The 214436-nt window shown below is 52.3% G+C and overlaps 8 protein-coding genes across 16 annotated transcripts; 4 read left to right on the forward strand and 4 right to left on the reverse strand.

Moving 5' to 3' along the window:
• The first annotated feature begins 2310 nt into the window (after positions 1–2310).
• LOXL2 (lysyl oxidase like 2) lies at positions 2311–52406 on the forward strand. Of its 2 annotated transcripts, XM_088180135.1 has the most exons (14): positions 2311–2456; positions 8687–9076; positions 11204–11379; positions 27211–27422; positions 32762–32981; positions 35974–36157; positions 39081–39232; positions 40610–40777; positions 43150–43315; positions 44204–44447; positions 46643–46758; positions 47743–47879; positions 49100–49211; positions 51853–52406. In XM_088180135.1, the coding sequence occupies exons 2-14, from the start codon at positions 8722–8724 to the stop codon at positions 51930–51932; spliced, it is 2322 nt and encodes a 773-aa protein (XP_088036261.1). In that variant the 5' UTR covers positions 2311–2456; positions 8687–8721; the 3' UTR covers positions 51933–52406. The 2 variants fall into 2 exon arrangements, with proteins under 2 accessions (XP_088036261.1, XP_088036260.1); XM_088180134.1 differs by lacking the exons at positions 2311–2456; positions 8687–9076 and adding an exon at positions 9440–9545.
• Positions 52407–52634: 228 nt separating this feature from the next.
• On the reverse strand, positions 52635–65888 carry R3HCC1 (R3H domain and coiled-coil containing 1). 3 transcript variants are annotated; one of them, XM_088180136.1, is made up of 8 exons: positions 65390–65888; positions 64594–64721; positions 63541–63678; positions 61890–62877; positions 61158–61330; positions 58984–59054; positions 57236–57331; positions 52635–54112 (listed from the first exon to the last, which is right to left on the reverse strand). In XM_088180136.1, the coding sequence occupies exons 1-8, from the start codon at positions 65738–65740 to the stop codon at positions 53964–53966; spliced, it is 2094 nt and encodes a 697-aa protein (XP_088036262.1). In that variant the 5' UTR covers positions 65741–65888; the 3' UTR covers positions 52635–53963. The 3 variants fall into 3 exon arrangements, with proteins under 3 accessions (XP_088036262.1, XP_088036263.1, XP_088036264.1); XM_088180137.1 differs by having other exon boundaries at positions 53921–55184; XM_088180138.1 differs by lacking the exons at positions 52635–54112; positions 57236–57331 and adding an exon at positions 57719–57860.
• Positions 65889–67623: 1735 nt separating this feature from the next.
• On the reverse strand, positions 67624–71573 carry LOC106863429 (D(1) dopamine receptor-like). The gene is made up of 2 exons (XM_014892887.2): positions 70736–71573; positions 67624–70419 (listed from the first exon to the last, which is right to left on the reverse strand). The coding sequence occupies exon 2, from the start codon at positions 70396–70398 to the stop codon at positions 69151–69153; it is 1248 nt and encodes a 415-aa protein (XP_014748373.2). The 5' UTR covers positions 70399–70419; positions 70736–71573; the 3' UTR covers positions 67624–69150.
• A 3069-nt stretch (positions 71574–74642) lies between these two features.
• CHMP7 (charged multivesicular body protein 7) lies at positions 74643–87441 on the reverse strand. 2 transcript variants are annotated; one of them, XM_014892893.2, is made up of 10 exons: positions 87090–87432; positions 85988–86162; positions 83735–83920; positions 82943–83076; positions 82510–82558; positions 80569–80688; positions 79566–79664; positions 78339–78399; positions 77389–77550; positions 74643–76344 (listed from the first exon to the last, which is right to left on the reverse strand). In XM_014892893.2, exons 1-10 carry the CDS (start codon positions 87377–87379, stop codon positions 76280–76282), a joined length of 1341 nt encoding a protein of 446 aa, XP_014748379.1. In that variant the 5' UTR covers positions 87380–87432; the 3' UTR covers positions 74643–76279. The 2 variants fall into 2 exon arrangements, with proteins under 2 accessions (XP_014748379.1, XP_088036265.1); XM_088180139.1 differs by lacking the exons at positions 74643–76344; positions 77389–77550 and adding an exon at positions 77593–77834 and having other exon boundaries at positions 87090–87441.
• Positions 87442–93406: 5965 nt separating this feature from the next.
• Positions 93407–101032, forward strand: LOC106863437 (tumor necrosis factor receptor superfamily member 10B). Of its 2 annotated transcripts, none has more exons than XM_088179840.1 (10): positions 93407–93596; positions 96907–97039; positions 97582–97710; positions 98044–98158; positions 98242–98327; positions 98419–98508; positions 98671–98708; positions 99372–99470; positions 100012–100111; positions 100192–101032. In XM_088179840.1, exons 1-10 carry the CDS (start codon positions 93543–93545, stop codon positions 100512–100514), a joined length of 1167 nt encoding a protein of 388 aa, XP_088035966.1. In that variant the 5' UTR covers positions 93407–93542; the 3' UTR covers positions 100515–101032. The 2 variants fall into 2 exon arrangements, with proteins under 2 accessions (XP_088035966.1, XP_088035967.1); XM_088179841.1 differs by having other exon boundaries at positions 96910–97039.
• Positions 101033–103858: 2826 nt separating this feature from the next.
• On the reverse strand, positions 103859–113159 carry RHOBTB2 (Rho related BTB domain containing 2). 2 transcript variants are annotated; one of them, XM_014892899.2, is made up of 10 exons: positions 112991–113159; positions 107900–108101; positions 107616–107719; positions 107345–107530; positions 106239–107263; positions 105071–105189; positions 104845–104995; positions 104671–104759; positions 104325–104430; positions 103859–104245 (listed from the first exon to the last, which is right to left on the reverse strand). In XM_014892899.2, exons 1-10 carry the CDS (start codon positions 113020–113022, stop codon positions 104007–104009), a joined length of 2253 nt encoding a protein of 750 aa, XP_014748385.2. In that variant the 5' UTR covers positions 113023–113159; the 3' UTR covers positions 103859–104006. The 2 variants fall into 2 exon arrangements, with proteins under 2 accessions (XP_014748385.2, XP_088035965.1); XM_088179839.1 differs by lacking the exon at positions 112991–113159 and adding an exon at positions 111421–111676.
• A 7082-nt stretch (positions 113160–120241) lies between these two features.
• Positions 120242–195287, forward strand: PEBP4 (phosphatidylethanolamine binding protein 4). 2 transcript variants are annotated; one of them, XM_088179843.1, is made up of 8 exons: positions 120242–120422; positions 125709–125780; positions 126360–126487; positions 127469–127601; positions 158237–158335; positions 187898–187943; positions 188914–189030; positions 194874–195287. In XM_088179843.1, exons 3-8 carry the CDS (start codon positions 126366–126368, stop codon positions 194963–194965), a joined length of 609 nt encoding a protein of 202 aa, XP_088035969.1. In that variant the 5' UTR covers positions 120242–120422; positions 125709–125780; positions 126360–126365; the 3' UTR covers positions 194966–195287. The 2 variants fall into 2 exon arrangements, with proteins under 2 accessions (XP_088035969.1, XP_088035968.1); XM_088179842.1 differs by lacking the exon at positions 120242–120422 and adding an exon at positions 124865–125524.
• Positions 195288–207345: 12058 nt separating this feature from the next.
• Positions 207346–211956, forward strand: EGR3 (early growth response 3). Of its 2 annotated transcripts, none has more exons than XM_014892892.2 (2): positions 207346–207638; positions 208716–211956. In XM_014892892.2, the coding sequence occupies exons 1-2, from the start codon at positions 207485–207487 to the stop codon at positions 209753–209755; spliced, it is 1194 nt and encodes a 397-aa protein (XP_014748378.1). In that variant the 5' UTR covers positions 207346–207484; the 3' UTR covers positions 209756–211956. The 2 variants fall into 2 exon arrangements, with proteins under 2 accessions (XP_014748378.1, XP_088036022.1); XM_088179896.1 differs by lacking the exon at positions 207346–207638 and adding an exon at positions 207805–207884.
• Positions 211957–214436: the final 2480 nt, after the last annotated feature.

Genomic DNA, 214436 nt, shown 5'->3' on the forward strand with positions numbered 1-214436 from the left:
CTCTGGGAATGCCTGGAGCCATCCCAAGCCCCTGTGCCTGCAGGGAAATGCTCCTGCTGGGAAGATTTCTCTGGAATTTGGGTTTTTCCCACCTTGGCTGTGAAACTTTCCAGAGGTTTGGTTCATTGGGGGCTGCCCCATCCCTGGGTGAGTCCCAGGCTGGAATAACCTGGGATAGTGGAAGGTTCTCACTTCCTGGGAAGTTGGAATAACCTGGGATAGTGGCAGGGGTGGGATGAGATGTTTTCCTGTCCCTTCACACCTAAACCATTCCATGATTCTAAACTGGAGAAATTCCCAGAGGATTAAACACAAAAATAGCTTTTTTTGGGGGGGAAATACTGATTAATTTCTCCCGAATTTTGGGATTTCTCATCCATTGGGATCCGGCTCTTCACTCACCCATTGCAGGAACTTCCCACTGGAATCCCTTGGGTGTGAAAACCACCACGTGGCCCTAAAATTCCTGCAGGATTTTGGCTATCTCCGGGATCATCTCTGCAGGGAAAAAAGCTTTTTAGGGAGCTGCTCCGGGAATTTGGCGAGGTCGAGCCGCCCCACGGAGCCTGCGGGGTGCAAACACCAGGATGGGGAGGCAATGAGCCTTTCCCAAAGAACTGCAAATGACGGGAATTACAGCACCCAGCGGCCCGTGCCTCATTTTTGGGAGCAGGGAGCATGACTGGGACTCGTCGGTCAAAGCCCTTAGGGCAGGAAAAACCCCGGAGGAAGGGATGGGACCGGGAATGGGGGCTGGGAGTGAGGCCAGGCCATGGATTCAGCTGGAATTGGGATTTTTATGGGATTTGGGGTGGGAAAATCCACGTGCTGAGAGTCACTGGGTGCCGAAAATCGGGATCCGCTTTTACACATCAAGCTCAGGGACTGGGAAATGCCTTCCCCGTTTCCCAGATTTCGGGCAGCGTTTATTCCCTGTGTGATTCCCAGCTTTTCCAAATCCCTTTTCCCCCCTGGATGTTTTTCCTTGGTTTTACCCAGCTGCAGGATGAAGGGGGCAGCAAATTCCCTGAATCCAGCGCGGACTCAGGAGCTTCGCTGGATTCCTGCTGGATGTTTCATCCCCAGCTCTTCCTTCCATCAGCTGGAATTTTTCATGGATGCGCTGCCGTGTCCTCGCCCGACCCGCGCTGGGCTGGGCAGACTCTGACACGTTCCTTCCTCCCTCATTCCAGCCTGGAATTGCTCCTGGAGCTCCTCCTGGGACACCTCTTCCCCCTGGAGCTGTGGTGGGGGAGAGGCTCTGCTGAGGGTCGGGATCCAATTCCCAGGGTTTGTTCTCTTCCCTGAGAATTCCTGGTGCGAGGAAAGGGCCTGAGAGCTCATCCCATCGCACCCCCTTCCCCTAGTCCAGGTTGCTCCAAATCCCAGAGATCCCAAATCCCACAGATCCTAAGTCCCAGAGATTCCAAATCCCAGAGATCCTAGAGATCCCACCTCCCACAGATCCCAAATCCCACAGATTCCCTATCCCAGAGATCCTTTACCTCACAGAACCCACATTCCAGAGATTCCACATCTCACAGATCCCCTATCCCAAAAATTCCACATCCCACAGATCCCAACTCGCACAGATCCCTTATCCCAGAGATCCCAAATCCCAGGGATCCTCTATCCCAGAGATCCCACATCCAAGAGATCCCAAATCCCAGAAATCCTTTATCTCTGGAAGTGACTGCGACTGTAGGAGTTGAAGGAATATCAAGCAGCTGGAAAAGCAGGATGGTGAAAGGTTAAAAGTGGGGGAATCCAGGGAATCGAAGCACTGGGAATTCCAGGGAATGTGGAGCAGCTGGAAAAGCTGCAGGGTTAAAGGTTAAAGGTGGGGGAATCCAGGGCTGAGAATTCCAGGGGATTTGAAGCAGCTGGAAAAGCTGCAGGGTTAAGGGTGGGTGAATCCCTGGAGGTGCCAGCGCTGAGAATTCCAGGGGATTTGGAGCAGCTGGAAAAGCAGGATGGTGAAGGTTGAAGGTGGGGGAATCTCTGGAAGTGCCATGGCCGGGAATTCCCAGGATGCTGCTCCAGAAACCCCTGGAATCGCAGAGATTTCATCACCTCGGAGCCCTCAAACACGAACATTCCCCCCGGGGGGCCGGGATAACTCCGGGCATTGACTCTCTGCGAGCACCCCGAATACAAATCCATGCTTCTGACCCTTTTTAAATTTTTTTTAATTAATTTTTTTTTTTTTTTTTTTTTTTTTTTGGGACGGCGGGCGCTCCCCCCGCTCTGCCCGCTGCCGGGAGGAGCGCTGCTCCTCGGGGCGGCTCCAGGGAGGGGTTTGCGGAGCGAAATCCACTCAAATTTGGCAGGAAGCTGCAGCTCCTCGCCGCACATTTCCCCTGCCTTGCAGGAGGATTTTTCCAGCCCGGGAGGAAGAATTGGATGAAGCGGGACGGGGTTGAGCTCCCCTCCCTGCACAGCCACCGATAATTGAGGTAAATTTGGGGCTGCGAGCCGGATTTGGGGCTTGGTGGCGACAAAAAGCGCGGCTGGTTCATTAATTTCAGCATTTCCAAACCTCTCTTTCTTCGCGGCTGAAACTTTCATTTCTCTCCTCCTCGCCGAATGTGTTTTTCTCCCTCTCCCATCCAGGGGAAAAATAAATTTATATTTCTCCTCATTCTTCTCTTCCCCCGAGCTGGATTTGGCCGCGCTGCTATGCTGAAGATTTTCGGTGTCACTTTTTAAAGAACTCCTGGTGCTTTTAGAGCTGCAGATTTGATCCTTTTTTTTTGTTTTTTTGTTTTTTTTTTTTTTTTCTTTGCTCCCAGCCATTCCCGGCTGGAATAAAGGACGAATTCCAAGCTCGGGCAGTGCCTGAGCTGGGATATTGGTAAAAAAATCCCGAATTTCCAGCAGAAAACCGCGGCTTGTGCCATCAGCCTTGGGTCAATGTCACCCGCAGTTCTCCTCGCTGGATAATTCCCGTTTTGGTTTTTTTTTTCAGAGGGAAAACTCCGGGGCAGATGTTTGGCAGAAAAGTGCAAAATATGTCCTTAATTAAGGATTGTTTTCTGCTGTCGCTGCTGGGGGTTCTCTGAGCCTACCAGCAGCTCCTTAAAAACTGTTTTATCCTGGTAATTTTCAGGATTTCTTGGGGATATCCACCTGGAAAGCTGCCCCGGAGAAACGTGGGATGTTCAACCCGAGGCCGGGCTGAACTCACAAATATAATTGTGATTAATATTTCCTTCCCGATGAGTTTTTATTGTTAATTAAACAGCTGTGCAGATAAAAGACCCAAACCCAGATAATTTAGAATATTAGAGGGGAAGATCCAAGTTTGGATATCTGGGAGTGCAGCAGGAAAATAATTGATCATCTCCACCAGCAGCTCATAGAGGTGACAGCGCAGTGCTTCCAATTTTTCCTGGATACAGCCTGAAAATCTTGGATTTAGGGCTCCTCCTTCCCGGTTTTCTTCTGCACTGAGCCACCCAAGGTGGTGGAATTTCCTCGGCTGGGGAGTAGGGAGCAGTTAAAATAAAATTAAATTGAATAAAAGCGTGAATTGCTGGAATATCCGAGTGCTCAGGGAGGAACCACAGCTTGGAGCGAGTGCTGGGGGATCCAGGAGGGAATTTGGATAATAAGGGCAGGAGGATGTTGGGGAAACATTCCCAAAAAAATTCAGTTGTTAAGGGAAATTTAACCCTTAAATCAGGCGGTGCTGAGGCTCAGATTTCCTCTCCAGTCAAAGCCAGCAGGAGCTTGGTGGGTGCAGAAATGAGAATTTTAGGGGAAAAACCTTCAGGAAGTTTCAGCTGTTTGGAAAAGCCCTCAGGATTTTGCTCAGGACAATGTTCCTGCCTTCAGAGGGTGATGGAATGGAAAATTCACATTTTCTGCTGCAAGTTCACTCCTTTTACAGGCTGAGACCCCAAAATGCTTTCCCAGTAACGAGCTCTGGGATTCTAATCCAAAATTTTTCTCCCAAATTCATTCTCTTTACTGTCCCTGTGCTCCATTGTGCTTTCCTTTCTGCTCTGTAACTTTTATTCTTTTTTTTTTTTTTTTCCCCTTTTATTCCTTCTCCTCCTGAGCTCTTCCTGGCGTGGTTTCAAACCAGAGCTCCCAGTTTGGGCACTGGGATGATCCCCAGGTGATTTTCAGGGCCCTTTTTTGGCCACTTTCTGTCCCCCATTTCCTGTGCCCGTCTGTGAAAAGAGGAGGAAAAGTTGCACAGCAAATCCACTGCGAGTTTGTTATTCCAAGGGGGATTTCCCAGGAATAACAAGAGGCTGTTCTGGAGCCTGGCTGTCCCACTGGGGGATTTGGGAGCTTTAATTAAGACAGCATCACCCAGGGGCTGAGGAATGATCCCCCACTCCTTGGAGGATCTCAGATCCTCCTGGAAATCCTCCCCGTGGAAATTTGGGATGTTCAGCCCCGAGCCAGGCTGAGCTCTGCTCCTTCAGCACTCACAGGATTCTTCTCTGGGGTTGATTTTTCCCCTTCAGGTGATTTTTGGGTGTTTAATTTAAGCAGATGTTGTTGCTGTGTGGAGATTAAAAAAAATAAAGATCTAAGGGCCAGGAGAGCTTGGAAGAGAACAGAAATCCTGGTTTAGAAATCTGGGAATGAAGCAGGAAAATTTTCCTCATCCCTATCAGGAGAAATTTATCACTATCAGGAGAAATTTATCTCTATCAGGAGATATTTATCACTCTAAAGAGAGATTTATCTCCACAAAGATAAATTAATGAGGATATATTTATAAGGACATCTTGATGTTTATAAGGATAAATGCCCTAAAATTTCCAAGGACCTGGAATTTTTCCAGGGAACAGCGCCTGGATCCACAGCCAGCACCTTCCCTGAAGGGCTCAGCTCCCGAATCCCACAGCAGCTCTCCCACATCTCCTCCAGTTCCCGTCTGCTCCCAGATTTTTGCCCCTCAGTGCATCCCAGGAACTCTCCTGGGACGAGAGGGACACGTGGAGCATCTCCTGTGCTTGGCACAGCTGGAATGGCACAGCTGGAATGGCACAGCTGGAATGGCACAGCTCTGTTCCACCTGCACGTTCCTCATTTCCTGCTCTTTTTCCCTGTGTGGGAGAAGGAGCAGGGGTGGAATTGTGGATTCTGCCACTGCCAGGATCCGTCCTGGCTGCTCCCAGGGCCTGGAAAGAGGAACCAGAAATTCCCAATTCACCACAAAACTGGGAAAAGGAGGGGTGGACTCGGACTGAAAGGGGGGAAATTCGGGAAGGAATTCCTGCCTGTGAGGATGAGGAGGGGCTGGGATGGAATTCCCAGAGGAGCTGTGGCTGCCCCTGGATCCCTGGAAGTGTCCCAGGCCAGGTTGGGATAATCTGGGACAGTGGGAGGGGTCCCTGCCATGGCAGGGGTGGCTCTGGGTGGGATTAAATCCCTTCCAACCCATCCCATGATTCCAGAACAATTCCACGTTTTTCCCTTGCCACCCCGTGCCTCTGTTCCCTTCAGGAGAGCAGCCCTGGAAAGGGCTGAGTCAGCAGGGACCAGGATCATGCCTGAAATCCTTAAATTACACATTTACTGTGGGGATGGAGCTCAGCTTCCAGCCTGGAGCGTTTCCTGCCCTCTGCTCGATGCCTTTTTAATGTCCTGTCTTGGATTCCTCTGAATGGAGAGACCAAAATATTGTCCTGACGTCAGGAATAAATCTGGACGTTGTTAGAAGCTGTGAGGGGAGAAATGAGCCCGGAAAAAAAAAAAAAAAAAGGGAAAATCCAGCCCAAAATCCAGCCCAAACCAAACCTCCTGCAGACTTAAGCCTGGATTTATTCTCAGGGAGTTTCAGCACGTGCAGCTCCCTCAGCCTGGAGGCAGAAATGTGTCCAAGTGTTGCTCCCAGCGGCGGGGCCGTGGTTTTGCTGGAATATTTTCCATGTTAAGTTGTGTTATTGTGGTTTTCTGGTGCCCCCATAATGTGTGGGTGCAGTTGGCTCTGCCTGCTGCTGCCCGTGCCCTTTACATTTTTTATTTTTTTTTTTTTTATTTTTTGAAGCTGTGGCTGAGCTATTCCTGCTGCAGCTGAATGAGGGCGAGTTTTTCCTGGATATCAGAGCCCTAAAATGTCTTGGAATGTCTCATTCAGGGAAGAATAAATCCAGGATTTCTGCTCTGCTGTGAAGGAGCTGCTGGGCAATTTTTGGTTCTCAATCCTCTAAACCAGTCCTGGCTCGAATCCCAGTGAAAAAGGACCTGGATGCTGTGGATCAGAGCCATGGAATGGTTTGGGACCTCAAATCCCATCTCCTCCCAGCCCTTCCACCACCCCAGGGTGCTCCAAGCCCTGTCCAGCCTGGCCTTGGGCTCTTCCAGTGATGGTGCAGCCACATCCTGAGCTCTCCCACGCCAGAATTCCCTGATTTCCCACTCTCCACTCGGGGACAGAAAGCTGAGAGCCCAAATAAAGGAAATCCAAAGGTCTGGGGAAGGTTTTTTCCCTCTGAGCTCTGGCTTTGCTTCCCTCAGAAATTCCGGGATCCTCATCCCCACGTGTCCCACTTGCCCACTGCACGGGAGTGGGGAGCAGGAAAAGAAGAGGATTTCACAGGATTCAATTCCTGCATGAAATTCCCTTTCAGTGCTGGAGCCTTGGGAGCTTTCCCTGGATTCTGCTGAGTTCCTGAAGTTTCCCCGTTGCACCTGGGCTGTTGCTTTTTTGTGGGAATCCCAAATCGTGGCTGCAGACAAATCCCTTGGGATTCTGCTTTTCCTGACTTAATCTGAGGAAATTTCCTTGAGCCCCTCAGCGAGCAGGGGCTGTGGGAGTGGGAGGGTTAATTTTGGGGGATGCAGCCCCTGTGGAAGATTTGTCTCCTGGTGTTTGGGATTGGAGGGAGCACGGGGTGCTGCTGCTGCTGTCCCGGTCTTGTGCAGAATTCCCCCAGGATTTTTGCAGGTGGGATGGGATTTCAGAGTGGTTTTTCCCCTCGAGGAGCCCCTCCTGATCCCACGGAAAAGCCAGGACACGGTGCTGCTCCACCCGGGGGCCCTGAGCCGTTTTTCCTTGGGATAAATTGGGAATGTGTTCCTACAATCCTGTTAGAGCTCCTTTTCCCCAGCCAGAATTCCCTCTGTGCTGCTTTATCCTCTCCCACCAGGATTTCTCCAGCCCTCTGAGTTTTCTCCTTTCCCTGGGCTTGGACTCGGATGATCCTCGAGGGGCTCAGGACACTCGGTGATTCCCAAATCCCAAAAATTCCCGGGGAACAAAATCCAAACCCACTCTGTGCTCCGGGCAGCCCGGCTCAGCGAGGCTTTGCCAAAAGTTCAAATTCCACCTCCTGGATCTGCTCTAATCCCAATTAGCGTTTCCCAGGCTAATCTTGGTTTTAATTAAAGCAACCTGGAGCTCTGCCGTGACCTCTCCCTCTCTCCCAGCTGCTCCCGAGGTCTCCCAGGGTCGGGATTTTTGGAAAGGCTTTGGCATCTGGCAGCTCCAGGGTCATTAACACCTCCGGGAGCCGTCCCAGCCCCTCCTCCGGATGGTTTCCCCAAATTGTTGTGTTTTTTGGCTCCAGTCCCTCTGGAAAGGCTGCAGAGGTTGGATTTGAGCAGGAAAGGGGAGTTCACAGCTTGGAGCTGTTCCTTGATCCCCCGGGGATCCCCAAAGCTGGGCTGACACCTTTTCCTTTCCTTAGGGAAACAATTTTCATTCCCAGCTCAAATCTCCTGAGCCCCGTCCCTGTTTGACCCACGGGGAAACTGAGGCACAGCCCTGGAAATGCCCTGGAATTGCCCTGGAATTCTGATCCGTGTCCTGCTCAAGCAGCTTTAAAGCTGCTCAGGGATTTTGTGTCCCTATGTGAGGACGTGATTTTTCTGGGAGTTTTCTTTTAGGGATAGACCAGATTTAGCCGAAATTCCTGAGAATTTTAGTTCCTAGACATCTTCTTTGGAGCCAAATCTTCCTCCTTTTTCCCTCCCCTCCTGTGGCTGCGTGGAAATAACAGAGCTCTGAAGGTCTGGGGAGGATTTTCCTCCCAGGATTTCACAGGATTCAATTCCTGGATGAAATTCCTCTCGTGGGTCAGGAGGAGTTGCCTGTTCCCACCTTAAACTGTGCTTGTGGAACACTTGGATGCCAACAAATCCCAATTTATTAATATGCTGATAAACGGGATGCCAATAAATCCCCATCCAGACTTACAGCCAAAACCTGGAGACATTTCCCACTATTCCAGGGTTATCCAAGGTGATGTTTTGAGTTTCTGCAGATGGAAGCAGACGTGCAGGAGCAGAAATGAATCTTTTATCCCATTGGGAACCCGGATTTTGGGATAAATCCCTCACTGCTGGCCATGAGAGTTCCTCACCCTCCTGGTTTTTCCACTGTTCGTGATGGGTTGGGATTCTTGATGGGGAGAAAAAAAATGGTTCGGTTCTGATTTGGATGAAGTTTTTTTTTTGTGGAGAAACAGGACAATCATTTCCTACAACTCCCAACCCAGAGAACTGCCTGGGGGAAAATGTGTTTTTGGGGTGAAATCATGTGGCAAACTGACCTAAACTTATCAACAGGGGACGTTTCACTTTGTTTGTCCACGCCACAAGAAATTATTGACCCCACTTTGGTTTTTTTTGTTTTTTTTTACAGACGCTGTTGGGTGTAATCTCAATTTCTCGATTTTATATCATTACTAACATTTATTAAAACCTGTTTTTCCTCCAGGACAGATCGAGCTCTGAGGACTGCAAACACTGAAAATGGGAAGATCCCAAATTTTCCCTTCCAACCACTGCCTGCTGCTGCTGCTGCTGCTGGCCGAGCTGAGCTGTGCCCAGTACGAGCCCTGGCCGTACCTGCCTGGCTACCCCGAGCCACCCCCGCAGGTGTTCCAGCCCCCCCAGAGAGACCCCAACGTCCCCAAAATCCAGCTGAGGCTGGCAGGGCAGAAGAGGAAGCACAACGAGGGCAGGGTGGAGGTGTTCTACGGCGGGGAGTGGGGCACGGTGTGCGACGACGACTTCTCCATCCACGCTGCCCACGTGGCCTGCAGGGAGCTGGGATATGTGGAGGCTGTGTCCTGGCTGCCCGGCTCCAAGTATGGAAAAGGAGAAGGTGAGGAATCTTTTCAGTTCCCAGTTATCCCAAATTTTGGGTTAATTGGTGGTGTTGGGGTGTTTGCTGCTCTGCCAGGAGCTGGGATATGTGGAGGCTGTGTCCTGGCTGCCCGGCTCCAAGTATGGAAAAGGAGAAGGTGAGGAATCCTTCCAGCTCACAATTATCCCTAATTCCAGTTTAATTTGTGGTTTTGAGTGTTCCTTTCTCGTGCTGTGCTCGGTGAGGTGATAAAGCTGTGAAATTATTGGAAAACATCAATAGGATGAACACAAGGATGGGGAAATGTCTGGAGCAGCTGCGGGATCTTGGTTTGGGATCTCAGGAATCTGGGAGAGTCATTCCAGCTCCCAGGAATCCCAAATTTCAGTTTTATTGATGGTGTTGGGGTGTTTGCTGCTCTGCCAGGAGCTGGGATATGTGGAGGCTGTGTCCTGGCTGCCCGGCTCCAAGTATGGAAAAGGAGAAGGTGAGGAATCTTTTCAGCTCCAAATTATCCCAAATTCTGGTTTTATTCATGGTGTTGGGGTGTTCCTTTCTCGTGCTGTGCTCTGTGAGGTGATAAAGGTGTGAAATTATTGGAAAACATCAATAGGATGAACACAGGGATGGGGAAAAGTCTGGAGCAGCTGAGGGATCTTGGTTTGGGATCTCAGGAATCTGGGAGAGTCATTCCAGCTCCCAATAATCCAAATTTTGGTTTTGTTGGAATGTTTCCTGCTCTGTCAGGAGCTGGGATATGTGGAGTGTCCTGGGATTTTTTTGGGATTTGGGATTGGATTTCTCCTGCCCTCCCTGGAGCCTGGTGGATCCCACAGGGATAAAATTCCACCCAGGAGGGCTGAACGTGCTGCTCTGGGTGGATTTTAGCAATTTCTGAGTGCTCACACCTATAAATGTCCCATAAAAGAGCGAGCAGGGCCCGAGGGAAATCAAAAACCTGGAATGGGCTCCCAAATTTGTGGATTTTGGCTCCGGAGGCAGAGCAGGAGATTTCCAAGTGAGGAAGAGCTGTGACACCAGAAAATAAACCAGGCTGGCCACGGGGTTTAACAGGAGGGAGAATTCCCAGGGAAATCCTCAGGCCAAAAAATAAAAAAATAAAAATAATAAAAAAAACCCCTATATATTACGTGTATAAAAAATTATATAATATTAATCTATATTAATATATCAAAATATCACATATATTAAAATATCACATATATAGTAAAATGTTAAAATATTAAATGAATATATTTATATTATATATATTATATATAATTATTGATTTATATCATGATATAATAATATAGTCATGAAATATTAAACTGCTTTATTTAAAATATTAAATAATTTATTTCCTTACATAATAATTTTATTGATCATTATAGACATATTCATTCAATATCACAGAAATAGATTTCTTTCAAATATTAAATGAATATATGAAGAACCAAAGCAGGAAGAGCTTCCCAAAAACTGTGGGCCAGAGCTTTTCCCAATCCATCAATCCTTGAGGTGCTCCTTTATTCACCTCGATTTTCACACTGAGAGCGAGACCCAGCACTTCCCTGCAATCCTGATTTTAGGGAATCCCAGACTCCTCTTTTGGGAATCCCAGCTGTGTTTTATTCTTGGGATCCCAGTTGTGTTTTCCTCTTTTTTCCAAGGAAAATTTGGCTGGACCACGTGCACTGCCTTATTCACCTTGATTTTCACCTTGAGAGCGAGACCCAACCACTTCCCTGGAATCCTGATTTTAGGGGATCCAGCCCAGGCTCCTCTTTTGGCATTCCCAGCTGTGTTTTCCTCCTTTTCCAAGGAAACTCTGGCTGAACCATGTACACTGCTTTATTCACCTCGATTTTCACACCCAGAGTGAGACCCAGCAATTCCCTGCAATCCTGATTTTAGGGAATCCCAGACTCCTCTTTTGGGAATCCCAGCTGTGTTTTCCTCTTGGGATCCCAGTTGTGTTTTCCTCCTTTTCCAAGGAAAATTTGGCCAAACCACGTGCACTGCTTTATTCACCTCAATTTTCACACTGAGAGCGAGACCCAGCACTTCCCTACAATCCTGATTTTAGGGGATCCAGCCCAAACTCCTCTTTTGGCATTCCCAGCTGTGTTTTCCTCCTTTTTCCAGGGAAGATCTGGCTGGACAACGTGCACTGCACGGGCAGGGAGAGCAGCCTGGCCGCCTGCAGCTCCAATGGCTGGGGCGTCAGCGACTGCAAGCACAGCGAGGACGTGGGCGTGGTGTGCAGCGAGAAGAGGATCCCCGGCTTCAAGTTTGACAACTCCCTCGTTAATCAGATCGAGGTAATTGGGGTGGAAAGGATCCTCCTGCGCTGGGATGGCTGGGAGGTGTTGGTTTGTCTCGTGTTTGTCCTGCGTGTTTATTCACGTTATGGGTTTATCCCGTGTTTATTCACATTATCAATTTATCCCGTGTTTATTCACATTATTAATTTATCCCGTGTTTATTCACATTATCGGTTTATCCCGTGTTTATTCCCGTTACCGATTTATCCCGTGTTTATTCCCATGATCGATTTATTCCGTGTTTATTCACATTATCAATCTATCCCGTGTTAATTCCCGTTATCGATTTATCCCGTGTTTATTCCCATTATCAATTTATCCCGTGTTTATTCCCATTATCAATTTATCCCGTGTTTATTCCCATGATCGATTTATCCCGTGTTTATTCCCATGATCGATTTATCCCGTGTTTATTCCCATTATCAATTTATCCCGTGTTTATTCCCATTATCGGTTTATCCCGTGTTTATTCCCATGATCGATTTATCCCGTGTCTGTTCACATTATCGGTTTATCCCGTGTCTATTCCTATGATAATTTATTCCCATGATCAATTTATCTCGTGTCCATCCCGTATTTATTCACGTTATCAATTTATCCCGTGTTTATTCCCATTATCATTTTATTTCGTGTTTATTCCCATGTTGATTTTATCCCATATTTATTCCCATGATCAATTTATTCCATGCCATGATCAATTTATTTATCCCATGTTTATTCCCATGATCAATTTATTTATCCCATGTTTATTCCCATGATCAATTTATTTATCCCATGTTTGTTCTCATGATCAATCAATTTATCCCATGTTTATTCCCATGAGCAATTTATCCCATATTTATCCCACGTATTTTTTCACATTATCAGATAAATAATAAGAATTTGAAACAATCAGAGACTTATTTTAATGGGAGGCCGAGGTCATAAAAACCCTTTAAACTCATTTTACATTTTGGGGTCTTACCCAGTAAAACTGGCTCAGCAATTCTTTTATTTTCTGTCAAAACTTGCTTTCCTTTCTGTTCCTTCTTCACCTTCCACATTCAGCGATTTTTCTGTTACACATTCACATTTGTGAGACTTTTCCTGTTCAATTCTTGTCCTTCCCAACGTTTGGGGAAAGGACAGAAGCCAAGGGCTTGGAGCACATCCCGGTGGGATTTCTGCAGGATGCAGAAATGTGGGAATGCTGGGCTGGAAGGGATGAGCTCCTCAGAGAGGGAAAAAATGGATTTTATTTTTTTTTTTTTTTCTTTCATCTCCTCATTTTGGGCACCTCAGACACCTCCCTGTTCTTGGATTTATCTCTGTCTCAATTCCCTGCTGGAAGGGAGCTGGGATGAACTCCTCAGAATGGAAAAAAGGGATTTTTTTTTTTCTTTCACCTCCTCATTTTTGGGGACTTTTGAGTGGTTCAGGCATCTTCCTTTTTCTTAAATTTATCTCTGTCTCAATTCCCTGCTAGGATGAGCTTTTCAGAAGGGAAAAAAGAAATTTTTTTCCTTCATCTCCTCAATTTGAGGAGTTTGTGGCACCTCAGACACTTCCCTGTTCTTGGATTTATCTCTGTCTCAATTCCCTGCTGGAAGGGAGCTGGGATGAGCTTTTTAGAAGGGAAAAAAAGAAAATTTTTTTCCTTCATCTCCTGAGCTTGAGGAGTTTGTGGCACCTCAGGCACCTCCCTTTTATGAATTTATCTGTCTCAATTCTCTGGCTGCCCTTGGCCAAAATTTATGGAAAAGACCCCCCCGTAAACATTTTCCTTTTGATCATCCAAGCCAAACCCCGGCTGTGCTGCTCATCCCAGGGGATGAATCCTGGAATTTGGGATCCTTGGGATGAGCAGTCATCATTCCAGGGGAGAGCTGCAGCTCCAGGATCAGGGGTTTAATTCCTTTAAAATCAGGAATTCCATTCCTTTCCTCGCCTCCCCTGGCTCCGCAGGGATCATCCCGAGCTGCTCCATCAATGGCTCCGTTGTGTCCCGGGCAATGAAGCACCAGGGGTGGCTTTGGCTCCTCCAAAGCCACGGAGAGTCCTCAAAACACCTGGAAGAAAATCTGGTCCAGTCTAGACAGAGGTCACCTCACCCCGAGCTGCTCCGGGAATTCAGCAGGGAAGTTTTTGGGAGGAGTTTTTGGTTTTTTTCCGTGAGCTCAGCAGCGGGGCTGGGTGAGCAGAGAGCTGGGAATGAGCTCGGCTGCTGCTCTGGGAGTGCTGAAATTCCCGGTGGATCAAGAGACTGAGGAGATTCCTGCATCCAGCAGCAGGAAAAGGGGATGGAGAAGGGAGAAGTGGATTTATTTTTAAGGAGCTGCACGGAGCGGGATGGGAGTTTGGTTTTAGCCCCTGCTCATCCCTGCCTCAAACTGACAGAGAGAGCCGCTGAAAATCAGGGAAAAATCCTTCCCTGGGAGGCTGGAGAGGGGCTGGAATGGAATTCCAGAATTCTGTGGCTGCCCCATCCCTGGAAGTGTCCAAAACCAGATTGGATCAACCTGGGAATTGTCCCTGCCCATGGCAGGGGTGGCACTGGAGGATTTTGATCTCCTTTCCCACCCAAACCATTCCAGGATTTTTTTATCTCCCTGAATGATTTTAACCTCCTTTCCCATCCAGACCATTCCAGGATTTTTTTATCTCCCTGAATGATTTTAACCTCCTTTCCCATCCAGACCATTCCAGGATTTTTTTATCTCCCTGAATGATTTTGCTCTCCTTTCCCATCCAAACCATTCCAGGATTCTTTTATCTCCCTGAATGATTTTAAATTCTTTTCCCACCCAAACCATTCCCGGATTTTTTATCACCCTAAATGATTTTAAATTATTTTCCCACCCAAACCATTCCCGGTTTTTTAATCCCCCTGAATGATTTTGATCTCCTTTCCCACCCAAACCATTCCAGGATTCTCTTTCTCCCTGAATTTCCTGAGCCTTCCCAGCACACCGCTGCTTCCATTCTGCAAACCCAGCCGATTTTTCCTCTCTCCCACTAAAATTCCTCCCCTGGAGCTTTCCTTGCAGCAGGGTTGAGGCTGGGATTTTTGGGATGCAGCTCCTTGCAGTCACGGCTGGCTGTCAAATGTCCCAGCTCCTTCCCCCTCCCAGTTTTCCTTCTCTTCTCCTGCTTTGTCTCCTGGGCTGGAGCCAAAATCAAGGAGCAGGGTGACCAAACCTGAACCAGGGGGATCCAAAACCTCCTGTGAAGGCGACTTTGGAAATCTTTGCCCCTTTCCAGCAATTCCTGGGAATTCTGCACGTCATTCCTCTCATTCATCAGGGAAACATGAATTTCCGTTGAATCTTCATTTGAAATTCACTTGAAACATCAATCTTCATTTGAATCTTGCCTGTGAGCTGCTCCTGGAGCCCGGAGCTTGTCCCAGTGATGTTTTCTCTTTGGAATGAGGGGTGAGGGGGCTGGAATTTCCTCTCAGCCCCGCTGTGGTCAGGACTCCCTGTCAGCTTTTGCACGGACAAAGCAGAACCAGCACAATCCCACCGGGATTCCCAGAGGGAAGAGATGTCTCACTTTGTCCTCCAGCTGCTCTTCAAGCCAGGCTTTACTAAACCAGGCCTGGCTGGAGGTGCTAAACCCAGCTTGGGTGTTGGGTTCTGCATTGCCAGCCTGGCTGTGATTCCCACATGGATCATGGATTTTGGGGTGCCTGTGATCCAAGGGAGCAGCTGGAGCTGGGCCAGGAGGGGTTTGGTTGGATATTTTGAAAAATGTTCTTCACCTTCAGGGTGTCCTTGGACACTTCCAGGGATGCAGGGGCAGCCACAGCTCCTCTGGGAATTCCATCCCAGCCAGGAATTCCTTCCCAATATCCCACCCCAATCTCCCCTTTCCCAGTTTGAAGCCATTCCCTGTGTCCTGTCCCCCCATCCCTTGTCCCAAATCCCTCTCTGTGTTCCTGCAGCTCCTTCAGGCTCTGGAAGGCCACAATGATTTTTACCCCAAAACTTCAGAACAACCCAAATTTCCCCAGAATTTCCTCATCATTTAGGAAGTCCTAAAACCCCTTTGGTGCAAATTCCCTGGGGCTGGCTGGGAAGGGCTGGGAACAGGAAAATCAGGGAGTGGAGATGCCCTGGTGACCCCAGGGTGACGATTTTCCCAAATCTGGCCTGGCTGGCTCAGCTCTGCCCCACAGGGAGCCCCCACTCCCTCCCCAGGAACTCGATAACCCCTGAGCTGAGTTTGTTTTCATTGGACACTGGCTCAGCTCCTCTTCCCAGTTTGGAAAAGCTGCGGATCAGTGGGGTAGGATGAAATTTTCCATTCCATAAATCACTCGGCCATTCCACATGGATGTGCTCAGGCTGAGCCTTCCCATCCCAGCTCGTGTTCTGAGGGTTGTGTCACACTTCTTCCCATCCCTGAGCTCTTCCATCCCTTTTCCTGCTGGGAAGGGGCAGGATCAGGCACTGACCTCTGGGTCAGGCACTGAAAGCTGGGAAAATTCACTGCCAAGACACAACAAAGTCACAGAAACACCGAATTAATTGAATTAATTTAATTAAAACTCTGCAGAAGACCTCCAGGCTCATTAAGCCAAATCAGCACCTTCTCACCCAGAGCATCCCACTCTGTCCTTAGGGATAAGTTCAATATTTAAACAAAAAAAATCGTCTTTAAAGGCATTTCCAACCCAAACCCTGAAGTGTTTTAGGGGGAGGGTTTGGGTGAGTGGTGGGAGAGTCATGGTAAGGAAGAGTGAGACAGGCAGGAAGGGGTTAATCCTTCTGGCAACACCAGAATTCCATCCCTCCCTTGTTAAAATTCCATATTTTTGTGCTGTTTTCCACTCCCACTGCAGATTTTAGAGGATTTCTTGGAGGGTGATGGAGCTGCTGAGCCTTTGCTGGGTGTCAGGAGCCCTGAAATCCAAATTCCCTTTGTGTTCCCCAGGCTGGGAATGGCATCCCTGCTTTTCCAGCAGCCACTCTGTGTTATCCCAGCTCATTCCAGACCCACCTGCAGCTCCTTTCCTTTCCTTTCCTTTCCTTTCCTTTCCTTTCCTTTCCTTTCCTTTCCTTTCCTTTCCTTTCCTTTCCTTTCCTTTCCTTTCCTTTCCTTTCCTTTCCTTTCCTTTCCTTTCCTTTCCTTTCCTTTCCTTTCCTTTCCTTTCCTTTCCTTTCCTTTCCTTTTCCCCCTTTTTCCTTTTCCCCCTTTTTCCTTTTCCCCCTTTTTCCTTTTCCCCCTTTTTCCTTTTCCCCCTTTTTCCTTTTCCCCCTTTTTCCTTTTCCCCCTTTTTCCTTTTCCCCCTTTTTCCTTTTCCCCCTTTTTCCTTTTCCCCCTTTTTCCTTTTCCCCCTTTTTCCTTTTCCCCCTTTTTCCTTTTCCCCCTTTTTCCTTTTCCCCCTTTTTCCTTTTCCCCCTTTTTCCTTTTCCCCCTTTTTCCTTTTCCCCCTTTTTCCTTTTCCCCCTTTTTCCTTTTCCCCCTTTTTCCTTTTCTTTCCCCCTTTTTTCCAGCCATTTCAGGACCACACTCTCTGATTCCTACCTTAATACATTCCTTGAACCAACTCACCAGAGAGATTTGATTTCATGCACGCCCCAAAACATCCTGAACAAAATATTTGCTGTCCACCTCCTTCCTCTGCGAGCGCCCACACAGCCTTCAAATAGGCCAGGCTCTAAATAAATCGAATTTCTGCAGCTTTTAGAGGCTCACAAATAGCTCTGGTACCTGGGGCCAGCCCAGGGCTTTGGCCAGACGGTGGCCAGACAGGTCTGGCTTAGCAAGCCAGGTCCTGCTGCTATTTCTGGACTTCATTTCCCCTCTGGGTACTTGAGAGGCAGAAAAATCTCACTTCAAAGCCCAGTGAGTCAAAGGCTTCGGTTGTGCTGGGTTTAAATTGGGGTGAGGCATCCCTGGAAGTGTCCAAGGCTGGGCTGGAATGGTGGGAGGTGTCCCAAGGGTGGGATAGGATGGGGTTTAAGGTCCCTTTCCAGCACGAGCTGTTCTGTGATATTCTGCTTAATTCCAGATTTTTTATCGAGTGGGAAAAGGCTCTGGCAGGCTCTGCTCAGGAGCCTGCAGTCAAATCAGGCTCTGTGGGAGATTTATCACGTCCATCTCCCTCTTTTCCAGCTTTTTCCATGGAAATCTCTGTCCCCACTGTGGGGTTTTTGTCACACGGGTCGCCCCCACCCCATCTCCGTGTCCTGCAGCCGTCAGGGTTTCATTAGGAAAGTTTCACTTGCCCGTTTAATTACTAAAGCTTTATTTTTCCTGTTTGTTGTGACAACAGGGCTGGAGTTTCCCTCTGCTGTAAATGTTTACTCCTGCAAGCCCAAGAGCAGCCAAATTCTGCTGCTTTGTGAGGCTGGGAGGCTCGGCAGCATCTCCTCACCTCAGGAAAATGTTCATGAAGCTGATTTTGGGGTTGCCCAGCGAGTTCCAGAGCTGTAAATTCAAAGTGAATGCGATCGTTTGCCTCAGTGGCTCCTTTGTGGCAGGTCTGGAATCAGGGAATCGTGGAAGGTTTTGGTTTAAAGATCATTTTTCTCTTCAAATATTGAACTTTTCCTGAGGACACAGTGGGGTGGTCTGGGTGAGAAGGTGCTCATTGGTCAGAGGTTGGGCTTAATGAGCTTGGAAGAGTTTTGCACAGATTTAATTTCATTAATTCTGTGTTCCTGACCTTGCTGTGTCTTGGCAATAAATTTTCCCAGCTTTCAGTGCCTGATCCAGACACTTGGAGGCAGCTGAGCAGGAAGGACACAGGGAATGACAAAATCTTTGAACCCCCCTAAGCCCAGCCTGCCCTAAGCCCAGCCTGCCCTAAGCCCAGCCTGCCCTCAGCTCAGCCTGCCCTCAGCTCAGCCTCTCCTGCTCTGCTCTGTCCCCTCCTGGTGTCCCCAACCTTTCCCATTGCTCTCCCAAATTGTGAAAAGTAAAATCACAAAAAGTTGTTTTTTTTTTTTCCCCTCCTTGTAAAAAAGTCCCTATAGCCTGAGAAAAGAAAACTTCTCTAGCTAAACTAAACTAAAAAAACCCCAATTTAAGTTAAAAAGTGACTGAGGTAGTTTTTTTTTTGTTTTGTTGTTATAAAAGAATAGAAAAAAGGAAAAGGGAGTAGTCTGAAAATCTTATTCTAAATTTCTTTCTTTGTGTAGTTAAGAAATTTCTTTTTTATACCCTTTTAAGTTTTAAACCTGCCTCGCTCTCCTGCTCCTGGTTCTGTCTCACAACAGAAAAAACTAAAATTAGGAAATCAAAACTATAACATTATACACATATAGCATAATGTATATGCTATATAGAACATATATTATATATATAACATGTAGTATAATGTATATAGTATATATAACATATAATATAATGTATCTACTATACATTGAATACATTAATATTTAATATATTAAGAATTAATATTAATAATTTAATACATGAGCCAAAAAATTGGAATTAAACCAAGACCCCCAACCTTTCCCCTCGCTCTGCCCCAGTTCCATGGAGCCTTTCCCAGCTCAGCTTTTCTCAGCCCAGGTCTGCTCCTGGCCCCTAAGCCTGGCTCAAACTCTGCTCCCTCACCCTTTTTTGTGCAGCTCCTGTCCCCAGGCTTTGTCCCATCCCCTCGTGTTTATGGAGCAGCCAGGACCTTGGGGTGACTCAGAGGCTCAGCTCCAGATGTTTAAACCCAAACAGATGCCATGGATGGGAAGAATGAAAGGGGTTGTTTTCCTCTGGTGGCCGAGGTTTTAGTGGAAATTAATTTTTTTATGATGGACAAAGCCCCTCTGGAAAGGTTTTGGTGTTGTGTTGTGGATTGGAGGGGGAAAAAAATCAATTTTTTGTTCAAGTTTTGGCCTTAATTCCTGATGTTTGGGAGCTGAGAAACCGCGGAGCTCTGTTGGGAGTGAAAAAGGAGATGAACAGGTTTTATTTAAGGGGCAGTGGGATAAGTCAGGCTTAGGGAAGGAAAGAGGAGTTTGAGTGGATCATGGAGCTCTTCAAGCAGGAGAGGAATGGAAATAGAAATGGAAAAATCCAAGGAGAGAGCAGAGAGAATTCCAAACTCCAGGGAGATTCAGCACCAGGGCAGCGACTGGGATTTCTAGGAATAGAAATTTCAGGAATCAATTTCCCTGGATTGGGAGATTGGAAAGAGGAAAATCTGAGTTTGGGCAGGGAGAAAACCCAAACAACCTGTGGTTACTGTGCTAAAAACAGAGAGAAAGGGCAGCAACACCCAAAAAAAGCCAATTTATTGTACAGCCAGCCCGGATTTAAAGTGTGTCAGTGCAGCCAGGACAGGACAGGAGCTCATGGGACAATTGGGAAAAACATCCTTGGGACAGCACCTCAGGATGTGTCCCACGGGAAAGACACCAGGGGTTAATGTTGGTGATGAATTCCACTCTGTTTGTCACCGTGTTGTCACCCTGGGAGACTCCTCCCTAACTGAAGCTGCAGTCAGCTTGTCAGCCTGGGAATGGAGCTGAGAGTCAGGAGAAATCCAGAATTCCCAAGCTGGAATTCCCCAGCTCTATAAATGTGTGTTATAAATGAGAGACAAAACTCTCGATATTCAGCAGAATTTAGGTTGTTTTATTTGATATAGAAAGAGCAAACAGAGCTGGGGAATGTGAGGGGTCACTGCCCACTCCACCCAACCTCGGTTTGCAGCCTCTTCTCAGACTGGGGGTTCTGCTGTAATCAATAATTTTGGTTTTTGGTTTTTTTTGTTGTTGTCATAAGCAGTGGTGTTTGAATAAACACCCTCACACAAATTGACAAAGCCTTTGGGTGATGATCAGTCACAGCCAGCTGGGCCTTGGAGAGAACCACCAGAGAAATTCTGGAGTCTGGTTTTTGGGATTGGCAGCATTGATCAGACAAAGGCAGGAAGGGCTATTGGAAAATCATTGATCAGTATTGATCAGACAAAGGCAGGAAGGGCTATTGGAAAATCATTGATCAGTATTGATCAGACAAAGGCAGGAAGGGCTATTGGGAAATCATTGATCAGTATTGATCAGACAAAGGCAGGAAGGGCTATTGGGAAATCATTGATCAGTATTGATCAAAGGCAGGAAGGGCTATTGGAAAATCATTGATCAGCATTGATCAAAGGCAGGAAGGGCTATTGGGAAATCATTGATCAGACAAAGGCAGGAAGGGCTATTGGAAAATCATTGATCAGCATTGATCAGACAAAGGCAGGAAGGGATTTTTGGGAAGTCTGATTTTGCTGTAGCTGATACAACTTATTTGGAAAACAGAACATAATATAATGTAACATAATACAATATAATATAACAAGGTGATTTTAAACAGAATTATTTTATCATATAATTTCCTTTATCACGTGTCCATGCTTCAGTTCAGAGCTTACTGTTCTGGTTTATACAAACCCCAATGCTTTTGTGATTAACACCAATCTTTTATCAATTCTCACAACTGTGTGTCCACACCTGCCCATCCTGGCCATGGCTGCAGCACAAAGGACGAGGCAGAAGGAGCAGGGCAACATTCCCAAAGCTGGCTGGGATCCTCTGTTGGGAAGCTTCGCTTCACAGGGTGGAAACAAAAGCGGCCGAGGCTCATGTGAAAACTTTTCCAAGCCAGGAATCCTTTTGTGAGGGCTCCAAACCAGCGCTTTTCCCTGGGCTGGCCCCGGTTTTGAGCCCTGGTTTTGTAACGGAGCTCGGAGCCTCTGCCAGGGCTTTCGTGTCCCCGTGGACAGGAGCAGCTCTGGGGCCCTGGATGTGGCTCCCGGCAAGGAAAGGATTGGGATGGAGGGAAAAACGGCCCAGCCTGGAAGAGTTTAAGGTGTTTTTCCCTCGTTTTTTGGCTGATTTGTGTTGTAGGATGCTGGAAGCCCCAGCTGAGATCGTGGAATCCTGGAATGGTTTGGGTGGGAAGGGAAAATTTCAATCCCACCCCCAGGGAGCTCCAACCTCTCCTTGGACACTCCCAGGGATCCAGGAGCAGCCACAGCTCCTCTGGGAATTCCATCCCATCCCTCTCCTCACCCTCCCAGGGAAGGATTTCTTCCCAGTATCCCGTCTAACCCTGCCCCCATTTATTCCAAACCATTCCCCCCATCCTGTCCCTCCTTTATCCCAAATCTCCATCACAGCTTTTCCTCCCTAGAGCCACTCGTGGTTTAGGGTTCAGCTTCCTGTGGATCCCGGAGTTTTCCTTGTTGTGGGATTGCTCTCCACGTGTCCCTGGAGCACGAGAGAGGGGGGATTTTAGGATCCTGCTTTATCCATCAGGTGTTGTTTGCTCCCAGTTTTTCTCTGGAATCTGTTTTCCCCATCAGCCCAGGAGGAAACATTTCTGCCTGCATTTGCATTATTGAGCAGTTCAACACAACCTCAGCAGCCAAAGGAAACCATTCAAATCCCAAAGAATTATTGGGAAAAAAAAAACAACTCCTGGCATCCCTTTCTCCTGGAGAACCCTCAGTGCTTATTCTGATCCTTTGTTCTTGAATTTTCCAATACAAAGCTGAGCTCTGCAGTGCCTTCAATTCCTCTCTGAGGTTTTTTTCTCTTTGTTCAGAGAGGAGCAAACCCTTGAGTTGCTCCATCAAAAATTCCTGCTCTAAACCAGCTCTGGGAAGAAATAGGGGATGGGATTGGGGTTGGTTTTGCTCCCAGACAAAATTCCAAAATTCCAAAATTCCTGCACTAAACCAGCTCTGGGAGGGAAAAGGGGATGGGATTGGGATTGGTTTTTCTCCCAGACAAAATTCCAAAATTCCCTGCTGTAAATCAGCCCTGGGAGGGAAAAGGGGACGGGATTGGGGTTGGTTTTGCTCCCAGGCAGATCCTGAAAATGTAAAATGTCACTGTGGTCTGTTGAAGCTATCAGGAGATTAATTCCCTCCAGGAATGAAATGTTGCCTCATTTTTTGCTGCTTTTCTCATTTTTTTTTTTATCCTCCTTGGCAAACATAGGCCAGGGAAAAAAAAAAAAAAGCAAAGCAATGACAAAAGAGTTGGATGCACAAAACAGAATCCCAGGTTGGAGCAGGATTTCTTTTTGTGTCTGAGTCAGCATCTCTGGGGCACAGGGAGGGGATGGGAGAGTTTTGTCCAGAGCCTGAGGTGGCACATTGGCCCTGGGAATGTTTTCCCAGATTCCAAGAGCAAGAAATTCCATTTACACCTTCTTTTTTCACTGCTCTAAAAAAAAAAAAAACAACAAAAAAACCAAACAAGGACCCAGCTCAGTCATTCAGGGGGGAAGAAATGTCCAAAAGCCCAGCTTGGAAGTGGGAAATGCAGGAATTTTGAGTGCTGGAGTGGGAAATAATGGGATTTTGAGTCCTGGACTGGGAAAAACAGGAAATTCGAGTCCTGGAGTGGGAAATACAGGAATTTTGAGTGCTGGAGTGGGAAATGCAGGAATTTGGAATCCTGGAGTTGGAAATTTTGGGCTCCCGAGTTCTGGAGTCATGGATATCCCACTCCTGCTGTGCTCAGAGCTCTTCTGGAAACAGCTGGAACAACTCCTTTTGATTTGTTAAGCTGCAGAAATAATTGCAAAAATAACAGGCAAATCCCAAAGTACCTCCCAGCATTCCCAAGCTTCCCATTTTTCGAGAGCCTTTTATTTTATTTTATTTTATTTTTTTTTTTTTTTCTTTTTTTTTTTTTTTTCTTTTTGCACCATTGTGATTTTTCTCCTTCTCATCCTCAGCGAGTTCTTCCCTTCCTCTGCCTGATGCTCTGGTTACCATCAATCCCAGCTGGGCATTCCCAGAATCCATGCAGGGCTCTGGAAAATGAAAATCCTCCCTGTGGCTTGGAAGATCCATGAGCTGGAAGGTGCAGGAATGCAGCAGGGGAGGATTCCCAGTGCTCTCCCGGGCTGGGTGTGCTGGGATTTGGGGAGCAGAGCTCCTGCCTGCCTGGAGGAGTGGGAAGAAAAGGAAAACTCCCAAATCTGTTGGATCAGGAGAGGAAAATCCAAATATTCTCGATGAGACCTAGGTTGTTTTTTTTTTTTTTTTTTTTGTGCTCCCTGCTGCAGGAGGGATCCTCAGGAGGAGGCTGGGGTTGAATCCTCAGGATCCTGGAGAGGATTCCCTGATTTTTATTTTTTTTTTTTTTTTTTGGAAAAGCAGTTTGTTCTCTCTCACCCCAATTCCTGCACAGAAAGAGTTTGGGAATTGCTGCTCCCTCCCGGGAATCCTAAAGGCTGGGAAAGACCAAACCCAAGCGAGTCCTTCCCCTCGTCCTGTGCTCGCCTTGGGGCTTTTCCAGGTTTTCCAAAGGGGTGACTTTGCCTGGGCTGAGCCCGGCAGGGGGACAGGGCTGGGCGGTGACCGGGAAAAGGTGGGAATGCTGATCCCGGGGAGCACCAGGCAGATGTTGCACATCTGGAAGGGAGCTCAGGCAGCTGTGAGCCCTCCCCAGGAGCAGCTCAGGCTCCTGCTGCCCTAAATCCAGGGAAAAGGGTCGGGGCTGCCCAGTGAGATCCAGGCTGGGCTGCAGCAAATCGCTGAAGGGGCTGCAAGGAAAATTTTCCCATTTCTGTGACTTCAATGTGCAGCAGGGCTGAGCCTCACCTAACTGTGGCTCTCAGGGCTTCCTTTCATTATTATTTCTTATTATTATTTATTATTATTTTTTTAAATTTTTTAATTATTATTTTTATTATTTTCATTATTTTTATTATTATTTTATTATTTTCATTATTTTTATTATTTTTATTATTATAAATTAATATTTATATTATTTATTATTAAGTATTTTAATTGTTATTATTTTAATTATTTTCATAATTTTTATTATTTTTATTATTTTCATTTTTATTATTATTACTTATTTTTATTTTTATTGTTTATTATTATTTATTATGACTTATTTTTCTTTTATATTATTTTTATTTTCATTATTATTTTTATTAATTTTTATTATTTATATTATTTATTATTATTATTTATCACAGGGTGGATAAATCCCCCACTCACACATGGAAAACTCCCTCTCCCACTTTCCCAGCAGCCAGGACAGATTTCCTCCCAGATTTCCTCCCAGATTTCCTCCTTTTCCCCATCCTTTCCCAGGTGCTTTTCCAGCACAGTTTGAAGTTTTGGCTCTCTGGCTTTTGGGTTAATCCCTTTAAAAAACTTTTATTAAAAACACTTGGGAGATCTTCAGCACCCAGAGCTGTTTCCAGGTGGATTTCAGGCTTTGATTTTTTTTTTTTTTTTTTTTTTTTTTTTTTTTTTTTTTTTAATTTTTTTTTCCTGGTGAAGAAAACGAGGCAGGGTTTGGAAAGCAGGAGAACAAAGTTCCCTCTGACAGCTCTGGGTAAACACAATTTCTCCATCGAGGCAAAAGCTGGAAACATTTCCTAAACTGCACCAGGGAAAAGCGAATTGCAGGGTTTGGAAAGGAGCCTGGAATGCCCTGAGGCTCTGATACCTTCCTGACAGCACGTAGGCAAAACAAAAAAAAAAAAAACCAAAAAAACCAAAAAACCAAAAAAAACCCCAAAAACAAAACAAAACAAAACAAAAAAAAAAAAAAAAAAAAAAAAAAAAAAAAGGTTTTAAGACAAACTTGGTGCTGTAAATGGATTTTTCAGGTTTGAAATCCCCTCTTACATCAGACCCTTGGAACACCTGAAATTGCCTCAGATGTAACAAATCCGGGTAGCACTGGGGTTATTTTTCGTTCTGCAGGGCTTTCAAAACCGGAGCCCTGCCCGTGGACCCGGTGTGAGTAACTCTGCCCGATAAATCTTATTTCCCTGGGGCTGAGGGATGCTCCAGCCGGGATTTTTGGAGAATTGAATTCCCTCAGCTGAGGGGGAATTACAAAACCCGGGCTCTAAATGCAGACAAATAAAAGGTGGAGAGGGACAAAAAGGAGAGGAGAAGCTTTAAGTTGATTATCCGGGGTGGTGTGGGCAGAGCTGAGGATGAGGAGGAGATGCCGACCCCTCTCCCTGCCCCATCCCCCGCCTTTCCTTGCCCTTCCCTGGCCTCTCTTGGCCGCGTTGACAGCTCTGAAATTCCAGCTGGAATTGGCAGGACTGGGCAGAGCCCCGTGGTCCTTTAAAGCTGCGGGCAGATTTTTTTTTTTTTTTCTTTTCCGAGTGGCTGGATGTGAGGATTCCTCAGCTCTGATGTCACCCCCGAGCAGCACCACGGTGAGCTTGCACATATTTGACAAGGAAAAGGCTCCTGGAAAGGAATTCACCCATTTTTCAGAAGCTCTTTTGTAATCACTGGCCACAGAGGAACTTTTCAAGCCAGGATTTGTCCCTGGAGCTCTGCAGGGTTGGTTTGTGCCTTCATGGATTTTTTTTTCCAGCCAGGATTTGCCCCTTTCCAGCAGGGTTGGTTTGTGCCCTCGTGGATATTTTTTTTTTCCAGCCAGGATTTGTTCCCTCCAGCCAGGATTTACCCCTGGGGTTCTGCAAGGCTGGTTTGTGTCCTCAGGGATTTTTTCTTTTTCCAGACAGGATTTGCCCCTTCCAGCAGGGTTGGTTTGTACCTGCATGGATTTTTTTTTTTTTCCAGCCAGGATTTGCCCTTGGGGCTCTGTAGGGCTGATTTGTGCTCTCAAGGATTTTTTTTTCCAAGCAAGATTTGCCCCTTCCAGCCAGGATTTCTCCCTGGGACCCTGCAGGGCTGATTTGTGCCCTCAGGGATATTTTTTTTCAGCCAGGATTTGCCCCCTCCAGCAGGGTTGGTTTGTACCTGCATGGATTTATTTTTTTTTTCCAGGCAGGATTTGCCCTCTCCAGCCAGAATTTGCCCCTGGGACCCTGCAGGGTTCATTTGTGCCCTCGTGGATTTATTTTTTATTTGCCCCCAGCTCTCCCAGGCCGGCTCTGTGCCCCCCGTGGGTCCCAGATGTGAAATCCATTCTGCTCCATGACTCAGTGCTGTGGAGGAGGAGCTGGAGGAACGCTGCTCTCAGCACGTTGGAATCCCAGATTCCACATGAAATCATGGCTTTGGGCTGAAATCCCAAATTCCTTCCCTGCCAGGGCTCCCTGCACCCGGAACAATCCCGGGATTTAGGCTGGCCCTAAATCTGAGCTGAGCTTGGTTGATTTCCACAGGAACGAGGACTAAATTAAAGTGAAAACAGCGCCTGAAATTGATGTGATAAAGCAGATTTGTTATGGGGCTACTTAGAAAATAAATTAGAGTTTGTTTTTTTAATGAAAGAAAAAAGTCCTCTTCCAGAGGATGGATTTACACGAGGTGGAAAGGTTTGTTTCATAAAATAATTTTCTTAAAAATCATCTCATTCCACCCCCTGCCATGGCAGGGGCACCTCCCATGATCCCAGGTTGATCCAAGCTGGCCTTGGGCACTTCCAGGGATGGGGCAGCCACAGCTCCTCTGGGAATTCCATCCCTCACAGGGAAGAACTTTTCCCGATTTTCCATCTAACCCTGCCCTCTGGAAGTTTGAATCCCTCGTGTCCTGTCACTCCTCTGCCTCCCTGCCCCGTCCCTTCCTTTTCCTGAGCACAGCTGGGCTGTGCTCCCACCTGGAATTCCCAAATCCCGTTTCCCTGCAACCCAGCATCACTCCCATTTATTTTCTGCTCACAGGACTTGACCAGAATTGGGCTGTGATCCCATCTGGAATTCCCAAAACCCATTTCCCTCCAACCCAGCATCATTCCCATTTATTTCCCACCCCCAGAACTTGACCTGAATTGTGCTGTGATCCCACCTGGAATTCCCAAAACCCATTTCCCTGCAATCCAGCACCGTTCCCGTTTATTTTCTTGACCACATCTGGGCTGTGCTCCCCCCTGGCATTCCCCAGCCCCGTTTCCCATCACCCCAGCGCCGTTCCCGTTTATTTCCCACCCCCAGAACCTGCACATCCAGGTGGAGGACATCCGCATCCGCGCCATCCTGGCCACCTACCGCAAGCGCGTGCCGGTCACCGAGGGCTACGTGGAGGTGAAGGACGAGGGCAGCTGGAAGCAGATCTGTGACAAGCACTGGACCATGAAGAATTCGCGGGTGGTGTGCGGGATGTTCGGCTTCCCCAGCGAGAGGAAATACAACACCAACGTCTACAAGTAAGGGCGGGGCTCGGTGGGTGGCAAAACACGAGCGTGTCACTCTTTCCACCTTGGTAACAAATTTTTTTTTTTTTTTTTTTTTTTTTTTGGGAGAACATCGCGTTTTCCAGAGCTGCAGGTGGAAGGGTTTAGTCTGGGTTTCCCGTTCCTCGGGAGCCGGGAGCTCTGAACTTTTTTTTGTTGTCGCTTCTTCCGTTTTGCTTTTTGTCACCAGCCCTCGTCCCAGCCGTCTTCCCACACTTTTCCCTAGGAAAAAAAAAAAACCACCCTGGAGCAGATGTGGAAGAGTTTAAATGAAATTCTGCCTCATTCTGTGAGCTGGGGGGTGGGAAAGCAGTGGCTGAGTGCTCCAGGCAGGAGCTGTGGTTTTCCTGCCTGCTCCTTCTGGAGTGTGGAATTGTTATTCCTGAACATTCCCCCCGGATCAGCCTGGCCACGTTTCGTTCCTTTCATTAGCAATTAATCTGCTGGAGAGATCCTTGGCTGGGAATAGCCCAAAGCCACACAGCTTTGGAAAATTGGGAATAAAGGACCCACTGGAATTCTGTCTGCAGGATTCCCAGGGAGATGAGCAGGGAATTCTTTGCCCTGGACTCCAGTTGGAGGAGGGTTTGTTTCCACCAGTGCAGCACATTTCCCTCAAAGCCATCCCCGAGATTCCCACCCCCTGCAGGAGCAGGGAATAAATCACCTCCAGACAGACAAAGTGGATTTTTCCTGCTTCCAGTAGTGGCCTTTCCAAGAAAAGCATTACCAGGAGCATCTGGAACCATCTGCCTTAAATAAAAACTGCTCAGGAGTTATCCTGTCTCTGGGACACATGGAAATGGAAAAACTGACAGAAGGTTGTTCAGCAGCAGCTCAGCACTGCTGAAAATCCCATTGAATTCAGCTGGAATTAGGAAGTGCTCCCAAATCCCAGCCTAGGAAATCTCTGCTGCTCAAGAACCTCAGTGCCCCAAGACCTCCCTCCCTTCCTTTTTTTACCCCAAGACCTCCCTCCCTTCCTTTTTTTACCCCAAGACCTCCCTCCTTTTCCTTTTTTACCCCAAGACCTCCCTCCTTTTCCTTGTTTTCAGCCTTGCTGGGCTCCAACACCCACAAATATTTTGGAGAACACGCTGAACATTATCCCAGGTTGGGAAAAAAACAAAAATGGAGGACATGGCATTTTATTGGTTGGGAGAGGCTTGTAAAGCCTTGGCAGCTGCAGAGTTTTGTTTGTCAGCAGAGTTTAAAAGCTGAATTCCTCCTTGGGCTGCTTCCCTGTGTGTTGTGGGTGGGTGCATCGTGTTCAGCTGGGAAAGCTCCCAGTTCTGAGCTGGGAATGACCTGGGATTTGTGGTCGAGGCACTGGGATGGGGACCAGTGGCACCTTCTCACCTGGGCCGGGGGATGCTTGCTTTGTTTTGGAGAGGGAAAAGCTCATCCTGGAGCTAAACCCCCCCCCCCCTCTCCTTTCTGTGAAGCCACAGAAAAATCCTCCCTCGCTTTAATTTGAGAATCCCCTTCTCCCTGGAGCAGATCCTGCCCTGCTCCTGCTCTGCAGGAAAAGCTGGGATCAGGTTTCTGCTGGCCAAGGCTTCCCAGTGCCCCCAGCTCTGCCCCTGCACAACGCTGGGAGGTGAAATGATTTGCAGATGGATCTCGCTCAAAAGAAAACAACTGAGTTCATCGTTGTCCCCCTGCCAGGGGTTTATTCCTGACTGGAACTCGGCCTCTGGAGCTGACAGCACGATTTATGTTCGGAAATGAAACAAAGCTCCAGTCGAGTCCCCGCTCTTGTTCTTTCCTCTCGGTGGGTTTTGTGTAGGGATTGCTGTGACTCCTTCCCTCAGTTCCTGCTCTGGCTGGGAAAGCAGAATTTAATGCATTTTGCTGATGGAGAGAGGAGAAATTTGGGAGCAGAGGGATGGACCTGATGCCTTTGTGAAGTCTTTGTGACTTGACACAGAAACAGCTCCCAGTTTAACCAGTCTGCTCACCCCGTTACAAACCCAGTCAGAGTTTACAGCAGGGCACCTCATCACTTCAATATTTGTTGTAGGAATCTCTTGGTTTGTTTTTCCCTGGAAAATCTGGGATCTGAAGGGTTTTGGTGGGCCTGGCTTCCCTCCCTCCTCCCCGAGGCTGAAGGCAGCACCTTGATAATTTCAGGAATTTCCCAAGGGTCAAAACCTCTGCTCACATCCCCGAGCAGGAGCTCCCCAACCTCTGCTCAGTGGGATCTGGGTGAATTTTCCTGGAGTTTGGGTGCAAGGATTTGTTCTCTGCTCCCCAAGTCATGGAATTACAGAATATCCTGAGTGCTCCTTAACCAACCCCTCAGCCCTTCCCACAGCCCTCGGGCTTTTGTTTAAAACTTCTCTGGGATGAAAATCCCTCTCTCCTCACCACTAGAAATGGTTTGAATTCCAGCTTGACCTGGAGTTGGCTGAATTCTCCCAGCAGGAATGTTCATTCCCACCTCTGACCCGAGCACCACCACCCTGGGCTCCCACTGATCCCTTTTTGTGTTAAAAACCGAACATCAGCAAAGCCCTGAGATTCTGGCTCTAAGGATCAGCTGAATTTCGCTTTTTTTTTTTTTTTTTTTTTTTTTTTCAGACAGATTCAGTCTGGGGACACGAGGTGGGGTTTTATTTCTCCCCAGCCTCCTCAGGGCTGTTAATACCATCCAGATGTTGATGCCTCATGAAATTTCCAGGATGAGGTCATTGTTTGCTATTCTGAGGCATCCCCATCCCTGCTTCCCTAAGCCAGGCTGGTTCTTGTCTGCTCTGGAGCTCATGGAGCTCTCTGGACCTCTCTGAAGGATGAAAATGCTCCTTCAGGTCCTCCCTTCTGTCCTGAGCACAGCTGGGAAGTTTCTGCTTTGTATTTCATCCTCCCCGGATTTATTTTTAAACATTTTACCTCTGTTGCTATTTTTCCATCCTTTTTTCCTCTATTCAGGGAGTCTCTGACAGCTCTGCTGTGCCAGAGGTGGGTTCTGACAGCCCAGGGCAGGCAGGGTCCTGCTGCTGCTCCCTGGGATGGATCTCAGCCCTGCCTCCTCCTTTTCCAGCATCGTGGGATGCAGTCACAGCTCCCTCTCCAGCCTCAGCCCCGGCAGATCGAGTTCCAGGAAGGATTTAGTGAGAGGCTGGGAGCCAGCAGGGCCTGGAGAAATGCTGAGCTGGGCAGCAGGGGAGGAAAGAGTCCCCTGCAAAATCTGAATCCTAAAGGGAAAACCTGGACCTTCCCAAAACTGCCCTCAGCCAGTGTCAGGAAAATGAATCCACAAACTCCAGAGTGTCCAAAAGGGAGCCAGAGGAGCCCTGGAGCTTTATTGGGATAAAGGCAGAGGCCATGGGACATTCCCCTGGGCTCTCTCACATTTTTGGAGGACTCCCCTCCCTTTTTATCCCAATTTCCCTCTCTCTTTCCCCATGGGCTGAGATCATTGAGAGGCCCAGACTTCCCAAACCCCTGATCCCTGAGATTCCCCTCTAATGTACAACCCTCCCTTGGCATTTTTAATTCTTACACAATTCATGGTTTTCCCCCCGTTGCTTCTTCCACCTTTCAATATCCAATTTCATTGATCAGCAAACCTACAATTTGTTTGTAGAGGCAAATATCTTTTTTTTTTTTCCATTCCTCAATCAGTGGAATCCATCCCATTGTTTCTTTTACGTCTCAGTGCTGGTTTTATCAGACCCACAGCTCATTTGTAAAGACAAATTCACCATTTCTCTCAGCCAGGCTCTTTGCCCCTCTCCAGCTGCTCCCGGGGCTCTCTGTGCCACAGCAAACCACAACTGCTGCTTTTGCTCCCCAAATTCCACCCACATCTCTGTGCCATTTATCCCAGTTTATCCCAGTTTATCCCAGTTTATCCCAGCTAATCCCAGCATCCCAGCCCTGCGTGGCAGAGATCCCTGGAATGAGGAGCAGCACCGGGATCACACAGAGCCACGTGGAGATGCCGGCAGGGCAGGGGCTCCCCCTGAGCCTTCGCTGCGCTTTTCGTTCCATTTCGAGGCTGAGCCGACCCGAATTTCCACATTCCTCTCCTCTCCAGCAGCCTCCCAGTTCGGATGGAGCTGGATTCCTTCCCTTCCCAGTTTATCACACGTGCCCCTTTCCTCCTCAGGAGTGCCTGGAGCAGCTCCAGGAGGTTTGGGAGTGAGGAGCAGGAGCTGCTGCCAAGCTGCTCTGCTGTGAACAAGTCAGCGGGGGAATCGCTCCCGCTCTCGGAAATTGCTCTCAGGTTGTGAACACAGACTCCAAGAGGGTTTGGATTTTTCCCAATCCCGGCCGATAGCTGCTGGGCAGTGAAAGGGGAAGTTTTTTTTTTTTTTCCGCAGTTTCCTCTTTGTTTGGAATTATCCCTGTCCCTGCCTGGGGTGGGATCTGAGCTGCTGGGAATGTGGCGTTTGCTGGAGCTGCACCTTTGATTCCTGCTCGGATTTATTTTTTTTTTTTTTTAGTTCTTGCAGGGATTTATTTCCTTTAAGTGGTTGGACTGAATGTTCTTGGAAGTCTTTTCCAACCATTCCATGTTTTTTAAGGGACACCTCAACAGAGTCATGGTGTGGATGAACGGATCAGCCTCCAAATAATCCTGTGCAATCCTCACTTCATCCCGGGGCGAATTTCCCCCACCCCCAAAATTTCCCCCCTCCGAAATTTTCTCCCCCCAAAATTTTTCCACCCAGAATTTTTCTCCCCCAAATTTTTCTCCCCAGAATTTCCCCCCCTAGAATTTCCCCTCCCAAAATTTCCCCCCCCAAAATTTTCCCTCCACAAAGTTTTCTCCCCCAAAATTTTCCCTCCCAAAATTTCCCCTCCTAAAATTTCCCCCCCAAAACTTTTCCCCCCCAAATTTTCCCCCCCAAAATTTTTCCCCCAAAAAATTTTTCCCCCCAAAATTTTTCCCCCCAAATTTTCCCCCTCAAAACTTTCCCCCCAAAAATTTTTCCCCAAAAAAACTTTTCCCCCAAAACTTTTCCCTCCAAAACTTTTCCCCCCAAAACCTTCCCCCCAAAACTTCCCCCCAAAACTTCCCCCCAAATTTTCCCCCAACATTTTTCCCCCAAAACTTTTCCCCCCAAAACTTTTCCCCAAATTTTTCCCCCCAAAATTTATCAAAACCCATTTATTGATTGATTGATTGATTGATTTTTAATTGATTTATTGATTTATTTCTTGATTGATTGATTGATGTATTGATTGATTGATTGATGTATTGATTTATTGATTTTTAATTGATTTCTTGATTGATTGACTGATTGATTGATTGATTGATTATCCGAACCCCTGAGTCCCCCCTGTCCCGTGTCCCCGGGCAGGATGTTTGCCAGCAGGAGGAAGCAGCACTACTGGCCGTACTCCATGGACTGCAGCGGCAGCGAGGCTCACATTTCCAGCTGCCGCCTGGGCTCTCACTCGGGGGGCTCGGGCCACAACAGCAGCTGTGACAGTGGCATGCCAGCCGTGGTCAGCTGCGTGCCCGGCAGAGCCTTCGCCCCCAGTAGCCACAGCGGCTTCCGAAAAGCCTTCAGGCAGGAGGTGAGCGGGGACTCGAAATGGGTGGGGAAAAATATCGGGAATTGTTCGGTTCCACGCAGCCCGCGCCAGCTGCGAGCAGGGGGCTGTGAACTGGGATTGCTCCCGGTTGGTATTTCCGGGGATGCAGGGGAAGCTGCTCTGGGAATTCCGTCCCAGCACTGTCCCAGGGATGATTTTATTCCCAATATCCCGTCTGTGCCTCCCCTCTGGCAGTGGGGAGCCGTTCCCTGTGTCCTGTCCCTCCAGCAGATTCCCAGAGTTCAGGGCTGTTCCTGAACAGATGCAAAAACAGAATTCTGGAATGGTTTGGGTTGGAAAGGACCTCAAAATCCACCCAGAGCCACCCCTGGATGGGCAGGGACACCTCCCACTGTCCCAGGGTGCTCCAACCTGGCCTGGGACACTTCCAGGGATCCAGGGGCAGCCACAGCAAATCTGGGAATTCCATCCCAGCCAGGAATTCCTTCCCAATATCCCACCCATCCCTGCCCTTTGTCAGTTTGAAGCCGTTCCCTGTGTCCAGTCCTTCCTGCCCAGTAGATTCCCAGTATCCAGGGCTGTTCCTGAAGCACCCACAGAGAGATGGGAAAACAGAATCCTGGAATGGTTTGGGTTGGAAAGGACCTCAAAATCTCATCCAGAGCCACCCCTGCCATGGCAGGGACACCTCCCACTGTCCCAGGGAGCTCCAACCTGGCCTGGGACACTTCCAGGGATCCAGGAGCAGCCACAGCTCCTCTGGGAATTCCATCCCAGCCAGGAATTCCTTCCCAAAATCCCACCCAGCCGCCGATTAGAGCAGGAAACCCCTGGGTGTGCAACCCTTCACCACCAACTCCCACAAGATCCCCTCTGCAATTCCCCTCTCCCTGCACGCCCAGCTCAGCTCCCACCCTCCCAAATTCCCGTTTTTGTTTTTGTTTTTGTTTTTTTTTTCCTCCAAAAGGTGGGAGAGCAGCTCCCAGGGCAGCTGGCAAAGCTGGGAGTGAGGAGTGAGGGAATCCCAGGGTCACGTTCCTGCTGGAGCTGCTCGGAGCCAGCTGAACTCGTGCCCGGCTGCTGCTCCACAGGCTCTGGAATTCCGCTGGAATTCATTTCCCTGTGGAAATCAGCTGGCATTTCCTCTACCTCCATGTCCTCAGTGAGGAAATGCCCTGGAGGGAGGCTGGGAAAACACGGGGAGCTTGTAAAGCTGGGCTTGTTTAGTCTAGAGAGGAGAGCGCTGAGCAGGGCAGAAAAATCCCAGCATATTCCGAAATATTTGCAAAAAATATTGGAAAGCAAGGCTGGGATTGGTCGTTCCCAGTGTCAGGGTCTGGGAGGGGACAGCTCAAGCAGCAAACACGAGCTTGGTGGGTGCCAAGGGAAATTTTCCAGCTGCAGCCTTTGGGATAGGGGAGGAACCTTGGAGCTTTCTCATCGGAGAATTTTGTGCATTTGTGAAATCGTGAAAAATTTGCATTTTCTGGCTGCTCCTGGGTGGATTTAATGGGGGTCTCTGTGCTTTTCCCAGGTGCCAATAATGGGAATAATTATTGGTGGGAATAATGCAATCCCTGCCTCCATCCCAGGCTCTTCCCTGCAGCAGAATTTGCAGGATTTAGGCCCGGGAGGTGAAAGGTTTTGTAAATCATTGTTAATCTCCAGAGCTGCACGCGCTGCCAAGTAATTCCTTAAGCCTTTGTTTAGGCTGAGCTTGTCCTTGGTGTGACCCCAGCCTGGAGAAAAAGCTCCAGGAGTGATCCCAGTCGGAAAAGTGAAGGATTTTTGGTGTTCCCAAACCTAAAGCTTTGCTCTCACCACCTCCCCCCAGCTCCCAGGTGCAGCAGGAGTTGGCAGCTCCCTGCTCGGCACTGGGGAGAGGAACGGGTGATTAACAGGTGATAATTAAATATCATAAACCCAGAAATGAGTGGGACTGGAGCTGCCACCCAGCTGGGTATTTCTGACTGCAAATGCCAGGTTTTTTCATTCGTTATTTGTTATTTCATTATTATTTAGGATACATGGAGAAGGCTTGGAAATGTGAATAATGAGTTAGAAATCCCCAATGTGCAGTGGGTCAGGTGTGTGTGTTTGCACTGGGGGATGGGGTTTAAATTTGAGGTTTTTACAGTACAGGGGTGGATGTGGGACAGGATGGAGAATTTGGGGTGGTGTCTTTTTCTTTGTTCATCTTCTTCTCTTCCTTCTTCTTCACAGAACTCAGGCAGTGACCTTTGGTTGGTCAAATGTCACTCTAAGGGTGCTGGGAATCCATGATTGGGTCAAAAGGATCAATAATGGAGGTGTTAAACTTTTATTGGTTTGTTTGGCTTTAAAAGGCCTTGGAGCAGCCTCAGCTGGAGCCTTTTCCCCACTTCCAGCAAGGAGCTGGAGGTGCTGTCACACTTTGTGTAATTTCTGATCAGATCCAATAAACATCCAAGCCCAGCACGAGAATCCTGTCCCAAGGAAAGGATCCAAGATTTGGGATTGGGGTGGATTTCCATCCAATCTTTGGGATTGGGGTGGATTTCCATCCAATCTTTGGGGTATTGGGGTGGATTTCCATCCAAGATGTGGGGCTGGGGTGGATTTCCATCCAATCTTCGGGGTTGGGGTGGATTTCCATCCAATCCTTGAGGTGCTTTGAGGAGCTGGAGGTGCTGTCACACTTTCTGTAATTTCTGATAAGATCTAATAAACATCCAACCCAAACACAAGAATCACCTCCATGGTGTTTCCATGAATCCTGGCTCTGAGTGAAAACAAACAAAACTAATGACAAACCACTAATTAGTGCTGCAAAGCCCAGCTTTACCCTCCCACACTAATTCTCTTCTCTCCTCTCCTCCTCTTGGAGACAACCTTGATCCGAGAAAACTTCTGGAAACAAATCTCCCCCTCCATTAACCCTCTGCAACCCGTGGGGCAGCACTGGGTGCTGCTGTGCCACCTGTGCCACCTGTGCCACCTGTGCCACCTGTGCCTTGTGTCTGTGTGTTTGCAGCAGCCCCTGGTGAGGCTGAAAGGAGGAGCCAACACGGGCGAGGGCCGGGTGGAGGTGCTCAGGAACGGCGAGTGGGGCACGGTGTGCGACGACAGCTGGAACCTGGTGTCTGCCAGCGTGGTGTGCCGAGAGCTGGGCTTTGGCAGCGCCAAGGAGGCCATCACGGGGGCCAGGCTGGGCCAAGGTGAGAGCCAGGGGGGCCAGGGGGGGCCTGGGGGCCGGGAAATGGGTCCACAAATACCGGGGGGTTGAGTGCGAAACGGAGACGGAGGAGCGGCGTTAATTTATCGGAGGACAGGGAGACCCCGTGGGGTTTCTGTCCCGGTTTTTGGAGGGTTCAGCCTCTTTTTATCCCAATTTCCCTCTCTTTCCCCATGGGCTGAGGTACCTGACAGGTCCCGAATCACCTGAGACCCCTTTCCAATATATAACCCCCCCCCCTCTTTGTTTTTCCCTATGGAATTCATGGTTCCTCCCATTGTTCCTTTTATCTCTCAATATCCCATTTTATTGATTAGCAGACCCACAGCATCCACAGACACCAGAGGTTTGTGTCCAAAAAGGAGTCCCAGAACTTTATTTTAATAAAGAGAGAGGCCATGGGGCGTTTCCAGTTTTTAGAGGACACAGCCTCCTTTTTATCCCAATTTCCCTCTCTCTTTCCCCATTACCTGAGAGGTCCCAAATCACCTGAGACCCCTTTCTATTGTACAACCCACCCCCTGTTTTCTTTCCCTATGGAATTCATGGTTCCTCCCATTGTTCCTTTCATCTCTCAATATCCAATTTTATTGATTAGCAGACCCACAGCATTTTTGTAAAGACTGTCAGGAAAATGAATCCACAGACACCAGAGGTTTGTGTCCAAAAAGGAGACAGAAGAGTCCCAGAACTTTATTTTAATAAAGGAACAGGCCATGGGACATTTCCAATTTTTAGAGGACACAGCCTCCTTTTTATCCCAATTTCCCTCTCTCTTTCCCCATTACCTGAGAGGTCCCAAATCACCTGAGACCCCTTTCTAATGTATTCTCCCCACCTTTTTCTTTTCCTTGTGTCAATCAGTGGAATTCCTATGGAATTTATGGTTCCTCCCATTGTTTTTTTCATCTCTGGGTTTGCAGTTTTATTTATCTATCAGCTTTGTAAAGACAGATCTCTCTCATTCCATTTATCCATCAGTGGAATCCTTCCCATTGTTTTTTATCTCTCACTGCCTGTTTTTATGGACCAGCAGACCCCGAGTTTGTTTGTAAAGACAAATCCCTCATTCCTTTCACTGGTGCCCTGAATTAAGGAATGTTCCACCCCCAGGAACATCCCATAATTCAAGGCACAGCGGATTTTTGGTTGAGATGCTCAATTTGAAGACCAGGAATTTCTTCCTTAACCTTAATAATTCTCTTGAGGCCAGACTGGAATTCTGTCACTTAAAAAGATTCCCTGGAAAAAAAAAAAACAAAAAAACCTGGGGATGATGAGTTTGACCTTTTGCTCAGGCAGCTGTTCCAGCAATTAATTCTTAATTATCTCATCTGCTGCTCTGAAATTCCCTTTGAGTTCTTCAGAACCACACCATGGTGTAATGCATTACTAGAAGGTTCCTGGCAAAAAATAAATCCTAGACTCAGACTTCAAATGCTCTAATTTAAGAGCAGGACAGTAATTTAGCTCATTATAAATAGAAGGGCATTTGAACAGCTCAGAGCCAGGTTTGGGTTTGGATTTCCTGTCTCTGGGAGTTGGTTTCAATCCCAAAATGTGGTCAAAGGCGAACTGAAACCACCTGGTGATTCCCACATCTCATTCCCGGGGTGAAGATCCAAAAAAAAAAAAAAATCAAAAAACATGGACACCATACCCTAAGGGAGAATAACTTAAAACATTGACACCAAACTCTTGTTGTGAGAATAACAACAAAAAAAAAATTGATACCAAGGCCTTGTTGTGAGAATAGCCACAAAAAAAAAAAAAAAAAACAAAAAAAGACACCAAATCCTTGGGAGAATAAAGGAATGGAAAAAATTTCGAGAATAAAGGAATGGGGAAAATTCCTTCAGCTTGGAGAAGGGAAGAGAAGGAAACAACACGTGGGTGTCCCGAGTCTGGGAAACCTTAAAACATGACCAAATCCTCTGGATTTGCCAAAAAACCTCTTTGTGGTGGGCTGGAATGTGCTGATGTGTTTAGTGGGATGTAGAAACAGCTCCATCATCCTGAGGGCTGCCACGTGAGGCAGGAGAACGTGGAACGAGATGTTCCTGCAGATCCCACAGCCTGGAATCTCCCTGTGCATTCCCACACGCTGCCCTTCACATTTATTTTTCCCCTTTTCCTTCTCATCCATCAGTGCTCGGTGTCAGGAGCTTCCCTTCCCTTGGTTTCCCTTCTCAAAACTTCCCAAAACTTCAGAAAACTTCACAAAACTTCCCTTCCCTTGGTTTCCCTTGGTTTCCCTTGGTTTCCCTTGGTTTCCCTTGGTTTCCTTTCCCAAAACTTCCCAAAACTTCCCAAAACTTCCCAAAACTTCCCAAAACTTCACAGAACTTCCCTTGGTTTCCCTTGGTTTCCCTTGGTTTCCCTTGGTTTCCTTTCCCAAAACTTCCCAAAACTTCCCAAAACTTCCCAAAACTTCCCAAAACTTCCCAAAACTTCCCAAAACTTCACAGAACTTCCCTTGGTTTCCCTTCCCAAAACTTCAGAAAACTTCACAAAAGTTCCCTTCCCAAAACTTCCCTTCCCTTCATCCCTCTGGCAGCCAGAGTCACATTTTGGTTGGAAAAGGAGATTTTTTAAATTTTTTTTTTTTAGCCCTGGATGGGCCCAGCCAAGAGGTCACAATTTGTGAATCCCTACAGCTGAATTTTGTAAATTATGGAACAGTGGAAACTTGGCTTTTCCTGGGATTTTTGCACGCTCGAGTCGCAGAGAAAAATTTAACAGTGAAATCATTAACAATAATCTCACAGACCTTTTATTTTTAGAAAAAAAATCCGATTTTTTTTCCAGTTTTTGAATGCTGGAGGTCACTGTGGCCTTCACAACCTGCTGGGGTTGGACACAGAGGAATTTTTTTTTCCTTTTTTTCCCCCTTGCTTTTCCCCAAGGAATGGGTCCCATCCACCTGAACGAGATCGACTGCACGGGCTTTGAGAAGTCGGTCACGGACTGCAAGTTCAACACCGAGTCCCAGGGCTGCAACCACGAGGAAGATGCTGCTGTGAGGTGCAACGTGCCAGCCATGGGCTTCCAGAACCAGGTGTGCAGCTGAGGGATCCAGGTGTGAGGGGATTTCGGACAGGAATTTTGGGCAGGGATCATTTCCAACCAAGCCGTGAGCGTTTAATTCAGGTTGTACCTAAAATAAAAGGAGGGGAAGTGAGGGTGAGTGTCCCTGTTTTGAGCTCCTCTGGGCATGGCAGAGTCCCTCAAATGAGGTTGGACAGGGCTTGGGGCAGCCTGGGATGGTGGAAGGTCCCTGCCTGTGGTGGGGGGTGGCACTGGATGATTTTTAACCCGATTTTCAACCTTTTCCAACCCAGCCATTCCGTGGTTCTGTGCTAACTGCATGAAGCAGGCACAGATTGCTCTGAGTGCTCCTTCCCAAGGTCTGGAGGAGCAGGGAAGGGGAAGCTTTCCCAGGGAATATTTTTGAGTTAATGCCAATGTGTCTCACCCGTTTTGCTGCTGGGATTGGCTGCACCATGCCCTGCCCAGCTGGGAGAAGAACTGAACTCGAGCCTCCAGGAAATTCCAAATGCTGCCCCATTCCAGGATGATTTTCCAGTGCCTTCCCCTCCTGATCCCAAGTCCTGCCCCATTCCAAGATGATTTTCCAGTGCTTTCCCCTGCTGATCCCAAGTCCTGCCCCATTCCAGGATGATTTTCCAGTGCTTTCCCCTGCTGACCCCAAGTCCTGCCCCATTCCAGGATGATTTTCCAGTGCTTTCCCCTGCTGATCCCAAGTCCTGCCCCATTCCAGGATGATTTTCCAGTGCTTTCCCCTGCTGATCCCAAGTCCTGCCCCATTCCAGGATGATTTTCCAGTGCTTTCCCCTGCTGACCCCAAATGCTGCCCCATTCCAGGATGGTTTTCCTGATCCCACACAAAGATGGTTTTCAAGATCCCACACCCCCAGTGCCCTGAGTCGTTTTCCCTAAGCAAAGGTTGGGAATGTGTTCAGCCAGCCTTGTTAGAATTCCTGTCTGCCAGTCTGTGAGGGATTTCTCCATCTCTGTGCTAAAAGGGGGAGTTTTCTCCTGTGCTTGTTTCAGTGTTATTAAAGCAAAATATATTCATTTGTTTAGAACACATTTTGTGAGAATGTCAAGAAAAATTTAAAATTTTATCCCAAAAACACTGGGGAAAAAAATATATTAATTTGTTCAGAACACATTTTGTAAGAATGCCAAGAAAATTTAAAAATCTCATTCCAAAACCACCAGAAACATTCTTGCCCACATATCGAAAGCCGACTAGTAAGTTTTCAATCTGGGCCACTTCCATCTGGGAATCTCCAACGATCCCCAAATTTTTTTTGGGGGGGGGGTGGGGAGCAAAACCTTCTTCTTCCCCACCTGTTGTGCTTTTCCTTGGAATTTTTTTCCGTGGATTTACGGGGTCTGTGTCCTGCAGCTTCGCCTGAGCGGGGGCCGCAACCCCTACGAGGGTCGTGTGGAGGTGCTGGCCGAGCACAACGGGACCCTGAGGTGGGGCACGGTCTGCAGCCACAACTGGGGCACCGTGGAGGCCATGGTGGTGTGCAGGCAACTGGGGCTGGGCTTTGCCAGCCACGCCTTCCAGGTGAGCCCCTGGGCCAGCCCTACCTGGGCGTCACGTCGGGTGGGTGGGTTTTTGGGGTTGGGGTGTGTTTTGGGCTTGGGTGGGTTTGGGGTTGGGGATTTGGATGGGCTTGAGGTGGGTTTGGGATTTGAGTGGGTTTGGGCAGGTTTGGAATTGGAGTGAGTTTGGGATTTGGGTGGATTTGAGTGGATTTGGGCAGGTTTGTAATTGGCGTGAGTTTGGGGTTTGGGTGAGTTTGGGGTTGGAGTGGGTTTGGGCAGGTTTGGAATTGGGGTCTGTTTGGGGTTTGGGTGGATTTGGGGTTTGGGTGTGTTTGGGGTTTGAGTGGGTTTGGAATTGGGGTGGGTTTGGGGTTTGGATGGGTTTGGTATGGATTTGAGGTTGAGATGGGTTTGGAATTGGGGTCTGTTTGGGGTTTGGGTGGATTTGGGGTTTGGGTCTGTTTGGGGCTTGGGTGGGTTTGGAATTGGGGTCTGTTTGGGGTTTTGGGTGGGTTTGGGGTGGAGGAAGGGTTATTCCAAAAGGAGCTTCAAGGGTTGAGCTGGAATGACCTTGAGGGTGAAATCACAGCAGGGCTGGATGTGGGGATTTGGAGCAGGAGCAGATGGGGATGATGAGAAGTGAGGGAACTTCAGCAGGAACTGGAATGGTGGCACACAGGGAATGGCTTCCCACTGCCAGAGGGCAGGGTCAGATGGAATATTTGGAATGAATTCTCCCCTGGGATGGAATTCCCAGAGGAGCTGTGGCTGCCCCTGGATCCCTGGAAGTGTCCAAGGCCAGCTTGGAGCAGCCTGGGATGGTGGAAGGTGTCCCTGCCCATGGCTGGGGGTGGGACTGGATGAGCTTTAAGGTTTTTAAGGATTTGGTGACAAAACTTTTGCCTCCATGAGTTCTCTGTTGTTTCCTCACAGCTCAGGTTTCCCAACATTCCCCAATCCCTGCTTGGGCTGGGGGCTGCCTGCAGGTTCTTGTCCCTCCCTGAAATGCAGAGCTCAGGTTCAAACTGGTGTCAGGTCACCCCAAAAATTGGGATTTTGCTCCTGCAGCTGCTCCAGTGCAGCCCTGAGCAGCGGGGCTGGATCCAGCTCCATCGATTGTTTCTTTCCCTGCCCCTCTCCTGCCCCAAAACCTTCTGGCTCCTGCAGGGCCAGGAATGACCCCTCAGTTCTGCCCCACCCCTGGGAGTGTCCCAGGACTGGTTGGCGGGACTTGGATCAACCTGGCAGGGTGGAAAGTGTCCCTGCCCACGGGATGACCTTTAAGGTCCTTTCCAACCCAAACCATTCCATCATCTCTGCCACCCTGCACAGATCCAAACCATTCTGCAGGTCCTCAGGGGACACTCTGGGCTTGGACACCCAGCAGGGAGGAGGCTGGAGCTGCCCACCTGCTGCTGGAGCCATTCCCTGCTCCCACAACTGCTTCCTCCAGCTGATTTCCCCCCATCAAATCCGGTGATTTGAGCATCTCCACATCCCTGAGCCCTTTCCTGGCTCTGTTGACACAGCCCCGAGAGTCCAGCGAGGAAAAGACATTTTTTTCCCCTGAGCTGAGGCTGCTGGAATTTGGAACAGAAAAGGCCCTTGTGCTGCCCCAGCTCGGGGAGGATAAAGCCCCAGTGTGCAGAACAGGGCAGCCCTGTGTGCTCCCAGCCTTCCCAAACTGCCGAGGCCAAAGGGAGCCGTGGGACACCGGGCCTTGCTTTTCCTGGAAACTGCTCCCAGCTTGGGCATGGACAGAAATAATCGGATTTTTTTTAGGTTCTTTCTCGTCTTCTCCCAGGTTTTGGGGTTTGGGAGTTGATGTTGTGTCATTCCCATGGGGGATGATGAGAGGAAAGGGAATTTCATCCTGAACTGGAATGATGGGACACAGGGAATGGCTTCCCACTGCCAGAGGGCAGGGTTAGATGGAATATTTGGAATAAATTCTTCCCTGGGACAGTGGTGAGGTCCCAGTGTCAGGTTGGGATATTGGGAATAAACTCATCCCTGGACAGTGGTGAGGTCCTGGGATGGAATTCCCAGAGGAGCTGTGGCTGCCTCTGGATCCTTGGAAGTGTCCAAGGCCAGCTTGGAGCACCCCGGGGTGGTGAGAGGTGTCCCTGCCCAGGGCAGTGGAGGGACTGGATGGGATTCAAAGTTTTTAAGGATTTGGTGACAAAACTTCTGCTTCCCTGAGTTCCCTGCTCCAGCACCCTTTGGCAAGATCCTCCGGGATAATGTGAGATCTTACCCTGATCTTCCCTGGAGGGACAATCCACATTTTAGGCCAGTAAATACTCCCCCAGGAGCTATTTCACACCTGAGGAACGTGTGAAATTCCTTTTCATGCCTTTTTTTTTTTTTTTTTTTTTTTTTCTTGCCCAGGAAACCTGGTACTGGCACGGGGACGTGAGCGCCGACGACGTGGTGATGAGCGGGGTGAAGTGCTCGGGGACAGAGATGTCCCTGTCCCACTGCCGGCACGACGGGGCCCGCGTGTCCTGCCCCAGGGGAGGGGGGCGCTTCGGGGCCGGCGTGTCCTGCTCGGAGAGTGAGTGACCAAGCCGGGACTGAGCCCACCTGCAGGAACGGGGTGACCTGGGAACCTCCAGAGAGGGCAAATCCTTCCTCCCAGAGCGTCCAGGGCCAGCTTGGAGCGAGCTGGGATTGTGGGAGGTGTCCCTGCCCGATGGGATAATGGGATAATGGGATGGGATTTAAGGTCAGCTATTCCCATATGATGAATGGTTCGCTCCCCTAGGCTTTTCCTACTCAAACTCAGAGCAGAATTAAATGGGATATTCAGCAGAAATTGTTCTCTTTGAGAGTGGGGAGGGGCTGGGATGGAATTCCCAGAGGAGCTGTGGCTGCCCAATTCCCTGGAAGTGTCCAAGGCCAGCTTGGAGCAAGCTGGGATTGTGGAAGGTGTCCTTGCCCTTGGACAGGATGGGATTTAAGGTCGATATTCCTGTATGGTGAACTGTTCTCTGCCAGGTTTTATCCCTCAAATCAGAGTAGGATTACACTGCTTATTCAGGAGAAACCCTTCCCTGGGAGGGGCTGGAATGGATTTTCTATAGAAGCTGTGGCTGCCCCATCCCTAGAAATGTCCAAGGCCAGGTTGGACAGGGCTTGGAGCAACCCTGGGATAGTGGGAGGTGTTGGGGCTGGAAGGGGCTGATCCTTAGAACCCCTTCCCATTCCCTGATTCACACTGAGCTGGAGGAGCTCAGCGACAAACCCACCCTCCACCTTGGGGTGATGGTCACACCTTCGGGGTGATGGTCACACCTTTGGGGTGATGGTCACACCTTCGGGGGTGATGGTCACACCTTTGGGGTGATGGTCACACCTTCGGGGTGATGGTCACACCTTTGGGGTGATGGTCACACCTTTGGGGTGACTTTATCTCATCCCAACCCCGCATCCCCCACCGCAGCCGCCCCTGACCTGGTGCTGAACGCGGAGCTGGTGGAGCAGACGGCGTACCTGGAGGACAGGCCCATGTTCCTGCTGCAGTGTGCCCTGGAGGAGAACTGCCTGGCCAGCTCAGCCCACAACACCTCGCTGGCCTCGGGCTACCGGCGCCTGCTGCGCTTCTCCTCCCAGATCCACAACAACGGCCAGTCCGACTTCAGACCCAAGAACGGGCGGCACGCCTGGGTGTGGCACGACTGTCACCGGTGGGTGACACACGGGGGGATTGGTGACACACGGGGATTGGTGACACACGGGGGATTGGTGACACACACGGGATTGGTGGCACACACGGGATTGGTGGCACACACGGGATTGGTGGCACACACGGGGGATTGGTGGCACACACGGGATTGGTGACACACGGGGGATTGGTGACACACACGGGATTGGTGACACACACGGGGATTGGTGGCACACACGGGGATTGGTGGCACACACGGGGATTGGTGACACACACGGGATTGGTGACACACACGGGGATTGGTGGCACACACGGGGATTGGTGGCACACACGGGATTGGTGACACACACGGGATTGGTGGCACACACGGGGGATTGGTGTCACACACGGGGGATTGGTGACACACACGGGGGATTGGTGACACACACGGGGATTGGTGGCACACACGGGATTGGTGACACACGGGATTGGTGACACACAGAGGGCTCGGTGTCACACACAGCTCGGTGTCACACACAGTTTGGTGTCACACACACAGCTCAGTGTCACACACACACAGCTCGGTGTCACACACAGCTCGGTGTCACACACACACAGCTCAGTGTCACACACACAGCTCGGTGTCACACACAGTTTGGTGTCACACACAGCTCGGTGTCACACACAGCTCAGTGTCACACACAGCTCGGTGTCACACAGGGCTCGGTGTCACACACAGCTCGGTGTCACACACGGGGCTCAGTGTCACACACAGCTCGGTGTCACACATTGGACTCAGCTGAGAGATTTTTTTGTGCTTTTTTACAACAAAGTTCATCCCCTAAACGCATCATTTTTCAAGGAATTAAGACAGTTTTGAGTAAATTGGGGAGGAAAGGGAGCTGGAGGCCATCCAGGTGCTGTGCTCTGAAATGAGGGCTGCTACAAGGTGGATTTTTCCCTAATTTGAGGGAAAAGGCAGTGAAATAACGCCGTGCACACCTCCTGTCCTGTTTAAAAAACTGGGGAAACAGCAGAGTGGTAAACTTTAAATCTAAGAATTCTTGATAATCTTCCCAAAGAGCTGACATGTGCAGGTAGCACTGAGAAAGGGCGAACTCAGAGCAATTTTGGGCACGGTGGGAGGGAGGTGGGATGGGAAAGGGTGAGGAAAAGGCCAGGAGCCCTCTGTGCTCCAAACTGGATCCTGTTCAGACGGACAGGGATGAACTCAATCCCTCTTCAGTCTTTCCAGTCTGTGAGCAGCAGAGTGTAAACAGCCCAGGGAGTGACTCAGGCATAGCTCAGAAACTGAGTCAGGCTCCAGGAGCTCAAACTCGCCTCAGATTCCTTGATTGGAGCCAAATCTGCCTCGAATCCACAGCCTTGGGCCTCTGCTTTGCCTCCTGCCCTGGGAGCTCCTGTTTGGATGTGAAAGTGGAATAAAAATGGGGAAGACCCCAAGCAGGGAGTGAAAAATGATTTCGTTTTGGCAGATGGAAATTTGTGGATTTTTTTGGTTTTGTTTGGTTTTTTGGTTTGGTTTTTTTGTGTGTGTGTGTGGGGGGGAAAGCAGGAAAAATTCCTCCCCTTCCTTCTTTGCTCCTCCCCCATCTGTAAATCCATGAGCAGTGGTGGTGATTGGAAGTGTTTAAGCCTTGATTATTTTTACAGCTGGAAAGGAGTGGATTTATGCCCTTTTTCCTTCTTTTTTTTTCTTTTTTTTTTTTTTTTTTTAATTCTTGAGCAACTGATTCTCAATTAGGCCCTGTCTGGGCCTTACTCTGAGCTGAGCTTTACAGATGGGCCCTGCTGGGTCTCAGTGCAGGGTTCCAGGGCTGGGATAGGCATTCCCAAAACTGGGATAGACATTTCCAAAACTGGGATAGGCATTCCCAAAGATGGGGTGACACATAGTGGTTTCAGGAAAAAAAAAAGGATCCCTAAATCCCTGCTCACCATCATGGATGTTCCATCCCAGCCATGGACAGGGATGGAAAAAAATGATCCTTAAATCCCTGCTCACCCAGCCAGCCTGGGGTTCCAGTAAATAAACCCCAGGAGGCAGCAGGATGGGTGATGGAACCACACGGGATCATTCCCAGGGAATATTTCCTGGCTGGAATTCTCCCACTCCTGCAGCTGCACTCGGCCCTTCAGCCCTAGTAATTAAATGAAAAATAATTATAAGGGTAAATTAATGATCCCTTAGGATATTTGTCCTGTCTGTCCACACAGGCACTACCACAGCATGGAGGTGTTCACCCACTACGACCTCCTGAACCTCAATGGCACCAAGGTGGCCGAGGGCCACAAGGCCAGCTTCTGCCTGGAGGACACGGAGTGTGAAGCAGGTCTGGGCCACAGGAATTGCATCCTCTTCCTCAGCTCCCAGAGGATGAAGGCGGCCTGGATGGAGCCAGGAAATGGTCATGGATGGTGGATGGATGATGGATGGATGATGGATGGATGGATGATGGATGATGGATGGATGGATGGATGATGGATGATGGATGATGGATGAATGATGGATGGGTGATGGATGATGGATGGATGATGGATGATGGATGGATGATGGATGGATGATGGATGAATGATGGATGGGTGATGGATGATGGATGGATGATGGATGATGGATGATGGATGATGGATGAATGATGGATGGGTGATGGATGATGGATGGATGATGGATGATGGATGGATGATGGATGATGGATGGATCCATGGATGGTGGATCCATGGATGATGGATGGATCCATGGATGATGGATGGATGAGGGATGATGGATGATGGATGGATGAGGGATGATGGATGATGGATCCATGGATGATGGATGGATGATGGATGATGGATGGATGAGGGATGATGGATGATGGATGGATGAGGGATGATGGATGATGGATCCATGGATGATGGATGATGGATGGATGATGGATGATGGATGGGTGATGGATGGATGGATCCATGGATGATGGATGGATGATGGATGGATGATGGATGGATGGATCCATGGATGATGGATGGATCCATGGATGATGGATGATGGATGATGGATCCATGGATGATGGAACCCCCCAGATGCCCCAATCTCTTCCACCCTCAGCTCCCTCCATCCCAACTCTGCTCCCAAACCCCAAATTGTTCATTTTCTGCTCCCTGCCACGTGCAGAATTCCAAAACAAGCCTCCAGCTGCTGGGCTTGGAAGGTGACACCTCCTTAAACCTCCCCCAAAACACCACCCCTGGAGCTCACCACCGCCCATGGGGAGCAGCCAGGAATTTTCTGGGAATTCTGCTGCGGATTTAACCCTTTTTTCCCCCGAATCCTCCATGTTTAGATGTGCAGAAGCAGTACGAGTGTGCCAATTTTGGGGAGCAGGGGATCACGGTTGGCTGCTGGGACGTTTATCGGCACGACATCGACTGCCAGTGGATCGACATCACCGACGTCCCCCCCGGGGATTACCTCTTCCAGGTGGGAGAAACAGCTCTCGGGACACTCCTCCTGCTTTTGTCTTACCAGTCACATCCAGAATTTACCAAATTTCTTCATTTGGCACCTCCAGCTTCTGTTTATGAAGGGATTCTATTCCCAGAGGCCTCAAAGATAAAGGATTATCCACCAGGATGATTAATACACGCTCCCAAGGGGAAAAAAATCAGGGCCCAAAACCACAGTTTGGAGATTAAAGTCTTTAAAAAAATCCATGTCCAGCTAATCCTGGAGAGGCCCAGCCCAGCTGATGCTGTTGACAGTGCTGTCACATTCCCAAAGCACAGCATTCCTCTTTGGAGCTGGCTGGAAGCAACATTCCCTGAATTTTGGGGTTGAACTGTGCTGGCTGTGGGGTTTTTGCAGGAATTTGGGCTGGGCCTCCAGTTCATGCCCATGGGGGGGGAATTTTCTGGGTCCAAAAACAGCCACTGGCACTGGGGAGGAGGGAGAGGAGAGGAGAGGAATGATTCCTGTCTGAGCTGTGTGAAATGGAAAATGGGGCTTTGGAGGGAGATTTTTTGGGGTGTGTCTGTGGTGAACTGGAGATGGAGCAGCTGCTGGGAGGAAAGGCTGAGGGAATTGGTCATGGGAATATCAAACCAAACCAATTTAAATTTGGCTTCATCCATTGTCAAAGCCATTTGAAGTTGAAATAACTTGGGGGCTTTTTAGGACAGAAAATTCACCTGGAGAAGGGAAAGCTCCAGGGAGAGCTCAGAGCCCCTGCCAGGACCTGAAGGGGCTCCAGGAGAGCTGGAGAGGGACTGGGGACAAGGGATGGAGGGACAGGACACAGGGAATGGCTCCCACTGGAAAAGGGGAGATTTGGGTGGGATATTGGGAAGGAATGAGGGTGAGGAGGGGCTGGGATGGAAATCCCAGAGGAGCTGTGGCTGCCCCTAGATCCCTGGAAATGTCCCAGGCCAGGTTGGGATAATCTGGGACAGTGGGAGGTGTCCCTGCCATGGCAGGGGTGGCACTGATGGGATTTAAATCCCAACCCAAACCATTCCAGGATTCCCTGAGCGAGGCTTTATTCCCTGCTCTTTATCCGAGACATTTCTCTTTACAAAAAAAAAAAAAAAAAAAAAAAAAAAAAAAATTTCACTTTCTGCTGGGAAAAAAACCCAAAAAAACCCAACTGATCCTGCACCCTGCCAAGTCACCAACCCCAACCCCTGTCCCTCCACCCCTCCCAGGTCGTGATCAACCCCAACTACGAGGTGGCAGAGTCGGATTATTCCAACAACGTCATGAAATGCCGGAGCCGCTACGACGGGCAGCGCATCTGGATGTACAACTGCCACATAGGTGGGCTCTGCTCCTGATGATTTATTTCCCTTTTTTCTCTTCACTCAGGGTCGGGATTGAAGCACGAGAGATGGATTTTTGTGTTGGGGCTCAGTTGTTTGTTAATTTTTATCTAGAGTACAGTGAGTGCTACAGCAGTTCCAGGCTTTAGCAGGCTTTAAAAATGACAAAATGGAGCTGGGTCTTGCTTGTCACGAGGTCTTTTAAGGTTTAACTGTCCAATTAAAAACTGATATTTATATTATTTCTACTTTTGAAAACCAATAACCAAACACCTGTGACCTGCAGTGCAGGATTTTCCATCCAACCAAAAACTTAAAACCAAAAAGAAGAAGGAACAAGAAGGAGGAAAAAGACAAAACCTCCATCTTGTCCCATACCTTGGGGTTTAGTCTAAAATTTGGGGTTTACTGTATTCTAAAACCCCCAAATTCCAAACCTTTCACCATGTGATATCACACATTTTCTGTTCCAACTCCACACCAGGGATTTGAACTCACATCACTCAAATTTTGGAAGCTTTTCCCAAGGCCTCCAGTCCCAGGCTGTGCTCTTCTGGGGGTCAGTACCTGACAATACAGAAAATTCAGAACTCCCAAAATTCAGGGTTCCAACAGAGCAGGGCCAGGGATGCTCCAAGGATTCTTCTCAGAAAAGGAATTTTATGTTTTCCCCTCAGGAAAAGCTCTGGTGCAATCCCAGCAGGGGCACAAGCAGCTTGGGAAATTCCTTCTTCACAAAAATCAAATTATTTTGCCAAGCTGGGATGTCTTGGGGTCACGAAGGTTCTCTTGGAAAGCAAACAAAGCAGTGGAAAAGAGTGGAAAAAAAACCAAAATTCTGCTGTGCCAGGCAGGAATTAAAATGTCCCTGGATTTTCAGGGAAATCTCAGTTTTCTTGGAAAAATGTAAAATATTATCATTTGGTATTTTATTTTTTGGTCATGGAAATATCAAAGCCAAACTGATTTAAATTTGGCTTAGTCCATTGTCAAAGCCATTTGAAAATGGAATTAACTTGGGGGCTTTTTAGGACAGAAAATGAATTAAAACAACTCCCTGCCCAGCTCCAAATAAAACCAGCTCTGAAAATTCCCTTCTTCAAGGAATGTTTTTCCTGGAGAAAAAAAAAAAAAATAATAAATCCACGTAACCACTGATTTTTCTCATTATTTTGTTGGGATTTTAGCAGAAAATTCTCATCTTGAGTGTCACATTTCAGCCTGTGACCCAGTTGAAACCCATTCCAGCTGGTGCATGGGCTCTGCAGCTGAGCTGGGAGATATTTCCAGTTAAAAATAAAAGTTTTTAACTTTCAATTTGTCCTAATTAAGAGAAAAATTAAGGTTTGGTTCTGGATCAGAGCAAACAGGCCTGGCTAAGCCTCACTTTATTTTTTTTAAGCACCAAAATGATGAAATTTGGGTAATTCAGATTTGCAAATCCACGAAAATTCCAATCCAGCCTTCCTGGGGACTCCTGGCTGTGCCACTTCGGGCAAGATTTAATTAAAACTTCATTTAATTAACTCCAAACCTTTAAGCCCTTCGTTTCCAGGGCTCTGGATCCACCCAATCCCGATATTCCCAAGAGTTTTTCCCCCGTGCTCTTTTGATGTTCCCAAGGGATTTTCCCTCTCCCAATGTTCCCAGGTGTTTTTCCCTGTTCACCCTGTGCTCTCCCAATGTTCCTGAGCGTTTTTCCTGTGCTCTCCCGATATTCCCAAGAGTTTTTCCCGTGCTCTCCTGATGTTCCCAAGGGATTTTCTCATTCCCAAGAGCTTTTCCCTGCTCCTGTGCTTTCCTGCTAATCTCAAGAGTTTTTCCCATGCTCTCCTGGTGTTCCCATGGGATTTTTTCCTCTCCCAATAGTTTTTCCCTGCTCACCCTGTGCTCTCCCGATATTCCCAAGCATTTTTCCCGTGCTTTCCTGGTGTTCCTCTGGAATTTTCTCTCTCGGTGTTCCCAAGAGTTTTTCCCTGCTCCTGTGCTTTCCTGGTATTCCCAAATGTTTTTCCCTGCTCACCCTGTGCTCTCCCGATATTCCCAAGTATTTTACCCGTGCTTTCCTGGTGTTCCCAAGAGATTTTCCCTTGCTCTCCCGTTATTCCCGGCTGGATTTCCCTATCCCGATATTCCCGATTGTTTTTCCCATTCCCAGTATTCCTGAGTGTTTTTCCCAATGCTCTCCCATTATTCCCGGCAGTTTTTCCCCGCTATTCCCGGCTGGATTTCCCTCTCCCGATATTCCCGATTGTTTTTCGCATTCCCAGTATTCCTGAGTGTTTTTCCCAATGCTCTCTCGCTATTCCCGGTGTTTCTCCCGCTATTCCCGGCATTTTTTCCCCGCTATTCCCGGCAGTCTTTCCCCGTTATTCCCGGCTGTTTTCCCCGCTATTCCCGGCAGTTTTTCCCCGTTATTCCCGGCATTTTTTCCCCGCTATTCCCGGTTTTTTTTCCCCATTATTCCCGGCAGTCTTTCCCCGTTATTCCCGGCTGTTTTCCCCGCTATTCCCGGCAGTCTTTCCCCGTTAGTCCCGGCAGTTTTTCCCCACTATTCCCGGCATTTTTTCCCCGCTATTCCCGTTTTTTTTTCCCCTCTCCCTCTCACCATTTCCTCTCTTTCCCCGCGGCCTCTCCAGGCGGTTCCTTCAGCGACGAGACGGAGCAGAAGTTCGATCACTTCAGGGGACTCACAAATAACAACGTGTCTGCCCGGTAAAATTCCCACTAATTTAAGGAAGGGCAGGATTCCCGCTCCGGCCCTTCCCGAACCACTGCACCCCCAGGACATGGAGCCTCAAGAGAACTGGGAATTTCCAGGTGGATTATTCCCGAAAAGAAGCCTCTTCCCTTTCCCGGTTTTAGGTGCTCGGGCCACCCCTCGGTGCCTCCTGCAATTCCAGCTCTCCTCGGCATTCCAAAAGATTTCTTCCCCTCGCTCAGGTTGGGTGCCAGACACCCCCCCCAAAAAAAAAGTGCCTTTATCCTTCATTTTCGAGGCATTATTTGGGAATTTTCTGGCTTTTTTTTTTTCTTTTTTTTCTTTTTTTTTAAATTTTTTCTCCCGTTCTCGACGCCTCTTTTTGTGCTGCTGCTTTTCCCGCACTCGGCTCCTCCTCAGCAGCAAGGAAAAAGGAAAAAGAAGGAAAAAAAAAGGATAAAAAAGGAAAAGAAAAAAAAAAAAGAAAAGAAAGGAAAAGAAGGAGCAGCTTTTTGCGAGCAGAACGGCGTAAAGCTGAATTTAATACTGCAGTGAAACGCTCGGATCCAACAACCAACCACGCTCCGGAGGGGAGCAGAACGCAGAACATGGAATTTCACAGGGAATTTCACAGGGAATTTCACAGGGAATTTCATTTCACGTAGAATTTCATACGGAATTTCACAGGGAATTTCATTTCACGTAGAATTTCATACGGAATTTCGCAGGGAATTTCATTTCACGTGGAATTAATTTCGCAGGGAATTTCATTTCACACGGAATCAAAGCTCCCTGAAGCGCCCCAGAGCTCATCAGATCCCCCAGGGATAAATTCCAGGCTGGGAATTCCCATCCCGCAGGGATCACCCACCCGACAAATGCAAGAATCTCCTCCTGACTGGATTTTCCATTTTTTTTTTTTTAATTATTATTATTTTTTCCCCCAAGGATGAATGATGCTCCATCCCTTTGGGAATTCCTGCCTCTCATCCCCAGGGATTTGTTCCTGTGGGAATTCCCAGTGCTCCTCTGTTTTTTTGAGGACACATTTTTGATCCAGAGCTCCAATAAAAAAAACCAAACTTTTCCCTGGGGGAAAAAAAAAAAAAATCACTTCAAAAGCGCCCTTGGTGTATTTCTCCTCACAATTCATGGAATTTTGTTGGTTTTTTTCCCCCCCCTTTCTTCTACAACCTGAAATTCCAGCTGATTCCAACAGGGAATTCCAACTGGCTGCAAACTTCCCCAAAAGCTTAAAAAACGCAGAAATATTCTGAGTATTTCTCATTTCTCTCCAATGGTCCAGAGGGCAAAGGGTTTTAATTTTAACCTCCTTGGAAAATTCCATTTTTTTTTTTTTTTTCCCCTCGGAATTCCAGACTGGAGCACGAGCAGAGCCCAGGGGTGGAATTTCTCATTTTAAACCCAGCATAGGAAAAATTCTGGATTTATTTTAATCCCTAACGAGCAGATCCCAACTTTCCTCACCAACAGGGAAATTCAGGCTCTTGGAACTCTGGAAATAAGGGAAAAATTCCCTAAAATCTGGATTCAGTGCCTGTCAGTTCTCTGGGATATCTGAACAGCAACTTTACAACAAACCTGGAACAGATTTTTGAACTCCTGCCCTTGCTTAGAGTTGAATTTTGGCCAAAATTTTCTAATTTTCTTACTCTTAATGCCTTTTTTTTGTTTGTTTGGTTTTTTTTTTTCTTTGGTTTTTTGGGTTTTTTTTTTTTTGGAAAACAGAGCAGGAATAAAGAAACCACCTTATCCCTGCGGGTGCTTTGAAAAAAAAAAAAAAAAAAAAAAAAAAATTCCAGCACTTCCCAGGGCTCCAGAAAAAAAAAAAAATTAAAAAAAAGAGAAACTTTTCCCATTCCCAACTTTCCCCCAAGCTGATCCTTAAAGGAACAATCCCTTGGCACTGCCTGCTCTGCATGCATTTAATAGCACAGCCACGCTCATTTTACAGCTTTTTTTTTTGCTTTTTTTGGGATTATTCCTCCTGTTTGTTTTTTTTTTTTTTTTTTGAGGTGGGGGGGGAAATTATTCCTCCTGCTCCAAGGATTCTGGCTGGAAATCTTCATTCCCTGGGGTCTCCTGCTGCCTGTGCCTCCAGCCCAGGGCGTGGGACACGAGTCTCCTGGCCACTGCTGTGTCCGTCTGCGGCCTCTCTTTTCCCAGCTGCAGGAATTCTAGGGGGGAAAAAGGGGAAAAATTTATCCAGCAGGGAGAAATTCCTGCTTCAATCCCCCAAAAATCAGATTTTTTTTTTTTTTCTTCCCCCGTTTTTTTATTCGTTTATCGACATCGAAGCCGCCTTTCTCTGTGAATAAATTGGTTTTTTTTAATTATTTTTCAGGAGTGGAATTCCGGGTTTTTCCATTTTATTTTTTTTTTCATTTTCAGCCAGTGGAATTCCACGTTTTTCCAGTGGAATTGTTTGGTCACCATTTGAAAGCTTCAGGTTTCTTTCTCCTGCTGTGTGGAAAATTGTTTCCCCATCATCCTTTTCCAGGAATTATTCCTGGCAAAATTCCCAAATTGCCATCCCTGTGAGAAAACAATTTCTCCAAAAATCTTGATCCCAATTGGAACTCCTCAAAACCAAAATCCTTGGAAAACAGCAAGGAAAAATAAAAATCTGCATTTTTAAAAATTATTTTAAATTATATCCAAATATTTCAGATCATTTGGGAAGCCCCTTGGTCAGTGCCCTCCTTTTTTAATTTTTTTTTTGGATTGCTGCAATTCCAGCTGCAAGGAATAAATCCAGCAAAATGTCACCAAGTCCACAATAATTTGGATATTAATTAATTAATTCATCTTTTATCAATTTGCAGTTATCTACACAGCAAGGGGGGGGGGCTTTGCTTGTTTTTCCAGAAGTTTAATTCATTAAAAAAAAATTAAAAAAATTTTAAGAGAGACACTGTCAGCTAATTAAAATCCCAATTTGTATTTGGAAAACAATCAATTGAAACTGAGAATTTAATTATTCTGTTTAATCATTACTTTTAATTTAACCTGATTGAGGAGAGTGAATAAATGAAAAAAAAAAAAAAAACAAAACAGATGAAGGGGAGATGCAAATAAACCCCAAATTTTGGATGTTTCCTTGAAATCCACTCAGGAATTTGTCACATTTTTAAAGCATTAAAATTGGAATTTATTGTGACTGCAGTGAGCTGGAAAATCCCAGGAATTGTTGGTTCAGTCTCTGCTGCTGCTGAGGTTCGTGGCTTTGCTTTCCTGTGGCAACTGGACCTGATCAATCGGATTGAAAGGCAACGAAATCAATCAATCAATCAATCAATCAATCAATCAATCATCAATCAATCAATCATCAATCAATCAACTGATGTTCATGGCTCAGCTTCACCATTTCTCCTTCCTGAATAAAATTCTGCCAACCACGAGATTGGGTTTGTCTCCTTTGGATCGTGCAAGGGGAGAGGGAGGAGGAAATTCCTGGGAAATTTGGTTTCTTAAAAAAAAAAAAAAAAAAAAAAAAAAAAAATCTCGATTCTGAAAAAAATCCCAATTTTAAAAAATCCCGATTCAAAAAATCCCAATTCTAAAAAAATCCCAATTCTAAAAAATTCCAGTTCCAAAAAATCCCAATTCAAAGATTCCCCATTCTAAAAAATCCCAATTCTAAAAAATCCCAGTTCTAAAAAATCCCAATTCTAAAAATCCCAGTTCTAAAAAATCCCAGTTCCAAAAAATCCCAATTCTAAAAAATTCCAGTTCCAAAAAATCCCAATTCTAAAAAATCCCAATTCTAAAAAAATCCCAATTCTAAAAATATCCCAATTCTAAAAATCCCAGTTCTAAAAAATCCCAAGTCCAAAAAAACCTCAATTCCACAAAATTCCAATTCTAAAAAATCCCAAGTCCAAAAAAACCTCAATTCCACAAAATTCCAATTCTAAAAAATCCCAAGTCCAAAAAATCCCAAGTCCAAAAAATTCTCAATTCCACAAAATTCCAATTCTAAAAAATCCCAATTCCATTAAATACTCCAATACTGAAAAAAAATCCCAATTCCAAAAGAAATCCCAATTCCAAAGAAACCCAAATTCCAGCACAGCCCTTTCCTTTCCATCTCCCCAAAAGAGCAGCAAATTAAAAAACCAAAAAACCAAATTAAATCAAAATTCCAGGCTCCACCCCCCCCACAATTCAGCGCCAAAAAAATCCATAAAAAAAAATCCTGAATTTGAATTTTCTCCTTAATTCGTGGAGCAGGCAGGGCTGGGAAATCCAAGGAATTTCGGGCTGGATTTGGGGGAATTTTGGGGGAATTTCGGGCTGGAATTGGGGGAATTTGGGGGAATTTTGGCCTGGATTTGGGGGAATTTTGGGTTGGATTTTGGGGGAATTTCAGGCCGGATTTTGGGGAATTTCAGGCTGGATTTGGGGGAGTTTTGGCCTGGATTTTGGAAGAATTTTGGGGGAATTTTGTGCTGAATTTTGGGGGCATTTTGGAGGAATTTTGGGGGAATTTTGGGGGAATTTCAGGCTGGATTTGGGGGAATTTTGGGCTGAATTTTGTGGGAATTTTGGACTGAATTTTAGAGGAATTTTGGGGAATTTCGGTCTGGATTTGGAGGAATATTGGGCTGGATTTTGGTGGAATTTTGGAGGAAATTTGGGGGAATTTTGGGCCGGATTTTGGTGGAATTTTGGAGGAATTTTGGGCTGGATTTGGGGAAATTTCAGGCTGGATTTTGGGGGAATTTCGGGCTGGATTCGGGGTAATTTTGGGGGAAATTTTGGAAGAATTTTGGGGAAATTTCAGGCTGGATTTGTGGGAATTTTGGGCTGAATTTTGGGGGAATTTCAGGGGAATTTCGGGCTGGATTTGGGGAATTTTGTGGGAATTTCAGGCTGAATTTTAGAGGAATTTTGTGGGAATTTTGGGCTGAATTTTGGGGGAGTTTTGTGGGAATTTCGGGCTGGATTTGGGGAATTTTGTGGCAATTTCAGGCTGAATTTTAGAGGAATTTTGTGGGAATTTTGGGCTGAATTTTGGGGGAGTTTTGTGGGAATTTCGGGCTGGATTTGGGGAATTTTGTGGCAATTTCAGGCTGAATTTTAGAGGAATTTTGTGGGAATTTTGGGCAGAATTTTGTGGGAGTTTCGGGGGAATTTCGGGCTGGATTTGGGGAATTTTGTAGGAATTTTGTGGGAATTTTGGGCTGAATTTTGTAGGAATTTTGTGGCAATTTTGGGCTGAATTTTGTGGCAATTTTGGGCTGAATTCTGTCGGAATTGTAAGGAATTGTAAGGAATTTTAAGGAATTTTGCCTTACTGTGCCTGTGCAGAGCCTTGAGCTTGGCCTGTGGGGTGGCGTGGAGCAGGGGCCGGATCCGGAGACACGGATAGCGACGGGCCAGGGCCTGGGAGGCTGCAACAAAAAACCCCAAAAATTCAAATTATGGGCCAAGAACCCACAGGGACCCCAGCATGGGGGGAACATCAAAAAAATTACAAAAAAATAAGGAAAAAAATGTGATTTTTATAGAATTTTGGGGTTTTTTTTAAAGAATTTTGAGGGTTTTTAAAAGAATTTTAGGGTTTTTTCTTAAAGAATTTTAGGGGTTTTTTTTAAAGAATTTTGAGAGGTTTTTTTACAGATTTTTGGGGTTTTTTTTAAAGAATTTTGAGGGTTTTTTTTAAAGAATTTTGGGGTTTTTTCTTAAAGAGTTTGAGGGGTTTTTTTACAGAATTTTGGGGTTTTTTTTAAAGAATTTTGAGGTTTTTTTTTACAGAATTTTGGCGTTTTTTTTGAAGAATTTTGGGGGTTTTTTTACAGAATTTTGGGGGGTTATTTTAAGAATTTTGTGGGGTTTTCTTGTAAAGAATCTTTGGGGTTTGAGAGGAAATCCCAAAGAAAAGAGCAGAACCTGGATAGCGACGGGCCAGGGCCTGGGAGGCTGCAACAAAAAACCCCAAAAATTCAAATTATGGGCCAAGAAACCACAGGGACCCCAGCATGGGCTCAGAGTTAAAGATGCATGGGGGGCACATCAAAAAAATTACAAAAAAATAAGGGAAAAAATGTGATTTTTATAGAATTTTGGGGGTTTTTTTAAAGAATTTTGTGGGGTTTTTTAAAGAATTTTGGGGGTTTTTTTTAAAGAATTTTGAGGGGTTTTTTTTACAGAATTTTGGGGTTTTTTTTAAAGAATTTTGGGGGGTTTTTTTACAGAATTTTGTTTTTTGTTTTTTTTTTTAACATAATTTTGGGGTTTTATTAAATAATCTTTGGGATTTGAGGGGAAATCCCAAAGAAAAGAGCAGAAGCTGTTGGGATACAGGAGGATGGAAATTCCTCCAGGGTTGAATTGGGGTTTTTGTCCACATCCAAAAAAAAAAAAAAGAATTTGCCCAAAGTTTTGGTCCCTGAGAGGTGACTGGATGTTTGTAGGAATTTTGGAAATTTTTTTCCAGGTAAAAACACCCAAAAAAAGAGGGGGAGGAAAAATGTGAAAAAACTTATTATTATTATTATTTTTATTTTTATTTTTATTTATTTATTATTATTTAGTAGGATTTTTTTCCTAGTTAAAAACACCAAAAAAGGGGGAGGGAAGTGAAGAATATTATCATTTATTATCATTTATTATTATTATTATTATTATTATTATTATTATTATTAATAATAATAATAATAATAATAATAATTTATTATTTGTTATTATTTTGTAGGAATTTTTTCCACTTTAAAAAAACAAAAAAAAGGGGGAAAAAGTGAAAAACCATATTATTTATTATTATTATTTTTATTATTATTATTATCATTATTTGCAATTTCAAAGATTACACCCAGAGCAATTAAAAACCAATTTCCACATCCCATCCCAGAAATTCCAGCTTCCCAAAACCCTTCCAAGGATGGAAAAGAATAGGAAAAAAAAAATTAAAAATTAAAAAAAATAAAAAATGGGATGAGCCCAACAAAATCCCACTGGTGGGCTGGGGAGCTCTGGGATGTCTCAAATCATCAAAATAAATTAAATAAAAATAAAATCAAATGAAATCAAGTTTAATAAATACCTGTGGAGAGGCTGGAGAAGATTCCCAGGGCGTGGGTCTCATCCACCCACTGGATTTTGAAGCCACTCTCACTGCAAGAAAAGAGAATAATTTGAATTTCATTATTAAAAATTATTTCATTATTAAAGCCCAAATAAAACCCCAGGAGGGGTTTTCAGTGGTTTATGGTTTTTCCTGTTTTTAATGGGGGAAAAGGGCAGGAAAAGAAGGAAAAAAAAAAGGACATTAAATGTGTTTTTTCCTATGTGGAATTATCCCAAAATTCTCCTTTTTCCCCCCAAACCCAAGCTCAGTTTCAGGGATTGGCTTCCAGCACCAAAATATTTTGATTTTTGAAGTTCTTCCCAGGCACAACAATAAAAACCAAGGGGTTTTCTGAAGTTTTGGTTTTGGGGTGAAAAAAATCTCATGAAAAGTCAGTGGGAAATGGGAATTTGGGAGCAGGAATTCCAATCCATTGGATCCATCCTTTGCCAGCTCTGCTTCACCCCCAGGGAGTGGGAAACAGAAATGGGAGGAGTGCAGGAATTCTTTAAAATACAGTTCTAAAGAATCATTTAAATGTATTTTTGAAATGGGATTTATTTGGTTTAATTTAGGGATTTGTAAAGGGAATTTTCAAATCTAACCCAGGAATTATCCCAAGAAATGAGAAGGAAAATGGGAGAGGAGCTCAGAGCTGGAGCCAGCTCTGCACTCACTGAAAAATTGTTTAAAATATGATTTTTAATAATAATTTAAATATGTTTTTAAAATATAATTTATTTGGATTAATTTAAGGGATTTGTAAAGGGAATTTTCAGATCTAACCCAAGAATTATCCCAAGAAAAGAAAACAGGGAAAAGTGCCTTTACAGGAGTGAGAGGAACTGAGCTGGAGCCAGCTCTGCACTCACTGAAAAATTGTTTAAAATAGGATTTTTAATAATAATTTAAATGTAATTTTAAAATGTAATTTATTGGGTTTAATTTAAGGGATTTGTAGAGGGAATTTTCAAATCTAACCCAGGAATTATCCCAAGAAATGAGGAGGAAAATGGGAGAGGAGCTCAGAGCTGGAGCCAGCTCTGCATTCACTGAAAAATTGCTTAAAATAGGACTTTAAATAATATTTTAAATGTAACTTAAAATGTAATTGATTGGGTTTAATTGAAGGGATTTGTAAAGGGAATTTTCAAAACTAATGCAGGAATTATCCCAGAAAAGAAAACAGGGAAAAGTGCCTTTACAGGAGTGAGAGGAACTGAGCTGGAGCCAGCTCTGCACTCACTGAAAAATCGTTTAAAATAGGGTTTTAAAGAATAATTTAAATGTAATTTTAAAATGTGATTTATTTGGTTTAATTTAGGGGATTTGTAGAGGGAATTTTCAAATCTAACCCAGGAATTATCCCAAGAAATGAAGAGGAAAATGGGAGAGGAGCTCAGAGCTGGAGCCAGCTCTGCATTCACTGAAAAATTGCTTAAAATATGACTTTAAATAATATTTTAAATGTAACTTAAAATGTAATTGATTGGGTTTAATTTAAGGGAATTGTAAAGGGAATTTTCAAATCTAACCCAGGAATTATCCCAAGAAAAGAAAACAGGGAAAAGTGCCTTTACAGGAGTGAGAGGAACTGAGCTGGAGCCAGCTCTGCACTCACTGAAAAATCGTTTAAAATAGGATTTTTAATAATAATTTAAATGTAATTTTAAAATGTAATTTATTTGGTTTAATTTAGGGGATTTGTAGAGGGAATTTTCAAATCTAACCCAGGAATTATCCCAAGAAATGAGGAGGAAAATGGGAGAGGAGCTCAGAGCTGGAGCCAGTTCTACCTTCACTGAAGAATTGTTTAGAATGATTTAAAATGTAATTTTAAAATATAATTTATTTGGATTAATTGAAGGGATTTGTAAAGGGAATTTTCAAATCTAATGCAGGAATTACTGCTGGGCTTTAAACCAGGCCTAAACTGCAGCAAAAGCCCCTTTGAGACAGAAACAGAGAGAAAAGTGAAAAATTAAATTCAGGATTTTTTTTGCCAGTGCCAGGAGTAAAGCCAGGCTTTAAACCAGACCTAAACTGCGGGAAAAGCCACTTTGAGACACAAACAGAGAGAAAAGTGAAAAATTAAATTGAGGATTTTTCTGCCCGTGCCAGGCTGCTGCTGCTGCTGAGGAATTACTCACTGGAAATCCGAGAACATTTCCATCAGGTCCTCGGTTTTCAGGGACGAGGGGAAGTCGTAGATCTCAGTGATGTGACCCAAGTCCCCCTCACTGAGCTGGGCCTCCCCATAGCTGGAATAATCCACACTGATCCTCTCGATGCTGATGTCCTTCACTGTCAAATTCCCAACGATCTGGGACGATCCAAACCGAGAATTAAAAAAAAAAAATAAATTTAAAAGGTATTAAATAAGTGATATAATATCAAGTATCAAATAAGTGATATAATATTGATATAAATATATATAATATATAATATACATAATATAATTATATATGCGATCTATAATATAATCATATATATAATTATAGAAATTATATATAATTATATGTATTATATAATTATACATCATATATAATTATATATTATATATCATATATAATTATATATATTATATAGTTATATATCATATATATAATTATATATGTAATATATATGCAATAAATATGTGTATAATTAAGAAATTAAATAAATATAAATATACAGGTAAAAATAGCAAAGGAGATAAATACAATATTTACGAATATTCATCTTTAACGTTAATAAATAAAATATTTTTAAAAATTTTTAAAAAAATAAAATAAAACGAGCCAGGGTTGATCCCAATCCTCACCTCGGCCACTCCAACCCCTCCTGCACCACCCAGGCCATGGAATTTCCTCCCGGGGCCCCGATTTTTCCCCCCCAGTCACCTCTGCCAGCAGCTCTGCCGTGCCCTCCTCCCGGAGGCCGCTCTGCCCCGTCCCCTCCGTGTCCCCTGCAGCCAAATCCAGGCTCCTGCCCAGAGCCTCGGCCACATCCCAGCGCTCCTTGTCCTCCTCTTCCTCCTGGGGCTCCTCCCTGTGCTGGATCTTCTCGGGAGCGCCGGGATCACCCCCGGGAGCAGCCAGAGCCTCCCCTGGCCCTTCCAGAACATTCCCAAGGGTTTTTTGCTCCCCCTGCTCTTGTTTTTCCAGCTTGGGAAAGCTCTGGGCAGCGCCGCTGGGATCGTGCAGTGCAGGTGAGGATTTGTTCCCGTCGCTCTCCAGGCTTTGGTTTTCCAGCTGTGGGGACTCTGCCGCAGCCAGCTGTGGCCAGCTGTGCTTCTCCAAAGGGGAGGAGCTTTCCCCACGCTCCGAGCCTCTGGAATTGTGGCCGGGTTGGTTTTCCCGGCGCTGGAATTGCGCGGTGACGGTGCCGGCACCTCCTGGTGCCTCGGCCGGGAGTTGCTCGTGGGGATGGGAAAAGTCTCTGTCCCGGTTTTCCTGCTCGCTATTCCCGACGGGAGGCACCTTCTCACCACGCACAGGATGCTCAGCGCTGCCTTTTCCTGCATCCTCCTCCTCTTCCTCAGCCTCCTGCCGCCTCCCTCCAGGCTCGCCCTGGCCGTGCCCCGCGGGATTTTTGGGGCAGTTCTCACCTCGCGGAGCCGCATCCCCCTCCCCGGGGCTCTCCCTCTCCCTCCAATTCGCTTTTTTCCGGATCCCTTTGGACACGAACAGGGCTTTGTCCGGCCTCTTCCTGGGCGGCCTGACGATCCTGCCCGAGCCCACGGAGCTGCGGGAATTGTCGCCGTGGATGTCCCCAGGGTGGCGCAGCCGGGGACCCCCCCGGCCCCCCCGGCCCCACGGCTGCGCCGGGCGCTGGGAACGGGCGGGGTTGGCCCCGGGCTTTTGGTCACTCGAGGTCTCCTTGGGAAGCCTGGGAAGGAAGGGATGGTGGGAGGTGAGGGAAGGGCACCCCAGGGATGTGGGGTTTGCCAGAGGAAAAGGAGGAGAAGCATCGAATTCCCAAAGGGGAAAGGAGGAGAAGCATCGAATTCCCAAAGGGGAAAGGAGGAGAAGCATCGAATTCCCAAAGGGGAAAGGAGGAGAGGCATCGAATTCCCAAAGGGGAAATCCCGCTGTTCTTTAGGGTCTGGGAGGTGCCACTGGTAATGGAGACCTTAAATGGGACACGGGGAATTGGTGCTCGATCCCAGGGCTGGAGCTTTTCTGGAGCCAGGCTGGGAATTCTCCAGAACCTCTTCCAGGGCCTGAAGGGGCTTCAAGAGAGTTGGGAAGGGATTTGGACAAGGGATGGAGGGACAGGACACAGGGAATGGCTCCCACTGCCAGGGAACAGGGATGGGTGGGATATTGGGAAGGAATTCCTGGCTGGGGGGCTGGGATGGAATTCCCAGAGGAGCTGTGGCTGCCCCTGGATCCCTGTGAGTGTCCAAAGCCAGGTTGGAGCCCCCTGGGACAGTGGGAGGTGTCCCCAGAAGGTGACAAAGGGCGGCTGGGATGAGTTCTGGGTCCCTCCCAAGGCATTCCAGGATTCCATGATGGTTGCCAGCCCCAAGCCAAGGGAGCCCCAGCTCACCTGACAGCCGAGTGACAAATGACTGTCCTCCTCCTCCAGCCCTCTCCCACCGAGAAGCTGCTCAACAATTCCATGTTTTCCACGGTGCGATGGATCAGGTACCTGAGGCGGCTGGACAGGGGTGGGAAGAGCAGCACTCTGCAAGGAGAGAGGGCTCAGGGCATCACAAACGTGCAGGAGGGGACGGGAACGGTGGAAAAATTTAACAAACCTCGTCCCCAAGTCACTCCCAGCATGGGGTTTAAATCAGAAAAAAGCCGAGTAGGATTTAATGATATTAAAGAGCCCAAATCCCTTCCCAGAGCTGCAGCCAGACACATTTCACACATCAAATGGAGCGTGGGGAGGCTGGGAATGCCTGAGCCCAAGGCCTGGACTCTCATTCCTGCTGTATCCATATGGGAAAGGCTGGGAAGCACCAGCAGAGAGCAGCTCCTGACCCCCTTCCTGCCAGCCTGGCACACTCCAGAAACCAGGAATAAACCAGGAATGGATAAATAAACCCCTGCTCCTGATCCCCTTCCTGCCAGCCTGGCACACTCCACAAACCAGGAATAAACCAGGAATGGATAAATAAACCCCATGTTCAATGTCACTGCTGTCACACACGCTTTGTCCCTGAGCGTTTGAGAACTGCATGGCGAATTTCTTTGCCAAATATTTTAAAAAACAAAAAAAACCAACCAAACAAAAACAAACAAACAAACAAAAAAAAACAAAAAAAACCCAAAAACAAAAAACCAAAGGCACTGAAACAAATATTTAAGGTGACGACAAGCTGAGCCCAGCATTGTCCAACACCTGGGATTGGCCACCTCAAGGGCTCCAAAGGTCACTGGCTTGGGAATAGATCCAGGTGAGCCCAGGGCCTGTAAAAGCCACCAATGGCCACAAAACTCTGCTTGAAGGAGGGGATCCCACACCAGTGCGAGCACAGCCAGACCCCAAACGCTGCTGCTTTCAGCCCCAAAAAAAAACCCTGCAAACCACCAGGCAAAAGTCCCACGGTGTCCCCGGCGCTGCCACTGCCCCCAGCCCGGGCCGGGCACTCACCGCTGGTGCTGCCCCTGCTCCATGAAATGCTGCAGCTCCTCCGAGATCCTGCCCACGAACTCATCCTCGCTGGGCGACAGGAAAACGCCATCCATGGAGCGCAGCGCCAGGGTGGCCACAGGGGGAGCCTGCCGGGGGACAGGGACACACGTGGAGGGACAGCGGGACACGTGGAGGGACAGGACAGCCGCAAACCCCCGCCCATGGGTGCCCAGCATCCCCGTGCAAATTTCATCCACCCCCTGTGCTGGCTCCGGCTGCACCCCGTTATCCCCCATGCCCAAATCTCCAAATCCCCCATTCCCGGCCATCCCAAAATCCCCCTGCCCAGAGTATCCCAATAGCTATCCCCCTGCCCTGGCCATCCCAAAATCTCCAATTCCCGGCCATCCCCAAATCCCCCATCCCTGGCCATCCCAAAATCTCCAATTCCCGGCCATCCCCAAATCCCCCATCCCTGGCCATCCCAAAATCCCCAATTCCCGGCCATCCCAAAATCCCCCTGCCCTGGCCATCCCAAATCCCCCATCCCCGGCCATCCCCAGCATCTCCGCACCCCGTTATCCCCATCCCTGGACACCCCCAGCCCCCATCCCTCTCTCTCTGCCCCCCCTTCTCCTAGCGCACCCCCAGCGCCACGTGCTGCCTCCTGTCCCCATCACCACCATCATCACCATCATCACCCCCCGTTATCCCCCATCGCCCCCATCCCCGGACCCACCGCGCCCCCGCTCCCGCACCCCGGGGTCCCCCCCAGGCTCCGCCTGCCCCGTCCGGGGTCCCCCCGCGTCCTCACCGCCAGGCCCGGCCGAGAAGCGGATGCCGGTGCAGCGCCTGCGCCCGGTGCCGGCTCCTCCCGCTCGATCCCGGCTCCTCCTGCCTGGTCCTGGCTCCTCCCGCTCTGTTCCGGCTCCTCCTGCTCGATCCCGGCTCCTCCTGCCTGGTCCCGGCTCCTCCCAACTTTTCCCGACCGGTCCCGGCTCGTCTCGCTCGGTTTGGGCTCCTCTCGCCCTGTCCTGGCTCCTCTCCTCCATCCCGGTTCTGTCCCTCTCAATCCCGGTTTTGTCCCTCTCGTTCCCGGTTCTTCCCAGCCGTCCCGGCTCCATCCCGGCTCTGCTGTCCCCCAATCCCGCTGCTCAGGGTTCATCCCCCGCTGTCGCGTTCAGCTCCGGAATCGCCGCTGGGGTTGAGGCAGCCGGGGCTGATTCCGGAGCTGCTTTCCTGGGAAACCATCCCGGCCTTTCCCCGAGGAGAGGAGCAGCGTTCCCGTCTGGAGCCAAAGTCAGACATCAACCCCCAGCAGCCACATCCCGTTACCCTCCCCTGCCCTCACTTCCCCCTTTCTCCGTTAAATCCATTCTTCCTAAAATTCCTGATTTTTTCCTTGCTGAAAAATCACTTTATGGACAGCAGTCATTCCCTAGCCCAGCCTGCAATTCCAGCTGGGAAAGCAGCACAATTCCACATCGTCTGCCCAAATCCATCCTGTGAACAATTCCATAAATCCATCCTGTGAACAATTCCATAAATCCATCCTGTGAACAATCCCACATCATCTGCACAAATCACCTGCACAGGGTTTTCATTCCCACTCTCTCCCTGCCTGCCCCAGCCTAACACATTAAAATCATGGAATGGTTTGGATTAGGAGGAACCTCAATTTTTCCCTCTCTACCTGCTGACTCCCACGTGGATTTCCCGCTTTTCCTCCTCTCCCTCTTTGGCAAACATCGCCTTACTCAGGTCCCTCTGCTCCTCACCCAAAAAAAACAAAACCTGTCCCCAGGTCACCCACGGCACATCCAGAGCTCCAGGAAGGGACCTGGGGTTTTTTTTTTTGGGATTACAGAGCAGGGTCAGGCACAAATCCTGCCTCAATCCCTGCTCTGGGATCAGCCCCAGGCTGGAATAATTTCCAGGTGCGTGGAATTTTGGATGGCAGAAGGAAAAAGAGGAGGAGGAAAAGGAGGAAGATGCTTCCTGCTGGAATTACAGAGGAAGGCTGTGCGGGAAAAAAGGGAAAAAAGGGAAAAAAAGGGGAAAAAAGGGAAAAAAGGAGTCAGGTGAACAAGCGGTGTCCGTGCCAAAGGCAGCCCCAGTGACACCAGTTTGGAGCTGTTTCCTTTCCCAGTCTGCCCACAGCAATTCCTGTAACACACCGGGATTTCTTCCAGAGCTCTGCCGCCACCTCGTCCCTTCTGCTGCCGGGTCAGGGCTGCAGCTGGAGGGAGCTGCTGCGGGAAACGGCAGCAATAATTAAATACGTTCATTAAATTCGGTAATTAAATAGTTCAAAACAGGACAAAAGAGAGGCTTGTCCTCATCCTCATCATCCTCATCATTCCCAGCTCCTCAAAGAACGGGCATTGGCAGGAATGTCCCAGTTATTAAAAAAAAAAATAATTAAACTCAGACACACTCGGCCACTCGGCACACCCAGATATCACATCTCTCATATAATAAGTTATTAAAAAAAAATTTAAAAAGAAAATAAAACAAAAAAATAAACTCATACAGTCAGACACACTCAGGCACAACCAGATATCACAGGTCCCTCACATAAAAAGATATTTTTAAAAATTTAAAAAATGAAATAAAAAAGTTTTAAAAACCAAAAAATTATTCAAAAATTAAATAAAATTTAAAAAAATATAAACGCAAGCACACGCAGGCACAGCCAGATATCACATGTGCCTCATATAATAAGTTATTTTAAAAAATTCTTTTTAAATTAAAATTTAAAAAAACCCTTAAATTTAAAAAAATTTTAGACAAATTAAAAAATTAAACAATGTTTTAAAATTAAAAATAAAAAAATAGAAGTTCGAGTACTCGTGCCTGCCGATCAATGAGCAATCGATCGGCAGGCATTAGCAATCGATCTCCGATCCAATCGATCGGCAGGCATGAGCAATCGATCGCCGAGCCGATCGATCGGCAGGCATTAGCAATCGATCGCCGAGTTAATCGATCGGCAGGCATTAGCAATCGATCGCCGAGCTGATCGATCGGCAGGCATTAGCAATCGATCGCCGAGCTGATCGATCGGCAGGCATTAGCAATCGATCGCCGAATTAATCGATCGGCAGGCATTAGCAATCGATCTCCGAGCTGATCGATCGGCAGGCATTAGCAATCGATCTCCGAGTTAATCGATCGGCAGGCATGAGCAATCGATCGCCGAGCTGATCGATCGGCAGGCATTAGCAATCGATCTCTGAGCTGATCGACCGGCAGGCATTAGCAATCGATCTCCGAGTTAATCGATCGGCAGGCATGAGCAATCGATCGCCGAGTTAATCGATCGGCAGGCATGAGCAATCGATCTCCGAGCTGATCGATCGGCAGGCATTAGCAATCGATCGCCGATCCAATCGATCGGCAGGCATGAGCAATCGATCGCCGAGCTGATCGATCGACAGCCATTAGCAATCGATCGCCGAGCTGATCGATCGACAGCCATTAGCAATCGATCGCCGAGTTAATCGATCGGCAGGCATTAGCAATCGATCTCCGAGCTGATCGATCGGCAGGCATTAGCAATCGATCGCCGAGTTAATCGATCGGGAGGCATTAGCAGCCGATCGCCGATCGATCGATGGGCAGGCAGTGGCAGTCGAGTGCCGCAGGACCGTCCCCGCAGTGGTGAAATGCACACGGGCAGGGGGCGCAGCTCTTTTGTGTCGCCTGTATTGACACACCCGCTCCGGGGGGGGGTCCCCACGGGTCACGGGCAGCCCCGACGGGCGATCCCGGGCAGCAGGAACTCAGCTCTGCTGGGCACCACAGCTGCGCCCTCCGTCCTCACACGAGTCCCAATAGAAACCAGGGTCTCCTCCTAGTCCAGGGGTGCCATATCGATCGGTGATCTTAGGTCATGGCGACAAGGCAGGAGAGCCCTGCTTGGGGATTTCATCTTCTCCGCTCTTTTCCCTACCTGCAGGACCATTTTCAGTTTTCGGTGTTATACTCGCTCGTTGTTTTTAGCGTTTTTTTAATTACTGAGTTGTGTCCCATGAGCACTCGCGGTTTTCTCATTTGCCAGGCACCATTTTGGGAGCAGCGAAGGCGTCACCGACGGGAAGGAAAGGGCAGAGGGGCAGGGCAATTCCAGGGAGTGGAACCAGAACAGAACAACAACAATTAACATAAAACCAGGCTGCTTTCCACAGTTAACAGAACATTTACAGAACAAACTTAGGAAATTGTTCCTAACAGTGGCAGGAATGTCCCGGCAGTGGCAGGAATGTCCCAGCAGTGGTGGAAATGTCCCAGCAGTGACAGAAATGTCCCAGCAGTGGTGGAAATATCCCGGCAGTGACAGGAATGTCCCAGCAGTGGTGGAAATGTCCCAGCAGTGACAGAAATGTCCCAGCAGTGGTGGAAATGTCCCGGCAGTGACAGGAATGTCCCGGCAGTGACAGAAATGCCCCAGCACTGGCAGGAATGTCCCGGCAGTGGCAGGAATGTCCCGGCAGTGACAGGAATGTCCCGGCAGTGACAGGAATGTCCCAGCACTGCTGGACACCTTCCCACCACTCTTTTCCCATCCCAAGCTCAAGGGAAGGGAATCCTCCCCAGCCCGAGTGGAGTTGCACACTCAGGAAGGGAATTCTGCGGGGGAGAGGAGCCCGGAGAAATCCTCCCCAAGGCCACCTCGTGGTTTTCCACCTGCAGGGGGTGGCCGGGGCTGTGCCCAGCCCCGGGCTCGGTGCTGTCGCGGTGGAAGGACACCAGCTCGTTGCTGAATGTCACCGTCTCCACCGCACTGCCGGGGCAGCCCCAGCCCAGCAGGGAGGCGAAAGCCCGGCGGAATTCCGCGTTGAAGGCGTAGATGATGGGGTTGAGGGCGGAATTGGCCCAGCCCAGCCAGGTGAAGGTGCTGAGCACGGCCCCGCTGACACAGGGGACGCGGAGCTCGTTGTCGCAGAAGGGCAGCAGGCAGTTGAGCACGAAGAAGGGCAGCCAGCAGCACACGAAGACGCCCATGATGATGGAGAGGGTCTGCAGCACCTTGGTCTCCTTCTGGAGGGAGTTTTTCAGGGAGGTTTCCCCAGGGCAGCTCCGGGCGGGTCCGGGTCTCTCCAGGGAGGAGATGGCGCGGAGCTGGCGCCGGGCCGTGCGGAAGAGGCGGCCGTAGGTGGCCAGCATGATGGCAACGGGGATGTAGAAGCTGATGAGGGACGAGGAGATGGCGAAGGTCCCGCCGAGGCTGAAATCACAGCTCTCCTCCTCCAGCGAGCCATTAAATCCCAGCTGCTCTCGGCCGGGCAGCTCCCGGTCCTTGTGCCACTGCAGCTGCACGGGGATGAAGGAGATGAGGAGGGACAGCAGCCAAGCCACGCCGATGGTGACAAAGGCCACGCGATGTGTCACCCTCCTCTGGTAGCCAAAGGGGTTGGCGATGGCCCAGTAACGCTCGACGCTGATGAGGCAGAGGTGCAGGATGGAGGCCGTGCAGCACATGATGTCAAAAGCCACCCACAGGTCACAGAAAGCCCCGAAGGGCCAGGAGCCCAGCACGTCGGTGGCCGCTCGCCAGGGCATCACCAGCACGGCCACCAGCAGGTCGGACACGGCCAGGGACAGCACGAAGAGATTGGTGACCCTGGAGCGCAGGTGGGGGAAGCGGAGCACGGCCGCGCACACCAGGGCGTTCCCCAGCAGCGTGCCGAGGATGAGGAGGGACAGGCAGGCGGCTGCCACCACCCGCAGCCACAGCGGGGAGCGGCTTTGTCCTGCCCAGATGGTGGCATTGAGCACCAAGAGCCCAGCTCCTCCTGCCCGGGGGTAAAACCCGGCCATGGCTTCCCCGGGTATCCGGTCCTGTGGGGTGGACAGGGATGGACACGGGGATGGACACGGGGATGGACAGGGATGGACACGGGGATGGACACAGGGAGGGACAGGGATGGACACAGGGATGGACGATGAACATTGGAGGTTTCTCAGCTCAAGTCTCCCTCAGCATCCAGAGCCCGTTTTCCCCATTTCCCTGCTCCCACAGCCCCAGCTGCAATCCAGTCCCGCTGCCAGCACAGAAATGCTCGAAGCTCTCAATCCTCTCCAGGTCTCTGCTGGCGGCGTTTGGGTTTTCCCTCCCAATTCCCTTCCTCTGCTGCTCCCAGGAGCCAGCACTCACCTCCAGGGCTGGGGAGCCTTTGCTGCAAATCTTCCTCCCTCTGCTCTCTCCTCTTCACCTGCTGGTGATCCTGTGCCCGCTGCAGAATTCCCAGATCCCTTCCTTGGCTTGGGACTCGCTGCTGGGAGCAAGAGGGGTCTGAGCTCCCTCCCTGCTCCCAGACCCGGCTGCTCTTCCCTCTGAGACAAATCCCTCTGGATTTCACTCGGGTGGGATCTGGCTCTGCCTCCCGGAGCTGGGAGAATTTGTGGATCCACAGGGTGAGTCACTGGGAATTCGGTGAGAGGGTTGAAGGGGAAAAATAATCATTCCAGTCTGATTTGAGGGTCCTCAATGCAAATGAGCACAGAAATTGACTGGGATTTCTGCATAAAAGATACCTGATTTCACTGCCCAGGCACTGAGTCACAGCTCAGAGATGACCCCAAACCAATCACACCTCCCTGCCCTGAGCTGCTGCAAACCTGGCATTTACTGTCACTGCAAAATTTCTTCTCCAGGAAAATAAAAATAGGAAAAAATCCACATCTAAAGATCCTGTACAGACCTGGAAGTTTTTTTCTCTCTGAAAGTCTCACACAAAGCAGCCTCAGACCTTTTTTTCAGCAGAACCAGTGAGGATGTTGAACATCACCTGGATAAGTTTTTAAATCCTTAATAAATGGATTTTACTTTCAGTAAAGTGGTGTAAATTCGCTTCTCTTTCAAGCTCATCACTAATTCCCAGCTTGTTCCACATCAGCTTTCACTCAGGGATAACTGAAAACATCAACCTGAAAGTCAAGATGCTTTTCCAGTCAGGTGTGGATGTGGCACTTGGGGACACGGTTTGGGGGTGGCTTTGTGGCAGTGCTGAGGCCACACTTAGACTTGATGCTCTTGGAGGTCTTTGCCAACCTTAACAACTCTAAAATTTTCTATTTTGGAGCTCCCGTGGAGGAGGAGCTGATTTGTATCTCCAAGGAGGAATTCCTGGGAGCCTCCTGGCTTGGGATGTGCCACCATGAGCTGCCACTGCCACCCTGTGCTGTGATTTCCTGAGGGGACAGATCAGTGTCACCCTGCCCTGTGTGACACATCACAGATCAGTGCCACCCTGCCCTGTGTGACACATCAGTGCCACTCCTACCCTGTCACAGGTCAGTGCCACCCCTGCTGTGTGTGACACATCAGTGTCACCTGCTCTCTCTTGAGGAGAGCCCTCGTACAAAAGTGAGGTGGGGAAAAGCAGGACAGGCTTTGCAAATCCTGGGCACAACTCGAGCTGGTTCAGCTCGAATTAATTCCCTCTGTGCCCAGAGCATCCCTGACCCTGCATTTCCCGGTCACCTCGGGGGAAAAGAGCCACCAGAGCACCGTGAGCAGGCTCTGCTGAGCCCGGATCCATCACCCCGGGATTGCTAAACCCGAATCCATCACCCCGGGATTGCCGAGCCCGGATCCATCACCCCGGGATTGTTAAACCCGGATCCATCACCCCGGCATCGCTAAACCCAAATCCATCACCCCGCAATTGCTAAACCCGGATCCATCATCTCGGGTTTGCTAAACCCGGATCCATCACCCTGAGCCGGCTCTGCTGAGCCCGGGGAGAGCACGACCTGTCCCGAGCCATTCCCAACACGGAGCCGATATTCCCTGGAGGACACAGCCCGGGCTCGCTCCCGGGTGTCGGGGCGCTCGCTGTCCCCGTGTCACGGGGTTTAATTAACCCTCATTAGCGGCGCCGCCCGGGGCTGTTCCAGGGAGCGAGGGTAGATGGCACCAGCGGCGGCGCACGGAGCAGCGATTCCTGCCCTCGGGAATTCGGGATTGCAGCGCAGGAAAAGCGCCGAGCTGGGTCAGGGCAGGGCAAGGCTCTTCCCCAGAGAGGGCGGAATAAAAGCGGGACAGCTCGCAGGGAATGGGCACGGCCCGAGGCTGCCGGAGCTCCAGGGATGTTTGGATGCTCCCAGGGATGCACGGGGTGGGATTTTTGGGATGTCCGGGTCCTTTCCCGCTCTCACTCCCAGGGATGCTCGGCCCTCTGCGCCCCACGGGGCATTTTCCTCCCAATCCCTGCTCTGGGCACAAAAATTTTCAGGATCTCAGGGGGCAGAAACGAACCCCGGGATGCTGTCACTGCTGTCCCGGTGAGCAGCGATGGCAGCGACCTGTGACAGGGCAGGGTGGCACTGATCTGTGATGTGTCACACACAGCAGGGGTGGCACTGATGTGTCACACAGGGCAGGGTGACACTGATCTGTCCCCTCAGGAAATCACAGCACAGGGTGGCAGTGGCAGCTCATGGTGGCACATCCCAAGCCAGGAGGTTCCCAGGAATTCCTCCTTGGAGATACAAATCAGCTCCTCCTCTACAGGAGCTCCAAAATAGAAAATTTTAGAGTTGTTAAGGCTGGCAAAGACCTTCAAGAGCATCAAGTCCAAGTGTGGCCTCAGCCCCCAAACCGTGTCCCCAAGTGCCACATCCACACATTTTGAACCCCTCCAGGGACGGTGATTCCACCCTTCCAGTGCCTCACATTTTCCATGAAGGATTTCATCCCAATTTCCAACCTAAACCTCCCCTGGCACAACGTGAGGCTGTAGGAAAGGATCTGGTGTGGGATCCCATTTATCAAATTTCTGAGCATTTTGGACCACACCTGGTGCAGAAATTCGGGTTCTGCTGTCACAGGCAAACCAAACCCAGCAGCTCCTCCTGGGAGAGATCAAATCTCCTCCCCTGAGGAACCTGCATTATTTTATAATCAACAGTTCCTTTTAATCCAGGCTCAAGTTAAGCACTATTTTAAACATCTCTCCAGCATGAAAAGATTCCCGTTTGGTGGCAATTCAGCTCGAAGGTTTTTATATTTAATTTCCTCACCCAGCAAGAGGCTGCCCTTGATTTCTTTTCCCTGCTGTCTCACCAAAATATCCTGAAAATTCTCCATTTCAGGCACCCTGATTACATCCCCCACTCTGCATCAAAGGCAGAAAATTACCAGCCACTCCAAATAAAGCAGCAGCTGCTCGGGTTTAACTCCTAAATGTCATTTCCAGCACAGCTGATGAATCCCAGGATTACAGGGGAGAGTTCATTCCTGCAGGAATCCCTTTGGATTTCCAGGGAAGGGACAATTCTGAGAGCAGGGGAGAAAGGAGGGAGAGTCAGACCTGAAAAACAAAAATCCAGGTGGTAGGTGAGAGCTGAGCCCTGTAAAAAATCCATGGGAGCATTCCAGGGATCAGATCAAACCTCAGAGGAAACAGCATCAATAGTCTGGGAATTCCAGGTTTAGGCATTGTGGTTTTAGAGGGAAATTTGTTTTTTTATACACCAGGCCACTCAATTTACATCGATTTTCTTCAGGCAGAGAGAAAACCAGTACCAGGCTCCAAATCTGGGCTGCTTAACTACAATGAGAACAAGAAGCTGGGTGGAAAACTGTCCCAAAATCAGCTTTAGGAATTGTCTGCTACAAAACCAAGGGGTTCATTAGAACTGATTTCCTTTTCTCCATGGGCAAAGGGCTGTGACTGTGAGCCTTGAAAGTGCAGGTTTGAGATGCAGAGTGATAAAAAAGAAGGGGGAAGATAAGGAAAAGCAGGAATTGTGTCCAAAATGACACCAGGAACGAAGGTGGTGCCACCCAAAAAGCAGCAGAGGCTGCTCAGGAAAAAAGAGACAAATTATTAAATTATTAAATGTGGTAATTTTAATAACGGGCTTTTTAAAGCCAGGTTAGATAAAGTCTGGTGGAGCAGTTGCTCGGTTTGGGCTTGGATAAAGCAGCCCAGGACTATCCCTGGATTCCAGCACAGCTGGAACAACAGCTGGAACAGGGAAAAAGCACAGGAGAACCCAGAGCCCCTCGGGTCCCTCCCCTCCCCTGTTGTCACACACAGGCAGAAAACACCGAGGGTTTTTCTCCCGTTTACTTCCAGAGGAAAGGAACACAGAGCTTCATTGTACATCATTCCATGGGGAACTGGGAGCTGCAGCCTCCCCCTGCCCCTGGCAGGAACCTGCACTGCTGAGTGGGGACAGAGGGGACACAGCCCCTGGGGACACCCCCAGGACACGGGGACACCCCCAGGGACATCCCCTGGCCCTGGGCTGGGGCTGAGTGGGCAAGAAATGATCACCAGGAGGGGAAACTCCAGCCCTCAATTCCCATTATCCCAAAGTGCCACTGAGGAATGGAGCTTGGAGAGGCAGCGTGGAAGTGCAGGAATACATTCCCAGTGTGCAGGAATACATCCCAATGGTGCAGGAATACATTCCCAGTGTGCAGGAATACATTCCCAGTGCTGGAATACACCAATTGGTGCTAGAATACATTCCCAGTGGTGTGGGATACATTCCCAGTGGTGTGGGATACATTCCCAGTGGTGCAGGAATACATCCCAATGGTGCTGGAATACTTTCCCAGTCAGGGATTTGGGCACAGGGCTGGTGATCATCCACAGGCAGCCAGGCACTCCCCTGCCACGCTCAGGAATCCCAGGGAAGGGCACATTCCCCTCCTGGAAGCTCCATTTTTCAGGGATTTGGGTTTCCCACACTTCCATGTGCACACGAGGGGTAAAAAGTGACCTGCAAAAGATGAGGGGAGAGGCAGCCCTGGTGTGGTGCTCGGGGTTTTGTGCATCAAAAACATCCACAGGGGCTGGGTTTGGGGTTTTGTGGGAACACACAATCCTGTGGGACTGCAGTGCCAGGGCTGAAGGCAAAGCCAAGGCTGTTCCCTGGAGCTGTGCTCTCCCAAGGGATCCTTTCTCTTCCCAGCCCAAATCCCTCCGTGGCAGCTCAGAGCCCTCACCCTGCAGATCCCAACAAGTTTGGCTTAGAGGGAGGATATAAAAACAGCCACCAGCTCCAATTTCAAGAGCCAGCAGAAGAGGCAGCACCCAGCCCTGGCCACAACAGCCTGAAACTCCTCTGGGGGAATCTTTTGCAGGTCTCCCTTTTAAGGCCTTAGTGTCATTACAGAGAGAGGGATTCTTTTGTCTTGTGCTTGCCATTGCTGCCCCAAAATCTCCTCAAACTGAGCAGTTCCAGTGCCTGGCTGTCAGTGCAGGATCCAGAGGGAGGGACACAACAACCACCAGGTGCTGAAGCTTGCTTAACTGATGTGCCAAAGTGTTCAAAACAACCACACAAACAGCCAAATGTTGAGCCACTGCAACGCTGCTGCTACTCAGATTCTCAACACCAGCCACAGCAAAGGAAGAGAAATCAAAATCAAACCCAAAACCGAGCACTGATATGGACACAGAAGAGTTTTATCTTCGCTGGAGTTGTGTTCCCAGGATGTGGCAGTGACTTGGGGTCACACGAGGCAGATCGAGACCAGTGCAGATGTTGGCACAGAGATGACAAACACCAGCTGGGGCCAGGTCCAGAGTGGATTGTCATGGCAGGAGCTCCTGCTGCTGAGCAAAGACAGATCCAGAAGGACAGGGGGGTGTCCCCCTCTCCTTGGAAGTTCTGGTCATGAGTTAAGGAACATTGAGACAACTTCCCAAACTGCAGCAACAGGAATTCTGTTGGCTCTTCAGAGATTCAGTCCCAGAGCTGTTTTGGGTTCAGAAGAAGCAGAGGGAGTCTTTTGTGCCAGATCTGAGAAGAGAATTGCAACAGAGATCAGAACTCATCAAAAACATTCACAACCATCCAACAAAATTCCAGAGTGCCTCAACACATCCACAACCATCCAACAAAATTCCACAGTGCCTCCAGACATCCACAACTACCCAAAAAAATTCCAGAGTGCCTCAACACATCCACAACCACCCAACAAAATTCCACAGTGCCTCCACACATCCACAACCACCCAACAAAATTCCACAGTGCCTCCACACATCCACAACCACCCAACAAAATTCCACAGTGCCTCCACACATCCACAACCATCCAACAAAATTCCACAGTGCCTCCACACATCCACAGCCATCCAGTAAAATTCCAGAGTGCCTCGGTGCTTCCCTGCTCAGCTCCATCCCCTGGAAGCACATGCTCCATGTTTGATAGGGAATTCTCTGGAAATTGAGGTTATGTCCTGCCCAAACAAAAGGAAAACTACACAGCCAATCCTGTGGGACTGCTCATGAACAGAATCCCAAAAGGAAAACTGAAACTGTCCAAGACAGGTGTAGGGAAAGCTCAGTTCAAGCCCATAAACTCTGGTCATTCATTGTTACTAAATCACAGGATATCCTGAGTTGGAAGGGACCCAAAAAGGCCATTAAAAAATAATAAAGTATTATTTACCGTTCTTATTTTTTATTTATTTATCAGTAAATAAAGCCCAGTTTAAGCACATAAAGAGCACTCCAGGGAAGATGCTGAGGGCTGGATAAATCCTGCCTGTTTTATCCCTTCCAACACTGCCTGGCTTTGTAAAACTTTGTTCAATTTAAAAAGCAATCAGTCCAAGCAGCAGCTCCCTCACAGAGCCTTCAGCTCTCCCTGCACCCTTGGCAAAGCATCCAGGCAGAATTCCCAGCTCTCCCAGGATTTGGTTTAGCTGTGCTGAACCAGGATGATCCAGGCAGAATTCCCAGCTCTCCCAGGCCTGGTTTAAGCCCTGCTGACCCCTGAGCTGCTCAGGGCTGTCTCAGTCCCCCAGAGCAGCTCCCTCCCAGGCCCTGCTGCCATTCCCACCTCCAGCAGACACAGAGAGCTGCTCCAGCTCAGCTTCCAGCTCAGCATCCGACATGGGGGCACTCAGCACCTTCTGGGGAACGGGAGGCAGATCCAGGGAATCCTTGCTGGAGTCCTGCAGGAGACTGTCCAGCTCCTTCTCCAGCTCCTCAGAGTCCATCTCTGCAGATTAAAGAAAACATTTCAGCTCCAAGGAGAATTGAGTGGCATCCTCACAGCACAGAGATCAAAGCAGAGCCGTTATTCCTCCTCATTGTTACTCACAAGGAATTTCCTGTACTTCTTTAAAAGGACTGAAAATTCGGTCCTGATCTCAGGGAGAATTTTTTTTCTTGGCACTGAGGCCAAGAAGCTCTGGCACCTTTCAGCAGAGGCAAACAAGCTGCAGCAACAGCCAGGCCAGAGGAAAACGCTCATCACTTCAAAAAAACAAAGCAGCAGCCACCCTAAAAATAGATTTCAATCAACATTACACAGCTTTGAACTGAAATCCAGCCCCAAATGGGGACCGTGAGGATTTGGAGATGAATAAACTGTGAGAGGGGAGAACTCCCTGCTCCCCATTCCAGCCAAGGAATGGAATTTTGGGAAGAGTTTACTCCCCCCAGGAATCTGCTGAATGTGGGGAGGGAACAGGGAAAGGGATGGAGCAGGGAAAGGAGGGAGCAGGGAAAAGGGGGAGCAGGGAAAAGGGGGAGCAGGGAAAGGAAAGAGAAGAAGAGGAGGGAGCAGGGAAAGGGGGAGGAGGGAAAGGGATGGAGCAGGGAAAGGAACAAGAAGGAAAAGAGGGAGCAGGGAAAGGAGGAAGCAGGGAAAAGGGATGGACCAGGGAAAAGGGATGGACCAGGGAAAAGAAAGAGAAGGAAAAGAGGGAACAGGGAAAAGGGAGGGAGCAGGGAAGGGATGGAACAGGGAAAGGAAAAGCAAAGGATAAAAAGCCCAGGACATACCCAGACCATTGATCCCCACTCCAGCCAGAGTCTGGGCCACTTCATCTTGAGTGTCACAAAGCTGAGGTAAAACAAATAAAGATTAGAAATTAATTTCGTGCCCTGTTGTAGCTGCTTTATCAAAAGCAGAAACAACAACAACAAAAAAAATCAGAAGTTGACCTAAAGGCAGCAGGAATTAGTGGAGAAGACATTTCCACCTTGGTTTTCACCAGGAACATGAAGATGAAATATTATTATTTCATCTTAACAAATAACAGGACCAAGCGTGGCACATTTGAGGATCAAACCCAAACCAGAATTTCACAGTGGGAGTAAAAAAAATCTCTCTCTGATTTGAGCTTTTTCACAGAAATAAAGAGTTGGAATTGCACATTCAGGAAGCTGGAGACCAAAACATCTCAGCCACTCCATTTTGCAGCCCCTCAGCTCAAGTCTCACTTTGAGCTGATGGTGCTAAAAAATTAATCCTTGGCTTTTTTCACAGCAGCTCAGGCAGCTCTGCTCACTTCAATTCCTGCAGAATTAACTCCTCTCCCTCACTGAAATGCAGATTACAAAATTACAGAATTAACTAGGTGGGAAAAGACCTTTGAGATCAAGTTCAAACTATGGGGAAAAAAAAGCAAACAATAAAATAAAATGAAATAAAATAGATTAAAAGAAAATTTTAAAATAAAAATATAAAAAAAATAAAATAAAAATAAAATAGAATTAAAATAAAATAGAACAAAATAGAATAGAATAAAATAGAATAAAATAAAAATGAAAATAAAATGGAATAAAATAAAATAAAATATGTAGAATAAAAAAATAAAACAAAAACAGAATAAAAGCAGAACACAACCAAACAAAAATAAAACAAAATAACAAAATGAAATAAAATGAAATGTCAGGCTGTTTCATGCACACAGTTGCATTCCAGCTTCCAAAGGTCTGATTTGCATTTTTAATAAACCTAAAGACTTTCTAGGAAAGCTGGGTGCTCCCCCAATACTCCTGATCCAAAAACCCCTCAAAAAGCACAAATTTAAAATAAATTAAAATACAGAACAGCAAAACATGAAGACACAGAAATCTCCTTCTTGCTGATGTTTTAGCAGAAAATTAAGTCAGTTTGCTTTGGTGCCATAAAGGGAAAAAAAACATAAATAATTAAAAGCAACCAAAGGATTATTAATTAATGAATATCTGGGAATATCCACACTCCCCTGGCTGCTCCAGTACCTCTTGGATCTGATCCACCAGGTTCTCTGCCCTCTCCACTGTCACATCCTTCATGGAAAGCTTCAGAGCTCCCACTCCAGCCTGGTAGGCATTAAACACCTGGAAATTCAAAATAAAAGAGATCAAGATCTGCCCAAGAACTCCAGCCTGGAAGGCATTAAATGACTGGAAATTAAAACTAAAAGAGATGAAGAGGCACAATGCTGATGGACATCAGGCTGGTAGGCATTAAATAACTTGAAATTAAAAATTAAAGACAAAGATGCACAAAGCTGATGAGGTCCAGCCTGAAATACTTTGAAATTAAAAATAAAGACAAAGATGCACAATGCTGATGAAAACAGGGGCAGCTCCTCTCCAGAGCTGCTTCCCAAGCAGGACCCTGAGAGACACGAGAGGAAATGGAGGAAATTCCCAGGGTAAATCCCAGCCCTGAGGTGAAGGATGAGAGAAAGAGAGGGGCAGGAGGAGCTCGGGGCAGGGAGGGAAAAAGAGGGAAAAAGGGGGGAAAAGGGAGAGGGAAAAAGAGAGAGGGAAACAAGGGAACAGGGGAACAGGGAAACTGGGAGGGAGGCAGGGAGGAGCTCAGGGCAGGGAGGCAGGGAGGAGGGGAATAAGGGAGGGAAGGAGGCAGGCAGGGAAGGAGGGAGGGAGGGAGGGAGGGAGGGAGGGAGGGAGGGGGAGAAGGGAGGAAAGGAGGCAGGCAGGCAGGGAAGGAGGGAGGGAGGGAGGGAGGGAGGCAGGCAGGGAGGCAGGCAGGGAAGGAGGCAGGGAAGGAGGCAGGGAGGCAGTGAAGGAGGAAGAGAAAGAGGCAGGGCAGGCAGGGAGGGAGGCAGGGAAGGAGGGAGGGAGGGAAGGAGGGGAAGAAGGGAGGGAGGGAAGGAGACAGGGCAGGCAGGCAGGGAGGCAGAGAAGGAGGGAAGGAGGCAGTGAAGAAGGGAGAGAAGGAGGCAGGGAAGGAGGGAAGGAGGGAAGGAGGGAGGGAGGGAGGAGCCCACGGTACCATCTGGTCGGTCTGGGAGGCGTAGATCCGATCCAGGATTCCCTGCACCGCGTCCAGCTTGGAGTGCAGCTCCTCGATTCGCCGCTCCGTCCTCCGCTTCGACTTGAGGCACCTCAGGGCCTGGCCGGGGACACAGACACACACAGCTCACGGCACAAGGAGATCGGTGCACGTGTTAAATATAAATTGTATTCTTGGCTTCTTGCAAATGTTCAAATGAATGCCGTGTGGGGAAGGATAAGGAGTGGACGGGAAGGTCTCACAGATGTGTGTGTGGAACAGAAAGATCTCTGAATGTAGAAGCAGAAGAAGGAATAGAAATGAAAGCAAGTTTTGATACAGAAGAATTGCTGAGCCAGTCTGACTGGGTAACTAAAGATAAAATGACTTAGAAGGGGTTTTTATGGCTCAAAGCAAAAGATAAATCCACCTCAAACAAAAGATGTTTTTACCAAGCAAAAAGATTTTCACAGGCAGACAATAATGCCAATGTTGCAAGTAGAAAGAAAAGATCTCAAGATTTTCCACTGTGATAAAACTGAAAAAGAACTTCTAACTTAAACTGTTAACACTGTGACTTTTTGTGATTGTAAAACAGTGACATGGATCTGGTAATGTTGGTATTTATGATAGGCTACAGGTAACAGCAAAGGTATTGATTGTTTCAGCTCTTGCAGTGCTCTATGTACAATGCTGGAAAACTCTGCTGTATGAATTTAGTTCCTTTTAGTTCTGCTAATGAACAAAACTTAGAAATAGTAGGGTGATAAATATATTTTTTCTTGGATTATAACATGGTGATGTAAAAAGCTCTTGTTCATGTAATTAACTCAGAGAATGGTAAAAAGATAATAAAAAATTTCTTTTCACATTCTTGGATGAAGACAGGGGTGATGAACACCAGAACTCCAGGGAAGGAATTTACTGATCTCCATTATCAAGAAGGAGCCACAAGGAGAAAAAAAAAATTATTTACAGGTTGGGGGTGGTTGATTTTGAATAATGCATGAAGATCTATGGATATGGAACAGGTTGATGCATTTAAAGAAGTGTTTTCTGAGTTAGGCTAAAGCACCCAGCTGTTGTCACCTTTTGCTTTGTCTCTTATTGTCTTTTACTAAACCTTTTAAAACTTACCTAGGAAATTGAAAGGAAGGAAAAAACCTAGGAAATTTTACCTAGGAAAAACTGAAAGTGAACATCGTTTTTCACAGCTCAGCTCTACACACAAATCTGAGAAGTCTCCCCCTCCCCTGGGTTTATTCCTGCTTCAAAATTCCTGTTGGCACCACGGGAAAATTGGGATGAAGCTCAGAAAATGGCCAAGTGTCCTCCATGCTGAACTCCTGGGTTCATCCTGGATCACTTGGGTGGTATCCAGCAAAAAAATTCCTGGAGGCCTGCTTTGGAAAGGTCAGGTCATCTGAAATTTTCCAGTTGGCATCTGCAGCTATTCACATTCCCACCTTTTTTACTTCAAAATGCAATCCTTGGGGAATTTCACCCTGATTAAAAGCATGTATTTGTAAACATAAAGGAAGGAGGGAAAAGCAGAGAAAGGTTGTGAAATATGTGTTTGTGTAAAACTTGCTCAGAAATTACCATCTCAAGGACAAAATAAAAAAAAAAAAAAAGCCAGGAGTTGGATTTTGATGATTCTGAGTGGGTCCCTTCCAACTTGGGATATTCTGAGATTGGGAGTGTCATTAAAAAAAGCCCAAAACAACCAGGAATCCCTGAGGCACACACAGAACAAGTGGGTTTAAGAGTTTATTTCCCTTCCTCATCTCACTCTGGAAAAATAAATCCTTCACCTTAAGGAGTTTTGGCTTCAGAGCCACCATTCCAACACCCCTGGGATGAAGCCCCCCAAATTTAACCCTGGGCATGATCTGCAGTTCTGCAGCAGCTCCAGGACATTTCCCTGCCAGTTCCACTCACCAGCTGCTTCTTCCCAGCTCTGCAAGCACTCCTGGCATCCTCTTTACATCTGGAAGATTGGAAAAAGGAAAATTCTTCCTTATTTTACAAAAGGAAACTTCTTCCTTATTTTACAAAGCACAACCACCCTCTCCCTCTCTCTGAAGGGACCACATTTTGGACACAACCACCCTCGAACCAGTGTTGATTCCCACAAGTCCTTGAATGAATTCCAAATCCTTGCAAAACGTTGCTCACAGCCATTCCCTGCACCTTGTTTTCCTAGGGAGCAGGGAACAAAGGCTGGGAAAGCTGTGAGTGGGCTGTGAGTATTTTGTTTAAGAACAGGAAAGAACACCACGACAAAGCAGTTTCTAATTGTGTTCCAAACTTCTACATCCCAAAGTTCTGAACCCCACAGATGTTTTTTTCCCACCACCCTTCCCCAAATTACTTCTCTGCTTCCTGGGAAAGGGACTCCACCTTCTGTGACAGCAGCTGCTCACTCTGCATCAGCTGATAAACTCCAATGTCCACGTCATTCATTGGGGACACCTTGGCGTGGAGGCCTCGGGCAAACTTCACAATCTGAAATCACAGCAGCACAGCCTGGAGTCACTTCCCAAAAAATCCCAGCTAGGAATACTTTCACTTGGAAGGAAGGAAAAGAGGTTTTTGCACTGCCAGTTGGAGTCATGAGGATGTCCCAGTCACCACTAGGCAGGATCAGGATCAGCAGTGTGGAAACAAAAAGCCTTAATGGAAGATTTAAAGATTTAAACCTGGAAGATTTATAGCTGTCCCTGGATTCTGGAAGTGGATGGGAATGTCAGACTCCCAAGGACTTCAGAACATTACAGGGAAAGTGGAACCTCAGAGCTGAGTGCCTGCACATCTGCAGGAAGTGACAAACAGGAAAAGCTTTCCAAAAAAATGTGGAATTCCATGCTGATTCCAGAGCTGTGGAGTTTGTGCAGTTGGGAATAGTCAACCTGCAGGGTCTGCCATGTTTTTAACTCCTGAATTAAATGGGAATTATTATAAATAATTTCAAGAACCTGCCATGCCAGAACGAGGATTTCTCATCACCTACAACCAGGTAACAACATTGCAGCAGGTGGAATTTACCTTTGCAAGCAGAGAACACCCACTTTAACCAAAACGGCTCAAAATCCACTTCTCTGCAGGCAGGTGGAACTCAAGACAGGGATGATACCACCCAAAAGCAGTCACCTGGACCCTGTACCTTCTCTCCATTCTGCTCCAGGATGGTGACCCTCTTCTCCTTCTGCAGTTGCAGCAGTAACAGGTAGAAGGTTCTTTCATCAGGGCAGAGCCCGGCACAGAGGGAACGGAGCTCGGACAGGGCGACCACGGGGTGGGAGGAGAGGGCAGAGCTCTGGTACAGGCGATAAACTTCCTCTGCTTTCTCCTGCAACAAATCCAGGGGGTGCTTTAGCATTTCATCTTTTGTGTTTTATCAAATTCTGGACTGCGTTAGTGCAAAATTCTGAACTGCATATGGAGTGGTGGTTACCGGCTCACGTAAAACAATCGCTCTTAAAACAGAAAAAAAACAGTTCCTCTAAAAAAAAACCACAAAAAATAATCCCTCTATAAAACCCACAAGAAATAACCCATCTAGGAAAACACAAAAAAACAGTCCCTCTAAAAAAACACTGAAAACCAATCCCTCTAAAAAAAACTCACACAAAGAAAATCCCCCTAAAAAACACCAAAAACCGATCCCTCTAAAAAACCACAAAAAATAATCCCTCTAGAAAAACACAAAAAAACCAGTCCTTCTAAAAATCCACACAAAACAATCCCTCTAAAAAACACCAAAAACAATCCCTCTTAAAAAACACAAAAACCAGTCCCTCTAAAACCACACCAAAAACAATCCCTGTAAAAAAAACACCAAAAATAATCCCTCTAGAAAAACACACAAAGAAAATCCCTCTAAAAAACACCAAAAAACCAATCCTTCTAAAAAACCACCAAAAACAATCCCTCAAGGACACCCTACAGCCTCAGGCCACAAAAAGCATAAACAAAAGTGAGTTCTGGGGAAGCAGACTGAAGGTAAATTACTTCATTATCTGAATTAATAATTGGACAATTAACCCCTGATATGTAAATGGACCAAACTTGTAATTATCTAAAAAACTCATGACCATCTCAGGTGGAGCCCCTCTCAGAGGATTTGACTGCCCAAGGTGTATCTGTTAAAAGTCTTTAATAAATCCCCACTTTATTCTCTTTATTTTGTCTGGTCTCTGTTCTAGGAGCCACTCCATGGCATCACATGGATGCTGTCAGCCCTCACAGCATTCCTGCTCTTCCCAAATCCTCCCCACACCTCCTTCCTCACAACTTGGACACTTCCTCTTTTATTCCAGAGTGACTTTCAGAATGAACCATAGGAAACTCTCAAAATAGTCACCCACAAAAACCAAAACTCTGCCACTGGCACTGCCTGAAATGCTGTGGACCAGCACAGGAACCATAGATGCAATCGATTGGCTTCCCCTGCACTTCCTGGAATTCTCTCCCCAGGTCTGAACCAAATAAAAATTAAAGATTTCCTGCATTTCTGCTGGATACAGTAACCCAGATAACCACGGCAAGATTTGGGGCTCATTCTGCAGACTCAGAGAGAAAAGGGGTTGGGACAGGACCCAAGGGCAGCCCCAATCCCATGGGAAAGCAGTTTGAATAATGCCCACGGAGGTTGGGCAGTGGATTTCCAGGCTGTGACTGTTCCATCCCTGGAGATAGAACTCGAGCTGAAAGTTCCTCTTGTCCTACACAGGAATGAGCTCCAGATGGGATTCACAGCTGGATCCCAGCACAGTTCTTGCCTTCCTGGACAAGCAAGGAATTTGTCCCTCTCTTTTCCTGGTGTCAGTGAAAAGTCATTGTCAGAACCATGGAATGGTTTGGGAAGGGAGGACCTGAAATCCCATCCAGAGCCACCCCTGCCATGGCAGGGACACCTCCCACTGTCCCAGGGGGCTCCAACCTGGCCTTGGACACTCCCAGGGATCCAGGGGCAGCCACAGCTCCTCTGGGAATTCCATCCTATCCCCCCAGTCAGGAATTCCTTCCCAATATCCCATCCATCCCTGTTCCCTGGCAGTGGGAGCCATTCCCTGTGTCCTGTCCTTCCATCCCTTGTCCAAATCCCTTCCCAACTCTCTTGAAGCCCCTTTAGGCCCTGGAAGGGGCTCTGAGTTTTCCCTGGAGCTTCTCCTCTCCAGGTGAACATTCCCAGCTTGGCTCCAGCCCTTGGAACAGCTCCATTATTTTTATATCAGTAGATCAAAATCCCTTCCCATCCCCAAGTCACTCCATCCATCTCTCTCCAGGCTTTGGAACACCTCAGGAGCACCAAGGAAGATCTGCTCAGCCCTGACCCTTCCTTCCCAGCACACGGAATCACTCCTGGCTCTCCTGGAGATGCACAACCTCAGGAAAGCTCTCAACAAACACTCACCTGAAGCAGCTCCACGTAAATCAGAACCTCCTCTTCCTCGGGAATTTTGCTGTCCCCCAGCACGCTGGAGAGGGTCCACTTGAGGGGCTTCAGGATGAAAACTCCCACACCCCACGAGATCCAGCTGCTGTCTACACTGGCCATGAAGTCTGACTCCCTCTGGAGCTTCCCACGCCTAGGAAAAGATAATTCATGTGGAACTGAACATAGCCAGTCTAAACCTTGGATATATCCTTCACATCCTCCACTCCAGTGGCGTTCTCCATCACCTGATCCAGCTCAAGTTTGAGATCTTATTGCTGTTTCTTTTTTTTTGTTTTTTGGGGTTTTTTTTTCTACACAGAGGTTTCTATTCCTCCCCTGCTTCCTCTGGATCCCAAGTGCCTTTTGTTCACTCTTTTTCCCGTTTTGCAAGTTTCTCCCAGTTTTCTGACTCGAAACTGATGAGGCATCAAACTTGGAAATGAACAAGGAGGGGCAGTTTTAAGGGTAATCAGCCATTTCATGATAGCTCCGTTTCAATATTAAGTTGTAGCTTCTCAGATCTACTGGTTTTAATTTTCAGGTCACCAACAGAGCTCCTGATGTTCTGAGTCTCTTCCAGGCACCAGTCCCGTGTTCCAATTTCACAGCACAAAACCTCGGGTTGCAAACACATCCCCGGTGCCCTCGGCAGCTGCAACACCACAACATTCCAGGGAAAATCCCCCCATTTAACACCAATATTCCTGTGGGATCCCCTGTCCTCCCACACCTCCTGCGAGCCCCTGGGTGAGCTCTGATTCCTCCCAAATTCCACACACACACACCCCATAAACCGCAATTCACAGAATCCCACACTGGTTTGGGTTAGAAGGACTTTAAATCCCAACCAGTGCCACCCCCGCCATGCCCAGGGAAACCTTCCACCGTCTCAGGTTGCTACAAGCCGCGTCCTTGGACACTTCCAGGTATCCAAGGGCAGCCACGGCTTCTCTGGGCACGCCGTGCCAGGGCTCACAGCGCACAATTCACCCTCCAGGCCGGCACAGCACGGATCCACCGCCAGCCGCATCCCTGACACCCCCACACCCTCCCCGAGGCCGTCCCCGACCTCCTTTACCTGAGCAGCTCCCTGAGGACGGTGCCCAGCCCCAAGGGGACGCTGCCCCGCCGCTCGAAGCCGTTCTGTAGCTCCCTCAGGCACGTCCTCACCGCGCCCCTCCGCCGGCCGCGGGCCAGCACCAGCCCGACCCAGAAGGCCATCTTGCTGTCCCACTCGGTGCTGTTCACCTCGCGGCTCTGCTTGAAGGCCGAGAACAGGAAGGCCATGCGCTCGTCATCCGTCTCCCACTCCGGGGGCAGGTCCCCGGCCGGGGCCGGCCCAGGGGAGGCCTCCCCCGGGCTGCACATCTACGCGAGCCCCCGGCTCGGCCGCGGCCTCCGCCCGGCCCGGCCGCCCGCCCGCCTCAGGGGAGACGCGCACGGCGCATGCGCGGTGCCACCCCCGCGCGCCCCCGTCCCCCCCCCCCGCGTCACTTGGGGTGGGCTGAGCCTTCCCCCCCCCCCCCGCAGCCCCCGCCGTGGTACGGCCCGGAGGGGCTCAATAGCCCCGCCCACAATCGCGCCCGGGACGCAGCGTGGTGACGTCATTGGGATGGCATTGTGACGTCATGTATGATGTCATTGGTGAGGTCAGGGTGGCTGGTGAGAGGGCGAGTTTTGGGGCTATTTGGGACTATATATAATATTTTATATATAATACAAGTATATACATAAAATATACATTTATATTTTAAGATATAAAATATATTCATAATATATTTTAAGTATTTATATTTATAAATATATTTATAAATATGTGTATGAATATATATTTATATTTATATGTGTGTGTATATATATATATATATCCTATATGTATTATATAGGAAATGTGTTGTATATTATGAATTTTCATCATATAACATGCAACAGGTAACATATAACTAATAGTAATAACAATAATAATAATCTATTATAGTGGATAACATAATGTGCATTTAACATTAATTATAGAATAATAAAATTTTGTTCATTAATGTATAACATCATAACTAAATATTAATTAGTATATAATAATATAGATATAAGTATACTATATAATAATAGATTATAGATATAGTATACTTATATAATGCAATACTATATTATATGTGATATGATATCATTATATCATTTTATGAAATAATATTATAATACTATATTATAATGAATTAATATATAATGGATCTTATTCAATACGTTATTATCTAATGTATATTAATGGCTTATTGTATATACTATATAATATCGTACTATATATTATATATTTTTGTATAATGTACAATTCATACAGAATTTGATGCAACATTATCTATTTTATAATACTGTAATCCATATTAAAGAGAGGGAGCTTTTCTATATCTCTGTATATGTAAATATCTATACATACATAGTCCCTATAGATATATATTTTTTAAAGTCTTATTTATATATTAAATTAACATTAAAATTAAAATCAAAAATGTACACAGGACACTTTTAAAATATATACTTTTGTAGTGATTATATATTTTATTTCTATAAATATTTGGGACCCTTTTGGCTGGGATCAGACCCCTCTGTGGGTCTGGGGCTTCTCATCCTTGTCCCCGTGTCATGGAATCTTGAAATCCCAGATTTGGGTTGGGAAAGACCTTAAATCCCATCCTTAAATCCCATTTCAAATCCCATTTTACCGTCCCAAGATGCTCCAATCCCATCCAACCCGGCCTTGGACAATTTCAGGGCTCTGCGAGCACCCCAAGCTTCCCTTCCCTGTCCCTGCGTCCCCCAAATCTGGGATTTTTCCACAGCGTTTTTGCGATGCTGCTCCTGCAAAAAGGGGAGCAACCCCCCCCCGTTTGCTTCTTCTGAAAATTTGGCAAAAGCCACCCAGCCCCGAGGCAGCCAAGAGACAGAGCAGTGCCATGGGGAAGGGATTTTCCAGCCATGGGTGGAGCTGCTCTCATTTCATCCCTGATTTATAATTTTTTTTTTTCACATTTAGAGCCTGATTCAGGATATTGAAATCGGAATTAAATGGCATTGGTCCGAATTCCCTGGAATAGAATTACTCCACCTTGGCTCTGCTCCCCCAGTGCTGCAGGGAAGGCAAAGAAGCTCCCGGAGCTGCCTGTAAAAAACAATCCATGGAAATCAGGGAATGACTCAGCACACGCAGGGTTTTAATTTTAGCTCCTTCCAAACCGAAATTTCTCATTAATCCCTCCAGTTCTAGTCCCAAAAGAACAATATTTTGTGCTTGGAAAAGCGTTCCCACCTGAGGAGCTGGGATTGCTCCTGCCAAAATCCAGCCTGGGTTTGAGGAGGGCACGTTTTGGGAGACATCAGGAAAAACAAAACAAAACAAACAAAAGCTGATCCAGGAAGGGAACGGCAGCGTGGGATCACGAGGCTTTGCTCAGAAGAGGCTCCTGGGGCTGTGTTTGTAAACCTGAGCGATTTGGCCTTGGTCTGGAGCAGGGATCACATGCTGGGCGATGGAAGGAGCCAAAGATGATCTGATCCCATCCTGCCCGGGGGGAGAAAGTGCCCGGAGCTGATGGAGCCGAGGTGGGAGCTCAGCCCAGCACTCACAGGGATGGGGACAGGGGAGGACACCCAGACAGGTGAGGACACCCAGACAGGTGAGCAAGGCAGAGCCAGGGGTTCCTTCCCTGCTTTCCATCCTTCAGCCCTTCCTGGCCATGAAGGCAACCAGCACAAACAGAGTTGGGAAGATAAATCCCATCCTTCCCAAAAAAATCCCTCTGCCCATCCTGGGAAAGAAGGGATCCAGCACACAGAGTTGGGAAGATTAATCCATAATTTCTGATAAATCCCTCTGCCCCTCGCAGGGAAGTAGGAATCCAGCACACGAGTTTGGGAAGATAAATCCCATCATTTCCAATAAATCCCTCTGCCCTTCATGGGGAAGTAGGGAACCAGCACACAGAGTTGGGAAGATAAATCCCATCATTCCAAACAAATCCCTCTGCCCTTCCCAGGGAAGCAAGGATCCAGTACAGGCAGATGAGAAGATAAATCCCATAATTCCAAATGTTCTGCTTCCCCTCTGCCCCTCCCAGGAAATCAGGGATCCAGCACATATAATTGGGAAGATAAATCCATAATTCCAGATGTTCTGCTTCCTCTCTGCCCTTCCTGGGAAAGAAGGGATCCAGCACTCAAATTTAGGAAGATAAAGGGTTGGGGTTGCTCAGCCTGGAGAAGATTTGGGGTGGCCTCATTGTGTGAAACTGCTTCAGGAAAGGGAAAGGGAGAAAGGATGAAAAATCCACCTGCTTGCCCTGAGCACACCACAAACCCCAAAAACAAAGCAGGGAAAGAGAGTGAGGACAGAAATCTGAGCACCTCTCACCACAGAGGGGAAACTGAGGCTCGGAGGGCCAGGGTGGTTTGCCCAGGCTTGCCCAAAGAAGGTGCAGTGGGGAATTGAGCACTGCTCTCGTGAAGTTCACAGCTTGCCAGAGAGCTTTTTTTTTTTTTTTTTGTCTTTAAAGAGGAACTTGGAATTTATGAGACAACTAATTCATTTATCAAGAGGAAAGGGGAGAAGGTCAAAATTATCGCTCTGCCTCAGAACCCTCCCAGGCACCAAAACAAGTGGGAGGCAGCACAGAACTGAAGGTAAAACTGCACGGGGATGTTCAAAAATAAAACAGGAATGGTCACGTACCCCAGCAGCTCCCTGGGGTGTTTTGGGGGTCACAGGCTCGAAGGAGACGCTCAGGGAAGGGAGATTAGAGCCTCCCACAGCCCCAATCTCGGGCAGAGCTGGATGTTGAACAAACAGACACTGAGTCAGACTGGACAGGAGTGTTCTGAGGATCTGAGTGTCAGCGTGTGTCCTGTGAGGTTACCCATTAACTGCAGCTGATAAGGCTCAACTTTTCCACTCATCCCTTTATTGCTCTGCTCCCTGTGGGAATTGAAGATTTTTTTTTCTCGGCCAGAGAGCAGAGGTTGAGCCAAGCTCCTGCTCCATCCCTCACGCTCGTTTTATTCTCCACTTGCAGCAGGACTGAACAAGCCAGGGGAGGATTTAAGACCCCAAAACCAGAGGGATTTTTCTTCTCAACGTGCCCAATTTCCCCCCAGTGTCGTGCTGGGGTGCAGCCTCCCAACTCCAGGGGGCTCCTGGTGCAGAGGGAGCTGTGGGATAGCCAGGGGGTGATAAGGGCGAGAGGCCTGGCCCTGCGAGATAAACACACACCCCTTTCTTACATCGTGAAAGAGCCTGCCCAAAAATCCACCTTAAATGAAAACCACAGTGCTTTTTTTCCGGGGTGGAAATTCTTGCTGGGAAAAGGAGTGATGTGTGTGTCAGTGTCCCACTCCTCGGGGTGGCTGGGGACAGGGAGAGGGTGACCCTGACCCCTCCCCACACCTTAAATCCCCTCGGGCTGGAGAATGAGCTGCCTTTGTACAAATATTCTCCCTGAGGTTTTGTCAGCACAGATAACTTGGGGCAGTTTCATAAATGGAGGGAGTGAGATGGAAAGAGAAAACCCTGAGGCCTCCCAATAAGCGTTGGGTAGGAGGAGGATGGGATAACAGGGTCTGGATGCTCAGGGGTGACCTCCCACTGCTGGGATGGCCGTGGAACCAGGATGAAATGTGAATTTTCCACTTCCATGTGCCCCTTGCCACACATCCCGGTTTTTCCTGGTTGAATTCAGTGCCCTAAAGAGCATCAGGTTGATTTTTCAGAGAGGATGGATCCTTCCCCATCCCATTTGCACACGGATTAGCATTTCGCTGTAGTTCTAGACCTAAACCTTGTCCTAATTTTACTCTAACTGAAAAATGAATCATTCTTTGAGGACTCCAATGACTTCAGCTGCAGCCAGTGGTGTCCAGAGCACAGAACACATGGTTTTGGTTAAACAAAAGGCCCCACATAGTTTTTGGGGCTTGTAATAAAGTACCCACCCAGGAAACGAACAGGAATTGTCCTTCTCCTCCTCGAAATCACATTTCAGCTTCACCCATCGTGGCACGACCAGGCTGAAAAATTCCCTGTGTGAGGTGACAACCAGGTGGCCACGCTTGTCCTGGCTTGCATGCAACCACGAAGTTTCCAAGCACTTTGCAAAGTGCTTCCCAAATATCCACATCCGGAGCGGATTAGCCGTGATCCTCCTAATCCAGCTGGGTCAAAGGAGCCTCGCTGCCCTCCTCCCTGGGGAGGGGATGCTCAGCAGCCCCATGGTTTTGGGGACGCGCTAAGCCCTTTCCCTGATGAGCAGCATTTTTCCCTGGCGAGCAGCATTTTTCCCTGGCGAGCAGCATTTTTCCCCTGGCTCCGTGCTGGTCCCATTTTTCAGCCCACCACCTGCAGATTTTCTGCCTCGGGCACCGCTTATAAAAATGGCAGCAAACATTCTTTAACAGCCTCGGGTGAGTCATCGGGGAGGTGCCAGGAAGGGAGTTCAGAGTTCATCCCTAGCAAAAGCATTAACCACACTTCTCTGGCTCGGCTTTCTCCCAAAATCCCGGTCCTGGGTAGGTTTGGGTTGGAAGAGACCTGGAAAAGCTCTCTTGGAGCCCCTTTAGGTACTGGAAGAGGCTCTGAATTCTCCCGTTCCTAAAGCCCCTCTACCGCTCCATTCCAACACTCCCACCACACCTGCACCATCTCAGTAAAACCAGAGTTTTCTTCTTTTCTTGGAATTAATGAATTAATTTTTCTCACACACTCTCCGGATAACGTGCAGCAGCAGAGCCGTTTGTGTAACAGCAGAAAGTCCAAAGGTTTAACTTTTTACTACTTTTTTTTTTTTTTTTTTTTTTTGTCTTTCATCGCGGGTTCTATCCCACAAAAAAAAAAAAAAAAAAGAAAAAAGAAAAAAAAAACTTAAAAAGACGGAATTTCCCAACTTCCTAGCTCAGGGGTGAGATGGCGACAGTTTTGCAAGGGCTGCTGTGCTGTGCCTTTACACATTAACCCCAACCCATCAGAATTCTGGGATTTCTCTCCAAAGATTATCCACTTAACACCCTTTCCCCAGAACACAAAATTATTGCTCTCTGCAGTTCAATGAGTGATAGGAAAAAAATGCAAGATGGAGAAGCAGCAACACCCCTGAGGAATCATCCCGGAACGCTCCGGTGTGATTCGGATGCTTCGAAACTTATTCCGTCACCTGAGCGAAAAACATCGAGAAAATAAGAGCGGCTGAAAACTAAAAGGAGGGAAAACTGTGACAACCATTTCGGCTTCTCGGATAAACCAAACCGCGGGGCTTCCAAACCGCGAAATTCAGCTCGCGCCGCGCACTTAGACTTGGGATAGGACAGCCCCTTTTGTCGCCCTCTGTCCCGCCCCGCTATAAAACCCTCCGCCCTCGCTTTTCTTATTCATTCTTGCCCTTCTCCGACGGGACAAGTGTCCGGGAGCCGTGTGCGGACCTGGATTGTGCTGTAGCCACTTCGTGCCCTCTCCGTGCCCGCTCCGCGCCCGCTTTGCCCCGCTCCGTGCCCGCTCACCATGAGCCGCTCCCGTCGCCGCCGGCTCCCCGCGCTGCTGCTGCTGCTGCTCACGGTCAGTGGGGAAGGGGCTCGTGGGGACCCTCCGGGAGGGCGGCCAGGGGGGTTCGGAGCCCTGTGGGGGCTGCGCGGTGTTGTCGCGACATGCCCAGGCTTGCAGCGCTCCGGAGGGGCTCGGAGCGGAGGGGTGGGATGGGTGGGAAGGGTCCGGAGAGAGGGCGAAATAAAAGGTGGGGAGGGGGTATCGAGGGTGAGGGTCCAGCCAAGAGGGGGGGGCTGTGTGAATTGGGGGTGGAGGTGAGGGGGGGGTGGGGATACCTGGGGGGGGAGCGGGGAATGGGGGGGGGGTGCCTTTAGCGGCCATTGCGGGGGGAAAGGCTCGCGTGGGTGAGGTGAATTTTGGGTGAATTTTGGCCGGGTTTGGGGATAATTTCGGGATAATTTTGAGGTGAATTTTGGCCGGATTTGGGGATAATTTCGGGATAATTTTGAGGTGAATTTGGGTGAATTTTTCGGTGAATTTTTCGGGGGGAAACTGAGGCATGGAAGGACCCACCTGCTCCGGGGGGCGTGGGGGGGATCTGGGTGGCTCACCTGGTCTGGGGGAGACAGGGAAAACAGGAGCGGGGGGGGCCTTACCTGGCCCGGGGATGAGGCGATGGGACCAGGGGGGGTTCAGATGGGCAAGTGGGGACGAGAAGGAGCTTGGATGGGCAGGTGGGGACCAGGGGGGTTCACCTGGGCAGGTGGGGACTAGAAAAGGTTTGGATGGGCAAGTGGGGACAAGGAGGGGTTTGGATGGGCAGGTGAGGACCAGGGGGGGTTCAGATGGGCAGGTGAGGACCAGGGGGGTTCAGATGGGTAGGTGGGGATCAAGGGGGGGTTGGATGGGCAGGTGAGAACCAGGGGGAGTCACCTGGGCACGACGCAGCGGTGTTTGGGCTACGGAACGACGTGAGAATTTGGCCGGGGGTGGGAGGAAGCCGCAGATTGGAAGTGGAATGGGAAGCGATGGGAAAAGCGATCTCGGCCCCTCAAGTCCGAGCACATGGCGGGGATGGGGACGGTCATTAAAGGCTGCAGGCCGGAGCAGGAAAGGGGATTTCCACTCCTTAAGCTCCCAAATCGTCTTTGCTGGCATCTGGTGGCAGCACCGACACTCCTTGGGGATGTTTTAACACATCGGGATGCTCCGAGCAGGAAGGGGACCCACCCAGATGATCACCAAACTCTCAGCACACGGATTTAAGACAGAAAATTCCACCTGGGCATATCATATTTCCCATATTTGGATTGGCTGTTGTGCAGTTGGGAAATACCTGAACTCTGTTCTCCCTTGAAGTCAGGAGGATCGTGCCCTGACTTTTATCTCGGCGCATGGCCGTGGAGGAGTCCAGCGGGCGCTGCTTCCGCCCCGGAATTACATCAGCACTGGCCAGAACAGGTTTTTAGGAAGCGCCTCTCATCCAATTCAGCCCCTACATTGTTTAACAGAGTTTATTCAGATCGGCCTGATAAAGCCAAGCCTTGCTATAGCCACCACCTAAGGGCAGGCTCGTGACAGCCTCAGGTGTTTTTTTACTTTTTTTTTTTTTTGGTAGAAGGGATGGGGAGCTGCTGGGGGCAATGATCACATGGCGCGATCGTTCGATGTTGCGTGTGTCCTGTCTCTCCATTGCGTCATGCATGGACACGGGCCACGGGTTTTGAGGAGGAATGCTTTGGATTTCTGACTTTTGCTGGAGCTCAAATTCCATGTACGGGAATTCCAGGCGGGAAAATCCCTGCCTGAATCAGCCCTTGGTGTCCTTGGAGCAATGACGTCAGGTGTCTGCCCAACATCACTTTTATCTCGCTTTTATCCCACTTTTATCCCGTTCTCCTGCTGCCATCAGGGGCTGTGGGATGTCTCTTCCTCTTTCAGGTCAGGAGTTCAGCCAGGGGTCTCTCCTTGCTTGCAAAGTCCAGTCACCTCAGGATAAAAACAAACTGGGGATGGAAGCAGGGAAAGTTCAAAGGTTTTTGCTTTCCTGAGCTTTTTCTCCAGACTTGATCCCCCAAGAAGAGGCTTTTAGCTTTTCCCTCTGCCTCCAGGCTTTCTGGGGTTGTTTACTGCGAGTGAAAACTGAATTCCACCGGTGCTGGATTGTCCCACCGACAGTTTTGTCAGTGGTGGCAGCGGGGTGCTGTGGGCTGATAACCTTATCGTGCATTTGTTGCTGCTCCCTGTAAAGCAATGAAATCCCGTGGCCGAGGGGCCTGCTGTGGTGTCACTGCGATCACCCTCACAGCATGGCACGGTTCAGGTGGGCGAGAAACATGGATTTCTTTTCCCCTATGGAAGTGAGACAAATTATCCCTTCACTGCCAGGACTCCAGGGACCAGAGTGGGTGAAGCCATTGGGGCATCCCTCTAAACCAGGATCTGGAGCTGACCCCATTCCCAGGCTGATTCCCAGGCTCGGGGGCTCCTGGAGGATGTTCCTCCTTGCCATGTCCTTGTCAGTGGTGGCTTAGTGTTTTTGTCACCCTCTGTAGCCCCTGGGCATTCTCTCCGACCTGCTGTAGCCGGTTTGGCGTTTTCCTGGCCCTGGAAGCCTCCGGGGAGGAGTCAGGACCGGTGCTGTGGGCAGGGGACAGGACGGCCCCTCCATTGTTTCAGCCATTCCGAGCAGCTTCTGAGTCACCACAGAAATATTCGAAAGGAAGATTTTTGTTTGAGGAGGGGAGGGGAGCAGTGTCTGCTGCAGAGTGTTGAGGCAGGGCCACTGCCTGCCACCCCGGTGCAGGTAGGGGCAGCTCTGTATCCATGGATATTCACGGAGCAGCTCTGTGCTGGCTCACAGGCCAATGCCATTGTCCCCACTGGGGACATTGAGGTGCCTAAAAGCCCTCCAAAGCCTCAGGGGACAATTGAGCATCCCCTTGGAGTGACCCAGGGCGGAAGGAGCTGAGCCAGCAGAAAAGAGGCGTGGAGTGTTGACGGAAATGTGATTTTTCTTCCTGATCCTGCAGGATAGCACGGATAACACAAAGCCATGCTGCCCCCTGGGAGCCTGGAGTGACAACCCAGGGGTTTCTGGTGGGCACTGGAGCCACCTTCCAGCCTTGACACGGGGCCAGTTTCCTGCCACAAACCCGTTCCTCTTCCTGACCTTTCCCTTCCATTCGGGGCTGTTGGTGTTCTCAGAAATTGGGGAAGGAAAAGGGGTTCAGTGACTCTCTGCCCTGCTGATAACCTGGCAGATGGAATTCCCCTGCAAACCTCCAGAGCTCCTCCAGAGGCTTTGCCAAGGAAAAACCAGCTCCTCCCTTTGCCCCGTGGACTGGGGTGGTTTTAACCCGAATTTTTCTGTATTTTTTAGCAGGTGGCCACTTTGGTAACCGGTGGTGTCATTCAGAGGAGGGACAGCTCAGATCTCTTGAATCCAGGCTGGGGAGGGAGAGATGGTTGCTACAAGAATGGTGCTGGTCTCAATTGCCAGAAGTGCCCTGCAGGTGAGGTGGTCTCAGCACTGACCCCACCCTGTGCTCCTGTTTTGTGTCCTCGCTTCTCCTGAGGGGCAGCAGAGCTCCAGCTCTGCCCTGCTCCCCTCTCCTGGATCTAAGCACTCACTATGGGAATATTTTCCTTTTGTTGGCTCCTCGTTTCTCTCTGAGCTTTGCTGGTGGTGCAATCACAGAACCCTTCAGGCTGGGAAAGAGCTCCAAGGCCACCAAATCCAACCTGTGCTTGATCCCCACCTTGTCACTGAGTGTCACATCCAGGAATTCCTTGGACACCCCCAGGGATGGGCACTCCAAATCCCCCAAGCCCTGACCACCCTTTCCATGGAGAAATTCCTGCCCTGCCCTGGCCCAGCCTGAGGCTGTTCCCTGTTCCCAGATCCCAAATCCCCCCGGCTGTCCCCTCCTGTCAGGAGTTGTGCAGAGCCACAAGGTCCCTCCTGAGCCTCCTTTTCTCCCCTTCCCAGCTCCCTCAGCCTCTCCTGGGGCTCCAGACCCTTCCTTGTGTGTTCAGAATTTCCCTTTCTCTCCAGGCACCTACCTTGCAGAAGAGTGTAAAGAACAGAACAGCTCTAGCAAGTGTGAGCCCTGTGGAGACGGGGAGTACATGGAATATCCAAATGCCTTCTCATCCTGCCAGGAGTGCTCCAAGTGCAGGGAAGGTAGGAGCTCGGGGGGAGCAGGGCTGGTGGCTCAGGCTGAGCTCTCTCAGAGCACAGTGTCACCTGCAGTGTCCCCAGGGAGTGGCTGGGGCTGGAATCTGTGCCAGACCCACATCTGTTAAACCACATCCCTTGTGCAAAGCTTGGACACGGGATGAGGAGGAGGAAGATGAGGCTGCCAGCAGCACTGGAAGCTGCTGGTGCAGTTTGATCCAGGCTCTGCTCTTGGTTCCCTTGGGGCAGGAAAGGCTGACACTCAACAGCAGGGAGGGACTGGATCCTCCTCAGACCCAGAGGAGCTGGGATGGAGCCCTGTCCCCTCTGTCCCCACAGATCAGGTGCAGCTGAGTCCCTGCCAGCCCACCAGGAACACGGTGTGTGCCTGCAAGGATGGCACCTTCTGCCCCCCGGAGCACCCCTGTGAGATGTGCCAGAAGTGCCAGCCCAGGTGGGTCCGGTGGCCATGGTGGCTCCTGGGGGATCCCTGCTGGAGCTGCAGGTGCTGAGCCCACCCTGTGTCCCCTTTCCCAGGTGTCCTGAGGGCCAAGTGATGCTGAAACCCTGCACACCTGACAGCGACCTGCAGTGTGGTCCTGCCATGGATAGCAGCACCCTCGGTAAGGGGGGTGGGCTGGGGGATGGGGGTGGGAGGTGCTGCTGAGGGGAAAGCAGGAGCAGCTGCTCACAGCTCTGTTTTATCTGCTTTAGGCATCGGGGGCACCGTCGGGGTGATTTTAGGGATACTTTCCATCTTATTAATTGGGCTCGGCGTCTGGAAACTCTGCTGCAGCTCCTCAGGTGAGTGCAGGAGACCCCCAGAGCACCCACCTTGGCTGGGGGCTCTGCTCTGGTGTGGGCTGGGTGGGAACAGAGACCCCGGGAGCACCCACCTGGTGTGGGCTGGGTGGGAAGGATCCTGCCTGGGTGAAGAGGGATTACAGCACTGTTTCTGTCTTCCAGGGGATGGGAGATCCTCGAGCAAGGGACTCAGATGGGTGGTGAGTTCCTGGGATGGCAGATGGGGGGTGGCTCTGTTTGTGGGCTGGGGTGAGGTCCCCCATTCCCTCTGCTCCCCACTTGGCCAGCAGCTCCTGGGAAGGCTGGAGGAGCAGGGGAATGAGGCTCATCCAGCAGTTCCTGGGAAGGCTGGAGGAGCAGGGGGATGAGACTCATCCAGCAGCTCCTGGGAAGGCTGGAGGAGCAGGGGAATGAGACTCATCCAGCAGTTCCTGGGAAGGCTGGAGGAGCAGGGGGATGAGACTCATCCAGCAGTTCCTGGGAAGGCTGGAGGAGCAGGGGGATGAGACTCATCCAGCAGCTCCTGGGAAGGCTGGAGGAGCAGGGGGATGAGACTCATCCAGGTGGGAAGGCTGGAGGAGCAGGGGAATGAGGCTCACCCCTGCAGGGTTGTGCAGAGCTGGGCCAAGCAGAGGAGGATCTCTGGTAGTGCCCTGGGTGCTTCCAGCCTCCTCCTCAGTGCCGCTGACACTTCCCTGGTGGCAGTGCTGCCACATCCAGGCTCCACAGATCCTGGAGATCCCAGGGTAGGGGCGGGCTGTGCTCGCCCGGAGCTCTGCCAAGCTCGGGATCCACTCCCCCGGCTCCATGGCAGGGTCCTGCCTTCCCAAACCACCACGGGTTGTGTTTCTCCCTTGGCACAGAGGTCCATGTTTGAAAAGCTGCCGTGGTGCAAGAGTGTGAACGTGGAGTCAAGAGACAACAACACCAACGAGGAGCGTGACCCAGAGACACAGCCATGGGTACGTGAATGGCACCCTCTGCCCCATCCTGCCTGGCCAAAATCTCATCGTCCTGGGGGGTTCCCAGGCCTGGGCCACTCAGGGAGATGGTGAAGAGTCTCTTTGTGGGATCAGGATGGCAAAATCTGCTCGTTGCAGTCGAGAGGGTCCTCAGGGGGATTTAACACTGATGCTGGGCAAACACAGCTCGTGTCTAACCCAGCTCAGGGCCTGCTGCCATCCTAGAGCCGGGACACACAGAGCCAGGATGTCCTGGGGGTGGGTGATGATCTCCTGCCCCAACAGCCCTGGGAGAGAGGGAGAGAGGGTCTCCAGTCCCCCGAAGTCACACACTGGTGCTGGGGCTTGGTGGGTGCTGGAGGACATGGTCATTCCAGGAGTGACAGTGTCATTCCAGGAGTGACAGTGTCATTCCAAGAGTGACATATTGTCATTCCAGGAGTGACAGTGTCATTCCAGGAGTGACAGTGTCATTCCAAGAGTGACATATTGTCATTCCAGGAGTGACAGTATCATTCCAGGAGTGACATTGTCATTCCAGGTGATGCCACCACCGCCACCGAGCGTGAGACCCAAGAGGCCACGGAGTGAGAGACGCGAGTGGAATCTGTTTCCAGCGCCAGGGGATGAGCCTGGTCAAAGTAAGAGCTGGGGATGTGCTGGGGGCTGAGATTCCTGTCGCAGCTGCCTTGTGCTCTGAACTGTCCCCTTCCCCTTCCAGGGCTGCGGAGCTCCTATTACATCTTTGCTAAAGCCATCCGCAAGGACAACTGGAAGAAATTCGGGCGCTGCCTGAAGCTGGAGGAGAACGACATCGTCATGACCGAGACAGACGATGATTTCTATGAAATGCTCTTCAGGTGGCAGAACAGGGAGGGCTACAAAGCCTCTGTGAACACTCTGCTGCAGACCCTGGACGACCTCTGCCTCAGCGATGCAGCAGAGCGTGTCTCCTCCATTCTGCTCCAGAGGGGACTTTTCCAGGTGGCAGCTGAAGGGAGCAGTGAACAGGCTGCACCTCCCTCCCCAAGCTACAGCCACTGATTACCTCCCGGAACACTTGAAGTTTAATTGTTTATAGTTCTCCTTTGGCTTCCCTGCTTTTGAAGCCATCTCAGAACTCAGCAGAGCCAGGAGAAGCTGATGCTCATGAGAATACGAAGCTCAGGGTGATCCCTGCTGGAGCTACAGGTTCAATGTTGGTGCTTCCTCATGGAACTCGGGCTGGTTTCTGATCTCACTGGTCAATGCAAAAAGCTTCAAATCATTTCAAGATGCCAACGGTACTGCATCAGCACACAGTGAAGGGTTTTTGCAGGGTTTTTTGGTGTCCCTGTGCATTTGAACTGGATCATCCTTCTCAAGGGATTCCTGACATCATGAAATGGCTTCTGCTTCTAGAACACCTCAGAAAAAGCTTCGCTTTGCATGCTTGGTGGCTCTGCAAGCTGAGCTGGGACCTTGGGTTATTTTTTGTGAACAAAATTGGTTTTTTTATTTTTCTGCTTGTTCTTGGGGACCAGTTTGAAACTGGACTCGGAGGGTGGAGTCCTCCTTACTGACTTTTGCACTGTGGTCGCTGGGGTTGCCTGGGGGAAGGGACAATGCAGGGCTCAGCCAGCAGAGCCCCCTGCCAGGAGCAGGGACATCTTCCACTCCACCAGGTTGCTCCAAGCCCTGTCCAGACTGACCATGAATGTTTGCCAGGATGGGGCAGCTCGTCTGGGCACCCTTTCTGCCAGTGTTTACCCACCTTCCTTTTTCCTCATTTTCAACCTAATGTGACCATCATTCCATTTGAAGCCATTCCTGTGTCCTGGCACTTCAGGCCCTTGTCCAGTGTCCCTCTCCAGCTCTCCTGGAGTGCTTTTAGGCACTGGAAGGGGCTTGAAGGTGTGCCAGAGCCTTCTCCAGATTGCAGAACCCCAGCTCTCCCAGCCTGGCTCCAAAGGGCCTCCAGCCCTCAGAGCATCACTGTGGCCTCCTGGATTTGCCCCAACACCTCCACACTGCGATGCTGGAGCTGCAGGTGGGGTCTCAGAGCTGAGGAGAAGGAAAAAAAACCCCTCGAGGCTCTGCTGGTGACAGGTTAATCCCATGGCCAGGGGGTGGCTGTGCCCTGTGTCCCCATGCACTGTGACCTGCTGCCCATCCCACCCCAAGGGCAGCTCCTCAAACACTGCCCCTGGCACACAGCTCAAGTGCTTTTTTTTATTTTGCTCAGCTGCAAAAAGAGCTGGGAAAACTACTGGAGTACTTGAGCTGCCACCCTAACCCACTAGGACTTTCCCGAGTGGGGTGGGAGGGTGTTCAGCACCCTTCTTGCTGCTCCCCCTCCTCCTCCACCCTCCAACAAGCTAAAGCTTAACAAGCAGAAGTTTTCTACTTATTTATTTAGCAATTGTAAACATTACATATATTAACTTAAAAGCTATATAAAAATATCAGGGTTTTTTTTTTTTTTTATTAAGCATGACTGTGTGTTTTTATACAGAGCTCTGGCCCAGCCAGTTTTCTATTTTCCAGTTTTTTACATTTCTGTGTTTATGAAGGAAGAGTTAACTTTTTAAAAACAAACAAAAAAAAATCTTCCAGATTTTCTTGTCTAGTTTGATTTTCTTTATCCCCCCCAGAAGTCTGGTGAGGGCCTGTCCAGGGTCTCTCAGTGGACACCAAGGTGCCAGTGGAAACCAGTTTCTCCAGGACTCAGCCCAGTAATTACTTATTCCCACCAGGAATTATTTATATCCCACCAGGAGTGGTCCCCAGGGGTCCCTTCTGCCAGGGAAAGCCACCAGCACCCACCCTGGCCTTTATTTACCCTACACCAGAGTCCTGTGGCCACAGCAGGGGGGGTGACACCTCTGTCCCTCTGTCCCTCTGGGGGTGGCACCACCCGGAGCTGCTCCGGGGGGCTCCAGCTCCACCCAGCCAGGGCTCTGTGTGTTGCAGTAGCTGTGTTGCAAATCCATGCAGTGCTTAGTGAGAAAAGGGCTCTGCTCAACCCCCCCAAAAACGCCCCTGGAGCTGCTCTCCAGCCCCTGCACTGCCGAGGGGATTTATTTTTGTTTGTGTTTAAGAGTGTGGGGCTGGCGTGGAAAGGAGGAGCTGGCCCAAGGGTTTGTGGCCAGGGGCATCTCCTGGGTATTGCCCTGTGCCCCCTGAGCAGGCAGACGTGGGCAGGAGCTCCTGCAGAGCCAGGCACATGCAGGGTTCAGTGCCAGGGCTCGGCTCCTGGCCAGGGGAAAGTGAACAGGACTCGGAAGCAGCAGTGAGTGGCCAGGTTGTGTGAAAAGGAGGGAAAATCGTGCTCCTACCTGCACGGGAAGGGTGAGGAACACCTTGTTCCTGCCCGAGGCTGCGGGTGGGGCATGAAGAATGAGAGGCTCCAAGGTGCTCCAGCTGGGAAGAGGAGCAGTGTGGAAAGGGAGGGGACACGACTGGGAGCGTCCCCAGGTGCTCCTCCAGCAGCAGCCTCTGCAGGGATGGGCTCCAAGGAGCTTTCCCCATCCCAGGAGGGGAGGGGGAGGAGGTTTGGGTGCCTCCTGCCCTGCCTGGCAGCCCTGGGGCTGCAGGGACACAGGTGGGACAGGCAGGGCCAGTCCCGTGGAAAAGCCACCTGGATGGAAAAGCCACCTCGTGTCACACCAGGGGTTGGGGTCCTGCAAGGCCTCGCTGTCCTTGCCCGTCCCAGGAGCGCTGGAGGGGGGTGATGGCATCACCCCAAGGCTGTGCCTGTCCAGCAGCTCCTCCCACACACACAGGGACCACGCCGGGCTTTTAAAATACCATTTATTACAATGGAGCCTTCCAGGCTAAAATCCCAAGCCCAGGGCTCGGGGTTGGTTTCTGGTGTGGCAGGTTGAGGGAGTGGGTTTGGGTTTGGGGTTTTTTTTTTGCTTTAAGGTTTCTGTCTAAACAAAACTGGAGAGTTAAGAACAGGGAGGAAAGGACGGTGATCCCCTCCGTGCCCTGAATCAGGACAGACCCCACGTGTAGGGGAAATTCTGCAGTGCCTGGAGGCATTTGGGGACCAGGGTCCCCTGCCCTGTGCCTGACCCTGCTGTGAGTCAAAGGGGGCTGCAGGACCCCCAAGGTGGCTCCAGGTGGTGAGATGCCATCAGACACCCAAACCACATCCCAGAGCTTCTGGTTCCAAATCAAAATGGAAGCAGGATGCGTTTCTTCTTCTTCTTCTTCGTCTTCTTCTTTCTCATGCTGCCCCCCAAAAAAACAAAACCCATTTCCAACAAAAACTCCGAAATGAAAGCACAGCACAGCCCTCGTGCTCCTGTAAACGTGAGTTCCTCCTGCTGCTCGGGCTCTGCCAGTCCTGCCGCGGGGCGAGCAGGGCTCCAGGAGCGCCGGGGGCTGGCCCCGAGCCCCTCCCCAGTGGCCACCGCCTCCGCTGCGGGGCTTGTGCCGCTCCACTCCCGGCGCTGGGGCAGGGCATCCCACCCTTCCTCCTCCTCCTCCTCCTCCTCCTCCTCTCCGTCTCCTCCCAGGGACGCTGGAGCCAGGGCAAGGACGGGGCTTTCAAACCACAGCCGAGGAGGAGGAGGAGGAGGAAGAAGAGGAGGCTGTGGCTGCCGACGATGAAGGAGAGGAAGAAGGGGAGGAGGAGGCGTTCCAGAAGAGCCACCGCCTCTTGGGCTGCCGTTTGAGGTGGAGGTAGTCTTCCTTCTCCCGCTCCTTCTTCGCCCGCTGGTAGTGATCCTCCTCCTTCAGGTACCACACCGGCGGCCAGCGGTGCTTCTCGAAGTACTCCTGGTTCTCTGCGGGCACAGGGGAGGGGTGAGGGCGGTGCCAGGACCGCCAGGACCCCTCGGTCACCTCCCCCTGGCCGTCACTCACCTCCCGACATGGCTTTCATGTCGCGGGGGAACTTGCGGCAGACGTTGTTGTAGTTGGTGCAGATGTGGTGCAGGCACCAGTCGGCGAGCTGGTAGGCGCAGTGGAACTGGGAAAGGATGGGACACCAGCTCAGGGCCACCAGGATGGGCCAGCACCAGGGGTTCACGTCATTTCTCCATGGACATCCAAGGCCACACCCCCTCTGTGTCACCCCCAGCCCTGCCACACCCCTCTGTGTCACCCCCAGCCCTGCCACACCCCTCTATGTGTCACCCCCAGCCCTGCCACACCCCTCTGTGTGTCACCTGGAGCACCCCAGCCCTGCCAGCACAGGCTCCTGTCCTACCTGGGCCAGCTCCAGGAACACGAGCACGTCCCCATCGATGTCCACCATCATCTGCGCCGCCTCCATCAGCCCGGTGACCGTGTACTGCTCTGCACAGGGGGGGACACACGGGCTCAGGGAGGGGCTGGGACAGGGTGACAGCCACCCGGAGGTGCTGCAGCCACCTGCACTCACCTGTGAGAGCCACCAGGTGTGGCAGGCAGAGGCGGTTGGCGAGGATGATGAGCTTCATGTCGTCCAGGTCGGGGCTGGAGCTGAACTGCCCCGTGTACAGGTACTCCAGCACCGCCCGCATGCAGCTCTTGCTGGTGTGAGGAAGTGCCACCTGCCGGACACACTCATTGTCACCTCCTGGGTGTGTCCCCAGCTGTGCCAACCCCTCCCCGGGAGCTCTGCTCACCTCGTTGGTGGAGCTCTCCACGAAGGGGCCGCCGAACATCGCGGCCATCCAGTCGCAGCTGGAGATGAGCAGGGGCTTGTGGGCACTGATAGCACCGTCATCCAGCACGAAGGTGACATCTGGGGACAAGCACAGGACTTTGGTTATTGGGTCAAAAGGATAAATAATACAGGTGTTAGTTCTCTATTGGACTGTTTAGCTTTAAAAGACCTTGTAACCAGCTCGATCCAGCTCACTTTCAGCTGGTGAAAGTGTTGCTGAACTCTCTGTATTTTAGATAAGATTTAATAAACAACCAAACCCAAACACGAGAAAATTCGTCTCCTTTGTGTTTTTAATCCTGACTAAGTGAAGACAGAAGAAAATTAAGACAAGCCGCTAATTAAGTGGTGCAGTTAACCCTTTACAGAGAGGTGCTGCTGGGACCAGCCCTGTCACCTGGGGCACCCCAGGGACAGCAGAGGGAAGGGGATAGAGCTTGGTATATCCTGTATTTTTTCCTAAAATATCTCTAATTCGTATCCAGCATTCCCTGCCAGCTCAGAGGAGTGCTCTGCCTATTCCAAGGGTTTTCCCAGGTCACTGCATAACACATTTGCTAGGAAGGGAAAGCAAATGTCACACCCGAACTGGAGTCCTTGGAGAGCTGGGCAGGAGGCTGGGGATGTCCTGCAGCTTCTCCCAGGGGTGTGCAAGGGCCACCACACATCTGGCCCTGACAGGGACAGCCTGACCATATTAGGATTCATCTCCATGAAATAAATCCAGCCAGAGGGAGGTTGGGACATTCACGTCCCCCTTGGGATGTCACCTCGTGCTGGTGGCTCGTGGTGCTCATTGGAAAGCTGGGAAAATCCTACTAAGGATTGCTCCTCATAAATCAGGATGACCCTGTGAAAATCCAGGCTGGGAGAGGAGGAAATCCATAAATAAACAGAGCTGCTGGGCCAGCTGGGGAACAAGAAACCCCGGGGAAGGGCTTCACACTCACTTTCTCGGGGGAAAAAAAAAAAAAAGCCATAAAATTCCCCAAACAACAAAGCATGACCAAAACCCTGGGAGAGGCACAGCCACCCCATCACCCACAGAGCAAAGCCAGCAGCTCCAAGCCCACACCCACCCTGTGAACCCCCAAAAAATGACCAGGCTGCCCCTCCTGGAGCCATACCCGAGAAAGTCCCCTTGGCCAGGCATTCCTTCACCCGGTTGGTCCTGCGAACGTGGAAGGCTTTGGTGATCTCCTGGTTCATGAACGCCTCGTTGTTGAGGATGTTGGCCACCATCATGCGCAGGTCGAACACCTCGAGCAGCTCGGCGATGTGAGCGATGTGCATGAGGTCCCGCTCGTTCTCGTCCAGCTCACCTGTGTACAGGTACTTCAACACGGCCCGGAAAGGACCCGGCTGGATGGAGGCGTCCATCTTCACCACCACCATCAGCTTGGACTTGTAGGTCAGCGGATCCTCGGCCATCTCCTCCTGGATGCTGGTGAACGCCCGGCTCCACGAGGAGAGGTTGCGGCCCCTGCGCAGCCCGCGCTCGCCGTTCTCGTAGCGGTTTCCCCGCAGGATGCCGTCACTGGTGGAGGCTCTAAGGCACGGTTTGCGCTGGCCGGGTCCGGCCTCCTCGGCGCTCTCGCAGATGTCAAAGCTGGCTGCCCGCAGCAGGAAATCCCTCCCGTGGTGCCTCTCCTCTTGGTGCAGCATCCGCTCGGCGGCCGCCGTCACGGCCACCCCGAAGCCGTGCCCCGCCGTGCTCTGCTGGTCCTCCTCGCTCAGGTCCATGAGGAACAGGTCGTAGAACTTGGAGGAGGAGGTGGAGAGGTAGATCTTGTGTGCGTAGATTTTGATCTTCTCTTGCAGCACCAGGATGACGTCCGCGCACAGGGGGTCCTCCAGGAGGTGGGCTGGACGCTCCTCGTTGTTGGAAGGGGGGTCTGGGACCATGATGATGGGAGGAGGGGGTTTGGGGGGTAGGAAGGGGGCTTGGAGCAGGGGTCGCTGCACGTTGCGCAGGTGGGACTTCCAGAACTGCAGGTGGCGGCGGGAGATGAGGGCGGCACGGATGGCATTGTCAAAGACGTCCTTGACGCCAAACTGGGCCACCACGCTCGTCTCGTAATAAGGGATCCCCAACTCCTTGGCCACCTCCCTGCCCTTCTCCGGGGGAAGAATCTCATTAGGTTTAATTGGCCTGAAAGAGACGGGAGATAATTAATGAAGAGACCTCTTGGGACCAGCAGGCAGGGACACGTCCAGGCCACCGGGGTCCCACCTGGCCAAGGGGCGCCGTGCTCTGTTGACGGCCTCCAGGTCGGCGTAGCGCAGGTCGAGCTGGCAGCCCACCAGGATGACGGGGGCTCGGGGACAGAAGTGTTTGATCTCCGGGTACCACATGGTCTTCACATGGTGCAGGGAGTTGGGGTTGGCGATGGAGAAGCACAAAACCACAACGTCGGACCTGTGAGGGGACGACAAAGGGGTCAGGGTCCATTTTGGGGAGTCCCTCCCTGCCCGGGGTAGCACCAAGCTCTGCCTGTCCCTACCTGCCGTAGGCAAAGCGCCTGTCCTTGTGGTGGTCACCAAAGGTGTCCCAGAGGCGCAAGGACACGCTGACATCGTCTACCACATCCCTGGAGCGCTCCAGCACCTGCAGGAACAGAAAAGCACCCAGCTCCTCAATCCCTGAGCCTCACAACAGCACCACCAGGGCTGTCCCCACCGCGGGGAGTCAATCACAACCCCCCCCTGTGAAAAGGACACAGCTCCACCTCCTCAGGATTCCCATGGGGTGTCCAGGAGCCCACCCAGCAGCCCTGGTAGCCCTCACCTCCTGGCAGACGCGGTACTGGTCAATGGCCCACACCGTGGGCACGTGGGTGGCCAGCAGCTGGTACTGGGTCAAGGTGGCGTTGCAGGCACGGGCACAGATGAGCCGGGTCTTGCCCACCGCGTTGTCCCCGACCACGACGCACTTGATGGTTTCTACGTTTGGCCTCTCATAATCCATGTCAGAATCCATTAATTGGGACCTGTAGGGGGGAAGGAGGGCTCAGCAAACACAGCCAGGACCAGCCAGGGAAGTGTCTCCACCAGAGAGGCACAAAGCAGGAGGATGCTGACACTCCCTGGCAGCTCGGGGAAGTTCTGCAGCAGCTGCCCAGCCCTTCCCAGCTCGCTGTCCCCGCCAGTCCCCTTTAAAATTTGATGTTCTGGTGGCAGTGTGGCTGCTGTGCCACGTCAGACACATGGCCTGCGTTGGATTGCACCCTCCTCCCTCCCGGCTCATGCTTGTTCATGTGAGATAAGGTTTTTTTTTTCCCCCCTCTTCCTTTTCTCCTTCTCCAGCATTTGCGAGAGAAGCTTCCAGAGCCTCCTGACCGAGTGCACATTGCTGCCTGGCGGGGGACACTGACCTGCCCCCCTTTTCCCACTCCATTCCTGAGGGGATGTTTGCTCCCAGCTAAGAGCAGCAAGAAGAAACTCCTTAGGTTTCCCAGAGGGATTGGGAGAGCTCCCAGGAGCAGGTGTGACCCCAACACTCCCGAGAGAGACCTTGGTGCTGTGGGTGCTGCAAAGCTGATGAGCAGCACCCAGGTGTGCCCAGGTGTGCCCTGCTCAAGGCCAGAGCCAGAATTAACTCATCACAGCATGAACCCGAGGGTTTATGTGGTTTCCAGGGGGGAAAGCACGGGGGGATTGAGGGATAGAAAAAAGGACAAAAATCCCACACGTCAGTTTCTCTGAACTTCCCAAAGCTATGGATCTCTTCCCCTTTGGGATGGCAAAAAGGACAAAAACCCCACATGCCAATTTCTCTGAACTTCCCAAGGCCACGGATCTCTTCCCCCTCGCTGCCCCCTCCTGGCAGCGGCCTCCCGAGCTGCTATAATAAACCACCAGCGCAGTGAGCGAAAATACCCGGTAACGATGGCAACCGAGCCCTGCACGTGGGACCACAGCTCCCCAAGCCGGCAGCCTGGCAAGGACTTCCCAATGTTAGCACCTCCCTCCGTGCACAGGCTCCCAGGGCACACCTGGATGCACAGGGACAGGACTGAGCCACCAGCCCCGTGGGCAGGTGGAGGCAAAGGCAGGTGGCACAAATCCAGGTCACCTCGGCTGCCAGCGCTTCCACGACGGGCTGGTCCCCGAGGCAAAACTTCTCTGAGGAGCTGTCACCCGCATTCCATGCCCCCCTCCATCACAAAATTCATCCCAAAAACCAGGAGCAGCAGCAGCAGCAGCAGGGCAGGTGGGCTCCTTCCCCATTAGCCCCAAAAATCCATTTCCATCCCCCTCTGCTGCCATCCCCGGCTCCTCGCAGGGATCAGCTCGGCTCTGTGGGACCAGGAGATCTCTGGGGTGGGAGTGCTCAGGGAGCTTTGCTGGGGTTATTTTTAGGCCCAGCTGAGTTTGGATGGAGGGGGAAGGCACAGGAGTGACAACTGCAGTTGGCACTTGGGATGTTTGTCCCTCCAGCCCACCCCCAGCCCTGCCAGCTCGGAAAGTCCGGTGCCTCATGGGAATTAAGGGCTAAATCCTTGTGGGATCAGTGCCTGCTGTGAGGAGGAAGAAGGGGACAGCAGCGGGGACTAAAAGGGGAAGCAGATAAAGCAGAACCTCACTGGGGAGCTCTGTTGGCCCCACAGAACCACGGGGGCACAGCCGAACCTTTTCAAGCCCCCTCCTCATCCTCCCCACCATCACTTCCCTCCTGAGAACAGCTCCAAAACCCACCAGAGAGCAAAAATAACCCGAGATGCCGAGAGATTGGAGATCCCCCCGAAGGAAAAGCTCTTCCCGGAGGAGCAGGGCTGCTCCAGCCAGCAGCCCCCCACCCAAACCACGGGCACCCAATTCACACCCACACCTCCCCAAGGAGAACCCCAAAATTGCTCTTTCCAGGCTCCCAGCCCGCTGTTGCCAAGGCAACTGCACCATCACCCCGGGAGCCGTCGCTTAGCAACTCCCAGGCTCCAAATCCTCCATCCCGCACCTCGCCAGGGGAGGGGAACCCCCAAACCGGGGCGAAACCGCCCCGAAACCGAAAAGGGCGATGCACAAAAATAACGGGGTGCTCGGGGCAGCCGCGGGGCCCGCGGAAGCCGCCGGGGCTGTGGAGGCCGCGGAGGGAGGCGGTGCGGGAGGCGGTGCGGGAGAAACGGGGCCCCGAGCGGGGCTGCAGCACGGCCGGGGCCGGGGGATGCGGCGGGCGGGGGGCACCGGCACCGGCACCGGGGAGAACCCGGATTGGGGGTGCGGGACATGGCGAAGGAGCACCGGGAAAGGGGGCGGGAGTTTGGGGAGGGAGCGGGGAGCAGCCGGGTTGAAGGTGCGGGGAATTGAGAGGGGGTCTCGGGAGTGCTCGGAGCATCCGGATCGGGGGTGCGGGATATCGCAAAGGAGACGGGGAACATCGGGAGGGGATGCGGGCATCGCAAAGGGGGCTGAGAACACCGGGAGAGGGTGCGGGCATCGCAAAGGGGTCCGGGGAACGCCAGGAAGGAGTGCGGGCATCGCAAAGGGGTCGGAGAGGATCCAGAGAGGGTGCGGGCACCGCAAAGGGGGCTGAGAACACCGGGAGCAGGTGCGGGCATCGCAAAGGGGTCGGGAAACACCAGGAGGGGATGCGGGCATCGCAAAGGGGTCTCAGGGGGGTTCCGAGCACCCGAATCGGGGCTGTGGGGTCTTCCAAAGGGGACGGGAAGCACGGGGAGAGGCTGCGGGGCATCGCGAGGAGGTTGGGGGTGCTCACAGCACCCAGATCGAGGGTGCGGGACATGGCAAGGAGACTGAGAAGGACCTAGGCCGGAGGTGTGAGATATCGCAAGGAGCCTCAGGAGAGCTCGGAGCACCCAGATCGCGGGTGCGGGGCATTGAGAGGGGGCTGGAGAGCACCGGGAGAGGCTGCGGGACACAGCGAGGGGACTGGAGAGCATCGGGAGCGGGTGGGGGGCTCGGGGGGAGCTCGAACCACCCGGATCGGGGATGCGGGGCACGGGGAAGGGACTGGAGAGCATCGGGAGCCTGCGTGGGGCATGGCGAGGGGGCGAGGGGGGCACTCGAGCCACCCGGATCGGGGGCACGGGGCATCGCGAGGAGGACGGGAAGCACCGGGAAGGAGGTGCGGGACACAACGCGGGCACTGGAGAGCATCGGGAGCGGGTGTGGGGCTCGGGGGGGACTCGAGCCGCCCGGATCGGGGGTGCGGGGCACGGCGAAGGGGGGGCCAGGCCCTCGCTGTCCCTTATCCGAGGCCGGGCCGAGCCGGGCCAAGCCGAGGCGGGCAGGATGCGCGGAGGCGGAGCGGAAACGCGGGGTGCAGGGGGGGGGTTCCCCGGTACTTACACCAACACAGACGAAGCGGCGGCTCCCAGGGGCCGGGGCCGGGCTCGCCCCTCCGGACATGGCCACGGCGCAGCTTGCGCGGCTCGGCTGGGCACGGCTGGGCGGCTCAAGGCCGGGGCCGAAGGGGCCCATGGCGGCACCTCGGCCGCCCCGATCTCCGCATCCGCGGCCCGCTGCGCTGCGCGGAGCCCTGCGCGGATCGCGGCCCTGCGGTGCTCGCTGCCCTGCGCGCTGCAGTCGCGGCCGCCCCGCCTTTCATTCACAAAAAACAAGCGGCCCCGGCACAGCCCCGCCCCCGAGCCCCCCCCGCCGCCGTGTATTGGCTGAGAGAGACACGGGGGGGCTCTTTGGGGGGGGTACGGGCGCATCCTGCCGCGCATGGGGACCCTCAGTGTGTCCCTTGCAGGTGGCTCCGTTGTGGTCCCCCAGTGCTGCCGTGGGACCCCCGCATCCTGTCCCTAAACCTCCCTCGCAGGGGGCTTTGTGGTGTCCCCCTAAATCCGCCTCGAGACCCCCCCAGAACGTCCTCTAACCCTCCCTGCAGGGGGCTCCCCACAATTCTGCCTTCGGACCCCCATCGTGTCCCTAATTCTCCCTTGCAGGGGATTCTGCTGTGCCCCCCCAATCCTGCCTTCCGTGTGACCCCATCCTGCCCCTAAACCTCCCTCTCAGGGTGCTTTGTTGTGCCCCCAGTTCTGCCTTGGGACCCCCATCCTGGCCCTCAAACCCTCCCGTACAGGGAGCTCCATCCTGCCCCCCAATCCCGCACACCGTGGGTCCCTATCCCCCCTCTGCATGAGCCCCCCACCCTGCCCTCCATCTTCTGTGCCATCCATAGAGGGGGGTGACTCCATAATCCACCCTAAATCTCCCCTCCATCCTTCCTCTGCATCCAATCCCCCCCCCCGTGTCCCTCAATCCTGGTCGGGGGAAGGGGATGCGCCCTCTCCTGCATCCCTCTGAGCACCTTTCCCTCTCCCCAAATTTCAGGGAGGTGCCAGCTCCCAGCTGGGCCATGTGTGGGCCCTCACAAGCCCCACAGCCCCTCCAGAACACCCCCAAAATCTCGCAGGGCTTCTCACGGCGAGGGTGGAACAAAGCTGCTCCATCCCTCCGTGCCGTCCAAGCACAGGCCACACGCTGCGGACCTGCCTTGTCACCGTTCTCTACAGCTCTCCTTGCAGCCCCCTCCTCACCCCCGGGGCAGCTCCCCAAAATCTGAACTCACAGGGCACAAAAAAAAAAAAAAAAAAAAAAAAAACCCAAAAAAACCTCCGAGTCATCTTTGCAGCGCGGCTGCCGGGAAGGCGCCGGGCAGCGCTGGCCCCGCTGCTCTGACCCCGAATATCCGCATCATGTGATCCTCGCCATCCCTTCCCGAGCCTTTCCGCCTCCTTCCCTCCCCATCCCCGCCGCTGAGCCGCGCTAAGCTCGGCCTCTCTGCGTGGCCTGATCCCTTCCCGCTTGGATCAGCCCGTGCTCGGGCTGACACTGATGCAGAACCGCAGTCAAACGCAGCGCTCGGCACAGCCCCCCCCACCCCCAGCCCGGCTCTCACCCCCCTCCTCACCGAACTCGCAGCACGGGGATCTGTCTCTCCATAGCAGAAAGAGATGGAGCCGCTAATTTAGGGAGGGAAAAGCCCTTTTGAGGCTTTTGAGCCAGCAAGAAGCAGCTCCCGGCAGTGCCTCGGTGCCCGAGACGGGACCGGGAGCCGGCGGCGGAGCTGGAGAATCCCCGGCCCGGGAGCTGCGAGCAGCCGAGCCGCAGAGCCTGGAGCTTTCTGCTTCTTGGAGTGGGTCACGGGGAACGAACACGTAAAGCTTGTTTGCCAGCCGCATGATTTGGCTTATTTGCTCTCTTGTAGCAGGTGCTTAATTGTGGCAGAAAGGGTTCCCGGCAGCTTTCCGGGCAGCCAAATTCCCGCCTGCCCCTCTCGCAGCCAGGAAAAACAAAAGCACGATTGTCACCAGCAGGCGAAACCTCTGGTGCGGAGCTCGCACGGGCCTCCTTCCCAGGAGAAAAGGTTTTCCTGGAGGAGAGAGCCGGGGGATGGAGGCACCGGGATGGGCACGGGGCAGGGGAGAGGGGTCGGGAGCAGGTGTGGGTGCTGCTCACAGCCCCTCTCCTCCGTGGGAGGAGGAACACGAGTGTCAGCTGATTGTTCACCAGCGAGCCCACGCTGTGGCATGGCTTGGCACGGCATGGAATGGCACACACGGAATGGCACACACGGAATGGCACACACGGAATGCCACAGCTGCCCAGTGACATCCCCCTGCCTCAGCACTGCCACCTCCTGCCATCAAAAGGCCTTTTCCTCCCCGCTCCCATCTCTCCAGTTTAAGCCGCTGGAACCTGTTCCCAAGGAATTCCATTTATCCAGCTCCACGATCACCCTGACTCCCAGGCAAAGAGCTCCACACCCAAGGCTGAGCTCTGGGGGTCACCAAGCCCCCTTTTCACCCCACAGCATCCTCCTCCCTCCATCTCCCACTCCCACAGCCAGGAATGAAGAAGCCCTCGGGATATCAGAGATATGAGCGGACATTGCTCCAGCCCCAGTAAAATTTATGACTCTCCAGTTTAAAGCCAGGGGCGTTTCCACCCCTCCCAGGTGCTGCCAGGACCCTGCCCAGGCTGGCTGGGGACAAGATGCAGCCATCCAAATCCAGACCCATTTTCCTTATGCTCCTTGGATGTTCTGCAGCTTTCCTGGCTCTGCCCCCCACCCTGCCCCCCAAATCCAGCATCGTTCACCTTGCAAGCGGTTGAAAGGCTGGCACAGACCAAGGCAATGCATCCCTCGCTGGAAAAAGCAGATTTGGGATGGGGAGACGCCCCAAAAACCCCAGGCAGCCCCAGACCACAGGTTCCCAAAGCTCCCAGTGCCAGGACCCTGCCTTTGCCTTGCTCTGCTGGGCGTTTTTCACCTCATCCATGGGGAATGGAGGTGTCGCTGCGGTGTGGGATGGGAGCAAAGAGCAAAGTCCCTGGAGAAGCGGAGAAGTGCCAGGAGGAGGCAGCGGGAGGTACTTACAGGCTGTGAGCCATGGCTGTCATCCTCCCGGCGGGGCTGCCCTTCCCTGGGCTTTCCATCGCTTTCTCGTGGCAGGCTCTGCAAGGAGAGGGCACAGGGATCTGTGGGATCACCCCAAACACGGACTCACCTCCTGAAGTCACCCCGTCCCCTCCCGGTGTCACCTCCCGACCCCGGAGACAGAAAAGTTTTGGGAAGGCGAGTCCTGGGCTGGCCAAGCAGAGTCCTGGCGTGGGGACAGAGCTGTCCCTTGTCTCCCCACTGTCCCCATGTCTCGCTGCCAGCTTTGCCCTCCTCAAAAAATCCTCCTCACCCTACAAATCAGCCGAAACAAATCAGTCAATCCATGGAACACACACAGAGCTGTCCCCTGCTCCGAAGGTTCCACGGTGACAACCTCCCTTCATCCCCAGCGAGGCTCTCTCTGCTCCCACCCCCTCCCCAAGCACCTCACCCTTGGGCTAAGAGCCTTCCCTGCGGATCTGAGGCCCCTGGGGCTCCTGGGGTCAGTTGGCTCCTGGCCAGCAGGCCACCGAGTCCTTTGCCATGGTGGCTTTGCCCAAGGCTCTGGAGCGAGACAGGGCTGTCCCTCCTCCCCCGTCACTGGATCCTGCACACGTCAGGAGCAGAGTCCAGCCTGGGATTTGCTCCTGGTACAGCCAGCACGGTCCTGGCTCCTGGCAGGGAATGGGTTCCAGGCACACACCGTGGTGCTGGATCCATCCATGGATTCACCAGGAACAGCAGCGAGGGTCACTCCTCTGTTTTGCTCCTCTAAAAATCCCAAATCCTGCAGTTTTGCTTCCTGGAGGAGGCTACAAGGGGTCTCCTTGCTCAGGACAGCAGCTCCAAGCACCCCATGGGCCCCCCCAGCCCCATCAGCAGCCAGGGAGGGAGGGGGCAGCTCCCAAAAAATGGCATCTCCAGGCTCAGCATCCAACTGGAGCCGGGAGAAATCTTCAACCAGAAGTTTGCAAAAATGGCAAAACCCAACCTTGACGGGGGAGCAGTGGGGACAAAAGGACAAGTTGGGGTGTGCCACCACACTGGTGAGGAGCAGAGCCCAGGAAACAGCTGAGACCAGAAGGAAAGGTCTAAAATAAGCCAAAAAAGGAACATTTCTGCACCTTCCACCCCCTGCCCTGCCAAAGCAGCAGGGGCTGTCTGCGAGCCAGGACTTTGGGGGGCTCTGGAAGTTCCCTGCATGCGGGAATTCTCTGCCCCAGCTGGATCCCAACTCCCAGCCCTGGAATCAGGCACCTGACACCGCCCGGTGACAGCTCACCCTGCCATCGATACGGCTGCACAGCTCCAGGGATTCATCACTCAGCTCATAAATATTTAAACCCAGAAGGAGCCGTGTACTCCTGTAAACGCAGCTCCTTACACAAGCCCAGCATCCCTTCGCCCCAGCGCTGAGTTAATGAACATTTGGGGCTCTCCAGACGGATTTTTTGCAGCTAAAAAAAAACAGGTCAGGGCGAAATTCAAGGTCTTGCTCCATCCGTGCAGGATTTCTGCACCCTCCAGCTGGGATATTTTGGATTTACCACCCCGAGGGGAGCAGAAAGCGCTGCTGGGATGGAATCACAGCTTCCAGCTGCTGGTTCCCCACACCCCCAGGCAGGTTTTGGGGGGCACGGCCGGCCCCACACCCTGGGAGAGGCTGCAGCTGCAGCCCGGAGCACTGACAGGCTCCCGCCGGCTGCTCCAGGCAGGATTCACAGTTTCATACAGCATTAAGAGCTGCTGACGCCTCGTGAAAAAACTGTGAAAAGCTTCTATTTTGGGGAAAGTTCCTCTTATAACGGTGCATCCTGTGGCTTCTCCGTTTCCCTTTTTCTCCTGGTTTCTCTTGCTACGCAGAGCAGTGTAGAAAATAGGCAGATAATGTTGCCAACCAGCCTGGGCTCTTCGTCAGAAAAGGAAAATAACCCTCCAAGCCACCCCCAGCCAAGGAATTCATTCTCAAGCCGCACCTGGGCGGGTGCCTGGGGCGAGAAGGGAGAAAGTGGGACCTTCCTTGGACTTGTTTCTGGGCACGGAGCATGGGGAGGGCTTGACGGGGGGTTGGATATTTCCTAATGAGGGAAAAATGCTGGTTTTGCTCGGTTTAGACCTTTCCCTCTGGTGTCAAATCTTTCCTGGACCCTCCTCCCCACTCTGCTCCCAAGCAGTGTGGTGTCACCCACCGTCTCCCTTTGCCCCACTGTACCCCCATTAAACAAACAAACAAACAAAATTAAAACATCCAAGAACCAGGAGTCTGTCTCCAAGCAACTGTCTCCAAGTAGGGACGGAGAGCAGAGAAGGAGAAGCAGCAGCGTTGAGTGGGGAGAAAACTTCTGGAGATCCCAGAGGCGAGAGGGAGGGAGGGAAGAGCAGGAAAAGAGGGGTGACAGCACTGGGAGCAGGCAGGAGCCCCGGGGCACCAGGATTTCCCTCTTTCCTCACTCCAGGAGCGGCCGCGCCTCTGCCCTGGCTTGTGAAACAGCTCCCGGCTCCCCAAAAGCAATTGCTAGCCCAAGGGCGAGGGAAGCGGCAGCAGCGCTGCCTCTCCCGCTGCCCGCAGGGCGCTCGGGCCGGGAGGTGACACCAACCGGAGCTCGGTGGCCGTGCTGGTGGAGCTGCCAGGAGCCACCACCAGCCCTGAACCAGGCTTCACCCGCGGCATGAGCGAGTTTTCTTCCCGTGGCACAGCGGGGCGAAATTCCACGCCGGAAAACTCCACGCCCGCGCATCTCGGTGTCTCCTCACACGTGGCTCGGCCTGAGCAGCCTCTTCTCTGCCCTGAGGGCCACCAAGGCACCCCCAGAGGTCGCACACCCCAATTCTCGACAGCTCCAAGGGGTCACGAGGAGCTGCGGATGGCCCTGGGCACTGGGAAAACCTCGGGGGCTCTTGGAGCTGTTCCTGGGACAGGATCCACAATTCCCTCACTTCCCAACCCTCAGAGCCTTTGCATTCCCCCACAAATCCCCTCACGCTCTCCATGCCCCATCCCCTGGGAGAAATGGGGGATAATTCTCTCTGGGTGTGATTACCTGAGCGCTGCGGCCCCGCTCTGTCCCGGGCTCTTCCCTCCTCTCCAGCAGCTCCTTCCCTTTCCAGGTGCAAACTGGCCTGGACAGGCAGGACCCATTTTTATACGCTCGCCCATGTGATCCAAACAAATGCCCTAGGGATGAGTTTTTGCACTGACACAACTCAAGGGGCTGGGACTAAAAACCTGTTGGACCACAATCCCAGCTCAACGGGCAGGAATTTTCCACTCCGTTCAGGTCGGCTCTGGGCGCGCCGACACGCGCCGGGGCCAGCGTCTCCCTGCTCCCCCCACCCCCAAAAAAAAAGAAAAAAAAATCCCATTTCCCTGCGCTTCCCAACTTTTTCAGACTCGTTCCTAAATGTTTCCTCTACTGCAGCTGGAGAAAACGAACCACGGGATGGTTCCACCATGGAGGAAGGGATGGATGGGGAGTGTGAAGGAATATGTTTGAGGCACTGATTGTATCTAAATTCTGCAAATCTTTTCTTTTTTTTCCCATGATCTGTGAGGGGAAAAAAAAGCAAACCAAAAAACATGCAAAAAAACAAACAAACAGAGAAGAAGATGCCAGCCAGGGTGAGAAATGGGGAGAATCCTTTGCTCCTGGAAAAGGACTCTCCCTGCAGCCTCCAGGTCTGGGAAAAGCACAGGTTGGAAGGAAATTTTGGGAACTGCCCAGCCTGAGGGTCCTGCACTGGGATGCTCCTCAAGGATACAGAAAAGGAAGGGAGATCCCAGGTGAGTCCGAGTGACCAGAAATGCCCGGGATGAGAATTGGAAAAGTAGACGGTGAGCTCTGGATGAGTCAATGGGAACCGAGGCGCCGGGGAAATGGCCACGGGCCACGGAAAGGAGCCACGAGCAACGAGCGTGAGTCAGTGGGACGGAGAGGTGACTCCGTGGGAAAGGAAAGACGGGATAATGGGGCAGGAGGAGCCCCTTGAGCTCCTCTCGGGCTGTTCCCCTCGGAGCAGCGCTGGCAGCGGTGCCGCTGGAGCCGATCCCGATGGATTTGATAAGAGCAGGAACGTGCAGCTCGGCACACACGGGGCCAGCCCAGCCCCGGGCACCGTGCGGGGCTCTCGCACCTCCAGGATTTTCTGTCCTCACTGCAGGCACCGTCCTGGGCTAGGGAGGGAACTCGGGTTTTTTTTTTTCCTCCTAATTTGGTGGCAGGTACTAAAAAGCTCCTTTTTTTGCTGGGTCACAAACCAAGGGAAACGTTCCGCGCCCGGAGCAAAGGCGGGCTCGCAGTGAGCCTTGGAGCATCTGCAAATGGTTCTGATCTCGCCCAAATTGTTCCCAAATTATCAGCCTGAGGGGATCAGCCCAGCCGAGGCGCTGGGGCTCTGCCAGAGCCGGCTCTGAGCAGTCCTGGGACTGGGGATACTGGTGCTGGAAAGAGGGGTAGGTGGAAAAGGGACCCCCAGGCTGTTTTCTGTAGCTTTGCAGCTGGGTGGGTTTTTTGGGGTGTAAAGGCAGCGGCTCTGTGACTCTGCTGTTGTGAGGAACTTAAATAAGGGAGATTTTGGGGTCCCCTTCAGAGCCAGAATGTCAAGGGGCTGCAAAAAAACACCTGGGAAGGGGGGAAGCTGGAAAATGTTCTGGAAATGATGCTCATGCTGAAGGGTTCCTCCCAAATATGAGAAGTGACCTCACCTCCTTCCAGTCCTCAAACCGGTTTTGGGGGATCTTCCCAGGAAGGCACCACCGCAGGCACTCAGCTGTGAGCTCGTTAAAGCTCTACCAGCCCCCGCTGCAAACCAGTTAAACCCATTTAGGGAAGGGTTAAGCCAGTTCAGTGTGATTTGGGAGCCCGTTGATGCAAAGGTTAATCTGCTCTAAGTGCATCACCATGGGGGATTGGAACCAATTTAACTGTTCCAGCTCCAGGTTTTTCCCTGGAGGATTTCAGGAAGGGTCCAGGCTGGGCTCCCCTTCATCCGCGGAGAGCCTTGGGAAGAGGGAGAAAACAAACCAGGGACTGAAGGGAAGAGCCTCACGCCGGCTGAATCTGAAACTGCTGCTATTTATAGCCCATCCCTGCCCAGCCAGCCAGGATTCCACGTAGGTCCCGGTGCCCAGCTGGCACTGGGGAGCAGCAGGGTGGCCACTGGAACCCTCCCAGTCCATCCCAGTTCGTGGGACCAGGCTGAGCCCGAGCTGAGTCAGAGCAGAGGATGCTCCTTCCTCCTGCCAGCTCCTCATTATCCCGCTGCCCCAGGGCTTTCCCACGAGCCTCATCCAGCCGGGCCGTGGGACCTGCAAGAGGTGTTTGTTTATTTTTTTGCTGTCATCCCTGAAGGGCTGTAATTACAATTAGACCGTCCACGAGGCACGGGGCAGAGATTCATCTCCTTTCCAAGGAAGCCTCAGTGCCCAGGAGAGTGGGAGGGAAAGAAGGAAAAGGTGGAAATGCTTCCATCACCCGATGCCTGCGCCCACACAGCATCCCTGGGGAGCTCGGCGAGGTTGGCAGAGGTCACACCTGAGGGTTTCTCAATTCTTCCCCTCCACGCTGCTGTCGCGTGTCGGGGTTGCAGCAATTCCTGGTGGCTTCTCCCGTCTCCAAGAGCCGGGAGCGGGGAGTGTTTAATGCGGGAATTGGAGCCAGGAATTTTACAGGGGCGCTCAGCGGTGTGGGAATGGAGGGATGGGAATGGGATTGGATCGGGCAGCACCTGGAGAGGAGCGGGCTGGGCTGGGCTGGGCTGGGCTGTGCCAGCACCGCTGGCATCGAGGAGCTGCCAGGCTGCGGAGCTGCTGCTGCTGGAGGAGAAGCGGCTCCCGCACCGCTCTGCGCTGCCTTGTGACTGCGAAATGAATGTGCTTAATATAGGCCAAGTGAAAACATTCAGCCCAAAATAGAAGCCCTTCCCCAGAAAGCGCCGCAGCTCCGGCGGGAGCAGTCACAAGGTACCTGCCGTGGCACGGGGGGGCTGTGCCAGGTGTGCCAGCGCAGCGCTGCACATCCCGCCTGTCCCCAAGGTCACCTCCCCCCCTCCCGACCCAGAGGAGTTCAGGGATGGGGCAGCGCCCCCGGGATTGGGATTTGGAATTGGGATGAGGTGTGGGGGTGGAGGGGGGGGGGCCCGCATCCCCAAATCTTGTGATCCCAGCTCGTGCTGGGCTCGGTGCTGCGGGGAATGGGGTTGGATGAGATGGGATGGGATGAGGTTGGGATAATTCCTGCTCGTGCTGCTGCTGCAGCTGAGGTTTGGGATGGGAAGGGGAGCGAAGGGGGCGGCTCTGGGGGCTGCTGCCAGACTCGGGGGGCTCGCTCAGCTGCACGATTTTCCCGGGGAAATATCAGAGATTCCTCTTCTCCTGAGCCACAGGGAGTGGCGGTGATGCCAGGGCAGCTTTTGGGGGTCGCAGCAGCCCCGGGGCTGGGTTTGTGCTGCACTGGCAGCTGCTCCTGCTGGGATCCGTGGTGCTGCCAGCTCCAAAGGCAAAAAGCATCGCAGATCCCTGATCCCGCAGAGATTCCTGCTCTGAGGGCACTGTGGGTCCAACCCTCCCTTTTTTGGGGGCTCTGACCCGTCCCCTGCTGTCACTCGTGACCTTCCCAGCGCTGCTGATGCCACGGTTTAATCCAGCTCCACCGGGCACAGCTGCCAGGCAGGAAAATGGGCCAGGAGGGGGTGAGAGTTCAGCGCTGGAGCTTTGGCAGGTATAAAGGGAAAAGCCAGAAATCCTCCCCTGTTAATCTCAGCCGGCACCAGGGATCTGCATTCGGTGTTTCAAGCTCTGCTGTTCCAGCCCGTGGCTCGCAGGAACAGTTTGGGGAAATAAATTCAACTCCAGATTTTGCCTCAGCATCTTATTAATGCTGGAGAAACAAAAAAAAAAAAAAAAAAAAAAAAAAAAAAAAAAAAAAAAATCCAGGCTCAGCCTTTAAACTCCTGCTTTTTATAATGCGGGGTCCTTAACCCCTGACCCCAACTCGACTCTAGACAGACCCAGGGGAACTCCCGAGCCCAATAAATCTGTCACATCGCTGAAATCCACTTAAAAATCCCCCAAGGAGCAGAGCCAGCCCCGCAGATCGGTTCAGATGCAAATTTACGGCGTGTCCTGGGCCAAGCGGGGTTTTTGATTCACAAAGCTCTTGCCCAGGGGCTTGGCTGGGACAAGGTGAAGGCGACCTTGGGGTTGCAGGGTTGGAGCAGGGAAGGAGAGAAATGTGAGGACAACGCCCGGGGAAGGGAGAGAAGAGGAACAGCGAGGCCAGGGCACAGCTGGAGCTGCCCAGTGGCCACAGAGGACGTGGATTTTGTTTCCTTCCTTGCTTCCTGCAAGGCCCAAATTGAGGGAATTCCCCCGGCCACCGAGGCTTTGCCAAGTGCTTGCTATCAGCAGTGTAAATACATTATTTTAGTGATTTTTCAGCCTGTAAGTGTTGGTTTTTTGGAGTTGCTCAGGTGCTTTGCACACTGGACTCTGGGGGAAACTGAGGCACGGAGATGCCACCTGGAAATATTCGGATTTTTTCACAAATCAGAGGAAAATTCTGGATTATTGAAGGAGGAGCTGGGCTGATGTTTGTGGGTCTTGTTGGTAGCCCAAGGAGCATTTTTATTGCTCAGAAATCCCGGTTTTCCAGAGCTTTGGCTCGCTGGTGAGGAAGATTTGAGTTTTTAATGACTTCAGTGGTGACTTAAAAGTTTTGTCCAGCCTGAAACTGGGAGGAAAAAAAAAACAAAAAACCTTCCTGTGTCACGGGGCTGTGTCACCTCCCTGTCCCTGCAGGCCATTCACACCTGGGGACAGGCACAATGAAATGGAATTTTCACAAGCTGAAAATTCCCAGAGAATGGAGAAACCGCCCCTTTGTAAACGGAGCAATGAGAGATGAACCAAACCCCGAGGTGGGCGCTGATTTAAATCTCGATTTCACATCAACAGGAAGGCGGCTCCGGGGAGGAAGTTCCAAACAATGCTTTCCTCAGAAGAGAAAACAAAATTCTAATGAACTTCTCGAGTGAAACTCAGCTCGGGAAGTGACAGTTCCGCATTAAATAAACAAATCTGGAGGCTTTGCACGAGTGGGGGAGCTCTGAGAGCTCCTCACTCTCAGCTGATGGTCATGGGGAGCCTCGAAAATTTTCTATTTTTTGCCTGAGCTGGATCCTAAAGCTGCCCTGAGGAATATTTTGGCCCCTTGGCAGTGCCCAGGTGGGGTTGGCTGAGGGTTTTTGTCCCTTCCTTGCCCTCTCAAAGCCCCGTTTTGGCCCCGTGGCTCAGCCCGGGTGGATCTTGGCTCCCAGCTCGGCTGCTTTGGCTTCCCCAGGTGCTTTGTTGCCGTTCAAACCGGCCCCAGATTTCTGCCTCCCTTCCCTGCCTTTTATTAAAAGCTTTTCAATCGCTGCTATTAACAGGAAAGCGATTTCCTCACCTACTTCTCTCTTTTGCCAGCTCTGAGAGGCTCTTTAGCAGCTTTTGGAGCTGTTTGCCGGGGATACAAATGCAAAATATATTTATTTTTGTATCTCTATTTAAATACCTCCTCCCAAATGAATCGATGTTGGGACTGCAGTAATTTTATTCCATCGATTCCCTCACTTGATTCATTAAATTAATCTCGTGCTAGCTACTTTGAAGGCTTCGTTTTATTTCCAGAATTTTGGGAAATATCCCTCGTGGAAGCTGGGAGAGCTGAGGAGTTTTAAACAGGTTTTTAATCGTGTTTTTTAGGAAAAAAAAAAATAAAAAAAAAAAAGGTGTGAAAATTTTGAAGCGCGGGGCAGCATCTCTTTGTTTTTCATCCCATTCCAAGGGGGAATTCCTGGATTTCCCTGGGCTCTGAACCTCACAGGCAGCTCCATGTGAGGCTGGAAAATCGAGATTCCTGCGGTCCTGAGTCAGGACAGGGGACCTGGGAACACCCGGGGTGGCCGGGACAGGAGCCCGGGCCTGGTTTGGCACCACGAGCTCCAGGATCCTCCTCCAGAGGGGAAACGGCTGCCTGCGGCCTCTCCTGGCTTTTTTCTACTTTTTTTTTCTGCTTTTCTCCCACTTTTTTCCCGCCTTTTTTCTCTTTTATTCTGCTTTTTTTTTCGCTTTTATTTTCTGCTTTTATTCGGCTTTTTTCCCATTTTTGCCTGGTTTTTTTTCCCCCTTATTTTCTGCTTTTATTCTGCTTTCCCCCCCTTACTTTCTGCTTTTCCCTGCTTGTTTTCCCGCTTTTCTGAGCGAGCTCCAGGCACAGGCAGGAGGAGGAGGAGGAGGATGCCGCTGGAAATCGCCCATCCCTGGAATCGCTTTTCCAGGAATGTGGCAGGAACAGCAAAGCCAGAGGCTCTGGAGTCACCCTGGTCTGGGTTTAAAAACAATGGGGTTTAAAAATTAAATATTCCAGTGTTTTCCTGCCCCTCGGGAGCGTCACACAGGAGAGGATGTCCAGCTCTGGCAACACTTTCCCATGTTTTGTTGTTGTTGTTTTTTTTTTTATCCTGAAAGAAGCTGAACAAATTTCCAAATTTCCTTCTGCCTTTTAAACGCTGTCTCGAGTGGATGAAATAAAATCTGTGGGAAAAAAAAAATAAATATATATATATATTTTTTTTAGGGAAGAAGCAATGGTTTATCTTCCATGGGATGCTGTAAAATTGTTGCTCCCATGAGTTTTGCTTCCTGAGCATCTTCCTGCACCTTTTCCATTGGCAAATCCTTTTGGGATGATCTGTGAGAAGTCTCCAGGTGCAAGGGGCTGATTTGGGCTCTGCTAAGAGCTTTTCTCAGTCTCTGGGCTTGAGAGAAAAAAAAAAAATTCCCATTCATGAATTCATCCCATTTTGGGTTCTTTGTGTTGTAAAAGGGATCACCCCCCCAAATAAAATAAAATAAAATAAATAATAATAATAACAGTGCAAGGGGACTGGAGAGGATCCTGAGCCTGACCTGGGGCCACGGGGCTGCTCTGGATTCTGAATGATTTCTGTCCGAGCTGTGTGAATTGGAAAATGGGGTTTGGAGGAGATTTTGTGTGGCTGTGGTGAATTGGAGATGGAGCAGCTGCTGGGAGGAAAGGATGAAGGAATTGGGAATGTTCACCTGGAGAAGGGAAAGATCCAGAGAGAGCTGGAGAGGGGCTGGGGACAAGGGATGGAGGGACAGGACACAGGGAATGGCTCCCACTGGGAAAGGGGAGATTTGGGTGGGATTTGGGGAAGGAATGAGGGTGGGGAGGGGCTGGGATGGAATTCCCAGAGGAGCTGTGGCTGCCCCTGGATCGCTGGGGGTGTCCAAGGCCGGGTTGGGATAAGCTGGGACGGGGGGAGGGGTCCCTGCCATGGCAGGGGTGGCCCTGGATGGGATCTCAGCTCCCTCCATCCCAAACCATTCCATGTTTTACCAGGAGCTCCTTTCCCACCTCTCCCGGTGTCCAAATCCCTGCCCTGCCTCTCTTTAAACTTTCAGCCACATCCCCATTTCCCCAAGGAAATTCCCGCTTTATCTCGCCATCCCACCACCACAATTCTGGGCATTTCCTGCTGATCCCCGGCACTGGGGATCCCAAATTTCCAGCACCCCCGATCCGTGTGACACCGCGAGGGTGCAAACCCCACTCCGGGCGCTCCTGACTCAGGCAGCCCGGCATTCCTGGGAAAAGCCTGACTCACTTGAGCCCATTTGCCGCCTTTAATTACGGGCTCTGCCCATCTCGGCAGCGTGGGAACGGGAGCCATTAAGCCCCTAAAAGCTCCCGATCATTCCCAATCCATTAATGTTTCTAATTAGTTAAGCCCGGGCTCCTTTTTCTCTCGCCGGGCTCGCTCGTGTTCTCCGAGCGTGCAGCCACAGCTCCATTATGTAATGATCCCCTCGCTGCTGTAATCCCCGGTCCCAACTCACACCGGTCTCTTTTTGTTTTTTTTTTTTTTCTTTTTTTTTATTTATTACAATTTTATTTTATTGATCCGCATCTCATCCCCAGTGCCCATTAGGCAAAAGGAGGAGGCAAATCAAAGTTGGGCTCCCATCGTTCTTAATTAACCCGAGGCTAATAGCCGGAGGTGCGGCCGGGGGTGGGGGGGACCCGGTGCCGTTTGGGGCGGTTTGGGGGGGGCGGTTTTTTTTTTTGGGGGGGGGGGGGGGAAGGGGTGGTTAAAAACCCGTTGGGAGATTCGGAGCCCCCGGCTGCCCCTTCCCTGCGCTTTGACTTTTCATTTCCCGGTCCCTCTGTCCCTTCCTTCCAAGGAAACCATCTCCACGGCAACCTCAAAGCTCCGGGCTCTGCCTCGGAGCTGCTCAGCCGTCCCCAGGACCCTGGTAAGTGGCTCGGTACAACTGGCCCTGGTGGCCCCCCCTGGCTGCTGTGGTGGCCCGTGGCTACCTCACCAGGAGGTGAGGGCTCGGCAGGGGAGGGTGGGGGACCCAACCCCGTGTCCCCTCGTCCCCTTCGAGGTTTAAAAATGGGTGGCCGGAGTTGTCCCCGTGTGGGAGAAGCGCTGGAGTGGGTGGCTGGGTCGAGGTCCCCGCAGGGGACATGTCCTGGTGTCCTGGCTGCCCGTGTGTCCTCGGGGATGGTCCTGGACAGAGCACGGCCGCTCCTGGTCCCGATTTTCCATCGTTTTTGGGAGAGCAGCGTGTGGAGATGGGGGCTGTGTCCCCCGGGATCGCTGTGGTGTCACCACGTGGGCACATTCCCGGTGCCACGTGCAGGGGGACAAAGCACGTCTGAGCTGTGGGGTCGTTTTGGGGTTTCCTGGCGAGGAGGAGCAGCAGGAAACAGCTCAGCTCTGGAATAAATGGGATTAAAGAGCTGGAGGAGGAAATGATGGGCCTGGGAGCTGAACTGGGGGTGCTGGGTCGCACTGGGGGTGACCCTCGCTGTCCCCTTGTCCCCAGGGCAGGATGAAGCCGCTGGGGGCGGTGCTGGTGACGCTCACCCTGCTGCTCCCCCGCACCTGGGGCACCGAGGAAACCCGGACCTGCATCTTCCAGACCCTGGATGAGACCGACCGGGAATTCTGCAGGTGAGCCACACTCCATGGCCTTTGTCACCTGCCCACACTGGCCTTTGTCACCTGCCACTGTCCCCAGCCCAGCCTGGCCATTCCCTGTGTCACCTCCCGGCACAGCTCATTCCAGTGTCCCCTTGGCCAGGGCTGTCAATATTGGCCGTTGTCCTCCTTTTCTCGGGAATCTGGGATTTCTCTGGACACCTGGAGTTATTGCCCAGCTTTGGAAGTGACTTTTGCAGCATCAGGGATGACAGAAGTTTTCCATGGAAAATCTCAGAGGAGGGAGATGCTTTTCCATGGAATCCTGAAATGGTTTGGGTGGGAAAGGGCCCCAAAACCCATCCAGCTCCAGCCCCAACACCTCCCACTATCCCAGGCTGATCCAACCTGGCCTTGGGCACTTCCAGGGATGAGGCAGCCACAGCTCCTCTGGGAATTCCATCCCAGCCCCTCCCCACCCTCCCAGCCAGGAATTCCTTCCCCAAAATCTGCTGAAGAATGTTGAAATTCCTGCTGCTCCTTGTGAGTGCTGGCAGAGCCCGAACTTCCATTATCCCACCTCTGCACCCCACAGCTCCTGCCCAGCGTTCCCAACCCCATTCCAACCCCAATTCCAATTTCCAATTCCTGCCCAGAATTCCCAACCCCATCCCAACCCCCGTTTCCATCTCCTGTCCAGCATTCCCGACCCCATTTCCCATCTCCTGCTCAGCATTCCCAACCCCATCCCAAGCTCTATTTCCACCTCCAGCTCCAGCCCATCATCCCCAACCCCATCCTGATCCCAATTCCAATTTCCAGCTGTTGCCCATCATCCCCAACCCCATCCTGATCCCAATTCCAATTTCCAGCTGTTGCCCATCATCCCCAACCCCATCCTGATCCCAATTCCAATTTCCAGCTGTTGCCCATCATCTCCAACCCCATCCCGAGCCCACCCCGCCCCCAATTCCCACCTCCCACCTCATTTCCCTCCCTCTCCCGGTTTTCCAGGGGCAATTTGGAAGTCATCTACCCCGAGGTGGGGGACGTGAGCTGCTCCTACATCCCCAAGTGTCACGGCTACCGACAGCGCCTGAGCCACGACTGGGCCGAGCCGCGGGTGCGCTTCCCCTGGGCCAAGAAGGTGAGAGAGGGAGAGGGAGAGGGAGAGGGAGAGGGAGAGGGAGCGGCTCCGGCTCTTCCTGGGAGCGCCTTTGGCAGCGGAGTGGTTTATTCTGAGATTGGGGTGGTTTATTCTGGAATTGGGGTGGTTTATTCTGGAATTGGGATGGTTTATTCTGGAATTGGGATGGTTTATTCTGGAATTGGGATGGTTTATTCTGGAATCGGGATGGTTTATTCTGGAATCGGGATGGTTTATTCTGGAATCGGGATGGTTTATTCTGAGATTGGGATGGTTTATTTTTCCTAGGATTGGGATTGGGGTGGTTTATTCTGAGATTGGGGTGGTTTATTCTGAGATTGGGATGGTTTATTCTGGAATTGGGGTGGTTTATTCTGGAATTGGGGTGGTTTATTCTGGAATTGGGGTGGTTTATTCTGGAATTGGGGTGGTTTATTCTGGAATTGGGATGGTTTATTCTGGAATTGGGATGATTTTTCCTAGGATTGGGATTGGGGTGATTTCTTCTGGGATCAGGATGATTTTTCCTGGGATCGGGGTGATTTTTTCTGGAATTGGGGTGATTTTTTTTCCTGGCATTGGGTTGATCTTTTCTAGAATCGGGATGATTTATTCTGGAATAGGAATGACTTTTTCCTAGGATCGGGGTGATGTATTCTGGAATAGGGATGATTTTTCCTGGGATCGGGGTGATTTCTTTCTGGGATCAGGATGATTTTTTCTAGGATTGGGATGATTTTAGATTTTTTTTTTCCCGCTTTTCCTCATTGATTCAAGGGTTTGGTTGGAGGCTGAGCTGTGGATAAATGGAATTGCCTTTTTCTTTTGTAATTTTTTTATCATTTATTTTTATTTTTTTCCTGCGCTGTGGCCATTAAATCACATTTTTTTCACATTCAGACTTTTTTACTATGCTGAAAACACTTTTATGTTTTGGTCTCTATATATTTTTGGTTTTTAATTTTAATTTATTTTATATTTTCTGTTTTTAATGTTTAATTTATTCTATTTCAAAAGATTTTAATTTTTATTTTATATTATATATTTAATTTACTATTTTAATTTTTATATTTTTATAATATTTATATTATTTATATTACACATTTATATATTTATATTATTCATATTTATAGATAATAAATATTTCTATTTATACTTTAATATATTTTCTATTTTTTTTTTCATTTGGCCGTTCACTAAATATTTTTTCCTACATCTCACCCATTTTACAGCAATTCCAGCCACTTTGTAGCCATTTAATAAATCATTTCACCATATCCCCACATTTAAATTTAGAATATTTGCTGCCTTGTAACCATTATTTCCCACATTAAATGCAGCCATTTATAATTTTCCCTACATTAAATAGTGAAACAATTAATTAATTTTTTTATATACTGTGACCATTTAAGTGCCCAGAAGGTAGCAAAGAAATGAAATTATTTTTCCTGCTACGAGTGGCCACTTAATTTAATTTTTTGCTATTTGTGGCCTCCTAATGATTTAATTTTGGGCTCCATCGTGGCTATTTTTAGGGAATTAAATGTCCACAACGTAGGAAAAATAGGAATTCAGTGGTGACACACAGAGAAAAGTTTAATTGATTTTATTTCTATGTTGTGACCACTGAATATTTATATTTTTGTAACATTTTAGCCATTTCAATTTTGTTTCCTCTACTTTGGCCACTTCATTTTTGATTTATTTTGACCACTGGATTTTTTTCACTCCGTTGCGGCCGTTCCATTGATTTGCCACAACTCAGCCTGGAAAAAAGGAAAATTCAATTAAAAAAAAATTTTAGTCAACTTTTCAAAGCCATCCCGGCTTCGGGCCGGGCTCTGGGATCTCCTGATGGGATTTTGGGAATTTTGGATTTTGGGATTTTGGGGGGATCCAGGTGCTGCTGTTCCCTCCTGTCACCACCCGGTGGCAGCATTGAACTGCCCGAGCTCCAGCGCCGCCCGGACTGGGAGGAACTGGGAGGAACTGGGAAAATTGGGAAGACTGAGAGGAACTTGGAGGAACTGGGAGAAACTGAGAGGAACTGGGAGGAATTGGGAGAACTTGGAGGAACTGGAAGAAACTGGGAAAACTGGGAGAACTGAGAGGAACTGGGAGAAAATGGGAAAACTGAGAAGAACTGGGAGGAACTGAGAGGAACTGGGAGAAACTGGGAGGAACTGGGAGAAACTGGGATCTCCTTTGGGCTGTGCCGGGCGCGCCTGGGGGACAACGAATGCGGTGACATTGGGATATTTTGGGGGACACCTCGCGCCGTGCCCCGCTGTGATGATCCCAAAGCCGTCCCGGGATGCGGCACCGTCTCGTAGCGTTCCCAAATCCCACTAAAATCCTGCCTGGCACCCCCAAAACCGCCCTATCCCCAAAATTTCCGTCGTTCCCATGGGCAGCTCCAGCCCCGGGAGCTGCCAGGGGAGAAGTCAGCTGTGCTGGCGTTGTGGGAATGTGAATAATCCGCTTTTCCGGCTCTTCCCCGCCGTCTGGGAAGTCTCTCCCCCCTGCGGATCACATGGTTGGAAGGAGAAGTTTTCCTTAAAGATGTCTGATTCTTCCCAAAAAAAAAAAAAAAAAAAAAATTTCTCCTTGCTGGCAGAGGCTGCTGCACACACAGACCCATGCCCGGCTTTCCAGGAGTTTGTAGTTTCCCGGGGATGTGGGCAGATGTTTTCCCTTTAATTTTAGTCCTGGAGAAGGGAAGGGACTCTGTGGGGATGGAATTCTGCTGCCGCCGCCTGTGGGAAGGATTTTGGGGACAAGAGCCAGACCCTGGCAGGCTGTGCCAGAGGGATGCGAGCTGTGCATCCCAGAATCCACCAAAAAAAAAAAAAAAAAAAAAAAAGGCAGGGAAGGGAACCCGCCCTGGCTGAGCTGGGAGGGTGGGGAGGGGGTGGCACCTGTTTATTTTGGGATGGAATTCCAGCTGTGCCTCCGAGGGGGTGGCAGGTCCCCAGGGAGCCCCTGGCACGGCCGGCGGCTCCCGCTGGCACCGGGAGCGGCTCTGCCGATGGATTTGGCAGCGATTCCTCCCCGAGACATCTCGGCACATCTTGAGCTGAGGCGGCATCTGAGGACACGGGTCCTGCTGCTTCCCGGCCTTTGGGGTGCGTTTCTCCTCTGGCCTTCCCCAAAATTCCTCCCCAGCTGCACACAGCTGGGAATAATCCAGCTGTGGTGTCCAAAGCAGGAGCTCATTTCGGGGAGGGGCTGGGTGGCCTTAAACCCCTCATAGAGAACTGGCTCTGAGTTTCCTCCTTGTTTTATTTTTTTTTTTAATAGGAATATACAATTTTCTTACTCCCGAACCTCTAAGGATGTTTTGAGATCACATTTTTCCCTCCTCAACTCGCCCTAAATTGAGTGGGAACAAGAGCTGAGGCATGAGAGTTGTTTTTATGCTTTATGGGGGTATTTCTAAACCCAGGAAATTCGATTATTCCTAATTTATTCCCACACGAGAGTGGGAAAATTTGGTGAAACGAGGAGATCTCCATCTCCCCGTGGTGCTCCTGTGGGATGCTCTGGCTCGGTGATCCTGGATGGGGTGGGGAGGGCTGGAGATGCTTTTCCCATCCAAATCCGTGGCAGAAAATCTCGGGGTTTGAGGATGCAAACTTGTGTAGGAAGTGTCGGCTCTCTGTGGAACACTTTGTCTCTTCAAGAAAAACAACCACCAAAAAAGCCAAATGCAGAATGTTTGTTTTTCTCTCTAGAAATATTTACCGCTTTTCCGAAGGGGTGGGGAGGGAATGGGAGGTTTCCCATCCTCGTCCCAGATATTTGGGATGGGTTTTGGGGTCACCTTTGTGCCCGAGGTCCCTCGGGGAAGGGAACATCGATGCTTTGGGGTGAAGGAGCTGAACGTGGGGTGGCATCTTGCAAAGCCGAGCTCTGGTGGCAGCAAAACCTGGCCTGGGGGGACTTTAATGCATCGTTTCAGGGTGGATTTGGATATTTTGTCATGTTTAAAAACCGAGCTGTCAAACCCAGCTTTATCAAACATCAATTTACTGCCCAAAAATCCCATTTTGGGGCAGTTTTTAGTGCTGTGAGGTCACCGGTTGTGTGTGAGGGCATCTCTGTGAGGAACAGGAAAGGAGTCAAGGAAGCACTGCCAGGGACGGGAGAGGGGTTATGGATGGCTTGGACACCCTGGAAAAGCTTTAAGTGCTCTGTCCTGGTGGGCAGAGATCTGGGAATGTCTGGAGATCAACCCTGGGATGTTCGGGATGATGAATCCATGGGAAATGCAGCCCTGGGATGTTTGGGATGTTCAATCCATGGGAGATCAGCCCTGGGATGCTCAATCCTCACTGGAAAACTCTCCTGAGCACATCCCAATCCCCCTTTGGGTCTGACTCCAAAGACCTGACCTCAAAACCCCAAACACCCAAATTCCTGACCTCAAAAGCCCAAACACCCAAAAACCTGACCTCAGAAACCCCAAACACCCGAAGACCTGACCTTAGAACCCCAAACACCCAAAAACCTGACCTTAGAACCCCAAATACCCAAAAAACTGACCTCAAAACCCCAAATACCCAAAATCCTGACCTCAAAAACCCCAAACATCCAAGCACCCACAGCACCTTCCCAAAATCCCCAACCGAGGAGCTGCTGGCGTCCCTTTCCCAGGCCAGGGGAGAGGGAGAACATCTGGAAGGACGGGAAACGCATCCTCCTTGTCCTGCCTCGATATTGCTTCGCTCAAGCAAAAATAAATTGGAAAAGAAAATTGGCCCTCGCACCAATTTGGGGCAGTTTCTCGATTGTGCAGCGAGGCAAAGCCCCCGACGGTGATGGATCACTGCATTAACCCAAACCCTCGTCCCCTGATTCCCTTTTATTACCACTCGTGGTGGCAGACAGAAAAACAGATTACACTGGAGATCAAATCGATAGGAACTTTATTTACTGGCCTTTTAAAAACATATTTCTGGGCTTTATAAAAACATACGGCAGATGCCAGGGATGGGCCTTGTCTCCTTGTTAAAAAGCAATTTACCTGTGCTGGAGCTGCTACCTTTTACCTGCTCCTCCAGATTTGTTTTCATCCCAAGGTTTGACAACTTCCTTAGAGGCTTCTTTGGGCCGTGCCATCACTTTTTTAGGATATGGGAAGGAATTGGATTTTTTTTTTTTTTTTCCCCCCAGACAAAATCTAGAAAGAAAATGTTTTTCTCAAGGTTCCATCCCAAACTCGGCTTTTTCAAACTTGATTTTTTGCAAGCAGCCAATTTGCACAATCCTGAGCTCAACTCCTTCCTGCTGCTCCACGGCTCTCTGGGATTTCCACGCTGGAATGAGCTGGAAAAGCCCCCCCCAGCTGTGTGACCCCTGGGATGGGACCCTCAGGGGTGGCTTTGAGCTGCACCCGGGAGCTTTTTGTACCTAAATCTGTGACCAGCACCCAGGGGTGCTGCTGTGGGGCTGCAGAGGTCCTGGGAATTGAATCTGTACCCTTGGGAATCAGCCCAGGGAGGGAAGAGCAGGAGAAGGAGCTTCTCCCAAAAATCCACAGAAAGTCCACTCTGGTTTTTTTTTTTTTTTTTTTCCCTGGTTCTCCCGTTTTTGTGAAGCCCTTGGTGGCCTGGTTGGGGACAGGCCCCGGTTGGGGACAGGCCTGATTTATAAAGGGTTTTGTGTTCTGGGGGGGGCTGACTTCCCATTATTCGGGCACTCATTTGCGTGAGGAAATTCATGAATTTGAACAAAAGGGCAGCTCTGCTCCATCTCCCCTCGGGATGTGCTGCAGGGGTGGCAGGAGGGGACGTGCAGCTGCCTGGGGAGGGAGGGAGGGAAGGCAGGGAAGGGAAGGGAGGGAAGGGACCTTTCTGTGGCACTCAGGTTCCATCCAAGCCTCGCTTGAGAAGAGGCTTGGAAGCAGAAGATTCCTGACAGTTTGTGTATCCCTGCTGGCTCGTGGAGCCGTCTGGAGCTGAGGAGCCACCAGCGTGGTTTTCTCCCTCTCCCAATCCTGTCTGGGCTCCTCAGAAACAATGGGCCAGCATTCCTTCCCGCTGCTGTCAGCCCGAGATCGCCGGGATTAGCCCAAGCCCCCGGTGATGGATCCCTCCCTGGGCTGGGTTCCCATGCCCTGGCATCGCTCCGTGGCATTCCAGCATCCCGGACTTCAGAGGGCTCCTCCGAGGGGGAATGGTGTGAGGGGTCTGAGCCTCCACAGGGCTGCTTTGAGGTGGCAAAGCCAAAAGAAATGCGTGTGCCAAAGGCTCAGCGTGCTGCCTCAGCCCTGTCCTCTGCTGACCCCCTGCTGCCACTTCCATGGAGGATTTATTTGGGATTTATTTGGGATTTATTTGGGATGTGACCCCTCCGAGCCAAGCACTGCTCCAATTCCCACCCTTTTTGGGGTGAGCAGGAAGGTTTTTCCCTGGATGGGAAGGGCTGGAGTGGTTTAACACCATCCCAGGGGGTGTTGTCCCCCCAGCAGACCCCGGTCCCACCGGAGGGGACCGGCGGGCAGCTGGTGCCACACGCCAGGAGAGCCTCGTTCCATGAGCAATCCTGGCAGGAATGTCACTTCACATCCATCTCCCGACCTCCCCGTTCCCTGGACCTTTCACCATCCTGGACAAACATCGTTCCCCCGAGGGCAGGAGGCCACGGAAGCACCTCCGGGTCATCCCCGTGCGCCGGCATCTCCCACTCGCTCCTCGTCTTCCACAGCAAAAAAAAAAAAAAGAAAAAAAGAAAAAAAAAATGTTCGAAGCCGCCGCTGATTTTTCCCTTTGATCCCTGTAAACACTATACAGTAATCAAAGTTTAAGCTGCTTTGGGTGAAATAATTGCTTAACAATCATATAAGACAAAGTGATTCAACAAATGACAATTAGGACTTGTGATCTACAGAACAGATGCATTCAGTGTAGCATATTATAATGTGCTAATAGGAGATTGACAGCACAATAATAGGAGAGAACAGCCACTCAGCCTATAATTCCCAACCAAATGTGAGGCTGTCCACAGAGCTCAAATCCGAACAGGCTGTAAAATTAGAGGTAAGAAGGCACAAGTTTCACAAAGACTCATTAGCAGGTTGGCTGTGAATTTCCAAGGAAGGGGGGAAGAAAAAAAAAAAAAAAAATTCCTGCTGGAGGATTTACTCGCGAAAGGAAGGAAGGGGAGGCGGGGGGAGTTTAACCTCCGCACGTCTTCACGTTAGGAATGAGTAACCTCCACCACGCTGGGCTCCAACAGGCTGGAGCCGCCGCTGCTGCCGCGTTGCGGGCAGGTTTTGGAGCAGAGGGTGGCTCCCCGTGCCGCCATCCCGATGCCAGGGGATGGGGAAGCATCGCTCGGTGTCACCGATCCTCGGGAGAGGGGGGCGGGGGGGGACAGAGAAGAAGCGTGAAGGACCAAAATGAAATTAAGACTGATATGAGCACGGGCGTTCCCCACGGGAATTGGGCGCTTCCCAAGCTTTAAATGATGCTGATGGGTGACAGGGCCACCCTTTAGCCCTGTCCATGGGAATTAAGGCTCGCTCTTCTCTTTGGGGACATCAAGGCACGGGGACGTGTGCGGGAGTGGAGCTGTCAATCCCCACAACCCTGGCAGGAGCTGGGATCCATCCCTGACCTCCTCCTCACGCCGGGATAACATTCCCTGTGTGCTCTGCTCCCTCCTTCCCCAGCAGCTTTGGAGGCACGGGGATGGAAGGAGCTGAAATTCCCAGCTCTGGTGACAAATTTTCAGCTCGTCTCGTCCTTCCCGTGCCCCGTGCACGTGCTCCGCCAATGTGGAATTTGGCCATATTTTATTATTTTAAATAAACATGCCAGAAAACGCACTTTTTGTGCATGGGGGAGGATGAGAAGGGTTTGGTAATTAAAACTTCCATCCATCAACGCTTTGCTCCCAGAGATAATTGTGTGGCTCCCGCAGATGTATGTTTTGTGTGGAAGTAACCAGTGGAAACTGGTGCTGCTGTGGCTGAGGGGATGGGATGTGCCAGGAGCTGTCCAGGATTCCAATGGAATACCCTGGAGAAGGTGTGATCGTGCTCTGGTTGGGAATTTGTTGGGAATTTTGCTTTTTTGTCTCGGTTTACATCCACTTTATTTTCACCTGCCAATCCCAAAGCCGCGGGGATGCACCTGCCAGGTGAGTCTGGCATTAAAAAAAAAAAAAAAAAAAAGCTAGATTTTACACGAGTTTTATTAATTGTAGAGCCGAAGCGAGTCGTAGAGACAGACGAATCAGTTGAAAATAACCTGATTTTTCTTTCCCCTTACCCAATCTTTGGATTTTCCCGGCGTGCCACAGCCAATGTGGGCGTCGGGCACTCAGAATTTCAGAGCCTTTAGCCAAGGTGACACGGGAGAAAAAGCTGCAAAGACCCCTCCCCTCATCCCAAATCCACGATTTATTTTTTGAGAAGACTTTAGGAAGCGCTGCCCCCACAGATCCCGGAGCCAGAGCCCGTCTGGCTTTCAGAAATTCCGCGGGGTGATCGATGGCAGATCGATGAGCCCCGAGGGGATCTGTCACCCTCGTGGTGTCTCCTGACATGCCCCGGACCCGCCTGGGCTCTTTCAAAAGGAATTAACGGAGTTTGGAGTGGGCAGGAGCGTTTATAGCAGCAGGCAGGTTCCTCCCGATGCTCCAGGCGCTTGAAAATTGAATTTGTGGGGTTTGGAATTGTGTTTGATTATGGGGGAGCTGAGCATGACTGCCCTTCATCTTCCTCATCTTCATGGCATCCTCCTCGCCTCCCCAGCTCCTCCTGATTCCGTGGAGCTTCCCAGCTCTGGCCTTGGACTTTTTTGGGGCTGGGAAAAGCTCCAGGATCTCTGGAATACTGGGCCGGGTGTATTTGGGGGGGGGGTCTCTGCTCCAGGTCGCCTCCAGGCAGGTGCTGCTCTCCCGGATTTTCAGAGGGCTCTGGGAGCAGCCAGGCTCTCCTGGGATCCTGGGGGACGTGTGACAAGTTGGTGATGAAAAATCTGGCCATGAAAAAAAAATCTGGGAACTGGGAATTGCCAGGTGCTGGGCGGAGGGCAGCGAGGTGTGGGAGAGGAGCACGCCCTGACCCTGGTGCCACCCTCCCGTGGGATCATCCGAGCATCTCCCAGCCCGGCTCTGGCATCTGGGATGCCTTGAGCCTGCTCCGAGCCCCAATTTTGGCAGCGGGTGCCCTTCAGCAGCCTTTGCCAGGTCCCCTGCTGGCAGGGAATCCTGCTCCGTCCTGCTTTGCCGCTCCAGCTGCACTTCCCAAACATCACCTCCCACCGCAGGGAGCATCCCGGGGAGCTCAGCCTCACCCCTGGGCTCGGAGCATCAATTCCCGGGAGCCTTCCCTCCTCCCCTGCAGCATCTTCCCCGGTGCCTCCCCGCCAGCACAGGAGCCTTTTTTCCATGGATGAGTAATTCTTCCCAATTTGGGGGCTCCTTCCTGCGCTGTAACAACCCCGAGCTCTCCTGCCTTTTTCCAGCTGCCAATCTCCAGCAGAAATTCCCTTTTTTTTCCCCCTTTTTTTTTTTCCCCGGCGGGAGGGGAGGGGCAGGGAGGGGGGGGATCTCGGTTATACAATCCGGGGTTGGGGCGACTATTTTGGATCCCTCCTTCCTGCCTCTAAATTGCAGCTCCGAATGTGACAAGTTACAAAACACTTGAGTCATTTCTCTCTCTCTCTCTCTCTCTCGAGCGCGTTCGCGCTGCCTTTCCCCCCCCACCACCACAAGGGTTGGTTTAAAGGAAAAAAAAAAAAAAAAAAGGAAAAAGCAGGATGGGGGTGAGGATGAGGATGAAGATGAGGGAGAAAGGAGGCTCCCAGCGTTCCCTCCCAGCCCGGGGGGCTGCGGGCAGCCCCCACGCAGAGGGGGAACTCGCGGGGCTGTTTATGTAAGATGCTCATGTTCTGCTGAGCCGCAGCGAGAGCTGCTGTCGATTCCCAGGAAAACCCACGGCTGCCCACGTAGGATCTCCCGAGCAGGGTTGTGTAACGGGGAGCCAGGCGGGGAGGGAGGGAGAGGAGGGAGGGGAGGGTCGGGAGATCCTGCCTGGGGAGGGGGGGGGAAAGCAGGGGATGGCTGGATTGAAAGGAGTGGGGAAAAGTCCTGGGAAAATCCGGCTGCTGGGATGTGCTGTGAGCGCCTCGCCGGGAGGTTTTGGGGTGTTCTGAGCTGGTCTCACCTCCCAGCACAGATTTTGGAATAATTGAGTCACTGGGTGACTTCCCAGCATCCCTGTTTGTTTGGATCTTGGGAGGAAAGGGATTTTGGTGATGAGATGCAGTGATGGGCTCGGTGGAGGAGGTGCCTGAGCCCGAGAGCTCCTGGAGCTCGTGGGATCGTCCCGGGGGGAGGCTCAGGGTGGACATGGGCAGGAATTTCCTCATGGAAAGGGCTGGCAAACCTTGGAAGGGGAGGTTTGGAGTCCCCATCCCTGTCCAGGGAACACCTGGAGGTGGCACTGGCGACAAAGGTGGGGATGGGACACACTCAGTGATCCTGGAGCTCTTTTCCAACCTGGATGATCCAAAAATTTGGGGGAAAAGCCCCCATTGCCCAACCAGCCTCAATATCCGAAGGAGGGGCCGCATCCAGGGCTCCAAAACAGCTCCACACCCCCCCCAAAATCGCCATTTCAACGCTTTTTTTTCCCCCCACTGAATACCAAAAATCCAGGCACGCTGGTGGCTTGTGCTGCTCCAGCCCTCTGGGGGTGCTGGGATGGGAGCTGTGTGTGCAGTGTTACATTTTTATCCCGATTTATTCACGCGGGGCGAGGCGCCCTGCTCCGGAGCGCTGCTCTCCATGAAAATGCTCCTTCATTTACATCCTCCCTCCTTCCCCACAACTCAGCTTATCCGGGTTATTTTTATTCCTCAAGTGTATTTATTTAATTTTTTTTTTTTAAAAAGGTTGGGGGAAGGGGAGGAGAAAATAAAATAAAAAAAAAATTAAAAAACCCAAAACCAACCATCACCACCCGTCTAAATTCCCCTTATTTTTACTTCTATTAAAATTTCCCCTCCGGAATTTTTGATAAGCCGGGAAAAAAAAAAAAAAAAAAAAAAAAAAGAACACGAGCGAGCTTCACCCGAGGGGAGAGCCGAGGTTTGGGATGAGGGGGAGGAATGCGTTTTGGGGCAAAGAGTAAGTTTAGAACTATTTTTCTCTTAACTGGAGCACTTAGCTGCACTGCAAGCCATTCATCTTGTGCTTTAATAACTCATTCTCCCTGCGAGATGGGATATCACAGATGGGATATTGCTTTTCTTGGGATGCCCGACCAAAGATGAATCTGCTTCCTTTAATAAAATACGTTTTCATCGGAATTGAAATAATTTTCTGCACCCTGATTTTCCCCTTTTTTTTGGGGTGTTGAGCTCTTCTCTGCCCCAAATCCCCCTTGCTGGCCTGGTATTTATTTATTTCCCTGCCCAAACCATGGAAATACAAATTCCTTCATTTTCTCCCATCCCACGGGGAGCTCCAAGTGCTGCCATTCACCTCGGGCTCTCTCTAATCAATCGATAAATCAGATATTGACGATTTATAGACGATATTTTACATCCTGGTGTCTCCCTTGCTGCGATGCATTTTTGGAGTGCCCAAAAATCGCCCATTTTTTGGGGGGGGCTTGTGACCATTTTTATCCTTTTCCTGACACTTTTTTTTTAATCAACAATTCATCCCCCCGAGCAAACATTTCCCTGTGCAGCATCTTGTGCTTGTCCCCTGGGGGGTGTGACGAGTTTGAAAGGCCTCGAGGCCGGGCTGGAGAAGGAGGCTGGGAAGGTTTGGAAATCCTGGAAGGTTTTTTCTGGGAGCAGAGGGAGCTCTCGGCTCGCGGCTCCGCCGCTTCCCGGCGCCGCCTCGCCGGGGTTCAAAAAAAAAAAAAAAAAAAAAAAAAATCCTGAAAACAAAACTTGTCCCTTTCATGTTCCCCTCGGCCCGAACTCGTCTCTTAACTACGCATTTGATCTCGGCATCTCCGCGAGAAGGTTCAGAGCTTGATCAGGAATTAATGGGAAGAAGGAATTAATGGGAAGAAGGAATTAATGGGAAGCAGGAATTAAGCAGCGGATCAAAGCGGCCGCGTGGCGGGCGGCGGTTTTTTTTTTGGGGGGGGGACGAGTTGTGGTGGCACCAGGGGACAGCGGGGACATCGGGAGGTGGCTGCTGTCACTCCGGCACAGCCCGAGGGGCACGGGGTGATGCCAGCCCTGTGCCCAGCTCGGGGATTGTCACCTCCGTGCCCTGGGGGCTCCAGGGGTTCGTGGCTCTCTCTCTCTCCAGAGGTTTGGGAATGCTGGAGGCAGCGGCAGCGCCGGAGCCCAGGGGGGTGCGGAGGGAATTCCCTGGTTTAACAAATATTTGGTGAGTGAGAAGAGGAGGGGAGGCAGCAGCCATGCTGAGGACCCCCAAAATGCTGAGCCCCCTCAAAATGCTGAGCCCTCCCACAATGCTGAGCCCCCCAAAATGCTGAGACCCCCCGAAATGCTGAGACCCCCCGAAATGCTGCAGCTCCCCCAAAATGCTGCAGCTCCTTGAGATGCTTCAGCCCCCAAAATGCTGCAATCCCTTAGGACGCTGCAGCTCCCCAAGATGCCACAGCCCCCCAAAATTCTGCAGCCCCAGAAATTCTGCAGCCCCCCCAGAGGCTGCCCAGCCCCTCGCCCATCACTCACAGCCCAGAGGACAATGACAGAGCCAGGGTCACACTGGGGGGGTGGGAGCAGCATCTTTGGAAAATCAGAATTTTTCTCCACTAAAACTGTTAAATTTCCGCCTGGACCCGGCTGGTTTTGAGGGGATATTCCTGGACAGGAGTGGGGGGCACAAGGGGCTGAGCTGGGGGGTCAGGATTGAGTTTCTGCTCCAGACTTTGCCCTGGTTTTTGGGCAGCTGCTGGACCTCATCCTGTCCTTGCTGCTCCTGGGAATTCTCTCTCCTCACGGAGGGGCAGGTCACACGCAGCTGAGGGATTTGCCAGATTTCTTCCAGCTGGAGTGAAAAGTCTGGGAATTTGGGTGGAGAGTTGGTCTGGAGGGAGATCAGGGCTCCCGGAGATTGGGGATGGGAGCAGTTTGGCTGCTGGGCTGTGGTCAGAGTTCGGCCTTTCCTGAGTTATCCACGGGATGAGCTGGTCCAGGAGAAGCTGCTGGCAAAGAGGGAGCTGCAGTCTGGCACTTTTCCCATTGGGAAGTGGAGGAACGTTTGGAAAAAGGGATTTTTGTTACCTTTTGGTCTTCCCTTGTTGGAATGTCACTGCAGGAGCAGAGATGTGCAAAGCCACTCTGACCCCTGCAGTGACCACTGCCTTCACACACGTGGTTTTCCCAGCAAAATCCAGTATTTGGGATATACTGGGATAGGGATCCCTGTGGGGTCCCTACCTGAGTGATGCCACCCGTGTCCCACTCAGGCACCCTGAGTTTAAACCCCAACAGACACCAGGATTTCCTGGAAAATCCTTTACAAACCATTCAATCACCTGCATCCAGGGGAGGAATTGCACTCCAAGGGCTGCTTTTCCCAAGGGCTTGAGGCCACAAGGCAGAGCTGCGGCCAAGGGAAGTCTGTGCCTCCTCTTTGCACACCTCAGCACACAAAAAAACCTCCTCCACGAGGGCAAGCGTGCAATTAAATCCCCACTAGGAGCACACACGGGCCCGTGGCAGCCTCCAAACAGTGAATTAAACGAGGATGAAAGGCAAATGCCAGCTCTGGCAAAACCCTAGGAAAGGAGCCATCAGCTCTCCGCAGCGTCCTGGGATTTTCAAACCACGCCAATGGAATTTGGCCGCTTCATTTCATTCGCTGTCAATCAGCGTCGCTGCTACTGATGCTTCCTCCTCTTTTTAGATCCCCCATTTCTTTTGGCGATGCCCAGAGCGCAGTTGTATCCCAGCCAGGCAGCCCTCATCACCAAGCGATTAAATCATCGGGAAAAAAACCAGGAGAGACGTCTCTTCTCAGACATAATAGTAAAAAGGGGGCGGCAGGGATGGGGAGGGGGGCGACGGCTCCGGGTCTATTTCTGCTCTGATGTGTCCTGGCGCCGCCGGAGCCTTCCCCGGGTGCCGAGCTGTGCCGGCGAGCAGTGGCTGCAGGTGGCAGAGCGGGGTGTGCAGGGAACGCTCCTGCACCGAGCTGGGTTTTCCCGCTGTTCCAAAGTCCCTGGTCCCGGGGGTTTGGTTCTGTTTGGGCAGTGCCAGGTTCCTGTGGGTGCTGTGTAGAGGGATTGGGGTGTTGGGGAATGTGGGGATCACATCAGGGCCTGAGCATTCTGATCCTTGAGTATCCTGATCCTTGAGTATCCTGATCCTTGAGTATCCTGATATCCGAGGGTCCTGACTCCTGACTGCCTTCATCTCTGAGCATTCTGATCCTTGAGTATCCTGATCCTTGACCATCCTGATCTTTGGGCATCCTGATCCTTGAGCATCCTGATCCCTGAGCATCCTGATATCCGAAGGTCCTGACTCCTGAGTGCCTTCATCTCTGAGCATTCTGATCCCTGAGTATCCTGATCCTTGAGTATTCTGATCCCTGAGCATCCTGATCCCTGAGCATCCTGTCCTCCAAGAATCCTGACCCCTGAGCATCCTGGTCTCCAAGCATCCAATCTCCTGATCATCCTGATCTCTAAAGCATCCTGAGCCCTCAGCACCCTGGCTCTGAGCATCCTTCTCTCCAAAAATCCTGACCCCCTGATCATCCCAGCCTCCCATCAGCCCAGCCTCTGAGCATCCCGACCTCTGAGCATCCTGACTCCCAAACATTCCATCTCCGAGTCCCCCAGCTGTTGAACATCCTGCCCTTCCATCCCTGTCCCCGAGCATCCTGGCCCCTCGCCTTCCCCAGGGGCAGCTCCTTCCCAGCCTGTAAAATCGAGTGTTTTAATAACAGCTGTAAAAGGACCGTGGGGAGAGGGGGGCAGTCATTGTGAGATCCAGGGTTATCAGTTCACCGAGTGTTTCCTGCCCTGGATTTGGCCATTCCCAGGATAAAACTGAGTGATGGGGGCTGCCTTAATGAAAATACCTGTCCCTAGGAAACATCAGTGTGACCATTCCAACCTTGTTGTGTCCACGTGTTCCTGAACCCCTTTTTCCTGCAGGAATTTGCAGCAGCAGCATGACCCTGGCTTTGTGTGTGTCAATCCTGCACTGTTGGAAGATGCTTTTATTTATTTTATGGTTGTTTTTATTTCTTTCTAAGGATTTTACGTTTAAACACAAAGATTTAGGAAATCCCACCCTGCTCTTCACATCCCTGGGGTGGCTCCAGCTGCTGCCACCACACCTGGCTCTGTCCTGAGTGGCAAAGTTGAGCTCAGATCCCGGCTTTTCCCACACAAAACAAAATTTCTCAGAGCGGGAATCCAAAATTGCCATCCCAGAGAACCGTCCACGAGTGGCTGCACATCCAGGCTGGGGAATGACGGCTCTGAGGGGTTGTTTGTTTGGGAAATAGGATCAGAAATAAGCCATGGAGTGGTGGTGTGGCCAGGCAGGGCAGGGCTGGGCCAGCCACTGCTTTTTCATTCCAGAAATGTCACTGAGTCACGAATGACTCAGAATCATAATGGGAGACATTTCCAACCCTGTGCATGACTCGGAGACGTCTTCCAGGGATATTGGAGCTGTTTGTAAAGTCCAGGCCTTGGCCTGGCGCTGTCCCTCCCCGCCTTGGCCACGGTGACAGCCCAGTGAGTGGTGGCAGCCGGGATGTGGCTGAGGCTGCTCCTCCGTGTCCCGTGGGATCAGGGGGACATTCCATGGGATCAGGGGGACACATTAACGCTCCCATCAGGTGACAGGTGTCTATTAAAGTGCCTCCCATCACCGCTGCCTCCAGCCTGCCCTTGACCCCGGGCTGGCCCAGCAGACAGCTCCGTGTCACGGGTGACCTCCGTGGGTCACCGAGGTGGCCACGGCTCCCGGGATTTTGGCTGCCACAGGGGGGGGATCTGTGTCTGAGCATCATCTGGGCTCACTCTGCTGCTCTTCCTTCCTCTTCCCACCCAGGGAAATTGTCCTTCCCGCTCCTGGGTGACGGGGAAGGGCCAGGTCCATGAGGTGTCACGGCGGCACCCACAGGCAGCAGCGCTCCCCTTGGAGATTCCTCTTCCCGCAACTCACCCCAGCCCAGAGCCAATTAATTCATCCAGCAGGACTGGGAGGAATGAAATGAGGGCTGTTTGATCCAGTCAGACCAGTTCAGGGCTCTGGGGTGCCCGGTGTGGGTCGGAGCCGGCGCCGTTCCCGGTGCGACGCCGCGAGCCGGGCTCGGGGAGCCGCGCGCTTCCCTCCTCGCTGGAAATACTTTCTCACCAAATAGCATTAAATATTCCTGAGCTGTGAACATCTTGGACTGATTTTATTTTCCATAAATAAACTTGTTGGGAGATATTTGGAGATGGGCCTAAGCTGCAGAGCTTGGACTGGCTCCCACATCTCGCTGCTGTTTGGGCTCGAGGGGTTGGTTCAGGATTGTTTCGAGCTTTATTTCGGTTTCAAGGGGTTGGGATTTAAAAGGTGCCCTCAAACAGGAGCCTCTCAGTGCTTTCCCAAAATCCCTGATCCCCCTCAAATGCTGTTGATGGATCACAGGTGTCCCCTCACCTCCAGACGTGGCTATAGGGTTTTATCTATAGGGGCTGGGCATTTTGGAAGTGGCATTTCCAGTGGGATCAGCTGGATTCTTCCACAGGTACCAAATCCCAGTTTTTTATACAGGAACCTGGATGCTCCATGTTTTAGGCACCGTGGGGTTTTGGGCCACAAATCTTTCCTTGTCACACAGACAAGGTGCCCTGAGATGCCTCCAGCCTATCCCAGCTTCTTGCTGGGAATTTGTTGCTTTCCAGATTGGGCAAAGAAAAGCGGAAAAAGAGAGATTTAAAAAAAAATAAATAAATACACAAAAACCAAAAAAATACCAAAAGCAAACAATGATGTTTATTTATTTTCCAATGGGGAAGTGAAGTGGGAGTGCTGCAAGGATGTGTTTGCAAACCTGCTCCTGGCACATCCAGGGGAGGCCGGATCCGGCTCCGTGGGGCAGGGATTTATTGAATTCCCGTCCTTTCCCGAGCATTCCCCGCCTGTCCCTGCGCCTGATTAACAGTGACAAGGACAGGATTGCTCTTTTGGTGAGCACACATGCTCCCCAAACCCTCGGCCTTCCCTTCTTCTCCCTGAATCCCCCGGTTTATTCCGGGGGAAGGGGAGTCTGATCCACCCCGTAAACTCTGTCACATCCTCATTAATTTGGCCATGTCTCCCCGGGTCGCCTTAGGGAAGCATCACATTTTTAACGAGGCTCCAGGGGGGGTGAAACAGCTTCATTTTGACAGCTGAGGTGGGAAAGGTGCAGAGTCAGGCTTTGCTGCCTTCAGCAGCTCCACACCGCGAATTTCTCGGTTTTGTTTCACCCCGGGGTGAGGTCGCTGCTCCCCGATTTCCTCGGGGTTTAAAGGGGCACAGACCCCGAGCCAAGGCGTGCTGCTGGATTTCCACAATTCCACGGGATTGGCGCTGCCATCGCAGCTTGAGCCATTTCCAAACCTTTAGGAGAACCCCAGGATTTGGCACCGTGGCTCGCCCTGGCTAATTCTGGCCAATTCTGCTTTTTACCTCCCCATCATTCCTAAATTTTGTAGTGAAATCTCATGGCATGGTCTTATTTCCAAAGAACATTGTGAATATATTCCAAGTAATCTTATATAAATGACATCTATTCCGAATTAATTTTGAATATATATTATGTATAATCCCAATATATTATATATATTTTGTATTTTCCGAGTGTATTTTATATATATTCTGTATTTCCCCAGTGTATTATACATATGTTATATATTTTCCCAGTGTATTATAAATAATATTAATATTTCCAATGTATTATATATAGCACAGCTTTCCTATACATTTATTTAATATTTCATATATTTAATGCTGGATCTGGCATCGCATCCCCGAGTGTTTTTGTGCTCAGGGCAAGGATCTGTGGCTTTTCTGTGTAAGGCCGGGGCTGATCCGTGGGGATCTTGCTCCATCCTGGGAGCTCTTCTAACCCATTTTAATGCAAATGTGCATTAGCTGATAATCGGAATGTTGAGTGGATTATTTCACCCCCAGACGAGCTGCTGCAAGGCACATTTTTATTTTTTTTTCCCCTTCTAATATATTAAACCAAAAGAAAAAAAGAATCCAAATCTGCCTTGCCACAGAGAAACCCACTTTGGGATTAGGATTGATCCCCAGGGATCTGGGCAGGAAGCAGGATCTCTGGTTTTCCCTCTCGAGGCCATAAATAAATGAAGACCCACGACCTGGTGACACCCTCTAACAGCTTTATGGCGTGTGCACCATAATTGCATCAGCAAACATTTGTGTTGTAATTAAAGCCAGGAGCCACCAAACCATGAGAAATCAATTAAAAGGAATCCTGCCTGTGGGAGCAGCATCCCATCCCTCCTTCCTGTCCTGCTAAGATGCTGCTTCATCCTTTCTCTATCTCCCCCAAAAATAATCCAACAGAAGGGGTTGATCCCCCCTAAATGTTTTTTTTTTTTTTTTTCCCTCCCAATCTCCTGGATGCTGGAGCATCCCTGCCCTGTGGTGTCCCAGCCTCGCTGCTGGTGTTGATTTTGGTGGATTTTGGGAGTGGAAGGGTTGTCCTGGGTGCATCCCAAGGTCCACAGGGGATGTGGGGGATTTTTGGGAGCAGCCACAGGTTGGGTGGTTGGTTCAAGGTGCCAGGCTCAGCTCCTGCCAGAAGCAAATGGAAATGTGGAAGAAATGGGCATTTTTTTCCAGCAGGGTTTGAATTTTGGGGTATAAACAGGGAAGGGAGATGAGCCCTTAGGAGCAGGACTCTGCTGAGAGATCTCGTTAAAGAATGTTTAGGAATAATGGGAGAAATCTACACCCATCTACCCCCAGAAAGGGCTTTGGGATTTTTGGGGTTTGGGTATAAAAAGGGAAGGGCAATCCCACTGAGGGAATCATGGAATGCTGCCACTGCTGCCTCTGCTCCAGCCCCTCAGCATCTTCCCCAAACCCCCTCTCACCCCAAGGAGCGGCTTTTGACCCAAAAAAAAAAGAGCGGGATTTGCCTGGGAGCTTCCATCCCCCCTCCTATCCTGCTCCAACCGCGGGACACTTCACCCACAGAGATCCAATTCCCTCCCCGTGCTCTGGGAGCTTGGAAAAAAAAAAAGGAGCTGAATCCACCAAAACAAACCCTTCCCCTGCACGTGCAGCTGCTTCCCCCGGGAGAGGCTGAAAGAGAGACTGAAGCGCATGTGACAGATGTTAATCGCATCATTTAATGCACTCCTGGAAGGCGCTCGGATCCAGCGGTGCCGAGGAAGAGGAGAATAAACCATTGTCTCCCCTTTTCCGGCAGCGCCCCCAGGGAATGGAGAACCCCGGGATGCACAACTCGCCCAGGGGAGTGAGGGAGGTGGGAATGGCAGCGAGGAAATTCGGGAGTTTTCTGGTGCGCCCGCGGTGGATGTGATGGTTTTGATACAAAGGAGTGAGGGAAAAAAGGAATAAAAATGGGTTTTGGTTGTTTCCCAAAGGGATGTTTGGGGGGAAAAGTGGAGTGGGTGAAATAGGGATGGGTGGGATCGTGTTTGAGCCACAGCCTGGATCAGACATGAGGGCAGGAGAGGGGAAAATAGGGATGGAGGGATCATTCCCGGCCCACATCTGAACATCTGGAGAAAATAGGGAATATGGGAGAGGAGGAAAGAGGGATGGTTGGATCATTCCTGAGCATCCCTGGAGCAAACATGGATACAGGGAGGGGGAAATAGCGATGGAGGGATCAGATCTGATCCACACCTGAGCATCCCTGGACAGAATGAGGGATACAAGAAGGAAAATTGTTATGGAAGGATCATTCCTGATCCACACCTGAGAACCCCTGGACCAAAAATGGAGAGAGGAAATGGGAAATAAGGATGGGGGGATCACACCTGAGCATCCCTGTACAGAATGAGGAGCACCAGAGGGAAAATTATTATGGAAGGATCATTCCTGGTCCCCCTGGAGCCAACACCTCCTGCCCGGCCTGGAGCACGGTGAAACCCCACCCAATATCCATCGAGGGTGGGTCGGAGAGGGGATATTTAGAGGCAGGGAATTGCATTTCCAAGGCAGGAGCAGCATCCCATGGGCTGCTTCCCTAATTAAATTCCCCCTTGATGACCCGGGCAGGTAATTGAGGCACAGGGAAGCCGGGGCAGATCGCACCCCCTGGAAATCAGCACCTCCCCAAGGAGCCGGGCAGCAATTGAGGCGAGCTGGCTCGGAGGTGCCTAAAAGTAACCAACTTATTGCCTAATAGATTTCTCAGTCATGAATTCCCCGTGCTCCGTACGCCCCCCAATCAGAGCAATTATGGATTTAAATGGCGCAGGAATCCGCGGTGCAGAAAATGCCCGTTTTTAGCGGGAGATTGGCCAGAGGTGAGGGACCTGCAACACCCCTGGTAATGAAAGCTCTTCACAGCTTGCCGTGTTCCACCCGGGAATAATTGCTGCAGCCTGTGATACGGATCCGGCTGCGTTAATGATGCCCTGTTCCTTTTCACAGGACTCATTTCAGCTTTCTTCCCCTTTTTTTTTCCTTTTTTTTTTTTTTTTTTTTTTTTTTTTTTTTTTTTTTTCCCTTGGGATTTCAAAGCGCCGAGGCATCGTGGGAATTAACGCATTAACGCGGCTGTTTGTGGTGCTCGGGGTATTTCCAAATGGTGTTCCCGGGATCGATTAACAAAGTGCCGGGGATCGGGAGAGCCTCGGGAAAGGGTGGCTGGAAGGGAATGGAGTGTGACACGGGTGTCATCCCTCCGTCCATCCCATCCGGAATTTATTCGCTCTGACAGGGTGGATTTATCAGAACAAAACATGCTGCAGGAATTAAAAAAAAAAAAAAAAAAAAAAAATTAAAACAACAACAAAAAAATTGTATTGGAAATAAAACTCCCATTAACTTCCAAATGAAAACCACATCCAAGGGAGACAGTTGGCTTCTCCTCTGAGTTTATTATTAAATATTTTACCAGGGAGGGAAGTTCTGAGCTGAGCATCTTTTCCCTCCTGTTTCTGGCAAGAGCAGTTTGTGTGGAGGGAGGGTGAGCTCTTGGTTGTTTTCCCGAAGCTCTTGCTGGGGGTAGATGGGTGCGGATTTTTCCCATTATTCCGAGATTTAAACAGCTTTTTAATGAGATCTCGAGGCAGGGTCCTACTCCTAAGTAATATTGGGAATATATCTGTATTTCCAATGTATCTATCTGGAATCTAGTCTGTATTTCCATATAGCGCATATAAATATAAAATATGTAAAGATTATATAGATAAGATATAGAGAATATGTAGATAATATAGAGAATATATAGACAATATATAGAAAATATAATGAGAATGTATAGAGAATATATAGAGAATCTAGTCTATATTTCCATGGAAAATATATTATAAAAAATCTAGAAATAGATATTAAAATGTACAAATGAATCTATTACATATTAAAATGCAGAATATATATAGTATTTATTTTCAATATATACATATGTCATATATCATACATATTACATTCTGTATTATATGTATGATATATATTACATTCTTTATTCTATGTTCTGTATTATGCATTCTATATATTACATATTATATAGTATATAGTACATTTTACCTATTATATTTTGCATCTTATATTTTACATATTACATGTTATATATATATTTTTAAAAGTTATTCTATTTGGTGCATAAGGGTGGGAGAAAGGCCCTGTCTGTCCTTTTGGGATCCTCACGGCTCGGCAGCAGCAGATCCCAAATTCTGGGAGGGGTTTCCAGCAGCTCACGGATGCCGTGGCCGGGTCGGTGCCGCATCCCCGGGGACGGAGCCGCTCCCGCCGCTCCCGAAATGCTTTAATTTCCCCCCAAATTGAACCGAGATGTTTTTTTCCCCCCCTCCCCGCCTTTGCCATCCCGAGGGGCTCCGGGATTAATTTCCTCGGGTGACCCCGGTGGCCGCAGCCGCCTGACCCCGGCTCGGGGGGGAGCAGAGGGGACCCGCGGGCGCTGAGAAGGAGCGAGAAGGAGCTCGGGGCTTTGGACAGCTCGGAAATGCCATTTCCCACTTAACTCAATCCCGCAGAGCCGAGATTCAATTACCGGCCCCGCCAGCTCCGTCCCCGGGGACACGAGTGTCACTGTCCCCACCGCCACCACCGCCGCCTCCCCGGGACCCCCCGGTGGCCTCGGGGGCGGCCGGGGGTCCCCGCGGGCTGGCGAGGGGTCAGGGCTGGCAGCGAGGGGTCGGGGTGTGCTCGGGAATGGTCAATGAGCAGCGGGGGGTTGGAGGAATGGGAATTGATCGTGTTCTTCTCCCTCTAAGGAATGAGGCCGTGGATTTTCTCTCTTGGAGCAGGGATGGGATTTGGGGGTCGTGGTACCCGCTGAGGGTTGTCCCCTGTCCCCCCTCTCCACACAGGCTCCCATAGCTCCCACGGGGCCGTGTCTGGAGGGATTTAAGGCTGATCCCAGGGGAGGAGGGGATGAGAGGAAGGCTGGGGAGGAGCTGGGGGGGCTCCTCTCACCCCCCTGTGCTGCTGTGAGAGTCCCCACAAACACCACGGGGACACCTGATGGGACAGTGGCCACGTTCCTGACGCGGGGCATGCTCAGGTCACCTGGATTTCCCACAGCCAGGGCCTGTCCTCGTCCCCAAATCCTCCTCCCTCAGGATGGTTGAGGCTGGAAAAGGCCTCTGGGATCACCAAATCCAACCTGTGCCCGATTCCCACCTTGTCACTGAGTGTCACCCCCAGGGATGGGGATCCAAACCCCCCTGGGCAGTTCCAATCCCTGCCCACCCTTTCCATGGGGAAATTCCTGCTGCTGCCCACCCTGAGCTCCCCTGGCCCAGCCTGAGGCCGTTCCCTCTCCTCCTGTCCCTGTTCCCAGATCCCAAATCCCCCCGGCTGTCCCCTCCTGGCAGGAGTTGTGCAGAGCCACAAGGTCCCTGCTGAGCCTCCTTTTCTCCCCTTCCCAGCTCCCTCAGCCTCTCCTGGGGCTCCAGACCCTTCCCAGCTCCATTTCTCCGTGGCCAGTTTTGGGATGGGTTGGGTTGGCACCATCCACACCCCGATCCCAGCAGGAAGCCAGGACTGTGACAGTGGGATAATTCCACTTGTTCCAGAGCCTGTGAAAATGCTCTTTGTTTTCACAGAGCAGAATCTAATCCAGAAGAGAAGAAAACACTCATTATTTAATTTTCCCCAGTATTTTTGTGTGCTCATGGGATTTTAATGGTATTAATTATTATTTAATTTGTGCTTTGGCAATTTGTGTGTGCTGAGCTATTCTGGTGTTGGAGAGCCAGCAATGCTCAATCCCTTTTGCATTTCAATCCGTGCTGCCACCCTCCAGCCTTTCTTCCCAGGTATCCATGCATCCCTCAGTCCCATCCACCTTTCTTCCAGGTACTCATCCTGTCCCATCCAAAGCATCTCCTCATTGTGCACCTCCTCCTTTATTTGATTTACTTTATAATCTCCAGCTGTCAGAATCCATCTGGGAAAATCCGAGCAAGGATGATCGGCCTGGAGTCAGGCTGGTGCCTCCTGGGTGTTGCTGGTTCTGGGACATCCCTGTGCCCCATCCCTGGGGTCAGCATCCCTCTGGCTCCATCTGAGCATCCCTAAATCCTCATCCCTCCACCACCCCTCAATCCCTCTCTCTCCACCTCCCCACATTCCACAACATTCTTCCATTCCACCCTTCCCTTCACAGCATCCTTCCACCCCTCCATCCCCATGGTACAATCCCTCCATCCCCATGGGACAATCCCTCCATCCCCATGGGACAATCCCTCCATCCCCATGGACAATCCCTCCATCCCCATGGGACAATCCCTCCATCTCCACACAAAGCATCCTCCATTCCTGTCCCTGCAGCTCCTCACGAGCATCACTCCATGTCCACAGGAGCGTTGCTCCATCTCAGTGTGAGGATTCCTCCATTCCCATCACTCCATGTGAGGATCCCTCCATTCCCATCCCTCCATCTCCATGTGAGCATCTCTCCATCCCCAATCCCCTCATTTCTGTGTGAGCATCCTTTGATCCCACACAAAAACCTCTCCATCCCCATCTCTCCATTTCCATGTCCACATCCCTCCATCCCATCCCAGCCTCTCTCCATCCCATCCCAGCCTCTCTCCATCCCATCCCAGCCTCTCTCCACCTCATCCCCACATTTCCAAGCCAGCATCCCTTCATCCCAGGCGAGCCTCCCTCCATCCCCCTCCATCCCCGCCACTTCCCCAGATAATGAGAGCGAGTTTAAAAAACTTAAAGCCTCTTCCTGCCCGCGGTGAGTGACACAAATGGAGTTCATATTTAATCATCTGTTAACTCGTTGTCTATTATAGCTCTTTAATAGCACCAGAGATATTCTTAATGAAGCATGATTTAAGGTATTTACAGCTCTAGGACCGACAGACATCACTCACAGTGTGCAGGTAATGAGGCGTAAAACAGCTCTGGAAACCGTAAAAATGGGAGAGAGAGAGCGAGGAGGGAGAGAAAGCAGGCGAGGAGTTCGGAGCTGAATTGTTCCAGGGTTTGTTTTAAAATGTTTAGGCATTTAAAGTCATTTCAGCTTCGCCGAGGTGTCTGGTAGCACCGAGTTCAGCAATTCCCAGCGCTGAGAACCCCTGGCTTGCCAGGAGGGGTCTGGCCCCCCGATGCTCCCCGAGCTGAGACATCTCAGGAATCAAGGCAGGGAGCAGGGAAAAAGCTTTTGAGGGTCCCCAAGGACCTTGTGGGTGCATGGGAGCAAAGGCTGGAATTTCTGGGTGCATTTTTTCCCTTTGTTTTCCCACTTGGTGGCACAGCCACCTCTGCTCACAGAGGGGACACCAGACCCTTCCCTGTGCTCTCCTGCAAATGCCACCCCTGTGCAACGGTCTAATTTTCTTATTTTTTCCTCCAGAAAAAAAAAAGGAAAAAAAAAAGAAAAAAAAAATTTAAAAAAACCCCATCAGAACCCAAGCCAAGTTTTGGAAAATAATTTGTGACGGAGGTGCCATTCTGCATCAAAATATTGTGTAGAAAATGTCAAATGTCACCAATCCATGTGTCCCCTCGCGTGATAGTAATTGGGCTGGAAGGCTGCGCTCTGCCACTGCGGCCGCTCGCCGCCTCCTCCTCCTCCTCCTCCTCACACTCGGCTCGGGAAATGTGTCGCTTCCCGAGTCCATCCCGGCTGCCCTGCCCGCGGAGCGGGGCCGGCCGCGGTGTCCCCAGCCCGGGGACGAGTGCGTGGTGCTCTCATTAGGCTGGAGAGGCGATAAACAGCTCCTGGGGAAAAGGGGGGCACGGCACAGCTCGGCACTTCTCAGCGTGTGCGTTCCCTCCTGCATTTGGGACACGTGGCTCCATTCCCCCAGTGTTCTCCCCTTGAACCCTCTCGGTTTGGGGAGCCCAAAGCAGAACCACAGTGGGGTCTTTGACTGGGGAGTCGCAGCCTATTGCTCCTCTCCCCCTCCACAAAAGTGCTCCAGAAGCACCATCACCTGCATTTCCACCTGCATTTCCAGCACAATGGAGCCTTTGGAATATTTATCTCACTTTCTGCCTGTTTGTGTTGGGTGTGTAACACCCCCATCGCTGTTTTATCACTGCCCGAATTGGCTACGAGGGAAAACAAACTGTTCAGAGCAAATAACCCATTCCTTAGAGCATCCCAAACCCTTAATCTGGGAACAGACCTTTCACACACACTCCTAAGCCATCCTGGATGAATCAATCCTCATTAAGACATTAGGCTGCATAAATATTTGGCCGGGGAGGGAGCCCCGAGGGACAGAGCAGAGGGATGGGGAGAGTTGCAGTTGGAAATTCAATGAAATTCCCTTCGGCAGTGGGAGCCAGGCCTGGGAGAGTTGGGTCAAGCCTTCAGCCGGTGCCACTTGTCCCCTTGGGCAAGTCCTGCGGAGCAGGCTTGATTTTGCTGACCTGTCGGTTTTTTTGTTGTTTTTTTTTTTTTGCCCGTGGAAGTGGCGAGGAGCAGGTGGAAAAGGAGGAGGTGAAAATCCTGCAGCTCCTTCCCGAAGCCACAACACAACTCGGTCACAAACAATTTCTTTGCCGCCGAGGAAGGAGCTGGAATTTCTCTCTGGCGAGGCAGCAGCAGCAGAATTGCGAAGCCGGTGCCCGTTATAGAAACTTTTTAGAACTGGGGACAAGCCAAGAAAAGAGCCCAGATTGATCTCAAATCTCAGCTGGTGCTGGCGGCGCTTCCACCTCCGACTCCTGCGCTGGTGGGACGTGAGCTGGACCCTCCAAGCATCCCTGAGGAGATCTGGGATGATGTTTCCCATTGTTCTGGGTGTTTTCCCAGCTCCCTGCCCAGCCAGGAGTTCCTGCCTTGCTCTGGAAGGTGGTTTTGGGGTAGATTGAGGTTTCCTGGTTTGTAATTGCATAAACCCAGCTCTTCCCTGGCTCCGTCTCCCATCCCATCTCCACACCAGTGGGACCAGCCTGGATCATCTCATGCCATCAAAGTCCTTCCCAGCAGGATAATCCAGGCTGTGGCAATGCCAGGCTGCAGCTCCCAGGGAGGTGAAAGGTTTTTTGGCTCAGATACCACCACAACCTGTCGGTGCCATGATTTCCTTCAGGAAATTCCTCAGGAGCTGTCAAGGATTTGGGTGGAAATGGGGCAGCTGGAAATTTCACCTGGTCCCTTGAGTGGGGCTGGTGCAAGGAACATCCAGGTGGGCACAGACAAGGAACAGCCCTGGCAGGATCTGGGTTGGATCCATTCCTGTTCATTCCCCGTGTTGGGAAGCTGGGCCTGGCTGGGGCTTGGCCCATCACCATTCCTCAGCTTTGGGATGGAACTCCTCCAGCAAAGCTGGAGCACCATCCATCCCCATTTCACAGAATAATGCACATTTTAATCCACTTTTCCTCCATGCCCCGGATAAAGGGATGCCAACGGGATGGACACACCAACACGGACACCCCTGGGCACATCCAGCTCCGTGCCCAGCCCAAGCCGGGCATCCCTGGCAGGGCAGAGCTCCGAGGCTGCCCCGGCGCTGCCGAAAATGCCGGAGCACTGCATGTGTGCTGCTTCCATGTGCGCTGGTTTCCAAGGAAACCGCTCTCTCTACATGTGTGTCGCTTAACACCCTATTTGCTTTCATTTGGATAAGTCTTTAATTCCTGTGCAGCCCCGGCTCGGCGGGATCTGTTGAGCTCCGTGTGTATCCTCAGCGCACAAAATCCCTCTCCTGCCTGCCTGCCTCTTGGAAAAGTCCCTGCCTGCTCGGAGCGACTTTGCTAAACCTGTGCCTAATTGGAGCAGCTAATGCTTTCTGCAGGAATAACTGGATATTTCGCTGCTGCTTCCCCTCTAGAAACAATTAGCAGGGAAAACACGGAATGCAGGGCTCTTGTCACCTGCCACCAGCTCTGCTGCTCTGGCTCCGTGTCGGGTGGAGGAGCAGGCGGAGGATGCCCGTTCACTGGGATGTGGAGATGTGGATTTGAGTCCTTGGGAAGGCAGCAGATCCTGTCAGTGGTTAAATGTTGATTTTAAAGTGTGCTGGAGTGAGGAAGAAGGGAAGGGTGGCCATGGAAGGGTGACCCAGTTGGTGCCACACATCAGCCAGGAGAAGGGAAGGATCCAGGGAGAGCTCAGAGGCCCTGCCAGGGCCTAAAGGAGCTCCAGGAGAGCTGGAGAGGGACTGGGGACAAGGCACGGAGGGACAGGACACCGGGAATGGCTTCCCACTGCCAGAGGGCAGGGATGGATGGGATATTGGGGAGGAATTCCTGGCTGGGAGGATGGGATGAAATTCCCAGAGGAGCTGCAGCTGCCCCTGGATCCCTGGAAGTGTCCAAAGCCGGTTTGGAGCAACCTGGGATAGTGAGAAGTGTCCCTGCCCAGGGGATGGAACTGGATGGGATTTAAGGTCTCTTCCCACCCCAACCATTCCATGACTCCATGACTCCCACAGGACACACTGGATCCTTCACTCCAGCAGCTCCTCCACGGCCTGGGCCAAGCAGGAATGGGTGACAAAGCTTTGGGGATGTTTTTCCCCCCAAATTTTCATCCACAGCAAACCAAAGCCGCTTCTTCCTCCCTTCTCCCCCTTCCTCCCTTCCCTTTGCACAGCAAGATGCCGCCTGTTCCTGTGCACTGGAGGAATTTTCTGATCTAAAGCCACTTTTCCTCCTCTCCCAAAATCCCTGGGGCTGGTTGATGCTTGTAAAGCTGAGCAGCTCCCGTGTCACTCGGGGCTGGCTCCCGTCTGCAGCGCTGACAGCAGTTAATGCTGTTAGCCTGTGTCGAGGAGGGATTTCAGCATTAAAAAAAAAAAAAAAACAAACCCAAAATCACCACACTCGGGCTGCTCTGCTGCTCGCAAGCACTTCAAAAACATCCCCGCCGTGTTTGGGGTGCCTGGCACGGCTCAGGGACATCACACAGGGGGTTTTGGGGTGGCTTTGGGGGCTGCTCAGCCTCGGGAGCAGCGCGGGATGAGCAGCCGGGATTAACTCGGCTCGGGGAGGGCTTTGCTATCTTTAGGTGGAAGGTGAGGGATTGTGGCTCTTAGGGTGGCCGGCAGGTGAGGAGAGAGAAAAATCCCGCAGGGCCAGCCCAGCTCAGGGCACTGACCCCAGCTCCTGTCCCCACCGGGGTCTGGCCCCGCTGGCCCCTGGCTGCGTGTGCTGTCACCTTTCTAGGCCACAATCTGTCCCCAATTCCGAGCCTGCTGTTAGCTTCACTTGCACTCTATTCTCGTGTTTGCTGTTATTTTTTAACACTTTTTTTTTTTCCTTCCCCATTTTTTTTCCCTTTTTTTTTTTTTTTTTTTTTTTTTAAATAATTTTTTTTTTTTTTGCATAAAAGCACTATCCTCTCCCCAGAGCCTGCCTGGAGCGAAGGCATGGTCTGTACAACTGCAATTATTTCGAAGAACAGATGGAGTGAGGAGCAGAAAGTCTGTTAATAGTAATAGAAATGCTACATGTTAACCTGGACAGCACACGATGACAGTCCCATGACTACACGTTCTGTTCCCACCAGCTGGGCTCCGAGCGGAGCCGAGAGATTCAGAAACGCCGAGCTCGGCTCCGCACCCTCCCCAAAGTTAGAGCTCAAATTCCTTCACACTTCCAGCCTAGGGTTTTTGGGTTGTCGGGCTTCTTCTCCCCCTCCCCTCCTCCTCCTCCTCCTTCCTATTAAACGCTGATTTCGGCGCTGTTAAGGAATTTTGCTGCTTCTTCCCCTTTTTATTTATTTAATTTTTTTTTTTTTTTTCAGCCGGCTGCAGCTGGGAGCGTGGTGGGGAGGGTGGTGGAGGCTCAGCCTCGAGGTGCTGACCTTCAGCCTCACTGGTGAGGCCAGCACGGCCCCTTTCCCACGCTCACATCTGCAGGGTTGATGTAATTCCCCCAATTCCCCCACCCTGGATGATGCCAGGCTGGGATTTACGGAGCGGGGCAGCGGCTCCCGGGCAGGGAGGTTTGCAGGAGTTTGGGATTTTCACCACAACTGTTGCAAGCTGTTGGCTCAATGGGTTGAAATCCACATTTTTCTGGTTAAAAATTTATCTCCCTGTGGAGGTGGGGTCTTCACGAGACGTGTGGGATGCCAAGGGAAGGGGGCACAGGGGGTCTCTTGTTATGGCAACACCCTGGGAGGGTTTTTCCCTCTTTACCCCAACCAGAGGTTGGGAAACGGAACAAAAATATTGAGTCAGCCCCGGGAGCCTCGCTGTGCAAATCCCTGCCCGGTTTCACAAGCGGCCAGGGACGCAGGCACAGAGCTCCGGGAATTCCAGCGGGAATTGCGGGGCTAAATCGCGGGGCTGTTTGTGAAAGCGCTGCCCCCGGGGCGCACCTGGAGGTTTTATCGGGATATAGATCCCTTAATCCGGGGGTTTGTGGGATAATCTGGTGCCTGAGGTCCTGCCAAATCCCTGGAGATCAGCAGGTTTTCCCTCCACAGCCTCCTCCAGAGGTCACTTCCAGCCCAGCTCCAAAATATCCACGTGGGCTCCGTGCTGGGGGCACCTTTGGGTGCTGGGCACCCCCACGTGGGACCTGGGGTGGGCTGTGGGGGTTTCCTGGAGGATAAACCAGTATCATCCATAAATCCCAACTCTCCCTGACCAATTCCATCACCCAGGAGTGGTACCTGACCCCCAGGCGCTGCTTTTTGCAGCATCCCAGGAACATCTTTAGGGTTTTTTAGGATTTTTGGGATAGAGTTTGGCTCCTCACAGCCACCCTCATGGAGGATGGGGCACCCAGATTGTCCCCAGCCATCCCTGGATCCCAAAAATGCCAGAGTGGCTGCAATCCTGCACCTCGGTGGGATGTGGCTGGAAGCAGAAGGAATTCCTTGGTGAATTTGGAGGAGGCAGAACCCACATTTTTCTTCTGGAAAGATTTGGGATTCAATCATCGCCAGCGGGTTTGTGGCCTCTGGGATGATACCTCCAGAATGCCGGGAAAGAGTGGGAAAACGTGAATTTGGGGGATTTTTGTTGTCACCCCATACCCAGAGCATCCCCCTCTCCTCTCTTGCAGAACAAGAAATACGTCCTGGTGATGGTGGATCCCGACTCTCCCAACAGAGCCGACCCCAAGTACCAGTTCTGGAGGCACTGGATGGTCTCCGACATCCTGGTGAGTCCCTCGGGGTCATTCCCGAGGATTCGGGGAGGGCTGGATTCCCATGGGATGCAAACTCCTCCCGGTGACACCCCGGAGGATGAGCGTTCGCCAGAGAAATGTAAATTTGGTGCTGGGCGTGTAGGTAGGGAAGTGCTTCCTCAGGCTATAAAGAGCCAGGCTGGTCCAAAAATATTGCTGCTTGGGTTTTTTGGGTGGTTTTTTTTTTTTTCCCTCTCTTCTTCTCCTAAGGAAATGCTGAAAAAAAAAAAAAAAACCAACCCAAAAAACACTTTGCCAACTCCCCACCACCAGTTTTCTCTGCGGAGACAACGCGTCCTTCCAAACAGCTCCTGCTGCCAGTTAGGGTTTGTGGTTTAAAAAAGTGGGTTTGGTGAAAATCTCAATTCCCTTTCTAGTTTTTAATTTTTTAAAAAAAATTAAAAATGGTTTGAATTCAGTGAGAAAACAAGAGGGGGAAAATGAGTTTGGGATGAATTGTGGTGCTGGGCTCATGGGATGGGTCCTTCCCCCTGTCCTGGTGGGTCGTGGCTTTGCTCCCAGAAATATTTTGGAAAAGCAGTTTTTTCCCCCTCCTGCTTGTTTTTATGTCTTCAAAAAAACCCGAGGTGTTGCAGCCCTAAATCAATCTAACTGATAATCTGGGTACTAAAGCCTAATTAAGATATCAATTAATTTGCAGCGTGCATTTAACAAGAAATATCGCGTCGTTCTCCTCTATTATTCTCTGAAATTACTGCTGAGGGCTCTTTGTACAGATACCTTAATTAGACTTTTTATTGTTAATGGGCATATTAAGCAAATTAAAACGGGATATTAATACTTTCCATGAATTCCATAATTGGCTGAAAAATAGGAGGCATCGGGAATAATTGCGGGAATTTGTGTACAGGGCTTGGGTTGGTTGTTTTTTTTTTTTTTTTTTCCGTGTTGTTTTGTGTTTTTATCCTTCACAGAAACCCTTCTGCATTTCTAACAACAGGGTCCTGAAAGTCTCTCATTAATTTTAATATTTACCAAACGCAAAGGAGCCCAAGCTCCTGTGTTTCCTTCTGTACACAGATCCTTCGGAGCCGTTGCCTCTTGCTAATTATTGTGGCTTTCCTTTTTTTAATTTTTTTTTTTTTCCGGGGAGTATAAAATCCTTTAAGCAAAGAAGGCAAATGTGGGATTCAAACCTGCAGCACGAATGGAAGGTGGGATTTTATTTTTCCCCCCGTGGTGTTTGGGTGATGCCATTTGTGATCTCCAAGGTCAAAAATTCTGTGTCAGGCCATGAAAGAGGGTGGAGAAAAAGGAGATTTTTGGGAAGGAAAAGGGTTTTCCCCATCTGATCCCAGCCCCAACAATTCCTTAAGCTTTCTTATCACGAGATAAAAAATATAAATATAAACACACATATCTGAGCAGGGATTTGGCCTCGATGCTCCTGATGGTCCCTTCCAACGTGAGATATTCACTGATTCCATGAAATACTCTATATAAAACCTATACATTGATATGATCCCTATAATGATGGGATAAATATATCCCCTCTATCTCCCGTGGGTGTGTGTATATGTATCTCTCCTCTACACACACAGAAACGCTTATAAATCCCCCAAATCCCACACAAGCACAATAAACCACCTAAAAAACCCCATCCCCACCCCGTGAGGACACGGTGGGGACAAAAACCACCTCAGCTCCGTGCCTGTGTCTGGGGGTGCACTGGGGGTATCCCGGTTTGTCGTGCTGGGGCTGCAGGTGGAGTTTTCCCAATCCCCCAGCCCCAAATGTGGGTGCGGAGCCGGCGGGCTCAGCCACATGGTGTCTCGTTGAGATGCAGATCCTCGGGGGGATATGGAAGCCTTGGCTCCGGGGAGCTTCAGCTGACAGCCTTATTTGCACACTGGCTCTAAAATAACCGTGTAGGCTTTACATGACACCTTCTGTTGCTTTGGTGCAGAGAGGGGCTCGCAAGTGCCTCTCTCCGGGAGGGACGGGGTGGCCAGAGCCGTGCCAGGGGGGCTGGCAGAGCCCCCACGCCTGCCGGTGCCCCGGTGTCACCCCAGTGTCACCCAGTGTCACCCCAGCACTGAGCTGGTGTCACCTCAGTATGGCCCAGTGTCACCCAGCAGTGCTTGAGTACCACCCCAGTATCACCCCAGTGTTGCCCAGCAACACTTGAGCATCACCCCAGCATCCCTTAGGTACCACCCCAGCATCCTTGAGTATCACTCCCAACATCCCTGTTTATCACCCCAGCATCATTCTAACATCCCTGGGTATCACCCCAACATCCCTGGGTGTCACTCCAGCATCCCTGGGTATCACCCCAACACCCCTAAATATCACCTCAGCATTTTTGGGTACCACCTCAACATCCCTGGGGTCACCCCATCATTTTTTGGGTACCGCCCCAACATCCCTGTTTATGGCCCCAGCATCATCCTAGCACCCCTGTGTGCCACCCCAACATCCCTGGGTGTCACCCCAGCATTTTTTGGGTACCACCCCAGACCCCCCGGCATCATTTGCGTGTCTCCCTGCCACCCCCCCGGCACCACCCAGGCTTTGCCATCCCCCAGTTTGGAGGGAAGCGGCTCCAGCAGCACAAAATGCCACTCCTGGGTGCTGCAGTACTTTGGCACGCCACCAGCTCTGGGGTTTGGCTCGGGATTTGCTCTCCCAGGTGGGTTTTCAGGATGGAACATCCCATCCCCTGGGCGCCGCTCGCCGTTCCTTATCAGCCGCTGCTCCGTCGCCGCTCCGATTGTCAAACACGAGAGATGCTTTCACTCCTATTCAAAATAATTTAAATAAAAATGTTGCTACAAAGTGGAATAATATCTTTTGATGAATGTTTTTAAAGCCCTTTAGGTTTTCATGGTAATTTGCAGTGTAAAATTATTTAGAGATAAGAGCCAAATTAGCTCTTATAGGCGGAGGTCGATATGTCCCGTTATCCATGGAAGCAGTGTTTAAATATAATCAGCCTTTACTCTAATGCAGCATAATTGTTCATTTGAAATAGCTTTTTTTTTCTCTCTCTCTTTTTTTTTTTTTTTTTTTTTTTTTACTCCATTCAATGAGTCATTAAAATATTCAAAGGATAATGCAGTGAATTGGAAATGAATTTATCACATTATCCTGTACATACTGTAGAGCATCAGGTAACCAGGCAGAGTCGGAACCGGTTTACAGCGAATCCCCGGTAAACAAGGTTTTCCATTTTGTATTCAGTGGGGAAAGAAAAAGAAGGGAGAAAATACTGCCCTTCAAATGGAAAGCTTTCCGTCTTTATTCCCCCTCCTCGGGGAGGAGGAAGGGGGAGGGCGAGAGCAGCGAATTTGTACTCCACTAAAGCCTTCGCCGCTTTAACTTTATTTTTATCAAAATATGTTTGTAACAGAAAGTCGTTATGGAAACGGGTTCTGCCAGCCGGGAGAAATCCTGCGCCAGGCTGGAACCGAGCGGGACCCGCCGGGCTCTGCTGCCACCGGTGGCGGATCAGCCACCAACCCCTTCCCAGGGCAGGGCGCTGGGGAAACTGAGGCACCGAGCATCCCCCGGCAGCCCCGGGCTGGGATTTGGGAAGAGCATCCAAGGATTTTGGAGCATCGCCCATCCCGCCTTTCCCACGCTGCGGGTGCAGCTCCAACCCCTCCCGTGGCTCTGCAGGGCGGAGTGGGGACCCCACTGGGGTGGATGTCGGCCAAGGGATGGTGGCACCGCTGTCCCCAGAGGTGCTGGCCTTGCCCACCGTGTCTTCCTCACCGGTGGCCCGCGTTTGTCACCGCTCGCGGCGGCGTCGCCGTTGATAAACAGGCTCCGGGTTGCGAGTGTCACCATAGAAACAGGTGCTGTCTTAAGCAAACAAGGGCTTTATTAACCTCAAAAATTATGGGGTTTTCGTACAAGGGAGGGGTGGAAGTGGAGCTGCTGGGGACAGGCTGCTCGGCCCGTGCCTTGTCCCTGTCCCCATCCCAAAGGGACGTGCGTGCTCTGCAGGAAACTTTTCCTCTGCAGCACGTGGAACGAGGCTCCAGCTTATCCAGAACGCTTGGATTCATCAAAAATCAGAGATACCAGCTGGTAATTGCTGGCTGCTGCCGTTCCTGCTCCTTGGCTGGTGGGTGAAGAGTTGGGGACACTTTTTTATTGATCCAGGTGCATTCACCATCCCAGCAGGAGAAAAAAAGGTCAAGGAACGATTTTTAATCATTAATTGGTGCTAGGGGGGAAATAAATCAGCTTTTGGGTACCCTGCAGACAGGGGGGTCCCGCATTTTGGGAGCTGCTGGAGGTGCTGGGGCAGCTTTCCTTGCCTCCATGATTCCCGTGGATCCGTGGAATTGTGGCATCGCTGATTCCCCACCTCACTGTGGGGGGAGAAGGGGCAGATGTAGGAGTTGGTGCCCTGCTATTGTTCCTCCTCGCTGGAGCCCTCTCAACTCTGCTTTTTGGTGATGGAACCGAGGGATTGAAAGGGAAAGAACAGAGGGAAATGTTGGTTTAATTGATGACTTGGCTCCTCGGAATACTCAGTTCCCTGGTGTGAGTTTCTGTCGCTGCTTGTTAATGAAGCCTTTATTAATAAAAGAAATTAAAAAAAAAAAAAAGAAAGAAAGAAAAAGAAAAAGGAAAAATGAAAAACAAACCCAAAATAAGTAAAGAGGTTGCAGCTCAGGGGGAAGTTTTCTTTGCACTCCAAGCTCCTATGGAACGAATTCTTCCCTGTGAGGATGGTGAGGGGCTGGGATGGAATTCCCAGAGAAGTTGTGGCTGCTCCTGGATCCCTGCAAGTGTCCGAGGCCAGGCTGGACAGGGCTTGGAGCAATCTGGGACAGTGGAAGATGTCCCTACCCATGGAACTGGATGAGATTTTGGGTCCCTTCCCACCCAAACCACTCTTGATTCCATGAATTTCTCACCCTGATAAATGTCTGAAAGGAGATTCTGTGCCTGGGAGGAGGCCGGGGACTAACAGGGCCCAGTTTCTTCTCCCAGATATCAAATGACAGGACAAAAGTTGTGCCAGGATTGGTTTAGGTTGGATATTGGGAAGATTTCTTCCCTGCAAAGGTTCTCCAGTCCTGGGCAGCGGTGGGGTCGCTTTTCCAGCAGGGATTTTAAAGCCCTGTGCATGTGGCACTTGGGGACATGGTTTGGTGCTGGCCCTGGCAGTGCTGGAGGAATGGTTGGACTCAATAACCTCGGAGAGCTTTTCCACCCCAAACAATTCTATGATTCCAGGATTCCATCAGTCCTGGGCTGCTCTGTCCAGGGGGAAGTTGTGTCCTGGGATGCCAGGGGTTGATCCCGTTGCTGCATCCCTGCAAATCCCGGCATTCCCACCCCGCGGGAGCTGCTGGTGCTCTCCCTGCTCGGCTTTGTGCTCACCTGGAGTGATTAATTAATGAATGCTGCCAGGTAATTGCACTCCCAATGCCCCTGGAGAGAACAATCACTGAGCAATTCCCAGCAGCTGGAAGCACCCGCAGCACCAGCAATGGCTCTGCCGAATTTTTCGGGAATGTCCATCCCACAGCCGGGATGCAGCAGGGACAGGGAGGACGGAGAGTGTTGGTTGCACCTTTTGGGGTGTAGCAAAAAGGGGGAAAACTCCCAAAATCTCCCTTCTGCTGGCCTGGCTTGGCTCCCTGGCCCATCCCTCGGGAATGCTGCTCCCTCCTCCCAGGAGCGCCGGCACACACGGAGGTGTGTCCCAGGATTATTGTCACGGGTCTGTGAGGAGCGGGGTGGTCACGACAGCTCCCAGAGCTGCTCGGATTTATCCACACCCCAGCCTTGTCCCGCGGCTGATCCCGACCCTGCCGTTCCCTAGGGATGAATTCTGGGAGAAGCCACAGCGCCCAAGAGTCCAGCACCCAGAAACCCGCCGGGTTTTGGGGTTATTTGGGATTTTTCCACGTGCGTGTCACACTGGCCAGGAGTTGTTCCCTCTGCTCCGTGTCCACAGCAAGGATCATTATCCAGATGGGAATTCAAGTTGGTTTTTTTTTTTCCCTCGATGCTTCTGTTTCATTTAACATGCAGAGGCTACTAATTTGTCACAATTCAATAAAGCCGAGGTTACAAACACTCAGGCTGCTGTTTATTTAAACGATGGTTTGTTAATTAGCTCCTCTTAACGAGGAGAGAATAAATCAGATAAAACCTACCAAAAAAAAAAAAAAGAAAAAAAAAAAAAGAAAACCAGCAGGGAGAGATTTTTGCCGATTAATTTTATTTTCCAGCCGAGGTATTCCTTGCAGTCAAGCTTCCACTTCCATCCCAAGTTGCTCCCATGTGTGAGGAGCATCGTGGCCCTGGGATGATGCTCGGCCTTGTGGCATTTCTCTCAGCAGGGGTCCAAAAAGGACTTTTCCAGCTCTTTCTTGGCTCTTCCATGGCTTTTCTTTCTGCTGTTGGGCTCTGTTCCTCCAACATGGTCACCGTGGGGGGGTGTGACCCTCTGGCTTTTCAGTTTTCCCTCTGTTTAATCTGAGGAAGTTTGGGTTGGAAACAAACATCAGCTCCTGAATAAAGTTGTGCTGAGGCAATTGGGAGTTCAGGGAAGGTTTATCCATCACCAGCAGCAGCGCCGAGCTCCGATCCCATCGCTGGCTCCCGCCACCATGGGAATATTTCATTTACAGCCCATAAAACCTGTCCGGGGATGGGATTTCTCACAAACTCTTGCCCGTGGCCCATATTTGGGGACACTTTTGAGCATCCAGGGAGCTCAGGAGCATCCCGGTGGCCGGAGGAGAGCGCTGGAGCCGGGCGTACCTTGCGGAAGAGACACTGATCAATGATTAATCGGGCATGTGTGGTTGTGTGGGAGCGATTTGTGTTGGAGGAGGGAACTCCTACAGCACCCCGGTCATGAATCATTTGAAGAGCAAATTTGTGCAGTTACCAAGGGAACGGAAGAAAGGAAGGGACTTCCCTTTGCCGAAATGACTCGCGCTCTGATGCGGCTGAGAAAATCGCTCCAAAAAAAAAAAAAAAAAAAAAAAAAAAAAAGGGAAAGGGAAAGGAAAAAAAAAAAAAGAGCCGAAGCTGTGACTAAGCAGCAGAAGTTATGTAAAGTGCTCGCTGGGAAGTGCAGGGGAGGGACAGCACATCCTGCCGCTGCCCACGGCGGTGGCGGGGGGCGGCCGCGGGCCCCCTCCTCTCCTCCCCGGGGAGCGGGGGCGAAGCCGCCGGCAGGGCCGGGCCCGCTCCCGCCTCCTGCCCTGCCTCGGGCAGCCGCTTACAAAGGTCGGGAAAAAGCCTCGGTGTCCCCAGTGTGGCCAGGCTGGGACCGCCACCCCTCGGTGTCACCCTCCGGGACAGCATCGCTGTCCCATCGCTGTCCCCCAGGAGTTGATGCCGGAGTTGTCGTGGCTCCAGAAAGGGGTAGGGGCAGTTTTGGGATGCTTGGGTGCGCTGTGCATCACCCTCATCCAGCTGGGATTTTCCATAGGGATGGGAGGATGTGGGAAGCGATGTTTGCACGGGGCTCATGGTGATGACCTCGCGGTGGCAAATTTGTCACCTCCCTGTCAGGACCGGAGCCGTGGCCCAGGGTGGGATCCTCTGCTCCGCTCCCCGGGCAAGAGCCAGACGCTCATTTTGGGGCTCAGCATCCAAATTTAACAGCGCTCGCCCAAATTTGGGGATACTCATCCAAAGGGCACCAAAACACCAACCACCCCTCCGCGGCAGGGGCACCTCCAAACCCCAGGAATGTGGGGTTTTTTTTTTCCTTAAGAAAAAAAAAAGTTCCCCGGGGGTTTTGCGAGGCAGAGCAGCAAAGGCTGCGGCAGCAGCGAGATCCGCAGCAGCAGCGGCGGCATCGCCGGAAAGATGCTTGGGATCTTTCCAGCTTCCGCCCGGGAGCCCCCGAGCCCGGCGGGGAGCCGCAATCGCTCCCGAAAAGGGAATGCAGAGGCAGCTGCACGGTGAAGGAAAACCCTCAGCCTGCCCTCCCCTGGTGCCACAGACACCCGGTGTCTGAGCGATTAGTCACCGCCGAGGCTTCCCTCCTCCACTGCAGAGCCTGTCCCCCCACACAGGGAGCCAGCGGAATGCTTAATTGGAGTTCCTCACACCTACCCGGGGGTAGCCTGAAAAACGAAGTGACAGCGCCGAGCGAAGCGCTGGAGTCAGACCCCGGGAGCTGCGGGTTGCTATGGAGTCCCCGGGTTTGGGTTTTTTGGAGGAAAGGGATGGGATTCTGTGCGTGGGTACAGGTGGTGGTCCCGGTGGCAAAGCTGCGGTGATGCCAGGGTGGTCCCGTGGGGTGGGGAAGGTGTAGGGTTGGTCCCTGAGGGGTTCTGCTCCTCGGTGGGATGCTCGGCCCCAAAATGGTGTTTTGTGACCCATAAAAGTGCCAGGATTTGGGATTGATGAGAAACTCCATAAGGCTTGTGAGTCCTGGGTATGGCAGGGAAACTCATCTGTGAATCCTGGGTATGGCAGGGAAATTCATCCCTGAATTCTGTGGATTGAAGTTCATCCCTGAATCCTGGGTATGGCAGGGGCAGGGAAACTCATCCTTGAATCCTGTGGATGGCAGGGAAATTCATCCCCAATCCCATATGTGGGAAGGGGTTGAAAAACTCATTCCTTCACTCTGCAGTATGAGGATGGGTTTGGGAAACTCATCCTTTCCTTCCATGCGTGGGGAAGAGGGTAGGAAAGATCATCCCTGAATCCTGTGTATGGGAAAGGGGTAGGAAAATTCATTCCTTAATTCTGCAGTATGGGAATGGGTTAGGGAAGCTCATCCCTGAATCCCGAGAATGGAGAAGGGTAGGAAAGCTCCTCTCTGCCTTCCATGCATGAGGAAAAGGGTAGAAAAGCTGATTCCTGCATCCCATGTTTGGGAAGGGGTAGGAAAACTCCTTCCTTCAATCAGCCTGGGGAGGGATCCCTGCATCCCGTGGAGAGGAGGAGGTTGGGAAGTTCATGGTGGCTGGGAGCATCCCACGGGATCCAGGCAAGGCTTTTCCTTCCCGATGAATTTTGGAACTCTCAGGTGCATCAGGAAAGTCCCCAGTGACCGTGTCCCAGGGGTGGGATGTCCATCCCAGGGATCTCAGGACAGTCCCCACAGCCTGGGTCCGGAGGCAGCAGGGCTGGAGTTGGACCAAAGGATTCATTTGGTCCAATCAATCCCAGGATTCAATCCCAGGATTCATTTTTCCTGCCTGAAATTCCCAGTGAGGATTTGAAACCCTTTAAAACCAGTTCCTCCTCCCAGTGGGGCCAAGCACCACGGTCTGCTTTGATCAGCCAAGGGGACAGAGCAGCACTGGGACACCCCTAAATGTCCCAAATCCCCCTCTCAGAGCAGCCCATCACCTTCATCTTCCTCCAAAATATGCTTGGCTTCAACTCTCAGGTGTTTTTTTTGTTTAAAATGTGGAGAGTGGGGTCCCAGGACCAGAGTCCCCACCTGTGCCCCTCACCTGGGCGAGCCTGGACATTTGCCTTCCCTCAGGAGAAGGAAATTGCGGCTCCATTCCCATCAGGAACAACTTCTTTTCCCAAAACAGAGGAGGAAAACAGGATATCGTTTGTGGTTTCATGAAAAAGTCATCTTCTTTTTTTTTTTTTTTTTCTCGTCACTTTAGGTTCTATTTAAAATTTGGGTATTCTGAGATGGAAAGTTATTTCAAAAGGGCAAAAACACGTCAAGCTCCAGAAAATGGTGAAATCAGCTCCATGGTGGCTTTTTTTTTTTTTTTTAATTTTGGTGGGGTTTTTTTTTGGAAGCACAATTCTCCCCCAAACTCCTGCTGCATCCCGCCCTTGCCCCGCTGCTTGTCAAGGAGCATCCTGGTACCAAAATGCCATTTTTCACCCCAATCTCTCCCCCGGCTGATGGTCTGGGTGTATTCCCGAGGGATTTTCCACCCTCCGGAGCCTCTCTGCTGCCTTGAACCCGACCCCAAACCCACGGGGGTGGCAAGGGACGATCGTTGCGGCCCCATCGATCCCGTTCGCCGCTGCCCCGGCTAAAGGGCCCCTCATCGATAAGGCATCGACTCTCAGGGAGCATTCCCACCTTCAAAAGATCATCTGGAAGCGAGAGTTTTCGCTTCCCAGTGATTAATTAGTGTCTTGTGAACGACTCGGGGAGGAGGTGGCCGGTAAATGCGAGAGCAATTAAATCCTCAGTGCCCGAACGCCTCCGACCCCTCGCCCGACACATCGATCTCCCTCGGCAGCCTCTGGGGTGGGTTGAGCCGGGATCGTATCCCCCAAGAATGGGGGAAAAAAATGATTTTTCCCGGCCTGGGAAACGCTGCTGGCTCTCGGTGCAGGAGCAGCGGCCAGCTCGGCGCTCCCCTGCCGACCGCGATGGGTTCATTCCCCGCTGCTCCTGAAAGAGAGCGATGGAACAAGGTAGGAGAGCGAGGGAAAACCCTCCGCTGGCTTCCCTTGATGAACTGAGCTAATTTCTCTCTTAATGGTTAGCTCCGGAGCTGAATGTGAGGCTTTCCTCCTGCACAGCAAACCCTCTCCCACACACAGACAAATAGGCTGAATATTTAATTGGAATTCCTCACACCTACAGGGTAAAGCCTTGTCAGTAGAAATAGAGCCCATCGCCAGCTGGCATCCCCGCACGCCACCCACCTTCGCTCGGAAAAAAGAAATCCCTCCCCGTCCAACCCTCCTTTCCCACACACCCACGGCACCCCCCCGACCGCGGCAGGATGTGCCCCCCACTCCTGGGATGTGCCCCCCACTCCTGGGATGTGCCCCCCGCTCCCGGGATGTGCCCCCCGGCTCCCGGGATGTCCCCTCCGGGATGGGGATGCCATGCCCGGGCAGCACCCGGCCCAACAGATCCTCCTGGGAGAAGATTCCAGAGTCCCGTGCCCTCTGCCCGGCGCTGCCCTGGCCAGAGCAGCCCCACGGGGATGCCCCAAGGAGTCCCCCCCTGGGGAAGTGGGGACCCCCAGGGCAGTGCCAGGGTGGTGGCAGGGGATGGGGAGCACCAGAGGGCACTGCCGGGCTGTCCATCCGTGCCATCCCTGCCATCCGTGCCATCCGTGCCATCCCAAAGTTGGGAGAAGCATTTCCCGGAGCATGGCCGGGGTGGTGGCTGGCAGGGGGATGTGGAGCCCCCCACTTTGCCAGCCCTGGGGTTTCCCACAGCTTTTGCTCCCCAAAATGATTTTCCCTCCTGTCCCCACGCTGTCCTGGCCGCTGTGGGATGTGACCCATGTGGGAGCTGAAGCCCTGCCCTCAAAGTGCCCCTTTTGGGGCAGGTTCTGGGGTCTCCCTTGGGGCTGTGGGTGCTGTAACCCAGCCCAGAGGAATCCCCCAACTCAGATTTTCCAGGGATGGATGGAGTGGGAGGAGGAAGGAGTCACCCCGTGTCCCCCCCCTGCACCAGGGGTCACCACGTGCCAGGCAGAGTGTGGCACTGTCCCTGAGGTGACACTGTCCCCGCGGTGCCACGGCACAGCCAGACCCTCCCCTCATCTCTAGGAAGGTCGGGGATGGGGCTGTGATCCCAGCTGGATGCACAGCCCAGGTCTACAGGATTTGGGGTGGGATCGCGGCAGTGCAGGGAGAGTGTGGAGCTGCTGAGGACAGGGATGGTCCATCCCGATTCTTCCTGACCCTTGGGATCACCAGGGGACAGGGGACAGGGGACTGGGGACAGGGATGGTCCATCCCGATTCTTCCTGACCCTTGGGATCACCAGGATGGAGGAGCTGCAGGAATGCTCGTGCCCGTTCTGCCCCTGCCCCTTCATCCCCTGGGGCGGTTCTGACTCCAGAGCATCCCCGGGCAGGGAGCTGGGCTTGCTCCTCTTCCGAGGGATGTGGAACGTCCTGGAGGAAGAGGAGGAGGAGGAAGGTGTCGGGTCATGACCCCTGGGACACTCCAGCACCACGCTCTGCCTTTTATGCTCTGGACTCAGCCAAAATCCCCCCAGAATTTCCTTTGCTTTCCCAAAGAATTGCTCTTTTCTCATCCCCCTCTTTTCCTTTCCTGCTCTTCTTCCCTCTCTCCTTCTCGTACCTCTCTCATCCCAGGTTTCAAAGACCACCCCCTCCCCATCCATCCCCTGCAGGGACCTGCCACCATCTGCAGTTTTTCTTTTCCCTTTTTTTTCCCCCCTCTTTTTAAAGTTTCCCGTGTCTTTGTCTTAACGAGCCAGGTTAAATATTCTGTAATCGGTGTAATAATACACCTGGACTCGCTCGCGAGATATCTGCCTTTTGTACTGCGACAGGACATTAATAGTAATTATTCTGCTTTGTAATTGGAGCTTTAAATACTAATTCAAACAGCCAGAGGAAAACCAATTAGTGCTAATTTATCTCTATGTGTTTTGGAGAGCCTGTGTCTGTCATACTGTGAAGAAATAGGTTGGTAATTAGTACAGTTGGGTGGTAGATAGAAGTAATTATCAGATTCTTTCATGTTCTTTAAAGGAAGGGGAAAAAAAAAAAAAAAAAAAAAACAACTCTAAAGGCTGCATGACTCTTCCTTTCCGAGGAAGTTTGCACCTCGAAGGAAGGGCCCAGCTCTGTGAGACGTTCCCGACGCTCCTGCCCGGATCTGTGGGCACCTGGAGCTGCGTGGAGAGGGATTGATCCCAGGAATTGATTGATCCCAAAATCCCAGGGATGTTCTGGGCATGGACAGAACATCCAGGGCAGGGCAGGGAGTGACACCCCGGTGACAAAGTGTCCGTGGCAGGAGCTGCACCTTTGGGATGGCCGGAGGTTCCTGGGGCTGCTGTGTCCAGTTCTGAGGGGCTGGAGGGAATCCAGGGAAGGGAACAGAGCTGGGGAAGGGTCTGGAGAGGCTGAGGGAGCTGGGAAGGGGAGAAAAGGAGGCTCAGCAGGGACCTTGTGGCTCTGCACAACTCCTGACAGGAGGGGACAGCCGGGGGGATTTGGGATCTGGGAACAGGGACAGGAGGAGAGGGAACGGCCTCAGGCTGGGCCAGGGGAGCTCAGGGTGGGCAGCAGCAGGAATTTCCCCATGGAAAGGGTGGGCAGGGATTGGAACTGCCCAGGGGGGTTTGGATCCCCATCCCTGGGGGTGACACTCAGTGACAAGGTGGGGATCGGGCACAGGTTGGACTCGGTGACCTTGGAGCGTTTTTCCAAGCTGCACAATTCCATGGTTCTGTGATTCTCTAACCTCTGCTTCTGCGCTGTGACCTCTGAATCCAGCTCGATTTATTTGAGCCATAACTCCTGTTTATGAACCCTACCCTGTGCTTTTGGGCCCCACATTTATAGAACCAACCCTGTGCATTCAAGAATCCTTCAATCCCAGAATGGTTTGGGTTGGAAGGGACCTTAAATCCCATCCCACCCCTGCCATGGCAGGGACACCTCCCAGCACCCCAGGGTGCTCCAGCCTGGCCTGGGACACTTCAGGGATCCAGGGGCAGCCACAGCTCCTCTGGGAATTCCATCCCCACCCTCACAGGGAGGAATTCCTTCCACATATCTGAGCTAAATTTCCCTTCTTTCAGCTTGAATCCACTATTCCTTGTCCTGGCACTAAAATTCCTGATGAAAATTCCCTCTTCCTTTCCCTTGGACCCCCTGGGATGTGCTGGCACAGCAAAGTTGCTGTTTGGAGCAGATCCTAGGTGCTTCGAGCCATTCCTCACAAATTTCATCCACACCTCGCGATTTTGAGCCACACCTCGAGCATTTAGGGGGACGTTTATGGTCAAACAGCCCTTGTGCCCCTCATCCATGTCCCCATCACCTCTTCCCAGCTTTCCCTTCGCTTCCCAGGAGGAAGCAGCAGGTTCCTCGAGGACACCCAGGCCTGTCACACGCTGCTCTTTTCTTTTCCCACTGCTTGGATGAGAAGATCGCGAGGTTTTCGGTGCAGGGAGGATTTATTTGTGGTTAATTCAATCTTCCCCCTCCGCCCAAGTTTGTGCTATTTAAAAAAAAAAAAAAAAAAAAAATTCATGGAGTAGTTGTTCCCCCCATCAGGAATTCTGGCCGAGCCAGACCAGGAGTGCAGCAGGATCTGCAGGAATTCATTAATGGCCCATTCTGTGTTTCCTTTCCCCTTTAAAACCCCAGTGGAGTTACCTTGGTAATAACAAAGTGCACGATTCCAGGAGGGAGGGAACAGGTTTTTATTTGGATTAAACGGATTTCTCCTCCTCCCCTCTTTTTACCCCTTTTTATTCCTGCCAATTTATATATATAAAAAAAAATTTGTTTAGGGGGAAGAAAAAAAAATTATAAGCAAATGTTAACACTGGAAAGGAGAAAAAAAAAAAGCACATTTTTTTCCAGGGAGGGGAGAAAATGCCTTTGGAAGTGTTCTATGCAAAGAGATGCCGGGGGGCACGATATATCAAAGAAAATATAATACACCCAGGTTAAAACTAATGATTGCCATATAATTAGATGTGAAGCATTGTGCTATAAATGTGTATTCTTCAGCGTGCTGTGATTTTACTGTAAGAGAGAGAGAGAGAGAGAGAGAGAGAAAGAAAGACAGAAAAACACAGAACCCAGCAACATACTATAAAAAGCACTCTGTTGACTTTTCGGCTGTTTAGTATTCCTTGCCCGTACTCCCCCGGGAGTATGTAATTAGTGCTTTATGAAGAGTGCATTTAAAGCAGTTTAATATTCACCTCATTCAGTCTGAAACAATGTGATCACTGCTTAGACAAATCACTGCTCCTCACTGACATCCTCTGTCAGAACATTACCTCTGAAAAGACCTTTCAAGAGGCTCCGATGTTAATTAGTTGTCTGTCATGGATAAACAGAGCAGTGAGCAGAAGGGCTGCGCCAGGCCACAGACACACAGGGAAATACTGGGAATGCTCTGGGATTTTTTTTTTTTTACCCCCCCCCCCCCTCCTTTTCCGTCCTCTTTTCTCTCTCTCTCCTCCTTTTTGTGAAAATTCCTGGCTTTCTCCACCCCCCCCCACCCCGCCCCGAGCTTCACGGAGTTTGGAGCAGCCTGGAGTGGAGCCTGGGTTTTCCCCGGGGTTGGGTGGAATCCTTGGGATGCTGAGCCAGGTTGGCAGTGCCAGAGAGGGGTTGGCAGATCCCAAATGGATCCAGGAGCATCCTCTGCTCTGGTTGGGCACCTGCTGAGCTTCCCTGCTGTGTCCCAGAGTGGGAAATTCCCAGGAAACATCCCAGTGACAAATTCCAGTGCCATATCCCAGTGATAAATTCCAGTGCCATATCCCAGTGCCACATCCCAGTGCCAAATATGTATCCCAGTGCTAAATCCCAGTGCCACATCCCAGCAATAAATCCCAGTGCCACATCCTAGTGATAAATCCCAGTGATAAATCCCAATGCCACATCCCAGTTTTATCCCAGTGATAAATCCCAGTGCCATATCCCAGTCCCAAATGTGTATCCCAGTGCTACATCCCAGCCCTACATCCCCTTTTTTGCATCCCAAAGCTGCTCTTTAGCCATTCCAAGAGACTCTTCCCACTTCCCATCGTGTGTAAAATCTTGGATCATTGTGGTCACCTCATCCCACCTGCTCCTGGTTTTAATTTCTCAGGAAAATCCAGCAGATTTGGGGCAGTGCTGGCCCTGCCATGCATCTCTCGTCCCCATCCAGCCCCCTTCCTGCAGGATGCCCCCTCTGCCATCCCTGGAGCTGGAATTCCTCCTTTCCTGGAGAAACTCCTCCCCTGCGTGCATCCCTGAGTCCTTCCTGTGTCCCCTGGGGGGTACAGGATGGATTCCAGGCACGGTCCCAGGAGCTGCTCCCAGCTCTGCTCGAGTCTCCTCCAGACTCCATGGTGGAGATGGAAGGTTTGGAGCCCCAGGAATTTCATCACCAGCCCCCACTTGGGAGCTCCATCCATCCATCCATCCATCCATCCATCCATCCATCCAAGGTTCTTGGGAGCCAAAAAATGTCCAGAACTTCCCAGGGCCGAGGGAGCTGCGAGCTCCTCGCTGAGGTGTTTAAGGGGCAGACAAGGCCCAGCTCCATCCTTTGCATTTGGGAAGGAGCAGACTGGGAATTCTGGGAATGGCACCCAAGGCTTGGAATCTTTGGGTGGGTTTGGGTGGGAGCCCCCCAGACCCCACGAGGAGCTCCACGGGTGCATCCCCGTGCACATCCCATCCTGCAGCAGGAGCATCCCCACGGGGACACCTCCCTGCGCCCTCCTGGCCTCCAAGCACCCTCCAGCTCAGGGTTTTTCCCCTTTTTTTCACTCCCTTTTCCAGCACTTTGTTTCCCTGGCTCTCTTAGTCACGAAGGTGAGGCCCTGACAGAGACACAGACATCAAAAACAAGAGGTGATGAAACGCCCGGAATAATTAAGTTGCACTAAATCACCGGCCCTGGCGGAACAGTGCCAGGGAGCTCGGGAAAACTGGAGCAGCACGGAGCCAAGCGATTATTAATAATCACCAGCACCTTTACGAACAACACCACATTTTACACCGAATTTTTTGGGAAGGGTTGGAGAGCAGAGCAACGGGCAGAGGGTTTGACCCGTGCACTGCACATCCTGGGATATTCCAGCCCGGATCCATCGTGGCTGAGCCCAGAGCAAGTCTGCTCCCGCCACGGATCCTCCACGCAACCCCAGGCCTTACGTAAGGGCAGCTTTATCCTGCTGCCATCGGGGCCCAGCCTGCAGCTCCCGTTCCCAGAGTGTGGGTGAGCCCGCTCGCCCCGGGCTGGGAATTGCACAGCTCCCGCCTTGCTCCACGCATGCAATTCCCGATGGGCAGCCGATAGCTGCCAGCCCCTGCCTCTGGAAGGGGTGCTTGGGATGGGTTTTTCCCTCTCATCCCGCCGGGATTTAGGGTTGGGAATGGTTGGGGAGGGGTGGGTGGATGGGGAGGGTTTGCTGCTGCTCGTGGGGGCTCGCTTTGGTTGCGTGATTTAAGGTCCGGCCGTTGCTGAGGGTGGAGGGGATGCTCCAACTCCCAAAAATTTGGGATATCACTGACAAAAAAGAGATTTTCGTGCAAAGATTCCTTCTCCAGTGGAAGGGATGTTCCAACTCCCGAAAATCTGGGATATCATTGACAAAAAAGAGATTTTAATGCAAAGATTCCTTCTCCGGTGGAGGGGATGCTCCAACTCCCAAAAATCTGGAATATCACTGACAAAAAAGAGATTTTAATGCAAAGATTCCTTCTCCAGTGGAAGGGATGCTCCACCTCCCAAAAATCTGAGATATCATTGGCAAAAAAGAGATTTTCATGCAAAGATTCCTCCTCTAGTGGAAGGGATGCTCCACCTCCAAAAAATTTAGGATATCACTGACCAAAAAGAGATTTTCATGCAAAGATTCCTTCTCCAGTGGAAGGGATGTTCCAACTCCCAAAAATCTGGGATTCCACCGAGTTTTTTGAGGAGAGAAAAGAGATTTTAATGCCGAACTCTGAGGCAACGACTTTACCTCGTGCAGCTTTAAGGTCTGATCCCACTTGGCTCCGTCTCTGCAAGAACCCAGACAGGTTCAGGGGTTTGGGCTTTCAGGATTTGGGGTTTCAGGTGCCACGTGGCCACGGGTTAAGCCTGAGCCCCAATTCCCACCAGATTTCATCAGGAAAACCATCCAGACCCGGTCAAAATCCTCCCTGGCGGGGTAAACCCGAGGTGTTGAAATTTGGGAGAGCTGTAAATCTCGTGTGTTTGTAAAATCTTTAAGCCTCCCGTCTGCAACGCTCAGGTAAACCTTTAATTCCCTGACAATGCCGAGCTAACTCCCAGCTAAATCCTTAATTCCCGTGCACCTCAGCCCCGTGGATTCACCCGTCTGCAGCATCCACGTTTTTTGGGTGTGGAAAAATTCCCCCCAAAAATTTCTGTGCCCGTGGTTCAGATGGTGGAAAAATCCCTGAAAATTTTTGTGCCTGAGAATTTGGTGCTGGAAAAATCCCTCCCCCCAAAAAATTGCTGTGCCCAAGGTTCTGGTGCAGGAAAAAGTTCCCCAAAATTTGCTGTACTCAAGGTTCAGATGGTGGGAAAATCCCTAAAATTTCTGTGCCCGGGGTTCTGGTGCTGGAAAAATCCCTGAAAATTTCTGTGCCGAAGGTTCAGATGGTGGAAAAATCCCTGAAAATTTCTGTGCCCAAGGTTCAGATGGTGGAAAAATTCCCAAAAAAAATTTTGTGCCCAAGGTTGTGGCAGTGGAAAAATTCTCCAAAATTGCAGTGCCCAAGGTTCAGATGGTGGAAAAATCCCTAAAATTTCTGTGCCCAGGGTTCTGGTGCTGGAAAAATCCCCCCAAATTGCTGTGCCCCTGATTTTGGTGCTGGAAAAATTCCCTATAACAGCTATGCCCAAGGTTCTGGTGGTGGAAAATCCCTGAAAATTTCTGTGCCGATAGTTCTGGCAGTGGAAAAATTCCCCAAAATTGCAGTGCCCAAGGTTCCGGTATTTTTACTCTGTTGATCAAAACATCTGAAATGCTTTTGCAACTCTTAAAATTAGGAATAATGACGGATCCTGCATCCCTGCAGTGATTGGCGCCTGCCCTGAGGTCACAACAAGCAGGAGGACGGGGAAAAGCCACCAAATTTGGCTTCCAACCCTCCCGAAAAACATCGGACGTGACATTTGGGAATGATCCCATTGCTGCTCCAGCAGCTGCTGACAGACTTTTCCCCCTGATCCAACCGGATCCCACCCCAGGGCGACAGGGACAAGGGCGCACCCCGTGCAGGTGGAGGGGACGCCGAGGAGCCCAACGGGTTTGGGAGCTCGTCAGAGCCCTGATGACAGCCCGGCTGCGATTGGGATTGCTCCACGCGGGTCCCAGCCGCTGGAAGGACATTTCCCAACCTGGAGGAACCTGTACAGACGACCACCCTCTCTTGGGCAATTTTCCTGACTCAAGATCCCATCCCAAAAGCAGCGGGAGATGGATCTCTGCTGCCTCTTGCGACACAGCTCCATCCAAACTGGTTTTCCCATCAATCCTTCTTCCAGGCATTTATTTTCCACTTTTTTTTTTTTTTGGGGGGGGGGGGGGGGTGACCATAGGTGCTGTTGGCTCTTTAGGAGGATGTTTGGTGCTGGTTTTTCTTGGATAGGGATCTGATCCAGCGCAGATAAACTAAAATTGCGTCTTTTGTGGCACAATTCCTGAGGCAGGAGGGAAGGGAATGGTTCCTCTTGGAACTGGGCAGGTGACACACGGGGAGGGACAGTCCAGCAGCTTTTTTTTTTAATATTAGCGGCCCAAATATTGACCTGGAGCAAACCCAAAGGACAACACTTTAGATTTACAGCCAATTTCTGAAGGGTGGATGTTTTTATAGAGGAGTGAGAAGTCGCTGATTTATTTCTGTGCCCAGCAAACCACAGAATTGTGGAATACCCTGAGGTGGAAGGGACCCACAAGGATCAAGGGTGACGATCCCAGTGGGCTAAAAAAATCTGAATTACACATTCCAAATACACACGGAAGCATCTGCTGTGATCTCCACCTTGTCCAACCCACTCATAAATTAATTTCGGGGTCTTGAGCACCACCGGCCGCCACCTCACCTGGGTCCTGCCAGGTCCTGCGCCAGGTCCTGGCAGCTGAAGGGTTACTCAGCCCCATCTGCTCAGCTCCCCATTTCACAAGGGCGGGTTTGGAGTTTTACTACAAGTTTCAGACAATGAAGGTGTGTCTGCGCTCCGAGCCTCGTTTGCCCGTTGTGTAGGCGTCGGGTTCAGCGCCGTCTTGTCAACACTTGAATATGTTGAGCATCACTCACGGGGCATTCTGTAAGAAACCTATTAAGTTAATTACCGAGGCTGTGTGTGAGAGAGAGAGAGAGAGAGAGAGAGAGAGCGTGTGTGCTGCTCCTGTAAAAAATTTGGCTTTCTTCGCTGCAAGACACTTGTGATGCAAGCCCCGGGCTCTCGGTGTGATGACATCTCGTCTGCTGCTGTAACTGAGCCGGGGCTCGGGCGAGCTGCCTGAGAGGGAGGGGGGGGTCAAGGGGGGGACCCCAACTCGTCCTGCTTTGGGGACAACCCCCCCCGAACACGGGGACCTGCTGCAGTGTCCCCCGGTACAGCCCCGGAGGGGAATTGGGAAGTAAATCCTAAATCTGTGGGGTCTGAGCTCAGCGTGGGGGGAGTTTGAGCATCTCTGTGGGGAAGAGCAGCTCCTGATTACTTTTTTTTTTTTTCCACGTTTCTTTTTACATTTCTTTTCGTGTTTCTTTTTATGTTTCTGCTCCATCCAAATTCCTGGGAAAACGCAGTTTCACAGGATCACGGAGTGGTTTGGGTTGAAAGGGAACTTAAAATTCATCTCATTCCACCATCCCAGCGTGTTCCAAACCCCATCCAACCCGGCCTTGGACACTTCCAAGGATGGGGCAGCCACAGCTCCTCTGGGAGACCCCTAGGTTTGGGAAGAGGGCTGGGAAAAGACCCCTTGGTCTTTATATTTGCACCACCGCCACCCTCAAGTGTCCCAAAATTATCAGGGGCTGTTTTGGGGTGCTGGGAGGTCCAAGCGTGGTTTGGGAAGGGGATGGAGCAAAGAGAGGCTCCACGGAGTGGGGGGACACCCCTTGTGTGTTTCCTCTCCCTGCGCCCCACCAGCCTCTCCAGAGCCCAGTGGGGAAGGAGCTGTGGCTCTCCTGGAAGGGAGCAGGGATTTTGGAGCGATGTTGGAACTCCGTGAGGAGCAGCACGTGCTTCCCCAGCCCTGCCATCCCTTCCCAGTTTTTCCCCCCACATCCCTTCCCAGCCAGGCTGGAAGGGGGCCGCCTAAAATTAAAAATAAAAAAATAAAAAAATAAAAATAATTTTTCCCCTCTCCGGAGCCCGAGCCAGGGCAGGGAGCGGGGCGAGCTGCCCGGCTCCCGAGGTGGGGTTTTTGGGGTTTTTTTTTGGGAATCACAGCACAAACAGCCCCCGGCGCTTGCACGCGCCCCAGGTAGGGCGGCTCAGCCCCCTCCTTGCAGCATCCCACGGGAGCCGGGATCCGGTGGACTTTTATGGAAGAAAGGGAAGTCCATGGCACCGCCGGAGCGGCTTTTGGCAGGCGAGCAGCAGCAGCAGCGCTGCCTTTAACCCCTCGTCCTCCTCCTCCTCCTCCTGCTGCTGCTGCGGTTGTGTTTTTTGGGGAGGGGTCAGCAGCTTCTCTGCGGCTCTGCCAAGAACCTGCGGGCCGTGGGATGCTCATCAGCCAAAAAAAAAAATCCATTTAAAAAGGTGAATTTGGCTGCTTCTCATTACCCAAAGCGTTCCTGAGCATCCCGAGCACCCCTTCCCCGAGCAAAGCCCCAGGCGGGAGGGAAAAGTGAGGAAAAACTTCTCGCTGCTCCGGAGAGTTTCCGGTTGGAATTTCTCCCGTCCCAAGGGCAGCTCTGGACTCTCCCTCCGAGCGCTGCCAATTCCAGCCGTCAGGAAGCGGCGTGGGGGAGATTTTGGGGGGAGCGGCGAGGCCGAGCCCGGATGCGCTGGCGGGGGCCGGGACAGCGCCGTCCCCTCCCGGCCGGGGCTGTCGTCATCGGGGGGGCGAGAGGGAGAATTTTTGGCCAGCGGAAGGAAGAAAAGAAATAACAACAAAAGAAAGAAAGAGAAAAAAAAAAAAAAAAAAAAAGAACAGAGGAATAAATGAGCCCCCCCAAGCCCATCAGATTAGGGAAGCCGAAATAGCCAAATTGGCCCAGAGCGGGAGCAGGACTGGCACGCGCGGGCTTTGATCCGCCCCCGCGCCCGGGAAGGTGCCTGGGACGGGGATCAGACACCCCAGGGAGGAGGAATTTGCAGGGGAGGATTTCTCGGCGTGTGCGAGCACCCCCGGGCCCCCCCCCGGCAGCCCCTCCGGGCCGGCTGTGGGGGGGGATTTGGTGTCCCTGTGGGATGTGGGGGAGGGATGGGCTCAGAGTCCCACCCCAAATCCCACCGGGATCTGTTGGGGGTCGTGGCTGGGTGCGAGCCCCAAAATCACCGCGGAAAGTGCAGGGAGGGGATTCTTCCCCCTCTGCCCCGCTCTGGGGACACCCCACCTGCAGCTCGGGGTCCCCAACATCACAAGGACATGGAGCTGCTGGGATGAGCCTGGAGGGGAACACGGAGCTGCTCCGAGGGCTGGAGCCCCTCTGGAGCTGGGAGAGCTCGGGGTAAAAGAGGAGAAAGCTCCAGAGAGAGCCCAGAGCCCCTGCCTGAGCCTAGGGGGGATCCAGGAGAGCTGGAGAGGGACAAGGGATGGAGGAACAGCACACAGGGAATGGCTTCCCACTGCCAGAGGGCAGGGCTGGATGGGATATTGGGAAGGAATTCTTGGATGTGAGGGTGGGGAGGGGGTGGGACGGAATTCCCAGAGGAGCTGTGGCTGCCCCTGGATCCCTGGAAGTGCCCAAGGCGAGGTTGGAGCACCCTGGGACAGTGGGAGGTGTCCCTGCCATGGCAGGGGTGGCACTGGATGGGTTTGAATCCCTTCCCACCCAACCCATTCCATGATTCCAGCCTGGCTGTGCCTCACGGAGGGATGTGTGGTTCACATGGGAGGACTCGAGGCCCAGGTGCCCCACGGCCGTGGCTGTGGCTGGGGACCACAGCCTGGATGGTGGCAGCACTGGGAATGTTCCCAACCACCAAAGGAAATGATCCCGGTCCCCAAAGGTGACACAGCAGCAGAGCCGCCCTGGGGACACATCCCAAGGGAAGGTTCCAGTGCAGGCTCCGCTCTCTTCCACACAGAATTCAGGCTACAGGCCTTTAAATGACTGAATTAGGCAAAATTTGGTGTTTCTCCAAGAATCCTCCGGAAATCTGCTGCTGGAAAAGCAAACTCATCTTAAAGCTACACGCACACAAGGCAAGCAAGTTTTCCACTCCCAAGGACTGGGATGGAAAAGACCTTTCCAGTCCTACCCAGCCTTTTTTTCTGGCCAGGTCAAGCTTGTTCCTCCCACTGCAATCTCGGGGGCTTTGTGGAAACCTCTCGTAGTTCACCTTTCTTGAGAGCTTTTGTTGCATTTTGGGGATGTCCCATCAGAACTGGGGGTGATGGGGAGCCCTGAGGGATCCATGGGGTGGATGAAGGGAGACCCTGGTGGCGCTCCTGGGAAGGACTGGGCTGGTGACAAATCCCAGGGCAGGCGTGGTCTGGGAAAATGGGTGTGGCAAGTGGCATTGGAGTGATGGCACCGTCACAGCGAGGGGCACCAAGTGGCCTGAGCCATCCTCATCCCCTCCTCCTCATCCTCCTGCAGATCCAGCACCACTTCCCACCCCAGCAGAGCAGAATCCCACCGAGGGATGCTCCAGGGAGGTCTTGGCCTCATCCTGAGCAGGACGAATCCCACCCCAGCCCTCCCTTGGCCGGGCTAGCCCAGGGCTAGTGGGTCAGGGTGATTCATCCAGCAGAGCGGGAGCTCGCCCGGGATTGCGACACCGTGGGGCTGTTCAAGGCAGCCGGGCCGAGCTCCCGAACACACCCCTGGGGTTGCTATCAACATCCCTGTTGTTCTTAGCGATCCCATCCATCATTTACCACCCCGGATTTACAGCAGGGCCCAGGGGCCGGGACCGGGGTGTGACCGCACAGGAAGCGATTGTGGCGCTCCCCAAAAGGGGCTTTGGGGTGCAGGCACCCCCCGAGTGCCCAGGGTGCAGAGCAGGGCAGGCAGGGAGTGCACAGCCCTGTCCTGGTGCAACCATCATTTTACCAACTTTCATTCAACCATCATCTGTCCAACCATCATTTATCCAATTCTCACTTTATTCAACCATCATTCGTCCAACCATCATTTTATCCCACTTTCACTTTATTCAACCATCGTTTTTTCAACCTTCACTTCATTCAACTTTCACTTTATGAATCTTGCTCCACTTTCTTGCTTCAACAACCCCCTGGTGCTTCCCTGCCGGGGGGTGAAGAGGGAAGGGATAGCAGGGAAACTCCTCCGTGAAGTTTCTTGGCAAAGCCACCGGCCCCGACTCCCAAACCCAGCGCTCCAACCCACGCCAGGAGTGTCCTGGCAAAGCCACATCTCCCCTGCCCTCCCACGGCAGCTCGGCTGCACTTTTGGGAAGGGATCCCAGCATCCCATTCCCCCCTCCCCAACCAGCTGCCTCCTCAATCCCGCAGGTGTTCTATTAAAAAAAAAAAAAAAAAAAACAACAAAAAACCAACAAAATCTCTCTCCTTTTTTCAACACAAATGTTTTGTCTGAGGTTTCAAAACCCTCCCGGTGTCATCACAGCCTCCGCCCCGCTGGCTCGGACCCCTCACCTACATCCTGCAGGGGAGGTGCAGATGGGCAGGGATGCGTCTCTCACCCTCTTTGCAGGATTTGGGGAGATCCTGGCGCTGGGAATGCCATCCTTGGACTGCCAGGAGGGAGCCAGCAGCCCGGGAAGGTCCCTGCCAGGGATGGTTCGGGTTATGGAGTGCAGGGTTTTATTTCTAGATTTAAAAAAAAAGAAAAAAAAAAAAACAACCTTGCAAAGAGCCAGGCACGGAGGTGATTTATGTTTATTTTGCTGAGTTAATAACCCGTGGCACGTCCTCCCCTGCGGCGTTAGGGTGGATCAGACAAAGCTGCATTTAAATTACAACCGTGCCCGATATTTATTTTTTAATATATTTTTATGGTCGCCTTCCCCACTTATCGTGAGCTAGAAAAATATCCAGGCTGTGCCAAGAGCTACCTAAAGATCCTAAAGGCTGGAGGGGTAAATCCTTGGAGTCCAGACCCTGGAAAAGTGGGAGAAGCTCTTCAGATCCGTGTTGGAGCAGTGACAACCCTGGGCCTGCTCCAGCCTGAGCTCCCAAGGGTGACAAGGGGACCCCTCCTGCTCCCTGGGGACCCTCAGCAAATCTTCCCAGGAGTTTTGTTGAGAATTTTCTGGGATGAGAGTGTGCAGTCAGTGTTGGTCAGTGCCTGCTGGGATGGGGTGTCCTGGCACGATTTTGGGCTTAAAATCACCCAAAATCATCAATTTTGTTGCTTGTGCCTGTGCCAGTCCCCGGACAGACAAATCCATCAGCTGTGAGATCCCAACCCAGTCAGGTTAAGCTTTCCTGGAGTCCTGAATCTGCCTTGTAAAGAAGTTCCCTGCAGAAGGAAAAACCTTTTCCACTCTTTTTTTTTGCCTGGATGTGGCTCAGACTGACGGGGAACAAGTCAAATACCACCCGGACTGGAGAAATCCCATGAATATAAAATGTAATCAATTAAAATAATGGGCTCTGGGTAAGAGGGTTGGCAGCTGGAGAGGATTCCACTTATCCCACCCTCCTTGGGGACCACAGGGCTGGACTGGACATCCCTGGAGCCTGAGAGAGGAGCAGGAGGCTCTGGAGAGAGAGAATTCATTCCTGTTTTTTACACACGTGGGAAAAGCAAAGTGTCTGGGCAGCGAGGATCCGGGTGGGAAGTTTGGATGGACACGTGGGGTGCCGGGTTTTTTGGTTTTTTTTTTTTTTTTGGAGCAGGGAAATTCTGGGAATCATTCCTGCCTCAGGCCCGGGATGGCCTGGCCACGTCTCCAGCTGTGCCCGGAGAGTGAAACCGGCTGGGAGCACAAAGAGCACAAAGAGACGGCCCTGAGTCATCCCAGCATCCAGGAACTGGGGCTGCGGGGAAGCACCAGAGCAGGAGGCTCGGGACAAGCGCTGGGGTTGGGAAAGCTGGGCTGGCTCCAGCAGGAAGGGGAGGTTTCCCTGGATTTGGGGTGTGATGGGATCCAACCTCTGTGGGGTCACATCCCTGTGTCAAGTCATTCCCTGCCCTGGGAATGCTGTCAAAGCAACTTTGGAGCAATAGAGCAGCCAGGAGAGGCCATTCCCAAGGAATCCTTTCCCATCCTGGCTGCAGGTGACTCTCCCACCCCGGTTCTTCCATGAAAATATTTCTGTGTTTTTCCATATTTTTCTTTTCCCCCTCTTTCTCCCAATTTCTTTCCACGACAATCCAGCGGCACAGCGACGCTGGGATAATGGGATGTGACATTTCCCATCACAAAAGGACTCGCAGGGTCGGGGCTGACAGGCTCCTTCGGGCACCAAATTCCAGCTCGGCGGTGACGGGAAAAGCAAGGCTGGGCTGGAGAGGGGTCGGGGAGGCGTGGGCGAGCCGGGGCAGTTTGGGAGCATCCCGTGGCCCAGATGCAGCAGCAGGATCCCGCTGGAAGCTGTGCAAACAGGCGGCTGAGCTGGGAAATGCCGGAGTTTGGGAGTGCTGGGGACTGGCCGGGCCCTGCCCTGCTCCCTCCTGGCCTCCCTGCGAGCCGGGATAATCGGAGGGAGAGTTTCTCTTGGATCGGCTGCTTGCTCACATGCTTTTTGTTGGAAAGCAGGACGAGGCTGGATGTTTCTGGGAGCTGGGGGAGGAGTGGTCCTCCCCACTGCTGCTGGTTTTGGTGGGGAGGGAGGAGGAAACCCCAAAACCTTCACCTTCCTCTGCAAGGACGCGGTGGAACAGATCCAGATCCACCTGCAATTAGCATCTCATCCTTTCCTTCCCCGTTCCAGCCTCGCAGGGAAGCTGGGTTGCCATCCCAGCGGCTCTGCCCTTCCCGGGATGCCAATTCCTCCATCCTGACCTCATTCCAAGGATGGCAGGAATTGAGGAGAGCAAATCCGAGCTTTGAAGCCGCTCGGCCCCGTCACACTCCTGCTCGTGAGGAGCAGCGCAGGGGGAGCCCTGGGTGTTTGGGATCAACCTGGCCTTCGGATAATTAATTAATTTTTGATTAATGCCGGGTCCGCCCCTCGGCTGCTTCCCATGGGATGCAGCCCCCGCACCTGGCTGAGCCCCCCCCGGTGTGCCGGGGTCCCCGGGGCCGGCTTGGGACGCGCTCCCAGCCAGGCAGGAGCAGCCCAGCCCTGCTCGGCTGCACTTCCCTGGGTCCCATCCGTCATCTGTTTGTGCTGGTGCCCTGCCAGCGATTGTGCCGATTCCCACACCCACTTTCCATAACCCTCCGTCCTCGCCCGGGCGAATCGCTGGCGAGAGCTCGCCACCCATCCCTTTCCCCTCCTCTCCGATGGGATCAGACACGCTCTGGAGAGGGGGAAGAAAGCGAAGGGGGTGAAAAGAAAACAACAAAAAAAAAAAGATCAAGAGGAAAACACAACGTGACTCACCGCCTTTAATTTATTTGTGTTTATTTATTTATTCCCTCCTCCCCCCCCCCCACCCTCGGCTGCGACGTGCAGCTTCCAGGGAGCCTCGCTCCGTGTCCGGGGCACCAGGAATGAGAGGGATAAAATTCCCCATTCCCTTGGCAAAGGAAAAAAAATCGCGGAGAGGAGTTCCTGGCGCTCGAGCTGTGCGGCACAGATTTTTCAGGCTGCCCAGGTCTCTGCACGAGCATCCCGTGCCCCGCCAGCTCTCGACACCACCCGGCACAGACCGGAGGGTGGGAATATCTAATTCCACCTCCTACACCGTGTCCTCGGCGGGGGAAAGAGAGAAAGAGGAGATAAAAGGCTGGGAAGCTCAAATGGTGTCATTAGGAACTATTAATGCTCTCATAAAAGGGCATTAATAAACGCGGCAGCTCATCAGTGTCCATTAGCTCGGCTCGTGGCAGGGATCTTTGGGAGCTGCCGGAGTGTGATGCTCCCCTCGCCCTCACCGGCGTGTCAGCAAAGGGGAAAGGGGCTGGAGGGGGGTGTTATTCCTCCTACAAGCCATTCCCCGAGCAAAAAACAAGGAGAAAATGTCACAGGGCGTCACAGCCCACCTCTCCAATCCCTCCCGCATCCCGGCAGCCGTGCCCAGAGCTTGCTCCTTGCTCCCAGGATGGCTGTTTACTATTACAGGAAAAAAAAAAAAAAAAAAAAAAAAAAAAAGGCAGGGTTTGGAGCGCTCATCCCGACTTTCTCCCTCCCGCCCTCTTCCTGTTCTCGCCTCTTAAAAAGAAGCTTTATCCTTTGACTCTCCCATGCCCGGGGCTAGCGAGGAACCCGCAGCATCTCGGGGCGAGCACGCAGCCCACATCAGCGGGCAGGGAAGCAGGGAGGAGGCTCGGCCTGTCCCGATAAGCCCCTGGCAAAGCCAGGAATAGCAGCGCGGTCCCCGCACGGGAGCGTTCCTGCCAGGAGCGGAGACAAACCCGCAGTCCCTGCCTTTGAAGAGCCGGGGCTGGCAACCGGCCCCGGCAGCGCGGCGAGCTCGGGATGAGCTCGGGATGCGCCCGGGATGCGCCGGCAGCTTCCCCCTCCCTCCCCGCCGCCGCTCAGCGGCACATCTGGGGGAGCAGGCACAGCTGGAGGGCTCGGGCACATGTGCACATCTGGGCGGAGGAGGCGCGAGCCCCGTGCGGCTGGGCGGGCGGCGCACATCTGGATGGCTGCGGGGTTCGCACATCTGGATGGGCGCGGGGTTCGCACATCTGGATGGGCGCTGCCGAGCGTCTGCGCGCATCTGGATGGGCGCGGGGCTCGCACATCTGGGCAGGGCCACAGCAGCCCCACCAGCACCCGTGTGTCCCCCTCCAGCACCCTCGGGTGCTTCTCCCCTCACACCCTGAGCCGTGCCTTCCCCTCCCGCCGTGACCCCAGGCACCCAAACCTGCCCAAATCGTCACTCATCACCTCCCCGTCACCGCGATATTGCGGCTGCGGCTGCCAAGGTGGCGAGCCAGCGTCGGGGAGCCGAGAGCCAGGGACGTGAGCGGGCTCTTGGCTCCCCCGGTGACCTTCGGTGTGCCAGGGGCAGCTGGCAGGAGGGGACGCTGTCACTGGCCGTGACTCGGTGCGGAGCAGGTTCCTGTGGAGGGAAAGGGAAGCTTTGATCGCGGGGGAGCCGAGGCACCGAGCCCTGCTCCCCACGTGCACTTTTGCTGGGAGTTATCTGAGGCATCTTTTTTTTTTTTTTTGGGATAATAACTCCCAGGGCAGGTTAGGACGGAGGAGCCCTGGCAGCAGAGCGTGTGTGGGCAGGACTGGAATAACGGGTGCTGTAGGAGAGGATTTACGAGCGCTGGGAGGTTGGGAATGGCCGGGAATAGCACAGCAGGACAGGGGTGAGGTGGGATGTGCGGGGCCGGGGTGTGGATGCAGCTCCTGTTGTTGTGCCTTTGTCCCCAAAGGATGCTCGGTGTCCCAGGAAAGCATCCCAGGATGGGGATGGGGATCCAAGCCCCCTGTGGGACTTGCTCTGCAAGCAGGAGTTTCTGTCGGGAGCAAAGCCAAAGCTTTGCCATGGGAATGCTGCTGGAAATCACCACAATCCCACCTGGAACGGGCCAGCTCTCCCAAATATCGGTGTGCCCAGCGGCACCGAGGCTTTTAATGGAATTATTGTGGCTTTCCCGGTGTGCCACAGCCTGGATCTCCAGAACATTCACAGTCTCCGTGTGCAGGTGACAGCAGTGTCACCTGTGTGCCAGGGCACTGTGGCTTGAGCCACTAAATCCCAAATAGCCAAAGAAAAACCCTGGCATGCTCCTTCCCACCCACCCCCGAGGAGCGGCTCCCAAGTGATCTTTACAAGGAAAACACACAAAATGTTGGGAAATGAATCCCTGGGGAGTCGTGGGCACAGCTGGGGGTTGGGGCAGGAGGGACCCATCCCCTCACGTGTTTCTCCCGAGGGTCCCAGTTCCACCTCACCTCCCTCTTTTTTGTCCTTTCAGGGCTCGGATCTGAGGGTTGGGAAGATCAAAGGGAAGGTCCTGACAAGTGAGTGCAGACCCCAAATTGAGAGATGGGGTCTCAGCCAGCTGGGACGAGGGGTGGTACTGCTGGCTGGCTGGGGGGGGGCACACCAGGACACGAGGGAGACACAAGGGGGGGACACGAGGAGCTCCCCAGGGCACAGCTGGGCGCTGTCTGAAATAGAAGCCACTTTTTCTCTTATTTCTTCTAGAGGCAAAAGTGGTTTAAAAACTCCCTAGCGGTTGGAAAGGCTCCAAACCAGAGCAAAATAAAAAAAAAGAGGGGGGAGGGATAAAACCCAAAAGAAAAACACAAGATAAAAGTGGGTGAATCCCAACAACTCCTGTGATGTTGCAGGAACAAAGACTTTCATTTCAAAACGGGCCAGACGTGGCTTGGGGAGGTCACACCCCAGGGGAGAGGGGCTGGGGACTCACCTGGCTGCAGGTGAGCAGTTTCAGCCTCTTGTCCCTCGGTGTCACATCCTCCTGCCCCTGATGGAGAGCGAGGGGATCCCATGGATGTCCCTTTCCCAGGGACAACCATCCCTCTCTGTCCTCAGCAGCTGGACACGCCCTGAGCCAGCTGCAGGCCCCACATCTGGGCAGCTGTGCACTGACCTCCCCCAAGCCTGGAGCACAGCGTGGACCCCAAGACCCGGCCGGGGCAGCCCAGGGGGTGCAGGCCATGCCCTGGTGGGGGGCTGGGGGGGGGTCTCGGGTTTGTCCCCTGCCCAAGGAGGGTGCAGACACCGGAGGGAGGATGGAGGACAGGTCAGGGTGATCCCGATGTGGTGAGGAGCTGTTTTGGTGACCACTCTGCCCGTGGAGCACCTGAACTGGTGCGTGGTGAGGGGTCCCAGTGCAGGGAGCTGGGAGCTGATCCCGGTCTGGAGGAGGGTGATGGAGAACAGGTTCCGGTGGGAATTTTGGCTCAGAGGGACGCTCAGGTTCCGGTGGGAATTTTGGCTCAGCCCTTCTCTTCTCCATCTCAGGTTACGGGCGGCCCAAACCCCCGCGCTACAGCGGCTACCACCGCTACCAGTTCCGCTTGTACCTGCAGCCGGAACACGAAACCATCGCCCTGAGCGAGGAGGAGAGGGATTCGCTGGGTAAGGACCCTCCGTGCCCTCCATCCCAGCCCCGAGGGGCTTTTCCAGGGCTGTGGATTACGCCGAGTGCTCGGGCAGGCTGGGGATGCTCGCTGGGTGCAAAGGGATCCCTACAGGGGACGTGGGTGAGGTGTTAAATCCTTGCCAGGCAGCAGAAAACCCTTGGAAAACGTCTGGTAACGGCCTGGCTAGCGGGATCGGAAGCAGGGAGAGATGTGGGCTGTGAAATTCAGCCCTTGCTGGCACATCCCCCCCAGCCCGAGCCGCGGGAGTTGCATCACCGGCACCTCGGAGCAGGCGGATAAGGATCAGCCGTGGAGAAGGTTTAGCAAGGGATTGCTCAAACCGGGCTGACACAACCGCCCGCCAACTCCCAGCTGCCCAACTCCTCCCAAAAAAATCTTTCAGGGAAGGGATGGAGCAGCCGAGACCCCCGAGATGCTCAGGGGACCCTTCGTGCTGCTCCATCCTGGGAGCCCGGGGTGGGCAGGGGTCCATCCTGCCCGATGCCAAGCCCGGGCTCCTCCCTGCCCTGCCTGGAACTCGGGGCTCTGTGCTTCACGTGGCCTCCACAAGGGAAATTTCAAAACTTTCCCAGCTGGGACCACATGAGCAGGGCTCGACGGGCAGGTCAGGTCGGTGTGTCTGGGCTGCGCTGCCTGACTCACCCAGTGCCTGGTGACCCACAGAGCACGGCCCGGAGTGGGGGGCTGGCTCCGGGGGGGGGGGGGGGGGGGGGGGGGCTCTGGGACAGCCCCTGACCCTCCCCCGGCACGGAGCCGTGGTGCTGATCCCATGGACAGAGCGGGATTCGGCTGCCACGAGTGTCCCTGCGGGTTCTCCCTGCCCTCGGCTTTGTTTTCTGGCTCATTAGCTGCGCTGCTTAATGACACCGCTGATGTCACCCCCCTGGCAGCGGAGCCGGCCCCTCATTCCTGCTCGCAGAGGGGGGCTCCGTGTTATCCCCACATTTCCACCTCAGCATCTGCGAAGGGACGCAGAGACACCCACCAAGGAGATTTTTCCAGATAAATCCTGTTATTAGCAGGGAATGCAGCTCCGGAAGCCCAAATTCCACCCGCTGGGGAAGGTCCCCAAGGCGAGGGGTGGCCGGGCATTCCCCTCCTGGCGCTGCCTCCATCCCATCTGTGTTTCCCAGCCCTTCCTTCGCTCCCTGGGAAAGACCCAGAGGATATTTTTCCACAACATCCGATTCCTGAGCATCGTTGGTCAGGCGGCTGCGGGGGTCCGGCAGGGGCTCGTGTTTAAGGAGTTTGGTTGAAGGTTATTTTTAACCATTTCACTGCTGCATCACATCCTTGGCCTGGCCAAGGGGATGCTGCTGGATTGAGACACCCACAGCCCACATCATCTTTATTCCCAGGGAATGAGCCCTAAAAGCAGCCGAAGAATGAGATTTCGGTGTCTCGAGGGTTTTAAATAAATCCATCCCCAAGGCAGTGGGATGAAGGCTGATGGATCTGCTGGTGCCTCCAGCCCTGTGGTGAGAAGGCAGCGCACGGGGGAGAGGAGCAGACACCTTCGGCAGGAGGTGGGAACAAGGAGGGGGTGACCCCAATCCCAAAGGGTCACGGATGAGAGCCCAGCCCGGGCTCTGCCTTGCTCCTCTCCTGCAGCAGAAGCGATGCAGGCACTCCCGGCAATGCCGCAGGCACAGTTCACATCCTTGCTCAGAATTCCCCATCTTATTTGGCCTCAAATGAGCCCCTTCCTGCTGTTTTTACTCTGTCCTACATCTGGTGACAGAGACATCTCCGTCTCACCAAGGATGGGGACACCCATCATCGCCAACCCTGGACAGGGACATGTCGTGGCCGGGCTCCGGGAGTGGCACTGGCCCATCCAAACCTCCAGCGCTGCATCCCCGTGCCGGGCATCCCCCTCCTCTGGCAGCTCGTCCCCTGGCAGAGCTGAGCCCCACCAGAGCGTTTCTGCTGCCAGAAAAGCTCCCTCCTGGCACGGGCTGTGTATTTTGGAGGCCAGGCCAGGCAAGGTCCCGGACCAAGGTCCCCGAGCCGGGGGAGGTGACAGTGCCAGGCGGGATGGCAGGAGCTCGGCCGGAGCCTCCAGAAGAGGGCACTAAACCAGGACCTGCCCGCGTCGCCTGTCCCTGCTCCTGGAAAAGGGAATTTAAAACGAGAGGGGCAACGGCGAGCGTGGAAAAGAAATCCCTGATTCTTCTCCCTCCTTGCCTGGCTGTGCAAAGCCAGCAGCTCCGAGGGAGCGGGGACATTTCCACGGTGCCCACCCTGCCCTGGAGATGTCCCGGCTGGGATGGCACTGACGGGCACAGGTCGGGTGCTGGAAGGGCTGCAGGACCTGGACACGTCCCTCTGTCACTCGTGGCAATGTGGAAATCAGTTGTTTATGGCCGAGGTGTTTCTCCAGGGCGGCTCTTGAGCAAAAATCTTGTTTCATCAGGAAAAAAAAAAAAAAAAAACCACCCTGATCCTTCCCCATGAGGGTTTCTGATCTATCCCGGCACCAGCCGGCTCTGTGTGACCTCGGGCAATTAACTCAGAGCCTCAACTTCTCTGGAGTCTGATTCACTTCAGTTTTTGGCCGTGCCACTGAATTTTCATCGTCCCTGCTCAGGAACGAAGGTGGGGACATTTGGGGTGTCCCCACGGCTCTTCCTGCCACTCGCCCCACTTCCCTCGCAGCCAGGAGCGTTACAAGCCGTGGTTGTGTTTTGGGGAGATGCGAGATAATAATTTGTGGTCTGTGAAATGTCACAGCCACCGTGGCATCCCGAGGCGGCAGCGCTCGCCACAGGCTCTCGATCCACGGGAAATTCCTCAGCCGGGGGAATTCAGGCACTCACCAGACCTCGGCTGTGGTGATGGGGAATTAAAGCTCCCCCACAGCTCATCGAGGGGGATCTTTAATTAGCATAAAATATTGAGGCTTAATTGCACCTGAGTTCATCCCTCTGCTTCCACCTTTTCCCATCAGCTCTGGCATTTCCAAAGCCCCTCCTGCCCTGGAAAGATGTTTTACAATCGGGAATGGATTTTTTTTAATTTTTTTTTCCTCCCAGAAATTTTATCTCCGGGAAAGCAACAAGTCCTTTGTGGAGCAGGGGCAGGGATGAGCCTGTGGCTCCATCCCTCTCCAGCTCCAGCTCCGGAGCTCATTGACTCATGAGCCGACCTTGTGCGCCTCCAACCCGATCCACCCAGCTGGAAAATCGGGTTGGACTGGGCCCCGGCGGGGAGGGAAAGGCTGCGGCTGGGACGGGAGGAGGCGAAGAGCTGCGGGGAGAGCACGGTGCCGGCCCGAGTCCCCGGGTGTCACTTCATGGTGACCAAAGCAGCTGGCGGCCTCCCGCCCACCTCCGCTGGGACATCATTAATCTTGGCAGAGAAGCATCAGGGCTCCCATCAGGAGAACATTGCCGCTGATGAGGCTGATAAATTACAGCCGGGGGGCCGGGGGAGGAGGGGGACCGGCGTTTGGGGGGCGGGCAGGAGACAAGAGCAGCGCTGGGAAAGCTGTGGGATCGGAGGGAGCTGCCCGAGCCCGGTGGGTGCCTCGTGCCTCAGTTTCCCCACGCCGGGTGCTCCGGGCTCAGGCGGCCGCGCACGTGTGGGTGTCAGCGGGCACTCCTCTTCCTCCGGCGGCTGAGCAGATAAGGGCCAAGTGGGATGATTTAATCCTTTGGGAAATGAGCTTGAAAGCGGACCAAGCCACGGATGAAACGCCGTATTGTTGTGGCAGGGAGAGAGGGGACAGTGACACGGCGACCTCGGCTCCCCGGCTGGCCCCCTGCTCCTTTGCCGGCTCCGTGATCCCAGTGACTCACAGTGCCCAGCCGGGGTGGCTCGGGATGGCTGGCACAGGGACTTGGTGACGCCGGGATGGGACACGCGCTCTGGGGATGCACCCGAGGGGTCGGGTTTGGTGTAGGGGTACCCGGCACCCCAACTGTGGCACCCCCCGGGTGTATCCCCCCCTTTGCCACACCCGCAGGGCTTTCCCTACCCCGACAGGGGCCGGGCACAGCCGGTGCCAGGGCAGGTAGGAAAGTAGGTCAGGAAAAAACCCCGGCCCCACGAGCGGGGCGAGGGCCGGGGCCGGCGGCTGCAGCCCCGCAGAGGCTCTGCCTCCCCCGGCTCCTTTCATCCCAACATCAGTGACAGCTCCGGCACCCCTGGGAGTCGGGGGTGCCGCGTCTCGCTCTCACCCCGCTCCCGCGTGGCCCGGCTGCTCTCCCGTGGGCTTTTCCGAGCGCTTTGAAACCCTCCGGATGAAAGGCACCCGGAGAAAGCTGCGGGCGCAGCGGGAGCGGCCCCCCCCCGAGGCTCCTTCCCCCGGTGCCACCTTCAGCGGGACCCCCCAGCACGGCGGGGGTTGGGCTGTGACCCCGAAGTGAGGAGCTGCCCTCCCTGCCAAGGTGGCATTTGGGGATGGAGGCGCTCGTGGCTCTGGGTCCCGGCTGGGGTGACCCCGGGGCAGGACGTGGGGACTGTCCTTGCTCTCATCCTGGTTTGGGTGCTCGGAGGGTGGCAGGAGACACCTGGGACGCTCCAGCAGCAGCCTGGTGCATTGCAACACCTCATCCCAGCCGGAATGTGGGATGCAGGATCCCCCCTGAGGATCCCGTGAGCTCCAGGATCCCCCCTGAGCATCCCGTGAGCTCCAGGGTCCCCCCTGAGCATCCTGCGAGCTCCAGGGTCCCCCCTGAGCATCCCGTGAGCTCCAGGGTCCCCCCTGAGCATCCTGCGAGCTCCGGGATCCTCCCTGAGCATCCTGCGAGCTCCTTCCCGGGCCCTGGAGCATCCAGGAGGTCACAGTGTGCGGTGCCGTCACCACGAGAATCTCCAGAGCTTTTTTTGGAGCTCAGAGCCCGAGGTGGGGAGCAGGTGGGAGCTCCACTGAGCTCCCCGAGCCATCACCACCCCACGCAGGTGATGCAGCAGCTCGGGTTTTGCTCAGCACTTTTGCAAGAGGAAAGGGGACGCTGTGCTCGGGTCGGGGCTGAGATGTGACAGCAGATAAAGGCTGCCAGGCTGCCGCGTGACATTCAAGAGAAGCCAGGAAGAGGAGAGGACAAGTTTCAGATAAACAACGGGCCCCTTTCCCCGGTGGCCCACAAGGAGGGGTAGCGTGAGCTGTTTGGGTGCCAGGGAAAGCCCCTCCGGGCAGAGCAGGATGCGCTGGAGCCGCCAGCCAGACCCAGGCTCGGTGCCCGGCCCTTGCCAGGCACAGGGGGATTTCTGCCCTGCAGGGGCCGGGTATGAGGGAATCCCTCCTGCCCTTCGCCCTCGAGAGGGTTTCCCTGCCACCTACATGGGAAAAACCACAGCTGGATGCAGCACGAGCTGTCCCCAGAAGAAACCACAGCTGGATCCAGAACAAGCTGTCCCCAGAAGAAACCACAGCTGGATCCAGAACAAGCTGCTCCCCAGACTGAACCACAGCTGGACCCAGCACAAGCTGCTCCCCAGACCTGCGGGGATCCTGGGGTCAGGGCAGGCAGCCCTGAGGGAGGAGGGTCAGGAATGAGGAACCCTCGAGGCTCCAGAGCCCAGTGAATGCCAGTGAGGGGGACAAGGATCTCCTGTGACATCCCCAGGGGCATTTCCAGCCAGGCCACCCCCGGGGTGGGCTCGTAGGAAGTTTTTCTCCAAAGGTCAGGGGGCAGGAGAGGATTCAGCCCCAGGTACCCCGGGGTGCTCAGAGCTGGGGTCCCCGTGAGTCCCCGCTGTCCCCGAGGCCTCCTGGGGTGTGCAGGAAGTGGTTTGGGGCAGAGCAGCAGCTGCACATGGCTGCTCCCCTCTCCAGCCCTGCTCTCACCCCCTTTTTTTCTCTCTCCCCAGGCTCCTGGGACTTGAACGACTTCGTGGAGGATTTTAATCTGGGCAACCCTGTGGCCTCCACCCAGTTCCTCACCAAAAACTACAAGGATTAACTCCGGCCATCCCTTCCTTGTCCTGCTCATCTCCACACCACAGAGCCACCTCTGCCCGGAGCAGAGGGGGCTCCAGGACCCACGGAGGATGAACCCACCCTGCTCCCAGCCCAGAGCCACAGCTCCAACCCCAACCCCAAACCCCTCCCTTCCCAAAGCCTCTCCTTCCCTCTGGGGAACATGCCAAGAGGTATCCCAGGAATTCTGGCATCCCCCCTTCTCCTCCCTTCAATCCCTTTTCTCACCTGACCCCCTGCATGTCCCCCTGGCACTCTGGGGGCTTTGATGCCTGCAGCGTCTCGAATAAAATCTGGATGGAGCACACGGGGCTCCGTGGTGGCAGCGAGCGTGGGGCGATGGCAGTGCCAGGTGAACCCGGCATTTTGGGGTCTGCAAGGGATGAGCAGACCCCTGTGGGTGATGGGAGCGGGGGGTGGCCAGCCAGAGCCTCGTTTAGGTGACCCCAAGGAGGGGACAGGGACAGTGATGCCTGCCCAGGGGTCCCTTGGTGGCACCGCGTGGGAACCGGGCACGGAACCGAGCCCTGCCCTGCCTTTGCCCTCAGCCCGTTCCTCTTGGAAAGCAAAACCAAGATTAAAGGCATAAATCAGCAGAGCTCTGCCTACTGGCCACTTAGCTGGACCTCCCCTTTAATTAGCTCCTTTATTAGGCTTTCATCTCAGACTCAGGTTTCTCCGAGGCTCAGATTCACCCGCCTGCAGGGTCCTCCCTGAAGCACATCCCAGTGTCTGTGACAAAGCCACCTCTGTCCTGCCCATGGCCAGGAATTGAGATTCCCCTTGGAACAAACCATGGGCAGCGGGAGCCCAGGACAGTTTGCAGGTGGGGGAAACTGAGGCACGAGGGAATGACTCGCTCAGGGCTGCACAGGGAGGCCTGGGATCCTTCAGGGGGGTTGTGATGCTTTGGTTGCTGCATCTCGGCTCTGCATCAGTGCCTGGGTGTGGAACAGAACAACCTGATCCCGAAAAAAGGTCTCTGTGTCATCCTGCTGGTCACCCTCCCTGGGTCCCTGGCAGTGAGAGCAGATTTCAGTCCTGCCTTGGGGGTTAAACGTGGATTTCAATCCTGCCTGGGGGGTTAAAGGTGGATTTTAGTCCTGCTTTGAGGGCTTGAACATGGATTTCAGTCCTTCGCTGGGGGGTTAAACGTGGATTTCAGTCCTTCAGTGGGAGGTTAAATGTAGATTTCAGTCCTGCCTAGAGGGTTAAATGTGGATTTCAGTCCTGCACTGGGGGGTTAAATTTGGCAGGGACTTTCCCTGCAGGAAGTGTCTCTTTGCCTTGGAGGGGCTGAATCACACCAGGGTCCCGCGGGGCTCTGTCCCCTCCCTCCAGGATGGATCAGAGTACCCAAGGGGGCTGCAGGAGCAGGATCCAGGCTTGTCCTGGCCACACAACGCTGGGTGAAGCTGCAGGAACTGCTGGGAAGCAAAGCAGCAAAAAAAGGAAGCTGGGTAACACCACAACCCAGGGAGAAAAACACGAACCCTGCTGCCACTGGCACTAAGATTAGCAGCAGAGGAAATGACACTGAGATGTCATGGAAGTCTGCTAAAGTTGGATTTCTCCTTCTCTTTTTCTATCCCTGCCCTCGGAGCAGGGTGTAATTGGCCGGGCAGGTTGGAGAGAGGCTGGGGTGTAAATGAGAGGTCACGGCTCTGCTGACATCCCACAGCCAAACTCCAGCGTCCTCCCCCCTCTGCCCTCGGCTCCTCGTGGCCGGGGGGGTATTTTTGGTGGAGAAAGGGAAAACGGATGTTTGTCCTTCTAGGAAATTATCACCCGGGTTTAATTTGGGATGAGAGGAGTCGAACTGAGCTGGGATTGGGATCACTGGGAGGGCCCAGAGTGATCCACTGCCCTGTGGGACTGGGATGGGAAATGAAAATGGGAATGGGGACAGAGATGGAGAACGGGGGTGAGGAGACAAATGGGGGTGGAGATGGAAATGGAGGTGGGGATGGGGATGGGATGGAGAACAAGGATGGGAGTGAGGATGGAGAGGGAGAGGGGAGTGGAGATGAGGATGGGGATGGGATGGAGATGGAGGGACATGAATGGAGATGAAGATGGGGGTGGGGATGGGATGGGGAATGGAAATGGGAACGGATGGGCTGAGGATGGATATTCAGAGTGGGAATGAGGAGACAGATGGGGAATGGAAATGGGGATGAGATGGAGAATGAGGATGGGGATGAAGGTGGGGATGCAGATGCAGATGGAGATGGGGACAGGGATGATGCAGGTCAGGAACCTGGCTGCAATATCCCTGTGGTGGATGATCCCTGCCAGCACACAGCACCAGGCACCCGTGGCCTTGTGGGGACACTTGGGCCCACTCAGGGCTGCAAAAGCAGCACCCCCAGCCAGCCTTGCACCACAAACTCTCACTGGGATGCAAGCAAGGCCTCCACGGCGTGGAAAATATTAATTGTGGTTTTCTGGTTCACTTTTTGATTATTTAGAAAGAGCAAAGGAAAAAACTCACAAGGAGGAAGCCGTGTAGTCACTTCGTGCTGGTCCCACCCCCTTTATCTCTCCTTCCATTCGCTCACCATCGGCGCGAGAGAGAAAAGAGAAGCTGAGCCTCTCAGCTGCCTAAATGTAGAAAGTTTTGCTTCTAAATCAGTTTGTGATGGAAAGGAAACACGTCACGTCCCTGGGGAAGTGGCTGGTTTTGAGCAGCCACAACCCCAGCGCCGAGTGCTGCAATGGAACAGCCCAACACTGAAATAGCTCCACGCTCTGTTATTGTCACCCAGAGAAGTTTTTTTTTGCTGTCTACGGGTGTCATTTTTAGCCTCCAGAGGAAGTTTTATTTGTATTTGTTACCTCGACTTTCCACTGTCGTGGCTTTGTGACTTTTTCATGTGAAGGGCTAGGAGAAAACAGAGTGGGGTGAGCTCAGGTGTGGGGTCGGGGGGTGTAAGGTGGGACTACAGCACCAGTGGCACATCCCAGCAATTCCAGCCTGGATTCACCAACTGCATTCCCAGGCCACGAGTCCATGGAAACACAGAGTCCCAGGGATTTTGGGGGGCTGTGAGCTCAGCTGAGCCCAGGCATGGCTGTGGGATGGACACAGCTCCCCTTTGCTCTCCCAGGATGGGGCTCTGAGCCGGGTTTGGGCAGTTCCAGCCCCCTTCCCAAAACAAACCCACCCACTCCATGGGATGACTGAGGGAGAGGAGGACTTGGGAGTTTAAAAATTAACAATGAACTCGTGAAAATTGAGTGCTCTTGGTGAGCAACAGCATCGCCCAGCAGCACATGGGGGGGTGTTCCTTCCCAAAACTGGGCTGGAGTCCAGGAGAAGCTCGTGCTAAACACGAGCTCTAAGCCAACAGGATAACAATTACCTGGTTTTAATAATCATTGAAATAATTAATGGGAGAAAGTCTCAGCCCCAGCCTCAAGGGGGGCAGCCCTGGCTCACCCCAGGAAAATGCAGATTTAAGGCTGGGGATATTAAGGAGCGGGGACTGGGGGACACCCCTGACACCCCCAAAGCCTCGGTGGCACCTGGGGATGGCACAGGGACAACTCAGCTGCCAGGAGCTCTTCGTGCCAGGCAGCAGCTCCCCCTCAGCAGGGGACTTGCTCAAGAAGGGATTAACAGGATCAGCTGATGATGATCTAAGCGCATAACTATATCAACCTGCGAATTAATTACTGATATCTCACACCTCGGAGCTCCTCTATCTGCAGATCTCTGCACTCCTCAAGCGTTCCCTGAGCTAAGCCTGGCTGCTCCCCCCCGGGAAATAGGTCAGGAGGGATAATCCCCAAATCCCCACGTGCTGCTGGGGACGAGCAGCGCTGCCCATTTTTGGGAGCCGACGTGGGAGAATCCCCCGGCCAGCTGAACATCAGCAGCCCCACGAGATGCTGAGCACCCGGCTCTCCACGTCAGCCACAGGGTGGGCGATGCTGGGATGATCCAGTGAGGAGCTCCCAGCATCATCCCCGTGCTGGGGACACACAAACCCCTCGATTTGGGGGTCCCCTCGGATGGGGATGGGGATGGGGATAGGGGTGGGAGCCTGCATTGGAGCTGCTGCTCAGCTTTGCTGCTCCAGGAGCCGGCAGCCGGGCGGGCCCTGGGAGAGGCAGCTGGGCCGTGGCAGGAATTTAGGGCTCCTGAAGTAATAGGGAAGGCAAGCAAGGTGAGGACAGGGACGTGTCCCCACCTCTGTGCCCGTGCCAGCACCCAGGGGGGACTGGTGTGCAGCAAGGGACACGCAGGCTGGTCCTGCAGTGATGGTTTCATTAATTAGCAATAATTAATTATTATTTGGCCTTCAAATATAACACCAGAGGAGATTTGTGGGGCTGCGTGGGGGCCCAGGGCCCTGTTAGATCTGGTTTTATTTTGGGGTCCTGGACCTCCATCCTGCCCAAAGGGGCTGGATTATTCAGCCATGCTCTGGCAGCATCCTGGGATGCAAATTCCAGCAGTTCCTGAGGGAAAGCAGCAGCTCAGCTGTGCCCAGAGACGCTGCCAGGCATCCCGGGATGAGCATTCAAGGGATGCTCCGTGGGGAGAAACTCAGCCCAGGTTTTGTTTCCTCTTTCAGCTGCTCCCTGAGTCGGTTTGAGCTGGGTTTGTCCGCAGCAGTGGGAAGCTCCCAGCCTCTCCCACTCCTCCAGGAGCCACGAGCACCTTCAGATGTGGTTTGCCCCAAAACGCTCCTCGGCAGAACAAAAAAAAAAAAAACAAAAAACTAAAAAAAAAACAAAAAAAAAAAAAAACCAAAAAAAAAAAAAAAAAAAAAAAAAAAAAAAAAAAAAAAAAAAAAGACAAACCTAAAGCGTTTTTGATAGGGTGGTCCCAGCCCCGCAGCTTTGCTCCTGCCGTGCCCGGGTGCCTGGCACTGCCCTGTTTATCCCAGCTGGCTGTGGGATGAGGCGGATGCCTGCCGGGTTTTGCATCCCAAGGTGTGGTGGAAGGAGCCGCACGGCTCTGCCAGCCGCCCCTGCTGCTCCCCGGCCAGCACGGACGGACTCGCCCCGCGGTCCCAGCGCTGCCTGTCCTCACTTGTCGGCAGCTCTCGCTTCCCATTCCCTGCCCGCAGCCCCGCGGGTCCTCAGCCAACCTCACATTTCCTCATTGCTAGGAAATGGCGAATTCCCCCCCGGGCTGGTTTCAATGGCTCACGGATCCCTCGCCTTTGGCCTCTCCCCAGTTTCTCCTGCTCTGGTTGTAGCGCAGCCCTCGGGAGCAGCGCTTTTTCCCAGGCACGCAGCCTTTGGAATTCTCTGTCTGGGAGGACATCCCGGCCCTCACACCACGCTGGATTCACCCCTCGGTGCTGACACAGCACCGAGCCCTTTTTCCCTTGGATGCAGCAGATTTGGGGGGTCCTGACGTCCTCTGCTCCTCTCACGTCTCCAGAGCGTTGTGTCATGGCACAGCTCTGGGGGCTGCAATTCCAGCATCCAGTTCCTCTTCTGTTTCTTGGTTTCACGTAAAAAAACGCCTTTGTGGTCCCTCTCTGCAAATCCCTCCTGGGGTCACTCCAGGGCTCCTGCCTGGGGCCACCACGCCGAGGTTGCTGCTTGTCCCATAAAACCACCCTTGGGTTTGCAGCCTGCTCTGTGCCTGATTCCTGATTCCTGGCTGCAATCCCATCCTTCCCACCGGTGCTGCTCTCTCGGGACCACTTTCACTCTGGGCCTACTCTGTAGTTTCCCTGCTAATCAGCTGTCTCCTTATCTCCAGGTCACACTGCTGCCAGCTGCCACTGCTATTGTTCCCCAGCTGGATAATAACAGGAAAGGCTTGGAAAGCCAGACCTGAGTCTGAGATCTGAGATGGCCCAGAGGGTCCCAGCTCCCCCGGAGCACTCAGCAGCCCCTTGCTGGCACAACCTGGAGTCACCCACGAACCCCTGGGAGCAGCAGGAGTTGTGGGGTTGGAGTCACAAATGCCTGGGAGCAGCGGGAGTTGTGGGTTTGAGAACAGTGAGAGTTGTGGGGTTGGGGTCACCCATGAACCCCTAGGAGCAGCAGGAGTTGTGGGGTTGGGATCACTCATGAATCCCTAGGAGAAGCAGGAATTGCGGGGCTGGGAGCAGCAGAAGTTGTGGGATGCTCTTTGGGGTGAGCCTCCCCCCACAGCACCCCAAACACTCCTGCAGGTGCATCCCTGGCCTCCAGCCATCTCCCAGGGCTGTTCCCTACAGGAACCAAGCCCGGCCACCCAGAACCCATTTCCCAGGATCAGCAAGATGTTTGGAGCTCTGCTCCAAAGGGTTTTTCCTCCTCATCCCAAGCTTTTCATCCTGCTGCCGCACAGGGTGAGGCAGGGCTGATCTCTGCCTTGCCAAAGGGGGAAACTGAGGCAGGAAAGGGCTTCCCACAGCCACCCACAACGCTCCCATGGCTCCCCCCACCAGCCACCCTGGAGTTTGGCTTATGGGGATCCATTCTTTGGGATCTACCCAGGGCAGCAAGTTCTGCCTGTGGGTCCCCTCCTCCCCTGCAGGAAGAAGGAGACGCCAATTTCCTTTTCCATGAGGGAGATGCCATCTCCTTTTCCATGAAGGAGATGCCATCTCCTTTTCCATGAGAGAAATGCCCATCTCCTTTTCCATGAGGGAAATGCCCATCTCCTTTTCCATGCATATTTCAGTGAGAGTGTTTCCAAATATTTCCGGAGGAGGAGGGTGTGGAGTTCTCACAGGCAAATCAGGAAAACCAAGGTGAGGCAGGAGACGGCGATGGGAAGGACACAGGCCGGGAGGGTGTTGGTCTGGGATCAGGAAGGCTGCCCTGCAGTTTCTCCTGGCTGAAATTCCCTCAGCCAGAGTTTGGCCTGAAATGAGGATTTCCCACGGCCGACAGCAAGAAAGAAAGTCTCTCCTCCCCCAGAAATTACAGATTACCCTGAATCCCAACCCTGCCAGTGCTGAGCACCTTTCGTGCCAGGCCATGGGATGCTCAGAGAATAAACTGCTGCTGGTACAGCCACATCTGGGCAGCTGTTGTTTGCCAGAAGGGAAACGACACTCCTGAAGTGCCACATCAGCTCAGCACTTGCAAACAAAACAAAACTCACAGCCCTGAGGAACCGCTGAGGTTTGATCAGATACCCCCGCGACGCCCACCCCGTGGTTTGGGTGGCTTGGGGTGTATTTTTTTTCTCTCTCAGAGCTGATGGAGAAAAATTTGTGTTGTCGACCATCCAGGCAGCCGCCTACACACATGGCCCTGGCACAGTCGTCCCCCGGGGGGAGGAGGCCGGTGACCTTTCAGGTCCCCACCAGCCACACTCTGTTTACCAGTCTGTGACCTTACCAGCCTCAGATCTGCATCTGCAGCCAATCCAGGGGCTGGGAAGGAAAGGCTCGGTGTTCTGGTGTGTGCCTCAGGCTCCGTGCCTGAGCATCCTTTGTAATCCAGGATGAGGTGACAATGGTGGTGATCATCGCCGTCATTACAGGTGATCCCTCTCTCCCTCTGTGGACTTAAAATCCTGAAACACCGAGCCGTGCTCCGCGTGGAGCTTTGCAGAGCTCCGGAGACGCTGATCAGGACGGGGATGAGCAGCTCGTGATGTCCCCCAGCCTTCACGGCTCAGCTCTGTCCTTGCTCAGCTCAGCCCGAGTGAATTTTAGGGAACGAGCAGCCCATCAGCCTCGCCACAAGGCACGAAAACCGGGCTGGCCTTCCCCTCCCTGTACGTACAATTAAGCTGTCGTTAATTAGGTGAAAAACCTAAAAGGCGAGTTCCCCTTTTCGAAGGCCTGGGGTCCCCCGAGGTTGTGCGGCGTGGCCACAGGAGCACCTGCAGAGTTCCCAGCACAGGAATCAGGGCCAGGTCGGTCACAAGACCGAGAGGAGCGGGGAGAAGTCACCTGTCAGGTGACAGAACCCAGCGGGGCACGGTCCCGGCCCCATGGGGGCCAGCGGGGGTTTTGGGGATGGGGTGTGGCTGCTCTCAGCATCACACAGCCCCCGAGGGAGGATCGGAGGGCGGGCACTGGGGGCTCTCGGGTCCTTGTTGAGGGGACGCTGCCGGCACTTGGGTGGGTGTCACAGGGATGGGGCAGGGTGCGACAGGGTTAAATAATGTCACTGTTTGTCACAACCCCTGCACAGGCTGCGGTGAGGTGAGGGAGGATGGGGCAATGCTGGTGTGGGACACTTGGGATTTGAGGAGGGGTGGCAGCATTTCGTGGAATTCTGGAATGGTTTGGGTGAGGAGGGACCTTAGAGCTCACCCAGTGCCATGGGCAGGGACACCTCCCACTGTCCCAGGCTGCTCCAAGCCCTGTCCAACCAGGCCTTGGACACTCCAAGGGATCCAGGGGCAGCCACAGCTCCTCTGGGAATTCCATCCCAGCTCCTCATCACCCTCCCAGCCAGGAATTCCTTCCCAATATCCCATCTATCCCTGCCCTCTGACAGTGGGAAGCCATTCCCTGTGTCCTGTCCCTCCATCCCTTGTCCCCAGTCCCTCTCCAGCTCTCCTGGAGCCCCTTCAGGCCCTGGCAGAGGCTCTGAGCTCTCCCTGGATCCTTCTCTTCTCCAGGTGAACATTCCCAGCTCTCCCAGCCTGGCTCCAGAGCAGAGGGGCTCCAGCCCTTGGAGCAGCTCCATGGCCTCCTCTGCTGCCATTCCAGCAGCTCCACGTCCTTCCTGTCCCAGCACTGCAGGTGGGGTCTCAGCTGAGCAGGGCAGGGGGGAAGATCCATGTGCATGGAATACCGATGATCCAGGTTGCTGAAACACCCGGACCAGAATGGGGTTCACATGAGGCAGGTGTGTGGGATGATGAAAAAAAAAGAAGTGAAACCTCTCAGCTCTAGACTCCGTCCAGCCTGGGCTGTAATTTAAAACTACCCAGAGCCGTCCCAGGTGAGACTCTCTCTATTTATTTCCCCCTCTGGTTGGGTAAAGAGCTCGGGATACTCCGACCCATTAAGCTGAGCTGTAACTAAGCCAGTCCAACCCCCATGCGGCCGTTTCCGTGCCAGTCTAAGTCTGCCTCGGTTTATTTTGGCTCCAGGCCGTTCCCAATCAAACCGCTGTCGGTGCCTGAGCTGTCCCGCTCTCACCAGCCGGGTTTAGCGGCAGGTCCTCATGACTCAGGACCTTTAAACCCAACCTAAACCCCACCACGAGGGTTTGGGGTGCACCCACAGCTCCAGCCGCCCCACAGCTGCGTTCCCAGCGGGAAGCAGGTGCCACTCGTGTCGGGGAGAGGGGGCAGGTGAGTGACACTCCCGTGTCACTGTCACCCTCGGGGGGCAGACACCCACCCGGGTCGGCGTGAGCCGAGGGTGGGGCTGCCACTCGTGGGGATGCGGAGTTTTCCAGCGCAGGGCGAGGAGCAGGAATTGCCCACGGGACCCTCGCCCGTGGGTGCCCGTAAGGCTGAGCAAAACCGCACCCCTCCGCTATAAATCAGGAGAGCTGGGTGGTGGTGTTGTTATCGCACACAATTAAGGGTTGAGGAGGCACGGTTTAATTTTGGGAGGGGTCCCTGCTCTGACCTGCGGGGCCGTGGGAGCCGAACACGCAGCGGGGGCCCCGCAGCATCCCCGGCGCTGCGGCTGCGGGCGCGCTCCCACCGTGGGAATGCGGTGACAGGGAAGGACGGGGGACACACGTGGAGGGGGACGAGAGGTGTCAGCGGGACCCCCTCCTCACCCCCGCGGGTCGGGCCGCTGTTGCCCGGAGGGTCGCGGGCTGTGGATCCCCCTCCGCTCCCCGAGCCCGCCCCGCACCTCGGCAGCGCCGGGGGCGCCGGAACCGGCGGCCAAAGAAGGGAGCGGAGGCGGGGCCGGATCCAGGCCTTGTATGGCGCTTCCCCTCGGCCGCCCGCCCGCCGCCGCCCCGCTCTCCCCCCCCCCGTTCCCCCCTCCCGCCGCCGCCGCCGCCGCCGCGCTCCCCCCGGGCCGCGCCGGGCCACGGGCGGGGCGGGCGGGGGATGCACCGGAGAGGGGAGGGGGTGAGGACTGGGGGGCAAGGTGGGGTGAGAGACGGAGAGAGGGGGTGCAAAACAAGGAGAGTGCCCTGCAAAGGATGGGGGTGATAGGGGTGCAAGGGATGGGGGGCTCTGTGCAGGATGGGGGGGGGGCTCTAAGGAGGGTGGAGGGTTCTTCACAGGATGGGGGGTTCTGTGCAAGATTTGGGGGCTCTCTAAAGGGTGGGGGGCTCTGCACAAGATGGGGGGTTCTGTGCAAGATTTGGGGGCTCTATAAAGGATGGGGGGCTCTGCACAGGATGGGGGGGTTCTGTGCAAGATGTGGGGGTTCTACAAAGAGTGGGGGGCTCTGCACAGGATGGGGGGCTTCTAATGGAAGGAGGGGTCTGTCGATGGGGGGCACCACTGCAGTAATTGGGGTTGCAATGGTTGGGGGGGGTGCAGTGAATGAGCGGCCCTGGAGCACACGGGGGGCCTTGAAGTGGATGTGGGGAGCCCTGAGGTGAATGTGGGGAGCCCTGAAGTGAACGGTGACCCTGAAGTTGACGGAACACACGAGCCCCTCCTCCCCCCGCGGTCACAAACAGCCCAAGTCGAGGCTCGCTGCCCCTCACCCCCAAAAACGCTCCCCCCGCCCTGCGCACCGCAGCACCCCCCGCCCACCCCGCCCCTCGCCCCGAGCGGCTGCCGGCACCGCGCAGCGACAGTGCCCGGGCCTCGCTGCACCTCCAGAGCCCCCGGTGTGCCCGTGCCCCCCGTCCCCTCCCGCCGCAGCCCTCCCGTAGCCCGGATTTCACTCCCATGGCAAAGCCGGCCCTGCAGGAATTGGGTAAGTGGAGCTATTGCAACACAGCATTTTTCCATACATTTGCTATATAACTCGGAGGGTTTTAAAGATAGCATCAGTTGGCACACTTAGCACGAAACCACCTAATTACTGACGCCTTGGAAGTGCCAAACTTTTAAAGGGGGGAGGTGAGGTTAAAATCACAGGCGACCAACAAGTGTTACCTGTTTTTAAAGTATTCCAAGCGGTGTTCTCCACAGGAGTCGGGACATGGGGAGGGGGCGTCTCGGGGCAGAGCCATCCCCTCTGTCACCACTGCCACCACACCGAGGGGCTGGAGGCTTCTGCAGCCCCCCCCACTCTGACCCTCTCCTTCCCACCAAACTCCACTGCCTGGCGCTGTGGCTTTCCCCGCACAGCTCCCATCCCGTTCCTGTGCCAGCCCGGGCTGCGGGATGAGATTTGTGGCCGGTCCTGGTGTCCACCGGAGTAAAAAAAAAAAAAAAAACCTTCCCGGTAAGAGCCTGGCTCTGAGCAGCCCCGGGGGCGGCCGCAGGGTCAGGCACGGCGGGGGCGGATTGTCCCCGCGCCCCCGCTGCTTCCCGGAGGGAATGATCCGGGCTGGAAGGGCTGGAGCCGCCGCCTCCTGCCCTCCTCAGAGAGACGGCACCGCTCGGTGCGGGGGATGCGAGACCCCCGGTCCGGTGCACTGTGCCCTGTGCCCGGTGCAGGATGCCCGGTGCCCTGTGCCCAATGCCCGGTGCATGCTCGGTACCCTGTTCTCGGTGACAAGTGCAGGATTCCCGGTGCCCAGAGCCCCGCGCAGGGTTCCTGGTGCCCACTGCCCGGTGCAGGGTGCCCGGTGCCCCTTTTCCGGTGCAAGGTGCCCGGTGCCCCTTTTCCGGTGCAGTGTGCCTGGTACCCGGTGCTTGGTGCAGGATGCCCGGTACCCCTTATCCGCTGCGGGATGCCCAGTTCCCGGTCCCTATTTCCCGATGCAGGATGCCCGGTACCGGGCACCCCTTCCCCGGTGCAGCATGCCTGGTGACCGATCTCCTTTACCCAGCGGCCGGTACCCTGTCCCCCTTGCCTGGCGCATCGTGCCCCGTTCCCGCTCCCCCTAGCCCGGTATCCGGTGCTCGGTCGCCTTTTCCTGATGCAGGGTCCCCGGTCCCCCTCTCCCAGGTCCCCTGTCCCCCGTCCCCGCGCGCGCCGGCCCCGCTTCCTGCTCTCTCCAACGTTCCATTGTGCGGAGCTTCCATTGTGACGTCTCGGCCTCGGCTCGGCTTTGTCTGTCCATATATGGGCAGCTACGTCACGGAGCGCTCCCGCATAAAGGCCCCGCGGAGTCCCCGGCGGAGCAGTCGGGCGGCAGCGAAGGAACCGGCGAGCGGAGCGGGGCCGAGCGCGGGGGGAGCGGGGCCGGGGCCGGGAGCCGGCGACAGAGAGAGAGAGAGAGAGAGAGAGAGGAGGGGTTAAATCCTCCCCCCCCCACCACCACCCCCCCAGCTTCTACAACCACATCTGCCAGCCAGATCGCCCCCTCCCCCTCGAGGAAACACCACCAAGGGACCCACGGAGGACCGCGCCCCCCCCGCGCCCCCTCCTCCGCGGCCACCCCCAGCCCCCCCTCCGCCTCCTCCTCCTCCCCCCCGCCGCCCCCGCCCCAACTTTTCTTCTTGCATGATTTCCCTCGCACGGATTTGCCACTCGGATGTTGTTTCCTCGGGAGCTGAGCTCGGAGCCACGTTGAACCAGCCTTTTCCTCCAGTGCTATGACAGGCAAACTACTGGAGAAGCTGCCGGGGACCATGAACACTTTGATGAACCAATTGCCTGACAATCTGTACCCAGAGGAGATCCCCAACTCTTTGAATATCTTCTCCAGCACCAGCGACTCGGTGGCTCACTACAACCAGATGGCTGCAGGTAAAGGTGGGGGGGGGGGGGGGGGGAAGGAAAATGGGGAAAAGGCAGGAGCGGGGAGGGGGGGAGCCGGTGGGGCGAGGAGGAGGATGCTGTGGGTAGGGTGTCATGGAGCCTCGGAGGGAAGGGAAGAGCTGGGGCTGGGGAGCGTCCCCCCCCCCGCACCCACCCACCCCTTTCCTCGCCGTGTCTCCGCGCGATCGCTGCAGGGCTCCGCCGAGCGCTGCCGCCGCCGAGCCGCCGCCGCAGGTACGGGGACGGCGGCCGGGCTCCGTGGGGAGGAGAACCCGGGTGGAAAAGCTGGAAGGGCCGAAGGGAAGGCCGGGCACCCTCCGTGTCGCGCAGGGGCCGCCCGCCCGCGCCGGGATCCGCGCGGGTGCGGAGGCGCCGCGGACGCGCGTGGCCGTGGCAGCCGCCCCCCCATACCCCGCAGCGGCGGCGGCGGCAGCGTGGGCTCCCCGGGACGCGGCGCCGACTTTCCCGGAGCTCGGGGCTGGGGGAAACGGGGTGCGGGAGGCGGCGGGGGGGACGACAGGAGAGAGGGAGGATCTGGGGGGCACAGGTGAGCGCCGAGGGCGGCGGGGGCGGGTGCTCCCCGCGTGTCCCCGCTCCCACGCGGAGCCCCGCCAGGCTAAACCCCCCCCTCCCCATCCCCATCCCCGTGTTTCTCCTCGCCGGGGCTCGGCGCAGGGAAGGCGGCGAGTTGGTAACGGCGTCGGCGGCCGCAGCCCCGGCTCCGCGGAGTGCCCAGCGCTGCCGGGGCTGGACGGGGAGGAAGCCTACCTGTAGCCGCAGGTACCTTCTTCCCCCGGCGGCGCGGCGGTGGGGCGTCCCCCCCACACACCCACCCACCCACCCCGGGCAGCTCCTCGCGGGGGCGGCGCGGGCGGCCCCGCATCGTCGGGACCCCCAGCAGGCAGCGCCGCATACGCGGGGTGGAAGCAGCGAGGGGAAGGGGGGGGGAGCGGGGCGAGGAGGAACCGGTGCATCCCCGCTCCCCGGAGCATCCCCCGGTGCATCCCCGGTGCTCCCCCCGGGCCCTCCCGGCTCACCCTGCCCCGCTTCTCTCGCACTTTGCAGATAATGTTATGGACATTGGCTTAGCGAACGAAAAGGCCGGTCAGGAATTGTCCTCCTACTCGGGCACTTTTCAACCCGCCCCGGGCAACAAGACTGTCACCTACCTGGGGAAATTCGCTTTCGACTCGCCCTCCAACTGGTGCCAGGACAACATCATCAGCCTGATGAGCGCCGGCATCCTGGGGGTGCCGCCGTCCTCGGGCGCGCTCACCAGCACGCAGAGCTCGGCGGGCAGCATGGGGCCGCCGCAGGGCGAGGTGGACCAGATGTACCCCGCGCTGCCACCCTACTCCTCCTGCAGTGACCTCTACCCAGAGCCCGTCTCCTTCCACGACCCCCAGAGCAACCCTGGCCTCACCTACTCCCCCCAGGATTACCAGGCGGCCAAGCCCGCCTTGGACAGCAACCTGTTCCCCATGATCCCAGACTATAACCTCTACCACCACCCCAACGACATGGGCACCATCACGGAGCACAAACCCTTCCAGAGCTTGGACCCCATCCGCGTCAACCCGCCCCCCATAACCCCGCTGGAGACCATCAAGGCCTTCAAGGACAAGCAGATCCACCCGGGTTTCGGGGGGCTGCCGCAGCCACCCCTCACCCTCAAGCCCATCCGACCCCGCAAGTATCCCAACCGGCCCAGCAAGACGCCGCTCCACGAGCGGCCCCACGCCTGCCCGGCCGAGGGTTGTGATCGCCGCTTCTCCCGCTCCGACGAGCTCACCCGCCACCTCCGCATCCACACGGGCCACAAGCCCTTCCAGTGCCGCATCTGCATGCGGAGCTTCAGCCGCAGCGACCACCTCACCACCCACATCCGCACCCACACCGGCGAGAAGCCCTTCGCCTGCGAGTTCTGCGGCCGCAAGTTCGCCCGCTCCGACGAACGCAAGCGGCACGCCAAGATCCACCTCAAGCAGAAGGAGAAGAAGGCCGAGAAGGGCTCGGGTGGGCAGCCCCCCGCCGCTCCCCCCACCGCCACCGCCACCACCTCGCCCCCCGTCGCCCTCGCCCCCGCCGTCACCACGTGCGCTTGAGGGATTGTGGGGGGCGGCGCGGTGTCACCCCTTCTCCTCCCCTTGCCCTCGGCACCGCTCCGGGGAGAACCCCACGGTGTTCAGGATACCGGGGTTGTGCTGCGACGGGTCCGCTCTGCCCGCACCCGGATTGACCGGCTCCAGGCTGCCCGCACCTGGATCCTGCCTGCACTTGGATCGACGGGACCCGCACTGCCCGCACCCGGATTGCCCGGACTCGCGCTGCCCGCGCTGGGATTGCCCGCACCACCTGGATCCCGGCTGCCTGCTCCCGCACCTTCCACATCCCGGCTGCTTCCACCTGCACTGCCCGGGGCCGGGCCGCCCGCACCGCCTGGATCCCGGCTGCCTGTTCCTGCAATTCCCGGATCCCGGCTGCCCACACCCGCACAGGGCCTCCCGCACCGTCTGGATCCCGGCTGCCTGTTCCTGCAATTCCCGGATCCCGGCTGCCGGGACCGGGCTGTCCGCACCCTCCTTGCCCGGCTCTCCGGGATCCCTGCTGCCCGCACCCTGTTCCCGGATCCCTGTTCCCGCACCTGGATTATTCGCACCGCCCGGATCCCGCCTGGATTGCCCCATCCCAGCTCTCCCGGCTCCGACTCTCCCGCACCCCACGGCCCTCACCCGGCACCTCCCGGTTCCGTCCCGCCCGCACCTTCCCGGCCCCGCTCCGGGCTGCCCGGGCGGCGGATCCCGGGAATAATCCCGGCTCACCTGGATCCCAGGGCTCGGTCCGACCGGCCCGCCCTGCCTGGGGCTGGGTGCTCCAGGATCGGCTCCCCCCCAACCCCGGTCCCGTCCTGCCCGACTGCCCCGGGTTTGGGCGCTCCAGGATCCGCGAGGGGATGGAAGGAAGCATGGATGGATGGATGGATGGAAGGAAGGATGGAAGGAAGGATGGATGATGAATGAATGGAGGAATAGATGGATGGAGGAATGGATGGGTGGATGGATGGAGGAATGGATGGATGGAAGAATGGAGGAATGGATGGACGGATGATGGATGGAGGAATGGATGGATGGATGATGGATGGATGGAAGGATGGATGAATGGATGGATGCAGGAATGGATGAATGGATGGATGGAGCTGATCTGGCTCCTCTCCTCGCCGGGCCTGGAGCCCTCGTTGCCCCCCCTGGCCCCGTGTCCCCCCCGTGTCCCCAAGCACCGGCTCCCCGTGTTGGAGGTAAGAGGGCTCAGCCCCCAAGCCGGGCTGGGGGGGCGGGGGGCGGCTCCGAGGGTGCCCCCAGCTCCGGGGGGCGGCGGGGAGCGATGTCCCGGCAGCAGCTTTTGGGTTTGTTTTCTTGTTTTTGTTTTATTTTTCTTTTTTTTATTTTTTTTTTTTTTTGGTTTGTTTTCAGCAGAAGGGAAATTCTTTACAGAAATACAGGGAAAAAAAATAGTACCCCAGTATTTTGCTGAATACTTTTTATAATGTGAGATATTTTTATTTTATTTTATTTGGTCACTTTAAAACAACCACCCAACTATGGAGGAGAAAAATCAATTAGTCCTCTATTTTATTATTTTTTTTTCTTTCTCCTTCTGGTATGTGCATGTCATTGCATGACTGCTCTGATTTTTTTCTTCTTTTGTTTTAATAAAACTGTGCTCAGACATTTAAGCTAAACTAAGCAAAAATAATAATGACTTAAAAAGAAAAAAAAATCTTTGTTGCCAAAAGGTCGTGCTATCCAGGTTTGATGTCTGCATGTGAAAAAAAAAACACAAAAAAACACATTAAAAACGTACAAAAAATAAAGAGAAGAGGAAGAATGCAGTCTAATTTATGTGAACTGAAAGGAACAAAAAAAAAAAAACAAACCACAATCAGGTTTAACCACACAAACCTAAGGGAATGATATTTTTTGAAAGACTTTTGTATAAAGTTGAGTACTTAGAGAAAAAAAAATCATACCAGATGTAATATATTTTGTGGATGTTTTTATTTCTTGGATTTATAGTACCTTATACTAAGGTTAAAAAAAAAAATTATGCTTGATATTGTGAAAAGGTGATAATTTTCACACACATTTCATTTGCTCATTTGTCATGTTGTAATGCAAATATGATAGTTAATGCATACAGCATTTTTAAGGGAAAAAATCAGAAATATTGAACTGATGTATTGTTGTACCATTTGCACTGTGAGCAAATGCTAATGCAGTAAATATATTGTGTTTGCTGACAATCAAAATCTGTAGTAAATATCTTTATTTGCTTAAAAATGATCTATATTGGTTTGGAAAGTTAAAAAAAAAAAAGGTTTTAATGTGTAACGGGAGTGTAAAAAGGGTTGAAATGTGCAGGGAAGTGGGTGCTGCGTCTCTTTACGGGCGACTTTGAAACCTGTCTGTACAAAATTTTTTTTTTCCTAGTGCTGTATTTCCTTAAATATTATTTTTTTATATGATTTAAAAGAAAAAAAAAAAATAACCCACTTTTTTTTCTCAGCCCCCCTCCCTCTCCTTCAGTTCTATCCACAGGACGGCACAGCAAGACCCAGCTGGGTGACCCCGAAGGCGACCGGCTCCGTCCTCGCGGCCCCTTTTTCCTGGGATTTGGGGCACCCAACCGGGATTTAGGGCACCCAGCCGGGATTTGGGGAGCACCCAACCAGGATCTGGGGCACCCAACTGAGATTTGGGGCGCCCAAACAGGATCTGGGGCACCCAACAAGGATGGGGAGTACCCAACCAGGATGGGGAGCACCCAACCGGGATTTGGGGCACCCAAACAGGATTTGGGGCACCCAAACAGGATTTGGGGGCACCCAGCCGGGATTTGGCGGCACCCAGCAAGGATGGGGAGCACCCAGTAAAGATGGGGAGCACCCAGCAAGGATGGGGACACCCTCTCCCTAAAAATCCCCCGCGTCCTTGCTTTGCCCTTGACCTCCCATCCCGTTTTTCCCTGCCCGTGCCGTCGCCGCCTTGACCCCGTCACCATTTTGCCGGCGGCTTCCGCGGCTGCCGGGATAACTTTGGGCCACCAAAGAGGATCGCGCCGCTTCAGCCGGTAATGCCCCCGCGCCCTTCGCCCGCCAAATCACCCGCAGGGGATTTTTTTTTTTTTTTTTTTTTTCCCAGCTTGGATCGCTCGGGATAAAAATAACCCAAAAATAACCCGGCGGGTTTCAGCGCTGGCGCTCGCACGGGCACGAGGAACGAGTGGGAGAAGGAGTTTTGGAGGCGCGTGGATGTTTGGAGTGGTGGCGTTTGGAGCCTTCCCCAGCGACGGGGATGGAGCTCCCGGAGCTGGGATTGTGCTGGAGGATCCCAGACCAGGGCTCTGGGGGTGTCTGGGATGGAATATCCCACAATTGTCCTCCTTCCCAAGGCAGTGCTGGTGGCTGGCGTTAGCACCGTGGTTTTTTCTTGGTGTTCCCAGGGTGTGAAAGCATTGGCAACCTTGTCAGATTTTCTGCTTTTTGATTTGGATCTGCAGCCGGGCTGGGAGAATGCTCTGGCCATTCCGGGGGGTTTGTTGATCTCCCTGGCTTGGAAAGGTTTTAATTTGGGGAAGATCCAGGGGCTGATGGTGACTCAGGGCACAGCTGGCCCAGCCAGGGATGGCATCTCGTGGTGTTGAGGATTTGGCTTTGGAGCCCATGGGGGCTGTGCCAGGCGGGCTCTGATGTCTCTGTGTGGATTCCTGGTGGTTGAGTGTTTGGTAGCCACGTGAGGCTGGATTGGGATGAGCTGGGATTGTCCTTCCCAGTGCAAATTCACAAATTTGGGATGAGGATTTGAGACGAGCTGGGATTGTCCTTCCCTCTGTGCTCTGGAGGTCCCGCAGCCAGGAGGGGCTGCGGGATGGTTTGGGAGCTGTCAGTCCCCGCAGTGTCCCCGAATGAGGCTCAGGTGGGCAGGAACCGGAGCTGCCCAGCACAGGGAGAGCCACCACGGCCCCCAGCATCACCTGAGGGTGCTGTGGTGGTGCTGGAGGTGCCCATCTCCACTGCTGGCTCATGCTGGAAAACGCTGGAGATCCTAGGAACGGGCACAGCACAGGAGCTGCCCCAGCGAGGAGCCACCCAAGGTTGCACCAACGCTTTGGGCTCCTTCTGCGGGCGAGGAGGAGGAGGAGGAGGAGGGAAGGAGCCCACGAGGCCCTGGGACCTGCTCTGCCAGTGCCACTCTGAGCATCCCACTGGGCAGGACCCTCCTGGCGCAGAGCAGGAAGGTGAGGAGCACCCTTGGGTGGCAAAGCGCGGGGAGTGCGTGCAGCACCTTGCACGAAAAATGTTGGTTGCTACGGAAACACGGCACTTTCCATCCCCGTTCTGGGCTATCTGTGTTCTGGGGAGGAGGGAAGGGCTTCCAGTCACGTACCAGCTCCACAGAACTTGCTGCCTTTCCCTCCTCAACGGGAGCGCCGGGGTCCTGAGGAGGCCACCAACACCTCGCTCCTCCCTGCTGAGGGTCTTCGGGGCTTTGCGGGATGTGGATGGATCCAAGAGCTCTCCACAGGATGGGATTTGCTGCTCAGGAGGAGCACCAAGAGCTGAGACCCCGTCCCTGGGGTAGGGAGCGACGAGGATCCAAAGCCAGAAGCTCCTGGTTTGCAGCTGGAGTACAGATGTTGGTGGGATCCTTCTCTGATCTTCTCACCTCCGGCTCAGCTTCTGCCACTGCCTGGCAGGAGACATCATCCACAGAAGGCCCGGATGGTTCT

Source organism: Sturnus vulgaris, chromosome 28, assembly GCF_052056855.1.
Source record: "Sturnus vulgaris isolate bStuVul1 chromosome 28, bStuVul1.hap1, whole genome shotgun sequence".
Taxonomy (NCBI): domain Eukaryota; kingdom Metazoa; phylum Chordata; class Aves; order Passeriformes; family Sturnidae; genus Sturnus; species Sturnus vulgaris.

Bases quoted from the DNA above. Each gene is read 5' to 3' on its own strand.
- LOXL2 (XM_088180135.1), top strand. From the start codon at position 8,722: ATGGGAAGATCCCAAATTTTCCCTTCCAACCACTGCCTGCTGCTGCTG. The intron at 27,423-32,761 runs GTAAGGGCGGGG...GTCCCCGGGCAG, and splicing joins TACAACACCAACGTCTACAA to GATGTTTGCCAGCAGGAGGA. The intron at 49,212-51,852 runs GTGGGCTCTGCT...CGGCCTCTCCAG, and splicing joins GATGTACAACTGCCACATAG to GCGGTTCCTTCAGCGACGAG.
- R3HCC1 (XM_088180136.1), bottom strand. From the start codon at position 65,740: ATGAACCCTGAGCAGCGGGATTGGGGGACAGCAGAGCCGGGATGGAGC. The intron at 63,679-64,593 runs GTGAGTGCCCGG...CTCTCCTTGCAG, and splicing joins GAGCAGGGGCAGCACCAGCG to AGTGCTGCTCTTCCCACCCC. The intron at 59,055-61,157 runs GTGAGTAATTCC...CTTTTCTTGCAG, and splicing joins GAAATGTTCTCGGATTTCCA to TGAGAGTGGCTTCAAAATCC.
- LOC106863429 (XM_014892887.2), bottom strand. From the start codon at position 70,398: ATGGCCGGGTTTTACCCCCGGGCAGGAGGAGCTGGGCTCTTGGTGCTC.
- CHMP7 (XM_014892893.2), bottom strand. From the start codon at position 87,379: ATGTGCAGCCCGGGGGAGGCCTCCCCTGGGCCGGCCCCGGCCGGGGAC. The intron at 83,077-83,734 runs GTACAGGGTCCA...CTGTGATTTCAG, and splicing joins TGGAGCAGAATGGAGAGAAG to ATTGTGAAGTTTGCCCGAGG. The intron at 79,665-80,568 runs GTACCGTGGGCT...TTGAATTTCCAG, and splicing joins CCTCCCAGACCGACCAGATG to GTGTTTAATGCCTACCAGGC.
- LOC106863437 (XM_088179840.1), top strand. From the start codon at position 93,543: ATGAGCCGCTCCCGTCGCCGCCGGCTCCCCGCGCTGCTGCTGCTGCTG. The intron at 97,040-97,581 runs GTGAGGTGGTCT...CTTTCTCTCCAG, and splicing joins TTGCCAGAAGTGCCCTGCAG to GCACCTACCTTGCAGAAGAG. The intron at 97,711-98,043 runs GTAGGAGCTCGG...CTGTCCCCACAG, and splicing joins GTGCTCCAAGTGCAGGGAAG to ATCAGGTGCAGCTGAGTCCC.
- RHOBTB2 (XM_014892899.2), bottom strand. From the start codon at position 113,022: ATGGAGAGACAGATCCCCGTGCTGCGAGTTCG. The intron at 107,720-107,899 runs GTGAGGGCTACC...CTGTTCCTGCAG, and splicing joins AGTACCGCGTCTGCCAGGAG to GTGCTGGAGCGCTCCAGGGA. The intron at 107,531-107,615 runs GTAGGGACAGGC...GTCCCCTCACAG, and splicing joins AGGCGCTTTGCCTACGGCAG to GTCCGACGTTGTGGTTTTGT.
- PEBP4 (XM_088179843.1), top strand. From the start codon at position 126,366: ATGAAGCCGCTGGGGGCGGTGCTGGTGACGCTCACCCTGCTGCTCCCC. The intron at 126,488-127,468 runs GTGAGCCACACT...CCGGTTTTCCAG, and splicing joins ACCGACCGGGAATTCTGCAG to GGGCAATTTGGAAGTCATCT. The intron at 189,031-194,873 runs GTAAGGACCCTC...CTCTCTCCCCAG, and splicing joins GGAGGAGAGGGATTCGCTGG to GCTCCTGGGACTTGAACGAC.
- EGR3 (XM_014892892.2), top strand. From the start codon at position 207,485: ATGACAGGCAAACTACTGGAGAAGCTGCCGGGGACCATGAACACTTTG. The intron at 207,639-208,715 runs GTAAAGGTGGGG...CGCACTTTGCAG, and splicing joins CTACAACCAGATGGCTGCAG to ATAATGTTATGGACATTGGC.